The 284,634-nt window shown below is 46.0% G+C and overlaps 9 protein-coding genes and 5 long non-coding RNA genes across 18 annotated transcripts; 5 read left to right on the top strand and 9 right to left on the bottom strand.

Moving 5' to 3' along the window:
- Positions 1-16,759: 16,759 nt before the first annotated feature.
- STX17 (syntaxin 17) lies at positions 16,760-34,236 on the bottom strand. Of its 2 annotated transcripts, none has more exons than XM_081012812.1 (8): positions 34,115-34,236; positions 30,656-30,806; positions 28,112-28,177; positions 24,268-24,496; positions 21,848-21,966; positions 21,710-21,760; positions 19,943-20,029; positions 16,760-18,417 (listed from the first exon to the last, which is right to left on the bottom strand). In XM_081012812.1, exons 2-8 carry the CDS (start codon positions 30,776-30,778, stop codon positions 18,166-18,168), a joined length of 927 nt encoding a protein of 308 aa, XP_080868938.1. In that variant the 5' UTR covers positions 30,779-30,806; positions 34,115-34,236; the 3' UTR covers positions 16,760-18,165. The 2 variants fall into 2 exon arrangements, with proteins under 2 accessions (XP_080868938.1, XP_080868939.1); XM_081012813.1 differs by having other exon boundaries at positions 24,268-24,493.
- Positions 34,237-46,858: 12,622 nt separating this feature from the next.
- On the bottom strand, positions 46,859-78,977 carry LOC308480790 (transketolase-like protein 2). The gene is made up of 15 exons (XM_081012649.1): positions 78,855-78,977; positions 74,942-75,128; positions 74,155-74,272; positions 72,543-72,656; positions 69,803-69,900; positions 67,733-67,924; positions 66,035-66,162; positions 64,838-65,031; positions 62,575-62,739; positions 59,893-60,049; positions 55,372-55,502; positions 52,618-52,701; positions 50,384-50,480; positions 49,347-49,466; positions 46,859-47,618 (listed from the first exon to the last, which is right to left on the bottom strand). The coding sequence occupies exons 2-15, from the start codon at positions 75,049-75,051 to the stop codon at positions 47,446-47,448; spliced, it is 1,881 nt and encodes a 626-aa protein (XP_080868775.1). The 5' UTR covers positions 75,052-75,128; positions 78,855-78,977; the 3' UTR covers positions 46,859-47,445.
- Positions 67,909-239,565, top strand: LOC308480979. The gene is made up of 3 exons (XR_013988381.1): positions 67,909-68,001; positions 68,521-68,837; positions 239,398-239,565. It is a non-coding gene; the product is annotated as an uncharacterized lncRNA (long non-coding RNA).
- SNRNP48 (small nuclear ribonucleoprotein U11/U12 subunit 48) lies at positions 82,360-96,625 on the bottom strand. Its single transcript, XM_081012769.1, has 10 exons — positions 96,324-96,625; positions 95,048-95,192; positions 92,817-92,930; positions 90,422-90,482; positions 89,575-89,640; positions 88,607-88,795; positions 87,530-87,651; positions 86,921-87,033; positions 84,764-84,928; positions 82,360-82,626 (listed from the first exon to the last, which is right to left on the bottom strand). The coding sequence occupies exons 2-10, from the start codon at positions 95,186-95,188 to the stop codon at positions 82,587-82,589; spliced, it is 1,011 nt and encodes a 336-aa protein (XP_080868895.1). The 5' UTR covers positions 95,189-95,192; positions 96,324-96,625; the 3' UTR covers positions 82,360-82,586.
- GORAB (golgin, RAB6 interacting) lies at positions 98,379-111,846 on the bottom strand. The gene is made up of 5 exons (XM_081012753.1): positions 111,670-111,846; positions 107,951-108,275; positions 105,895-105,996; positions 103,979-104,119; positions 98,379-101,560 (listed from the first exon to the last, which is right to left on the bottom strand). Exons 1-5 carry the CDS (start codon positions 111,731-111,733, stop codon positions 101,119-101,121), a joined length of 1,074 nt encoding a protein of 357 aa, XP_080868879.1. The 5' UTR covers positions 111,734-111,846; the 3' UTR covers positions 98,379-101,118.
- On the bottom strand, positions 98,379-157,669 carry LOC308480967. The gene is made up of 2 exons (XR_013988368.1): positions 157,592-157,669; positions 98,379-99,863 (listed from the first exon to the last, which is right to left on the bottom strand). It is a non-coding gene; the product is annotated as an uncharacterized lncRNA (long non-coding RNA).
- LOC308480940 lies at positions 114,741-115,287 on the bottom strand. Its single transcript, XR_013988328.1, has 2 exons — positions 115,192-115,287; positions 114,741-114,858 (listed from the first exon to the last, which is right to left on the bottom strand). It is a non-coding gene; the product is annotated as an uncharacterized lncRNA (long non-coding RNA).
- On the top strand, positions 130,953-166,398 carry LOC308480791 (CTTNBP2 N-terminal-like protein). 2 transcript variants are annotated; one of them, XM_081012650.1, is made up of 5 exons: positions 130,953-131,084; positions 144,602-144,709; positions 158,251-158,481; positions 159,548-159,655; positions 161,842-166,398. In XM_081012650.1, exons 2-5 carry the CDS (start codon positions 144,611-144,613, stop codon positions 163,273-163,275), a joined length of 1,872 nt encoding a protein of 623 aa, XP_080868776.1. In that variant the 5' UTR covers positions 130,953-131,084; positions 144,602-144,610; the 3' UTR covers positions 163,276-166,398. The 2 variants fall into 2 exon arrangements, with proteins under 2 accessions (XP_080868776.1, XP_080868777.1); XM_081012651.1 differs by lacking the exon at positions 130,953-131,084 and adding an exon at positions 136,003-136,056.
- Positions 169,376-180,516, bottom strand: FUT11 (fucosyltransferase 11). Its single transcript, XM_081012689.1, has 3 exons — positions 179,642-180,516; positions 173,790-174,415; positions 169,376-172,710 (listed from the first exon to the last, which is right to left on the bottom strand). The coding sequence occupies exons 1-3, from the start codon at positions 180,431-180,433 to the stop codon at positions 172,563-172,565; spliced, it is 1,566 nt and encodes a 521-aa protein (XP_080868815.1). The 5' UTR covers positions 180,434-180,516; the 3' UTR covers positions 169,376-172,562.
- LOC308480934 lies at positions 176,571-177,699 on the top strand. Its single transcript, XR_013988317.1, has 2 exons — positions 176,571-177,004; positions 177,584-177,699. It is a non-coding gene; the product is annotated as an uncharacterized lncRNA (long non-coding RNA).
- Positions 185,919-211,840, bottom strand: TRAF6 (TNF receptor associated factor 6). Its single transcript, XM_081012683.1, has 7 exons — positions 211,590-211,840; positions 199,206-199,541; positions 197,854-198,004; positions 196,598-196,756; positions 194,231-194,302; positions 191,651-191,728; positions 185,919-190,611 (listed from the first exon to the last, which is right to left on the bottom strand). The coding sequence occupies exons 2-7, from the start codon at positions 199,511-199,513 to the stop codon at positions 189,772-189,774; spliced, it is 1,608 nt and encodes a 535-aa protein (XP_080868809.1). The 5' UTR covers positions 199,514-199,541; positions 211,590-211,840; the 3' UTR covers positions 185,919-189,771.
- ENPP4 (ectonucleotide pyrophosphatase/phosphodiesterase 4) lies at positions 221,279-231,240 on the bottom strand. The gene is made up of 5 exons (XM_081012705.1): positions 231,102-231,240; positions 228,696-228,771; positions 226,532-227,395; positions 224,919-225,089; positions 221,279-223,797 (listed from the first exon to the last, which is right to left on the bottom strand). Exons 3-5 carry the CDS (start codon positions 227,352-227,354, stop codon positions 223,433-223,435), a joined length of 1,359 nt encoding a protein of 452 aa, XP_080868831.1. The 5' UTR covers positions 227,355-227,395; positions 228,696-228,771; positions 231,102-231,240; the 3' UTR covers positions 221,279-223,432.
- On the top strand, positions 231,567-236,087 carry LOC308480944. Its single transcript, XR_013988333.1, has 2 exons — positions 231,567-232,891; positions 235,754-236,087. It is a non-coding gene; the product is annotated as an uncharacterized lncRNA (long non-coding RNA).
- A 1,047-nt stretch (positions 239,566-240,612) lies between the features above and the next one.
- On the top strand, positions 240,613-256,921 carry LOC308480881 (UPF0598 protein C8orf82). 3 transcript variants are annotated; one of them, XM_081012836.1, is made up of 3 exons: positions 240,804-241,021; positions 248,022-248,070; positions 256,229-256,921. In XM_081012836.1, exons 1-3 carry the CDS (start codon positions 240,881-240,883, stop codon positions 256,672-256,674), a joined length of 636 nt encoding a protein of 211 aa, XP_080868962.1. In that variant the 5' UTR covers positions 240,804-240,880; the 3' UTR covers positions 256,675-256,921. The 3 variants fall into 3 exon arrangements, with proteins under 3 accessions (XP_080868961.1, XP_080868962.1, XP_080868963.1); XM_081012837.1 differs by lacking the exon at positions 240,804-241,021 and adding an exon at positions 241,067-241,144; XM_081012835.1 differs by lacking the exon at positions 248,022-248,070 and having other exon boundaries at positions 240,613-241,021.
- The last annotated feature ends 27,713 nt before the right edge of the window (positions 256,922-284,634 follow it).

Below are 284,634 nucleotides of genomic sequence, written 5' to 3'. Positions count from 1 at the left end.
GCCAGGGATTATCACTCAGGCAGAGGGGCTGCTGAGTAGCTGAGCTCACATGTCTATAGGAATTTCGGAAGTTTTCCCAGTGAGCCAGTACATAGATACATCGATCAGTGAATTCTTACATTTGGTATCGTGCAGCAAAGGCCCTTTGAATAGATAGGAAGAAACTGTGATGAAGTGTTTTGTGGGGACAAATCACAAAAGCGATTGTGCTGATTTTGGTAGTGGGCTGCATGTGCATGATATCTGCTGAAGGGGCAACCACCACCACCCCAACCTATACATAAATTCCTGCAACAGCACACACTCAATCACAAAAGGAGGGATTCTTTTGCACATTACCCTGGAAGTATCAGTGCAAAGTTCTTTAGTTTAGCATGCAAATGTCCACACATGCACGCATCGTTTCTCTGTGCCTCTCTGCTCAATTTCTTTGGCTGCTGCAAGGAGGACGTTCTGCTGCAACAGCGTTTTTTGCCCACACAATGAGCGCCCCCTTCCAAATCACCTGGCTCTTTCCGTTTTGATCTCTTCCAGGCTGTGGGCGCTGCCAGGGCAAATCGTTTCTCCCTGGCATCATAACACAGCCTGACATTTCAACCCTAGTCTGACTTCGGCACTGCAGCCAGCGAACCACAGCGACAACAGCACACACGCACACACAATCCTCAGATGTCAGGGCAAACACAGAATTGTTGCCCACAAACTCCCGCCAAAGGCTTATCAGGCAGGTATAATTCCAGGTGTGGCGTGATGGAGAGGAGAATGGTAGGGGGGACAAAATATCAACAACCTCAGATACAGTGGTACCTCGGGTTACATACGCTTCAGGTTACAGAGTCCGCTAACCCAGAAATTGTGCTTCAGGTTAAGAACTTTGCTTCAGGATGAGAACAGAAATTGTGCTCTGGCGGCGCAGCGGCAGCAGGAGGCCCCATTAGCTAAAGTGGTGCTTCAGGTTAAGTACAGTTGCAGGTTAAGTATGGACCTCCGGAACGAATTAAGTACTTAACCCGAGGTACCACTGTATGCAGATGACACAACCTTGATGGCAGAAAGTGAGGTGGAATTAAAGAACCTTTTAATGAGGATGAAAGAGGAGAGCGCAAAATATGGTCTGAAGCTCAACATCAAAAAAACGAAGATCATGGCCACTGGGCCCATCACCTCCTGGCAAATAGAAGGGGAAGAAATGGAGGCAGGGAGAGATTTTAATTTCTTGGGCTCCATGATCACTGCAGATGGTGACAGCAGTCAGGAAATTAAAAGACACCTGCTTCTTGGGAGAAAAGCAATGACAGACCTAGAAAGCATCTTAAAAAGCAGAGACATCACCTTGCCAACAAAGGTCCGTATAGTCAAAGGTATGTTTTTCCCAGTAGTCATGTATGGAAGTGAGAGCTGGACCATAAAGAAGGCTGATTGCTGAAGAATGGATGCTTTTGAATTACGGTGCTGGAGGAGACTCTTGAGAGTCCCATGGACTGCAAGAAGATCAAACCTCTCCATTCTGAAGGAAATCAGCCCTGAGTGCTCACTGGAAGGACAGATCCTGAAGCTGAGGCTCCAAGACTTTGGCCTCCTAATGAGAAGAGAAGACTCCCTGGAAAAGACCCTGGTGCTGGGAAAGATGGAGGGCACAAGGAGAAGGGGACGACAGAGGACGAGATGGTGGGACAGTGTTCTCAAAGCTACAAACATGAGTCTGACCAAACTGCGGGAGGTAGTGGAAGACAGGAGTGCCTGGCGTGCTCTGGTCCAGGGGGTCACGAAGAGGCGGACACAACTAAACGACAACAACAGGGGGACCACAACCACAGGGTAACAGCTGGGTGTGCTGCCCTCCACAACTGAATTTGGAGGGACGCACACACATCCCTCACACAGTGCTTTTTCTGCCCCTCCAAAAATATTGTTTAGGTTACTTCCTGAAGATGTGACTTCATCCTCTGAGGAAGAAGGGAGACAATAGATGTTTATAATATTATATTATGCATGCTTTAGATAATTTTTTTTCTCCTTCTTTCATCCAACCAGAACTGCATTCAATTCAGCTGAACGCTGGAAGATTTGGGACAGATAAAAGAACAGTATTTAACACCCACCAAACCTTACGCCAAAGAATAAACGGACATAAATCTGACATCAAGAATCACAAAACAGAGAAACCAGTAGGAGAACACTTCAATCTCCCAGGACATTCTATACAAGATCTCAAAGTAGCTGTTTTACTACAAAGGAATTTCAGAAATAGACTGGAAAGAGAAGCTGCTGAATTACAACTCATTACCAAACTTAAAACAATGGAGAGACCTGGTCTGAACAGAGACATGGGATTCTTATCTCATTATACATGACTAAGCCATTTCTCACCTTCTCACCCCTTGCCTTTTCCTGTAAGACCTATTACAGTCGCTAAGAGTCGTCAACAGGCTCATCTCAGCTATCTGCCAATCTCCGATTCCCACCACCCTTCTAAGTAATACCCCTCCCCACCTTCTCAATATATAGAAGGATCTGGTAACTTCTGTTTCAGTGTATCTGAAGAAGTGTGCATGCACACGAAAGCTTATACCAAGAACTAACTTAGTTGGTCTTTAAGGTGCTACAGGAAGGAATTTTTTTATTTCGACTATGGCAGACCAACACGGCTACCCATCTGTAACTAACACCCACCAGATTGGCAAGAATGTCTAAAAAAGAAAAAGGGTATATGTTGGAAGTGTAATGAAAATGAGGGATCCTTTTTCCACAGGTGGTGGTCCTGTAAAGTAATTAAGGAATATTGGGAAACTATATATAATGAATTGAAAAAGATTTCCAAAAAAAAAACTTTCCTGAAAACACCTGAGATTTTCCTCTTGGGGATGGTAACAACAGACTGCAGGAGGGGAGAATGTCAGATCCATGTAGGAAACTCGCATGCAGGACTCAAGCACGAGAGCACTTTCTGTGGTTTCTAGTGACCAGTATTCAAAAGTAATAATAATAATAATAATAATAATAATAATAATAATAATAATGTTTTATTTATACCCCACCCTCCCCAGCCAAGGCTGGGCTCAGGCGGCTAACAATAAATATAAAAAGAATTGATTGAAATACAACTTAAAAACAAGATTAAAATACAACATTAAAATGCAGCCTCATTTCAATGGAAACTCAATCAAAAACTTTTTTGGGGATGAAAACGTCAAGTCTTCACCAAGGCCAACTATCCAGACTGGTCCTACATGGGCCAGAAAAAAGCCAGGGAAATCCCCAAATAGGAGTCCCATCACAGAAGGAGAAAGGAAAAAAGGAAGAGGGGAAGGGGATCAAGTTGATTCCAAGCCAAAGGCCAAAGTATTGCTGCTTTTGACTGTGAAGGCAGAACAGAGCCATCAAATCCTCTTTAAAAGCCATTCAATTTGGTAGGCACCACTGTCTCCAGTGGCAGTGAGTTCCACAGTGCCCCACATTTCATTTTATTTCCCCAAAAACTTCCAACATTCAGCTCCATTGGATGCCCACAACTCCTGGAATTATGAAAGAAGGAAAAAGCCTTTTTTTTCTCTCTCTCTCCACTTCCTCCAGACCATCGTTTATAAACTTCTATCACATCGCCTTTTCCTCTAAACCAAAAAAAGTCCCAAAGGCCAGATCACCTGAAGGCGCCTTCCCTTCTTTTGCCTGGGGAAAAATCTCTGGAGTGGTGAAACCTTCCCAGCCTGGCTTGTAATATCCGAAAGGTCCCCGAAGAGCCGAGTTATTTCCTCAGATTTTTAATTAATGCAATTGAAAGCCCAGAGTGTTGGGCGCGGAGAGAAGAGGGGATGGGAAATTGTCCCTCAGAGGGACACACTCTGACAACCTTGTCATCGCCGATTAGCGGGTAATGGCCTCCGTGACGTACGTTGTTATTAATCAAATTAATAAAACCGGTGGTGCGATCCCAGCAGATTGGCTGACTCAGAGTAAAAACAGGGGCCCCCCGGGGAAGGCCTGGTGCAAAGGGAAAGAGCGAAAGGAAGGGGGAGAGGGGGCTCTTCCACCACCCCCAAAACTCCCCCCTTTTGCAGCTAATTAAAGCAAATGTTTACCAACAGCTGCAACAAGTCTTTGCAGCAAAGGCAGGGAGAGCACCTCCATTTTTGCACGGGCGGAGGAAAGGGCAAGCAAGAAATACTCATTTTCTGCAATCCAAGAATAGACCTGCAAAACCATCCATCTACATGTAATTGCATAACTGTCCCAGTTTCCGCCTCCCCACGTAAACCCGGGTTTTGTGTTTTTCAGAAAGCAGGGTTATTTTAGCAGGAGACAGGCTGGCGGCAAGGAGTCTGCGGACAAGGCACAGCACCCTTCGGAAACTATAGTTCCCAGTGTAATAAACAAAAATCTGCCCTTATTCCCTTATGGGGGACACAAGAGCCTTGTAGAGTCCTTACATAGTTTCCCTACTGGTAGGAGAAAATAACAGAGGCCAACCAGAGAATATTGAGAAGCAAAGCAGCTAGTAAGCCTGATCTTTATTGAGCTGTTCAACAGGGTGCTCCCCTCAAACGCAGGAAAGGAGGAGGACCCAGAACAAAGGTGTGCCCACCCTTATATAGACATTTTAAATTGCCCACCCTGGAGTCCAATACCACCCCCTGAAACATCATACATACATCACAGAAGGGGTGTAGCTCAAGACCACCACCCCCCCAGATACATCATACCTTCATTGCAGAAAAGGCGGTCTACACCAGAAATCTGAGTGCATTGTTTATCTCCTGTCTGGCAGGTTACCTATTAATGGTCACTTGATTGGATTGCCTGGGGAGCCTGGCCAGTCTTTTGTAATGATAAATACTTAGTTCCTGAGCCAGGTCAGAGGCTCACCCTATTCATATCTTAAATTTGCCCTTAAGGCAGGATTTGTGAAGGAAAAGACAATGGGGAGGCTTTTCCATTTTCCTTCGACCTTGCAGAGAAATATTTGAGGTTAATTTGGGAGGGACAAAATGGTTTCAGGACTTTTTTCAGACATGTGGTTTATATATGCAGTTATGAACATTTATTATATGTTATAATATTATATATTATATTTATATATATAATACCTTATTTTTTTTATTTCACCAGCAACCTTGAAGGGAAGGCAGGGCTCTTTAAAGCGATGTCATAGTGCTTTAAATGTATGGGGCGGGGGGGGGCTGTGTATCTTTGACAACGGAGTCAGAGAAGGTGATTCTGCTTGCAAAGAACTCTGTACTTGCACTGGAACCCACTCACCTTGAGCTGCGTTGGCCCATCAGAGTCCCCACCGAGCAGATGTGCTCATTCCTGGGGTCTAGATTCCTGCAGCAGGGAGTCACTCATTCTCATTTAGAAAAGGAACTTACGAGTGCTAAACCGCTGCCAAACATCTGGTGCCTTTTTTAAAACAGAAAAGCAGATGAAGTACTTTGATTTTAATCAATGGATCAATGATTCAGCCAATTAAAAGGTGCATTGCCACGGCTTAATGATGATAACATTTCACCTGCATCACAGCTTCTCGTGAACCCAAGAAAAGAGTGAGGAATATTGGGGTCATTCGCCAACAAATCGGTCAGTGCAGAGCCCATTCCCTTACTAGGGACAAACAAGAGCCGTTGAAACACAGTTTGAAACACCCCTCTCAGTCTCTTCTTTTGTTAAGTTGTGGGTGAACATATCAGACAACACAGCGATTCTTCAGACAGCTCTTGTTTATTCACAGGCCAGAACAGAACTGAACTGAAGGGTTCAGCCAGCCTGCTTATATAGAGCTCCACTACAACGCAACAGTAACAACTTTCTGTAACTATCCAATCACTGAACATCACTTTCAATTCCTTATTTGCAAAATTGGACCTGAGTGAAAACTATCTACAGTATTCCCCCTGCTGGCCCAGGGTGAGAACTTCAGTACATAACATCTTTCCCAGGCTAAACATACCCAGCTCCTTCAAGCCATAGCTGTCAACGTTTCCCGTTTTTAAAGGAAAATTCCTTTATTCCAAATAGAATTCCTCACAAGAAAAGGGAAAAGTTGACAGCTATGCTTCAAGCGCTCCTCCTAAATCTTGGTTTCCAGACCCTTGATCATCTTGGTTGTCCTCCTCAGCAAACTTTCCAGCTTGTCAACGTCCTTCTTAAATTGTGGTGCCCAGAACTGGACATGGTATTCCAGGTGGGGTCTGACCAAGGCAGAAAAGAGCTATATTTTTATTTCCCTTGTTCTGTTTGCAGAAAAAAACCTGGGCAGTCCCTTTCCAACCCTACAATTCTATGATATTATTATTATTATTATTATTATTATTATTATTATTATTATGATTATGGTACCTCGGGTTACATACACTTCAGGTTACATATTCTTCAGGTTACAGACTCCGCTAACCCAGAAATAGTACCTCGGGTTAAGAACTTTGCTTCAGGATGAGAACAGAAATTGTGCTCCAGCGGCATGGCAGCAGCAGGAGGCCCCATTAGCTAAAGTGGTGCTTCAGGTTAAGAACAGTTTCAGGTTAAGAACGGACCTCCGGAACGAATTAAGTACTTAACCTGAGGTACCACTGTACTCCTCCTTTTCCCTGACTGGACTCGAGGCAGTTTGCAGAAAAAAACAGGAAAAGATAAAAACACAGCACAGTCAATCGGTAAAATATAATTAAACATTGATAGAATTAAAACCATATGCATTTCTAAAATCTGTTATAAACATAACTGTAATTACAATAATGACCTTAGAATGGGGTAGCCTTCTGGAGGTTTTTAAGCAGTTTGGATGGCCATCAGTCAGGGATCCTTCAGCTGTGATTCCTGCATGAGGGATGCGGGTGGCGTTGTGGTCTAAATCACTGAGCCTCTTGGGCTTGCTGATCAGAAGGTCGGTGGTTCGAATCCTTGCAACGGGGTGAGCTCCCGTTGCTCGGTCCCAGCTTCTGCCAACCTAGCAGTTTGAAAGCACACCAGTGCAAGTAGATAAATAGGTACCGCTGTGGCGGGAAGGTAAATGGCGTTTCCGTGCGCTCTGGTTTCCGTCACGGTGTTCCGTTGCACCAGAAGTGGTTTAGTCCTGCTGGCCACATGACCTGGAAAGCTGTATGCAGAGGAACGCCAGCTTCCTCGGCCTGAAGGCGAGATAAGCGCCTTAATCCCATAGTCGCCTTTGACTGGACTTAACTGTCCAGGTTAAATTAAACCTAGACAGCATCTTAAAAAGCAGAGACATCACCTTGCCAACAAAGGTCCGTATAGTTAAAGCTCTGGTTTTCCCAGTAGTGATGTATGGAAGTGAGAGCTGGACCATCAAGAAGGCTGATCGCCAAAGAATGGATGCTTTTGAATTACGGTGCTGGAGGAGACTCTTGAGAGTCCCATGGACTGCAAGAAGATCAAACCTCTCCATTCTGAAGGAAATCAGCCCTGAGTGCTCACTGGAAGGACAGATCCTGAAGCTGAGGCTCCAAGACTTTGGCCACCTCATGAGAAGAGAAGACTTCCTGGAAAAGACCCTGATGTTGGGAAAGATGGAGGGCACAAGGAGAAGGGGACGACAGAGGACGAGATGGTGGGACAGTGTTCTCGAAGCTACGGACATAAGTTTGACCAAACTGCGGGAGGCAGTGGAAGACAGGAGGGCCTGACGTGCTCTGGTCCAGGGGGTCACGAAGAGGCAGACACGACTAAACAACTAAACAACAACAACCGTCCAGGGGTCCTACCTTTACCTGCCCTGTAGAGGGTTGGACTAGATGACCCTTGTGGGGGGGCCCTTCCCTCTCTAGGATGCTATGATTACCCACACCCCACACCCACCCACACACCCACACACACACACACACACAATGATGCATGGAGAGACCTCATTCCTATGTGGGTCCAGAAGAATGCAGGGAAGATGTTTTTGTGGCATCTGTCTGTCTGTCTGTCTGTCTGTCTGAGCCCCACAACCCCCAACCGCCTTCCCCCTTTTTGCTCCCTCGCTGGACTGGCGTTGGCTTCCTGGCCCTTTTCCCCCCCGGCTGGGAGGGGAGGAAGACCTCAGCCGGGCTCTTTCACGACTCTCCTGTGGGGTGACCTCTCCTCTCCTCCATCTCTCCCCACAGATGGAGCCTCAATTAAATTCGGAAATACATTTTTTAATACGACTTTCACCTCAGCTCCCTCTCGGGCTATTAAACCCATTATGGCAGAGTTAAGTAAAGAAGTGGGGCGGAGGCTGGCAGCGGGGGGAGGCAATAAGACTGAGAGCTCCGGCGGCCCCTGTCATCCTCTGCTTTATGGCCCTGACAATGTTTTCTTTATTAAAGATTCAGGAGCCATTTCCTACCGACCCGACTCTCTCTGTCCCTTCCATTAAAGGCCGGGCTCGGGAGAAGAGGGAGGCACCTTGATGACTGTGGGAAAGAAGGAGAGCCAGTTGGGGGGCAGCGAGGGGTCGGGGTGCTCGCCCCTCTGGGAAGGGGTGAACTGGCAGGAGCCTCCATCCCAAGCCGGACGACGGGGGTCTGTCTCCTCGACAGCAGAATCTCCCCAGTCTCTGAGCGGTGCGAGATTGCAGGGCTAATGATCATCACCATTTTATTCTTCATACCCTGCCCATCTGCCTGGGTTTCCCCAGCCACTCTGGGTCGCTTACAGCGCGTATAAAAACATAGTAAAACTCCAAACGTTAAAAGCTTCCCTAAACAGGGCTGCCTTCAGATGTCTTCTAAAAGTCAGATAGTTCTTTATTTCCTTGACATCTGGTGGGAGGGTGTTCCACAGGGAGGGTGCCACCACTGAGAAGGCCCTCTGCCTGGTTCCTGGTAACTTGGCTTCTCCCAGTGAGGGAACCACCAGAAGGCCCTCGGAGCTGGACCTCTGTGTCTGGGCTGAATGATGGGGGTGGAGACGCTCCTTCAGGTCTACTGGGCCGAGGCCGTTTAGGGCTTTAAAGGCCAGCGCCAACATTTTGAAGTGTGCTCAGAAACATACTGGGAGCCAACGTAGGTCAGGACCGGTGTTATGTGGTCTTGGCGGCAGCTCCCAGTCACCAGTCTAGCTGCCGCATTCTGGATTAGTTGCAGTTTCCAGGTCACCTTCAAAGGTAGCCCCACGTAGAGCGCATTGCAGTAGTCCAAGCGGGAGATAACCAGAGCATGCACCACTCTGGCAAGACAGTCTGCGGGCAGGGAGGGTCTCAGATGGAGCTGGTAGACTGTTGCCCTGGACGCAGAATTGACCTGCGCCTCTGAGTCCAAAATGACCCTCAGGACGCGCCCCTGGTCCTTCAGGGGCACAGAGACCCCATTCAGGACCAGGGAGTCCCCACACCTGCCCGCCCCCTGTCCCCCCAAAACAAGACACTCATACCTCGGGTTGCGAACGCTGAGGGTTGCGTGTTTTTGGGTTACGGACCGCACCGAACCCAGAAGTACTGGAACAGGTTATTCCCGGGTTTCGGCACTCACGCATTTGCAAAATGACATCACACACATGTGCAGAAGCGCTGGATCGCATTACGCGCATGCGCAGATGCGGCGCTGCGGGTTGCGATCGTGCCTCCTGCATGGATCATGTTCGCAACCCAAGGTATGACTGTACTGCTTTCTAAAAGCTCACCGGAGTTTGTGTTTCCTTTCTTCTTATGTAGCTCTGCAATTCCCCAGGCAACAAAACTGCTCAAAGATGCCTGATCAAGTGTGCTTAGAAATGGCCAGATGTTTTTCTTTAAATTTCTTGATTCCTGACACTTAAATACCACCCTCCATGGGCAGTTTGCAAAACGGAGAAGCTGCTGTCACGGACGAGGCAAGGAGCTCTTCCTTCCTCTCTTCCTTTCCCCATCTCTCAAGCTGCGCTCAGGATCCCACCCTCCTCACATCAGCCCTTGTTCTCCTTGTGTTTAGCTACAGGGTCTGCTCAACCCCCTGCTGTCCCCTTGAGGTGTCACAGCTGTTTATCTGGGGCCTGGAAGCTTCTGGCATCATAAAAAGTGGTGCTCAGCGCAGCAGGAGACAAGAGACGAACAAGGAGATCATTGCGGGAAGGAAAGAAGCCTCATTTGGGGAAGGCAAACATCAGCCTGGGGCTGACTGGGAAGGGGACCTTGTGCCCAAAGCCAAGAATTATCGCCCCAGCACCCTTGCCAGTTTGGCATGGACCCTGGCAGTCATGTTATGGGGGAGTGGGTTTCCTGGACCCCCCAAGGGTAGGGGGTGACCTGTGGATATTGCAACAGTTTGGCCGAGTTGGGCAGTTAGTCCAGCTGGCATCTTGGCAAGCATTTAGGGCTTGCATCACTTTGAAATGCAGGAAGAAAAGATGGAAGGAAGAAGGTCTAATGATGGCTAGATATGGATAACAGTCATACCTCGGGTTACAGACACTTCGGGTTGCGTGATTTCGGGTTGCGCACCGCACCAAACTTGGAAGTACTGGAACTGGTTGCTTCCGGGTTTCGGCGCTTGCGCATGCCCAGAAGCGCTAAATCGTGCTTTGCGCATGGGCAGAAGCGCCAAATTGCGACCCTCACGTGCGCACACGCCGTATTGTGGGTTGCGAACGCTGCAGGTTGCAAACATGCTTCCCGCACGGATCACGTTCGCAACCCGAATGTCCACTGTATTCTTTATATCCCACTTTTCCCCCAGACTCAAGGCTTCCCCCAAAGATCTCAGAGACTGGGCCAGTTTATAGGGGAGGATATCCTACAGATAGTCTGGGCTTAAGCCCTTAAGGGATAACTGTGGGATGTGAAACACAAGAGCAGTCAAGTACAACCTTCCTAGAGTGAACATGTTTACACATGGGGAGGAATGTTTGTCCAGCCAGCAGGTAAACTTCCTGTTTCCTTCTGGGCTGGGACAGACTTCCTCTACATGTGACTAGAGGTGGGTGTGGCCTCACCTGTGCAGGTAACAACAAAAGCACAGGGCAGGGCAGCCATCTCGCTCTCTTTGACTACATGCATCGAAGAAGCAACATCTGCTTAGCTAAAGATGCTCTCCTAGCCAAGAGAGGACAAAGGGAGTGTCTCCTTATGAGATAGTTTCTAGGTATATGTTACTTTTCTAAGCTAAGTCTGCCTTCTGGGATCCAACTGTGAACAGAATGTGAGTGAGTAAACTCTTTTTATACTTTTATAGAAGACTGAGTCGTGTCTTATCTTCTATGAGGAAATAAGGGGAAAATACCAGCACAGTTATTATAGAGGCTTTAGCAAGCCTGAGCAAACGCATCCGCTGTGAGTTTAAAAAGGGGAATGTTACTCTGCTAAATTGTGAACTTGTTTACACAAGTTGGAAAGGCTATAATCAAACAATATATCCTCTCCTGAATCCCTGAACATTCCCACAATAACCAGCAGATGAGAGCATAATGTACAAGAACAAACCATGTAAGGGGAAGAACTTAAGAAGAGCGCAGCTAGATTAAGTCAAGGGTTCGTGTGGTCCAACTTTCTATTCCCAGATGCCTATGCGAATTCTGCAAGCAGGACTCAGACACAACAGCCATCTCCCCCATTGTGGATCCTGGCAAACCAGGATTCGAGGAGCATCCTGCCTCCATCAGTGGAGGGAGAAAATATCCAATTGGGGGAAGCAGTCCTTGAAAAACTTCTCCTCTATGGATTTGTCTAAACCTTTTTTTACAGCTGTCCAGGTTGGTGGCATCGCTGCGTCCAGTGGGAAGGAGTTCCAGAGGTTAACTCTGCTCTGTGTGAAGATCCTTTCTTTCGTCTTTCCTGAATCTTCCAACACTCAGCCTCATTGCATGTTTCTGAGTTCTGGAGTTGTGCAAGTAAGTAAACCTTCCTCTACCCACTCTCTCCAGGCCATGCATAATTTTACAAAGTCTATCCTGCCCCATTACTTGCCTTTCTTCTAAACTAGTAAAGGTAAAGGGACCCCTGACCATTAGGTCCAGTCGTGGACGACTCTGGGGCTGCTGTGCTCATCTCGCTTTATTGGCCGAGGGAGCCGGCGTACAGCTTCCGGGTCATGTGGCCAGCAGGACTAAGCTGCTTCTGGCGAACCAGAGCAGCGCACGGAAACGCCGTTTACCTTCCCGCCAGAGCGGTACCTATTTATCTACTTGCACTGGCGTGCTTTCGAACTGCTAGGTTGGCAGGAGCAGGGACTGAGCAATGAGAGCTCACCCCGTCGCGGGGATTCAATCTGCCGACCTTCTGATCGGCAAGTTCTAGGCTCTGTGGTTTAACCCACAGCACCACCCGCGTCCCCTTCTTCTAAACTAAACAGCCCCAAATGTTAAACTTTTCTTCGCAGGGAAATTTCTCCATCCCCTTGATCATTTTGGTTGCTCTTTTCCTTTCTTTAAAATACAGTTTTTATTGGTGTATAGCCAAAATACTGGTTGCTTCTGGTTGCTCTTTTCTGAATGTTTTCCAGTGATACAAGGTTGTTTTTGAAATGCAGCGACGAGACCTAAACACGGTATTGTTCCATTTGTGGTCATACTGCGGACTTGTGATCAGGTTTGGTGAGACGTGAAAAAAGACTTTTGGATTTTTTTTCCCAGGGAGCAGGGAATAAAGACAAACACAGAGTCCAACACAAATCAATACTGCTTACAGCTGGAACAGGCGCTAAAGGATTCCCTAGGCACCTTGAGATTTGATTCCAGCTTCTGGGAGTTTGAAATATTTGTCTACTTCCATGCAAGGTTGACGCCTAAAAATGCGAAATATTATTTTTCCCTTCCCCGGTTAAAAAGTACAGGAAATATTTGCTCCATTGCAGTGATGAGACAGGGATGCTAAATTGGATTCTGGTTCTGGCAGAATCTTCTCCCGGACCCACTTTGTGGCCAAGTGCTGAGCGTTACTGCAACCATCCATTTAGAGCAAAAGAGAAGACGCTGTTCGAAACAGAGCTGCAATTCAACATATACCACTATTTACAGGTAGGTAGCCGCGTTGGTCTGCCGTGTTGTTGTTGTTTAGTCGTGTCCGACTCTTCATGATCCCCTGGACCAGAGCACGCCAGGCTCTCCTGTCTTCCACTGCCTCCCGCAGTTTGGTCAAACTCATGCTGGTAGCTTCGAGAACACCGTCCAGCCACCTTGTCCTCTGTTGTCCCTTCTCCTTGTGCCCTCCATCTTTCCCAACATCAGGGTCTTTTCCAAGGAGTCTTCTCTTCTCATGAGGTGGCCAAAGTATTGGAGCCTCAGCTTCAGGATCTGTCCTTCCAGTGAGCACTTAGGGCTGATTTCCTTAAGAATGGAGAGGTTTGATTTTCTTGCAGTCCATGGGACTCTCAAGAGTCTCCTTCAGCACCAGAATTCAAAAGCATCCATTCTTCAGCGATCAGCCTTCTTTATGGTCCAGCTCTCACTTCTGCCGGTCTGCCGTAGTCGAAACAAAATAAAAAAAAATCCTTCCCGTAGCACTTTAGAGACCAACTAAGTTTGTTATTGGTAGGAGGTTTCGTGTGCATGCACACGAAAGCTTATGCCAATAACAATCTTAGTTGGTCTCTAAGGTGCTACTTGCTTTTGAATTCTTGTTTTCTACGCCCAATTATTTTTTTTAAAAAGTCACTTTCTAGAAGAAAAGCATGGAAGCTCTCTTCTGATGGTGAAGAAAGAGAATGAGGAGGAAAGCACTGCCTTTCCAACAAATCTGAAATCTCTCACTTGTATACCAGTATACCCGAAGAAGTGTCTCCACCGCCATCTTCCAGCCCGGACACCGGGGTCCAGCTCCTAGGGCCTTCTGGCAGTTTGCTCCTTGAGAGAAGCGAGGTTACAGGGAATCAGGCAGTCTGCTCCTGAGTCCTGGGGGTCACAAGTGGGGAGAGATTTGCTGTTTCACTCAGGTCCTGTTTGCAGGATTGCCCTAAGGGAGCATCTCGTTGGCCAGTGAGTTCAGGATGCTGGGCTTGCTGGGCCATAGGCCTGATCCTGCCAGTAGGTTTTTAGGCTGCAGCAAGTTCCCAAGTGTCAGATACCAGGCATGCTTTGAAGTTGCCCCTTGCATTTAAAGAAAGCGCAGCTTCTGGAATGAGCTAAGCTGAGTTGGCTATCAAGCAACATTTTCAGTACCTGCCCTATCCAATGAAATAAACACGCTCTCAAAAGCAGGATTTTCAATGCCCTAGTTAATCATTAAAGTGTTTAAAAAGTGTCACGTCTGCAGAACTCACTGGCCATTTTGGTCCACTAAAATATCCGACAGTCTGTAATTTCTCAGATAAAGGGGTGTTTTGATCTGAGGCCTGTTTAAGTCTCAGGTGCAAGGTGCACTCACTTGTATGCAGGTTTACTTGGGAGTAAGTGCCACTGTGTTCATCTTACTCTCAAGTAAGTTATGCATAGGATTGCAATTTTTAATAGAGATTTCTTTCATTAAAAAATTGAGGTGGGATCAGGTCACTTGAGAAGCTGAGAAGGGAACAGGTCTGCTTTTAAGCTGGCAAATAGGCTATAGGCTGTGATGGGCAACCGTAGGTTTTATTCCTATCGGAATTTATTGTAATACCGAAAGGTACCCATGTATTACAGACCCACACCCAGAACTGGCGCAGGTGTGTTCTGATGCTCTTATCTGTATCTAAGCATGTCTCTCTCTCCACACAGAAATATATGCCCACTCAGCACCACTTTTTGCAGAGACTCAGGCACACTTTCAAAACCCACCAGGGAGCGGCAATAATCCCGCACACACACACAGTTGCGCTCCTGAAATCCCTTTAAAGTTCAATGGGGCTTAAAACAGCTTAAATAACTCTCCGCTGCCACCTTGCCGCCTAAATCAGCAACTCATCTTTCCAGCAGGGTTGCCAGCTTCCACGGGGCACAGGGCTCCTGTGCAATTTGGTGATGAGTTTCGCCCGAGGCATTTTGTCCCGGCCGCTGCCTGGCGATGATGGGAGAAGCTGCGCTGCCGCAGATTCTCCCCTCGAAGCAGCTCAGGAGCCACAGACCCGCATCCCCACACCTGCGCATGCAGGCACGCAGTTCACACAGCTGCAAGGCAAGAGAAGCCCAATTGCTTCCTACACACACACACACACCCAGTAGCTGTTCAGAAACTGATGACCAAGCACATGTTGGAAGTGCAGTCGAGAAGGTTTAACCCTGCCTGCGCTGCAGCGCTCAGAAGCGACTGCCAAACACGGGTCTGGGCTGCCCTCCAGCGGCTGTTTGTGGAGGTGAGCCTGCGTTGCAGTGGCAAGACCTTCAGAGAGAAAGAAAGCAAAGTTCCAGTAAATTTTCTGGGGCTCGCTCCTGAGAAAAGAGCGCAGGATAGTGCGCACCCCGGAAATGATCTCTTTCAGCTTCTGCCGTCTGGAAGAAGGCACAGGGTTATAAAGACTAGGACTAGCCGCCTGAGAAACAGTTTCTATCCAAATGTAATTTTGGTTTTAAACGCAGTGTAAGGAGTCCCTGAAGGGACACAGAGCCTAGGACTTGTTGATCAGAAGGTCAGCGGTTCAAATCCCTGCGACGGGTCATGTGGCCAGCAGGACTAAGCCGCTTCTGGCGAACCAGAAGAGCACGGAAACGCCGTTTACCTTCCCGCCGGAGTAGTACCTATTTATCTACATGCACTTTGACGTGCTTTCGAACTGCTAGGTGGGTAGGAGTGGGGACTGAGTAACGGGAGCTCATTCGAACAGCCAACCTTCCGATCAGCAAGCCCTAGGCTCTGTGGTTTAACCCACAGCGCCACCCGCGTCCCCATAACCATGCATAGACTTGGGCAAATTGGACTCTAGTTCATAAACACTGATGCCCCAATAAAGTTGTTTAGTTTTGAAGACTCCACAAGACTCTTTTGTTGTGACATTAGGCAGTGCACTGCCGCCCCCTCTTGGCCTTCTGGGAGAACTGAGAGACTTGTGAATTCCCAAAGGTCTCAGGAGGAGAGAATTATGATCCTCTTGCAGCAGGTTTCTCATTCTTATTCCTATTCCTTTTCCCTTGGGATAGGCTGACATAGTTTGCACTCCCTCCTAGAACCACAGAAGGGACCCCCAGGGGACATCTATCCCAACCCCCTGCGATGCAAGGAATCACAGCTTTCTTTCATTGGTCCAGAATCTTCCAACATTCGTTGGATGGACACGAGTTCGAGTGCTACAGGAGAGGGAGGAAAACTATCCTCTGTTCACTTTCTCCATGAAGAGTTTTATAAACTCCTATTGTGTTGCCCCCGACTCACCTTTTCTCTAAACCAGAAAGTCACAAACGCTGAGTCAGGCTGCTGGTCCATCTAGCTCCATACTGTCTACACGGACTGGCAGCAGCAGCGGCTCTCCAGAGTCTCTTTCCCAGAGGTGCCATCAGGGACAGAACCAACCTCCTTAACAACCCTGAATTTGCAGCACCTAAGCGCAAGGGAACAAATCCCTCCATTCTTTATAGATATATAGATATCTTTATTTCATAAAAATTTATACACTGCTGGAGTGTTTTTTAAAAAACCCTCAAAGCGGTTTAAAAAAAACAGGAAACCATGAAATTATTGGGAAGAATTAACAACAATAATTAAAGGCTCCAGAAATCAAAACAGCGACAACAACAGATTAAAACTCGAATCAACTCTGTTAGGCTCACCTAAAAAAAAGTGTCAGGTGTCAAAAAGAATACAGTGAAGGCGCCTGCCTCGCGTCAATAGACAGGGAGTTCCGAAGATCTGATAAATGGAGAGTGGCTATTACGTGGGACCTGAAACAGTGGCAACTCCACGGATCAAACGGTCGAGTGGCGATTTCTTTTGCTTTCGTAAAAGACGGTCTCTGAACACACAAGTAACTACAATTTTTAAAATGTTTTTTATTTCCCCTGTCATTAAGAACTCCCGCTTTAATTCAATCACCCAGGAAAACAATTTGCTGCTCTGCTTAACAAATGGCGTATAATAGGCGTTCCCCACAACCTCACTACCATCTTTGGGTTGAGGTGGGCCAGTTCAAAATATTTAATAGTGGTTTTCAGGTGGAGGGTGGTGCTTGTGACCCACACAACAGGGCGACCCACTGACACCAGAATCCTAATCTTCTGTATACTGTTCTGTACAGGCCAGACAACAATGTTGAAGTCCCGAGTCCGCTGTCAGAGGAACGAAGAAGCCACAGGTCTTGGCCTTCAAGTAAGATGCAAACCTTGATGAGAAACAATCGCACAATTTCAAGGAGACCCTTCCTGCTACCAGCCCTGGGTAGGACTGAGATGCAGAGACATCGTCTTCCAACGCTGAATTAAGACTTCTTTTGTGCCGGAGAAAAATGGAATTCCTTTTAAGCAAGTATCAAACTTTACCTATAAACGTTGGAGCACTTAAAAAGAAAAAGGCTTTGTATTCAGAAAACTCAACACCCAGCAAAAAAACCCCAACTGTCAGGAGAGCAATGGCACAATATGGCGTTATCTTTGGCTCATCTTTGATTCCCTCCCATCAGAATTCGGCCGATGTGGCAATGGGGAAAAGGGATTATGGGAGATCAGTGTCCCGTCCAATATATCCAGAAATTTGGCCACCACAGAGTCCTCCAACACTTGGTGGTCGATAGCGGATACTTCCAAAGAGAACCTGAAACACTGTGAAGATTCGTTCGCAAAGCACAGTTCCGATTTTCCTAAAAGCAACACTTTATAAAGAGAGAGAGAGGAAGAGCAGGATTTCTGTCCTAAAGCCTGAAAGGTTAAGTTTTGGGAAAGTCTGCACCTTAAAAAAATAATAATCCCAAGAATGCAGCACTTGGGCAAAGGAGAAGGACAGTTACTTCACCTGAGCCAAACAGGTGTATGAAAAGAGTCCAGGCTTTGAACTTCAAACTTGGCTAAAGATTCCACCACAAAGAACCCTGAAGGAGACATTTATTTGTACGCTTGCAGGGAAGATGGACCAGGCACTGAAAAATTTACGACTTAAAATCTCCCTTGTCTGTTTCTCCAGGAAAAGGTGTCTTGCGAACAACGCCCCCTTAATTCTCGGACGAGAAAGCTGCTCCTTTGGCACACACCTTCTGACCTGCCTCTGGCTTCCTCCCTTGGGCTCTGTTTTCAAAATGGAAGGATGAGCCTTCTCTGCCCCGGCCGGAGAGAGGGACTGGGGGTTACCCTTTCCAAAGGCTGCCAGGGCTGGATCTGCTCTTCAGGTCCGTCGGGCGCAAGGGGGATCCACAGCGGAGGTGGGCGGCTCACCAGAGGAACCCCCCTTCAGCTACATTCTCGGTCGCTTGGTCTGGGGAGATCTGGGCAGCTGCAGGAGGATGGAGCCGAGAGGCCTTCGATCATCTTTTGCTTCTTCCTCTGGATCAGCTTCCCACCCGTGAAGCCCAAAACTCCGCCGCCCAGCGCGGCAGCAATGCCGGCCACTTTGAACCCGGCCAGGAGCCCGATAGGACCCCCCACGACTCCGCCAATGAGGGCGCCAGCAACAGGCAAGGCGGCCAGCTTGAATTTGGCAGCCTGGAGAAGAAGGAAGACAAGAGAAAGGAGTGAGCTGGTGTTGCGAGAAAGTACTGTACTTTTCCACGTAGAAGACAAGGGTTTTTTCTTAGAAAATTTTGCCAGAAAAGGGGGCGGTCGTCTTATACAGCGGTAGTTAATCAGGGGGTGGGACGTGGGATGGGTTGCTCCTGCTACCCAGAGATTGTCAGTAATATCCAAAGGCGACACGATGGCCAAGTACAACAATGCAATGTCAATATAAACTCTTTTTATACAGTGGTACCTTGGGTTAAGTACTTAATTCATTCCGGAGGTCCATTCTTAACCTGAAACTGTTCTTAACCTGAAGTACCACTTTAGCTAATGGGGCCTCCTGCTGCCGCCGCGCCATCGGAGCACGATTTCTGTTCTCATCCTGAAGCAAAGTTCTTAACCCAAGGTACTATTTCTGGGTTAGCAGAGTCTGTAACCTGAAGCATCTGTAACCCAAGGTACCACTGTAATCTATACAAAACGTAAAACAATATGAAATATATGAAATATGCACTCTCTGCAAAAGCAAATAAACAGAACAAACAGACAAAATAAACCAGCTCTCCCCTATGCTTCTTCATAACTTATTGGATAATTAATTTTTTTTAAAAAATGATGATCCAATCAAAATCCTGTAGTCGAAAGAGAAATTCCCACTTAGTAACACTTGTAGAAAGTCTTCCATCCATATGTGTTGGAGTTTTAATGCACTTTAATGTTTTAATGTTGTATTTTAATCTTGTTTTTATTATTGTTAGCCGCCCTGAGCCCGGTCTTGGCTGGGGAGGGCGGGGTATAAATAAATAAATTATTATTATTATTATTATTATTATTATTATTATTATTATTAAACAGAAATCTTCTAAATCTCTGAAAGTCACAGAAAATGCACTCTTGATGAATTCTCTTGAAAACATAGAACCAAATAAACCAATGTCCCCACTGTGGAAGGAGGTGTGGATCCAGAATTGGCCTCCACAGCCACTTTTGGGCTCGTTGTTAAAACCGTGTTTATAGAAGACAATCTTCGTCAGCTACGAGGGATCGCCAAAGACTACCTTAGGAGGAGGCACTGAACTGCAGCCTTTCCTATGGTTTTCTTATGGCTCCAGGCTGAGTTGTCATTGTAGCTTATGAGGGAGGCGTGTCACATGAAAAATGGTGTTCTCTGCTGTTTCAGAGGCAGAACCTGAACCAATGGATTCAGGTGACAAGAAAAGAGATTCCAACTCAACATCAGGAAGAACTTTCTGACAGTAAGAGCTGCTCCACAGTGGAGTCGGCTCCCACCCGGAGGCAGCGGACTCTCCTTCCATGGAGGTTTTAAAGCAGAGGTTGGAGGGCCACCTGCCACGGATTTAGCTGAGATTCCTGCATTGCCGGGGGTTGGACTAGATGACCCTCGGGGTCCCTTCCAATTCTAAGATTCTATGATGTTTTGATTCAATGGAGTATTGCTGGAAAGCAGAGTGCCACTGGTTTGCCAGGAGATGGATGGAGAGAGCCCTACCCTGGACAGATTCCTGGTCCCCTCTTCAACATTCACAGCGGCCGTGTTGACGTTATCTTCAATCCTGTCAATCTTCTCCTGCTGAGCCTAGAAGACACAAAAGGGTTTTCAAGCGAAACGGCAGAACAAAAGCACACACCCCACTTCAAAGTACCAAGCGTGGAGCCTTCCAAAGTCCTGGATTCCGAAAACTAAAAATAGCCTTTTCTGGCTGAAGCCTATTTCCATCCCTTTCCATTCAAAGCTGACCCACAATAATGGACTTTCTCCACAAGGTTTTACCAGTAGTGATGTATGGAAGGGAGAGCTGGACCATAAAGAAAGCTGAAGAATTGATGCTTTTGAATTCTGGTGCTGGAGGAGACTCTTGAGAGTCCCATGGACTGCAAAGAGATCAAGCGCATCCATTCTGAAGGAAATCAGCCCTGAGTGCTCACTGGAAGGACAGATCCCAAAGCTGAGGCTCCAAGACTTTGGCCACTTCATGAGAAGAGAAGACTCCCTGGAAAAGACCCTGATGTTGGGAAAGATGGAGGGCACAAGGAGAAGGGGACGACAGAGGACGAGATGGTGGGACAGTGTTCTCGAAGCTACCAGCATGAGTTTGACCAAACTGCGGGAGGCAGTGGAAGACAGGAGTGCCTGGCGTGCTCTGGTCCAGGGGGTCACGAAGAGGCGGACACGACTAATCGATGCAACAACAACAACCACCACAAGGCTGCCATCAAAGATGATGCAGAAATGTCAACCAATGCGAAATGTGGCTGCCTAGGTGGTCGTGGGCCAGAAAATTCGAACGCAGAGCGTAATTCTGCACTGACTACTGGTGCATTTGGGAGCCCAATTCAAACTGCTGGTATTAACCTTGAAAGGAGGGGGTGGGCCATACAATTAACGCTGTCACAACCCCCTCTAAGTAGAATAATAGAAACATAACCACCCGACCCTACTCACCCTTCCCCCCTACTCCTTTTTCCCCTTCCTCTTCTTAATTGTTTAAACCAATTCATGAACCAAGAACTTCTACATTGACCGCTAATAATGAAACATATGTTGTAGATATTTTCCCACGTTTATTATGCTCTTTTTGCGATATACAAAAGACATGAGAAAACTTGGTATGCTGGTTTGTATAACATTATTCTTGTTTATAGGTAAAGGGACCCCTGACCATTAGGTCCAATCGTGGATGACTCTGGGGTTGCAGCGCTCATCTCGCTTTATTGGCCGAGGGAGCCGGCGTACAGATTCCAGGTCATGTGGCCAGCAGGACTAAGCCACTTCTGGCGAACCAGAGCAGCGCACGGAAACGCCGTTTACCTTCCCGCCGGAGCGGTACCTATTTGTCTACTTGCACTGGTGTGCTTTCGAACTGCTAGGTTGGCAGGAGCAGGGACCGAGCAACGGGAGCTCACCCCGTTGCGGGGATTCGAACCACTGACCTTCTGATCGGCAAGTCCTAGGCTCTGTGGTTTAACCCACAGCGCTGCCCATGTCGCCTATTATTATTATAAGTGGAGACTGAATGCCCTAGGCATCAGCCAAGGTGTGGGGAGGTCAATCCTGCTAAGTTTGGGTGCATAATAAGGCACCTCTCCACAAGGTGGTCCCTCATACACCAGGCCCCTGCAGAAAGCCAGACTAAACTCTCTGCATATTCCTCTTCTCACTCCAGAGATGTAAGAATTGCGCAGCTAGCTTCTTTCTTTCGCCCCCTTTCTTCTGAACGCTGAAGGAACGTTAAGACCCTAATCTTGCCATACTTACATTAACAAGCAGAGAGAAGTCCGTCACCAGGTTGCTGAGCTCAATCAAGTCCTACAATGAGAGCCAAAAAAGTGTGCTGTTATTCTTCTGCTCCTCTAGATTTGTCCAAGGGACCCTCGGAGTAGAAGCCCAGCCTACCTCTTCAAGCATTTCCCACGATTCCGCCGCGTTTTGATCCTGGGGGATTTCGGGGAGAGGGGAGAAGGTCTGGATGTAACTCTGAGAGAGTCCTTCGTTGCTGGCATCGTAAAACGTTTCTGAGTGGAAAGATCATAAAGTCTCATAATGCTCCCAGAGGGTTAACCTATCAAGAACTAAAGAGCTCCCAGCCCTCTGCCCCAATTCGACCCTCCCTGCCCACGGACTCTCTTGCCAAAGTGGTGCATGCTCTGGTTATCTCTCACTTGGATTACTGCAATGCGCTCTACGTGGGGCTACCTTTGAAGGTGACCAGGAAACTACAACTAATCCAGAATGCGGCAGCTAGACTGGTGACTGGGAGCGGCCGCCGGGACCATATAACACCGTTCCTGAAAGACCTACATTGGCTCCCAGTACGTTTCCGAGCACAATTCAAAGTGTTGGTGCTGACCTTTAAAGCCCTAAATGGCCTTGGTCCAGTATACCTGAAGGAGCATCTCCACCCCCATCGTTCTGCCTGGACACTGCGGTCCAGCGCCGAGGGCCTTCTGACGGTTCCCTCACTGCGAGAAGCCAAGTTATGATGATGATGATGATGTGTATTTAAAGGCTACCCAGAAAAGGTGGGCCCTGGTGGGGGAGGGGGGATTTTAAGGAAGTAAAAGCAATGGCCCTATGTGCAGGTTGGGGGGGGGGTAACGAGGGAAGGGTCACAGCTCAGTGGCAGAGCATCTCCTTGGCAGGCAGAAGATCCCAGGTTCTCCCCTCTGCGTCTTCAGGTAGGATGTGAATGTTCTGTCTGAAACCCTGGAGAACTGCTGTCGGCCAGTGTAGACTCTACTGAGATAGACAGACCAACCGACTGGCTCAGTATAGGGCAGCTTCCTCTGTTCCGCCCAATGCATTTTGCTGCTGAAACAGCATATTGAAACATTTCCCCTGGTTTTCATATTGGAGTACAGTGGTACCTCAGGTTACAGTTGCTTCAGGTTACAGACTCCGCTAACCCAGAAATAGCACCTCGGTGTTGCGATGCACATATATGGTGGAATTGTTTAAACATCAAACAATTTTGGGAAACAATATACAATGGTGCCTCGCAAGACGAAATTAATCCGTTCCGCGAGAGTCTTCGTCTAGCGGTTTTTTCGTCTTGCGAAGCAACCCTATTAGCGGCTTAACGGATTAGCGCTATTAGCGGTTTAGCGGCTATTAAAGGCTTAAAGGCTTAGCGGATTAGCTGCTAAAAGGCTATTAAAGGCTATTAAAGGCTTAGCAGATTAGATAAAGGGGGGGGGAAAGCGAAAAAAAAATCTCAAGACTCGCAAGACATTTTCGTCTTGCGAAGCAAGCCCATAGGGAAATTCGTCCTGCGAAGCAACACAAAAACGGAAAACCCTTTCGTCTAGCGGGTTTTCCGTCTTGCGAGGCATTCGTCTTGCGGGGCACCACTGTATAACGAAACGAAAAAATGTTCAGATATTCATTTAGGAAAACACCAGAAGGTTTTCTATTGGGAATAGTACCAGGAAGACTAAAGGAAGAAGACAAGACATTATATTTATACGCAACAGTAGCCGCAAGACTATTGATTGCGAAAAATTGGAAAAGTGGTATTATAACGACAAAAACAGAGTGGCTTGCCAAATTATTGGAGTACTACAATATATCCAAAACAATGGGAGAAATTGGAAGGATCTCAAAAGAGAAGATAGACAGGGGTTGGACGGTGTTTAAAGGATACTTGCAAAACCATATTGAAAAATCAGAACTCCTATTAGAATAAAGAAGTTCCATTTTAAATACTGGAATACCAAATAAGATGGATAACAATGTGTAATAGAAAAAGAAGCATGAAATTAGGTTAAAGATGTGTGAAAGAAAGTAATAGAAGTGGAAAGAAACTGCAATTGAGTAGATTGGAAGTCTAACACAAAGGTGGGGTGAGGGATGGTGGATGGTGATGGGAAAAGGAATTATCTGTGGGATTGAGTGTAGGTATGTTTAACATTTTTAAGGATTGTATGAAATGTATGTTTGTAAATTCGCAATATGTGTGTATTAATGCTGAATTAAAACTTTTCCAAAAAAAATTAAAGAAAAGAAATAGTACCTCGGGTTAAGAACTTTGCTGCAGGATGAGAACGAATTAAGTTCTTAACCCGAGGTACCACTGTAGTTGCAAGCTGGCTGCTTTTTTTGCTCTTTGATTTCAGCGGCAGAAACTAGGAACACGTCCAGCGCCTTCAACGTGTGCGACTTTGGCTTAAACATTCCCGTAGCTTTCAACATTTTGCATGTCACAGATGGGTCATTTAACAGTTAAATGACATCTCAACTCTGGTCCAGAAAGATCATACAGATATCTTGGCGATAAAAACATACTTGTTTGAAAAAGGAACACGGTGCACTCATACCCCCTGCTACGGTGGTTGATCTGGTTAAAGGGGACTGGAGCAACGCCTCTTTCTCCTTAAACTGGCTCTTCAGTTCTTCTGCAGACTCCAAGTGGAGCTGCAGAAATTCCTTGATGGCCACCGACGCCTGGTCTTTCACCGGGTTAATCATCCTCTCCAAAGCGTGGAGGTCTTCCTTCCGGACCCGTAGGCAGAGCTTCTCCATCTCTCGGATATTTGCTCGCAGCTGCTGGAAATGACAATTCAAAAGGGGGGATTTGTTTTGTTTGTTTTTTTGTTTTATGAATTTTTTATTTCCAAAACCGAAAAAAGAAAAATGACAAACATCAAATTCAACATCCATAATTAATTTTCTAACATAAACCTATTACATAATTAACTAAATTAAAATATACCTAATTACTCTAAACTTCTCTTTGCTGTATACAAATACAACAGTTAGAAATTTTATATTAAAGCTTTTATATTATAAATAATATTTCAAATTCCCCTATACCCCCGTTCCCCTTCACCCATGTGTGATCTCTTTTTTTCTTCTTCTTCTTCCGTCTTGTTGTGTTGTTATAATTTAATCATTGTTCAGCTAATTCTTTTATTATTTCCTTGCTTACCCCTGCACGTTTTACACGTTATCTATTAATATTCCAGTCCCGGAACCCTATTTTTTCATATATTCCTTCACTCCCTCCCACTCTTTAATTACACTGGGCAACAATTTTTTACTTTTTGAATGTTGTCTAGATTTCTACAACTGATTTAGGGTATTTTTGCACTGCTGAATCAGGAAATTGCATCCGTTTCTCTCCATCAGGTCAGGTTTTTGTGCTATGTGGATTTGAAAAAAAAATCAGATATTGTGACAAAATCGATTACATTTTTGTGGCATTATCAGCTGATTTTTGTCAACAAATATCATCCTAAATATGTTTTTAAGAGGGAAAAAAAAATTTCCAACAACATATATTGATTACCTGATAGAAACATTGATTACTGTATACTGAATGGTGGGCACTGATAAAGGTAAGTACACGTAAATTGCATGTTGCTTCACCATTTTTCAAACTTCAGGGCTTGAACTTCCGTTTCTTGGAACTCCTGGAATGCTCAGCGGCAGGGAGGTCTCTCTTCAGAGTCCAACAGTAGTCAGCCATCATGACTGCGTCCCAGCGACCCTGATACCTGGTCTCCATCTCTTTCATGTCCTGATGGAATCTCTCCCCCTGCTCGTCACTCATTGAACCCAGGTTCTCAGGAAACCGGTCCATATGTGAAAATAGGTAGTGCATCTTGACGCTCATGTTGCAGCCCAGGTTTCTGAAAGCAGTCAGCATGTTGTTGACAAGTTCTGCGTAGTTTCTGGCCTTATTGTTGCCAAGAAAGTTCCTCACTACCAGAACAAATGCCTTCCACGCTTCCAGTTCCACTTTGTTCACCGAGTTTCCGAACTCTGGATCTCTGATGAGCTGACGGATCTGAGGACTGTCAAAGATGCCAGCTTTCAACTTCTCCATGGTCAATCCTGGAAAAGCCTGGCACAAGTAAGTGAAGCAGTCACCATCCTTGTCCAGAGCCTTGGTGAACTGCTTCATTAAGCCGAGCTTGATGTGCAGCGGTGGGAAGAGTATTCTGTCTCTGTCCACCAGAGGGTCGTTGATGACGTTCCTTTTTTTGCAAGGCACCAATTCCTCCCGCACAGGTCAGTCCTTCTTCGTGTAATGCTGAGCACGGTCCCTACTATCCCACATGCACAGAAAACATGGGTACTTGGTGAAGCCAGACTGTTGTCCCAACAAAAAGTTCACCATCTTCAGGTCAACACAAATAAACCACTTATGCTGATCATAACCAATTTTCTCCAGCACATACTTCACCACTTCATAGTTCTCCTTCAGTGTAGTCGAGTGAGCCAGGGGTATAGAGGCAAACTGGTTGTCGTTGTGTAGCAGAACACATTTCAGTGATCGCTTGCTGCTGTCAATGAACAGTCTCCAATCTTTGGGTTCGTACTGTGGCCCTCCAAGCTTGAGCAGAAGCTGCGCAATATCTGCACAGTACACCAAGTCCTTCTCTTCTGAGAAAAAACGGAGGTACTCTTGATGCCTGTTGCGGAAGAAGCTGATGCGAGCACTGTCAGAGAGGAGGTTTTTTTCCTTCAATCTGGATGCCAACAGTTTGGCAGAGTCCTTTGACAAGCTGAGGTCGCGAACTAGATCATTCAACTCCTTTTGGGAAAATGGATGTGGAGCATCATCTTCAAGAACCACTTCTTCTTCTTCATGTCCTTCAACAACGGATCCCTTTTCGACATAATCACCCAGAGCTATCGGACCTGAATACTTCTTGTCATTAAAATAATCATTTCCAATCAAAACAATTATTCGACATGGAATTTAACCCCACCAACTTCTTCTAAAATGCTCCACACAAGCGTACATGTGAACAAAAACGTAAAAAAACGACATATGGCCATAGCTCAAAAACATGACCTGATTGAGCAAAACCAATGTGATTTTTGGATTCAGCACATCAGATTCGTCCTAAATCAACTGAAAAAACGCAGACAACAAATTTGTTGTTGACCAGTGTTATTCTCTGATTTGAATGACCTCTAACAGTTGCCATCAGGGGATTTGGTTACACACAACCCATTGAATAGCGCTCTCTTCATACCTCACAGAATAGTTCAGGTATCAGGTGCAAATTCCGGGGACAGCAGCTCCATTCCGGCCCAGAAAGCCTCAGTTCTTGGACCTGATATAAGCCTCTGAATCTCTCCTGGGCCCTTGCTGGGATAACTGCTCTAGTGCTTAAGTACTGGTCACAGGCAATTCCCAAACAGATTTGGGAGGACGTGGGTGGTGCTGTGGGTTAAACCACAGAGCCTAGGACTTGCCGATCAGAAGGTTGGCAGTTCAAATCCCTGCGACAGGGTGAGCTCCCATTGCTCGGTCCCTGCTCCTGCCAACCTAGCAGTTCGAAAGCACGTCAAAGTGCAAGTAGATAAATAGGTACCTCTCCGGCAGGAAGGTAAACGGCGTTTCCGTGCGCTGCTCTGGTTCGCCAGAAGCGGCTTAGTCATGCTGGCCACATGACCCAGAAGCTGTACGCTGGCTCTCTCGGCCAGTAAATCGAGATGAGCGCCGCAACCCCAGAGTCAGTCACGACTGGACCTAATGGTCAGGGGTCCCTTTACCTTTTAAAGGCTGCATAGAGAATGCCTTTTATTTTCTGTGAGACTACATCTTGGGCTAATATCCCAGGTATGGCCACCTATACTGTCATCTCCTCCCTTTCTGTATTTTGAGTGCATTCTTTGGTTTAGAAAAAACAGGATATAAATATTCTTATTTATTTCATTTATGAATCGCTTCCCTTGAGGCATCGCCAGCCAAAGTAATTGACAACAAAAACATGCATAAAACAGCCACACCTATTAAAAACTATTAAAGCAATTGCACATACAAGTTAAGAACACTAAGGTATTTATGCTTGACATTAGAGTCCAAAATGGCTTATTTCACATCTCATCGTATTTTCAGTTGCTGACAATGAAGCCATTTGCAGCTGTTGTATCATAATTGAGTGAACGGCGCAGCTCTGTTGTGTGTTGTTATAGGATCGTTGCAGGCAAGCGAAAAGGTCCCTGCCCCAAGGAGCAGACAAATGTAAGATTCAACACAGGCTGGATAGTGGAAGGAGGAGGAAAGCTTGGATAGGCTTTAGGTTAGCTACAGTGCCCTATGAGGAGAAAGGGGAGACCTTTGCATTTTTGCTTCTGCTATTTTCTGGGGAAAACCAGCAACATTCACAACAAACACTGGAATGGACTTTTCTAACTACTTACTTGAACCGTACGGCCAGCATTGATGTGCTCTTCATGTAACCTGTCCCACAGTCTGCATCTCTGATACTAAAGGCAAGGAAAGAGAGAGAGAAAAAAATTGTGTTTTTATGGGTCTACAGAGAAAGGAAGGACAAAAAGAATCGCCATTTCCCATTCCCTGTGCTGTCTTAAGGCAGAGGAAATGGTGGGGTTTTGGGTCCAGGCTATCCCAGTGCCTGCTGGCACGAACCAGTAAGATAAGCTATGTGCACACATCATTCCAAGGGACAGACTCACTCTCTCAACTGCAGCAAACTTTGCTCTCTAATTCCAGCTTAAGCCTCCATCAACAAAGAGAGCCCAGTGTTACCCAACAACGCTGAGAAATGTCACAAAAGCCATTACGCAAGACATTCACAACTCCTTGTTCCAGGGACTCTTCAATTGTGACAAGGTTTGAACCATCATCTGGTGCTTTGAGTCCCCATCCACAATCTGATGAAAAATAATAATAATATTATAATAATAATAATTTATTATTTGTACCCTGCCCATCTGGCTGGGTTTCCCCAGCTACTCTGGGCGGCTTCCAACAAAAATTAAAAATACATCAAAATGGCACACATTAAAAACTTCCCTAAACAGGGCTGCCTTCAGATGTCTTCTAAAAGTCTGATACGTTTTTCTCTTTGACATCTGGTGGGAGGGAGTTCCACAGGGCGGGTGCCACCACCAAGAAGGCCCTCTGCCTGGTTCCCTGTAACTTGACTTCTCGCAGTGAGGGAACCGCCAGAAGGCCCTCGGAGCTGGACCTCAGCGTCCGGGCAGAACGATGGGGGTGGAGACGCTCCTTCAGGTATAGAGGACCGAGGCCGTTTAGGGCTTTCAAGGTCAGCACCAACACTTTGAATTGTGCTCGGAAACGTACTGGGAGCCAATGCAGATCTCTCAGGACCGGTGTTATGTGGTCTCGGCAGCCGCCCCCAGTCACCAGTCTAGCTGCCGGTAGATGAGCTAGATGAGAAATCGATGAGCATTTTCAGGGGAAGATTCCCCTGCTATGTAGCCACTCTTAACCCCTCTGCAGAAGATGGAGAATGAGGAGAGAGATACTGACGAGAGCTGGGAGGTGGAAACACATAAAGTATCAGGGCTCAAAGAAACCTTGCAAAATGCCATTTGCCTTTTTACGGTTTTTACAGTTTTCATGTCTACAGATACTTAGCCCAGAGCCTCCTCTTTCCCTTTCTTGCGAGAAAAGAGCATTGAGGGCAAAAAAACCCCCTCATAATCGACAAATTACTCACTTCCTTATTATGCCAGGGAAGCCCCCGCTGGCTTGCAAGCCCTCTTTATAAATCTGATGTTTATAAATGATATTTTCCACTTAGAATCACACTTGCAACCCAGCCAAGTGAGGTCATAACTACCTGCAGAGTTCATGGAAAGCAATATTTATTTATTGGGGGGGGTAATTTTGACCCCAGTTGCATTTGAAAATCATTGCAACCAATTTGTCCCCTCATTTGACGTTGAAGACTTGACGTTTTCATCCCCAAAAAGTTTTTTATTTGAGTTTCTATTGAAATGAGGCTGCATTTTAATGTTGTACTTTAATCTTGTTTTTAAGTTGTATTTGAATCAATTGTTTTATACTTGGTGTTAGCCGCCCTGAGCCCGGTCTTGGCTGGGGAGGGCGGGGCATAAATAAAAAATATTATTATTATTATTATTATTATTATTATTATTATCTCAGCAGATGCATAGACTGAAAAGCAACTCTCAATCCAAACCTTTAGACAGCCTCTTTTCTCTGTTTATAGCAGGACTCTTGAATGGGTACCCAGAGCATGCATTTAAGATCAAACAAAATATTGGCCAATGGAGGCAGACCTCTACCCTCCCAACATCCCCAAATAATGACCAGCCATTCAGCTGTTCTGCAGCAAATGGGAGCACCCTCAGGCTGCCTCGGCTGCCTCATTTTAAATAATAGTAAGGCCCCAATTGGGACGCGGGTGGCGCTGTGGGTTAAACCACAGAGCCTAGGACTTGCCGATCAGAAGGTCGGCGGTTCGAATCCCGGCGACGGGGTGAGCTCCCGTCGCTCGGTCCCTGTTCCTGCCAACCTAGCATGTCAAAGTGCAAGTAGATAAACAGGTGCTGCTCCGACGGGAAGGTAAACGGCGTTTCCATGCACTGCTCTGGTTCTTCAGAAGCGGCTTAGTCATGCTGGCCACATGACCCGGAAGCTGGACGCCGGCTCCCTCGGCCAGTAAAGCGAGATGAGCGCCGCAACCCCAGAGTCGGTCACGACTGGAACTAATGGTCAGGGGTCCCTTTACCTTTTTTAAGGCCCCAATTTAAAGAAAAGGAATGGACTTTTAACTACCATTGAAAGTGGAGGGGGTTTTTTGAGGAGGGGTGCAGAAATTGTCGTGCAACAGAGCTAATTACACTTGCCCACCTTTAGTTCCAATCAAAGCATCTCTGCTTTGCTTAAGTTGTGCTAATGTCAGTAAAATTATACAATATCAACTTAATATTCAGGGGAAAAAAGTAAACCTTCTCAATATTTATCTGATGCTTTCTTAACCTCTCCAGATCTGTTGGAACGGCAACTTTAATAAACTTCTGGATGGCTGGCTCAAGGCGACGCAAGTTAAGCTTTTCTTCATCTTCAGACATTGTCAAGTTTCAGTAGCGCTTTATAAACCTAAACACAATAAATAAATAAAAATTAACCTAGTAGGAGATACTGACCCTTGCAATTTTCCTTTCTGCTGGTGTCTGATCTTCAGCACTGAAAAAACCAAACTTCCCGTAAAAAGACAGAAGCCAGTCAGGTGAGAAGACAGCATGTGAAAATTCAATAAAAGGGCCATTGGTTACCATTAAAGCACTTTTATTTATTCTATAGGGACGCGAGTGGCGCTGTGGGTTAAACCACAGAGCCTAGGGCTTGCCGATCAGAAGGTCGGCGGTTTGAATCCCCGCGACGGGGTGAGCTCCCGTTGCTCGGTCCCTGCTCCTGCCAACCTAGCAGTTCGAAAGCATCAAAGTGCAAGTAGATAAATAGGTACCGCTCTGGCGGGAAGGTAAACTGTGTTTCCGTGCGCTGCTCTGGTTCGCCAGAAGCAGCTTAGTCATGCTGGCCACATGACCCGGAAGCTGTACGCCGGCTCCCTCGGCCAGTAAAGCGAGATGAGCGCCACAACCCCAGAGTCGATCACAACTGGACCTAATGGTCAGGGGTCCCTTTACCCTTTACCTATTTATTCTATATGAAAACCACTGTCTCTAACACATTTTTCTGTGCCACCCACATCAACAACCCACAAGCCAGAAAAGTGAGAGAGCTTGCTGCAGGTCTGTCCTCAGCTGCAGAGGGAGGAAATCCACATCAGTCTCCACTGACAGCCCCCATGACAGGCAGAAATGATACAGGGAGAGATATTCTGAAGATCCATTTTCTAAGAAACGCAGTCATGGGAAGAAATCCAAACCTGCCAGTTTTCTGCCAGTCATGCAGCTGTTAAAGTAGGGTTGCCAACTCACCCTAACAGCAGCAGTCTGGTCTGCTCTTGTGTTTTATTCAGCAGGATGATAAATAAGGTTTGGCAAGTGAAGCTTTTCCATGGCATGGAAAGATAATCGGCTGCTGGTGTCAGCAAATCAGCTAGTGGCAGGCTGAAAAGGTGGCAGCCCTGAGCTAAAGGCACAGGAAATTTGCCAGGAGGGGAATCCTAATCCTTAATAAAATAAACACCCATGGACCACCACCCCGCTACATGCACACTCCATCATCAGTACTGTGGAGATTATAATCCTTTGGGGTTTTAGGGTTGTTGTTTTTTTTTAATGTATTTTTATTAAAGATTTTCTTGATTTCCAAAAGTGTGTGCAATGTCTCTCTCTCGTATTATTTTCCCATGTAACATTTTTACAAATCGGTTTCATTTATTGAGACATTAGGAAGAAAATGGGGAAAGAGGTGGGGTGGGGTCGGGTGACGATGTTTCTATTTTACTTAATATATGTAAGGTTTGGTGTCAGCGTTGCTTGTGCAGATCTCTGCTGTTCGCTTGTGTTCCTTTGGTGGTGAGAGAGGTTGGAGTTGGCCTAGGGTGTGGTTATTCATTTGTGGTTGGCTGTGGTGGTCTTTGTTTTCATGTGTGAGTGAGGTGGGTGGGTGTTTCGGATCAGGTTAGCCATATTGATTTGTATGCTGTTGGTGGATTTTTGTTGTTGTCTTGCTGGGCTGTGTATGTGATAAAGGGGAGCCAGACCGGGGCGAAGGCGTCTTCTTCTATTTGTCCCCGTGTCAGTTTCAGTTTATTGGTGACTTTTTCTAGTAGGGCTGTTTCCCAGACTATTTGGTACCATTGGTCCATGCTTACTCCTGACAGGTCTCTCCAGTTTCTGGCTATGATGCTTCTGGCTGCTGAAAGTAGGTGGGTTATGAGTTCTTTGTGATGTAAGTGGGCATTACTGTCTTGGAAGATGTTTAGTAAGGCCAATTCTGGGGTGATACTTGCTTGGTTATTTTACTTATTTCACAAATGGTTGTAGACAGAATGGTGTTAATACAGTTGTACCTCGGGTTAAGTACTTAATTCGTTCTGGAGGTCCGTTCTTAACCTGAAACTGTTCTTCACCTGAAGCACCACTTTAGCTAATGGGGCCTCCTGCTGCTGCCACGCCGCAGAAGAACGGTTTCTGTTCTTATCCTGAAGCAAAGTTCTTAACCTGAAGCAATATTTCTGGGTTAGCGGAGTCTGTAACCTGAAGCGTATGTAACCTGAAGTGTATGTAACCCGAGGTACCACTGTAGTAGAAATTCTTCTTCCATTTCTCCCCGTGTCAGTTATTAGTTAGTTTTTCTAATAAGGCTGTTTCCCATACTATTTGGTACCATGGGTAGTTATTACTGGATAAACAAGCAAAACATGAGAATGAATCTTCCAGTTCCCTGGCTCTGAGGAGTCAGTGGTGGCGGAAGTTCAGATGCCAGACTAGGTCCTGGCAGAGACCAGGATTCGAATCCTGATGCTCACTGGGTGCCACCCTGGGCCAGTCCCCGCCTTGCCTCCCTCGCAGGGCTGTTGCAAGTACAGAAACGGAGAAGGCTGAGCGCCACCTGGCATAGCTGTCAATGTTTCACCTTTTTTAAGGGAAATTCCCTTATTCCGGATAGGATTCCTCGCAAGAAAAGGGAAAAGTTGACAGCTATGCCACCTGGAGGGGCCGCATGAATATTATAATATATACTACCTACTATAAATTTTACATAATACATATTAACTATCCGTGCACAATCTTATATACAATACGAGTATTATTTAAGTATTATATCCTATTTATCTGACTTAAGAATATATATGTATATCGTGCATTACTGTACATGCTCATGGATATCCATTAATCACTACGCTCCATAATCTTACATTCAGACAGCCCAGGGGCAGAGCATCCCCTTTGGCACCTGGGACCATCGGCTGCAGCTCCAGGGCAGCCTGAACCCCTGAAGACTTGACGTTTTCATCCCCAAAAAAGTTTTTGACTTGACTTTCTACTGAAATGAGGCTGCATTTTAATGTTGTATTTTAATCAATTGTTTTTATACTTGGTGTTAACCGCCCTGAGCCCAGTCTTGGCTGGGGAGGGCAGGGTATAAATAAATATTATTATTATTATTATTATTATTATTATTATTATTATTATTATTATTAAGTCCCCAGCTGCTGCCAGCCCGTGTGGGCAGCCCTGAGCTGGAGGGCCTGACTCTGGGGCAGGCAGATTCCTGGGAGAGATCCAGGCGCCGCAATGAACTGGGTCTCCTCCTCCTCGCCCGCCTGCCTGCCTGCGAGTTTCCCTGGGGCGCATTCCGACGTGCAGGGCGACCCGCAAGCGCAGAACACGGGTGCAGGGTCAGGATCCTACCTCTCCCGGCTAAGGGAAGGCCTCCCTCGCCCCCTCCCCGGGCGGCCCTCTTCCCTCTCCCCCCGGGGCGCCTCCACTCACCGGGCGCAGCTCCGGCCAAACCTCCGGACCCCCAACCCGGAAGGGAGTCCGGGAACAACAGGAAGCGGGAGGGGCCGCGCACCATCGAGCGCCCAGGGGCAGAGCGGCCGTCCGCTTCCGGGAGGCGGGACTTCCTGGCTGCGCTTGAAGCCACTTCCGCCCTCTTCTCCCAAGGGCGGAAGTGCCGCCTCCCCTCCCAAGGGAGGTCAATGGAGATGGGGGGAAGCGAAGGCAGGAATTGCTGCCCGACTCAGACTTCAATTATTATTAATTTAGACAGGATTCTTGCAAAGTTCCCTTCCAGCAGCATCCCCCCCCAGCCGCGACAGCAATTTCAGGGGTTCCTGCCTGGCTCATGCTGATCTGGGACTCCTGCATCATAGAATCATAGAGTTGGAAGAGACCCCAAGGGCCATCGAGTCCAACCCCCTGCCAAGCAGGAAACACCATCAGAGCACTCCTGACATATGGTTGTCAAGCCTCTGCTTAAAGACCTCCAAAGAAGGAGACTCCACCACACTCCTTGGCAGCAAATTCCACTGTCGAACAGCTCTTACTGTCAGGAAGTTCTTCCTAATGTTTAGGTGGAATCTTCTTTCTTGTAGTTTGGATCCATTGCTCCGTGTCCGCTTCTCTGGAGCAGCAGAAAACAACCTTTCTCCCTCCTCTATGTGACATCCTTTTATATATTTGAACATGGCTATCATATCACCCCTTAACCTCCTCTTCTCCAGGCTAAACATGCCCAGCTCCCTTAGCCGTTCCTCATAAGGCATCGTTTCCAGGCCTTTGACCATTTTGGTTGCCCTCCTCTGGACACGTTCCAGTTTGTCAGTGTCCTTCTTGAACTGTGGTGCCCAGAACTGGACACAGTACTCCAGGTGAGGTCTGACCAGAGCAGAATACAGTGGCACTATTACTTCCCTTGATCTAGATGCTATACTCCTATTGATGCAGCCCAGAATTGCATTGGCTTTTTTAGCTGCCGCGTCACACTGTTGGCTCATGTCAAGTTTGTGGTCAACCAAGACTCCTAGATCCTTTTCACATGTACTGCTCTCAAGCCAGGTGTCACCCATCTTGTATTTGTGCCTCTCATTTTTTTTGCCCAAGTGCAATACTTTACATTTCTCCCTGTTAAAATTCATCTTGTTTGTTTTGGCCCAGTTCTCTAATCTGTCAAGGTCGTTTTGAAGTGTGATCCTGTCCTCTGGGGTGTTAGCCACCCCTCCCAGTTTGGTGTCATCTGCAAATTTGATCAGGATGCCCTTGAGTCCATCATCCAAGTCGTTGATAAAGATGTTGAATAAGACCGGGCCCAAGACAGAACCCTGTGGCATCCCACTAGTCACTCTTCTCCAGGATGAAGAGGAACCATTGATGAGCACCCTTTGGGTTCGGTCAGTCAGCCAGTTACAAATCCACTGAGTGGTAGCATAGTCAAGACCGCATTTTACCAGCTTCTTTACAAGAATATCATGGGGCACCTTGTCAAATGCCTTGCTGAAATCAAGGTAGGCTACATCCACTGCGTTCCCTTCATCTACCAGGCTTGTAATTCTGTCAAAAAACGAGATCAGGTTAGCCTGACATGACTTATTTTTCAGAAATCCATGCTGACTATTGGTGATCACAGCATTCCTTTCTAGGTGCTCACAGACTGTTTGCTTAATGATCTGCTCCAGAATCTTCCCTGGTATTGATGTCAGACTGACTGGGCGGTAATTATTTGGGTCCTCTCTTTTCCCCTTTTTGAAAATAGGGACAACATTTGCCCTCCTCCAGTCTGCCGGGACTTCGCCTGTTCTCCAGGAATTCTCAAAGATGACTGCCAGTGGTTCTGAGATCACATCTGCCAGTTCTTTTAATACTCTTGGATGCAGTTCATCTGGCCCTGGAGACTTGAATACATCTAGACTAGCCAAGTATTCTTGTACTATCTCCTTAGTTATTCTGGGCTGTGTTTCCTTTGGTGAATCATTTGCTTCAAATTCTTCAGGTCGGGCATTGTTTTCTTTATCGGAGAAGACTGAGGCAAAGAAGGCATTGAGGAGTTCAGCCCTTTCTGTGTCCCCTGTTTGCATTTCACCATCTTCTCCTCTGAGTGACCCCACTGTTTCTTTGTTCTTCCTTTTGCTACAGACATACCCATAAAAGCCTTTTTTGTTGCTTTTAACCTCTCTAGCAAGCCTGAGTTCATTCTGTGCTTTAGCTTTTCTGACTTTGTGTCTACACGTGCTGGCTATTTGTTTGAATTCCTCTTTGGTGGTTTCCCCCCTTTTCCATTTTTTGTACACATCCTTTTTTAATCTTAACTCAGTTAAAAGTTCTTTAGATAGCCACCCTGGCTTCTTTAGGCACCTTCCATGTTTCCGTCTCATTGGTATTGCCTGACGTTGTGCTTTTAGTATCTCCCTCTTAACAAACTCCCAGCCATCATGAACTCCCTTTCCTTTTAGTATTACTGTCCATGGGATCTCACCCAGCACTTCCCTAAGTTTTATGAAGTCAGCTTTCTTAAAGTCAAGAAACTGAGTCCTAGTATGCTTGGCTGCTCCTTTCCACTGTATAGTAAACTTCAGAAGAGCATGATCACTTGCGCCTAATGATCCTTCCACTTCTACCCCACTAACCAGGTCATCAACATTGGTTAGGACCAGATCTAAAATGGCTGTTCCTCTTGTTGCTTCTCCCACTTTCTGGACAATGAAGTTGTCTGCAAGGCCATTGAGGAATCTGTTTGACCTTATGCTCTTGGCTGAGTTTGACATCCAACAAATGTCCGGGTAATTGAAGTCCCCCATTACTACTATCTCCCTTCCTTTTGCATGCTTGGCCATCTGTTCCAGGAAGGCATCGTCTATGTCCTCCGTTTGGCTTGGGGATCTATAGTAAACTCCCACAATGAGGTCCCTGTTATTCTTCTCTCCCTTAATTTTGACCCAAATGCTCTCACTTTGGCTTTGAGGTTCTAAATCTTGGATCTCTTCACAGGTATACACATCCCTGACATATAACGCCACTCCTCCTCCTTTCTTGTCTGGTCTGTTTCTCTGAAATAGATTGTATCCCCCCATTATTACATTCCAATCGTGGGACTTATCCCACCAGGTTTCAGTGATGCCTATTATGTCATATTTAGTTTGCTGTACCAAGAGCTCAAGCTCATCTTGTTTATTTCCCATGCTTTGCGCATTAGTGTACAGACATTGAAGTCCATTAATCATTCCCCCGTGACTCTTATTTAAGGATTTTTTCCTCCCACCACTAGGTCTGTGTGCTGTTTGCTCCATTTGGTCTATGACATTTGGATGATCATCTTCATCAGTTGATAGACTCCTACCTTCAGGAGCACTGTCTCCCTCCCCCACATTAGTCAGTTTAAAGCCCTCCTGATGAGGTTTCTGAGATTTTTGGCAAAAACATTTCTCCCAACCGTTGTGAGGTGCAGCCCATCGCTTGCCAGAAGTCCATCTTCAAGAAACTGCAGTCCGTGATCTAAGAATCCAAACCGTTCCTGTTTACACCATTTGCGAAGCCAGCTGTTCACTTCCACTATTTTCCCCTCTCTCCCTGGGCCACGTCGTTCAACTGGGAGGACAGATGAGATCACAATTTGTGCATTTAATTGCTTCAATTTCCTGCCCAGAGCCTCGTAGTCTCTTTTGATCTTCTGGAGGCTATTGCTTGCAGTGTCATTGGTTCCCACATGAACCAAGAGGAAGGGGTATTTGTCAGTGGGCTTTATGATTCCTTGCAGTCGTTCAGTTACATCTTGGATCTTAGCCCCGGGGAGACAGCACACTTCCCGAGACATCTTGTCAGGCCCACAGATCACTGCTTCTGTTCCCCTCAGTAGGGAATCCCCTATCACCACTACACGCCTCCTCTTAGGTTTGGTTGGGGTTCTTCCGTGAGCTGTCCGCTCCAAGGTCGCCTGCACATTCCCTGAGGACTGACTTTGCTGCTCGTCTTCATATACCTGATCGACTGTAATGAGGGAGAGATCCTCAAATGGAGTCTGCTCTTCGTCTTCCATGCTAGGGGAGAGGACCTCAAAGCGATTGTGTATTTCTAAACAATCAGAGCGAACCCTGGGCCTCCTACTTCTTTGAGTCACGTTTCTCCATATATCTGGCTCCTGTGTTGGTGAACTAGCGTCCTTCTCAGGGGAGTCCCCTGTCTCCTCCTTGGTGGAGACGGTGTGCTCTGTTGCTTCCAAGAAGAGCTCCAGCTCTCTAATTCTTTGGAGCGTAGCTACACGTTCCTCCAGTTGCTGGACTTTGTCTTTTAAGAGGGCAATCAACATGCAATTGCTGCAGGTAAAGCTGCCTGCAACCTTTGGCAAGATGGCAAACATTGCGCAGGAACCGCAGGTGACTGCAGCTGTTCCCTCCCCCTCCATCTTGAGAACGTGTCGTTGGGGGTGGCTACAGCGGTCCTCCATCATAAAAAGCGTGAAGACAGGAAAAATAACTCCCCCCACAAAAAAACCTAGGTCTCCCCCAACAAACGTTTGAGACTAGCTCCCCTAAATCTAAAAGATGGATCAAACTGCGCGCGCCACTAGGCGCGCGCCGCTGCCCTGCAAGCTCTGATAAGCTCCTCCCACAGCTAATCACCTGCCTCAACTAAATTAAAAAATTAAATTAAAAATTAAAAACTTCCCTAAACAGGGCTGCCTTCAGATATCTTCTAAACATCAGATAGTTGTTTATTTCTTTGACATCTGATGGGAGGGCGTTATACAGGGCGGGCGCAACCACCAAGAAGGCCCTCGGCACTGGATCTCAGTGTCTGGGCTGAATGATGGGGGCGGAGATGCTCCTTCAGGTATACTTAATAAAAACAAGAGCCAAAACAAAGCAGTAACCCCACCTTCTCCCACAAAAATATTTAAAGAACTGTACAGTATGTATTATATGATACTGCCTCCGTATGTCTCTGTAAGTGTTAGGTTGTTTGTTTCAGTTTGGAAAAAGCACTTTTTGAGTAATGAGTAAAGCTATAGGTGGCAGCTTTGGGGCAGAAACAGAGCGGCTTACAACAACCCCTGCCCCACTGGGAAGGCCATAAGCAGGACTGGGTGCAACAGCCCTCTCCCATCCTGTGGTTTTCAGATGAAGACTGCCTTCTCTATTGCAGGTAAAAAGGTAAAGGTAAAGGGACCCCTGACCATTAGGTCCAGTCGTGACCGACTCTGGGGTTGTGGCGCTCATCTCACTTTACTGGCCGAGGGAGCCGGCGTACAGCTTCCGGGTCATGTGGCCAGCATGACTAAGCTACTTCTGGCGAACCAGAGCAGTGCATGGAAACGCCGTTTACCTTCCCGCCGGAGCGGTACCTGTTACGATATAGAAGCAATGCGGCCGCGAGCTGGTAGCTTGAAAGCAAAACATAATGGGAATGTTGGGACTGTTCTGTGGGAAACAGAGGGACAGTCAATTCACAGTGCAGAGGGCACCGGAATTAGCTCAGAGTATAATATGAGCTGTACAGGAAGTACAGGAGGAGTTTGTCTCTCGACTGCAGGAGCTTGAAGAGAGCAGACATGATTTTTGTAACGCTGCAAAGACAGAAATAAAGGAATGTAAATACGTTTCTGTCTATCTCTCTCCCCTGCCCGGGGGGGGCAGGAAAGAGGGTGTGTGTTCTTCTCACGCTGAGGAGGATCGCCTATCGCGACCTAGCCTGGATCCTGCCGGGAATGCAGACAGGGAGGTCAACAGGAGATCAAGCCGGGTGCCTGGAGAGTGGCCAGTTTCTCCTGATAAAGGCTTGAATCCCAACATATGGTAGCAAGGAGCCGATGGTTTTGATCCATGAAAGCAACAAGAGAGGTTGATGGATCGTACTTCATCCTCTGCAAGGAGATAAAGAAAGAATGTGGTAGCGGGCGGATGGAAGCTACAAGGACGGCTGAGCACCGGAGGAGGTGTTTTTTGCTGAGCAACAGATTCCCTCAAGGTATGGTGATTTTATGGCTGTGAGAGTGAACGCGAATTGAAGCATTCTTCGGTTCACTGAGTGTCTGCTTTTGGCTGAAAAGAGCACGGAAAAGAAAGCCTGCATACTTCGCATTCCTGGGGTTGATAAGGGTTGCTGCTCAAGCCTGGAATGTCCAGTTGCTAAGCAACGAAACGTCAGTATAGTGGAAAGTTACTGGCCAACAACGGAAGTAAGGCTGAGCACTGTAAGAGGCTGGAAAAACACTGAGAAAACAGCGTTTGTTTTGTCTGTATATCTCACTGCTCTTGGAGGGACTTTCAAAACAGCCTGCGTTTAGCTGCCAAGTGTGAGGCAGTAAACAGCCAATAGACTTTTGGAGTTTACAGGCTCGAGAGTGAGAGCTGACACTTGGATTCAAAATGGATACCAAGAAGGGGGAAGGCTTACCTTACCCACCTCCACTGACTAATGACAATTATTCCTCATGGTCTGTAAAGATGAAAGCCCTGCTTCAGAATCAGAAGATTTTTGGGGTGATTGATAACCCCATCCCTGCTGCACCAACGCCAGGTTGGAATTCACAGAATGTGAGAGCCAGGACGGCCATAATTCTGTGTATCTCAGATGGTCAACTCGTGCATATTCAGGATTTGGAATACGCGCGTGAGATTTGGCAAACACTGCGTAGAATACATCAAAGAGATGCTGGTTCTTCAGCGTTGCTGCATTTTGAAAAGCTAACCAATCTAAGGCTAGCGCCTGATGGAGATGTACAAGCGCATCTGACAGAGATGAAATTCTTACGCCAGCAGATGGCGGAACGCAATTTCCCTCTACAGGAAGAGATATTCTGCTTCATGATTATTAACAGCCTTAATCGGACTTATAAAACGGTTGCAAGTCAGCTTGGTTCTCTACCTGCCGCAGATCTTTCGACGGAGAGAATTTGTGCCGTGATTCTCAATGAGAAAGACAGACTTGCTGCAATAGATGTCAAAGACAGGGGGAGAGAAGCTCGTAGTTCTGACACCCCCACTGCTATTGCTAGTGAAGAACAGGCTGTTGCTTTGAACGTTGTCCGTTGTTTCAATTGTGGACAGACTGGGCATCTTCAGCAGAATTGTAAGAAGCCACGTAAACAGAAAGGAGCTAAGGGGAGCTCTGCAAAGCCTGAGGCATCAGGCAAAAGTCGTACCAAGTCCCAGGTGAAACCTGCAAAGGCATTGCTGTCAACAAAAGCCGCATTTTCAACGGAGAACGCTTTTATTTTGGACACTGGAGCGACGCAACACATGACGTCGCGGCGAGATCTGTTTTCAACGTTTAAGAAGCAAAGCTTCACTGTGAAACAGGCCAATGGCCAGGAGCTGAAAGCGACCGGGTTTGGAACTGTGTATCTTGAGAGTCTGAACTTGACTATTAACAATGTGTATTTGGTTCCTGATTTAAAGTTCAATCTGCTGAGTGTTTCGCAGATCACAAAGAAAGGACTGACTTTGTCCTATGATAGAGAAAGCTGCAAAATCTTCAAAGATGGAGAGCTGTATCTTTCTGCCAGAGAGAAAGATGGACTGTATTTGTTGACTTTTGATCAAAGTGATTGCATAAATTGTAATGCATCTGATTCTAACATGATTTCTCTCGCAGGTGTGTCGAAAAACGTCCAGAAGACGACAAAAGTAACCAAAGCTTTTCAGCGAGTGTATGCTGATGTGATTGGTCCTCTAGCACCGTCTAGAGGCAATGCAAGATATTATCTTGTGTGTGTGGATTATTTCTCTCATTATGTGTGGGTATATATATTGCAGAAACCACAAGAAGCCTTAGAAAGGTTTAAAGAGTTTTGTGACAAGGTTAAGGATGTTCATAATGCTAACATTGATTGTCTTTTCACAGATGAAAAGCCAGTTTTTCTTTTACAGGATTTTCAGGATTTCCTGGACAAGAAAGGGATAAGGCACAAGACTGCCGTTTCAGCAGATGCATGGAACAAAAGTGTCTGTGTGCAAGTGAACAAAGAATTGCAAAATGGCATGAAGGCACAATTGCTGAGTTCACATTTGCCACATGAGTATTGGGCGGAGTCGATATTGTGTCATTGTTACAGTTGGGTGAGAAAAGTTTCAAAAGGTTTAGGATGTTCTCCTTTTGAGAAGCTGTTCCACAGAAAACCTTCTGTTGCTCATTTTAAGGTTTTTGGGTCTCATGTGAAGACTGAAGCTCCAGGTGGAGTAAAGAATGCTAGAGGCATTTTTGTGGGTTATGAAAAGGGTCTCTACAGAGTAATTTTGTCTGAATCTGGTCAAGTGATTCTCACAAAATTTCTAGAGAGTGCTCCTGAACAGGAGAGAGTAATTGTTCACACATTTCCCACTGAGGACAGTTCAGATGATGATGATGATTTTACTGATTACAGTGGTACTGAAAATGACAGTGATAGCTCAAAGAGCTCAGTTGACACAGTCATTGAGAGGAAATCTCACATAATGGATAGACCTTCACAGGTGAAGGATGAACCACTGTTTACTATTGGAACTGGTTCTCCAAAGAGTCCTGAGACTGAACCAGTGAGCAGAGAGGATCAGCACCTCATACGCAGGTCCGAGAGAGTTACAAAGGGTGTACCACCCAAGAGGTATTCAAAAGAGTTTGCTAACTCAGCTGTAGCATGTGTTACTATTGTTGACAACTCAAGACAGGTTGAAGCTGTGTCCAAGTCAGAGACAAAGACACAACAGAGAGTTGCTAAGCGTAACACTACATTCCCTAGCCAAGGTAATGCAGATGCACTCATTCCTTGGAAGTCAGACAACCAGAGAGGTACACTGGGGAAACCAGTGGCGGGTAGTTCCAAGGGTGGAACTGAAACAACAGGGGAGTGTTATATATATAACAACTATTTGTTTTCCTCTCTGGATCACGCTTTGCTCGCAGCGCATTGATTCATATGGGGGAGTATGTTACGATATAGAAGCAATGCGGCCACGAGCTGGTAGCTTGAAAGCAAAACATAATGGGAATGTTGGGACTGTTCCGTGGGAAACAGAGGGACAGTCAATTCACAGTGCAGAGGGCACCAGAATTAGCTCAGAGTGTAATATGAGCTGTACAGGAAGTACAGGAGGAGTTTGTCTCTCGACTGCAGGAGCTTGAAGAGAGCAGACATGATTTTTGTAACGCTGCAAAGACAGAAATAAAGGAATGTAAATACGTTTCTGTCTATCTCTCTCCCCTGCCCGGGGGGGGCAGGAAAGAGGGTGTGTGTTCTTCTCACGCTGAGGAGGATCGCCTATCGCGACCTAGCCTGGATCCTGCCGGGAATGCAGACAGGGAGGTCAACAGGAGAGCAAGCCGGGTGCCTGGAGAGTGGCCAGTTTCTCCTGATAAAGGCTTGAATCCCAACAGTACCTATTTATCTACTTGTACTTTGACGTGCTTTCAAACTGCTAGGTTGGCAGGAGCAGGGACTGAGCAACGGGAGCTCACCCCATTGTGGGGATTCGAACTGCTGACCTTCTGATCGGCAAACCCTAGACTCTGTGGTTTAACCCACAGCGCCACCCATGTCCCACCTATTGCAGGTAGCGCACAGGAATTCTGGCCATGAGCATTGGATAGCCTTTTCCACCATAAATTTGTCTAATCTTTTAAATTGTCCAAGTTGGTGGCATTTTCTTTTCTCTGTCTTGAATCTTACAACATCCACAGTTGTAGAACTGTAGGCTTGAAAGGACCATGAGGGTTATCTATTCCAACCCCCTGCAAGGCAGAAATCTTTTGCCCAGCATGGAGCTCAAACCTGCCACCCAGAGATTAAGAGTCTCTGCCAACTGATCTAGAAAGATTCCAGCAATTAGGTCTTTAGTCACTGCGAGACCCTTCACTGACTGGTCAGAGCATATGACACAGATATTCAGACCCTGCCTTTGAGGGTAATACTTCTTCCTTCTGCCACGACTTGCTGATCAAAGAATGAGCTCAGGACTTAAGGTCCTGGAAAACCTCAATTTGTGAGTAATTATATTTAAGTGTGCGTGAATTGTGCAACGCTCTATATATTTAGTCTTTGATATTAAATCTTTCAAACTTCTTAATTATATCTCCAGGGAAGTCGTTCTACTTAATGTCCACGCTTAAAGAGTTGAGCCAATTTGTTAAGAAAGAAATCACATCAAACTCCTCCACGCAAACGAAGGTTACCCCTGCAGGCCAGATTCCCCTGTTCCACTACACAGAGCGCTAACTCTCTCGTCACCATTTTTAAATGATTAAACTTGTCCTTTTGCTCTGGGCCCAGATCCCTGCATTTGCTGTCTTTGCGGTTTCTTTAAACTGTGACACCACAGACTCTGTTTTCACTTTCAAAGGCTATGACTGTTGTCCAGCCAGCCAAAACAGCTTTTATGGGGTTAGTTATGGGGTGTTAGGGGAGGGGTAGCCATTCCCCTTCTGGGGTAGTTGTCCACCTTTGGTCCCCACCCAGCACTCAGCTCCCACCTGTTTGTCCTAGTTGTCATCAGCATGCAACAGCCACGACCCAGGAAATGACTTTGACTGGCCAGCAAAACCAGGCGAGGGAAGCCAATTGGTTTCAAACCCTCTAAGTTAGGGATTTCCCATTGGAAGACACAAGAACTTCCCACGCTGGAGGAATGGCAGATGAAACTTATGGACTATATGGAATTGGCGGAAATGACTGGTAGAATCCGTGACCAGGGAGAAGAGTCGATGGAGGAAGACTGGAAGAAATTCAAAGACTATCTTCAGAAACACTGCAAAATTAAGGAATGTTAGAGTGATGTTGGACTGAAAACAAGTGGTTTCCAGCTGTACAGGTTAAAGTTAAGGATAGATTAAGATTAAAGATCAAGATTAAAGATGTTTAAAGAAATGGAAATTTGATAATAAAAGGGAAAAATTTAAAGTTGTATGACATTAAGATCAAGGATTAGGTTTAAAAAAGTTGAAGTTATATATCTTAACGAGTTATTAAATTAAAGATTGGGATTAAAAAAGTGGAAAAGAAACTGCTGGACAAACAATGTAGATTGGAATACAAAAGAGGGAGGTATGAGGAAGTCCAGAAAATAAGTAATTTAAAATTGGAAATGGAAAAGAGAGTTTGTTTTTAATTGTTATGTTTTGTGATTTTATTGTTAAGTTTTGTATTGTTTTTTGTGTGTGTTGTTTTTCTTTTTTTTGTTTAAAATTTTAATAAAAAATTATTATTTTTTTTAAAAAAAGGGATTTCCCCTGCATGCAAAGACAGCTCCAGCAGATTGAGTTGACAAGGTCAGCAGTGGGTTCAACGGTCAAGAAGGTGGTGTTCTAAGAATTCTAAGGTCCCAAATATAAATGTTCATAAATGTACAAGGCAAACACATACATAAGTATATAAACCACGTACCTGAAATAGAAAAGGTAAAGGTACCCCTGACCATTAGGTCCAGTCGTGGCCGACTCTGGGGTTGCGGTGCTTCATCTCGCTTTATTGGCCGAGGGAGCCAGTGTACAGCTTCCAGGTCATGTGGCCAGCATGACTAAGCTGCTTCTGGCGAACCAGAGCAGCGCACGGAAACGTCATTTACCTTTCCGCCAGAGCGGTACCTATTTATCTATTTGCACTTTGACATGCTTTCGAACTGCTGGGTTGGCAGGAGCAGGGACCGAGCAACGGGAGCTCACCCCGTTGCGGGGATTCGAACCGCCAACCTTCTGATCGGCAAGTCCTAGGCTCTGTGCTTTAACCCACAGCGCCACCCGCGTCCCCTCAACGGTCAAGAAGGTGGTGTTCTAAGAATTCTAAGGTCCCAAATATAAATGTTCATAAATGTACAATGCAAACACACGTATATAAACCATGTGCCTGAAATTATAGTACAGGAGAGCAATCCTGACTCTCCCAAATTGACCTCAATATATTTCTCTGCAAGGAGGGAGAAAATGGGGAAAGCCTTCCCTTTGTCTTTTTGCTTATAAATCCTGTCTTAAGGGCATATTTGTGTATGAACAGGGCGAGCCTGTGACCTGGATTCAGGAACTAAAGTAGTAACCATCACAAAAGAATGGCCGGGCTGCCCAGGTTATGCAATCAGTGACCATTATCAGGTATCCTGGCAGGCAGGATTTCTGCTGTAGGCCGCCCCCTTATGTGATGTATGTATGATTTTTTTGGCGGGGGGGTCTTGGGCTACAGGGTGGGCAATTTCAAAAGTCTATATAAGGGCTTGCGCACCATTGTTCAGGGTTCTCCTTCCTCCTGCGTGTGGCGAGTGGGGACCCTGTTGCAACAGTTTGATAAAGATCAGGCTTACTAGCTGCTTTGCTTCTCAATATTCTCTGGTTGGCCTCTGTTATTTTCTCCTACCAATAGGAAACCCACATACGGGCTCTTGGGTACCCCATAAGGGAAAAGGAGCCGTTTTTTCTTAGAACAGTGGTTTCTGCACGGGCTGTAGGTGGGAATCGTCAGCTTGGGAAGGGAGCCCATCTTGGAATTTGCTGACACCAACAGATGAATGTATAGCCTTGTTCTTGCCTCTGATGTTATTTTTGCTTTGCCTGATAAGGCCGCTGGTTAGTTACCAGATGGTAACTCTGTTTTTTATGTGACTTAATTTCTACGTATGCATAAAAGCTAAGGCAAGGGAATGTCTCTAGAAGTTTAAGCCTGTGGACTCCATTTTGCAGCCAAGTGATGCGTTCTTAAATGTCACAGTGGTGTGTTTTATTGAAGAAATCCCTCGGAGCTGCCCCTTACTGCAGAGATACCAAACACTTCACGAAGCCAACAGATGAGCACTTTTGTTTTTTATTGACTTGCTGGGTGAACACTGTTTGTGGATAGCAGTTACAGTACAAGGAAAAACAGGGAAACGGCCCCTTCCGTTTCCGACTAAGACAACAGAATTCATAAACGGATCTTTTTGTCAGCGCTATATGCGTTTCCACAGTCAACATTTACACATGTGTCAGTAACCTTTCCTGGTAGGAAACTCTACCCAAGCTGCCCATGGAATGTCAGGCTCGAGAAAATAACAGCCACAGAAGTTAGGCGTCAGGCACAAGGGTAAAAAGGTTCAAGTAAGACAAGCACTATTTATTGTTCCAATAGGACGACCGGGACACTTTTTGGGCCTAGAGAAGTTTGAGAGCAAATAGGATGGCTTGGGGATGGAGGGGAAATGGGAACAGGACGGTCATTTGGTCAGCTAAAAGCTCCATTCTCACTCGGCACAAGGTCAAAAGGGAATGCTAGCAGCATGTCTGTCAAAACTGGGACGGAGAAGTCAGACAAGGGTGTGTTTGGGGAGACACTTTTGGCTCTTCAGAAAACGCCTCTCTCAAATCTCTCCTGCCCTCCCCACCAACCTCAAAAGGAATCAGTTGGCAAAAGTGCTCTTCACGGCGGCCACGATATGCTTAGCGCTGATCCCAAACGCATCCAGGAGTTCGCTGGGCTTCCCGCTGCGTGGCACGGCCGACACGGCCAGGCTCTGGACCAAGATGCCGGGTTCTCCGGAGACGGCCGCCGCCACGGCCTCACCAAGACCTCCTAGAAAGAGAGAGGGAGAATTTTGGAGCGTGATCCACGAAGAAATAAAGGAAATATTAAGAATATCATATAGTAAAAGGCCAGAGGCATTCCTTTTAGGAATTTTAAATGACAATATTCCAAAAGACAAAACTAAATTTTTCTTATACGCGACATCTGCAGCAAGAATCCTGGTGGCTAACTACTGGAAAGGGAATCAGTTACCCACTAGGGGAGAGTGGCTACGTAAGCTCTCAGAATACTTAGAATTAGCCAAATTGACAGACATAATAAGACAAAAACCAAAAAGTGAAGTAAAAAAAGAATGGGAGTGCCTAAATGAATACCTCAAAAGTCAAGGTTCGAGGGCAGAAATCTGGCTGAGTCTGGAATAACCTTGTGAAGTGAAAGGATATGAAAGAAGGGTTTATATCTAGATGTTAGGATAGAGGTGATAAAGAAAACAGGAAGACACAATGAGAGATAAAGGAGGTGCTGTGGGATTGGTGGAAGTCAATGTCTTGTTGTTGTTTTAGTGTTTATAATATTAACTTGTAAGATATGGATTTTTTTTTGGTGTTTTGTTTTCATAGAATCCTAGAGTTGGAAGAGACCACAAGGGCCATCGAGTCCAACCCCCTGCCAAGCAGGAAACACCATCAGAGCACTCCTGACATATGGTTGTCAAGCCTCTGCTTAAAGACCTCCAAAGAAGGAGACTCCACCACACTCCTTGGCAGCAAATTCCACTGTCGAACAGCTCTTACTGTCAGAAAGTTCTTCCTAATGTTTAGGTGGAATCTTCTTTCTTGTAGTTTGGATCCATTGCTCCGTGTCCGCTTCTCTGGAGCAGCAGAAAACAACCTTTCTCCCTCCTCTATGTGACATCCTTTTATATATTTGAACATGGCTATCATCTCACCCCTTAACCTCCTCTTCTCCAGGCTAAACATGCCCAGCTCCCTTAGCCGTTCCTCATAAGGCATCGTTTCCAGACCTTTGACCATTTTGGTTGCCCTCCTCTGGACACGTTCCAGTTTGTCAGTGTCCTTCTTGAACTGTGGTGCCCAGAACTGGACACAGTACTCCAGGTGAGGTCTGACCAGAGCAGAATACAGTGGCACTATTACTTCCCTTGATCTAGATGCTATACTCCTATTGATGCAGCCCAGAATTGCATTGGCTTTTTTAGCTGCCGCGTCACACTGTTGGCTCATGTCAAGTTTGTGGTCAACCAAGACTCCTAGATCCTTTTCACATGTACTGCTCTCAAGCCAGGTGTCCCCCATCTTGTATTTGTGCCTCTCATTTTTTTTGCCCAAGTGCAATATTTTACATTTCTTCCTGTTAAAATTCATCTTGTTTGTTTTGGCCCAGTTCTCTAATCTGTCAAGGTTGTTTTGAAGTGTGATCCTGTCCTCTGGGGTGTTAGCCACCCCTCCCAGTTTGGTGTTTTGGTTGTTGTTTTTTTAGTTTTCGAATGTTGATTTTTGTGTGTTGTGTATTGTTGTTTTTTGATATCTTTCGTGGTGTTGTTGTGTGGAAATTACTAATAAATTACTAATAAATTTTGTTGAAAAATCAAAAAATTAAAAAAGAAAGAAAGAAAAGAGAGAGGGAGGGAGGAATCGATATCCAGGGCACGCAACCGTCGAAGGAGGGCAGCAGGAGAAAGTCAAGAAACGCGCCAAGAATTGATGGGAAATGTGCCGTTCCAGGTGCCCTGCTCCACAGCCGCAACCCGCTTACCCTCCTTGTAGTGGTCCTCCACGGTGATGATTCGGCCTCCGGTGGCTTTGGCATTGGAAATGATGGTGGCGGCATCCAAGGGCTTGATTGTAAAGGGGTCGATGACCCGGATGTGGGTGCCTAAAGAGGAAGCAAAAGGCTTGTGGGAAGGAGCATTTGGGGCAGGGCGGAGAGGAGAGATGCCATCAACACCCCAAACCTCCGGCGAGACCTGCAGCCGTCTGTTATTCCTGCATCGCAGGTGGCTTGGACTAGATCCGGGACGTCCAACTCCCAAGAGATCTACTCCCAGAAAAAAACCTGGCAGTGATCTACCCATTTTTTTTTTTTGAGGGGGGAGATCAGAGTTGTTGAGTTTTCTTTACGGGTGGCAAACCAAAATAGTTGATCTTTTTTTAGGGGGGGCAGGTCAAAGTTGTTGACACAGTAAGGGTGCAGAATTGAAATACTGTATTTTTCGCTCTATAAGACGCACTTTTCCCCCTCCTAAAAAGTAAGGGGGAATGTGTGTGCGTCTTATGGAGCGAATGCAGGTGGGAGGCTCTGCTCAGTGCTCCCTTTAAAGAGCCGTGTGGAGCATGTGTGCGGCTCTTGGGGGCTTTTCCCCGAGGAGGGACAAGGGCAGCCCGTCACTGCCCTTCTCCCTCCTCGGGGAAAAGCCTGCAAGCGTTCTTTAAAGGGAGCGCTGAGCAGAACCCGGGATGCATACAGGCTCTGTTCAGCGCTCCCTTTAAAGAATATTTTTTCCCTTGCATTCCCCCTCTAAAAACTAGGTGCGTCTTATGGCCAGGTGCGTCTTATGGGGCGAAAAATACGGTAAATCGCTCACCATCAACACAACCGCTAACAGACCAACACAGCGCTACAGCAAATTAATAAGGAAGGAACACTAAACACAGCACAGGGGAAGACTGAGCGGGACGGAGACATTTTTATAGACGTGAGACATAAGGATCCTGTCGATCGTGGTCAACCAATTGGACACCCCTGGACTAGGGGAATCATGGGGTCCTCTCCAACGCTACCGTTCCGATTACCTTGCTTGGCCAGCTCGTCAGCAGCTGTGAGGGCCTCGTGGAGGGTGACTCCTGCCCCAATGACAGTCACCTTGTCCGCATCGTTCTTACGCACAACCTATAGGGACACGGAAAACGACTTGTCAGCCAACAAACTAGAACTATTCTGTCCCCAGACAGAGATGGCTAAGCTTTAGCCCTGCAGGTATTTGGACTGCAACTCCCACCATTCCTGGCTATTGGTCATGCCAGCTAGGGCTGATGGGAGCTGAAGTCCAAAACATCTGGAAGGCAGAAGGCTGGTGAAGTCTGGTACTAGTAGTTGACACATGCATGGCTCCGTAATTCAAGTATTCCTGCATACACTTTTCGGTCTGTCATATGGACACTTTTGGGCTTCAGACATCTGAAGGCAGCCCTGTTTAGGGAAGCTTTTAATGTTTAACAGACCACTGTATTTTATTATTTTGTTGGAAGCCACCCAGAGTGGCTGGGGAAAAAGAATACCGTATTTTTCACTCTATAAGGCACACTTTCCCCCTCCTAAAAAGTAAAGGGAAAGGTGTGTGCGTCTTAAGGAGCGAATGTAGGCTGCGAGGCTAAGCCAGAAGCCTCCGCAGTGCAGCGGGGAGCCTTCATCCCGCTGCCCTGCGGAAGCTTTGCGGGGCTATCCCTGGCTTTTGCGGGAGGTGGGGGAAGGGACAGAGCTCACGGCTCTGTCCCTTCCCCCACGTCCCAGAAAAGCCCCCAAGAGCAGCGCTCCCTTTAAAGAGCGCGCAGCTCTTGCGGGAGGTGGGGGGGAAAGCCAGGAGGCTTGCTTTCGCTGAAGCCAGGAGGGCAAGAGGGATCGGTGCGCACCAATCCTGCTTGCTCTCCTGGCTTCAGCGATAGCCCCGCAAAGCCTCCAGAGCGAAGAGAGAGGAGCGCTCCCTCTTAGCTCAGGAGGCTTTGCATTGCTTTCTTATTTCTTGTTTTCCTCCCCTAAAAACTAGGTGCATCTTATGGTCCCGTGCGTCTAATAGAGTGAAAAATACGATGGTATTATTATTATTATTATTATTGTTGTTGTTGTTGTTGTTGTTATTGTTATTATTATTAGGCTTCAGAAGATCTGTTTGTTGCAGCCTTGGTGCTAAGAACAGTGTTTACCAAATTTGGGTCTCCCGCTGTTTTTGGACTACAATTCCCATCATTCCTGACCACTGCTCCTGTTAGCTAGGGATGATGGGAGTTGTAGTCCAAAAACAGCTGGAGGGCCAAGTTTGGGAAACCCTGCCCTAGAACATGGGGAGACAATGCCCCACCAATTAAGTCCTATGCTGCCTGCAACAATATCGCCTCTAAAATTCACAGTTTGCCTTGCAGGCGGGGGGACTAGGTGACCCCTGGGTCTATCCCAACTCTACAATTCCACGATTCTGGACCGGCACAGCTTTGTGGTGTCAATGTGTGAATGAGACAACAGTGTGGAGAAGAGGGGTTTGATTTTTTTTAGGCACTGGGGAATATTCTGGGGCGAGCGGGACCGGCGCAAAAGGATGAGCTCCACTTGAACCAGACCGTTGGCACTTAAAATCAAAATGGTTGGTTGTTGGTGCTGACCTTTAAAGCCCTAAACGGCCTTGGCCCAGTATACCTGAAGGAGCGTCTCCACCCCCATAGTTCTGCCCGGACACTGAGGTCCAGCCCCGAGGGCCTTCTGGCGGTTCCCTCCCTGCGAGAAGCAAAGCTACAGGGAACCAGGCAGAGGGCCTTCTTGGTAGTGGCACCAGCCCTGTGGAACGCTTTCCCACCAGATGTCAAAGAGAAAAACAACCACCAGACTTCTAGAAGACATCTGAAGGCAGCCCTGTTTAGGGAAGCTTTTAATGTTTAATAGACTATTGTATTTTAATACTCTGTAGGAAGCCGCCCAGAGTGGCTGGGGAAACGCAGCCAGATGGGCAGGGTAATAATAATAATAATAATAATAATAATAATAATAATAATTAAAAAAAAAAAAATTATACCCCGCCCATCTGGCTGAGTTTCCCCAGCCACTCTGGGCGGCTCCCAGTCGAGTGTTAAAAACAACACAGCATTAAATATTAAAAACTTCCCTAAATTATTATTATTATTATTATTATTATTATTAATGGGGCAGAGCAGCTTTTAAATTGAGGGACGAAAGCTGACGACGGTCCTGTTCGGAACGACTCTTCTCCCCTCAAAATGCAGACGGCGAAACCGATGAAAAATCAAATCACACCCTTTACCTTGGCATGGCCAATCCCGAACTTTTCGTCCTGAGAGTAGAGGACAGGAGTCTCTGGGCGGCTGGTTCGAATGAAGCATATCCCCTGGAGGAGCAAAGATCACATTTCAACGAAAGGGAGGCAGCAGGGCTCCCACTTTGTGTTTACACACGTCCTGGGGCACGACAGGGTCAGGCACGAGGGGTCAAAGATCTGCAGAAGCTCCAGGGTTGCGCTGATAAAAACACAGAGTTTGCCTGGACTGTGCAAAAGCGCAGAAAGAACGATGCACTTCCAGAAACTGGAAGAAGACGCCTGGAGATCTGACTAATGTTATCGTGCAACCTCCACCCCAGCAAGCTGTCGCAGATAATACAGTGGTGGTTGGTTTAATCACGGCTGGAGAGGGGGAGACAGCCGCTACGAAGGAAGTTGAGCAGTTGGGGGAGTGGTGCAGGAAAAACAACTCACTCCTTAACTTAAAGAAAACAAAAGTGAATATTGTGGACTTTAAGGTAAAGGAACCCCTGACCATTAGGTCCAGTTGTGGCTGACTCGGGGGTTGCAGCGCTCATCTCGCTTTATTGGCCGAGGGAGCCAGCGTACAGCTTCCGGGTCATGTGGCAAGCATGTCTAAGCCGCTTCTGGCGAACCAGAGCAGCGCACGGAAATGCCATTTACCTTCCCGCCGGAGTGGTACCTATTTATCTACTTGCACTTTGATGTGCTTTCAAACTGCTAGGTGGGCAGGAGCAGGGACTGAGTGACGGGAGCTCACCCCGTTGTGGGGATTCGAACCGCTGACCTTCTGATTGGCAAGTCCTAGGCTCTGCGGTTTAACCCACAGCGCCACCCGCGTCCCATTGTGGACTTTAGGAAATGTAAATTGAATATTCAGCTGCTCATTATTGAGGGGAAATGTGTGGAACAGGTCTCGGCATTTTGATTTCTGGGAATGGAGTTGAGAGATGACCTAACCTGGGGAGAAAACAGCAAAGACCTGATGAAGAGAGCACAGCAGAGGTTATATTTTCTGAGAATCCTCCGGAAAAACAATCTCTCAAAGGACCTGTTGATGACATTTTACCATTGTACTGTGGAGAGTTGTATTAACTTATGGTCTGTGTGTGTGGTTTGGGAGCTGCACGGTCAGGGAAAAAACAACGCTGTCCAGGGTTGTAAAGACTGTGGAGAAAATAATTGGGTGCCCTCTTCCCACCTTGGATCAAATCTACGCTTTCAGGTGTCATAAGAAAGCTGCAGAGATAGCGCAGGATAGTGCGCACCCCGGAAATGATCTCTTTCAGCTTCTGCCTTCTGGAAGAAGGTCCAGGGTGATAAGACTAGGACTAGCCGCCTGAGAAACAGCTTCTACCCAAATGCGATTTTGGTTTTAAACGCAGTGTAAGGTAGTCTCGATGGGAGTATATTGTATTTAATGATGGGGTATCAGAGTTTTTAGGGGGCTAACCAGGCTGGGATAGCTGGGATAACAAGCTTGTTGGTTTTGAATGTCTGATGTAGATTTTTCCAATTTTGTTGTTCTGTATGGGAGAATGACATTAAAGATTAACATATCATCGTATTGTATCGTTGTGGCTTCATTGTAGGAGTGGGGGGGCTCAGGGCCAAATGGGCCCCCCCAAGCATTGCGATGTGCTTTTGACTGGCTGGGATGCGTTATTTTATTATTTATTTATTTACGGCTATTAGCCCATAAAGTATGTACAAACATAAAAGCACAGAGGCATAAAGACCGATATATTCGGCACCAGAAGGTGAACACCATGATGCAGGGGTGGGTCATTGAGCAGAGCCAGATAACAGCTTGGGGCCCGGAGAGCTCCAAGGGACGGATCCCAGAAAAAGGAAAACTGAAGACGAGATCCGACATGCACTCTCTTCAAAACTGTCCGATTAGTTTTTGAAGTTGTTTTGATGCTGGGATGCGTTCCTGAACTCTGATCGTGCCTCTTGCTTCCCTGGGTAGAGAGGGGTGTGTGAGTGAACTCACAAACCAGCCTCTTGCAAAATTAACATCCCTTGCTCCACCCACTTCCGCTTCCAGCCCCGCCCACAACTGGCGTGTGGCCCCCGAAAAGCTGCCCCAAAAGGGAATACGGCCCTTGGCTGAAAAAGACCCCAGCTTTACACAATGTGCTTCATGACAGCCAACGCTTGACACACTTGTCAGAAGGTGCCAATGGCGATACAGTGGTACCTTGGTTCTCAGACTTAATCCGTTCTGGAAGTCCGTTCCAAAACGAAAGCGTTCTTAAACCAAGTCACACTTTCCCATAGAAAGTCATGCAAAACGGATTAATCCGTTCCAGACTTTCAAAAACAACCCCTAAAACAGCAAGTTAACATGGTTTTTACTATCTAACGAGATCACCGATCCACAAAATGAAAGCAATAAACGATGTACTGCAGTCGCACAATCAATCCATCAGTAACTGAACTGGGTTCCACACAGTCACAAAAACAAACAAAAAGAGCCGCAAAAACAAAAACGCAAAATAAATAGCAAAAACAGAAGTGTAGCACTCAAATCAGAAGAGTAACATTCAAAACGGAGCAAGTTCGGCTTCCGAAAAAAGTTTGCAAACTGGAATGCTTACTTCTGGGTTTGCAGTGTTTGGGTTCCAAGGCGTTTGAGTACCAAGGCGTTTGAGAACCAAGGGACCACTGTAAATTGGGATTTCGGAGAGCTGTGGTTTCCCCTTCCGCTTCCCGGCGACAAAGTTTTAACCAGACGTAGGCAGCCCCGCTTACCTTGGTGTTTGCAGCCAGAAGGACAGCATGCTCAGTGGACACAGCGTCGCTGGGGTAGAAGACGGAGCAGCCGGGAATGGTCCTGAACATGGCGATGTCCTCCAAGGCCATCTGAGAAGGTCCGTCCTCACCTGGGGAGGCAGCGGGAACAGCGTGACCCTCCAGCCGCACGCCAGAGAAAGCTCAGGAGCCCATGCCATGCCAGGGAGGGAAAGACAACCACAACAGCGCCTCCTGGTGCTACGATTCCTGCATTGCTGAGGGTCGGGCTAGATGGCCATTGGGGTTCCCTTCCAACCTTATGCTTCTGCGCAAATTGTGCAATGGAGCCCAAGCCTCCGGCTCTGTACCTAAACTCGGATTTAGTACATGGCTGCTCAACCAAGTACAGTGGTACCTCAGGTTACATACGCTTCAGGTTACAGACTCCGCTAACCCAGAAATAGTGCTTCAGGTTAAGAACTTTGCTTCAGGATGAGAACAGAAATCGTGCTCCAGCAGCGCGGCAGCAGCCGGAGGCCCCATTAGCTAAAGTGGTGCTTCAGGTTAAGAACAGTTTCAGGTTAAGAACAGACCTCCGGAACGAATTATGTTCTTAACCCGAGGTACCTCTGTACAGGGGAATCTCTGGTCATGAATGGGATCTGTTCCGGAGGCTCATTCGCAACATGAAAAGAGCGCAACCTGAAGTGGCGTATCTGCGCAGATGCGCAGTGTGATTTGGCACTTGTGCGCATGCACAAAGCGCGATTTAGCGCTTCTGCGCATGCGTGAGCGGCAAAACCCGGAAGTAACCCTTTCCGGTACTTCCAGGTCACCGCGGGACGTAAACTGAAAAGAACGTAACATAAAGCAAACGTAACATGAGGTATGACTGTACAGGGGAACCTTGGTTTTCAAATCTGATCCGTTCCGGAAGACCATTTGACTTCTGAAACATTTGAAAGGCGAAGATCAAAGGGCGGTTGCCAAAATCCATTGAAAAAACCGGAGAAACGCGACATGGAAGCCGTTCAACTTCCGAGGCGCATTCGAAAACGGAAGCAATCGCTTCCAGCTTTTCGGCGTTCGGGTTCCAAACTGTTAATCAACGGAGACATTCGAGAACCGAAGTTCCACCATAATCAAGGGAATCCAGACAGAGGGCCTTCTCGGTGGTGGCTCCCACCCTGTGGAACGCCCTCCCTTCAGATGTGAAGGAAATAAACAACTATCCTATCTTTAAAAGACATCTGAAGGCAGCCCTGCTTAGGGAAGTTTTAATATTTAATGCTGTACTGTTTTTAACACTTGATTGGGAGTGGCTGGGGAAACTCAGCCAGATGGGCAGAGTATAAATAAATTATTATTATTATTATTATTATTATTATTAAGCATCTGAAGCAGAACACAAGCCAAGTGTAGCATCCGCAGCCCCCGCCCCCGAGGTGGTGTGTTAACATGCTGGGATAGCAGGAGTTAGGCCCCCCCTCACCCCAGCGCTTTAACTGCTCCACTCCACTCCAAATTAGTTCAAAGCAAAATACAAACCAGAAGAGGCAATGCACAAAAACACTCCGAGCAGGTGCAGTTTTGCAATTCTCAGCCTAACCTACCTCGCAGGACCGTTGTGAAGATAAAAGGGGAGATGGGGGGAGATGGCAAAGTAGAGAGCCCTGGACCCCTGGAGGGGAAAGCAGGATACAAAGGGAACAAGAGCTTAATCTTCACAGCCAAGAAGAGGAGATGGAGAGAGAAGCAACCAGGAACGTAAACCAGGGAATCAGCCACCCTACTTCTAACAACTTGGGACCTGAAGGAGCGTCTCCACCCCCATCGTTCTGCCCAGACACTGAGGTCCAGCGCCGAGGGCCTTCTGGCGGTTCCCTCCCTGCGAGAAGCCAAGTTACAGGGAACCAGGCAGAGGGCCTTCTCGGTGGTGGCTCCCGCCTCCTGTCAGATGTCAAGGAACTTTACAATCTTCCAATATACCTGAAGGAGCGTCTCCACCCCCATCATTCTGCCTGGACACTGAGGTCCAGCTTCGAGGGCCTTCTGGCGGTTCCCTCCCTGCAAGAAGTGAGGTTACAGGGAACCAGGCAGAGGGCCTTCTCAGTGGTGGCGCCCGCCCTGTGGTACACCCTCCCATCAGATGTCAAGGAAATAAACAACCACCTGACTTTTAGAAGACATCTGAAGGCAGCCCTGTTTAGGAAAGTTTTTAATGACTAATGTTTTAATGTATTTTTAATATTTTGTTGGAAGCTGCCCAGATTGGCTGGGGAAACCCAGCCAGATGGGCAGGGTATAAATAATAAAATTATTATTATTATTGGAACCAGAAGGGACGCGGGTGGCACTGTGGTTTAAACCAGAGCCTAGGACTTGCCAATCAGAAGGTCGGTGGTTCGAATCCCCGCGACGGGGTGAGCTCCCGTTGCTCGGTCCCTGCTCCTGCCAACCTAGCAGTTCGAAAGCACGTCAAAGTGCAAGTAGATAAATAGGTACCGCTCTGGCGGGAAGGTAAACGGCGTTTCCGTGCGCTGCTCTGGTTTGCCAGAAGCGGCTTAGTCATGCTGGCCACATGACCCGGAAGCTGTACGCCGGCTCCCTCGGCCAGTAAAGCGAGATGAGCGCCAGCACCCCAGAGTCGGCCACGACTGGACCTAATGGTCAGGGGTCCCTTTAACTTTACCTCCAAGATTGCCATACCCCAGAGATGCCCCCAATTTCATTGCTGGGACTGGCACTCTTACGGGTGCCAATTCTGCATTTGTAATAACAAGATATTTTAGTACAGAAGCACATAGACTTCGGAACTCCCTGCCTATTGATGTCAGGCAGGAGGTTTCACTGTACTCTTTTTTGGTGGCTGCCAAAACCAATTTTCTTTAGACAAGCCTATTCAGGTGCTTGTCTAAAGTTTTGTTCTGCTGTTATTGTGACTTCTGAAAATCTTAAAACTACCGTTCCCAATTCTTCTGATGGATAAATTTGTTGCTTTCTATTTTTTTGCAAACCGCTTTGAGGTTTTTCCACAATCGAGCGGTGCATCCTTTTTATGAAGAAAGCAATAATAAATACAGTGGTACCTTGGTTTACAACTGTAATCCGTTCCGGAGGTCCGTTTGTAAACCAAAACAGGTTGTAACCCAAGGCAAGCAATCGCCAATAGGGCGTCCAAAAAAAATTTGTTCGTAATCCAAAAAAAAGGTTGCAAACGAGACACGCACTTATGGGTTTGGCGTGTTTGTAATCCAAGATGTTTGCAAACCAAGGTACCACTGTACTTTCCGGTCAATGGTGCCCTCCTGATGTTTTTCACAGGAAAATGCAAACAAATCAGTTTGCCAACCCAGGAGATATATATATTAAAAAATACGAAACAGGGGAGAGCACACGAGAGAAACCTCCCGCCACAAGAGGCTTCTCCCCTCAAAAGCTAGTCACTGATAACCAACATCAGTTCATTTACGGCAAAATAATTTTCGCCCCAGTCCTTTTCTTTTTTTAAAAAAAATCATTTTTATTGATTTTCCAATTAAAAAACATCCAATTAATATATCCAATCATAATATTCCAATTAAAATAAAAAAGACCAAATTATAGTCCAAATTACATTTATGCCCCTGTGCTTTTCTGAAACTACGAAGATAGAAGGGGATGCACCTTAAAAGGGGAAAACGAGAGAAAAAACAGGATGGGAGTAAGGAACTCTTGCTTAGGTGGAGGAATGGGGCACCGGGGGCCACATAATGTGAGGCCGGGGGCCGCATGCAGCTCCTGAGCTGTCGGTTGCCCACCATGAAGCCCGCTGGGCCATTGTGGACCAGGAACCGCCTCTCAGCCGCACCTACCTCGCAAGGCTGTTGTAACGACTTTTCCAATTTCCAAAAATTGGAAAAGTGGTATAATACCAACAAAAATAGAGTGGCTTGCCAAATTACTGGAGTATTACAATATATCCGAAACAATGGGAGAAATCGGAAGGATCTCAAAAGAGAAGATAGACAAGGACTGGAAGGTGTTTAAAGGATATTTGCAAAATCATATTGAAAAAACAGAACTCCTATTAGAATAAACAAGTTCCGTTATAAATGCTGAAACACTAAATAAGATGGATAACAATGTGACAGAAAAAGAAGCAGAAAGTTGGTTTTAAAAGTGTGTGAAAGAAAGTAATAGAAGTGGAAAGAAACTGCAGTTGAGTAGATTGGAAGTCTAACACAAGGTGATGGGAAAAGGAAGTGTGTGTGGGATTGAGTGTGGGTATATATGAATATTTTTAAGGGCTGTATGAAATGTATGTTTGTTTGTATATTCGTAATATGTATGTATTAATGTTGAATTATTTTGATAAAATAAATATATTTACTTTTTTAAAAAAAATTAAAAATTTAAAAAAGCAAGGTTGCTGTAATGAAAAAGCGGTGGGGAGAAGAAAGAACCGCGAATGCCCCCCTCAGGCTCCTCTGAGACAAGGAAGGCCGTAAGTGCTATGAGTAAGGCAGGCAGGCCTTGCGCATCAGGCCCCATACATACCGATGGAAACCCCACAGTGGGACCCACACAACTTGATGTTGGCGTGGGAAATGGCCGCCATCCGGATGTGGTCGAACGCCCGGGTGAAGAACGCCGCAAAGGAGCTGGCAAAGGGGATCATGCGGTTCCTGGCGGCACAGCCAAGGGCCACACTGACCTGCGCAGCGCAAAACAAGGTTAGCAGCAGCAGCAGCAATAATAATAATAATATTAATAAGAGTAATAATAAGAGTACAGTGGTAACTCTGGTTGCGAACGGGATCCATTCTGGAGGCCCGTTCGCAACCTGAAAAAAACACAACCCACATCTGCGCAGGTCGCGATTTGCCGCTTCTGCACATGCGCGTGATGTCATTTTGCACATCTGCGCATGTGCGAGCGGCAAAACCCAGAAGTAACACATTCCGTTACTTCCAGGTGGCTGTGGGACGCAACCTGAAAACGCACAACCTGAAGCAAACGTAACATGAGGTATGACTGTAGTAGTAACTTGGGAAGACAGGCAAATTAATGCCAGTGTACTGGACGAAGCAAAGATCACCAGTGTTGAAGCAATGCTTCTTCAAACATCAACTTCGTTGGACTGGTCATGCTGTGCAGATGTCTGATGATCGTCTTCCCAAGCAACTACTCTATTCCAAACTTAAAAATGGAAAGTGTAATGCTGGTGGTCAACAAAAGAGGTTTAAAGACTTGTCTTAAAGCAAATTTTTAAAAATGTAGTATAAACACCAACAATTGGGAAACTCTTGCTGTGAGCGCTCCTGTTGGAGAACAGCCTTTCCCAAAGGTGTCATGGGCTTTGAAGACACTCGAACTCAGGATGCAAGGGAGAAACGTGCTTAGAGGAAGGCACACTTGGCAAATCCACACCGTGATCAACTCCCGCGCAGAAACCAATGCCCCCACTGTGGAAGGACGTGCGGATCCAGAATTGGTCTCTGAAGTCACTTACGGACTCATTGTTAAGACCGTGTTTATGGAAGACAATCTTACTCAGCTACGAGGGATCGCCAAAGAAGTAGTAATAATAATATTTTTTTACTTGTACCCCACCTATCTGACTGGGTCGCCCCAGTCACTCTGCGCAGCTTCCAACAGAATTTATTATTGTCAATTTGTTCCCATGTCCCATTCAAGGGTCTCAGGCTGGTGTTTGAAGCCCTAAACCCATCAAGGCCCCATATATATGAAAGACCATCTCCTTCCCGACAGACCCTCTCAGGTGCTGATTTTGGTGGAAGGGACCCTCTTGGCAATTCCTCCGCCCTCACGAGGCTCAGGGTAGTAGCAGCCTGGAAGAGGGTCTTCTCTGTGGTGGCCCCAAAGCTACTCAACTCCCTCCTCACAGAGGTGAGCCTGGCGCTGTCACTGGACAGCTTCTGGAGCGTGTTGAAGAAGCACCTCTTTGCCCCGACCTATGGCAGGTCCCAGGGATGCGGGTGGCGCTGTGGGTTAAATCACAGAGCCTAGGACTTGCCGATCAATAGGTCGGCGGTTCGAATCCCCGCGACGGGGTGAGCTCCCGTTGCGCGGTCCCTGCTCCTGCCAACCTAGCAGTTTGAAAGCACATCAAAGTGCAAGTAGATAAATAGGTACCGCTCCGACAGGAAGGTAAACAGCGTTTCCGTGCGCTGCTCTGGTTGGCCAGAAGCGGCTTAGTCATGCTGGCCACATGACCCGGAAGCTGTACGCCGGCTCCCTCGGCCAATAAAGCGAGATGAGTGCCGCAACCCCAGATTTGGTCACGACTGGACCTAATGGTCAGGGGTCCCTTTACCTTTATGGCAGGTCCCACCTTGTTTCTGTGGCTGTATGCTGTTTGGAATTGTTTTTAATGCTATAATAATAAGTGGCTTGGGCAACTCAGCCAGATGGGTGGGATATAATATAATATAATATAATATAATAATAATTCATTTTATTACTTACCCTATTTTTCTGTGTAGAAGACACCCCCATGTATAAGACGCCCCCCTCCTATTTTTGGGGACTCCAAATTAAGAAAACACCCCTCAGCATTACCCGTGTATAAGACAAGCCCCAATTTTAAACCTAATTTATTTGATAAAAAACCCTAGTCTTATACACGGAAAAACGCGGTATATGCCACTCATCTGGCTGCATATAATATTAACAACACTGTTCAACAGCAACCATTAAAAACTTCCTTCTTCAGATGTCTTCTAAAACTTATACAGTCATACCTCGGGTTACAGCTGCTTCAGGTTGCGATTTTTCGGGTTGCGGACTACCGAAACCCGGAAGCACCAGAACAGGTTATTCTGGGTTTCGGCAGTCGTGCATGCGCAGAAGCGCTAAATCGTGCTTTGTGCATGTGCAGAAGCACCAAATTGAAACGTGCGCAGGCACACAGGCATGGGTTGCGAACGCTGCGGGTTGCGAACGTACGTGCATCCCGTACGGAGCACGTTCGCAACCCGAGCGCCCCCTGTGTAGTTATTTATCTCCTAGACACCTGATGGGAGGGTGTTCCACAGGGCAGGTGCCACTACCAAAAAGGCCCTGCAAATTCGCTTCTTGCAGTGGGGGAACCGCTGGACCTCCGTGCGTTTTAATGCTGTCACCCGCCTCCCGGATCCGAGGGTGAAGGTGTCAATAAAGAAATTAAGGTGTCGGCACCCGCACTCTTCCCCCGGAGGCCCATCCTTGCAGGCTCACCATGTTCTGCTCGGCAATGAAGCACTCGATGTAGCGATCTGGGTGGGCTTGCTTGAACAGCTCGGCGAACGTCGAGTTCTTTGTGTCGCCATCCAGCGCCACCACGCGAGGGCTGGCGCTGCCCAGCTTGGCCAGGGCTAAGCCGTAGGCCTTGCGAGTGGCCATCTGCGGGGAGGAACAGGAGGTGGTTAACCACGTTAGAGACCCCTGAAAGGCTCCAGCGTTCCGCCGTCAAGGCACCCACCTGCTCTAAGAAGGTACAGAGGTGTTTTCCTGTGAGGAAAGGGCACAGCGTTTGGGACTTTTCGTAACTGTGGGAATTGTGGAGTTAGATGGCAAGGAAGGCCATAAGTGCTCAATAGTTGTTGTTTTCTTCAATGCAAAATTACAACAAAAATTACAAACATTGAATCCAAAATAAAACAGTACTGTCAGGGAACTGACATCAGAGCTGGAGGCGGAGGGAAGGCTCTCAAATGATGCTGGAGAAGGGCCCAGCAGGGAGAGAGGCAGCTCCGCAGAAGGGGAAGCAAATCAGTGCAACACCAGGAATAAGGAGGGGCAGATGGGGGAATCGGCGAGGGGGCTCCAGGACTCTTCACCGGACACCAGCGGGGAGAGCACGGGTCCTCCGCTACCCACGCCCTCCCTGCGCAGAAGACTTCCGCGCAGAGAGAGTAGGAGGAGACTGGGTGTCAAACAACTTTGATGTTGGAAAAGATTTAAGAAACGCCCACTGACGGATTCTGCTAGCGACTGAGGCAGCCACGAATGAAGGGCTGTCCAGACAGAAAGGTTTAACAAGGCAACATAGCCAGGAGTGGCAGTAACTTACGCACAAGCAACCCCACACTCATTACAAGTACAAACAAGAAAAAAAGCAAAACACAAGAGAGAGAAAAAACACAAAACAAAATAAAACAGTACAAATCCAAAAACAAAATAAAACAGTACAAATCCAAAATAAAACAGTACAAACATGAAAAAAAGCAAAACACGAGGAAAAAAACACAAAACAAAAAACAAAAACACACATCTACAAATAAAACTTATCAGCATTCTAATCATTATGTACATATACACATATTGACTTCCTTCCTTTGTTCTAAGACTTTGAAATTTTTACTCTTTCTAAGTTGTTGTGTCTAATGTAGATTACTTCTATCTTTATACTTTCTGCACCATTTTTCTCTTTCTTTAACCCTGCAAAGCTTCATTCGTTACATACCGATATGCTTACTCCAGAACAATGTTTTTTCATATACTCTTTAGCACATCCCCCATTCTTTTAATAATTTTTGGTCCGACTGTCCCCTTATGAATGCTGTGAGTCTTGCCAGATGTACTATATACCATATTTTTCGCTCCATAAGACGCACCTGACCATTAGACACACCTAGTTTTTAGAAGGGGAATGCAAGAAAAAAATATTCTTTAAAGGGAGCGCTGAGCAGAGCCCGTATGCATCTTAGGCTCTGCTCAGCGCTCCCTTTCATGAGCCGCGTGGAGTGTGTGTGCGGCTCTTGCAGACTTTTTCCCAGGAGAGAAAAGCTCCCAAGAGCCGCACACATGCTCCACATGGCTCGTGAAAGGGAGTGTGGCTCTTGGGGGCTTTCCGGGAGGTGGGGGAATTCCCCCACATCATAGAAAAGCCCACAGAAGCCGTGGACCCTTTAAAGAGTGCACAGCTTTTGCGTGCTTTTCTATGAGGGAGAAGGGACTGACGCGGCCAGTCAGTCCCTTCTCCCTCCTGGGGAAAAGCCCCCAAGAGCGGCGCACTCTTTAAAGCATCCGCGGCTCCTGCAGACTTTTCTACGAGGCTTTTCCCGCCTGCATTCGCTCCATAAGATGCATACACATTTCCCCTTACTTTTTAGGAGGGGAGAAGTGCGTCTTATGGAGCGGAAAATACGGTATACCGTTTTTTTCGCTCTATAAGATGCACCAGACCACAAGACGCACCTAGTTTTGGGAGGAGGAAAACAAGAAAAAATATATTCTGAATCTCAGAAGCCAGAACAGCAAGAGGGATCGCTATGCAGTGAAATCAGCAATCCCTCTTGCTGTTCTGGCTTCTGGGATAGCTGCGCAGCCTGCATTCGCTCCATAAGACGCATACACATTTCCCCTTACTTTTTAGGAGGGAAGAAGTGAGTCTTATAGAGCAAAAAATACGGTATTTTCACAAAATTTAATTTGCCAGTCTTTCATGGATGGAAGCGCTCAATAGTTCTATGATTCTAACCGGCTGCCCCGGCAGTACCTTTTCTCCTATTTTGAAAGCGGGTGAAGAAGGCATCTTGATCTCCTCAGTGGTCACCTGGGCTACGTCTCCGGCTGGCGGCAGGATGGTGTAAACTTTATTGGCCGGCATTTGGCCCTGGAGAGCGTTGATGATGGACTCCATTTTCTCCTTGGGCATGGGCTTCCCATGCCAGTTGTCCGCATCTTCCACACCTGAGGCAAGAGAACACTCCGGGAGTCAGCCTTTGCCAACCTTGCGCCCTCCAGGTGTTTTAAACTACAATTCCCATCGTTGTTTTTCCATTGCATTTCACTCTCAATTTGTACGCCGCCTTTCTGCATTGCTATAGACAAGGCGGTAGAAACAGCGAAACATACAGCAAAGACCAACGCATTCTACGATGATGCAAATAAGTCAAAATAAAAGCCCATTGTAAGCAATTAACAAGACTAGTAGGGTTATCTGAAGACTTGTAATGAGGAATTTTTTACCTTTCTACATTTATTTAAATTTTGAGGTATTTTGCAATGAGTTATATTAGAACTGGAAAATGTATAAATGCTGTGATATAACGGTTACTTTTGAAAGCCAAGAGGTGGGAGGGAAGGAAGTCGATAGGCTCTAAAGAGCCAAAGAAGTAAACTGGATAATAATGATGTGATAAGATACGTTTAAATGGAAAACTTAATAAAAATTATTTTTTTAAAAACCACAAATAAATCATAATATAAATAGGAGCCGGGGTACAGCTTCTGAGTCATGTGGCCAGCATGACTAAGCCGCTTCTGGCGAACCAGAGCAGTGCACGGAAACGCCGTTTACCTTCCCGCCGGAGCGGTACCTATTTATCTACTTGCACTTTGAGGTGCTTTCGAACTGCTAGGTGGGCAGGAGCAGGGACCAAGCAACGGGAGCTCACCCCGTCGCGGGGATTCAAAAGGCCAACCTCCTGATCGGCAAGCCCCAGGCTCTGTGGTTTAACCCACAGCGCCACCCACGTCCCTCAATACATAAAATACCGCTATGTAAAAAAAAGATCCAACTGAGGAACAGTCACACTGCGTTGGTCAGGGATGATGGGAGTTGTAGTCCCAGACACCTGAAGGGGTGCCAAGAGGGCGAAGGCTGACCCAGGCACTGTCCAGGGACCAGAATGACTGCCGCAAGCAGGTCCCCTCCTTCACCCCCCACAGGACAAAGGGGCCACAGGCTCACCTGCGATTCCTCGCCCTTTGAAGGTCTTGGCCACGATGGCCGTGGGCTTCCCCTTCTGCTGACTGGCTTGCCACAGGGCCTGGCACAACTCCTCCACCTTATGCCCATCCACAACGTACGTATTCCACCTGGAAGAAGAAGGGAAGGAGGTCGGCTTTAGGCTTCCCAGATCTGGCTGGCAGCTGCAAGAACAGGATGCCATTGGCCTGATGCAGCAGCCAAAAGGGCCACTGGCCAGATCCAGCAGCCGAGCTCTCCTTAACTCAGCGGTTCCCAAAAGGTGTGGCAGGAGAGGACAGTCATAATAATAATGATAACAATTTATTATTTATACCCTGCTCATCTGGCTGGGTTTCTCCAGCCACTCTGGGCGGCTTCCTACAGAGTATTAAAATACAATAGTCTATTAAACATTAAAAGCTTCCCTAAACAGGGCTGCCTTCAGATGTCTTCTAAAAGTCTGGTAGTTGTTTATCTCTTTGACATCTGGTGGGAGGGAGTTCCACAGGGCGGGTGCCACTACCGAGAAGGCCCTCTGCCTGGTTCCCTGTAACTTGGCTTCTCGCAGCGAGGGAACCACCAGAAGGCCCTCAGCACTGGACCTCAGTGTCCGGGCTGAACGATGGGATGGAGATGCTCCTTCAGGTCTACTGGGCCTTTGAGGCCGTTTATGGCTTTCAATGTCAGCACCAACACTTTGACTTGTGCTCAGAAACGTACTGGGAGCCAATGTAGGTATTTCAGGACTGGTGTTACGTGGTCCCAGCGGCCACTCCCAGTCACCAGTCTAGCTGCCGCATTCTGGATTAGTTGTAGTTTTCAGGTTACCTTCAAAGGTAGCCCCACATAGAGCGCATTGCAGTAGTCCAAGCAGGAGATAACTAGAGCATGCACCACTCTGGCGAGACAATCTGCGGGCAGATAGGGTCTCAGCCTGCATACCAGATGAAGCTGGTCAGCAGTTGCCCTGGACACAGAATTGACCTGCACCTTCATGGACAGCTGTGAGTCCAGAATGACTCCCAGGCTGCGCACCTGGTCCTTCAGGGGCACAGTTACCCCATTCAGGACCAGGGAGTCCTCCACACCCGCCTGCCTCCTGTCCCCCAAAAACAGTACTTCTGTCTTGTCAGGATTCAACCTCAATCTGTGAGCCACCAAGTCTGGCAGGAAGATTCTTTATTATTATTATTAAAGGTTTTCAACGTGTAGTACAATAAAAACCAAACAAAGCTAATATCCCAAGAGATGAAAATACCGTATTTTTCACTCTATAAGACACACTTTTTCCCTCCTAAAAAGTAAGGGGCTGTACGTTTAAAGAAAGAAGGGGGGGACCAAGAAGAGAAAAAGAAACACGGGCACAAAATTTTATATTCTATCAACCTTCTACCTTAATCTTCAATTCAAGATTCAAGGGCATTCAAAGAAACTTTTAAAAAACTTTTCAGTGTAATATTAAAACACGTTCTTTGAAAAATTGGCAGAATATGGATCGGTATCTTTTCAAAACAAGAAATCAAGCGATACCGAGACAACCGGAGTTGTGCTTTCCAAACCATTTCCTAGGACTAAAAAATTCACAAGCAAAATTTTGCTCTGGAAGGGCAGCCAGGAGAAGGAAGTTTGGGAACCGCCGCCTGCCGTTGCTGCAAAGAGGAGGTTCGAAGGCAGAAACAGCCGGCGGCGCTTACTCACCCGAAGGCCTCGCAGCGTTTGCGGTAGACCTCCATGTCGTGGCGCAGGGGGGCGGCCTCACTCTGCCCCAGCCGGTTGACATCGAAGATGGCCACCAGGTTGTCCAGCTGGTACTGGGAGCCAAAGGCCAGACCTTCCCACACCGAGCCCTCTGAGCTCTCACCGTCGCCCAGTAGGCAGTACACGCGGTAACTGGGGGGAGAGGGAGGCAGGTCAGGGCCCAAGGAAGCGGGGATATAAATAACAAAATTAATGTTGTTGTTGTTGTTGTTGTTATATACTTCTATTTTGCTTTAAACAAATACATATAAATATCGACAACCAAAATTACAAAAGAAAATTCCTTAATAATAATAATGAAAAAAACTAAAAAACTACAAAAATGTCAAAGTACACAGCATAAAACATAAGCCATTATGGGAAAGAAAAAAAGAAAAAGGAAAGAAGGAGGAGGATGAGGGGGGGAAAAAGAAGAAAAGGAAAAAAGGGAAAAAAGGAAAAAAGAGGAAGATGAGCCATTTGTACGCTTCCATCAAGGTTACCATAGATCATTATTCTTATCAATTCTATCTGCATTCCATAGAATCCCTCATCTTGGTATCAGGGAACATTTCCCTATGTGGTATCATTCTAAACATAACCAGGTCTTTCTTGATGAACCCTTATCCCCTAGATAATTATTTAAACATTCCCATTCTTCTTTCACCATCTTTTTAGGTTTATCTCTTATTGCAGCTGTCAGCATTGCAAGCTCCAAGTACTCGCACAATAACGTTATTATTCTTAAGGAGGCGAGAAGGGAGAGAGGTCCTGGCATATGAAATTCTCGGACTACGCAGAGGTGGCAGGATTAACCGGGAAAATCAGAAATCAGGAGGGTCAAAACTTCAACGAAAAAGGGGACAAATATAGAACGTGCTTGAAAGATCACTGTAAACACTTGAGGTCTTTGGCAGGCTTCAAATAACTTTTGCAATGATTCTGGATATAATGGAGGATGGTAAATTAGATGGACTGACAAACCTAGACAGCATCTTAAAAAGCAGAGACATCACCTTGCCGACAAAGGTCCGTACAGTGGTACCCCGGGTTACATACGCTTCAGGTTACAAACGCTTCAGGTTACAGACTCCACTAACCCAGAAATAGTACCTCGGATTAAGAACTTTGCTTCAGGATGAGAACAGAAATCGTGCTGCGGCGGCACAGCAGCAGCAGGAGGCCCCATTAGCTAAAGTGGTGCTTCAGGTTAAGAACAGTTTCAAATTAAGAACGGACCTACGGAACGAATTAAGTTCTTAACCTGAGGTACCACTGTATAGTTCAAGCTATGGTTTTCCCAGTAGCGATGTATGGAAGTGAGAGCTGGACCATAAAGAAGGCTGATCGCCGAAGAATGGATGCTTTTGAATTATGGTGCTGGAGAAGACTCTTGAGAATCCCATGGACTGCAAGAAGATCCAACCTATCCATTCTGAAGGAAATCAGCCCTGAGTGGTCACTGGAAGGACAGATCCTGAAGCTGAGGCGCCAATACTTTGGCCACCTCATGAGAAGAGAAGACTCCCTACATTACTGTGTTATTTATTTTATAGTACAGTACATTGATTATTGCTTTCATTTTATGGATCAACGGCCTCGTTAGAGAGTAAAATTCATGTTAAATTGCTGTTTTAGGGGTTGTTTATAAAAGTCTGGAATGGATTAATGTAATAATAATAATAATTTATTATATACCCCACCCATCTGGGTGGCTTCCAACCGAATATTAAAAACAATCCAGCGTCAGACATTAAAAACTTCCCTAATCCGTTTTGCATTACTTTCTAATGGGAAAGTGCACCTTGGTTTTTGAACGCTTCGGTTTTGGAACGGACTTCTGGAACGAATTAAGTTTGAGAGCCAAGGTACCACTGTATCTGACTGAGGGGAGCTGTTTATATCAATTACGCACAGTTTATATCAATTACGCCAACTGTTTACTCGTGCCGAACCACAGAAAGCATTTGGAATTGGCACACGGCGCTCCAGCCGGGTGGATCTTCCCAGTTTCCCCAGTAAGTTCCTCACCTGGCCTTGTCAAAGTATTTCCCAGTGTAGGCCATGCCACAGGCAGCTCCCAGGCCTTGTCCCAGTGAGCCAGTGGCCACGTCCACAAAAGGCAGCCTCTGTAAACGCGGGAGAAAAAAAGGGAGAGGAACGTGGGGTGAGGATAACATCACAAACCAATTAGCCCCGCAAGGTCCTGATCCTTTTGTTCCCCAACTGTTCTGGATCAGGGGGCAAGGCACTTTCCTGGCCGCTCCACCAGCAACACATACCCAACAGATTCCAAAGCAGGGGTCCGCAAACTTTTTCATCAGACCTTGTGGGGGGCAGTACTATATTTTGAAAAATATAAATGTGAGGAGCTCCAGAGCTCACAGGGTTAATAGCTCAAGGGACATGGCATCCGGTCCCCGGGGTGTGCTGCACGAACGAAAGGGAAGTTACTTTTATTTTCTGTTTTGGCTGCGAAGGAGAAGCAACATGTCACCGCTTTCTCCTGGCTGTTTTGTTGTTTTTGCTGCTGTAAACCACAGAGCCTCAAAAGGGACGCGGGTGGTGCTGTGGGTTAAACCACTGAGCCTAGGACTTGCCGATCAGAAGGTCGGCGGTTCAAATCCCCGCGATGGGATGAGCACCCGTTGCTCGGTCCCTGCTCCTGCCAACCTAGCAGTTCGAAAGCACCTCAAAGTGCAAGTAGATAAATAGGTACCGCTCTGGCGGGAAGGTAAACGGCATTTCCGTCCGCTGCTCTGGTTTGCCAGAAGTGGCTTAGTCATGGTGGCCACATGACCCAGAAGCTGTACGCCGGCTCCCTCGGCCAAGAAAGCGAGACGAGCGCCGCAACCCCAGAGTCGGCCACGACTGGACCTAATGGTCAGGGGTCCCTTTACCTTTACCTAGGATAGCAGAAGCTGTGTCTGAGAGCTACGGAAACGCCGTTTACCTAGGTTGGCAGGAGCAGGGACCGAGCAACGGGAGCTCACCCTGTCGTGGGATCTGAACCGCCGACCTTCTGATCGGCAAGTCCTAGGCTCAGTGGTTTAACCCACAGCGCCACCTGCGTTATCAGCTTTACTGCCATGCTAATAAATCCTTACACACTGGCACACCACTGCTGATAAAACTCTGCTGTAGCCGGGAGAAGCGGAATGACTCAGGAGCGTGCTGGACACCATCGCGTTTCCAAGGGAAGATGGGTCCGACAATCAAAACAGACAAGTCAGTTTCCAGTTTCACTCAACAGGTGAGACTGGTAACACTTCGCAATAAATACCCTGCAAGCCGGTCCTGCAGCAGCCTCTGGACCTGGAGGAGGAACGAACTCTGCACGCGCTCAGGAGCACGTCGTGGCGGCGCCCACTCACCGGCGTTGTTGACGAGCAGAAGCCACTCCATCGACCCGTCTCTGCAGAGCTCCCAGGTGGCGTGCGCCACGCACTGCAGCCTGTCAGCGGGCAGGCCGCGCACGTGGAGCGCCGGGCAGGCGGCGCGCAGCTCGCCCTCCATCTGCTCCAGCGCGGCCGCCGAGCGTGCCACCAGCAGCAGCGCTGAGCCGGGCACCAGGGAACGCCAACCTCCGGCTGAAGCCCTGCGACGCGCCCGCCAAGATGCCCATGGCGCAGCCCAGACCCGGTGCCCTCCTCTCCATCCATGGCTGCACCGGGTTTACTTCAGCGTGCAGGCGGCAAGGCTGCGGATTGGTTGCAGGAACTTCCTACAGTGTGATTGCCTGGGATTCGGACTCAGAGGCTGAACCTGAGGAATCCCAGCCTGCACAGGATTCCCCGCCTCCAGAACCAGCTGAGCCGGGGCTGGGGCTTGAGCCTGAAGGGTCCTCACCTGTGCTGGATCCTCAGGTGCAGGCATCAGCTGAGTCTGCTCTGGCTCCGGAGGTGATCGAGGACCCATTGCCTGCAGCAGCCCCAGCAGGGGAAGCTGAGGTTGCCTCTGGGTCCGGTAACCCTCCAGCCTCTCCTGAGCTGCAGAGGCTCAGGGCAGAGAGGCGGAGGGAACTAAGTTCTCTCAGGAGGAGTGCTCGCCTCCATGCCAGGAGAGGCCAGTCACCCTATGCCTCAGGGCAGATAAAAGCCAGTCAGCCCCAGTCACAAGTTGTGGGAGCAATGTTGGTGGTAGCCTGTTCCTGCCTGCACCCTGACCTGCTCTTCTGCCAGAGTTCCTGACCTCACCAGACTCCCTGCCTTGGACCCAGCTTCAGCTTTGACAGACAGCCTCCATACCGCACCCTCGACCTTGGACTGGACTCGGACCTCGCCTCTTGGTTAGCCCCCGGGACCAGCACATACAGCCAATCTGAAGCCGTGCCAGCATCGCATAAGTCAGTCCCCGCGCGGCAAGGCATCTGCAGCGCGTGGGGACTGATTGAGCGGGTGGCAGGGTCCATGGGCCGGATTTACGAGCCTGGGGGGCCGCATCTGGTTCCCAGTTTGCTGACCCCTGTTCTGAAGCAAGGAGGCCATAACCTCATCACCTACTTCACAGGGTTGTTGTGGGGATTAACCAAGGAGGGGAATGAACCATGGAGTCCTTGGGAGGAAAAGGATTCAATAACTAAGCTCTTCTGCTCACCTGGCTCAAGGAAGCCAGAGGGAGATGTCAGTCGCCGACTTGGCGTCCAGCGATCTCCACAGTTGGATGTGCACCAGTTGCAAAACGTGCCTGGCACCCGGCTAATTTCTAGCGCTGGGCCCATTACGCAGCACCGACTACCGAGAGCCAGAGCCGTACGAAGGAAAGCGCTTACCGGGGTTGGGTGGCCTTCCAGGTCGCAGTCGATCTTCCTCAGTTTCAGCAGATCAGACTCGTTGAGGTACCCGGCCTCAGCCCAGGCAGCGTAGAGCACAGGAGCAGCGTGGCCCTGCTCAGGGGTTGAGGAAGCACAGAAAAAGCAGGGGTCACCCTTTGCCCAGAGGAAGGAACCTCCTGCTTGCAACCCCCATAATACATTGTGGTGTTGTTTGTTTTTGTACTGCATTTTTACGATGGGAACTGCCCCAAGATCTACAAATGAAGGGCGGCGGACAAATTTAATAAATGAAAATAAATTAACAAACAATGGGGAGGCGCTGTGGCAAGCGAGGCAGCAGAAGGGGAAGGCCAGAGGCATGGTGGTCAAGATGTTCAAAGGGCAAGGAATCGCAGGTGGACCCAGGGACCGCTTGGGCTTTGGGGCAGTGAAAGAGGGGACCTGCTTGCAGCTAGCTCACTCTCTTCCCTGGACGGTGCCAGGGTCAGCTTTTGCCCGCTGGGCACCCCTCAAGATGTCTTGGACTATAAACCCCATCAGCCTCATCCAGCAGAGGATGACCATTGTTCATTTCTCTTTTTTGAAGACAGAGGTCCTTTGGCTGGGTCGGGACGATATGGGATTGGGGGGGCAACTCCCATCTCTTTTGGAGGCACAATTAGTGCCAGCACCGTCCGTTAAGACTTTGGGTGTAATCTTCGACACCTCCCTTTCCATGGAGGCACAGATTGCAGCTATAACAAAGGCGGCATTTTTTCATCTCCACCAAGTTAAGCAGTTGGCTCCTTACCTCTCTCGCCCTGATCTGGCCACAGTGATCCACACGACAGTCACGTCCAGACTGGATTATTGTAACTCTCTCTACGCAGGGCTGCCCTTGAGACTGACCCAGAAACTCCAGCAGGTGCAGAATGCCGCGGTGAGACTGTTTACGGGGTCTTCGCTGCGAGATCACATTCACCCAGTGCTATACCAGCTGCACTGGCTCCCAGTGAAGTACAGGGTCAGGTTTAAGGTGCTGGTTTTAACCTTTAAAGCCCTTTATGGCCTAGGACCCTCGTACCTACGGGACCGCCTTTCCTGGTATGTCCCACAGAGGAACTTACGGTCTTCAAATAAAAACATCTTGGAGGTCCCAGGCCACAGAGAAGTTAGGCTGGCCTCAACCAGAGCCAGGGATTTTTCAGCTGTGGCCCCGATCTGGTGGAATGCTCTGTCACAAGAGACTAGGGCCCTGCGGGACTTGACATCTTTCCGCAGGGCCTGCAAGACGGAGCTGTTCCACGAGGCCTTTGGCCAAGGCACAGTCTGACCCCCTCCTCTGGTAATCCACATTAACCCAATGCTTGCCATTAATTCGCTTTTGAATTGATTTTAGAATGAATTGATTTTAGAATGTATTTCAATTATTTGAGTGTGATTTTATGTAAACTGTGTTACTTTTATTGTTGTTAGCCGCTCTGAGCCCGGCTTTGGCTGGGGAGGGCGGGATATAAATAAAAATATTTATTATTATTATTATTATTCCTCTCTCACGGGAATTGTAGTCCAAGACATCTGGAGGAGCGCCCAGCGGGCAAAAGAGTGGTTGGCATCAGAGACTCCTCACCTTGGAGAGCACGAAGCGGTCGTTGCTGCGGTGGCCTGGCTGGTCCGGCTTGTAGCGCATGGTGTGGAAGAAGAGCGCAGACATGATCTCGGCCGCACTGCAGCAGGAGGTGGGGTGGCTGGAGCAAGAGGGCAGGAGGCAAACGGTGAGAAAACGGCAGCAGCCGGAAGGAGGAGGGAGAAGCCGCGCTGGTCAAAGGCTGGTCAGGGAAACCTGCCCAAGTCAGTCCATGGCGAAGCAAGGACTCGCCTGCGTCCTAAGCATAGTGTATGCCAAGCCCCAGGTTGCAAGTTTTTTATTATTATTAAAATATATATATATATATATATATTTTAACCAACAACCAAAACACAAACAGTGAAAACAAACAGTGAGAACCCCCAGGCAGCTGATACATTGGGTATACATAATCAATATTCAAATCAACCATATGGACAATTCTATATACCTTAACACTCCTCCCTCCACAAGATTTAACCTTTAACATTTTAATTGCCCCAAATTGTTCAAAGCTGCCCAAATATGCAATTCCAGCTACGAGTGGGGAGAGGTCCTCTCTTACAGGCTAGGTAGCTCACAGATGGCTCCCCCTTCCCTCCTCCAGAGGAGACCCATAGGAACTAAGGGGAAATGTCTGGGAGGGAAGTGATGGAAAGTCCTCTTCCTTGCACCCCAGGGGTTCGAACTGCTCGTCTCTAGCCTGATCTAGCAGACCCTTCTTATTCTGCCCTCGATACGTCCCCAAATCTCCCACAATTAGAAAAATTACAGGGTCCCAGTGAATTACCCAGAGTTTGAGGCGCAGGTGGCGCGGATGGAGTGAATCCGAAGGCGATTGGCAGCATCCCGAAGGGTCTGCAAGGTCTTCTCCTCCGGCTTAGGGTAGCTGCTGGCCATGCTGATGTCCTCCCCAAATCCAGGCGCTACAGAGATTGCCTCCTTCACTCTCGTGTCCTTGTGTCCCGGTTTTCCGCCTGCAGGAGGAAGCAAGATTGGAAGCAAACAAGAGGCGTGCGAGATAGGCAGAGATCAGATCATCCCACAATTGGCAGGAGACGGGTGCATTGCACAAGGCGAGCACTGTCTGCAGGCGTGGAGAGCAGTCGGCTGCAGCTGAGCACATGATCCTGGCCTGTTTGCATTCTGGAGCCAGACTCATGATCTCTGACCCACCCTCCCCACACACCCACTCCTGGCCTTGTGATAGGAATTTTAAGGTCTTAGATATATTAAAGGTAAAGAAACTATTTCCTACTTGAGCAGGCATATGTAAAGGTAAAGGGACCCCTGACCATTAGGTCCAGTCGTGGCCGACTCTGGGGTTGCGGCGCTCATCTCGCTTTATTGGCCGAGGGAGCTGGCATACAGCTTCCGGGTCATGTGGCCAGCATGACTAAGCCGCTGCTGGCGAACCAGAGCAGCGCACGGAAACGCCGTTTACCTTCGCGCTGGAGCGGTACCTATTTATCTACTTGCACTTTGACGTGCTTTCAGACTGCTAGGTTGGCAGGAGCAGGGACCGAGCAACAGGAGCTCACCCTGTCGCGGGGATTCAAACCGCCGACCTTCTGATCAGCAAGCCCTAGGCTCTGTGGTTTAACCCACAGCCCCACCCATGTCCCATTTGGTCTTGATCTACAGGGCGGCAATTTCAACAGTCTTTATAAGGCCTTGCGCGCCGTTGTTCTGGATTCCTCCTTTCCTGCATGTGAGGGGAGCACCCTGTTGCAACATATCAATAAAGATCAAGCTTATTAGCTGCTCTGCTTCTCAATATTCTCTGGTTGGCCTCTGTTATTTTCTCCTACCAATAGAGAACCTATGTAAGGACTCTATCCGGGCTCTTGCATACCCCATAAGGGAAAAGGGCAGATTTTTGTTTACAGCAATTCTCAAACTGAGCAAATGTTTTCTCTGCAAGGTCAAAGGAAAACGGAAAAACCTGCCCATTGTCTTTTCATTCACAAATCCTGTCTTAAGTGTCTGTGTATGAATAGGGTGAGCCTGTGACCTGGCTCAGGAACTAAGTATTTATCTTTACAAAAGACTGGCCAGGCTCCCCAGGGTATCCAATCAAGTGACCATTAAACAGGTAACCTGGCAGATAGGAGGTAACCAAAGCACTCAGATTTCTGCTGTAGACCGCCTTTTCTGAGATGTAGGTATGATGTATCTGGGGGGTAGTCTTAGGTTACACCCCTTCTATGATGTATGTATGATATATGGAGGGGTGGGTCTGGAGCTCCAGGGCAGGGCATTTAAAATGTCTATATAAGGCCTTGTGCGCTATTGTTCTGGGTTCCTCCTCCTCTCCTGCGTGTGAGGGAAGCACCCTGTTGCAACAGATCAATAAAGATCAGGCTTACTAGCTGCTTTGCTTCTCAATGTTCTCTGGTTGGCCTCTGCTATTTTCTCCGACTGATGGAGAACCTACAAAGGACTCTATAAGGGCTCTTGTGTCCCCCATAAGGGAATAAGGGCAGATTTTCATTTATTACAGTTCCAAGGTTCTTAGCTGGGGCAATCAGAAGAAGATCCACCATTTGACTGTTGATTCCAAACCCCAAAACGTATTTTATACAATTGACTTTTATTTCTTTTCTTTGTATATTGCACTGTTGTTTTATTGCTATGGCTGATGACTGACATAAATATTCATTCATTCTTGTCTGCCCAGCCAACATTGGAACCCGGTACGTAAGGACTCTATATGGGCTCTTGGGTACCCCATAAAGGAAAAAGGGCAGATTTTGCTTACAACACCTTTGGCCCCAAGGCTTGTGAAAGACACCCAGTGGGCGATGATGGAACCTCCTACCTCCAGGGTGGAGGTGAAACTAGAATAGCTATTGCAAAAAGCTGCCACCGGCCCATTAATCTCCTTGCACAAACCGGACCAGAATTTGGCCCTGATCTCCACTTGCAACATTAGCAAGTGATAGGATCTGCAAGCAACTCCCTTGGGGAAAACTGAGCTGGGGAGAAGCAGTTTTTGTGGCCAAAAAATACAATAAAAGCGGAGCTGGAAAACCATTATTATTATTATAATAATTATTATTATTAGCCACCCATCTGACTGGGTTTCCCCAGCCATTCTGGGTGATTCCAACAAAATATTAAAACACACCAAAAAAAACCTTGTCTTCCTGATAGCTACTGAGGTTTTTTTTAAAAGTGCTAGGCAGGAAAAAGTTTGTCCTAAATCTATGAGAAAAGGCCTTGGGGTGTAGAGAAGACGTCTTTATTCTGCTTTATTGGGGCAGGGAGGGTTAAGAAATTAACTTAGCTTTGGGGCTTTTTTGGAGGGATCTTCAAGCCACTGAACCTTCTTGTTGAGTCACTACAAGAAGTTTTGCAAGGAGAAATATATGCAACATTACAAAGTAGAAAAAGAATAGAGATATCAGTTATGAGATGTAATAGGGAAAATAAGAAATGTATACTGAGAGATTAGATGGGAGAATTTTCAGACAGGATTGGTGGAAGTCAAAAGAATTGTATAGGATGTAAAAGTATGTTTAATTACTGTTGAAAACGGTATGTTAAAAAAACTAATAAAAAATTTTATATATTAAAAAAAAGAAACTTCTTGTTGAGTCACTGGGAGGTGGGGGGCGTGTTGATGGGGAAAAGGGGCATTTTAGGCCATTGCCTTTTCTTTTAACAGTTCCAGGAAGAGCCTGGTCATCTTTTGTTGCATTTGAAAGACGAGGCCACGATCTGTTTTGCATCCATTGCGCTGCTTGCAATGGAGGTGCCCATCTTGCCTCCCCAGGCAGAGAGCTTCCTGCCTCGGGCGCAGTCTACCTTAGCAAAAAAAAAAACCCCTCATATATTTTTCTTTTAAAAGGGTACCTTCGCAGCCACATTTTAAACTTTATCCTAACTGGTGGGGTGTGTGACCTTACAAGTGACCTGGCTTTTTTCTGGCCCACGTAGGACCCATCTGGATAGTTGGCCTTGGTGAAGATTTGACCTTTTCAAACCAAAAAAGTTTTTGATTTAAGTTTCTACTGAAATGAGGCTGCATTTTAATGTTGCATTTTAATCTGGTTTTAAGTTGTTGTTGTTTTAATTGTGAAAAGTTTTTATTATTAAAATAATTCAGCATTAATACACACATATTGCGAATATACAAGCATACATTTCATACAATCCTTAAAAATGTTCAAACATACCTACACTCAATCCCACAGATCATTCCTTTTCCCATCACCATCCACCACCCCTCACCCCACCTTTGTGCTAGACTTCCAATCTACTCAACTGCAATTTCTTTCCACTTCTATTACTTTCTTTCACACACCTTTAAGTTGCATTTTGATCCATGGTTATTATACTTGGTGTTAGCCGCCCTGAGCCTGGTCTTGGCTGGGGAGGGTGGGATATATAAATAAAATTTATTATTATTTATTATTAGAGCAGGAGAAAACAAGTTTGCTCCATCTTCCATGGGACAGCCCTTAAGATATTTGAAGATGGCTCTCGAATCTCCTCTCAGTCTCCTTGGCTGGGGAGGGCGGGGTATAAATAAATTATTATTAATAATAATAATTATTATTATTATTATTTGCAATGCACCAGATCTGCTGCCCCCCTCCCAGCTCTGCCCCCTCCAGCAACTTTGCTCCATCATCTGGGATTAAATCCCCATTTTTATTTTTTGCAAAAAAGAGAGCCAAAGATCCCCTCCTGCTCACCTGGACGCAGCTGCCCTCCAAGCACGTTTCTCCAGCCCAGGAGGCGAGGGGCGCAGGCGCAGGAAGCGGGGCGGGCTGCTTACCACCGAGTTCAAAGGCGCAGACGGGCCGTTTCCCAAGCCGGAGGCGGGACTTCCGGGCTGCTTTTGAAGCCATTTCCTCCCCTCTTGCCCACAGGGCGGAAGCGGGCGCCAGATCTCCCAGGAAATAGCAGTACATAGCCAAGATTCATTCATTCATTTTATTTCATAAAATTTAATGCACTTCTTGAGTCTGAATTTCAACAGCCGCCACTCATCTGTACAGTGTAGGCTAGATGATATAATCATATTGGGTTGTTTTTGTTTTTATTGCCTGTTATTATATTTATTTTATTGTCTATTTCATGTTTTCATGTTGTGATTTTCTCCTGCAAACTGCCCTTAAGACCTGCAGGTAACGGCACCATCCAAATTTAATAAATAACAACAATAATAATAGTGTATATGCAATGAACAGTGCTATGTACTGAAATAAATAAATTAAGGTCTTATGTATATAATAAAGGTTCATAAATGTACCAAGCAAACACATACATAGATATATAGGCCACATGTCTGAAGCTGCACAGCAGAGCAGCCATGGAGCCATTTTGACTCCCAGGCTGACCAGGTGTTTTCTCTGCAAGGTCCAATGGAAGAGCCGCCCCATTGTCTTTTCATTCACAAATCCTGTCTTAAGGGGTATGTCTGTGTTTGAATAGGGTGAGCCTGTGACCTGGCTCAGGAAGTAAGTATTTATCATTACAAAAGACTGGCCAGGCTCCTCAGGGTATCCAATCAAGTAAGCATTAACAGGTAACCTGCCAGACAGGAGATAAACAACGCACTCAGATTTCTGCTGTAGACCGCCTTTTCTGAGATGTAGATATGATGTATCTGGAGGGTGGTCTTGAGCTACACTCCTTCTGTGATGTATGTATGTTTCTGGGGGTGGTCTTGGACTCCAGGGCAGGGAATTTAAAATTTCTATAAAAGGGCAGGCACACCTTTGTTCTGGGTCCTCCTCCTTTTCCGTGTGTGAGGGAAGCACCCTGTTGCAACAGTTCAATAAAGACCAGGCTTACAAGCTGCTTTGCTTCTCAATATTCTCTGGATGGCCTCTGTTATTTTCCCCGACTGATGGAGAACCTGCAAAGGGCTTGTGTCCCCCATAAGGGAATAAGGGAAGATTTTCGTTTATTACAGTACGACAACAGGTTTACAGCAAGATGATCCACTTTTCTTTTTGGAACAACTCACTTTGTAAAACCATTCACAATATTTTCTTTTGTTTGAAACCTGATTTGTACATTTGATTTTTTTAAAAAAATAAAAATATACTCTTATTATATTATAGAATAAATAAATGCCCAACTATACAAGCAGGAATTAAAGTAGAGGTGCAGATGCCTCCCTTTGAGAACGCTTAGAAGAGCTTATATGAAGCTGAAGACCTGCATAATTTTAGAACAGGGATCCGCAGCAGCAAAAGCAAGGAAAACTCATTTCTTGGGGCAATGTAATGTTAACACATGTTGAGCTCCTGTTTTTTGGAACTCATTGTACTATCACCTGATATTAGATACAGACCCACAGTGTTAATTTTTACACATGTACTTCCACAGAGTAAAGTAAAAAAGGTAAAGGATCCCTGAATGGTTACGTCCAGTCAAAGGCGACTATGGGGTTGTGGCATTCATTTCACTTTCAGGCCGAGGGAGCTGGCGTTTGTCCACAGACAGCTTTCCAGGTCATGTGGCCAGCAGGACTAAACCGCTTCTGGCACAACGGGACACCATGACCGAAACCAGAGCAGCACACGGAAACACTGTTTACCTTCCTACTGCAGCGGTACCTATTTATCTACTCGCACTGGTGTGCTTTTGAACTGCTAGGTTGGCAAAAGCTGGGACAGAGCAACAGGAGCTCACCCCCATTACGCGTATTCAAACCGCTGACCTTCTGATTGGCAAGCCCAAGAGCCTCAGTGGTTTAGACCACAGCGCCACCTGCGTCCCACTTCCACAGAGTAATGTGCCTTAACTCATGCCAGCTATCACAGGCAAACAGCACAAGGCATGATGTCTCTCTGAAACATGCATGATATTGAACCGATGGATTCAGGTTACAAGAAATGAGATTCTGACTCGACAGGAAGAACTTTCTGAGGGCAAGAGCTGAGGGTAAGAACAGTGGAACGGACTCCCTTAGGACTCTCCATCCTTGGAGATTTCTAAGAAGTTGGATAGCCATCTGTCGTGTATTATTAACTGAGATTCCTGCATCACTAGATGACCCTCAACGGCCTTTCCAACTCTATGATTCTCTAATTAACACTACAGTTGTACCTTAGAAGTCGAGTGGAATCCGTTCCGGAAGTCCGTTCGACTTCCAAAATGTTCAAAAACCAAAACGCGGCTTCTGATTGGCTGCATGAAGCTCCTGCAGCCAATCAGAAGCTGCGGAAGCCCCATCGGATATTCGGCTTCCAAAAATAGTTCACAAACTGGAACAGTCACTTCCGGGTTTGCGGAGTTCGGGAGCTAAACGATTCAAGAACTAAGCTGTTCAAAAACCAAGGTACGACTGTATTTCAGTTTGAAGTGAGTTTACTAACTAATTTGAGAGCACCAATCACACCATTTTCATCGATCTCTAGAAGCTGACTCAATGAGTTATCTGTCGCCTTTAGCTCATGACCTTTGCCACTACATTTTATATCTGCAGAACAATAAAAGGAACTGCAGGTGTTGGAGCTAATTTCTACTATTAACACCATTCTGTCTACAACCATACGTGAAATAAGTAAAATAACCAAGCAAGTATTAGAAATCACCCCAGAATTGGCCCTACTAAACATTTTCCAAGACAATAATGCCCACTTACATCACAAAGAACTCATAACCCACCTACTTTCAGCAGCCAGAAGCATCATAGCCAGAAACTGGAGAGACCTGTCAGGAGTAAGCATGGACCAATGGTACCAAATAGTCTGGGAAACAGCCCTACTAGAAAAAGTCACTAATAAACTGAAACTGACACGGGGACAAATAGAAGAAGACGCCTTCGCCCCGGTCTGGCTCCCCTTTATCACATACACAGCCCAACAAGACAATGACAAAAATCCACCAACAGCATACAAATCAATATGGCTAACCTGATCCAAAACACCCTCCCACCCCACTCACACACGAAAACAAAGACCACCACAGCCAACCACAAATGAACAGCCACACCCTCGGCCAACCCCAACATCTCTCACCACCAAAGGAACACAAGTGCACAGCAGAGAACCTCCACAAGCAACGCTGACACCAAACCCCACATATATTAAGTAAAATAGAAACATCACCACCCGACCCCACTCATCTTTCCCTCCCTCCACCTCTTCCCCCCTTTTCTTCCTAATGTTTTAACAAATGAAACTGATTTGTAAAAATGTTACATGGGGGGGGGAATACGAGAGAGAGAGACATTGCACACACTTTTGTAAATCAAGAAAATCTTTAATAAAAGAAATAAAAATAAAATAAAAACCATTCTGTCTGACCAAACAGTGACCTTTGCATCTCGGTCCCATTACTCCTCAGTAAAGCAAGCTAAACTGGAAAAGGGAATTTTTGCACGGCATTTATTAATGGATGAAACAATTGACAGAGCACAGCTTGACTTCTATAATTGGCATTGCCGACAGACTTTTACTACACTGGTTTCATTTTTTCCTTTTGTGACTGCGATGCTTGCCTTCATGTCTGAAAGAAAACGAAAAACATCATTATGTAAGTCTTTAGCACTCCCGATACAAAGCGACCCAAATCCCTCAGAAATCTACCCTTATTTTCCATGAAGACTGTGGCTCAACCTTTCTATCCTCATCCCCATTGAGATGAAGCTGAGATACACAGCACTGCCTCCACTTCCATTCCTTGTTACTCTGGCATCACACAAACTCCACCCAACAACTGTAAATATTCTGTTAGTAAGATATTTTAGGTATGGGTATTCCCTTTTTGGCTATTCTTAGGCCAAGCTACATATCACGCAGAAAATCCATTTTAACCCAATTGCAACTGCAGGAATTTGAACTTGCTTTCGGCTGCATGGAGGTACGTTTTAAACTCTTTGACACCTATGCCATTTAGAAAATCGCTCCCAATTCCTACACAAATTGCTGTTTGCACCTTAGAGAGATAGAATATGGTATTTTTCTCTAATAGGGCAAACTTGCTTTGAATTATTTTTAATGTTGTTTTTCTTGTTGCAACCTGCCCTGGAACCTTGGGATGAAGGTCAGGTAATAAATACATTAACAACAACAACTTACGGCTGGAGCATGGTGTACGAAATTTTGAGACACACACACGAGATAGGTACATGTATTTGAAAGGTAAAGGTAAAGGGACCCCTGACCATTAGGTCCAGTCGTGGCCGACTCTGGGGTTGCGGCACTCATCTCGCTTTACTGGCCGAGGGAGCCGGCGTACAGCTTCCGGGTCATGTGGCCAGCATGACTAAGCCGCTTCTGGCAAACCAGAGCAGCGCACGGAAACACCATTTACCTTCCCGCCGGAGCGGTACCTATTTATCTACTTGCACTTTGATGTGCTTTCGAACTGCTAGATGGGCAGGAGCAGGGACCGAGCAACGGGAGCTCACCCCGTCGCGGGGATTCAAACCGCCGACCTTCTGATCGGCAAGTCCTAGGCTCTGTGGTTTAACCCACAGCGCCACCCGCGTCCCTTGCACGTATTTAGGATAGTGCAATAAAGTGCATAACATGTGCCTTAGCCCTTGAAGAGCTGTGCAGATGTTACAGACAAGTCTAGGAGGGGTAAAATAAAGAGTATCTGAACGAACAAAACACCAGCTGTCGGGCGAAACTGTTGGGTTAGGTCTGAACTGGGGATTTAAGCAGTGCTTAAGCAATAGACGGTGTGACAGGTAACTCGCATCTTATGCTTATTTGACATATACAATCTCAGCTTTGTGTGGGTGGAATGAAGGAAGGAAGGAAGACTGGAGAAAATCCACTCTCCATTTATTTATTCTCCCTGCAACTGCAAACTTACCCAACTTAGGGAAGACGGTGCAAGAGCTCTAACAGCATCCCAGAGCCCTTGCATCTCCTTCCCCGAAATTGGGTAAGCAGATCTCTACCTTGCAAGGATTGGGGGGCCAGATCCAGGGGTTCTTGGCTTCATGAGTTTTTGCATTTACGTGTGGATCCCAGGAACCAAACCCTCATGTGAGATAATAACAATAATAATAATATTTTTTTATTTATACCCTGCCCTTCCCGGTTCAAAAACCAGGCTCAGGGAGGCTAACAACAAATTTAAAACACTTAATTATAAAAGCAGCATAAAATGCAGTATAAAAACATGAATAACAATAAAATTCAAAGTTCAGAAATCAATTAGATAATCCCCAGGGCTAGCTGGTTGAATTGGTCCTACTTGGGCCAGCGAGGAGACCAGGGGAGAATTAGCTGTGGGGTCTCAGAGCGGGTGATCTTCATAAAAGGGGAGGGGGAGGGAAGAGAAGGGAAATAAAAGATCAGTCTGAATTCAAATTAAAGGCCAGGCGGAATAGCTCTGTCTTACAGGCCCGACGGAAGGAGGTTAAATCCTGCATGGCCCTGGTCTCCTGCGACAGAGCATTCCACCTGGTCGGAGCCATCACTGAGAAGGCCCTGGCCCTGGTGGAGGATAGTCTGACTTCCTTAGGGCCCGGGACCTCTAAACTATGGTTATTCATGGACCTTAAGGTCCTCTGCGGGTTGCATGTATTTGCAAGCCACTCTGTGGCACGTTCAGCTGAACCTTGATATAATGTTTGATGAACACGGTGCCAATCACTGGAAGTCAAGAGACCAAGGGCAGTACTCGCCTCGCTTTTTTCCTTCGGGACTCCTTGCCTCTCTCTCTTCCCCGACTCCTTTTCCGTTTGCCCGGACTTCGGCTGGAATTCCTCTTATGGCGAGAAGAATCAGCATCCTTTGAACTTCCACTAGACTGTCTTGAGTCAGCCGAGGTAGATCTTCGCTCTTCTTTTCTAATAAAGAGCGCGGGTGCATAATTGCTTTATTAGAGTACAGATCATTTAATTTAGGGGAAATAAACTGCTATGTCTGTTTTTGTATGGTCAGCAAGTCAGTAATTAATAATCTGGAAAAGATGCTGACTTGGTAAACAATCACGTCTGCAAAATACTGCAGCCTTGTCTTCCTCTGAAAAATCGCAAAACACCTCCTTACAACGGGAGAGAGATTTTCCCCTAGCACAACATATGAGCCCCAAACCATTTTCACCAGCATGGTATATCCCTCAAATCACAATGGGGGATTTAGTGGGAAGAGGAGGAGAACATTTTTGCTGCCCAATCTTGTGTTTGCCACTCGCTGTGGAAGAGAGGAAAGTTGTAAATAAGATTGTACAAGGCAGCCCTAGAGAATTTAGCATTTAAGGAGAAATGGGGGAGAAATCAGCTAAGGGATTCATGAAACGGTGGGGCATTAGTGCACAAAGAAGGGGCAGCACAGATGATTTCTGGAAGACTCCTAAAAGTCCCTGAACTTCTAGAGATAGAATATCAGAATTGTAGAGTTGGAAGGGACACCGAGGGTCAACTTGCGCAGGGGTCAGCAACCTAAGGCCCATGGGCCACAAGGGCCTATGGGGGTCGTTTATGTTGGGATTTCAGTTCCCACAAGCTGCCAGGAAGTAGCAAGAGCAGCAAGGTTGTTGACATCAGGTGATGTCTCTCAGCGTGAGAAAGGAAGTCTGAGCCAGTTCTCAGACAGTCCTGAGTGTAACTGGGGTGGAGTTACAGTTAGGTCTTCCGCTTCTGGACTGAAGCAGTGTTGAGTCACAGACTCTGATGCTGGACTGCTCAGAGAGAGCAGACATGTGTGTTTGTGTGTACAGTCGAATAAAGTAGCTGGAGACTACAGACTGCCTCTTTCTTCTGTGATGGATTGCCAGGAGAAAGTGAGTGTGCTTCTCTCAAAAGGGAGGAGTCACTTATTAATGGCCTCTCTGGACTGAGGAGGATTCCTGGGTTCCAGCCAGAGAACGAATTCCGGATAAATGCCCTGGTGGATCTGGGAGCTGGCAAGCCTCCTGGGTGGGCATTTTTCCAACAGTTTAACCGGCCCCTGGACCCGCGCCGCCCGATGGGGGGGGTTGGCTCCCGTGCGCCACACTAAACCGGTGCGGAGCAGAGCAGGGACCGCCTTCCGTGACGCTGGCCAGCTTCCCATTGGCTGCAGGAAGCTTGCCGACCCCTGATCTTGCACAACCCCCAGCAATGCAAGAATTACAGCTAAAGTATTCCTGAGGGATGGCCACCCAACCTCTGTTTAAAAAGCTCTGAGGGAAAGTGTTCCACCTTCTGAGTGTTAGAATTCCTGCTCCATGACTGCAGTCATGGGATTTTTGTCTATCACATGACGGTATATGTTTTGACTCCACAGAGTGGGAAGTGACGGAGACAGGATGTTTGTGTTACTGTGTTCTGTGAAGTGGGACTATTGTCCTTTGTTCTTTTTCTCTTTGCTGTCTGATGCTAGAGAGAGAGGGAGCCATGTTGCAGTGCTCCGTGTGTGTTTATATGTAAATAAAGTAGATTAGCCAAAATGCTGAGTTGCCGAGGTCTGTTACGCAGCTGCGCAAACTCTGCGGGTCCCTAAGTGTGCCAATGTCTGTGGGCATCGGTCGCTGTGATGTTCGGGCTGAAGAAAGCTTTTGAAGCTCCCGAACGATCGACCAGGAGGGAGGGAACACGCCAGTCGGGCATGTGTCTCTGCCAGAGTCCTACTCGAGTGTAGGCTGAGCTCCTGACACTGAGGGGGTCAAACAGCTCTTAGTGTCAGAAAGTTCTTTTTCAGGTTAATTGGAATCTCCTTCCGTGTAATTTGACTCCCTTCCAGCTCGTACAATTCCTGTATTCCAGAGTTGACCTGGCAAAGCTGCAATCCTAAGACCATTTGCATCAGTTCACAAGGTACAAGTGTCCCCGCGAGTGTTTTGTAGCGACGGTTCTTACCTTCCTGCAGACTTAGAGGAGTTTTCGTCTTCGCAAGATTCTGCGTTCCTGTTCTCCTCCTGCCAGTGAGCGGCAAGCTCCTCCATGTGCACGCCAATCACATCCCTGATCACCTGGGCAGGGACCACAGACAGGAGTGGAAATCAGGCAAACAGTGAAATCTCAGCTGGGCAGGAGAGCTTGCCAAACGGTAAGGTGATCGGACGCTTCCTTAAAATGCACATTTATAAGGCAGCTCAGCCTAAAACATTGGGTATACTAGAAATCATAAACCACTTGAGTTTAATAAATAAAAAAATATTTTTTATACCCCACCCATTTGGCTGAGCTTCCCCAGCCACTGTGGGCGGCTTCCAACCAAATATTAAAATACAGTAATACATCAAACATTAAAAGCTTCCCCAAACAGGGCTGCCTTCAAATGTCTTCTAAAAGTTTAGTAGTTGTTGTTCTCTTTGACATCTGGTGGGAGGGCATTCCACAGGGCGGGCGCCACCACCGAGAAGGCCCTCTGCCTGGTTCCCTGTAACTTGGATGTTTTGTGCCAACTGAGAAGTGTTTTGATTCCTGCAAGGATACCCATCGTCTCCCCATCTCCCCGGAACTCACCTCTGTGTAGGATTTCTTGGTAATGTGGACATTCTTCGCTCTGTAGGACTGACGTCGCCTTTTATAATCCCGCATCTCTGCGAGAATTTCAAGGTGGGATTTTGGACCTTTCTGACCGTCATCTGAAGTCAAAAGAAGAAGAGGTTATTTTATTGCATTAGAAACATCAGCTTTAATTCACAGATGGTGTACAATATCTGTGGAGGTAACTTCACCAGACATGCAACACTATGTCAAGGAGTGTTGCACCGGCTTTCCCTGACCTTTTGCCTTCTTGGCTAGAAAACAGGGTTTTCCCCCTGACCTTTTGTCCTCTCACAATTTTTTTTTAAAAAATTTTTTTTATTGATTTTCCACATTTATGACAAATATAACATATAATACACACAAAAGAAAGCACATTACAATACTAAAAGAAAATAAAAATATAAGCACTTATTACTTCTAGAACCCATTTTAACTTTCATTGTTATCTGACTTCCTCAAATCCCCTCTAACTGAATTTCATTCTATCACCTTGTAACAGTTTTCCAAAATCCCCTAATAAAATTAACTCCTTCAATTTACTATCTTCTTCTCTTTTCAATTTGTTTGTTAGACATATCGCTTGGCTGGAGCATGGCGGGGGACGCAGACGTAATCGAGTATTGGGGGGAACATCTCAGGGAAACACCTGCTAACACGTGTATTTGCTAATGCTGGAAATGTGCTTAGATGGAAATACATTAAGTTCAGGTCGGTTTCACTACTGTTTCCAATTTTTGACCTCTGCTAATAAAAGGAGCCGCGGCAGAGCTAGCTGGCAGCTTGCTTGGAGAATGCTTGCCAGCTTGCTCACGCACAGCTCACCTGCATCCAACCTCCTGTCGTCTCCGTTATTCCTACAAATATCACTGGGGGAAATGGAAGAAAATACAACTTCAAAAAGACCGAGATAAGGTAAACGACTCGACTGTAGGTGGAGAGATCTAATTCAATCAGGGGAACCTGCCTGAGCAAAAGCGTACCAAATCCAACCCCACCTTTTGTGACTTTCAAATGTCACACAGAGTACAGCTGTAACGGTTTCCCCCTGACCTTGGTTGACTTTTGCTGCCAGGTCTACGAAGAGATCGCTGTCGTTTTCTGCCAGCTGGGATCTCGACCTCTGCTTCTTCGTTTCAGCGAGGACGTAATCGTAAATGGCCAGGCGGTCGGCTTGGGTCAGGTCGCAGACGTAGCGCTTGTGGTTCTGTGGGACTTCGACGGGCAGGAAGGAATAGGTACCTGGAGCATTCAAAACAGACACATGATCTGAAGCGGAGGGCTGTGAAGAACACACGGAACTCGTGACACAAGAATCAATGTACTGTACCATAAAATAAGACAGTACTGTAGATGATTAAAATTAAAATTAATTTTCTTACTTACTTGCTCTGATGAGAGTCATTGTTTGGATGGGGGGCTTTTATCCATTTCCACAGTCACACAATCAATCAATCTGTAGCTGAACTGGGTTCCACACAGTCACAAAAACAAATCAACCAAAAAAAGCTCCCAAAACAAAAACGCAAAATAAAGAGCGAAAACGAAAGCGCCAAACTTAATCCGTTCCGGAAGTCCGTTTGACTTCCGAAATGTTAAAAACGAAGGCGCAGCTTCAGATCGGTGCAGGAGCCCCAGAAATAATAGCTGACAGCCTCATCGGATGTTTGGCTTCCGGAAAACGTTTGGAAACCAGAACACTTACTTCTGGGTTTTTGACGTTTGGGAACCAAGGCGTTTGAGAACCAAGGTACCACTGTATGTACATTTAGCAGAACTAATAATGCTGGCTGGTTCAGAGTCTGGCTCGCTTCCATAGATCAGGCTGCATGTCAGCCAAAAGGGAAGGCTTATATAAGGAATGACTGAGCCTCAAGAATATAAGCGTTTTCAGGGCATTCCAAGAAACGGAGATAAAATGGGAAAGCCAGAAATCGCTGTATAAAAACATTCTCCTGCATACAAGCAGACAAGACCCAATAGGAACCAAGGATGATTGTCACTTCCAAATCCCTACTTACCTGAACCATAACTTCCACTCTCTTTAGCAATGGCTTGTTTAATGATGTCAAATTGCAGATTCTTGTCTGCAGCAAAATAAAGGAGGACATATAAGAATGCTAACTATATTTAGGACACTTGGAAGTCTAAAGACAGACGATTCAATCTGCAATACCCAATATACATTAAGCAGCACCTGACACGGTTTTAAAAGCCATTCACATTCTGAGATCAGAAATTTTAATTATGCAGCATATAAAAAAAGATTTTCTAGACCTGTTTCCCTATGGATATCTTTAATATTATTTAATATTTAATATACATTTTAATGTATTTTTAATCTTTGTTGGAAGCCGCTCAGAGTGGCTGGGGAAACCCAGCCAGATGGGCGGGGTATAAATTAATTTATTATTATTATTATTAATAATAATAATAATAATATTCTAGGCTCCTTGGACTAAATGATCACAAAATCAGTGAACAACATAGCACCCAAATTTCAGATAAGCTATTTGTCTTATTTATAAAAATAGCTGTTTTTATAAATGTGACTCCTACCCACAGAGGTCATTTGGGCTTCTAAGGACACAGATGTATCCAGGAGAACCACCAAGCTATGTACCTGCCCTTTCAGGGGGAGAGCAACCTATCCAGAACAAGGAAATAGGCCTATCTTTCAAGCACAGAGACCACCTACTCACAAACCCTCAATTTCCCCAGGAAATAAACTCAGTTTATTGGCCCTCATTCAGTCCACAGCTGCACTGACACACTGGCCCAGAGCTTGATTATTCTGCTAACATACAATAAGAACCATGTCGGCTGTGCAATATTTTACTTTATCTTCACTGCCACATTCGCACTCACCCATCTGCACGTGAGGGATCTTTGCTTTCTCTAAGAAAAAAGCAGAATCGTACATTGCAGCCTGCAAGACAAAAGGCAAATAAAAGATGAAGCCGCTCAGTAATCAGTGATTGTCACCAGTGGATATTCTCTCAGCTACAGAAGTGGAACAGAACTCAACACTCTCCCCAATGTGGCTAATCCAGTCCTCCTCATTTGTATGTAGCGTTCCCAAAGCAAGGAAGGATTGGACTCTGATTAACAGAATACACAGGAGGCTTGACCAGCAAAACTCTGGGAGGAGTGTGTATAATAATAATTCCTCTCCACCCCTCGGCCCAGGTCGTTTTATTCACAAAAGAACTTTTTACACAGTGTTTGTAAGAACCAATCAGATTTCCTCTGAGCATTTAAAAAAAAAACCCACGTGGGACAAAGTTAAAGTTAAAACTACAAAGAAACTATTTCCTACTTGAGCATGCATAGTAGTCCAGAGTAAATAAAATAGGAATAAAAGGAGGAATGCATTCAGCAAAACCCCAGAGGTCATAAACAGGAGAGACAGGATGGGTAGTATTTACCATCTCCTTGTGAACTCTCTTCCTGGCCCTTAAGATCTATCTAAAGATTAAACTACAGTGGTACCCCGCAAGACGAACGCCTCGCAAGATGGAAAACCCGCTAGACGAAAGGGTTTTCCGTTTTGGAGGCGCTTCGCAAAACGAATTTCCCTATGGGCTTGCTTCGCAAGACGAAAGCCCATAGGGAAATCTCCGGGGACCTCTTTTAAATGCTAGCGGTGGGGAGCAAAGCCTTCCCCCCCCCCTCCGGCCTTCAGAAGAGGTCCAGGAAGGCTGGCGGGGGCCGAAAGGCTTTGCTCCCCACCGCCAGCATTTTAAAAGCAGTCCGGGATAGCAGGGAAGCGCTTCCCGCTATCCCGGACGGCTTTTGAAGGCAGGAGAGGTCCGCGAAGCCTGGGCGCGCTGATCTCAGCGCGCGCAGGCTTCGGCATGCCGACAACTCTCCGCAAACAGCGGCAGCGCTGCCGCTGCTCGCGGCGAGGTCCGCGAAGCCTGGGCGCGCTGATCTCAGCGCGCGCAGGCTTCGGCATGCCGGCAACTCTCCGCAAGCAGCGGCAGCGCTGCCGCTGCTCGCGGAGAGGTCCGCGAAGCCTGGGCGCGCTGATCTCAGCGCGCGCAGGCTTCGGCATGCCGGCAACTCTCCGCAAGCAGCGGCAGCGCTGCCGCTGCTTGCGGAGAGGTCCGCGAAGCCTTGGCCGGACAGCTTTTGAAGGCAGGCGGGGGGGACAAAGACTTTCGCCCCCCGCCAGCCTTCAGAAGAGGTCCAGGACCTCTTCTGAAGGCTGGCGGGGGGCGAAAGTCTTTGTCCCCCCTGCCTGCCTTCCCAGGGGCTTTTAAATCGCCCCGGACAGCGGAGAAGTCCTCCGCTGTCCCGGGGCGATTTTAAAATGCCGCCCGCCAGCATTTTAAGATCGCCCCGGACAGCGGAGAAGCCCTCCGCTGTCCCGGGGTTTTTTAAAATGCTGGGGTGGGTGGGAAGAAAAGCCCTTGTCCCCCCCCCAGCCTTCAGAAGGGGTCGGGGGACAGACTGTCCCCGGACCTGGTCTGAAGTCGGTTTCCCTAGGAACGCATTAATTGATTTTCAATGCATTCCTATGGGAAACCGTGCATCGCAAGACGAAAAACTCGCAAGAAGAAAAAACTTGCGAAACGAATTAATTTCGTCTTGCGAGGCACCACTGTACATCAAAGCTACCTATCATCTTTATGTACTGAGGATGCCTGATGAAGCAACTGGCCTGTGTTCCACAATGCTTATACGTGCCTGTCAGGCGTAGAGAAAGCAAATGGCCAAGGTGAAGAGGCCTGTGGGATTCGATCAGAAATTATTGTCAATGAATCAAACCCAGTCGACACAATGCAAAATCACCTCCTAAATCCAAATGCTTGTGCTGATTTGAAAGTTCTTGGCTCTAGTAGACACATTAGTACATTAATAAATACTAACACATTACTTAAACTATGCCATTTATTATGCTGAACCTAAGTTGCACATTTCCCCCCATGCGTTCTTCTTCCTCTGCTTCGCAAAGCGACCTTCAGTTCAATGTTTGAAGAAAGCAGGTTCCTCAAGAAACGAGACCAAAATAAAGGCAGAGTTTGTATAACATTCAGATTTAGTTCCAAACTGAGCTTGAATTTTAATCATCATCTCATGCGAGTTTTTAAAAACTCGGTTTTCTTTCATCCTATTCTGAAGAACACACCCTGGGTGGCAACTTCAGAAGTTTGAAAAATAGGAAGCGACTATTGTTTTCGAGAAAAACTAAGGAGTTTCCCTCCCGTTCTAGAATATGAATAATCCCCACAAAAAGGAGACTAGCAAAGAGTATTACCTCCTCCTCTTTGGAATAATCCAGTTTTCTCAGCCTACAGGACACCATATGCTTCTTCAGGGAAGATTTGGGCATTTGGTGGTTAGGATCATATGGGCAAGAAACTCGCTCACACTGCAGGGAAACAAAACATTTTATGCGTGAAACAGAGTGGCAAGACTCCTTCAGGAAAGCGGACAAATTTCATAGTGGAACAGGAATTCGAAAAACATTTCCCTGGCTATCTCTTCTCTCAATATTAAAACTATCAGACAATTTAATGTCACCAATTAGCTTCAAGATAGCAACCCAAAAGCCTCTGGTAAAATAAAAACCCTCAGATCTGGAGCTCTGAGAAAACTAAAAAAAAATTCTGGGGATGAGTCCACAATGAGTTAAAAAAGATGTTTAAATTATCCATTGAAAAGAAGCCAGAAGCATATTTGCTAGGGATTTTAGGAAAGGACATCCCACAAGATAAAAAAAAGTTATTTTTATATGCCACAGCAGCAGCCAGATTAGTATTTGCTAGAATTTGGAATGGAGACAGTATCCCCACAAAAGAAGATTGGATAAACAAGCTATGTGAATTCATAGACCTGGCTAAATTAACGGCAGCCATAAGACACCAGACAAATCAGAAACTCAGCTTGCAATGGCACTGTTTTGAGGACTATGTGAAAAAACACTGTTCTAGGGGTAATATATTGATATGCATAAACTAAGTTTGTAAAGTTGATTTTAAGAGACAATTGAAAAAATCAATTTTGGATTGGAATGAATAATATGTATGGGACGCAATGATAATAAGATTCTAATATATAAAGAAAGTCGAATTGAGGTGGAGGGAAGTCATACAGGTGTAACCTTAAGTTTATTTCTTTTTATTATTTCATGTCATAGCAAGTTTCTAGAGTCTACATTAGTCTTTGGAAATTGTATTTCTAAAGGAACTTTTGTTTGCATTACTAAGTTTGTTATGAATTTAAAAAATCATTTTAAGTTAGAGTTTAATAATTATTTCACTATTAATATACTTCTTCTAAGTTGTATTTCACTATTAGTATACTTTTTCTTAATTGTATTTCAGTTCAACAATCACTTTGATGAAATACATAATTTGTTATGTGCAAATGGCTTTAGATACCTATCAGGTCCACAAATTACCATATAGCATATATTCAACACAAAAAACAGCAACAATTTGTTGTTGGCAAAGGACAGCTGGACATAGAAAGGGCCCCATTACCTTCAGTAGCTTAGAGCCTCATCAAACGTAAATCTGGCCCTGATGACAAACTCTCCATGTATCTGCTGGACTGCATAACCCAGAGGTCGGCAACCTAAGGCCCATGGGCCGGATGTGACCCAAGAGGGTCGCTTAATCGGCCCATGAACCGACCCCAAACCGAGCCACCTGCTCAGTGAGTCCCCGTGCGCTACGCTAAACCAGCACAGCGCGGTGCAGGGACTCTCTTCAACGGCTCTGAAAATCGCTTCTGCACATGCCCAGACGCAGGAAATCGCATCTGTACATGTTCACGGCACCGAAAACTGCTTCTGCACATGCCCAGACACCGAAAATTGCTTTTGCACAGGTGCTGTCTCGCCAGAGTGGTGCATGCTCTAGTTATCTCCCGCTTGGACTACTGCAATGCGCTCTACGTGGGGCTACCTTTGAAGGTGACTCGGAAACTGCAATTAATCCAGAATGCGGCAGCTAGACTGGTGACTGGGAGCAGCCGCCGAGACCATATAACACCGGTCTTGAAAGACCTACATTGGCTCACAGTACATTTCCGAGCACGATTCAAAGTGTTGGTGCTGACCTTGAAAGCCCTAAATGGCCTTGTTCCAGTATACCTGAAGGAGCGTCTCCACCCCCATCATTCTGCCCGGATATTAAGGTCCAGCGCTGAGGGTCTTCTGGTGATTCCCCCACTGCGAGAAGTAAGGCTACAGGGAACCAGGCAGAGAGCCTTCTCGGTGGTGGCACCCGGCCTGTGGAACTCCCTCCCATCAGATGTCAAAGAAACAAACAACTATCTGACATATAGAAGACATCTGAAGGCAGCCTGTTCAGGGAAGTTTTTAATGTGTGACATTTTGATGTATTTTTTATCTTTGTTGGAAGCCGCCCAGAGTGGCTGGGGAGGCCCAGCCAGATGGGCATGGGCAGGGTACAAATAATAATAATAATAATAATAATAATAATAATAATAATAATATATTCTGCTCTGTTGTAATCTTACCGGATTTCCAAGCCACACAGCGAAGGGAAGAAGCATCTTCTTCTCAGGGTTCTCTGTGCCAGCAGCCATGCTTTGTAGGGGCAACCCGGGCTCAACTTCCTCCAAACTCAGGTGAATTTGTGATGACGCAATGCCATCCATGCTCCTGGCAAAAAAAAGGTCCCATTTTTATCATTCAGTGGAGTTGAGAGAATAGAGCAAAAGAGCAAAAACGGTTTAGGCCCAAGATATCGGAAGGACCTCTGGCTCCCATGGGTGTCCCAGCACGGTGAACAGCACAGTGAAAGATGGGAGAGTGGACATCTGACCGACTGTTAAATTAAAATAATAATATCAATAATTACTATTCCTACCCACTCTTCATGCAAGGTCCCGGGGGGGGGGGGGGTTGCAAACAATTTAAAACATGTTACAAACCCTGCAGTTTTATAAGGGTACATATTTAAAGCAGAAGAACAAAGGAGTAAATTCAATTAATTTGGAATATGCAGAATTCTTTTTTTAAAAAATTAAGGAACTGTAGAAAGAGGGGGTAGTTTTGAAATGTTAAAATGACTGTAAAATTATAGAAAGGTATAAAATTTAAAATCATAAATAAAAAAATAAAAAATGTTACATTTTTTAAAAACAACAACCCCGCAATTACAAAAAAAAATAAAATACAGCCACACACACAAAATCTAATAAAAAACAGCCTCTGATGAAAAAAAAGAGTTCACACCGTTGCTTATATTAGATTTAGATTTCCAATCTTTCTGCATTAGAAGAGCTTAGGGATGCTTTTAATGTTTAACAGACGATTGTATTTTAATATTTTGTTGGAAGCTGCCCAGAGTGGCCGAGGAAACCCAGCCAGATGGGCAGGGTATAAATAATAAATTATTATTATTATTATTATTATTATTATTATTATTATTAAAGGATGGTTCATCTGGGGATACGAGAGCCACTTTCAAATATCTCAAGGGCTGTGACATGGCAGAGGGAGCAAGCTTGTTTTCTCCTGCTCTGGAGGGCAGGACTCGAACCCAAGACTTCGAGTCACAAGGAAAGAGCTTCCAGCCCAGGAATAACTCTCTGCTTGGCAGTGGCATGAAAATGTGTTATATTTTCTATTTAGGCGGTGGACTCTCCTTCCTTGGGGGCTTTTAGGCAGAGCTTGAGCGGCCCCCTGCCATGGAGGCTTTAGCTGGGATCCCTGCATTGCAGGGGGCTGGACTAGAGGACCTTTGGGGGGTCCCATTCCAGCCCTACCGCCCTCTGATTCCCGACCCACCTGGAGGCTCCTCTGCCTGGCAGGAACCGGAAGCGGGATGGGCTGACTGACCATGGAGTTCGGCGGGAGAGACGGGCCGTCCGGATGTCCGAGGGCGGGACTTCCTGGCCGGGCGGAAGTAGGATCTGCAGCCAGGAGTCGACATGGCTGGTGATTCAGCTGTGCGGCTGCAGTTGTGAGCGGGCGCTGGTGCTGGGGCCGTGGTGCTTTTATTACAAATATATCTCTGTTTCAAATGTAATATACATAAAGGATTGCTGCTGCTGCTGCTGCTGCTCGACAGAGAGGGCTCCTTTTTAAAATTTATCTTTTATCTATGTCATTTTCAATTGTTATTGAGATTAATGTCTTTTTAGATTTTATGACATGTGGAAATTGTTTTCCATTTGGCTGTGTAGCTTTTGATGTGTTTTATTGATTGTTTGTGACATTTGTTATGTTGGTAATTATGTAAATCATAATTGTAATGTTGTAAGCCGCCTTGACCATTGTTTTAAATATGGAAAGGCGGCATACAAATAAAATTATATATATATAATTTAGTGTGTGTATATATTTGCATCATGTATGAATACATGTATTAATGCTTAATTGCTTTTTTAATAAGTTTTTTTTCTTCTATGCTTAGATGCTCTTATTTTACACACACATATATATAGTGTGTGTGTATATGTGCATCATGTATGAATACAGTACATGTATTAAAGTTTGTTTTTAAATAAGGTTTTTTCCTACTATGCTCTTATTTTATTCTTAAGCTGCTTTGAGTCCTTGTCAGGGGGAAAAGCGGGGTTTAAATAAATATAATAATGTAGCAGGAACCCCCCACCCCAATCATTCTGTTTGCACAAACTTCACACACACTCACACTCACACTCACACACTACATACGCCCCATTTCTGTTACAAATTCATAGAAAATCAACCATACATCGGATTTGCACTGTTCCATTTTATTTTACTCCATGTGACAAGGACTATCAGAGGGGGGTGGCTTGGTTCTGGTCAGCCATAATCCCTTCAGCATACCAGCACATCCACAGGAGCCCTGCCCAGTTGCTATGTCAGCCTTGATAATCCCAGACAGAAGACAATCAAAATGACAAAGAACTTGCATATGATAGTGGATTCAGCACGGACTGGAACAAAGGACAATAATCAGATCTTCCCTCTGGGGGCAGGAAACTGCAAACTCCCCTTTGTCTCCTGGAAGACACTCCAGGACACTCAGGTTACCACCACAACTCCTCCCTCAACCCCTCCTTTCTGTAATGTATGCATGATGTCAACCCTTTCTGTAATATATGCATGATGTTTCTGGGGGTGGGCTTGACCTGGAGGATGGGAATTTCAAAAGTTTTTATAAGGTCTGGCACACCATCTTTCTGGGTCTTTCCTCTCACCTGCAAGTGAGGGGAGCACCCTGTCACGACAGTCTTTCTTCAATAAAGACCAAGCCTACAGGCTGCTGATTTGCTTCAATTTACTCTGGTTGGTGTCTTTACTTTTTGTCCAAGGGAGCCCTCAGATTTTTCCGTTAACAATAATAATATAGATGCATGTGTTTTTAGGGTTATATCCTTAAATGAATGGGGGGAAAGGTTTTTATTTGCATTCTTGATTATTGAGATTCCTACAGCTCTTCATACAACCATTGTAGTGTTGGGAAGGAACCCCCCCCCAAGGGTCAACGATTCTGCAGTGCAGGAATTGCAGCTGAATAAACCCTTACAGATGGCCATCCAACCTCCTGTTTAAAAACCTTCAAGGAAGGAGAGTCCACCACCTTCTATTCTTCATCTAAACTAAGGGAAGAATGCAGCTGCTCCATACAGATCCCATACAGGACGTAGTAAACTGATTTAGATGGTATGTACTACTACACTGAGCACTTTTGAGTCTTGCTAAAAACAGGCATGAACACCTCCTCAAAAAAAGGCAATCAATACATTTTTTGTTCAATGTCCATTAAATCCACTCAAGTCAACACCATTTTTCCCCACCAGGTAGTCAAACTGCAAGACACAGAAAAGATAAGAACTGGAACCAATAGTCCAAATCAGCAACTGGAGTGCTTATTTATTTATTTATTTATAGCTTCTATATACCTTGCTCTTTCGCCGAAAGGGCTTCCAGAGTGTACAGTCATTAAAACAAGGCAATCCCTTCCCACAGACTTACAATTTTATTTTTATTTTTAAAAAGACACATAAGGGAACGAGGACAGGGAGGGAGAGGGGTGAAACAAGCTCAAGCACCGATTCTTAAATAGTGACTTTGATCACGGCCACCTGGCACAGAGATAGCGCAGGGGAAAGAGGCGCCTGATGGAGCTGGTCTTTTGGCAAAGCTGATGGATGAACCTTGCTTCACGCCTCTGCCACTGAGGCAGCCCGATGGAATGGCGGGAGAGGAGGAAATGGCTAACCATGATTTACTTTATGCGTCCCATAAACATTTCTTCATGGTAAACAGTATATGAAAAACATTTTTATGACCCTTTGCACAGAGAAGAAAGCCCAGCCTTGCACTCAGACCTTCTTGCTCTTTATTGCCGGAATAAAAAGTGAAATGAAGAATCTCATATGGAACATTTATTGCTGTTGTTTGATAAGTAATATTTGCCCAGTGCTTACAGTGAGGCCTTACTTATATTTTGTTCTTTTAACAGTGACTATACTTATTTTATTTTTTTCTTGCACAAATCAGGTTGTGTTTGCTAAAAAACTATTTGCCTACTGTTTACTAGCAGTATGAATTAAGTTGACAGCGTTTTGTCAATCTGTAGTAATGCACCTTTTTGTAACTTTATAAAATAGGGGGAAACGGGAAAATATGTTTGCTGCATGAATAAGAAATATTTATTAATGACATCCCACCTCACTGGGCAGCTTTATGGGAAGTTGCCCCCTTTGGGTATTCAAGAAATGTTTTATTTTTGTAATCTGGCAAACTTTGGGGTTCCCCCAAGCACAGGGGTAACTCTTGCTTGTTTCGCATTGGCCCTGTTTTGGCTAAATGGGGGCACTTGCTTGCTACTGGAGGGGGGAGGAAGGCTGCGGAATGAAGTGATCACAGAGTGACCAAGGTGCAATGTATGAAAAAGTGTTGCCTACCAAGGAGGTTGAAATTTCGGACATTAGCACGGGGGCATGAACACACACAAAGAAGTCAGCACTAAGGTCCCCAATTTTATGGAGTGACTGACTAGTCTGAGTTATGAATGCCATGAGTGTGGCACACACAAGGTTTTGTTAAGTCCTAAGGAGTGTGGATTTGGGGATGAGAAGGCTCAATAAGGATCTTTGTGGATGGCAAAGTGTGTGCATGCGTTTGTGCAAATCTAATCGCTTCTTGGAATGAAATGAATGTATCTTATTTTGCAGCTGGGCTGCTTTCAAACGTCTTCCACTAATAGACTGTGTGGCTCTGGCATGCAGTCAACTCTCCACCAGCCTCTGTAGCTCAGTACAGTGGTACCTCTGGTTAAGAACTTAATTCGTTCTGGAGGTCCGTTGTTAACCTGAAACTGTTCTTAACCTGAAGCACCACTTTAGCTAATGGGGCCTCCCACTGCTGCCGCACCGCTACTGCACGATTTCTGTTCTCATCCTGAAGCAAAGTTCTTAACCCGAGGTACTATTTCTGGGTTAGCGGAGTCTGTAACCTGAAGCGTCTGTAACATAGCTGCCGACCTTCCCTTTTTTTGGCGGGAAATTCCCTTATTGCAGCGCTGTTTCTCGCTGCTTCCCGCTGCTATCCCGGATTGTTAGATATCCCGTAGACTGTCCCCGGGACAGGTGAGGCTGCTAATCCCTTATTTTCGAGGTTGCTGATCCCTTATTTTCAAATCTGAAAGTTGACAGCTATGGTCTGAAACCTGAGGTACCACTGTAATGGAAAGAAAAAACCCACCTATCAGGACAGGACTGCCAATACAGTCATATCTCGGGTTGAATGTGCTTCAGGTTGAGCGCTTTCGGGTTGCACTCCACGGCAACCCAGAAGTAACGGAGCGCGTAACCTCCGGGTTTTGCTGCTTGCGCATGCGTAGACGCTCAAAATGACATCATGTATGGAAGCGGCAAAATGCGACCCGCGCACGCACGCAGTCGCATCTTATGTTCTATTCAGGATGCGAACGGGGCTCCTGAACGGATCCCGTTCGCATCCCAAGGTACCCCTGTATACTGGAGTGTGTTTTAGATAGCACCTATCTCATACTGACTTGCATTTTTTAAATATAAAGCGGGGGGGGGAGCCTTTTTCAGCCAAAGGGTCACAGACCCTTCCGGCTAATTTTCTGAGGACAACATGCCAGTGGAGGACAGAGTAGCGAATGTAAGCTTGACCTCCATACGGCAGGCTAGCTTCTACACACATTCAGCTACACAGACAAACAAGAGGCATGGTCAGAGTTCAAAGACACAGTCCAGCCAGGCGAAAACATTCAGAGTGCAAAGGAGAGCCAGCAAGGGGTGCAGTCTGGAAGGAGTTCTGAAGGCCAGGAAGAAAGGCTTGGAGGAGGCTGACGTTCTCCATTCCTGATATCAAGGCAATTGCCACGGACTGCATGCAGTTTGCTCAATGAAAGCAAGTCGGGGAAGGTGGGCAGAGAGAAGATGTGAGAGCTCACGCAAGTATACTGGCGATCCAGGAGACGAATGAAGATAGCGCTGCCGTCAAAAGCCAGATTTCAGAGGGCTCTTGTAGCACCATGGAGAAGAAGCCTCTAAACCCTATGGCTAAATAGGATAATGGTGCCAGCCAGAGGTTAGCTGATTAGGTTCAGTGTTCATGTGCCATCCTGAACCGTCGTTTCCCCTGGAGCAGAGTTTACCGCTTGGCCTTCGCCATTTGAATGGGAAGCGGTGGGCTGCTCTGCTAATGTTTCTGAATCTGTGCGGCCTTCACTCTCAGGTCCTTTATCGGCAGCCGGGGAAGTTGCATTTTCCTCGCCAACCGGAGCCGGCTTCTGGGACTCCACCCTCTGCCTCGCCGCTTCCGCTTCCTGCTGCTGCAACATCCGCTCCACCTCTATCTCGAGTTCCAGATTCTCATCGTCTGCCTCCACGTCCAGCTGCTGCATCAACTCCTCTAATTTATTGGCCTTGCGAAGCTCGTTTTGCTGGATGATGGTGCACAAGTGCTCCGTGAGCTGCTCTTTGACTTCCGTTTTCTTCTGGAGGTCCAGCTTCGCGGACACATACTCGGCTTCTGCCTTGTCATAACGCTTCCTGAAGGCGGGATAAAAGAGCAACCGTTTAATAGGGAGGTTTTGTCTGCTCTACGGACAGGAACACAGAATTGTAGAGTTGGAAGGGACCCCCATCCAGCCCAACCCCCTGCAATGCAGGAATCAAAGCTAAAGAATCCCTGGCAGATAGCCATCCAAACCCTGTTTAAAAACCTCCAAAGGAGAGTCTACCATCTATCTGGTTTGCCCCACACAGGACATTAAAAAGGTAAAGGGACCCCTGACCATTAGGTCCAGTCATGGCCGACTCTGGGGTTGCGGCACTCATCTCGCTTTATTGGCCAAGGGAGCTGGCATACAGCTTCCGGGTCATGTGGCCAGCATGACTAAGCCGCTTCTGGCAAACCAGAGCAGTGCACACAAACGCCGTTTACCTTCCCGCCTATTTATCTACTTGCACTGTGACGTGCTTTTGAACTGCTAGGTTGGCAGGAGCAGGGACTGAGCAACAGGAGCTCACCCCGTCACGGGGATTCGAACCGCCGACCTTCTGATCGGCAAGTCCTAGGCTCTGTGGTTTAACAACATTCTAAAGATTCCGGGCCCGAGAGAGATCAGACTGGCCTTGACCACAGCCAGGGCCTTTTCAGCCGTGGCCCCGGCCTGGTGGAATGCTCTCTCACAAGAGACCAGGGCCCTGCAAGATCTGACATCTTTCTGCAGGGCCTGCAAGATGGAGCTGTTCCGCCAGGCCTTTGGTCGGGGTTCAGTCTGACTCATTTTCTCCTTGTATAAGAACAAGCACGAAGGAGGTTCCCAGCCTGCTCACAGGTGCTTATAACATCAGTGGAAACAGTTGGTAACCGCCTTCACTTTTAACCTGAAGATTGCCACTTGTCCAGTTTTAATTTTAATTTTTTTGAAGTAATTGTGGGATGTATCTTAATTTATTGATCACTTGTTTTTATGCATTGTTTTCCTTGTATGATGTTAGCCGCTCTGAGCCTGGCTGTGGCCGGGGTGGGCGGGATATAAATAAAAATTATTATTATTATTATTATTATTATTAGCAGCAGCAGCAGCAGCATCAAAGTACAGTGGTACCTCTGGATGGGAACGGGATCCGTTCTGGAGCCCCGTTCACATCCTGAAGTGAACGTAACCTGCATCCGTGCATCTGCACATGCGCAGGTCGCGATTCGCCGCTTCTGCGCATGCACGTGACGTCATTTTGAGCACCTGCGCATGCACAAGCGGCAAAACCCGGAAGTAACGCGCTCCGTTACTTCCGGGTCGCCGTGGAGCACAACCCGAAAAGGCTTAACTTGAAGCGACTTCAACCCGAGGTATGACTGTAGTTCATTCCACTATTAAATAGCTCTCCGACAAAACTACTCAAAACCAAAACTACTTGATCTGCACAAGAAAATTACTCAGCAGACTGAAGAAAATGGGATAAAAACTGGAAGCAGAGACAACATAATCAAGTCTATTATGTTAAAGCCTCATAACTGGTATATTCAAGACTGGAATTGAATATTTGAAGCACTACATGCGGGACCAGCTAAGAAAAAGCTTTGAAAGGCAAACAGGTATGACCGTTATCACTATTCCTCCAACTATCCTTGTAAGAAAGGACCCCATGGTCGCCCACCTTTCTCAGGCCATGAGCCACACTGACCCATGGTCAACCCTCGTGCAAATGTGGGTGTGATGAGAGCTGCTGTTCTCAAGGCTGCCTTCCCAAGCTGTTTCCCATCAGCTATTCTACAGAATTTTAAACCCATTTTAATCAATGATTTTAATATAGATTGTGCACAATAAAGCACAAGGACTTCCATTTGCACATGAGACTTCCTCTCCCTCTCCTCTCCCATTGCCCCCCTCCCAAAAAAAAACTGCTCCAGGGAAATGAAGAGCAGATTGGGGGAGTGGGAACAGAGAAGGAGGCTAAGTCCAGCTAAACAGACAAGTGTCCATATACTAATGGAACTTTATTATTTTTTATTTTTTAAATGATATTTATTAAAATTTCAAAAGAAAAAGATTACATTAATAGGAAAATTAACAATAAAAAGGAAACATACAAAATACAAAAAAGAAAAAACAGTTACAAACAATTCCATCTTTTCATCACTTCTCTTACATTTACTTATTTCCCGGACCTCCTCATACCTCCCTCTTTTGTATTCCAATTCAATTTGTTAGTCCAGCAATTCCTTTCCCTCCTTTTTAATCCTAATCTTTAATATTGATATATTATAACATTAAATTTTTACGTATTAAAAACCAATTTTTCCATATTCTTTTATACCATTACAGCTAGAAACCACTTAGGAACTTTAAAGTGTCTTTTTGGGATGACAACCAAAAACCCAGGGCGTGTATTTGTCGCCACTGCTGTAGAAGTGAATACTTTCCTCACGCGTCAATCTCTCATTCTGTGCTTAGTCCTTACCGAGCGCATGAATACTCCAGGCTTGCCTGGTCAATCCTGTTTCTCAGGATCCCAATATCAGCAGACACCATGTCATCCAGAGCTTGGAGCTGGATTTGAATCCGCTTCAACTTCACCGTTTCAGCCTGAGTTCTTTTGGATCTGGGGAAGAAAGAGACCGTATCTGTTGGCAACGTGCCGTTATAAGTTACCATGTATTTCAGTAAGAAAGACTTGTTAAAACTTCTCAGGAATGTTAAGAGCTGTGTTTTTTCTTCATTTACCGTATTTTTCACCCTATAGGACGCACTTTTTCCCCTCCAAAAATGAAGGGGAAATGTGTGTGCGTCCTATGGGGCGAATGCAGGCTTTTGCTGAAGCCTGGAGAGCGAGAGGGGTCGGTGCGCACCGACCCCTCTCGCTATCCAGGCTTCAGGAAGCTATCCGCAAGTCTTGCGGGCAGCAGCCTGCAGCCCAAAAGCTCGGGGGACAGCGGGGAGGCGCAGCGCCGCCACCCCGTTATTCCCCGACCTGATCTCGAGGCTGGCGGGGGGGGGAGAAGCAAGCTTGCTTCTCCCCCCGCCAGCCCCACAAACTCGGGGGACAGCGGGGCAAGCCGCTGCCCCACGGAGGCTAGAGAGGCTGTCCCTGAAGGCAGAAGAGGGAGACGGAGCGCTCCGTCTCCCTCTTCTAGCTTGGGGATGGCTGCGCAAACCTGGGGGGAGAAATAAAAAAATTTTCCTTGATTTCCCCCCCAAAAACCTAGGTGCGTCCTATGGGCCGGTGCGTCCTATAGGGCAAAAAATACGGTATACAGCAGGAAAAAAAGCCTGGGCTTTCCAAACAAAGAACGGACCAGGATTCCAGAAAAACTCCCTTTTTATCTTTATTTTAATGAAAGAATGAGACTGGCCAGGCTTTATGGAGAAAGGTTTCAAGACATGCAGGTTGCATTTAAAATCATCTACAGTTCAGAAGGTTTTATACCCCCTGCAAAGCTACCAATCCCCCTGGAAACTTTATTTGACTTCTAACCAGCTTATACTAAGTATAAGCCAACTGTCTTACCACTTTTTCATTCAACTTCTACAGAGAATTTGTTCAAGAGCTCTTCTACAAAGCCAAGAAGCTCAACCTGGATCTGTAATGCTGGAGACCTGGTCTCCAGCCCTCCCTTTTCACATGAATAACAGCATCTTATAAAATTGTCCAGTAGCACCTTAGAGACCAACCACGTTTGTTCTGGGTATAAGCTTTTCGTGTGCATGCACACTTCTTCAGATACTCTGAAACAGAAGTCACCAGACCCTTATATATAGTGGAAGGGTGGAGTGGGGTATTTCTGAGAAGGGTAGTAGGAGATGGGTGACTGGCATCTTATAAGTTCCTTATTACAACACGATTCCAAACTTTCTCATGAACTTACACCCCATTTTGTTCAACAGAACCCAATGGAATGAAGTCATGATTATACAGTGGTACCTCTGGTTACGTACTTAATTTGTTCCGGAGGTCCGTTCTTAAACTGAAACTGTTCTGAACCTGAAGCACCACTTTAGCTAATGGGGCCTCCCGCTGCCGCCGGAGCACAATTTCTGTTCCCATCCTGAAGCAAAGTTCTTAACCCGAGGTACTATTTCTGGGTTAGCGGAGTCTGTAACCTGAAGCATATGTAACCTGAAGCATCTGTAACCTGAGGTACCACTGTAGTTAAAAGTTAAAAGGAGAGGAACAGCAAACACTTTTCAATCCAGCTTGCACCTTCCAAACTGTAACTGGTTGGAATTCTTATTGATATTCAGAGGAAAAACACTTTGTGGTAGTTCTGAGAAAACAAGGCCGGCAGGGTTTGTTAAGATGCAGCAACACAATTTGGGGAAAATAGGTATTGTGTTCCTCTGGCCTGCCCAAATATTACACCCAAAGATTCTTCCCACCTTTCCGCTATTGCTTTAGCCAGGAGAGCTTTCTTGCGCTTGTTCTTTTCTTCCATAAGCTTCTGCTCCTGTTGTAGGATCTCCCACCGAGACTTCTCTGGCCTGAACATTGACAAAGCGACAGAATTAACAAGGAATTGTCTTCTTTCTCTCTTTCCCACAAAAAGAGCCCACAGGGTAACTGAGTCCATGATGCATTCTGCAATTGCTTCAAAAATATTTGAATAATTCACACTAGTCGCTTTAACGCCAAACCTGGTTTCAGAATCTGAGGTTTTATCCAAAGCAGTGAAGTTATGGTCCCACCAACACAAGAATTTCTGCATAAAGGTACTTCCTTCCCCTTTCCCATTCTACGGGAGCCCCCTAAATATGTTCTAGAAACCAGAAACTCTGCTATTCAACCCCTGCAGCAAACTGATCCTTTGAGGACAGATATCATTGAAAACTTTGTTCTTGACTGACTCACAGAACGGAAGAATCGTTGCTTAGTAGTAAAGCTCAAGGTTTGCATGAATAAGGGCCCTGGTCCAACTACCAGTCACTACAGATCAGGGATTGCTAACTTGGGAGGACCACAACTCCCATCAGCCCCAGCAACCATGGCCAATCATCAGGGATGATGGAAGCTAGTCCAGCAACATCTGGAGGTCTAGAGATTAGTCACCTCTGGAGACAATATTGAGCTAGGTCTGTCTTGTTATAAGGCAGCGCAATATGTTTTCTATCCTTTGTGTGTCAGTGCCTTTTAAACTGTGTCCAACCCACCTTGTGATCCTCAGATGGAGGGTGGTATATAAATTTAATAAATAATAAACCACAGCTTGTCTGAATACTCTCTAAACCTTCCCTTGCCATGAGCAGCTACAGAGAAGTTTTGAGTGTTGCCTCGGCTCAACTTCACACAGGGCAACAAGGACGTCCATAAAGTATGACTAGTGCCTAACGTGAAATGAGTGTGCACTCTGCAACATGTCCCGGAATCCTCTAAAACGTGTAGGGGCTTCATGGCAGAAAGGCCACCACTGTGGAAATTGCTCCCTGAAGCCGGGAAACTATTTCGTACAATTGCACTGACAAGCGTAAGAGGAAAATTCTAGCTGTTTTGCTTGCACCAAAGCAAAGGTCTCTAAAACTATGCTCATGACCTTAGCAAGACTGGAGAGCTGGTCAGATTTGGCCCTATACATAAAAGCACATCAATAATAATAATAATAATAAATTATTTATACCCCGCCCTTCCTGGCTCAGGGCGGCTAACAACAAATTTAAAACACTTTAAAACACTTAATTATAAAAGCAGCATAAAATACAGTATAAAAACATGAATAACAATAAAATCAAAACTCAATTAGATAATCCCCAGGGCTAGCTGGCTGAATTGGTCCTACTTGGGCCAGCAAGGAGGCCAGGGGAGAATTAGCTGTGGGGTCTCAGAGCAGGTGATCTTCATAAAAGGGAAGGGGGAGGGAAGAGAAGGGAAATAAAAGATCAGGCTGAATTCAAATTAAAGGCCTGGCGGAATAGCTCTGTCTTACAGGCCCTGTGGAAGGAGGTTAAATCCTGAAGGGCCCTGGTCTCATGGGACAGAGCATTCCACCAGGTCGGAGCCATCACTGAAAAAGCCCTGGCCCTGGTGGAGGATAGTCTGACTTCCTTAGGGCCTGGGATCAAGGTGACGAAAGGGTAGAAAAAGATCTCAATATTTATTACCCTAAAAAGCACTGCAACTTTTCATGTATCTTGCAATTTACTATGCAGTACAACTCTGGGTGGGATTCAGTTAATGAGTCCCATCAATGGAAGCCCTACACAAGGGCTTATGTTTACGCATCAGGGTTTCTTCCTCCCCTATGTCCCTGAAATTGGCTCAGGGGTGGGGTGTCAGGAGAACCCCAAAACAGCAGGTGGGGAGAGGAGGCAATCGTTCTGCCTGACAAACCGAACTGCTTGCCCAGACGGAACAGTCACCTTAGTACGACGTTGAATTCCCCCTCTGCAATTAGATCGTTTGGGATGATAAAACTCTTAAGAGTTTCATTACAGACTTACTAACAATTCCATTTTCTTTTTCTCCGGTTTATGACTTGGCACTGTAGAGGGGTCACCGTTACACGTTTTATCTACTCCAGGTTGAACCTGTTGCTTTTTGGCATCTTGCTGCTGTCCCGCTGTCGGAGACTGGGGTGGTGGGAGAGGCGTCTGGGGAGAGGAGCTCTTCAGTTTGGGCGCAGAAAGCCTCTGCTCCAGGGGTAACGACAAGGCTGCTCCATCGGGAAGTTCTGCTTCTCCACATATCTGCTGAACTGGCTTTTTGCGCTGCAGATGTAGGCGGTGCTTGCTTACAGGAGCCGTCCGATGCTGCGGTGCAAGAGGCGCATCTAAATGGCCCAAATAAACAAAAATTAGGCTTTCACATCATGGGGCAGGCTAAGCTACAAAATAAAGAAGTGAATTAAAATTGAAAAAATAGGATTTAGAATATGATAGACAAAAATGGAGGGAAGAGTTAGGGGTACAGATAACAAATGATATACTGTATTGGAGTCAAGTATAAAATCAACAGAAATAGCCTCTATGGATCTAAGACTAAGACTTATTCAACAGAAAATATTATTCAGAGTACACTGGACTCCAGCAAAACTATTCCAGAAGAAAATAACAAGTGCAGACAACTGCTGGAGATGGGGGAGTAAAAATGCGAACTTAGAACAAATGATGATTAACTGCCTGATGATAAGATCATTTTGGTACGAGGTGAGGATATTTATAACAAGAGTAATAAAAAGAAATTGTTATATAGGGGAATTTAATTTAATTCTAAATTTTATTCCAGAAACGTGGGAGATTTCAAGAGGTCAAAAAAAATGGATGTACCGTGCTGTATTAGAAACAAAAAAGCTTGTTTTGATGAATTGGAAGAGCCGCAAAAAGATTCTATTGAGCACATGGATTGATAATATGGACAGATTAGCTACATACGAACGAATTGCATGTCGACGCAAATTAAGAATGGATAAATCTGGAATGAATATGTAAGCGATAAGGCGGATAGTGGGGGGAAGTGGAGGGGGGAGAGAGAGGTGGGAAAATATTGTTTAAAAGGTGTAGTCATAGGTATATCCGTGTATTCAAATCTGACTTGTCAAATTGTGTTATTATTGTTATTATGCTTTTGGTTGTATGTGTCTTTTGCGGTTGTTGTTTGTATCGACAAAAATGATTAAATAAATTTTAAAAAAGAAAGAAATGAATTAATTTCACCCCTCCCCTAAAAGAATTGACTGCAAAACTTTAATCCAGAACCGTTTTAGAACAGACCTCAGGCTTCTGGAACTCAAGAGTGAGTATTGATAATAATGTAAGAGTAAAATTTAAAATAATTTTTAATGCAGTTTAGGTGGCATGGTTTACTCTACTGCAGGTGATCCTGTATGTTGTTTGGTTATTCAGTGGTGGAGCCCTTGCTTTGCATCCAGAAGATTCCAGATTCAACCCCTGGTATCTCCATGTAGGGGCTGGGAATGTCCCCTGCCTGAAAAACCTGGCACTAGAAAAATGCAACCTGGGCTGCAGATAGAAGTAGTGCGACTCATGCAACACGTTGGCGATTAATACATTCTTTATTGACCTTCTGAGAAAAATACAAAACATTAAACAAAGCCGCAGAGACTTGCGAACTACCCAGCCTAAGATGAACTTATAATGTCTGGTTTCAATAAATTAATTCAGTCTTTTAGATAAATTTAGATAAGTTCATGAAGATACCAACAAAAGGTACCGGGTAAGTTCGGTGTTATTCACAATACTGAGAGATGCTAGTGGAATTGTAGACAGATGTTAATGGAAGTTGTAAATGACAGGGTGCCGGCATTTTGCACCTGTTTCGCCCTGGCAGTCCAAGTACCGTATTTTTCGCCCCATAGGACGCACCGCCCTATAGGACTCACCTAGTTTTTTTGGGGGGGGGATAAAGAAAAAATAATTATTTTTCCCCCAGGCACAGGGCTGGCGCGGGGGAAGCCCGAGCTTCCCCCGACCCCAGCCCCCAGAAGAGCCTGCTATCCGCAAGCCTAGGGAGCCGCGCCGGTCTCCCCAGGCTTGCGGACAGCTGTGTGAAGCCCGGGCGCGCTGAGGCTTCCTAATGCAGGCAGCTCTGCGCGACCCTCCGGAGGCCGGCGCGGCTTGGCGCCAGGCTCCGGAGGGTCGCACAGAGCTGCGCGGACCCCGGGAGGGCAGGCAGCTCTGCGCGACCCTCCGGAGGCCGACGCAGCTTGGCGCCGGGCTCCGGAGGGATGCGCAGAGCTGCACGGAGCCCGGGAGGGCAGGCAGCTCTCCGCGGCCCTCCGGAGGTGGGCGCGGCTTCGCGCCGGGCTCCGGAGGGTTGCGCAGAGCTTCCTGAAGCCTGGAGAGCGAGAGCCTCTCGCTCTCCAGGCTTCAGCGAAAGACTGGATTCGCCCCATAGGACGCACCCATATTTCCCCTTCATTTTTGGAGGGGAAAAAGTGCGTCCTATAGGGCGAAAAATACGGTAATCAAGAGGCTGCTGTTCGCCTCTGATGGGGCCCTTTTACTGGGGCTTGCAGATAGCACACTCCCCAAGTTAGTTTTCCAGGCTTCTTCAGTGGTCTAATCTCAAAGTCTTGATTCATATATTGTTATTCAATCTTATACAGTGGTGCCTCGCAAGACGAAAATAATCCGTTCCGCGAGTCTCTTCGTCTAGCGGTTTTTTCGTCTTGCGAAGCAACCCTATTAGCGGCTTAGCGGATTAGCGCTATTAGCGGTTTAGCGGCTATTAAAGGCTTAGCGGCTAAAAGGCTATTAGCGGCTTAGAAAAAGGGGGGGGGAGCGAAAAAAATCGCAAGACTCGCAAGACGTTTTCGTCTTGCGAAGCAAGCCCATAGGGACATTCGTCTTGCGAAGCGCATCGAAAAACGGAAAACCCTTTCGTCTAGCGGGTTTTTCGTCTTGCGAGGCATTCGTCTTGCGGGGCACCACTGTAGAGAATACCCTTTCTTGGCTTAAGCTTAAGAGACTGATTTGCTTAGCCAAACCTGGTGAGCAGCTGCCAAGCAGCGCAGCCCATACTGAGCTAAAGGGACTCGGTATAAGGCAACTTCCTGCGCACTTATTTAAACCAGCCCGTTAATCAGAACCATGAGGACTGGAAACTTAAATTTATGTTTAGGGGAGGGGCCCCCAGCTCTGCAGCACCACACCTGCCTTGCATGCAGAAGGTCCCTTGGGATCAATCCCTGGCATTTGCAGGTAGGGCAGGTAGGTAGAATGTCCCCTGCCTGTGACCCTGGAAAGCCATTGCTGGCAGTGCCAGATTTACATATATACTAAATAATACATATAAACTAAATAAGCTATAGCGTACGCCCACAAAATTTAAGGTGGGGGGGGGAAATTGGATGTACATTCCCAAAATATAAGATAAGAAACCAATAAAACAAAACCTACATACAGCAACAGTGAGGTATTGTTTTAAATTTTTTTTTAATTACTTGTAATTTCCCCATCTGGTCTGGAATAGCTCAGCCTGGGACTCTCGATCTCAGGGTCGTGGGTTCGAATCCCGCGTTGGGCAAAAGATTCCTGCCTTGCAGGGGGGGTTGGACTAGATGACCCTTGGGGGTCCCAACTCGACCATTTCCTTTTTCTATGAGAGACCCCGAGCCCAGCTGGGCCGCCTGCGAAACAAACCGGCTCCGGCTTCCCGCAACCCGCCTCCCCGGCCGCCCCTCACCCGCCGCCGGCCTTGCTTACCTCGGCGCTGCCCCTGGAGCCGCCGGAGCTCCTGCTCGGAGAAGCCAGCCCAGGCCCCGGCCATGGCCCGTCCCTCCCTCCCGGGCACCCGCCCGGCTCCTGCTTCCGCTGCCACGTCTCGCAGCTCCGCCCCTCAGCTTTGGGAAAAGCCGCGGCTCCGGGCAGGCCTCGCGCGGCGGACTAGGCCCGGCGCGTCGCTATGGCAACGGCAGGAGGCCTCAGGCGCCGGGCCTTCTCGTCCCGTAGCATATTATATCATATTATATCATATCAATTATATCATATTATATAGAGGCGGGGCCCAATTTTGCGCACAAGCCCTAGGCTGCTAGGCCCAGTCCAAGATGAAGCTATTTTGACATTAGCAGGGTTTTAAAATTACTTGTAATTTGGCTATGAATGGATAATAAGTAATTTAAATAAGGTTCAAACTGGACAATGGACATGCAGTATATTGATAATGAAACCAATTATTATTATTATTATTATTATTATTATTATTAATTTATTTATACCCCGCCCATCTGGCTGGGTTTCCCCAACCACTCTGGGTGGCTTCCAACAAAACACTAAAATACAAAAACCTATTAAACATTAAAAGCTTCCCTAAACAGGGCTGCCTTCAGATGTCTTCTAAAAAAGGGAAGGGAATAGAGGGAAGTCAATCTGTTTTGTTATTGTTTTGTTATTTGTTTATTTAAATTAATAAACAGTTATCTAAACGGGGGACAAGATGAATAATAATAATAATAATTTATACCCTGCCCATCTGGCTGGGCTTCCCCAGCCACTCTGGGCGGATTCCAAGGAAAGTGCAAAATATGGTCTGAAGCTCAACATCAAAAAACGAAGATCATGGCCCATCACCTCCTGGCAAATAGAAGGGGAAGAAATGGAGGCAGTGAGAGATTTTACTTTCTTGGGCTCCATGATCACTGCAGATGGTGACAGCAGCCACGAAATTAAAAGACACCTGCTCCTTGGGAGAAAGGCGATGGCAAACCTAGACAGCATTTTAAAAAGCAGAGGCATCACCTTGCCAACAAAGGTCCGTATAGTTAAAGCCATGGTTTTCCCAGTAGTGATGTATGGAAGTGAGAGCTGGACCATCAAGAAGGCTGATCACCGAAGAATTGATGCTTTTGAATTATGGTGCTGGAGGAGACTCTTGAGAGTCCCATGGACTGCAAGAAGATCAAACGTATCCATTCTTAAGGAAATCAGCCCTGAGTGCTCACTGGAAGGACAGATCGTGAAGTTGAGGCTCCAATACTTTGGCCACCTCATGAGAAGAGAAGACTCCCTGGAAAAGACCCTGATGTTGGGAAAGTTGGAGGGCACAAGGAGAAGGGGACGACAGAGGACGAGATGGTTGGACAGTGTTCTCGAAGCTACGAACATGAGTTTGACCAAACTGCGGGAGGCAGTGGAAGACAGGAGTGCCTGGCGTGCTCTGGTCCAGGGGGTCACGAAGAGTCGGACACGACTAAACGACTAAGCAACAACAACAACAACAACAAAATACATCAAACATTAAAAGCTTCCCTAAACAGGGCTGCCTTCTGATGTCTTTCCAGTAGCACCTTTAAGACCAACTAAGTTAGTTCTTGGTATGAGCTTTCGTGTGCAAGCACACTTCTCCAGATACACTGAAACAGAAGTTGCCAGATCCTTCTATATAGTGAGAAGGTGGGGAGGGGTATTACTCAGAAGGGTGGTGGGAATGGGAGATTGGCAGATAGCTGAGATGAGCCTGCTGACGACTCTTAACGACTGTAATAGGTCTTACAGGAAAAGGCAAGGGGTGAGAAGGTGAGAAATGGCTTAGTCATGTTTAATGGGATAAGAATCCAATGTCTGTTTCAGTGTATCTGAAGAAGTGTGCTTGCACACGAAAGCTCATACCAAGAACTAACTTAGTTGGTCTTAAAGGTGCTACTGGAAGGATTTTTTTTATTTTGACTATGGCAGACCAACACGGCTACCTATCTGTTTCTGATGTCTTCTAAAAGTTTGTTAGTTCTTGTTTTTTATACAGCTTAGACCAGTATTGCCTGCGCTGACTGGCAGCAGCTCTCCATGATTTCGGCCAGGGAGTCTCTGCTGCAAGTCCTGCCTGGAATCCTGGAACTGTAGCATTGGAAGGGACCCCCAAGGGTCATCTAGTCCAACCCCCTGCAATGCAGGAATCTCAACCGAAGCATCCATGGCAGGTGGCCATCCAAGGTCTGCTTCCAAACCTCCAAGGAGATGCCAGTGGGGCTGAACCGGGATCCTTCCACATGCAAAGCAGGTCCTTAACCGCCAACCTGCAACTCTTCAGCTCAATATGATGCCACAACACAAGGTCCGACCCAAAGCTTTGCGGTGCAAGATAGGTGCTGACTTTAAACTTTGAGATCTCGCATTGCATAGATAGTATAATTAGTATTGTAGTTTTGTACTACAGGAAAATAGAAAAGGTAAAGGCATTGGGGGGAAGTCTTATGTGTATATATGTAGGAGTGTATGGTGGATTGTATTGTATTTTGAATTGACATTGTTTTGTAATCTTTTTTTCATAATTATGTTATCAAGTAAATTCAACAAAAAATTAGAACAATCATCAGGTGTATATTTTGAGGCTGGCTGGAAAGCTATTGCCAGTCACTGTAGACCAGGGGCCCACAGCCGCATTGGGGAGTTTGAAAGTGTTGAGGCACCATCACAAAATGGAAGGCAGCAAAAGGCAGCTGTGTGGGGTGTGCAAAATGCTAAGCCAATCCTTTGAAGTTTTGACACAAATCACTTTCACAAAAGAGTAGAATCCCAATTCACAGAAGGTCTCTGCCATCCTTTGTCTCTGCCATCCTTTCTCGTCTTTTATCTCTCTATCCCTCCCCCCATCCACTTCCCCTTAGTCATCAGGTCTGTTTATGACATCACAGGCATTATGACATCATCATATTCAACAGCAACAACTGGGGAAGCATCTGCAGTTGCAGGAGCTAATGAACACTACTTTAAATGCTGATATAATCTGGAAGATATTTAGTGTTGAATTTGTTTGATAAAACATCAGTCAGACACAGTTTTGGTTTTTTTTTTTAAAAAAAAAAGGTCATTTATTTAGGAATATAAACTGCCTTGCTTCAGTCCTGCTGTTCTCTTCATTACTTTCACGATCGGTCTTGAGAAAAACCTCACCAGCTTCCTGAAAGGGAAACAACACGGTGAGTGGGATGGCCTCTGTCCAGCAACCTCAGCCAGACCCTCCACTGGCTGCTCCCATTCACACACACACACACACACACACACACCATTCTCAACCACGTCCGAACGCTCCCACTGACACACGCAGACACACGCCATTCTCGACCACGTCCGAACACTCCCACTGACACACGCAGACACACGCCATTCTCTTCGACCACATGCAAACTCCATCTGCCAGCTTCTGCCAGGTCTGTTTCCAGACACCAGCCAGCTTCTGACTCTGGGAATCGGCTGCCTTCAAGCTGCGATCCCACCCAGCAAGCGAACTTGCCTTCTGCCTGTTCTTCAGCATCCCATTGCAGGATGAGTGCCTCCTTCCTCCTGCCATTTTGCCTCCCCGAGGAAGGAGACCCCCCCCCCCCCAGAGCTGAGTGCCACTGAGGTCTGGGCTGGGAAGAGGGAGAGGCCACCTTTATAGCCAGGCAACTGACAGGTGCCTTTGTGACACCGCAGCAAACTGCAAAAGCTGGGCATGCACCATCATAACCTCAGACTTCACAATTGTGAGTGCAACTCAGCACAGATGGTCCGTTTGCTCCCTTGTTGTTATAATGATGGATAACCCACAGCTGGGTCAACTGAGATCAACCAGAGTTCTGATATAATGCTTTTGCCTCACACACTTTTGATTAGGCTATTCCGAATTCCAGATTTTTTAGGAGGCGCTATTTTAAAAATACAGTGTAAATATTCATTATGGTGTCGCTTTGGAAATGTAGTCTCACGGGACTTGTACCAGAAGACAAAATGTCAAAACGTCCATTTAACAACCGTACACCTGTCAGTTGCACTCCTCATAATCGCTGGGATGGTTTAAAAACATATTACATGTTGATAGTCAAAGAGGCAATGCAAATTCTGGCAAAGAGGAAACCAAATCATCGTTCGTGCTTTGAATAGTATTGTGGCTTGTCTTTTGGAATACACGGAAAAGTTGCTTCTGCTAAAAGCAATATATTTGTCAAGCGAAAGGAAAAGACCCCCCTCCTCTAGAATAACTTAGGCAATTGACAACTTGCCTTTTTCCATGATTAAATTCCTATTTGTAGGAGGAAATCAACGCTGCTGGGACCTCATCCTGCAAAGGAGGTGTCAGCTGTCCAGCCAGAACAGCAGTTGTAAAGAAGACTGCATTGAACATTAATTTGCACAAGACAAGGGGCCACTTAGTCTTTGTCACTCTGGCAACACAAATGGAAAATCCAAGAGGTCTTTTCAATTAGGCTGTGCTGACAAGGTTCCTATTTTTTAAAAATAAGTTTTATTAAAGATTTCCTTGTGTAACCAAACAGACAGACAAGAAAGTACCCAGAAATTGGAAAAAAGAATTTGTGCCAACAAAAAAAGAATGGCAGGATAAATTATTAGATTACACTGAATTGGCCAGATTAACAGAGACAATTAGGAGACAACCTAGGCAAGAATTTCAAAAAGAATGAGGAAAATGCAGAGAGTACTTTACCTAACAGTGCCCCAAAATATACACCTGGACTTGTTTCGATTAATTTCTGCAGGAGACTTTGCGGTTTTTAAAGTCATAATTAGGAAAAATTGTAGTAATCACTTATAAAAGAAACAGTATACAAGAAGTAAATAAGGAGGCCATTTACAGGATAAAGGAAGTCTTTTATTTTTATGTTATGTTTTCTTTGTGTAAGGGGATAGGAGTTTAATTTTGATAATTGTCAATGGTGGTGGGTTTGTTTGTATGAGTTGTTGTGGACTGTTGTAAATAAAGTAAAATAGAAGAAAAGTACCCATAGCCAGGGCGTTTCTTCAGCCAGAACTCACCAGAACTCAGTTCCGGAATATCTCAGGTGGGCACCATTGCCATTATAAGAGAAAGAGGAGGAGGTCATGGTGAGGTCTGACCACTGGCAGAGGAAGAGGAGCGCGCGGGGAGCACCATCGCAGCTGCGCCCCCTGCCCATGCTGGGCGCCATCTCCCCCCCCCCCCCAGGATGTGTGCCAGCCCTGCCCCCGCCTGCTCTCTGCCACCCAACCCCCCAGTGCCAGAGCATGAAGCCTCACCACTGGGTCGGACACCTCTTTTTCTAGAAAAATAGCACTGCATATAGCATCTCCACTTTCAATTCATTGAGTCTTTTTGAAATTCATTTACCGTATTTTTCGCTCTATAAGACGCACCAGACCATAAGATGCACCTAGTTTTTGGAGGAGGAAAACAAGAAAAAAATATATTCTGAATCCCAGAAGCCAGAACAGCAAGAGGGATCGCTGTGCAGCTGTTCTGGCTACTGGGATAGCCGCGCGAAGCCTCTTCAGGGCAGTGGGCTCTCTCTGCCCTGAAGAGGCTTTGTGCGGCTAAGCCAGAAGCTAGAACAGCGAACCCTCTCGTTCTGGCTTCTTGGATAGCTGCGCAGCCTGCATTCGCCCCATAAGACGCACACACATTTCCCCTTACTTTTTAGGAGGGAAAAAGTGTGTATTATAGAGCAAAAAATACAGTACATTCGGCATGAGACCCTGTCATCGTAGACATCATGCTGTTGTGAGCCAGCCAAGATGTGTGCCTTGCAAAATCAACTGCAAGCATCTTATTGTGGGTAGCTGGTGTTCTCAGGTGGAACCACGATGCTCTCAGATCAAACATTTCATTCTGGGACCCCTCCAGACTGGTGTTTTATTGTAGGTGTCTTCTGTGACATGTTCTTGACACGGTGCTGGAGTCATGAGTTTATTCTGTTTAATCACTTGCTCTGCAATGCTTCCTTGGTACCTCTCTCTACCTGCCTGCCTGCCTCCCTGCTTGACCTCGGACTGACTCCCCCATTTCACAAGGTGTCTGTCTGAACCTACATGAGTGTCCAGCACTACTAAGAGGTTTCATCCAACACTCCAACCATTACACCATGTTGGCTCAAAGCAGTTTGCAAAGGGAATAAAACAATAAATGAATCAATGCAACTAGTAAAAACAACTCTTTAGAACATTTGAAAGATAAAATCAATTTAAGTGATGAGTTTATCACGGCGAAAAGGAAAAAAATGTACTTTGAGTAAATAGTATTGCGTCTCGATAGGGTTTTTTTTCTCATTTGGGGTTCTTTGTGTTATTGATAATTTCATGGATCAGTATTTTGAAAATGAATAAATAATTAAGACAAAAAAAGAAAGATAAAATCAACAATAAACTAAACAAAAATTAAAATATGCATTGACATTCTATATGTCTAGGTAGGCTTGTCTAAACAAAAATGTGCCAGATTGTAGGTGCTGCCACACTGAAAAATTTGCTTTCCATTTCTCCTTTCATTTGTAACATGGAGAATTTGCAGCATATAAGAAAAGAAGGGAAAACAACAAATCAGCCAGCTGGAACTACTGTAGCACAGGAAACATCTGTTGATTGATTCTGGGAAAGAGTGACTTGGAGATAAAGCTTCTCAGTACTTGATAGCTGCAGCGCAGCTGGAAGGCAGGGACCCCTGCCAGATGTGGCGATAACATCATCCCGTAAAGAAATATGGGCTCCAGCCGTCACATATTGTGTGTCGTTACAGCCATGTTTTCCTAGAACCTGTGGCATCAAGACCTAAACACAGAATTGCAGTTGACGTCTTGCCAAAGATGAAATGAACTTTTTACAATGGCTACCTGAGCTTTGGAAGTTAGGCTCTTGTTCATATAAACTAAAACAGCATTTGGCTTTTGTGCCCCAGGTTTATTTTTATTTAAACCCCACCTTTTTCCCTGACAGGGACTCAAAGCAGCTTACAGATGAAATAAGAACATCTAAAAACATAGGGGAGGGGAAAACATTTTTAAAAAAACACAATAGAAGTAAAACTACACACAGAGACATAATCTATTCTGCAGATAATTGCAGAATTGATGGGCGTTCAGCCTCATTTTTTTATTTTTTTTTTAATTTGTATACTTTCCTTCATCCATAGATTTCAGTTTGGTGTTGGCATCCAAATTGTAGCATATGCTTTGATGGATAGTTTGCATGTGAAGAAAAATATAAAAGAATATATAGATCAGAGTTATTATATCCATGGGCTTAGATGACATGGATTCCTGGTGTAGTACAAGGTTTTGGTCACAGGATGGAACCAGACCGTCATGGAAACAGTCAAAATCTTTACAAGATCTGCAAGCTGTAAATATCCAAACAAGCAGCTACATCAGCCTTGGATAACATAGACTAGATTTAGTATTACAGCTGCCCTGGCTTGCCCAAATATTTCTATTGGCATTTAGCTGTTGGGAAATAAATTATTATTATTTTTAAAAGGCTTTAAAACAGGGATGGGGAAGAAATCCCCATTTCATCCTGAGAATAGTTTAAAAGGTCCTCTCTGATCATGCACAAAAAATTGCTGGAGATATTGAGCGTCAGAACAACTTGGCCACAATAAGTGAATTTTGCCAATGGTATGACTATTTTTCACCTTCCCATTTCGACTCTCTGGCACCCTATCTGCATAACCTAGCAACCCTAAAATATAGACACGCTTTTACTCTCACAAGATTGAATGTATTGCCCTCGGCTGTACTTGAAGGACGATTCCAACAGACTCCACACGAAAAACGTTATGTCCCTGTGGAGATGGCAGTCCCGAATTGGTGGCACATGCCCTTCTGGCTTGCCCTCTTTATAAAGACTTGAAGAATTAGATTATCACCCCTCTTTTCTTGTCCATTCCTGGTCGCCCAGCCACTGCCACAGTGCGCTTTCTCTTGGCAGTTCAAGATAAGCAGGTGACAGCAAAGGTTGTAAAATAAAAAAAATTAAGGTCTTATATATATAATAAATGTTCATAAATGTACCAAGCAAACACGTACACAAATATATAAACCACATGTCTGAAGCAGCACAGGAAAACAGCCCTGAAACCATTTTGACTCCCAAACTGACCAAATGATTTCTCTGCAAGGTCAAGGAAAATGGAAAAAGCCTCCCCATTGTCTTTTCATTCACAAATCCTGTCTTAAGGGTATGTCTGTGTTTGAATAGGGTGAGCCTGTGACCTGGCTCAGCAACTAAGTATTTATCATTACAAAAGACTGGCCAGGCTCCCCAGGGTATCCAATCAAGTGACCATTAACAGGTAACCTGCCAGACAGGAGATAAACAATGACAGGAAATAAACAACGCACTCAGATTTCTGTTGTAGACCGCCTTTTCTGTGATATAGGTATGATGTGTCCGGGGGGTGGTCTTAAGCTACACCCCTTCTGTTATGTATGTATGATGTTTCTGGGGGTGGTCTTGGACTCCAAGGTGGGCAATTTAAAATGTCTATATAAGGGTGGGCACACCTCGGTTCTGGGTCCTCCTCCTTTCCTGCGTGTGAGGGGAGCATCCTGTTCCAACAGTCAATATAGATCAGGCTTACGAGTTGCTTTGCTTCTCAGTATTCTCTGGTTGGCCTCTGTTCTCCGATTGATGGAGAACCTGCAAAGGACTCTATAAGGGCTCTTGTGTCCCCCATAAGGGAATAAGGGCAGATTTTCATTTATTGCAGCAGGATAGACTTTTTAAAAATCCTCATAGTACTCTTGACCACACAGACATATATGTTGTTGTTGTTTAGTCATTTAGTCGTGTCCGCCTCTTTGTGACCCCCTGGACCAGAGCACGCCAGGCCCTCCTGTCTTCCACTGCCTCCCGCAGTTTGGTCAAACTCATGCTGGTAGCTTCGAGAACACTGTCCCACCATCTCGTCCTCTGTCGTCCCCTTCTCCTTGTGCCCTCCATCTTTCCCAACATCAGGGTCTTTTCCAGGGAGTCTTCTCTTCTCATGAGGTGGCCAAAGTCTTGGCGCCTCAGCTTCACGATCTGTCCTTCCAGTGAGCACTCAGGGCTAATTTCCTTCAGAATGGAGAGGTTTGATCTTCTTGCAGTCCATGGGACTCTCAAGAGTCTCCTCCAGCACCAGAATTTAAAAGCATCCATTCTTCGGCGATCAGCCTTCTTTATGGTCCAGCTCTCACTTCCATACATCACTACTGGGAAAACCACACACAAAAACTGAGCTGGCCTTCCCTAGAAGCAGGCTATCCTTGTTCCTTCTCGCTTCATTTCTTGTACTGAAATCCAGCAGAAGCAAGAAGCAGCTGCAACTCTTCCGCAAGCTAAAAATATTTTGGAGAAGTCTGTCCGTTTGCGTTTCAATCTCAGCATGCTCTGTGCAAGTCATCCAGAGGAGCGGCAAACTCTATTTTATGAAGGCAGGAGCATGAACGAGAAGAAAGCACTTTTGGTTCTCTCTTGAAATATTGGAGGTGGGGGGGAGAGAGAGAGAAGCAACCCAGAAAACTGCTTTCACACTCTGGAATGGGGAACTTGGTCCAGCCTTGGAGCTGCCTTTCTTTCTGGGAAAATTCCTGGGGGGCCGTGTGTTAGTTAGGAATAAGGCAGGCCAAAGTGGGCAGATAAAGTATTGTATTTTTCCGTGTATAAGACTAGGGGTTTTTTTACTTTAAAAATTATGTTAAAAAAGGGGGGTAGTCTTATACAAGGGGGCAATCTCCCCCCATTTTCTAATTTTGAGTCCCTCAAAATAGGGGGTGTCTTATACACAGGGGAGTGTTATACATGAAAAAATATGGTGATTTTTAACTTGGTACACTAGGATAGTTTCAGCACCTGCCTCTCTCCTCCCCCCCCCCCCATAAATTATTATTATTTTCCTTTAAACAACATTTCCAACATTACAATAACAAACACAAAACAACCTTTTTGCTCTGCCGAGCTTGCGACTTCCTTCCTTCCCTTCAACAGGTATCCCATATCACATCGCAATTTAAATCTTTACTATGTGTCCACATTGTAGGATTTAATTCAATCCTCCTAGTGTTTTCAGGTTTTTGCAGTTGTCGTTCAAATATACAATAAACTTACTCCAGTCTCTTTGGAATTTCTGATCGTCCTGGTCTGGGATCCTGCAAGTCAGTTTGGCCAACTCTGCAAAGTCCATCACCTTCGCCTGCCACTCTGCAATAGTAGATATTTATTGTGATTTCCGTCAGCACCTGCCTCTCTCCTGTCTGTATAGGCAAGCGAAAATCATTATCAGAGTTTTAAAAATGCAGGCTGCCTGTGTTGACTAAAGGTGAAGCCAAGTTTCCTTTTATTTTTTATTTCTAAGTACAGAAATGTCTGCCCAGCTGACAGACCTCACTCAGCTCTTCTTGTGTTCAGCATTTCACTGTGATCTTTTTGTTGTTGTTGTTTAGTCGTTTAGTCGTGTCTGCCTCTTCATGACCCCCTGGACCAGAGCACGCCAGGCACTCCTGTTTTCCACTGCCTCCCGCAGTTTGGTCAAACTCATGCTGGTAGCTTCGAGAACACTGTCCAGCCACCTTGTCCTCTGTTGTCCCCTTCTCCTTGTGCCCTCCATCTTTCCCAACATCAGGGTCTTTTCCAGGGAGTCTTCTCTTCTCATGAGGTGGCCAAAGTATTGGAGCCTCAGCTTCAGGAGCTGTCCTTCCAGTGAGCACTCAGGGCTGATTTCCTTCAGAATGGAAAGGTTTGATCTTCTTGCAGTCCATGGGACTCTCAAGAGTCTCCTCCAGCACCAGAATTCAAAAGCATCAATTCTTCAGTGACCAGCCTTCTTTATGGTCCAGCTCTCCCTTCCATACATCACTACCGGGAAAACCATAGCTTTTACTATACGGACCTTTGTTGGCAAGGTGATGTCTCTACTTTTTAAGAACCCAAAATTCAGGCCAGGATGACACCCTTTGTTCTGCAGCCCTACTAGAGAAGGAATATTTGCATGCTCACTAGAGAGGGGGAAACAGCCACAAACACTGCTAGGAGGGTAGATTAGTGATTTGTGTTGTCACTGTTAATAACATTCACTGCTCTTATTCAGACAGAAAGTTTCATTAGTTCAAAGCACAAAAGGCACATTAGCGATCATGCTTGATTGCATAATTTCCCAATGCTAAATAAGGCTTTTAATTAATCGTGTGTGAAAAGACTTTGAGGATTACTCAGGAAGCCCAGAAACACTGCTTTGAGTTTTAGCCAGTACCTTTTTAAATAAATCACAGCTCTCAAAAAAAAACCCTACTAAAATTGCAATTAAGAGGTACAGCTATCCCTGTGGCAAATGTAATGCTCAGCAACAGCAGCTGCAGCATGATCACGTCTCCCCACTGCTTCGATCTGTGGAACTGTCATTGTCACAGGTGCCACATGTAATAAATGAAAATCTGCCCTTATTCCCTTATGGGGTATCCAAGAGCCCATATAGAGTCCTTACGTAGGTTCCCTATTGGTAGGAGAAAACAACAGAGGCCAACCAGAGAATATTGAGAAGCAACGCAGCTAGTAAGCCTGATCTTTATTGATCTGTTGCAACAGGGTGCTCCCCTCACACGCAGGAGAAGGAGGAGGAACCCCAAACAAAGCTGTGCCTGCCCTTATATATAGACATTTTAAATTGCCAGCCCTGGAGTCCAAGACCACCCCCAGAAACATCATACATACATCACAGAAAGGGGTGGTCTACAACAGAAATCTGAGTGCGTTGTTTCCTCCTGTCTGTCAGGTTACCTGTTAATGCTTACTTGAATGGATACCCTGGGGAGCCTGGCCAGTCTTTTGTAATGATAAAGACTTAGTCGCTGAGCCAGGTCACAGGCTCACCCTATTCATACACAGACATACCCCTTAAGACAGGATTTGTGAATGAAAAGAGAATGGGGAGGCTTTTCCATTTTCCTTTGACTTTGCAGAGAAAATATTTGGTCAGTTTGGAAGCCAAAATGGCTCCATGGCTGTTTTCCTGTGCTGCTTCAGACATGTGGTTTATATATTTATGTACATGTTTGCTTGGTGCATTTATGAACATTTATTATATATATAAGACCTTATTATTTTTTTTATTTCACACATTATACCCATTCTGCATCTGTTAGGAATCAGTGTGGCAGCCCCCGTACTTTGGAACTCCTTGCCTATTAACATCAGGTAGGAGCTGGGGGGGGGGGAAGGGGTCACCCCACCATAGCATCTTTCAACCACAGTGCTATCTTTGTACCCTTTTCAGTGCCAGCTAAAAACATTTTTGTTTAGGCAAGCCTACCCAGATGGGCAGAAGGTTGACTTGTGTTTTAACCTGTTTTTATATTTGATTATAACTGTTCTTTGAATGTTTTAAATACTTTATTTTATTATTTATTGGATATATATATTGCCCTTCATTCAAGGACCACAGGGCAGTTTACAGTAGCTGTTTTAAACGGTCTTTATTGATAACGTACTGTTTTCCTTTTTCATAAGCTTTCTTGATTGGGACAGCTTGGAGGTACATTTTTCAAAATATCAACTATCCCGGAATTAAGGAAATGCACTGTTATGTACTGAGTTGAATAGGATCCAAATGCAGCAGTCTGATTGGTCCTAGAACAATAGGATCCAAATGCAGCAGTCTGATTGGTCCTAGAACAATGCAGCAGTATGATTGGTACGCAGGAGCCACCCAATCCAGCTCCAGGTGGAAGTGAATCCGCAACCTGATTGGCCTACAGGAGAATCCCAGAATTAGCCAATCACGTGCGGTCCATTGTGTAAATAATGTATATAAAGCAGATATTTTGGGGGGAACTTTCATTCCTCACTACTATGAGCTGAATAAAGAGCATGAAATCCACGCTCAACAAGTATATTTCATGCACTTTTACTATCAGGACAGGAATTCTTTGAGGGGAACATAATGTGGACAACACGACTTAAACGGGGATGCAGACAGCTTCAAATGCACATTAAACTCAGGTGTGGACAAGCTTGGACACAAAAAAGCACTGTTCATGCAAGTAGTCAGCTTGCATGAACTCATGGGGGTGCAAACTGAATTTGCTGCTTTCCTCCATTGAATGGAATATGTCAGCTTGCAATTTTTCAGTTTGCAGAAGCAATCTTGAATGCATTTTCTGTCCCCGTATTATGCTATATACACCAGTAGGCAATCTGTGTGAGCAGTGGTTTTGTGCTACTGTGCCTTCCGTGTCTGATTGGAGCTGACTCAAAATGCGTGGCGTATTTATGAGCACAGCACATTTTGCTTGAAAATATTTTGCCTGCGGACGACTGCTGTGACAGATTTACAGACATATGCTTCGCTTGGCTCAAAGCATTAGCCGGCACAGAGGCCTAGGTTTGTCCCTCGTATTTTGTTTGCACAGAAGTGAATCCTATGGAGCCCAAAGAGCTCTCTCTCTAGTACATGACTTTAGGACTGCAATCTGAAGAAGATTATTTATGACAGAAGGTCATCAGGCTGGTAGCAACTCCCTACCAACCATATTTTTTGCTTCATAAGATGTACTTTTTTCCTCCTAAAAAGTAAGGGAAAATGTCTATGTGTCTTATGGAGCGAATGTGTGGTCGGTCGCTGGCTCCCTTTCCGGCCCTGGCCCCTATAAAAACAGAATTTTTCTCCTTTGCAAAATGAGCTCAACAACTGTGAGCTGATCCCCTTTGCAAAAGAAGCTGCACAACTGTGAGCTGATCCTCAAAAAAAAAGAGGATTTCCCCCTTTGCAAAAGAAGCTGCACAACTTTGAGCTGATCCTCAAAAAACAGGGCTTTCCCCCTTTCCTCCTCTAAAAACTAGGTGCATCTTATGGTCAGATGCGTCTTATGGAGCGAAAAATACGGTATTTGTTGGTCTGTGGGGGAATTCCAAATAGCCATTGCTCACATCCCGTTCCCCACGTCTTTGTGGGAGAATCTAAGTTCTACACAAGTTCATCACAAGTGGGAGTGGGAAGGCATTCTTATGCCTTAACTACTGTGGGTTTGGTTTATTTTAATGCCCAAGTCAATTTCCCTGCCAAAACTGAAACAAGATTGGAAAGGATCCAAATAATAACTCTCATCCTAGAATTCATTATACTGGAGTGGAAGAAAATGCCACTGCTATTGTTTCTTGTCTGGTTTTTTTTTTTGGTGAGTTTGACAGTGAATTTCTAATGTGAAAAGTTTGAGCTCTTTGCCTGCCTGGATATCAGACGGACTAACGCAAACACCCTTCTCCAAACCTGGAAAATACTAGATGTAAGAAGCTGATTATGATTACTCTAGTGGAATGTACCGTATTTTTCGCTCTATAAGACGCACCAGACCACAAGACGCACCTAGTTTTTGGAGGAGGAAAACAAGAAAAAAATATATATTCTGAATCTCAGAAGCCAGAACAGCAAGAGGGATCGCTGTGCAGTGAAAGCAGCAATCCCTCTTGCTGTTCTGGCTTCTGGGATAGCTGCGCAGCCTGCATTCGCTCCATAAGACGCACAAACATTTCCCCTTGCTTTTTAGGAGGGAAAAAGTGAGTCTTATAGAGCAAAAAATACGGTACTTTCAAGTGAGCAGAGATTATTACTCCACATCTTCAGGACTGAGCCATGCATTGCAAATACATTCTGTTGTGTCCCGGCTCAAATAAAAAAATTTTTTTTTGTATATTAGTTGGAATACTTTGTTTTTTTAATTTAGAAAATGTTTTGGAAAATGAAAAGTTAGATATATTTTTGGGAGGAGGAGGAAATATACATGCAAGTGGAAGCCAGTGTTCCTCAGTTTTCTAAAGTTGTGGTGTGTTTAGGATTTCTTGGCAATATGGATGTGTAGGTGTCATCTATAGATTCTTTCAAAACCTTGTGCCATATGGTATGCCTTAATTTCTAAATGAGGTATGGAGACAATTTTGTCTGGATATCATATTTGGGCCCTCTTACATGGAAGCTAATAGATGGGCAAGGAATAATGGATTTTTTAAAGTGAGGAGACGCCACCACTCTGCACATGACATACTATCCCGAATAAGTGCTGTGCAGGTGCTGTTGTGATGAAAACAGAATGTTACAAATTGCCGCTCTGCCAAGTCAAAACGTTTCCAGCTGCCACTTTCTACATTGCTCCTCTTTCTCCTGGATCCACTTTTAACACACGAAACCCTACTTCTGTGTGCAAAACGGGCGCTTACGCATTCATAGAATTCATTGAAAATCATCCTTCACATTCATCTTAATTAATCAAAAGGAACGCAGTGAATGGGCTGACACATGCCTAATGAACATCTGGTACTTTCAGGAAATCTGTCTTCCATTGTTCCCTATGCTTTTGAATTGTACTGACATGGAACGATAAATAAAAACCAAGCGCTGTGGGTTTGCTTTAGAAGATAACATGGGAAGGGGAAACATCTATTTTTTTATATCCCATATTCAGGTTTTGCTCCTTAACTACATGCCTCGCAAATGCTGTGTATATACTATACACATCTTTAAAGCACATTTGAAGCGCATTACTTCCCTCAAAGAATTCTGGGCACTGTAGTTTGTTGAGAAGGCTGTTAAGAAGGGTAATGAAGGAGGTGAGGACAGGTGACCCCCACCTAGGCCCAAAGTCACCCCCCCCCAAAGCAGGCTCAAAGCTGCTTTAAGCTTTTCAAAATCATTTTCTCAGCAGCTAAAAGGCATTAGCTAAGCATCAGAAGCATTTCACTCTGCTGTAACAAAGGTAGCTGAATAGAACAATGCTTTTTTCATTTCTCAGGCTAGTTGGCCTTGTTAACCAGATTGCAACTTTTCTTTTCCTGGGAACTGTGCCAATAGAGCAAGAGAAAGAAACATATCTTGAACACTCTGAAACCCCTTGGCTTCTCACCCCCCCTTTCCTGGGAAGAGTCCCAAGACAGGAGCTTTCTGTACATGCTCAGGAACCTCAACATGGGGCAGGACTCCTGAGGGAGGAGAAAGGGGAGGGAACTGGAAGGGGAATATATGCTCTGTGCAAATGACTGTGAACCCGTGCTTGTTTGTGAGTTATCACACTTGCTCCTTCTACCAGTTAATGGATGGAAGAAATAAAGCTTTTTCTCCGAAACTATTCCTTGAGTGTCTGTTGACTCCTACTCCCTTTCCCGGGCGCAATATTTTTCCCACCCAAGGGCAAAGCCTCATAAGGCTACAGTAACTTGGTGAGAGTAACGGCTCTGCTGTGTTTTTGAACAGAAGGCAGGTAAGGATGGTTCACTGATTCGTACGGCTGAACTTACCGTATTTTTTGCTCCATAACACTCACTTTTTTCCTCCTAGAAAGTAAGGGGAAATATCTGTGCGTGTTATGGAGCGAATACCTACGGATGGCGGGGGGATCTGCTGCAGTCGTGAGCAGAGGATCCATGGTTCCCCTTCCTTCCCTCCTCCGTGGCTCGCTTTGAAACAGCAAAGCGGGAGAAGAGCCGCTTAGTGGGGTGAAGAGAGGGACAGAGAGCCTGGTTACAAAGCACGGATCCACATGGATCCTCAGGATTTTTGCACTGGGTCACCCCAAATTCACCATCAGATCACATAGCATGTCCATGGCTACAGCTTGCACCAAAAAAATCACGCACCCACTGTTGCCTGGGGCCGCAGTGGTGCAAAAACGTGGGTACAAAGCATGGATCCACATGGATCCTCAGGATTTTTGCATTGGGCTACCCCAAACTCACCGTCAGATCACATGTCTGTGGCCACAGCAGGAACCACAAAAATTATACATCCACTGTTTCGTTTAGAATATTTTTTTTCTTGTTTTCGTCCTCTAAAAACTATGTGCGTGTTATGGTCGGGTGCGTGTTATAGAGCGAAAAATACGGTAGATCGCATTGTGGTTCACCATCTGCAATACGTTGCCTGAGTATTGCAGCCCATTCATGTCCTGTAAAGTCAGCTGTTATTCCTGCACTGCATAGCTCATAGAACTGTAGAGTTGGAAGGGACCCTTAGAGTCATCTAGTCCAGCCTCCTGCAATGCAGGGATCTCAACTAACAAAACAACAAACAAACAAACCTATGGTCACGTAAAGCATACTCAATAAACACGCGAGACATAACTGGCTGTGTTCTTAGATAAATAAGGTATACTATTCATGTATCAAATCATAAATGTCAATGGAAGTAACTCATAAAGTTCAACAAACGAACAAAGCTGAAGACCCAGTGGATCAGATCATTCTCTAATCAGTTTATGCATAAGGTCCATCTGTATAATAGTGTCTATTCCACCTGTCTGTTCATAAGGTCCAAACAATCCACATGAAAGGTTGTTACAGTTCCACAGAATCCTTTCACAGTCTAATTTCCGGAATATTGGCGTTGTTTCGCCATCCTGGGCTTCATCTGTTACATGGATGGCCCTTATACATGAACTGATTAGAGAATGATCTGATCCACTGGGTCTTCTGCTTTGTTAGCTTGTTGAAGTTTATGAGTTGCTTCTGTTGAAATTTATGATTTGATACATGAATAGAATACCTTATTTATCTAAGAACACAGCCGGTTACGTCTCATGTGTTTATTGAATATGGAATCTCAACTAAAGCATCCATGACAGATGGCCATCCAACCTTAGCTTAAAAACTGGTGGGAGTCCGTTCCACGGTTAAACAGCTCTTTCCATCAGAAAGTTCTTCCTGGTGTTTAATAAGAATTTTCTTGTCACTTGTCTCCTCTTTTCCAGGCTAAACAGGCCCAACTCCCTCAACTGTTCCTCATAAGGCTCAGCTTCCAGACCCTTGACCACCTTGGTTGCCCTTCTCTGCACACCTTCCGGCTTGTCACCTTTGCAAATTGTGGTGCCCAGAACTGGACACGGAGCTCCAGCTGTGGTCTGAATTCCCTTGATCTGCACATGATGCTTCTGTTGATGCAGCCTAGAATAGCATTCGGGGTTTTTTGCTGCTGCATCACACCATTGGCTCATGTTAAACTTGTGGATAATTTGATCCTTTTGTGTCCCCTTCTAATTCCACAATTCTAGCACCAACAAAAGAAGAGTGGCAGATAAAAACGATGGACTTTGCAGAATTGGCGAAGCTGGCAGGAAAAATCCAAAACCAGCATGATCAAGTATTCCAAAAGGACTGGAGTAAATTTCTACGATATTTGAAAGATCATTGTAAGCAATTGACATCACTAGCAGGGTTGTCTGGTGCTGAAGGAGACTCTTGAGAGTCCCGTGGACTGCAAGAAGATCAAACCTCTCCATTCTGAAGGAAATCAGCCTTGAGTGCTCACTGGAAGGGCAGATCCTAAAGCTGAGGCTCCAAGACTTTGGCCACCTCATGAGAAGAGAAGACTCCCTGGAAAAGACCCTGATGTTGGGAAAGATGGAGGGCACAAGAAGGGGACGACAGAGGAGGATGAGATGGTGGGACAGTGTTCTTGAAGCTACCAGCATGAGTTTGACCAAACTGCGGGAGGCAGAGGAAGACAGGAGTGCCTGGCATGCTCTGGTCCAGGGGGTCACAAAGAGTCGGACACGACTAAACGACTAAACAACAACATATTAAGTCCAGCTGTCGTTTGCCAACAACAAATTGCCGCTGTTTTTTGTGTTGAACATATGCTCTGTGGTAATTTATGGACTTAACAACAACAACAAGGTTCTCTGAAGACCTGTAATGAGAATTTTTCTCCCTTTCTATATTTATTCAAATGTTGAGGTATTTTGTAATAGGTTCAATTAGAATTGGAAAACGTACAAAATGCAACAATATAAAGGTTCATTTTGAAAGCCATGAGGCGGCAGGGAAGGAAGAGTCGAGGGGCTCTAAAGAGCCAAAGAGATAAAGTGGATAAAAATGATGCGATTGTATATGAATAAATGGAAAACTAATACAAAATATCTAATTAAAATAATAATAAAATAATTTCAGAATTCTATGAAATATATTCTTGCAGCCTGGAAAAACGTCTTATATTTTGGGGGAGAGGCAGAAGCTTAATCCCACCCTTTAAGTACCATCCCTTTTCACCGGAAGTGACGTTTCCACCGCAGCTTCCCTCCCGCCTCCGCCTCCACCGGGCCGCGAACAAAAGGGATTTTCAAGCGCGCCCTGGCCCCGCCCTCCCTCCTCTCTTGCCCCGCCTCCTGCGGCCTCTGATTGGCCAGGCGGCCCCTCCGCCCCGCTCCGCTCCCGCCCTCCGCCCCGCCCTCCCGCCAGCCGATTGGCCGAGCTCCCTCGCCGGCCGGGGCTGCGGTTGGCGGCGGGGCGCGCCAATCGCGGGTCCGCCTGAGGAGGCTGGAGGGATGGCGAGTGGGGCCGAGCGGGGACACACCGGCGGCTGAGGCGGCGGCGGAGGGCGGCCCGGGCCGAGGCGGCGAGCTGAGGGGGCCGCCGGAGAGGTGGGCGGCGAGGAGCGGGGCGTCGCCGGGGCCCCCGAGGCGGGAGGGGGAGGCCCGCCACCGGCGAGGGGGGAGCAGGGGGTCCCGCCATTGTCCCGGCCGAGAGGGGTCCGGCTCCTGCTTTGTGAGGAGGAGGAAGGAGCCCGGAGCCCGAGGCGGCCGCTCCGGCTGTGAGGGGATTTCAGGGGAGCCGGCGGCGGAGGGCGGCCCCCGGGGGGGGGGGGTTCGGTCCTGGGGCTGGTTGGCCGGCAGGACTCTGAGGGAAGAAGCAGGGCCCTCAATTTCAGGGTGGCGGGTTCGAGCCCCCCCAAACTCCATTGCGGGGGGGGGGGTTGGGCTAGCCCAGTGATGGCCAAACTTGGCCCTCCAGCTGTTTTGGGACTACAGCTCCCATCATCCCTGACCACTGGTCCTGTTAGCAAGGGATGATGGGAGTTGTAGTCCCAAAACAGCTGGAGGGCCGAGTTTGCCTATGCCTGGTCCAGATCATGCCGGGTCCTCTATGGCAGGCATCCCCAAACTTGGCCCTCCAGCTGTTTTGGGACTACAGCTCCCATCATCCCTGACCACTGGTCCTGTTAGCAAGGGATGATGGGAGTTGTAGTCCCAAAACAGCTGGAGGGCCGAGTTTGCCTATGCCTGGTCCAGATCATGCCGGGTCCTCTATGGCAGGCATCCCCAAACTTGGCCCTCCAGCTGTTTTGGGACTACAGCTCCCATCATCCCTGACCACTGGTCCTGTTAGCATCTGAAGGCAGCCCTGTTTAGGGAAGCTTTGAATGTTTAACAGACCACTGTATTTTAATACAGTGCTATACCTCGGGTTACAGACACTTCAGGTTACACACCCAGAAATAGTACTTCAGGTTAAGAACTTTGCTTCAGGATGAGAACAGAAATCGTGCTCCAGTGGCGTGGCAGCAGCAGGCCCCATTAGCTAAAGTGGTGCTTCAGGTTAAGAACAGTTTCAGGTTGAGAACGGAGCTCCGGAACGAACTAAGTACTTAACCCGAGGTACCACTGTACTTTGTTGGAAGCTGCGCAGAGTGGCTGGGGAAACCCAGCCAGATGGGCAGAGTATAAATAATAATAATAATAGTACTAGTAATATTAATAATGGGACACGGGTGGCGCTGTGCGTTCAACCACAGAGCCTAGGACTTGCCGATCAGAAGGTTGGCGGTTCGAATCCCCGCGACGGTGTGAGCTCCCGTTGCTCGGTCCCTGCTCCTGCCAACCTAGCAGTTCGAAAGCACATCAAAGTGCAAGTAGATAAATAGGTACCGCTCTGGCGGGAAGGTCAACAGCGTTTCCGTGTGCTGCTCTGGTTCGCCAGAAGCGGCTTAGTCATGCTGGCCACATGACCCGGAAGTTGTACACCGGCTCCCTCGGCCAGTAAAGCGAGATGAGCGCCCCAACCCCAGAGTCGGTCACAACTGGACCTAATGGTCAGGGGTCCCTTTACCTTTACCTAATAACAACAACAACAACAACAATATACTATTATAATTATTGGAGTTGTAGTCCCAAAACAGTTGGAGGACCAAGTTTGGCCATCACTGGGCTAGAATGATTCTCGGCGCCCTGTCTAGCTCTGCAGTTCTAGCATGGACTGTGCGGTGAGGATCACTTCTTCTTTGGCTATCACTCGTAGCCAAGTAAGATTGTCTCCCATGAACACAGTCTTAACAGTGAGTCCGTAAGGTACTGCAAAGGCCAGTTCTGGATCCACACGTCCTTCCATGGTGGGTACATAGGTTTCAGGGCGGGAGTTGATCACGGTGAGGGTTTGCCAAGCGTGCCTTCCTCAATGTCCAAAAAAACCCAATGTGCTGCACCAGCAAGTACAAAATAACCTCTCTGCAGCGCCACAAATCCAACTCAGTGGTGTAATGTTGGAAAATGCCCATCGCTTCTCCTACCGGGGCAGTTATCTTTCCACGAGGGCCAGCATTGATGCCGAAATCCAGCATCGCCTGAGCTCTGCAAGCGCAGCTTTCTCCTGATTGAAGTGCAGAGTTTTTGAGGACCGGGACATTCGCAGGGAAACCAAAATGCTTGTTTGCAAAGCTATTGTACTACTAACCTTACTGTATGCTTGTGAAACATGGACCACTTGTAAACGCCATCTCCAACTCCTCCTGTGGAGCAGGAGTGGCGGCTAAATTTAGCCCCTGGCAGATGTCGGATGGGGGGAGGGGTGGGTGGTTTTTTTCTTGTTTCTGTGTTTGCATCTTGTGTTTTTATGCCCCACGATATTCAGATGAAGGGTGGTATACCAATTTAATAAGTAATAATGGCTGGCCAACACCTGCTTAAAGCGTCCCAGGAAGGAGAGGGCTGGGAGGAAGGAGGGCAGTGTTTAGACTTTAGAGGCTCCAGGAGTTGGAGCTCGGTGTGTGGAGCTTTAGGATGGTTTTTATTTTTATGTTATTTATTTAAAAACAGAAACAACCCCCACAAACACATTTCAAAGGCCATGGCTAGCAGGACCAGTGGCCAAGGATGTTGGGAGTTGTACTCCAGTAACATCTGGGGACCCAAGGTTGGGAAAGGCTACTTTAGGGTATTGGGGAGCCAGTGGTGGAGTAGTGGTTAGAGTGTCAGGCTACTAGGACCTGGGAGAGACCTGGGTTCAAATCCCAGAACTCTCACTGGATGACTTTGGGCCATTCTCTGCATCTCGGCTTAACCCGCTTCACAGGGGCATTGGTGGGAATTAATCAAGGAGTTGGGGAAGAGAAGTAAACACATGCCACCTTGGGCTCCTTGGCAGTGGGGTGGGGAGGTAAGCTATCAATGCAATGTGTCATCTTTTGGGTGCCAGTCTAAGACCTCTTTCTGCTTCCAGGCATTGGATGTTATCTATTGCATTTTAGAAGTGTAGTGGTTAGAGCAGTGGTTCAGTTTATTCTACACCTGAGCAAGTTTCTAAAGCACGGGAGAAAGTATATTTAGGTTGTCATAGGTGATAAATTGAGACGTTGGTATCATAGCAGTGAAGGGAGCAGTGAATGGTGAAAAGTGCTGGTGCTGTGATTGTTGGAAAAACAAGTGGCTAACTATAATTTGGGCATTATTTAAACTGACTGTTTTAGGCTACTGAACCTTATGCACTACACGTCAAACGTCCTTCATGACCCGGTGAGGGATGCTGTCAGTTGCTTTGTTTTGATGCTCTCTCAGTTAATATTATACTGTTCTTAACTTGTCACCTGCATTGTGTGACATGCAAACAGTAACACACTGTTGCAAAATGCCAGAACCATGATTATTGCTCTGTGTTTACATAATAAATATGTGTGACTGATATGCTGATAGCTAGTGAAAGAGAGTTTCTTAAAAATATTAGATATCAAACATGAAAATAATATTTTAGTGGTTAGCATAAAGGATTTCTTCCTGTTCATTTTTTAAAGATTACCTAAGTAATGACAGTACTATTTCTAGTAATTAAAAATTGTTTCCCAGTCATTTCAAATTAAGTCTTACCGGTAAGTTATGATCAGTTTTCTCAAGATTTCCTCTTGCTGTAACTAACTTTGCTTTGCAAGTATCGCTGCTTCTTTGGAACTTAGTAGGAAGTTTTTGTTGTTGCAGCTATACTGAATTTCTGTGTTTGCTGAAGGCGTGCTTAGCGGTTATAGTAGCACTGACAACGTAGGTCAGAAGTTGCTATAATGTTTACTCTGTGGTTACTGGAGGCATCTGGTCTTGGAAGACTTATAGACAAGGAATGAAGCAAACACACCAAATGTAAAGAAAATTAGTTGTGGGTTCTAGCTTTTCCATGAATTAAGATGTTAATGTAACATCCTGAAATATTTCTAATGCTTACTACTTGAAGTAAATTAATTTGGATTGCCAGGAAACCAGGATCAGGATTCTGATTTAAAAACCTGTAATTCAGGAATAAGCCAATGTGGTACCCTTTAGATGTTTCGAGCTACAACTATCACTAATCCCTGGAGCATGGCCTATACAGTACATCAGTAGGGCAAATTGCTGGCCACCCTTGAAGTAATTAATATACAGTACAGTGGTACCTCAGGTTAAGTACCGCTGCACCACCGCTGCACAATTTCTGTTCTCATCCTGAAGCAAAGTTCTTAACCTGAGGTACTATTTCTGGGTTAGCAGAGTATGTAACCTGAAGCGTATGTAACCCGAGGTACCACTGTACTACTAACAGTCTTGTATGTATTTTCCTTTGACTATAAAAATACTGATATGGTCTTTGATAGCTGTCATCAAATATTATTTATATACTTTTTTTTGCATAGGACAGTTGTGTCACACACACTCAAATGGCTATTGTGCTTTTAATCTTTATCACAGAAAAGTAGTTCTAGAAATGTTACATTAACTTTACAGTGGTACCTCAGGTTAAGTACTTAATTCGTTCCGGAGGTCCATACTTAACCTGAAACTGTTCTTAACCTGAAGACCACTTTAGCTAATGGGGCCTCCTGCTGCCGCTGCGCCGTCAGAGCACGATTTCTGTTCTCATCCTGAAGCAAAGTTCTTAACCTGAAGCACTATTTCTGGGTTAGTGGAGTCTGTAACCTGAAGCGTATGTAACCTGAGGTACCACTGTATTTTGGTCACATGCTGCACTGCACAAATGCTAGTGACTTCAAAGGAAGGAATGGAGAGGAACCAGATGTCTAATATGGCCATTCTAAACTTTTAAGGCAGCAAACGTGATCTGGATTATACCAGGAATTATCATTCCTGAGATCCCATAATGCAGGAGATAGTGCCCCTCTAGATAAGCATGCACATTTCTGTATGTGTTTTCCAGCTTTCTTGTTCTTTTGCTGCTGTCTCCAGCTGGCTTACCTCACACTGACTGAGATGGGAATTTCTAAAAGGAACATTGTCTGCCTCTTCTAGAAACATGGTTGTGTCAGACTGAATTTTTTTGTTAACCGTCCTGCCTGAGAACACCAAGATGTAAAGGAGGATTGAGGTGTGGAGGAGAATGAGAAGGAAACAGTTCTTCATGCTCTGTAGTAAATGGAAGCTACTGATGAGTTGCATTACGTGAGGGGAAGTTCTTCTTGCAAAGGAAGTTGCTTCCATTTCTAGACTGAATCTATTCCATGTGTTTTAGGAAGTTGGAAGATGACGGAAATGAGGGTTTCTACCCAATCTGCAAATTTCAGTTTTGGACAGTGAATAAGTAGGTTTTTCTTCCTCCACCATCATTGGGGATGAGAGGCAAACTTTACACACTTAAGTGGAGCTCATGGCTGTCTTCGGAAGGATGACAAATAGCCACATACATCTCTCTGCTCCTAAAGTTCAGGCGGCCTGTTCCTGATCCAGTTGTGGGTTTCATGGTATTGGGATGTGAACCATTCCACATTTCTATTTTTTATTATAGATGGATAATGGGATGGGGACAGCTGAACAAGTGTTTCTCCACTGCTGGTAAAAGCTCCATGTGACTCATCGCAACAGCTCATTTGCAAGTCCATAGAGTGTCATCAGTGATGGGGGCTGAAAGTTGTTGAGAGCCTAGTTTGTATCTCAGAATAAAGTTTTTAACAGTTCCTGGATTAGGTAGATAGATACCCAGTTGGAATAAACTGGATATGACATGAACTAAGAAATAAATAAAAAAATATTCATTCTTTTGTCATTGGCATCCATCTGCCTTGACAGACAATGGCAATAATAAGTAAATGACCGCAATACCTCAAGGACCATCTCTCCCCATATGAACTGCCTCAGACCCCGCAACCACCACCTGAGGCCCTTTTTCATGTGCCTCCTCCAGATGAGGTCTGGAGGGTGGCAGCACGAGAACAGGTCTTTTCTGCAGTGGCTCCCTGTTTGTGGAATGGTCTCTCCAGGGAGGCTCATCTGGCGCCTTCATTATGTATCTTTAGGCGCAACTTCCAGTTTGCACAGCCTGGTCTAGTATCTGAAGAAGTGTGCTTGCACACGAAGGCTTATACCAAGAACAAACTTTGTTGGTCTCAAAGGTGCTACTGGACATTTGCCACAATTTTTTATATATATTTCAACTGCGTCAGACCAGCACGGCTGCCTACCTGTATGAGTGATATCCATGAACAGTATTAGAATGTTGCAGCCCTTGTCTTAAGCTTAATGGATAAAGTGCTGGCTTAGATTTGTCACTTGGCACCATTGCTAGGTAATTCTCAGAATGCTGCTAGAAATTCACACTAGAGTAAAGAGTGCCAGGGTACTGGTGACAAAATAAAGAAAAGGGCAGGCATACTTGATTGTGCAAAGAATATTGATCAAGTACTTTATTGAATTTCAGCCTTTTAATGAAAGTTATGGAAATTACTCTGGAATGACAGCAAAGAGTTCTTTGTGCAAACCTAGAAATACAAAAACTGCATCCTCCATTAACAGCCTGGAAATATAGAGGATCTTGAGATTTAATCACAGGCATGAGGAAGCTTTGGCTCTCCAGATATTGTTAACTAAATCTCCCATCCTCCCTGGCCACTGGCCAGGTTTGCTGGGGATGCAGGTTGTATTTCTGGAGGGCCAAATGTTCCCCACTCTTGTTTAACTGTTTTACTACTGGGAAGTGTAGTTTGCTGATGTCTGTTTAAATGACAGTTCCCAGGATTCTTTGGGGCAAAAATGTATGATGTGTATGCAGCCTACACATGCACTTTAAATCTGATTTAAATGAGTGATGTGTATACAGCCTTAGTCTGAGCAAGCTTTTCTTGCATGTGCAAATGTTTTTATGGTTGCTGCTAAATAAGATTCCTCTTTCTAAAAAAGCATAAGGCTTTTGTTTTCAGTGGCTTTTGGCCAGAAATAAGAATATCCCTTTACACAGAAAAATAATATTCAAAGAGAGACTAATTTAACAAAAACCAATAAATTTGGTTTTTGTTTGGCATTGATATACATACTTGGCTTTTAGATCAGCCCTGGCTCATTTGTCTGCATATCGATAAGTAGGGGGCAGAGATAATAGGATAGTAATTGTGGGAAAAGCGATGTTTTTGTCTCAGCTGAGTAAGAGGTTATATGCAAAGTTTTGAGGTGCAAAACTTTTGAAGGCAATGGAAGTGTGGCTTGAGATAAACAATGCATACCTATCTACTCAGAATAAGTCCCATTGAGTTCAATGGATTGGGATTTACTCCCAGATAAGTGGGTATAGCATTGCTGCTTAAGCTAACAAATTTGGAATCGAGTTAAGTACCTAACATGCCTACATCCTATTCATGGCACCAGTCAGAGAAAGCATATCCTAGAGAATCTTTCAGGTTCCACAATACTTTGTTGTTTCTACTTCTGAGTTAGACAAGCATAGAATTGCACTCTTAAGCTGCTATCCCAAGTATATTTACTTATTAAACTCAGTGTAATTTTCTTCTAATTCTCCTAACATATGGTAAATATAGTCTGGGTTCCGCTTTTTAGGCTGCAATTCACAGTACAGTGGTACCTCTGGTTACGTACTTAATTCGTTCCGGAAGTCTGTTCTTAACCTGAAACTGTTCTTAACCTGAAGCACCACTTTAGCTAATGGGGCCTCCCGCTGCCGCCACGCGATTTCTGTTCTCATCCTGAAACAAAGTTCTTAACCCAAGGTACTATTTCTGGGTTAGTGGAGTCTGTAACCTGAAGCGTATGTAACCTGAAGCGTATGTAACCCGAGGTACCACTGTATATTTAAAAATGGCTAAGTTTAAAGATGGTGCATATTTGCCCTAAAGTATGTGGATTGTGGAGGTTTAAGCTTGAATATAGCTTGATGAGAATAACTTTTTTAAATTCATTTTTTAAATTTTTTTTTAAAAAAATATTTATCGAAAATTTTAGAATTACAAAAGAAAACAAAGAAGAAAAAGAGAGAGAAAAAACAAAGAAAAAACAAACCACAGTCAAACAATACAGATTAATAGAAATCAAAATAAAAAAATAGCACAACACGCTCAAAAAACAAAAATATACCACAAACATTTAAAAACAAATCCAATATTCTCAAATCCTTAACTGTCATTACCTTCTTTCTTTGACCTCCTCCTCCTCCCTTTTTTTGTATCCTGGTTATTAATTGTCGCAGCAAATCCTTTCCATATTTCATAATATTCTGTCATTACTTTACCTTAATCTATTTTAATCTTATCACTATAAAAACCTTAAAGCTTAAAACTTAAATCTTATTTTTACCAATTTCTCATAAGCATAATATTCTTACATAGTTCTTTAAACATTTTTGCTAAAGCCAAATAATTTCGTTCCAACATTTTTCTAACATTCATCAATTTTATAAAACAATCCTAATAAAAAACAACAACAAAAACAACAATTCAATCTTCATCCAGCGTCTCTTCCTCCTGGTCCCGGGTTTTGTCAGTCCTTTCTATCTCATCAATCTAGCGCATTAACCTGGCAATCTTATGTCCGAGGCCCTTAAGTCCCTTCCATGTCCCTTCCGCAGCTCTTCTTCATATTTATAACTGTATTTTCCTTTATCTCCTGCTCCTTTCACTCTTGGGAACTCCAGCTTGACAATGCTTTTGACCTATCTCGACAAATCAGCCCCTTTTCCATAGTCCAGACTAAGCTCCATGTGGTATTTAAGAACATGTTTCAAAGTCCCTCCAAGATTAAGAGCCCCCACAACCCCAAACATCTCATGGCCCATTGCCAGACTTGAAAAGTCCAAACCTCCCTGCATAGGGGGGTCTATCCAACCCCCCATTTCCAAACCAAACCAAACTTTATCTTTCCAAATCTGGCTTTTTCCAAGTTCATTTGTCAAATCCAAGAATTCATGTTCCTGCTGGGCCACAACTCCCTCCATCTCTGGCGCCCAAGATTCAGTAACATCCTCTTCCCTCATCTGTTCTGTCAGGGCACACTCCTGATCTGATTCCTGGGTGGGCCCTATATAATTTCCCACTGCCTGTCCAAAATTTCTGATCGCATCAGTCATAAAATCCGTCTTGTCATGTAGCTGTTCCAGTAGGGCACTTGTTTTACAGAAAGCACACAACAGAGCTTCTGAATACATTGTCCTGCAAGGTCAGAAGTCTATTCCCACGATCGTAATCTGTAACAGCTGCAAGCTCCCCAATTCAGAATTGGTTACAGTTTCACAGGCTCCCTCTAGGGGAAAAACTTCTGTTTGTTCTTTTCTTTTAAAGACAGATCTAACAACAAAGTTTCCTTTTTCAGATATTTTGTCAATATTTGTTCCTTTAAAATGCGAAGGGGAACAATGGAATCACTATGTTTCTCTTCTTTTAGCTATCTGTCAGAAACGTTTGTCTCTGGTCAATGAGCTTCTAAAAACGTCAGTCCTGACACCCCGCTCCAGGATCAAGACGGTGGAAAGTTACTTTGCTTTACACTCACTTCTGCAGGTTTAAACAGTCCGAAAAAAATCCCCCCTCTTCTCCTGCTTCCGAAGGGGGTTCAACAATTTAAAATGATGAAAGTTAATCCTTTTCAGAACTCTAGTTTGCCATGTCTTTGCTTTAATCTATCTACAGAGAAACGGAAGGCTGACTTCCTGTTTAGACCTTCCCATTTCAGTGCCAAATTAAAATAAACTTTTAAGTCCAATTTTCCTTTCAGCTCACAAATCCTTATTTAGAGTCCAATTGTCCGAAATTTAAGTACTCATGGGTGATTGTTTTAAAAGCCAAATTGTCCCAGGAAAAAGGCAGCGCTCTCCGGCAACGGCTGTGCGGCTTCGCTCCACGGAAGAAGCAGTTGACTCTCAGCACCGCGTCACTTCCCCCTCTTCGCTCCGGAGCCCATTAGTGGGTTCCTTTGCGGGTTGGGGGGGCGCTAAAGGTGCCCGCCGAGTCCCATGGTCACAGGCTTCATCCGCCTGTGATTTTTGAATGGGTCCCCGCTTCGCCGTAGCGGAAAAGACCCGTTTCCCGTGGAGCTGCTCCCTCCAGTTCAGAGGGAGTCCGCCATTACCGATGGCGCCACCCCGGAAGTCTGACCTTTTTTTTTAAATTCAAAAGTAAATAGATAAATTTACAAAGCACTACAAACATAAGCTTCTGTAGATGCTGGTATGTTTGCATGCATACCACAAGAAAGTAATACATTCCACGTTACTTGAACATAGCAGCATAATCTCATCTGGCACTTCAGAGAGTTTTGTGTAGTGCTGAAAACTCCACTGTTACTTGGATACGATGAATTTAAAAGAGGTTGTGCACAGAGAAGCCTTGTTTCAATAACAGGTATGTGTTATCAAAGAGTTTAGAAAGACAGGAAATATCTCCAATAATTGCAGGAAAGTGCTGCCTCTGTTTGCTGTGGTTTGTTCCAAGGAAATATTACCAGGCATCTGAGGCAAAGCCTTTAAACTTAGAACCTCTGGAAAATCTGTACTACAAACTGCTGCGTTGAGCTGGTCTTTCAGTAGCGTTGTGAAGTTTCCCCCACTTATTGGTCTATTTGTGAACATAATGATGATTCAGAAATGCCATACTTCTTGGATTATTATGTTGTAGTCATGGCTTAGTCCGTTTTGTTTAGGCTTAACACAAAGAGGGCTATTGAGATAGTTCACATTTTGCCAACAAATGACATGGAAGCTGTTATCTTGACATAATAACTGTGCTGCTTCACTGTATGTGCCTTTCTTGATGAAATTTTGAGATCTGAGGGTGGCACAGAACAGCTAGCCATGAGATGACAGAAGAAAGTATGGTAAGAAAATTGTGTGGTTTGTGTTTTGGCAAGGAATATCCCCCCCACCCCTCCGGGCCACCTTCAGGTTTTGTAACAGTGCAAATAATAAAGTGATTCAAAGACAGTATAAGACCAGATTATACAATCTATGAACCCAAAAGGCAGCTAAAAATAGTTGCCTAGAAGAACTCCTAAGCTCAAGAAGCAGCTTTAATTTACAGCATTCCCAAGTTGAAAATATCTGACAGACTTTCACTTTGTATTTTAAAATTAGTGGAATACGTAGGCATCAGGTTGTGGCTTGTGAGCAAAACATTTTGGACTTTCGTTACTAACTGTTTTCCACTGATCTCTCTACTTTTCTGTAGCGGTACTATTTCTTTTAAAGGTCATATCCTCTTGTGAAAACTATATGGGCTCATCAAACTCTAGATTTAAAAACTCAGGACAAAGGTGTACTTTCAGTCTGCAGCAGTACAGCTGTTAGGAATTGTTTGTTTTTAAGTAAATTATGGTCTAGCCTCTGACTCCATCATAGTTTGCTTTATGTAGCAGTGACCTTGCTGAAGTGCCAGTTAAAGTTGCCAGGATGTTATAGTAACCGCTTAAATGTGTGCTTCAGGGAAGGTTTTCAGAAAGGGGGAAAATGTGGCTGTTACTTCAAGAGAAATGTGCTACCTCCTTTGTTGTGTCGAACCCAATTTGGATGTCTGGTCTTGTAGGAAATCATGAAAGCAGGCATTTATGAGTTTTCCAAACTGTTTAAACTTCCCCCAGACAGTCGACTTGTTTATCTGCAGCACTGAGTTTATGTCGTATGATGATCGCTGTAACGAACACTTGCACTGGATTTTAAACAGCTGCAATACCATAGAGTTGTATCTGACTAAGTCCTACTCAGGAGGAATTAATTGAACAAAGTTGGTTTAGATGGTTTCAATGGGTCTACTTTGAGTAGGGATAGTATTGGACACAACCCATAAAAGGAGGCATAGTTGTGCTTTCATTTGGAGAAATGAGACCAGCCGTGTCTTTTCTCTGTTCTACCGAATAACTTGGATGTTTTATCCTGAATGGGAGTAATCCAATTAAATGCTGTGGGATTTCAGTAGAACTCTTAATTTCTCACGACATGCTCAGCAGCACATTCATACATTTTCCATTGGCAACTGTCATGCCTTAAATCAAAGGTTTTCAACCTTTTTGAGTCCATGACTCCATTCTTTCTGTGGCACCCCGTGGGGCTCAGGAGCCCAGTTGTGTCACCCTTTTTGAACACCCTTGTGGAGTGTTCCCTTAGCCTTCTCCCCTTTCCTTGGGAGTCCTATGGGCAGGTACAGCTGCCGCCCCTGGTCTCTGAGCTGCCCCCCTACCCCTAAGAGAGGTACCTCCTCACACTGCCCCACAGGGGCCTGGGAAGCACCCCCTGGCCAGCCCCAGAGGCACCATTCAGCTGTGGAGCTTGTAGCCAGGGCTGCTGCAACAAACAGCTGTGCAAGCCTTTGGGAGGCAGAGATGGGAGAGGGCATCAGAGGGAGGGAAAGAGGGACAGAGGCCAGTGTTGCCCACAACACCCCTGACCATCATTCAAGGCACCCCAGGGTGCCACGGCACTCTGGTTGAAAACCAGTACCTTAAACAAATCTTGAGTGAATCTTTGGCTATGTGTACACTACCAGCTTAAAATGCAGTGAGGTCATTTTTTCTGCTGCATTTGAAACTGCATTTGCATGTTGTACATATCAGTATAGTTGGATGTGTTTCCAAGTTGCCTACTGTTTTTCCACACCAGTGAATGGAGAAGGCTTGAGGGTGTCTTCAAATGGCTTACATTTTCAAATCTGATCAAAGCTGTTTTAGAGTAAAATGCATCAAAATGCAGTATTTCTCAAGAAACTACAGGATAGGTGTAGATTGAGGCTAATATGATGTGTGCATGACTTCACAAACCAGCAGTAGGAGCACTCTGGATGCAGAGTAAACTGAAGCATGAATGCAGTCTTTGTTTAGATCTATGTGGAGAATACAAAAAGCTTGCAAAGTGTTGGTTGAGGTGGAACATTTTGTATGCAATTGTCTCTTAAGCACAAACGATCATTTTAGAAAAAGTGTCCTGTAGATAATAAAGTCAGTATGCATGCTCACCATAATATATGTATAATATAAAATAGTACTTGATGAAATAAGCTGAGTTGGACTCAAAATATGTAAGAAATGTTGCTTTCAAGTGATTTGCAGTGTAGTGTCTTCTAATATCTGGGGCTTCACATTTATAAGGTTGGATAACTTCTAGTGATTCCAGTATGAGCAAGTAATAAAACGTTGTCAGAAAACATCTTCAGAAAGTAAGCTGTGTAATATGTGGTTCTGTCATGCTACTCTATGCAAGCCGATTGTATCACGTAGTGATTATTTTCCAAACATCCATTTTAATATTTCAGATTTTAGGAATACATAATTGTTGTCAACAGGATAGTTAGCCATCTAGTCTAAACGTCTAATTATGTCGCTAGTCCACTGTACATATCTATCTACCTATCTCTATATCTATAATGAACACATATTAATTATCCTGGTTAAAGTGGTTGTTACTTGGTGACTAATGCTGCTATATTAGCGCTTGTGCTGTTCCCAGGCCATCTGGGTGTGCATCTGTTAGTGAGCCCAAGGGAAAAGGTGAATGATTGTTCATTTGCAAGTAGCTATGGTGGCCATAAAGAAAGGAGTGGTGAGCTTTTGGTAATGGGGCTTCTCATCTGGAAACTTTAGACTTGCATGTCATATGTACCTTATTGCTTGCTGTCTGTTCAAAAACAATATCTAATTAAACTTTCTCTTTCCAGGTGTTCAAGATGAATCTGGAAAAACTCAGCAAACCTGAACTACTGACTCTGTTTAGCATTCTTGAAGGGGAACTAGAAGCAAGAGATCTTGTCATAGAAGCCTTAAAGGTAAGCTACAGATTAGCAACCTTGCTGCTGCAGATACCGTCCTCTTTTTCTGTTAATATATATAGAGAGAGAGTGTGTGTGTGTGTGTGTGTGTGTGTGAGAGAGAGAGAGAGAGAGAGAGAGAGAGAGAGAGAGAGAGAGAGTTAGCTAGCATTGATTGATACACTATTTTACTAGTTCAGGCTTTGTTAGCTGTATTAGAGCACAGATGCTGTGCAGCCATCTATATCTTGGCATTTTATGTCAGAGGTGATAGCAGGTGCAGACAATTCTATGGTTAAACACCTTGATTATTTCAAATTTTTAAATCAGTGTTGCTCTCCTTTCACCATAGAAGATTAGCGAAACTTGAACTTCTTGTTCTAACTCTCGTGTTTCAGCATGTCTCTGTAAAGAGATGATCTGGTGAACAGCTCTTGTAGTCTCAGCAGGCAGGAGTAGCAACACAGATTCTTCCTCCGGATTTCTAACTAGCTTCATTGGTTTCTGTCAGTTCTTTTCTAAGGCCTCCTCTGCAGTCCAGGTTATCCTACTTAGCTTGTGCAATGTTAAAGTCTGTTGCTTAGGGACACATTGAAATGTTTTGGTTCTTGCTAGGTCCTACCACCCTAGTATTGTTAAGTGTTCATACACACACCCCTTGCATTTTCTGTTGGTGGGGGTGATGAAATCAAGGCTTGCTTAGGAAATGTGTGTGTTTAATTACGACAAAAATAAAAAGCAATGATGCAAACAGCTTTTTGCTCTCTTGACCCTATCCATCCTGGCTAGTAAAAGCCAAATGCAGGGAGGGAGGGTGTTTTGAACATGTCTCTATGTGATGGAATGATCCATGCTGTTCTTAAACAAGCAGTAGTGTGTCCACTCCTGAAAAGCCCACCCCTAGACCTTGCAGTTTACGAAAACTACCACCCAGTCATGTACACCTGTTTCTTGGACAATGTGGTGGGGATTATGATGGCTAAGTAGTTTCAGGAATTCCTGCAGGATGTGGACAATTCAGGTCCATTTCAATCTGGATTCAAGTGTGGTTTGGGGGCAGAATCAGCCTTCATTGCCCTGGTGCAGTGGGATGGAGAAATGCGAGTCTGGTCCTGCTTCTCAGTCTGTCTGCTGCATTGACCATGGTATTTTCCTGGAGTGACTGTGTGGGGTGGGTGCTGGGGTCACAGTTTTACAGTGTTTCCAATCCATCTGCAGGGCTGTGTCCAGAGAATAGCATGGGGAGGCTGCATCTCAGTCCCACAGTCCCTGTGCTGTGGTGAGCCACAGGTTATAACCCTGTCGCAAGTGCTGGTTAGCATCTATATGAAGCTGTTGGGAGCAGTCATTAGGAATTTTGAGGAAAATCATCTTCAGTATGCTGAATACAACACAGCTCTATTTATCCATAACATCTGAGTCAGGAGAAGCTGAGTATGGTCTGGAACATTGTTTGGATCTAGTTGTGGAATGAATGAGGGCTAAAAAACTGAGCTTGAACCCTGGGAAGACAGAGGTACAGTTAGTAAGTGGTTGTGCCTCGGAAATCGACAATTTCTCTGTTCTTAATGGCATTGTTCTTCGTCTGAAAGAATACGTTTGCAGTTTGGCAACTCTCCTGGATCCATCTTTGTCACTTGAGGCTCAGGTACATTTGGTATGTGGACTACAGCTGTTCTTGGACAGGGATAGCCTTGGTGCAGTGATTCATGCTTTAGTGATTTGTTAAGGGTGCTGGGAGTTGTAGCTTTGTGAGGCATAATCTACAGTTCCCAGGACTCTTCGGGGGAAGACATGTGCTTCAAATGTATGGCATGGATGTGATATTTGGTCTGAATATGCCTGTTAGATAAAACCGTCTTAGACCTATGTCCTCTAAAAGCAAAGACCTGTAGTGGTATTAATGTGATGAATGGTACCCAAAGACCGTCAAACTTCATTTTATTGTGTAAGAAATATACCATGCTTGATTGGGGGAAAGTTCTTTTAAAGAGCTGTACCTCCTGTATACCTGAGAGGTTGCCCCTTTTTATATCTATGAGAAAAAGTATTCTTGGATGTTAACTTACCATATTAAGTGAACATGTGCAAAGACAGCTATAGCTCTGGTATTTGCTTTGCTGATTTTTATCAGACAGCTTAGAGCCTTTCCTCTGAAGTCTTGTTTTAAAGGTGTGCCTGTACCCTGAGGTAGCCTATGAGAAGGAACGGCAATGACATTGTAGCTGGGGAGTGTAATTAAATGAGCATTTCTGTGGTACACATGTGACAAGTAGCTATTACAGGGTCTTGATTTTAAGATTTTCTGAGTGCAGTGTCTGGAGCTCTGGATAGCTACTAGAAACGTGACCAAGACATGACGTGTCTAAATTGTATCCGAAGCTACAAAATAAGAAATGTGGTTACTTTCTATAGTCTCTCTTTCTGAATGTATATGTTGGTAATCATTAATAATCATTCCCTTTACAGCTGACTATTTGTTACAGTGAATTTTATCCCTGTTTCTGGACTAATTTCATTTGGAGGGAAATAAGCATCATCATGCACGTCCTAAGAATATCTCCCACAATACGTTGTATGAATAGAGCTGTGTGTAAGGAGGACTTACCCAGGGAAGGCCAGAAACTCTAATGATGGCAAAAATGCCTTAGTGCCTAAAATTTATATGTGTGACAAACTCTCAAACAGGTCTTTCTTTTGATTGAGGATACTACATATAGCCAGCTATGGACCTAGGTTAGTCAGGAGGTTACTATAGTTATTCCCTAAACCACACCTACCTGCCCCATATCTGATATCTGTGGTCAGATGGCTGCAGAAAGCAGAACTGAACACCTTGTACGTCAGCTGATATGCAGGGAGTTTTGTTGGCCCCTCCTGGAAGGACCAACCCCCTGTCAATCAGCTGACAGGAGATGGTCCTTCCCACCTGCCAAGGTTGGCTCACTCAGGTGGGGTGGATAAAGATCTGGCCCACTGAGCCAAAAACGTTATCCCCCTGAATTGAATCATTGAATGGCTTTCAAATGGGATTAGACAAATTAATGTAGGATAAGGCTATCAATGGCTACTAACCCTGATGGCTATGACAGGCATCCCCAAACTCGGCCCTCCAGATGTTTTTGGACTACAACTCCCATCATCTGTAGCTAACAGGACCAGTGGTCAGGGATGACGGGAACTGTCGTCAGAAAAACATCTGGAGGGCCAAGTTTGGGGATGCCCTTCACTATCTGAAGTAGCATGCTTCTGAATGGCAGCTGATGGTAACCACGGGAGGAGGAGTTTGGATTTGGATTTGATATCCCGCTTTATCACTACCCTAAGGAGTCTCTAAGCGGCTAACAATCTCCTTCCCCTTCCTTCCCCACAACAAATACTCTGTGAGATGAGTGAGGCTGAGAGACTTCAGAGAAGTGTGACTGGCCCAAGGTCACCCAGCAGCTGCATGTGGAGGAGCAGGGAATCGAACCCAGTTCACCAGATTATGAGACTACCGCTCTCAACCACTACACCACACTGGCTATCACGCTTCCCATAGGTATTTGGTTGGTCACCCTGAGAACAGGATCCAGCAGGCTCTTCTTACGGTTTTACTTCTAGTTACTGATAATCATGGTGTACTGTATATCTAACAGTGCCTGTGAAAGAACATTTGAACAAGTGGAATTTCCCACCCACTTTATAGGTGCAGCCCTCAGCACACCCCGAAAAATGTCTGCTGAGGGTGTTGTTCTTATTAAATTGCTGGTGCATCTTTACAGACTAAATAATCATGATTCAAACAGTTTAGAATTATGGAGCATTTTGTGCCAGCTTATGTTTATGGCTATGCATCAATGTCATCTAAGAACAAAAGGGTTTGCCCACCTGCACTAACTTGTGTATGCCACAGAACAGCTTGAGCAGTAAAGCAGGGCAAATGGCTTTCTCGAGTGTACAAATGCTGCAGTAGTTTGAGTAATTGCTTTGATGGATTGAAGCTCATTTGGGGGGAAAGCTGCTAGGTCTTACTTCATCTTTGTGATTGAACTCCTGCATCACTGCACGTTTCTTTCCACATGAGTTTAATTAGTGTTTCTCTGAATAATGAAAGTTATACAAAGAAATGAACTGTCTCTTGCAAGACATACAAGTTGCCTGTATTTGAAAGCTGCAAGGATAGGGAGGGGGGCAATAATTTAAATGGTACACGCAAGGATAACTGAGGTTTTTACTGATTGTATAGGAAAGAGGAAAATTGAAGGGTGTAACACTAGACTTTCAACCTTGAGTAGCAATCTTAATTGTGTAACAGGAAGACCGTCTGCTTTGAGGGGGTTTATGAGGAAAGGAGGGATATAAATGTGTTAAACAGGATCATAGAAAGCTGGGTTGGGTGTTGCCCTGGACTGGATTCCCACATGCCCCTCTCAATCTGCTCTGGCAGATTGGGGGAATCCCAGAACAGATTTGGAAGGGGAGAGGAAGGGGAAGCGCCTGTTGTGCAAGCCGAAATCCTTACACTAATGGGTTGAGTTCATTGGCTACAATCCAAAGTCACTGTTACTATGATTGGAGCCATTTATCACAAAATGGGGGGACAGTATTAAGATGCTGATTCCTGAACAGGACAATTGAACAGCAGAAGATGGCACATGGGTGTGGGTGTAAAAATAGTTGGGTTCTTCAGCAAGGGGTGTTAATTTTAAAATCAGTTACGGAGGTCTATAGCATTTACTCATTTTCAACTAGTAGAAAAATACTATAAAGAAAACCAGAGAATGCTGAAATGTTAACAAGTATGGCTTTGAAACTCAAACGCAACTGGACTAATCATAGATCTGCAGATTTTGGATTGGCTGATAACCAGCCATTATTTGTGGTTGCCATTGACTGCCTTCTGTTCTTTGAAACCTTGGGCACAAACAAGAAGACGCAGGGGTGGGGAGCGCTGTTTTACTTCACTGCGGGTGGCGCTGTGGGTTTAACCACAGAGCCTAGGACTTGCCGATCAGAAGATTGGCGGTTTGAATCCCCGCGACGGGGTGAGCTCCTGTTGCTCGGTCCCTGCTCCTGCCAACCTAGCAGTTTGAAAGTACGTCAAAAGTGCAAGTAGATAAATCGGTACTTCTCCAGCGGGAAGGTAAACGGTGTTTCCGTGCGCTGCTCTGGTTTGCCAGAAGCAGCTTAGTCATGCTGGCCACATGACCCGGAAGCTGTGCGCCGGCTCCCTCGGCCAATAAAGCAAGATGAGCGCCGCAACCCTAGAGTCGGCCACGACTGGACCTAATGGTCAGGGGTCCCTTTACCTTTACCTTTATGCTGAACACTGAAGAAGGAAAATGCTGCGTGAATACCCCCCTCCCGCTATACCTTCCTTTCACTCCGGCATGGTGTGGGTCAAATTAGATATTTGAATGCAGTTGTTCTTTTTAGTTATGTAAACCACAGTCCCATGGGAGTGGGGAAGCAAGTTTAACTCTCCTCCAGCTAGGGTTCCAAAAGGGTGGGGTGGGGACTCTGAAGCTTCTGTTTCAGACAAAGTCTCAAGCAGCTTCTTTATCATGGATCAAAGATGAAGCCATAATGTGCTATCATAGAACTTGGGGCAATGGGTTACAGGAGAAGATGAAATGTAACGGCTTCGACAAAAGCCAAAAGCTTTGTCTTGGGACTCAAATGTTCAGAGAAGGCCTGTAGTACAACTTGGAAAATCTCCGTATGAAGTATTAAAAAAATATACTGAGTTCATGGTGATCTAAAGGCACCGGGTGCAAATTTTCATTCTGTAGACAAGGAAAAAGTGTAGACAAGGTATCTTGCTTGTTGTTTAATATCAAGTCGATAGATCAGGCTTTGTCCACTGGACTGAGATTTTAATGCGATTAGCCAAATAAACCTTGTGTGCTGTATTTTATTTTAATAGTGTACACTGGTAACTTTTTAAAGCCTTTTTATACAGAGCATCACTGGGACTAGAGATAAGAAGAGGTTCAGTCTTTTATCATGTTTCTGGCTGATAGATTACTTTCTTGCCTTAGTGTGTTCTCATTTTCTTCCTACCCCCTGTTTATGACCTCAGCCTGTATTTATTTTCAAACATCTGTCTCTAGGGGGGAAACTAGGAATAAGGAAGTTCAAGACTGCATGGTGAGCTATTTAAAGAAGATGCCATTTTCTGTTTTCTAGAAGAGGCCGTTCTGTATAAATGAAAGCCGCTTGAGAATTGTGTGGTTTAATACTACAGTGAAGCCAGGAGTTTAAGTAGCTTGCTTGTTTGATGTTAAAATGGGAAAATAAATGTGGGTAGTAGAGCTCTATTTCTTTGCTTCAAAAATGCTAATTGTGGGATGTATTGCAGGTCAGGAGGAATCAGTTGGTTAAGCCCTTTGTAAAGAAAGAACCAAGGAATACAAAAGAAGAAGAAAAAGTCAGCGCTAAGCATTTCTCCCACAGCAGCGCAAAAATCCTCAACACTTCCCGTTTCTTCCTTTCAAAGTGTATCCTGCTTCATGCATTGAGCGCCTCTTAATTCCATACTGGCCTGTACTCAGTGGCCTCTTTCCCATTCCTCTGCTCATTACTCCAGCTGCCATGTGCCCACAGCCTTCATCAGTGTGGTGTAGTGTGGTGTAGTGGTTAGAGTGCTGGACCTGGGTAACCAGGGTTCAAATCCCCACTGAGCCATGAAGCTTTGAGAATGATCTTGGGCCAGTCATAGTCTTGCAGTGGGACAAAGAGCATTAGAGCGGATGCAGGGGGCCTAAACAAGGGTGCGCCTTCATACGACAAAAACTATAATTGAGGTGCCAGGTGAATCTCTGTAGGTGCGGATTGCATAACCTAAGGGCCACCACAGGGACGCGGGTGGCGCTGTGAGTTAAACCACAGAGCCTAGGGCTTGCCGATCAGAAGGTCGGCGGTTCGAATCCCCGTGACGGGGTGAGCTCCCGTTGCTCGGTCCCTGCTCCTGCCCACCTAGCAGTTAGAAAGCACGTCAAAGTGCAAGTAGATAAATAGGTACCACTCTGGCGGGAAGGTGAACAGTGTTTCCGTGCGCTGCTCTGGTTCTCCAGAAGCGGCTTAGTCATGCTGGCCACATGACCCGGACCCCTAATGGTCAGGGGTCCCTTTACCTTTACGGGCCACCACAGAGAACACCCTCTCCAGGGCCACTGGCGCCATTCCAAGCTTCTAAAGAGATCTGTTGACTTTAAGATCCAAAAGGGTCTGTAGGGAAGTTGACTGTCTTTCAAATATTTGAGACCTTTTAAACATTAATGTGAGCACTTGAATTGGACCCAGACATGAACTTGTAGCCCATGGAACTGTTTTAAAGCAGGTGCTATATGAGTTCTAAAAGGAATCCCAGTCAGTAATCTGGTTGTGGCAATTTGGACCAGCTGAAGTTTTAGAGGTAGTCTTCAGCCTCATGTACAGCCCATTGCAATAATCCAGACTGGAGGTTACCTGAACATGGAGTACCAAAGTCTTCTCTGTCAAAAAGGGGACATAGCTAGAGAACCAGCCGTAGCTGGAAAAAGGCACACCTGGCCACTGTGGCTTCCAGTGACAGTGTTGGCTCCAGGAGCACCCACAAGTTACAGACCGGCTCCTTCCAGAAGTGTGCCACCTCATGCAAGACAGGGTGTCCCCACACCTCCTGGTCTTGAGAACATTAGATAGAGTTAGAAGTATATTCCTTTTTCAAGCATTCCTTTTTCAAGCAAGCCAAGAATGATCTATTACTCTCAGAGATACTGAACAAAGCTTGCTTCCCAGTGTGGGTGCAAGGAATTGGAAATCTTTTGTTCCAGTTTTAGATTAACTGCCACTTGCTGTGTCATCCAAATTTGGACAAACTGGTTGCCTTGTGTGCATAGTTCCATGTTAAATAAGAAATGCAGCAAGTGACTATTGGATCAAAATGTGCATGATTATTCTTTATGAAAATAATAAAGATAATACCTTATCAAATAAGTTCACATCTCATGATTCGGCCTGTTTCCTGTTTTCCTAATCTCACCAGGCTGTAAGGATTTGTCCTCCTGAACAAATTACGTCAGTATTTCAGAAGGGTGAAGATCTTCCTAGTCTTATAGAATTCTGTGCGTTCTTTTTTAAAAAAACCAAACCAAAACAAGGCTACCCATGAATTAAATAGTTTTTCATTGTCAACAGTTGTTCTTTCAATTCTAGACAAAGTTAAAAATGAACATACACACGCTGTAATTTTGACTTTCTACTGGCTCTGGGACAATGGCTATTCATAAGTCTATATTTGTGTCTTTGACTTTTGAGATTGCTTGCAGGATTTATAGGAAAACACAGCTATATTGAAAATATATAGGGGGGGGGAACTATATCCTTACTGCCTGTCCAAAATGCTTACAAGCTGGAAATTCTCATAATTTCTTCAAAATCTCAGCAAGATGTATTTATGATATATTACATTTCTACCCCACCTTTTAGACCATCATGGAGTCCAGGCTGTTGGCTTCATGGGCCTTCAGACCAGATCCTACCCAGATGTTCAGAAAGTTGATGCAAGTTTTAATCTGCATTTGTCTATTGTTGTTTTAACTTTTTGAAAATCTTAAATTATTGTTGTTAATTTTCTAAGTGATAATTTTATAGTTTCATCTTTATTGTAAATAAACCTCAGTCTAGTGGTGTATACATTTTATGACAATAAACAAGTATCTTGGGGCATCCCTGAATCATTTCTGCCCAACAGTGGCTCATTCTGTGAAATTGCTCCTGAAACAATATGTTACAGATTGTAGAAAGGACATAATTGCCTTCTCTAATACAAATGGTTAGCTTGCTCGTTTTGACAGCTGTATGTTGTTTAACAGACTCAGCAGAGCTCTTGCTTTATAGGGCTACTGTTTAAAATTAAAGTCTTTATTGATGCTGAAAGGGCTACTGTACTTAATTTGGTATGGCTTAACCATGTGTTTGTGTTCATAAAGATCCCCAGATGTCTCGTGCGTGCGCAAGCACAGCACAGCTCCCTTGTTAGGCTTGCAGGAGACAAGATTGCTCTGTCAAGAAAGCCTACATTTTTTTAACCACATGACCCCCAAGGTGCTTTGTGAACAATAAACATTAGGAATAGTTTTGCTTAAAGGAGCTGCTCTTGCTATTTGGTGGTAGAAGAAAAACGTTTCATTCCTGCTCCAGTTCTTCTCTAATTCTCTTCGCATGTATCTGGATATGCAGCCTCTTCTGGGGCTGTAATACTTCTCAGAAGTGCCCTGTTTTCTTAAGAAAATGTGTCTCAAGATTACTTGACCTTTCAGAAGTGGATCTGAAACCATCTGGGGAATTTTCTTTGCAGGAGGTCTTTGCTAACTCCCACCTAGAAAGGATGAAAGGCTGATTTACATTCTCAAGAGGCCTTGATAACCAGGTTGCTAAACATTTACCCTTCAATTTTGAGAACTGTTGTGCCTTCTTACCTGAAAGCAAGTAAATAATACAGCCCTTGTTGGAGTCACTGATTCGGTCAGAAATCCACCTGTAATTTTGTTGTTGTTACCTTGGTGTACTTTCAATTTCAGCCCCTGTATATATTTCAGTATTTTTGTTTACTGTTCTTTTTCCTATTTCCTTTTTGATGTTTACAGTAATCCTAAACAGCTGGGAAAACATGACTATTTCCAAATGTTTTCGTTTCCCTGCCATAAATGCTGTTTGTGAATTCTTTTTCTAATGCAAATAACCTCTGTACTTGATCAGGCTTTTACCGATCAGCTCATCAGGGGGAGAGCCCCTGTACCATGAGAAACATGGGCATTCACAGTGGCTGTGTCCTTTAAAAACCTTTAAAGCATCTACCTTGTGTAAGTGACTAGAAGTTTTGAACAGAATACAGTCTCTGGTTTTTCTGGATCCCAGAAGCTTACCTTTGAAGGGCTGTTCTTTTCTGAATAGCTTTGCCCCATCTCATTAGGTTTACTGTAGTCAAAACTTAATCAGGTCAGGCTTATTTGAAATGACATTATAAGCTGTGTTGGGAGTATGCAAACCATACCGGTTTGGCGCTCTTCTTAAGCTAGTTAAGAACAGATTTTGAAGAGACAAATAGTAGCAGGAGAGAATTACTTTGCTGCTTTTGTATAAATTAATCTCGGATTCTCTGTAGGATTACTCTTCCGCATGCTTCAATCCTCACAGCGATGAATATGTGGTAGATCAGCAGTCTCGCTCTCCAGACTGGCATTACATTTACTGAACAGTCGTTAAGTGAAGTGGCACTGCTCTTTCATTTCGTATTTGTGTGGACTGAGATTAGGCAAGCACCATTCCACTTCTTAAATTTCCTGGGGTGTTTTTCCTCTCCAGTTGTAGAAGCGATTCATGAAATGCCTTGTTGTTCTCTGCTCACTAGTTCTAAATGGGTATCAGTGTTCTCATCCCAGAGTGGGACAGTGGTGGTGTCTGTGGTTCAGAACATGTGATTCACTCGGTAAACTGGGACTTGTTTTGTGCGCCGAGCGCTTTTATGTGCCTTGAACAAGGAAGGAGACTCTGGGATGGATTTCCCAGAACAGTCAGGAGAGCAAAAATTTTCCATTAGCCTTCAGACGGAGGGCTGCTTCACTGTTTCGTTTTAGCACATTCTTGACAGATCCACTACAGCTAAAATGCCAGAAGTGGAACTGTCTGACGTGTACCAGTAAATGTACGAAGCAGCTTTGAGCCAGAACATACAATGCCAGTGGGGTGATATTGTTGAGCAAAGTGACGTAAAAGACAATCCCCCCCCCCCAGTCTATAATTGTTTTGCATATGGAGTCGAGAGAGCAAAGACTAACCTGTCAAATATGCCTTGCCAAGTCAAGAAACCTTTATGTAAGTGGCAGTCTTTTGTTGTGCCATCCAGTAGCAGGAGCAGAACATAAAAAGCTGCCTTATATACCAAGTTAGATCACTGATCCGTCTAGCCTAGTAATGTCTACTCTGACTGGTAGTGCTCTCCGGGGTTTCAGGTGGGGGTCAAAGTCACCTCCCAGCCTCTCTCCAAAACGTTTCAGCCCACTTCACCCCCAGTTATGCCAGCCATGGGGCTTAACTTTTCCTGCAGACTAACTCCAGAATCTCTAAAGTGAGAGACAGGGTTCAGGAGCAATTTGAAAAGGAAATGCACAAGAAAACAGGTCACACAGAAGTCAGCTCTGTTTGACTTCCTTTATGGAGGAGTGGTCCATTCTCTGTGAGCTAGCCTAGTGGTCTGGTGAGTTTCCAAGGGAGGCTTGATTTCTAAAAGACAATATATTTGTCATTACCATAAAATGAGTTCTCAAACCCAGCTACCCTGCCCTGCAGCTTCCTACTGTCTACTCCTGCCGGTTGTGAGTGTTTGGTAGAAATTAGGGGAGAAGAGTAGGAAAGACAGAGAAATGGAAATAGGAGCAGAAATTGCTGTTCATTTATTCGTCCCATATCTAGAAGGGAAATCAACCCAGTGAATAAGATTCATTGTTGTTGCATTCAGTCCACAGACAATATGTAGTTGATCATGGTCCTACCCTTCATTTGCATTGCATTCCCTTTGCATTGATATGACCTGGGTAGAAAACTGTGATAATAGTGTAATTTGCATGATTACTTAATGTGAATTGTTACAGAATTCACCACAGTGGACAGTGAGGCAAATAATGCCATTTTTGGTGGAAGACGCATTGTAGTGGAATGGAAACAGTGCTGCAAGTGGCAAATGCAGGGCAGAACGAAAAGTGATGCCTTCTTACATCGCAAGAGGAGATACCGCCTAAATAATAATAATAATAATAATAATAATAATAATAATAATAATAATTTATTATTTATTATTTATTATTTATACCCTGCCCATCTGGCGGGGTTTCCCCAGCCACTCTTGTTTGTAAAATTGCTGAACCCCACTGCTTGGAGAAATTTAATCCCTTTCAAATGCCCAGATCTAAAGCAAATCCTGGACTCTTTTGTGACCCATTATCAAGTCCGCTTTACTACATTGTAGTTTATAAATAGATCCCTGTGTGCATTTGTAATCTGTTAGCCCAGGGTTGCCAACAATGGAAGAGGAAGCAGGCTGTCCAGCCAGCGACTGCCCAGCCTTGATGTGTTCATCAGTCATCGTAAGCTAGCACAAAGGGGTCATAGGGATGTGTATGACCCTTGGTTCTTCGGTTGAAAGGGTTCCTTTGTGCTGATCTTGGGAATTTCTTTTTTGGCAGTAATTAAAACAACCACAGACCTCTGCATTTGGAAGCTGGGCTTCCTTTTCCTGCAAATGATTTCCTGCTGGGAAAAGCGATGGTGTAAATTGATAGCTGCAGTTAATGATGGTGCAAATCATGGCTGGAGGGAAGGATACTGATCAGGTTTCTTGCCTCCTTTGCGGCTTGTAATAAGGTATTAATTTCAGTATCACACATAACATTGTGTTCTGAGGCAAGAGCCCCTGTGCATTGTGGTTTGTCAGATGGACAAACCGTACAGTGCTTTAAAAAAAAAAAAAAAAAAGGTTAATGCCAGCACCAAAGGAAAGCCTAGTTTTCAACAGTTGTGCACCTCCCCTTCTTCTTCTTTGGCGATCACTCGTAGCCAAGTAAGACGGTTTTAACAACGAGTCCGTAACTCTTCCTTATCTGTTGTATCAGGGCCACACAACAGGGAGGAGGAATAACAGGCCTCTTCTGACTGCAGGCTTGCCTCCCAGCCATTCTCTGACAGCAAGCCCTACTGACTGGGCCCTGATCCTACCTCTGCACAAAAGGGGAAAGCTCAGAGGGGTGGCAGTCCCTGGTGGTCCTTTACAGCTTCCCTCCCCTCTTCGGATCCATTCAGTCTATCCTAATAGAAGGAACCACCTACAGTGGTACCTCGGGTTAAGTACGTAATTTGTTCCAGAGGTCCATTCTTAACCTGAAACTGTTCTTAACCTGAAGCACCACTTTAGCTAATGGGGCCTCCAGCTGCTGCCGTGCCGCCGGAGCACAATTTCTGTTCTCATCCCGAAGCGAAGTTCTTAACTCAAAGTAATATTTCTGGGTTAGCGGAGCCTGTAACCTGAAGCCTATGTAACCTGAAGCATATGTAACCCGAGGTACCACTGTACTTATAAAAAAATATTGTTGTTATAAGCAATAACTACCAGGGTGCCAACTTGAATAAAATATTGAGTGGGGCAGGTGATCCCCGCACCACATAATTGATCACATGACGCAGTGCATGCACACCATGTGAATAATAATGTACATTAACTTGGTGGGGGGCTAAAATATTTGGGGGGGCAAAGACCCCTCGGCCTCTAGGAAATTGGCTCCTATGATAACCACCGTAAGCATTGCAATGTTGTCATAAGTGACTCTCTTTTGGGGGGTTAAAGTCCCCCTATTGTTTGTCGGGGCCTCTAGAATGTCTCCTTTGTCCCCCATTTGTGCATCTCAGCTGGTCATTATGCTGGTTTTTTACTCTGACCAGCCTTTCATGACTCCTGTTTCCATGAGGATTTTATCTTGAGGGTTCTCTTTTTCCTTTTCTTTGGTAGCTAACAATGTGAAAAACCTGATAATGTGTTTCAGGCCCAGCGCAGAGATGCTTTCATTGAAGAGCGCTATGGAAAATTCAACATTAGTGATCCGCTGATGGCTCTTCAGAGGGATTTTGAGGCGCTGAAGGAAGAGAACCATGGCGATAAGCAGCCCGTTTGTGCCAATCCCTTGTCCATCCTGAAGGTTGTGATGAAACACTGCAAGAATATGCAGGAAAAAATGTTGTCCCAGCTCGCAGCTGCAGAGAGCAGGCATCGAAAGGTGGGTTTCATGAGGTGGGAGGGAGGGAAGGGGAAAAAAGAAAGAAAGATACTGCGTAACAGGTTAACATTACATATTGGACCACTTTTATAATTTGATGTGACATTTTCATTGCTGTTTTGCACATTTCTGTGTCTCAAATGTTGCTTATGTTCAGTCAAATCACGTTGCAGGGCTAACATCCTCTATATCATGCCTCTAACTAGCACTCTTCAGATAATAAAACACAAACGTGTTGTGATTTTTACTATTGATGCTGCTATTGGAACCACAGGGAACTTCTCAGAATTGATTAAAGATGATCTAGCTCAGGGGTGGGGAAGCTCAGGCCTGTGGACCAAAGGCACCCTCAGCCACACTGACTTGGTTCATAGCAGGGGAACAACTGACCGACTCTAGCGGTCAAAGCTCTTTCATGCACCATGATTCTCTTGGAATGGGCTGGAAACAATCTCCAGCTCCCAGCTGTTACCAAATGCTGCTCAAAGCAGGTTTTAAAGCACTTGAGGTAGATTTGTTCGAAGTGCTACAAGATTCCTCATTTTCTCTCCCTGGTTTTTGTGCTGCTAGTGACTGAAACAGTTGTCTCTCTAAATTAACACACAACAAAACTATATTTGTACAAATTTCATTTTTGACCCAGTCAGCATCCTGAAGACTTTCATTCTTCTGAGCGTCTGTTTTTGTCCATCTGTTTAGGTTTTCTTCTGCTGGGCTCAAATTCATATAACAACTGATTCAGGTTTTCAGAATTGTTCAGCAAATTATTTCAACAAAGTGTCACTATGTGCGTGTCTGTTGCTGTTCTTTCTGCATGTTTTTGTCATTTCTTTCACAAGCCGAAAGAGGACAAACCTTGAAAATTGCCGAAAATAGACGGGGGTGGGTTGATAGTCTAGTTTCTCAGAACCCTTACACGTAAGTAAAGGTCAGGGGTTCTGCATGCCTTCATTAGAGCTTTCATTTTTGCTTTCGGCAGAAAGGGACCTGGCCTGCACATCTGGATACACTTGTAATTATTGCTGTCTTTCAAGGTGATGGATGGTGTTCTTTTCTCTTTTGAAAGGTAATCTTGGATCTTGAGGAAGAGAGGCAGAGGCACGCCCAAGATACTGCTGAAGGGGATGATGTCACGTACATGCTGGAAAAGGAGCGAGAGCGGCTCACCCAACAGGTATACCCTCTCACTCCTTACTCAGCGTTCAGGGAGGAGTGATTAATTGCTGTTTAACACAGAAAACTTGCCTTGCGTGGGTGAGGAGACCAGCAGCCAGCACCAGTATTTCTGTCTCCGAGACTTGGTTCTCCCCCTGCGAACATGGAAGGAGACTTACTAGAGGGAGAGTTTTTGCTCCGTTGCAGGGGCCAGTCAGTTTTGGTCTTTGTAGGAACACATAAAGAAGCAAAGAGATGTAGTAGTAGTAAAAAGGTAAAGGTACCCCTTCCCGTACGGGCCAGTCTTGACAGACTCTAGGGTTGTGCGCTCATCTCACTCTAGAGGCCGGGAGCCAGCGCTGTCCGCAGACATTCCGGGTCACGTGGCCAGTGTGACATCGCTGCTCTGGCGAGCCAGAGCCGCACACGGAAACGCCGTTTACCTTCCCGCTAGTAAGCGGTCCCTATTTATCTACTTGCACTTTAAGGGTGCTTTCAAACTGCTAGGTGGGCAGGAGCTGGGACCGAAAGACGGGAGGTCACCCCGCCGCGGGGATTTCGAACCGCCGACCATAAGATCGGCAAGTCCTAGGCACTGTGGTTTTACCCACAGCGCCACCCACGTTATTATTATTAATTTACTATTTGTACCCCACCCATGTGGCTGGGTTTCCCCAGCCACTCTGGGCGGCTTCCAACAAAGATTAAAAATACATTAAAATGTCACACATTAAAAACTTCACTGAACAGGGCTGCCTTCAGTTGTCTTCTAAAAGTCTGGTAGTTGTTTATTGCCTTGACATCTGGTGGGAGGGCGTTCCACAGGGCGGGTGCCACCACTGAGAAGGCCCTCTGACTGGTTCCCTGTAGCTTTGCTTCTCGCAATGAGGGAACCTCCAGAAGGCCCTTGGTGCTGGACCTCAGTGCCCGGGCAGAACGATGGAGGTGGAGACGCTCCTTCAGGTATACTGGACCGAGGCCGTTTGGGGCTTTAAAGGTCAACACCAACACTTTGAATTGTTCTCGGAAACATACTGGGAGCCAATATAGGTCTTTTAAAATAACATTTGAGGATAAAAGGAAATGCAGCTTATGAAATTTGATATACCCTTTGGCTCTGCGGTGTGCATTTTAGTGGTAGTGAAAATATGATTGTCTTCTCTCCCCTCTTCTGTTTGCCCATGGGAAGAAACGGGGGTCAGTTGAATTTCCCCCCAGTGCCAATGGCTGTGGCAGTTAAGATCAGGACTGCAGTGGGAGCAAAGTTTAAAAGCCCACCCCTGGTCCCATTCTGGACTGGAGGCTCAATGGACTGGATTCCCCCTCCCCCCATTTCAAATTGCAGTCGCACAGTGGGAACAGGTTTGTGTTTGTGTGATAGGATGAATGGATTTTTGACTCCACCCCTACCTACTGCAAGTAGGAAGTCTCTTACACTGTTAACCTAAGAGAATGTGGCCCTCAGTTTGCAGGAAGTGTCCACTCCCGACCTACATTATGTACTCAACAATTAGACTGGTGACTGGGAGCTGGTGCCGAGACCATATAACACTGGTCTTGAAAGACCTAAACTGGCTCCCAGTACGTTTCCGAGCACGATTCAAAGTGTTGGTGCTGACCTTTAAAGCCCTAAATGGCCTTGGCTCAGTATCCTTGAAGAAGCGTCTCCACCCCCATCGTTCTACCTGGACACTGAGGTCCAGAGCCAAGGGCCTTCTGGCGGTTCCCTCACTGAGAGAAGCCAAGTTACAGGGAACCAGGCAGAGGGCCTTCTCGGTGGTGCCGCCCTCCCTGTGGAACTCCCTCCCACCAGATGTCAAAGAGAAGAACAACTACCAGACTTTTAGAAGACATCTGAAGGCAGCCCTGTTTAGGGAAGTTTTTAAATATTTAATAGGTTATTGTATTTTAGTGTTCTGTTGGAAGCAGCCCAGAGTGAATGGGGAAACCCAGCCAGATGGGCAGGGTACAAATAATAAATTATTAAATAAATTATTATTATTATACAGGTGTCTAAATCATCTTCCGTTGATTTAGACACCTGTCAGCCTGGGAGGGCAGAATTTTCACAAGAAAGACCTTTGTTTTTCTTGCACTCGTTCTCCCCTCGTTAACTGACACAACTGACTTTGAGGGTCTTTCTGTTTGTGGAGAAGCCAAACATGGTCCCCTCCTTCCTCTAAGCCTCTTTCTCTTCCCTTCCAGCTGGAATTTGAGAAGTCCCAGGTGAAGAAGTTTGAAAGGGAGCAGAAGAAGCTCTCGAGTCAGCTGGAGGAGGAGCACGCCCATCACAAGCAGCTCTCCTCCATGCTGGTGCTGGAGTGCAAGAAAGCCGCCGCCAAGGCTGCGGAGGAGGGGCAGAAGCTGGGGGAGCTGAGCGGGAAGCTGGAGAAGGAGAGGAGCAAAGTGAGCCAGCTGGAGGAGGAGCTGGCAGCCAAGAAGAAGAGGGGCTTGCAGATGGAGGCCCAGGTCGAGAAGCAACTCTCTGAGTTCGACATCGAGCGGGAGCAGCTGAGAGCCAAGCTGAACCGGGAAGAGAACCGCACCAAGGCCCTGAAGGAAGAAGTGGAGCAGCTGAAGCAGACCCTCAAGGAGCTGGAGGCTTCCTGCAAAGCAGAGAACCCTCCACCAAGTGTCGCCAAGGTGTCCATTGCGACCGTCACAGAAGACCCATATCGGTCCGTCGCTTGCCAGACAGAAAGCCCCTTGAAGGAGAGCCAGGGAAGCACCATCAAACTGGCACGTGCCCTGTCGCCTGTTGCTGCCACGGCCCCCCACTCTTATGCCAAGGCAAATGGGCACTGTGAGGTTGATGCACAAGCAAGCGTGGAGCCAGCCCAGCCCAGCATGGAGAATCTGGAGAAGAACAAGCCTGCCGGGTCCACTGCTGAGGGTCCCACCGAAAACAGCAGCTCCCCGGTGAGGACAGAGTCTCTTTCCCCATCCATCCCGCCGCTGCCTTCCAGTGGGATCTCCTTGTCTCCGAGCAACACCGCCTCTTCCTCGCTGACATCCTCCCCGTGCTCCTCCCCAGTGATGACTAAGCGCTTGGTTGGAGCCTCGGCCAGCAGCCCCAGTTACCAGTCTTCTTACCAGGTGGGCATCAACCAGCGCTTCCACGCTGCTCGCCACAAATTCCAGTCCCAAGCTGACCAGGACCACCCGTCGAGCGGTCTCCAAAGCCCTCCGTCCAGGGACCTGTCGCCCACCCTCGTTGACAACTCGGCCGCCAAGCAGCTGGCCCGCAACACTGTTACTCAGGTCCTCTCCAGGTTCACCAGCCAGCAGGGTCCTATCAAGCCCGTCTCGCCCAACAGCTCCCCCTTTGGCACGGACTACCGGACCCTGGCCAGCGCCATGAGCCCCAAAAGCGAGTCGAGCCCAGGCAAAGTCTCCAGCCCGCTCTCGCCTGGCATTAAATCGCCAACCATACCCAGAGCCGAAAGAGGGAACCCTCCGCCGATTCCTCCAAAGAAACCTGGGCTGGCTCCTTCTCCAGCCAGCCACACTCCACCGACGAAGACCTCTTCTCAGGCACCTTCTCTGGGTTCCCCTGCGGATTTGGTGAGCAGCTGCTCAATCAATGCCGTGGTGGCCAACGGGAAGGAAATTGAGATCTTACTGCCAGCCAACAGCTAGTCTCCAGAAAGAGCTGCAATCCAAGCGTTTGCAATTCCTAGAGCTGAAACACTGTCTTAGCCACTCCATGTTATTTATTATTTGGGTAGTAACAAAAATCTGTTTGTATAACACACTTAGTGTCCTTTTCCTTTTATTTTATAGCGTGTAGAAAATAGCACGACTTGTGTACAGACCTTTCTTAAACACTAGAGCCTCAAGGTCTCTCATAGCAGCAGGCAGGCACATCAAACAGAGAGAGAAAAAGAGACGGAGAGATGCGGTGAATTCCTGATGCTGGGAGCGGACCAGCGGACTATGACGACGGAGTACTCATTTTTAAATTATGCAGAAAAAAACACAACACTCCATGCAAACTTCCATTCCAGACAGACATTTTCTAAGAAGTGCCTGAGCTTAAGCCTGCAGATATGAATGTGATTCTCTGCAAATCCCAGAAGGGATCGTCCAACTGCAGAAAGCAGTTTCCTCTCTGAATCATGAATGTTGAAATCAACACTGTTCTTAATCCTTTCCAGTTCGCAGTACACTACAGAAGGGGAATGTTCCAAAGGTGACCGCTAGAGTCGGTCAGTTGTTTCCCTGCTATGAACCAAGTCAGTCCATGTAGCTGCTGTGTCAGGAGCACTTTGGCCCCTGTTGCTGAGCTTTAGGCATCCCAGGCCTTTCTGATGACATAACCTTTCTTTAAAAACACTTTGGGAGCTTTAAACAATCAGGGTGCCAGTTTGTTTGGGTTTTCTTTTTCCCAGTCAAGTATCCATTCCTTGCATTTTTCTCTTGCGCAGAGAGATAAAATAGGCGAGATTAAATCTTGAAAGCTAGCTTTTAATATTCTTCACATAGTCTACTGTTGTGTGTGTGTGTAGAACTTCTGAGAGCGGGATCTTGTTATTTGATAAAGATCTTTAACTTTACTTGAAATGAGAAATGGTTAGTCAATTCTATACAGGTTTTTGCATTGGAAGGATAGGGATCCATACTAGACGATCCAAAGCAATAACTTAAAACGTGCTCATGCCGCAGTAATCCTGTATGTTGAGCTGACATCGGTCTTGCTGCCTAAGGGGCGCTTGCTGAGAGAAGGCAGCCCAACCTCCCTGGCAGCGCTGTGGAAACCAAATCATTATTATTATGTTTCACGTAGAGATGCATATATATGTGGGAAATGAGGGGAGTCTTCAGGTTGTGCACACAACTCATTTAATCTTGGTTTGATGATATCGTTGAAATTCTTCATATCTCAAAAAAGAAAAAGGAACGAGGAACTACACTTACAGGGTGAAATCCAACACTGCTTGCACGCTGGGACCTGACCTTTCTCTCTTCCCTCCATCCCCAGAATTTCTCCCGAAGGGCTGCAAACTCTCCAGGTTTTGAGAGTGCATGGAGGGCAGTGGGGTGGGGTAGGAGGAAGAGTGAAGTGTGTCCCACTTAAACAGCGGCACGGCGTTGGATTCAACCCACGAGGAAGCTGTTCTTAAGCTTTATATCCCCTACGTCTGAGAACTTTTCCCCTAGTAAAGATGGTTAGTGACACGGGGCAGATACAGGACTGAAGAAGTCTTCGTTCTAATGAAGAAGCTCCCTGTACTGTACATGTCTTACGCCTTTGACCCTCGCAAGCCATGTGTCTGGCTCCTGTCTCAAATGGTGCCAGGCTGCTTGGCCCTGAGATATTGCAGGAGTGTGTGGTCAAGCTTCCGAATACACTGACCTTAACACATTTCGCCATTTCCCCTAGAATCAATCTGCACAAATAAACATTTTTAAAATGTAATATAATGTTGCTGTTTTTACATGAGGACCAGCAGGTGTCATGTTGCGAGACGCGTGTGGCTCTCCTCTTCCTGCTCCTTACAGCCTCCACCTTGGACACGCTCCCCACCTGACCAGGGGGAGCTTTGCAGGTGCAGATCCTGCCCCATTGGTACCTGCAAAAGCCTTTCCCTCTGTCGGCAGGAAAAGCACTTTCCAAAGGGCCGTGTCTGTGTGTTTTTTGAGGGGAGAGACGGTTACTGTTTTGTTTGACAGCCATCTCACACATCTCACTCTCCAATCTTTGGGGCAAGAGAAACAGCATGGGGTGTGCTGAGGACCTGCAGTTCTGGCCCTGTCCAACCCTGTGTCTAGCCCCCACGGCCCTCCGTCAGTTTCCTCTGAGGGAATGCGGCCCTTGGCAGGGGGGAGAAGGTTGTCCTATTCCTTCACTGGACCAAAGCTCTTGAATACTTGTTTTTTTAAAAAAATAATAATTGGTGCTGCTTCAAATTGCCACTCTCTGGTCTTGCAAGTTGGTCTATTGCTCTGCTGGAAGCATTTTTGCCAATTGACTTGTTATTTCTGAGGGCAGGCTCTCAGGCATATGAGGACATAGGAGGTCCTGCCACATGATCCCATCCCTCTTAAATTTTGATCCGTGTGCCGCAGTTCCCATTTTTCTGGCCAATTGTAATTGCTGGTTGCTTGCAGGCAGATAGGAAACAACTCTGACAAGCACACAGAACAGCTCGCTTGTGCTGTCCCAGTGTCCGGATGTGGGCCGTGCAGCTGAAAATGGGGTGAATGGTTTCTTTCCAGCGTCTCTTCTAATCTTAAAACAGGAGGGTTTTGTAGCAGCCCTTTAAATATTTCCTTGTGTTTACACTAACTTGTATCCTTTCTTTACGATATGATAGAGATTTATATACAATAATTTTATTAGGAAATGCACTGAGTACTGTATTCAACAATGGATTATAGGAAGGGAGAATGCAAGAGGAAAGATGTATTTTTGCTAGTAGCCTATCTTCTGAGATTAAACAAAGCACAACTATTAAAATGGTTCCAGCTAATCCAGTGAGACTTCTAGGGTTAGTCTTTTAAGTTCTCTATAGACTTGTGTGTATGGGAATATAATGTTTAATCTTCTCTGAATCGTGTGTTGCTAGAGAGGTTTGTCACTGGCTAATGGGAATTTAATGAAGTTCAGACTGCATAATCTAGTATTAATTGTCATTAACATCTGTATATTTGTAAAGTCAAATGTCTGAAGCAGAAGTCTTTTTACCATTTTTATAGCTGGCAGCATTAAACCTTAAACGTTCATACTATCAATAAAGGTTTTTATTTTTATGATGTGAATATTGTACAAGAACGTGTTTTCAAAGTACACCGTGCAGCTTGTATCCTTGGATGTTTTTGCTGAACATTCATGAAGCTTTGGGGCAGTTCAGCCTTTATTCTTCAGCTTTTAGGCAGTGTGTGCCAGTAGCACACGAAGCTTTGCAGAACATGATGGTGTGGCTCTGCAGCCACCTTTGAATTCCCAGCCCTTCATTTCTAAAGCACCTCCTGATTACCTTGCATCGTGGACCAGTGCCCTTCCTAAACTGAGGAAATACCGTATTTTTTGCTCTATAAGACTCACTTTTTCTCTCCTAAAAAGTAAGGGGAAATGTGTGTGCGTCTTATGGAGCAATGCAGGCTGCGCAGCTATCCAAGAAGCCAGAACAGCAAGAGGGATTGCTGCTTTCACTGCGCAGTGATCCCTCTTGTTGTTCTGGCTTCTGAGATTCAGAATATTTTTTTTCTTGTTTTCCTCCTCCAAAAACTAGGTGCGTCTTGTGGTCTGGTGCGTCTTATAGAGCGAAAAATACGGTACTTATTCACTGGGGGTTGTTCATCTTTTAAACCATTTCTATCTGCTACTTTGGTTTATCTGCGGGAGCAACTGACGACACCAGAATCTATGCACAACTGTGGAAGTCAAGTCCCAGGACTTTGCAGGGGAAAGGGACACTTGGCTACTGCCCTACGATCGGATGAAGGGTAGTATAGCAAGTTAATAAATACCAGTAATAGTGGTGCATGTGCACCAGTTCTGCAGATCACACTTCTGCAGGTAACCAGATTCTCCCTCCCCTTCTGGGAGAGGAGGTGGACTCTGCTGCAGAAGGCAAAGTCCTCTCCCTAGGCAGGAATGCTGAAAAACATCATTTACACCATCAAAACCCTGTTAAGTTCCACCTGCCACTTTTTCTAACATGCTGTGCTCAGATTGATGAAGGTATTAATCTGCGTGGTGGCAGTCTGCTTAACCCTGTCCATTTCTTGGGCAATGACTCCTGAGAGCCTCAGAGCAGCTCTGCACACCTGCTTCCCATTTATGGGAAGAGACTCAAACTGAGCATCTTTAGCAGCTGAATACATGTACTGGTGCTTTTTTGCACTGCTAAAGAGGGGGGGCCAAGCCTTGTCCAAAGCTGTTTTTCCTTACACTGAAATGTGCGGCTCCTCTGTCCTCATGAGCCAGAGTTGGGGGTGAGTTGAACTGTGTTTTTTTTTTTACATATATGTTGAATGATAGGACAATATAAGGTTGTATAAAACTACCTTTTACTCAGAGTAAATGCATTAAAATTAATGGCCATAACTAATTTAGGTTCAGTGGGTCTGATCTGAGAAAAAGTTAGCAGATTACAACCCAATAAATTCCAAGCTTCACTCTTTCTTAGACCTTGAATTTGTGTTTTAATGGTGTGATGTGGTTAGAGTATCAGATGGAGTCCTGGGTTCAGATGCCTGTATGGCCTTGAGACTAGTCACAAAGTCTCAAAACCAGGTGTGGTTTCCTTATTCCTTCCTCTTGCAATTACTCTTTATTGGCTGATTGGGAGTCTTGATTTCTGCAACAAATCTCTGGCTCTGTAATTTCTCATTGGAAGAGAGTGCAAAAATAACTCGCTTGTGCCACCTGGTGTTAGAAGTTAACAACAATAACGTCAACTGTGGTAGATAACGTATCCTTGCAACTTCTAAAACGAAGGGATATTAAGACTCTTGCATTATGAATCTCCATCTAGATTGTCTGTGTTTTTCTTAAATTAGTACAATTTCCACCCAGGTAGATCCTCCTTTTTCCTGAAGAGTCACTAGTGTGGGGCCTCGGAAGGCTGTTTATTCCATGCACTATATATATAAAAATATATATAAAAATAAAATCAATGTAAGGAATTCCAGTTCTCCCAAGAAACACTACCAATGGTGTTCACACTTGTGCCAAAACCAGCTTTGACCTGAATTGAGAACTTGAGCCAAATTCAACTTGTGCTTCTGCCCTGGTGTGTACATTCAGGCTGCCTTGGGAAACCTCCACCCTTCTTGCAGGGATGTGATTCTACAAGGGTGATGTCAACACCCGGAGCATCCCACTTCCTACCTGCCCTTTGGGATTATTTATCTTCCAGTTCTTTTGTCACCTCCACCTTCCCAGGCATCTTAATCTTAAAGGTAAAGGGACTCCTGACCATTAGGTCCAGTCGTGACCGACTCTGGGGTTGTGGCGCTCATCTTGCTTTATTGGCCGAGGGATCCGGCGTACAGCTTCCGGGTCATGTGGCCAGCATGACTAAGCCGCTTCTGGCGAACCAGAGCAGCGCACGGAAACGCTGTTTACCTTCCCGCCGCAGTGGTACCTATTTATCTACTTGCACTTTGATGTGGTTTCGAACTGCTAGGTTGGCAGGAGCAGGGACCGAGCAACGGGAGCTCACCCTGTCGTGGGGATTCAAACCGCCAACCTTCTGATCAGCAAGCCCTAGGCTCTGTGGTTTAACCCACAGCGCCACCCGTGTCCCATCTTAATCTTAGCAATGTGAAAAAAGGCCGCGCAGCCGGTTAGCAATCCCGCTTCACCCAGTGGTGCATCCTGGAAATGCTGGGGTGCACTGGGTCTCGCCAGGAGCAGCTGTGGTGCAGCCATTCCAAAAAGGAAACTTGAGAGCGCGTGGCATTGGCTGCACATGGGCACTATTGCTTGCTCTCGAGTGCTAAAACACATGGAGTACAGGAATGTTGTGGTGCACAATTCGTGGTTAGGAAACAGCAGAGAGACCTGCTACACAGCATTTTTTGGGAGGGGGAGATTCCAGGGTTAAACCCAAATGAGTGGCCTAACTAAGGTGAGGATACCTCAATTTGGAGAAGAGAGGTGGGTCTTCAGACCATCAACATGCAAGGCTATGGACCATAAGCATGGCAAGTACCGCAGTTACTCATCTTTCATTTTTGCAGCCCCGATTTGCATTACGCTGTGATAACAAAAATGCACTGAGCATGATTTTATGTTCAGAAAAAGAAATGCTTTTGTTTATTCCTTTGTGGGGGGAGGGCAGTGGAAACCCACCCTATGGTACTGAACAATCACCATCATTTCCCTTTGGATTATTCAGGGTATCCTTTCAGAACAATAACAATTTATTATTTGTAACACACACACCCATCAGACTGGTTGACATGGCCACTCTGGGTGGCTTCCAACACATATAAAAACATAATAAAAAGTTACACATTAAAAAGATTCCCAATTCAGGGCTGCCTTCAGATGACCTCTAAAGGTTATGTAGTTATTCATCTCTTTGACGTCTGATGGGATGGCATTCCACAGGACAGGTCAGCCAGCCACCTTGGTCTCCAGGGAATGTTTGCTGAAGGCCAGGGGCCCTTGTGCCATATGCACCCCCATGATTTCTGTCCAGCAGGTGACTAGTCATACCTACGACACATAGCATCTGTTCTCTACTACCTGGAGACAGAAAATTGTGCTGGATCCCAAGTATCTGGATAAAGAAAAAATATCACGTTTGTATGCCTCTTATTGAAGAGCTACATTTGCACACAGCGTGAGTTTTAAGGGTAAAGGAAGAACAGACTTGGTTAAAACTAGTGTTGCAACACATCTTGACCCATACAAGTACAAAAACTGGACTTGAATGTACTTCCAACAATCCACTGCGTAGCCTTTTTAATTCTGTAAACAGAAATGTACCTCTGTGAACAGAAACATGTTGGGAGGGGACAATACTTTTATTAAACTGAAGGACGAAGCATTCTTGCTGCAGCCAGATTGACAGGGGCTGCCCATTGGAAGTCGACACTACCTCCTTCCTAGGAGGTGTAATTAGCGAAAGTATGGGACATTGTATTGTTAGAACACCTGGCATATTAACAGAGTCACTAATGGTTCATCGAGAATGGGTCTTTTTCACTCAATATGGTTAAAGTTTCTCTCCTATGCAAACTCAACAGCCCACTAACCCCCCTGCTCTACAGACAAGTACATTGACCCAATTTTTATTTCTCATATGCAACAATTGAATGTGGCACTGTATTCCCAGTAGGTTCTTGGCTTTTACCCCTCCTCTGCACCTGTATTTTATTTTTCTCCTTTCACATTTCTTGCTATTAGCCACATTCATCATTTCTATTGTATTCTGTATGCGTTTGTCAATAAACTTTAATTATTACAGTGGTACCTCAGCTTAAGAACTTAATTCGTTCTGGAGGTCTGTTCTTAACCTGAGGTACCACTTTAGCTAATGGGGCCTCCCACTGCCACCGCGCAATTTATGTTCTCATCCTGAAGCAAAGTTCTTAACCCAAGGTATTATTTCTGGGTTAGCGGAGTCTGTAACCTGAAGCGGCTGTAACCTGAAGTGTCTGTAACCCAAGGTACCACTGTATTTTAAAAAACAAACAAAACAAAACTAACGGAAATCAGCACAAATTGTCCATTGTTCCTAACTCCAATTCCTTTGCCGCATCAAGCTACCTGTCATTACCAGCCTAATAAAACCACCATGTCATGGACACAGAGGAATGATGGAACTGGCTGGGGAACCCCAAGGAAAGAAGGCTCAGAGCCCAGCGATTGGTGGTGGGGTGACAGTGAGTGGTCAGAGGGAGGGGAGGGAAAGGAATGAGAGGTGGAGGTGGAAGAAACTGAAGAGGTGACAGGGTTTGGTGAGCAGGAAGAGTCTGTGGCAGAGAGAAGTCCCGCATCAGAGGCAGAAGAGGACAGAGGCCAAGAAGGAGAGAGGAGTCTGGCCGGGGAAGAGGCACAGGTGTCTCCCCCTCCTGCTGCAACAAGCTCCTTTCCCGCCGGTCTCCCAGAACCAGGAGGCATGAAAAGGAGAAAGAAATTGGCTTCACGCAGGCACAGTCTGATTGCTTGGGGAAAACACTGAAAAGGAGGGGAACTTGGGCAGCTCAGCGTTCAAAACTCCCATTGTTCTAGGCACATTTTGCAACTGGGAATGTCATTAGTGCAAGCAATTTCTGAGCTCTGGGCGCAGTACTGCACCCAAGATTTCAGATTAAAACCGCCACTGCTGGCACTGAGGGCATGGGAGGAGAAATTCCTGCCCGCTTGACTTCCAAGAAATGACTGCACTATCAGGCAAGCTGATAGGTTCTGCGTCTCTGCTGGCCTTCCAGAAAGGCAGCGTTTTGAGGGACCCTCATACGACTATAAAGGGAGAGGGCGGGAGAAGCATAGCTTTGTTTTTTGCCATCTTCAGATGAGGACTAGACCATGTGAAAAACGAACGTAAGATTTTAGCTGCAATTCATTCATTTACAGCTTTGTAGTCTTGTTATAAAAATAGCATTCCGCTGTGGCACCCATAACCTAGGTTTAGGGTGTCATTTAGCTCCCAGATTTCATATCTCTGTTTCTAACACTGAGGCAGCTGTGAGAACGCGGGGACTTTCAGTTTCAGCAACTGATCCATGGGGCGAGATCTACCGAAGATGGGTTGCTTTGCTCACTAGGCCTGACACTCCCAGATCCTGCTTTTGCTAATAAAGAGTTAACTCCAACTTGCTCAGTGTGATTTACTGCGGGCTTGCACCCATCACATCACCAGGGGAACAGTGAGCAACTGTGTAGTCTCTACAAATTGAGGAAATGCACTACAATAAGGTGCATAGTTCATAACATATTTCAGCCCATAGAGAAGTGGTTATTTGAATACTGCATAGCTGAGCTCATGTAAACTTGTTCTGCTCGCTTTCATATTAAATGAAATCTATCAAAAATATTAAGGAAACCAATGTATGTTGAAGAATACTTATGAATGGAGGTATCCCTGAAGTGCAACCATTCAGGACTTTTACAGTAAGCCCAACAGTCCGTGTTGAGGAATTTGGCACATACACACCAAAAAGTACTTTCTGAGAGACGCTGAAGCAGCAGAAATGCTGAATACTTTTCTTTGCCCCACAGATCAGGGAGGCTTCCTCGTCTTGGAGTAGTGGCAAATGAACCAATACCAAAAGTTGGTTCAAAATTGGCCTTTTCTTGGAAGCAAGAATTTTTTAAAAAAAAATGTAATCTCCAAAGTGAGAATACCATATATAAAAGATGATTTCCAAGTTGTCCTGGAACCGCAATTTCGGTGCTGGTAAATCTGTGGATGCCCTGCTTGCCTCTCATAACACTGAAGAAGCTTGAATAACAAGTCTGGTTAGTTTTGCTGGGTTCTCTTCATGAAGACTTGGTGCATGTAGTCCCAGAATCTCCCCTGATGCGACTCGTTGTGGTGAATCATGGCTGTGAGGGCTTCAGCCTGATCAAGGCTCTGCCAGTAATCCTGCAGCCACATCTCCTTCCAGCTAAAAAGCAAATAAAGAAAATGAGTGCGGAGAAACCCACTAGAAAAGCCTGCAAATGCCCCTTAAGTGACGTTTTAGTGACATCTCTAGGACGTTTCCGAGTCACTTCTGGGTTCTAACACATTCTCTTGCACAACTTTCTGTGTTGGCCAGCAGGTAATGGCTTTTCCCACCTGCCTTGCCCCACCCTCCCTTCATAAGGGAGCTGTTTCAGAGGGAGAATTGTGAGGGGAGAAAAAGTTTGTCTGCCATCAGGGGGTGGTTAGTTTCACCTATACTGCCCCACCGCCAGCCCCAGGAACCTTCAGAAGGGAGTTGCTGCATTATGTGGATGTATATTTTAATGAGCTGAACAGAGTGGAAGATTATGAGTCATGCGGGTGTGGAGAATGTGTGTGTGCTTAGTTCATTTTTTGGCTGCTGTTTTAAGGTGGTTTATTTTGCTTTATAGGTTATAAATGCTTTATAGGTTATGACTTTTGCTTTAATTGCAATGTTTAGCTTATTTTTTAGCTGTCGCTTTGTTCCCTGTGTTTGATAGGTTGCAGTTGTTTCACTGATGATTTGTTAATTATTCTGTACTGTTTATGCTGCATTTGTGATGTTCTTTTATGCTCTATCATGTTCTTATTCAGGGGTCGGCAACCCATGGGCCACAAGTGGCCCGGGGGGGGTATTTAACCAGCCCTCGAGCTGCCCCCAAACTGAGCCGCCCGCTCGGCAAGTCCCCACATGCTGCGCTAAACCAACACAGCGCAACACGGGGACTTGCTCCTGCGGCGCCGGAAATCGCATCTGCACAGCAGATGAAGGAAATTGCGGGCACGCTGCTCATGCGCACGCACAATCCAGCCCACAGAGCGATCTCCACTGAAGTGAACCAGCCCAGGTGACCACTGTTCTTATTATTTATTGTTTGTAAGTCGCTTTAGAGTTTATTTGAATGAAACGCACAGTGCAGAAATGTAATCAATCCAAATCAATCCAAAACACCAGCAGAGCAAGCAACTTCAACTTAGCACCGCACAACCCTCAGCTTTCTTAAGGACAGCTGCATATTCCACAACAACGGCTAGTACCTGTCTCCATCAGGAATGTCTTCGATATTTCCATACCCGGGTGCTGGTGGCGGGCACCCCATGTGTGAGAACTGGGCGATTTCAGGCTCAGGGGGCGGCACTTTCCCACGAGACTTCCTATGCTCCTCCTCCGCCTTCATTCTGGCATTTACCTTGTCACAGACATAGCACTCGAACCCGTTCAAATAATTAGGCCGGGTCATATCATTCACTCCCCATTCCCGCCTCTCCATGCTCTCCACCAAGAACTGGTTCGTAATGCCGCCGGGACTCTTGTACTTCAGGTATTCCAAATACTTCTCCGGATTCCTGTCCAGAAAATTAATGTATTCTGCTAGCTCTTTGGGGCTCTCAAAGTCATCAATGAGGATGATGGAATGATTGTCCGGCATCCAGTCACGTACAGATGGGGAGCCTCGATATATAGGAACGGCTCCGACGTGCATCGGCCGCCAAAGCTTCTCCGTCATGTAGTCACGGCAGATGGCATTCTCCATCGCCAGGTGGAACTTGTACTTGGATATAAGAGCCATGAATTCAGAGTCCTCTGTGGTGGCTGTAGAAGTGTCCTTCAGCCTCGCACTGGGAAGCTCTCGGTTGTTCAGGCATGCCCCGTAAGAGTCCACCTACGACAGAAATAAATCATCCTGAAAAAGAAACAGTTGGGTTGTGGGCCCACCTCCTCACTCCAATCCAAATGTGTTTCCAAGCGCTAAACACACATCAAAAATGCACACACACCTGTTGCCGAGAGAGAGAGAGAGAGAGAGAGAGAGAGAGAGAGAACACCTGGGCACTGTAGTTTGTTAAGGATTCCAAGAATTGTAGATCACAGAGCTGAAAGGGATCCACCTAGTCCAAGCCCCTGGCAAAGCAAGAATCACAACTAAGGAATCCCTGACAGACGGCTGTCCAACCTCTGCTTAAAAGCCTCCACGGAAGGAGAGTCTGAGGGACAAACTACAGTCACACCTCGGGTTACAGCAGCTTCAGGTTGTGTCTTTTTGGGTTGTGGACCACCGAAACCCAAAAGTACCAGAATGGGTTACTTGTGGGTTTTGGCGGTCGCGCATACGCATAAGTGCTAAACCGCGCTTTGCGCATAAGCGCTGAATCGCAATCCGCGTGTGCGCAGACGCGGGTTGCGAATGTGCATCCCACACGGATCATGTTCTCAACCCGAGTGTCCACTGTACAGCACCCAGGATTTCTGCAAGGAAGCCACGTGTTTTAAATATAGGCTGTGTGCACAGAAGGGGGTTCCTGTCCTGACACTTTGCAGTAGTAAACAGGGCTCTCCATTCTGTTTCCATTTCTCTCTCTCCTCAAACTGATTTTCTCCTATTTGGTCTGTTACATGCCAGTTAGATGAACAACTTCATTATCTATACTCCACCCACCTGGCTCAGAATCATATAAATCCTCAGGAGGCATGTATTCTGGTCAGTATTCAAGGCTTGCTGTGCTTGCACAAGAGAACGTTCGCCTTGCCTTCAACCCCTCCTCACTTGCACCCCTCAAAATCAGCTCGGGGGGGTTAGGGGACCCCCTGGCACAGACTCTGGGGAAGGGCGAAATGTTTTGTGCTGCTGCTACACCAGAGGAACGGCACATTGGCACAGGGCTGGCTACCACCCTCCGACCCAGATATTTAGCCTACAGTTGAAGCGCAACAGTTTTGTTTTTTAATGGATAAAGACTACAAGAAAATAATGCACACAAAATCTACACTTTCACTTAAGACTTTACTGAGCAAGTCACTTGAGGCCCATTTCTTTTTTCTTTCTCCTCCTGTGATGAGGCTGTATTTTATTATTTTAATGTTTCAATATTTTAATGTACAGTGGTGCCTCGCAAGACGAAAAGAATTCGTTCTGCGAGTCTTTTCGTCTTGTGATGTTTTTCGTCTTGTGAAGCACGGTCCGTCGCAACTGCGCCTCTTCAAGCGGCTTTAAAAAAAAAGCGCAAGACGTTTTCGTCTTGCGAAGCAAGCACATAGGGAAATTCGTCTAGCGAAGCAACGCAAAACCGAAAAACCCTTTCGTCTAGCGTCTTGCGAGGCATTCGTCTTGCGGGGCACCACTGTATTTTAATCTCATTGTTAAGTTATTTTCATTTCAACTTGTTTTTATTATTGCTTGTTAGCCGCCCTGAAACCGGCCTTGGCTGGGGAGGGCATGGTATAAATAAAACTTATTATTATTATTATTATTATTATGAGTCAGATTGCTCTAGAAGACAATGAACACACCAAACCATTTTTTTTTGCAACTCTGCAGGGCTGCAGCCAGGATGAGTTAGGGTCAGCCAACATTACTTTCAAAGAAAGATGTGCAAGAGGTGACATAATGTAAGTTTGCAAAATTATGCATGGCATAGAAAAAGTGTTTTTCTTCCCACTCTCATAACACTAGAACTTGGGTACACCCAACAAAGCTGAGTGTTGGGATGATTCAGGACAGATAGACTTCAGGCAGTTAACCTGTGGAACTCACTCCCACAGGAGACGGTGGTTTTAAGAGGACCCAACAAATTTATGGAGGAGAGGGCAACTAGCCTTGATGGCTGTGTTCTGCCTCCATGGTTGGAGGAGGAAATGCTTCTGGATACCAGTTGCTGGAAACCACCAGAGGGGAGAGGGACCCTCAAGCATCCAGTTGGCCACTGTGAGATCAGGATGCTGGACCACTGGCCTGATCCAACACACTCTTCTTATGTCCTGTACAAAGATGAGAGCTGCATTCAGAGCTCTGCTCATTTTTGCTTCCAGCTCCACCCACCTCTGGCCTGCACTGCCTGACTGTAAGGGGATATGATCCTTAGGATGAAAAATGTTTTCCCCCCCTCAGTTTTAAGGTGTGCCCTTCCCTGGTATGGATAAGAAGTGAGCTATATGACTTTTTATTAGTAAGTGAACAAATGGTCCATTGGTGCTGAGGTGCAGCCACAGTTGTGATGCTCAAACAGGTTATGGTGACACGTCCACAGCTGCTCCCATTGGCTGGGGGCTGTCTATGCTGTCACTGTCTATGATGTCACAAAGGCATCTGTCAGTTGCCTGGCTATAAAGGTGGCCTCTCCCTCTTCCCAGCCCAGACCTCAGTGGGCAGCAGCTGTGGCACTCAGCTCTGGAGGGTCTCCTTCCTCATGGATGCAAAATGGCAGGAGGAAGGAGGCACTCATCACGCAATGGGATGCTGAGGAACAGGGAGAAGGCAAGTTCGCTTGCTGGGTGGGATCGCAGCTTGAAGGCAGCCGATTCTCACAGTCAGAAGCCGGCAGGTGTTGGTGGCTGGTGGAGTTTGCAGTCAGAAGCCAGCGGGTGCCGTAAGGTGCTGCAGATGTCAGCTGGCTGAAGGTCACCTTTGGAAGTCAGTTGGCAGAAGCTGTGTGGATATTCATGACTTGAAGCTGGGTGTGTGAATGCGTCCACAGACATTCTTCACGGGATGGCAGATGGCGTGTGTCTATGAGTGCAAATGGGAGGTTTTGAATGGAGTGTGTCTGCGTGTGTGAATGGGAGGTTTCGAATGGAGTGTGTCTGCGTGTGTGAATGGGAGCATTCGGGCGTGGTCCAGGTAAGTAGTGTTGTGGCTGGGAAATACGTGCTCAGAGGGTGGCAGATGCCATCCTTTGGGCACAGGGTGAATGGAACCAGTGGATATTCATGGGTAGAAACCAGCGGAAATTGACCAGGACGTCCAGGGTGAAGTTGCCAGGCAGCAGCCCGTGGAGGGTCTGGCTGAGGCTGCTGGACAGAGGCCATCCCACTCAACGTGTTGTTTGCCTTTCAGGAAGCCGGTGCGGTTTCCCCCAAGACGGATCGTGAAAGTAATGAAGAGACTGAACAGCAGGACTGAAGCAAGGCAGTTTATTTTCCTAAATAAATGCCTTTTTAAAAAAAGCAAAACTGTGTCTGACTGGTTTCATATAAAACAAATGCAACGTTAAGTTTCTAAATGCATACATGTTTAGTGATTTTTCCCATGGGGGGTTTTGCAGCTGTTTCTGTAGTTGCCAATGGCTACGATGATGTCAAAGTTTCTGTGATGTCACAAACAGACATGGATGGCTGAGAGGAAAAGCAGGATGGGTAGGGATAGAAAGGCAGGGTGAGAAAGGATAGAGAACTAGATGTCAAAGAGAAAAACAACTATCAGACTTTTAGAAGACATCTGAAGGCAGCCCTGTTTAGGGAAGCTTTTAATGTTTAATAGGTTATTGTATTTTAGTGCTCTGTTGGAAGCTGCCCAGAGTGACTGCAGAAACCCAGTCAGATGGGCGGGGTATAAATAATAAATTATTATTATTATTATTATTATTATGGCTTTAAAAGAAGACTGGACAAATTCTCTGAATCCCAGTTGCTGGAAACCCCAGGAAGTGAGAAGGCTCTGGTCCTCAGGTCCTGCTTGCGGGTTTCTCATGGAGACAATGTGCTTGTCCACTCTGAGAACAGGATGCCGGACTGAGTGGGCCACTGGCCTGATCCAACAAGCCTCTTCGTACCTTAAGCCACAATCTGGAATGTTTACTTCCTCAGCCTCGGACCACAAAGTGGATTTGGAAGAGCCCCATACCTCCCAGGATTGTGTTGTAAGGAAGGCCAGTGGCCCGGCTCTACCTGGGTTCTGGTGGTACCTCCCAGCCCAGAGGCAGTCTACCTAGATTCCTAGGTTCTTAGGAGAATTAGGCCACTGTGAGAAGAAGATGCTGGACGATTATTATTGTACAATTTGTTTATTACGTTCATACCCACCTTTTCCCCCAAGCAGCTCAAGGTTTCTGGAAGGTGTGCAAAAGAGGGTGGGTTATTATGATGCGCGCCCAATATTTTATTGAAGTTGGCACCCCTGGAATACATGGCCCTTGGGGGGGCCCCTTCCAAACCTACTATTCGCAACCTGAAGTGTTCGCAACCCGCAACACCGTGTGCGCGCACGTGCAGGTTGTGATTCGGCGCTTCTGCGCATGTGCAAGCTCTGAAACCCGGAAGTAACCAGTTCCGGTATTTCCGGGTTCAGGACAGTGCGCAACCCAAAATCATGCAACCCGAAGCGTCTGTAACCTGAGGTATGACTGTACACACACACACACACACACACACACACACATACATATATACAGTGGTGCCCCGCAAGACGAATGCCTCGCAAGATGGAAAACCCGCTAGACGAAAGGGTTTTCCGTTTTTGAGTTGCTTCGCAGGATGAATTTCCCTATGGGCTTGCTTCGCAAGATGAAAATGTCTTGCGAGATTTTTTTTTTTGCTTTCCCCCCCCTTTATCTAAGCCGCTAAGCCTTTAATAGCCTTTTAGCAGCTAATCCGCTAAGCCTTTAATAGCCGCTAAACCGCTAATAGTGCTAATCTGTTAAGCCGCTAATAGGGTTGCTTCGCAAGACGAAAAAACCGCTAGACGAAGATACTTGCGGAACGGATTAATTTCGTCTTGCGAGGCACCACTGTACATATATATATATATATATATATATATATATATATATATACACATACTCACACACACACACACACATCCCCGCTCAGCCCCCGCGGATCTTCCTGGGCGATCCCTTTTCTACCTGGCCCACCTCACAGGGTCGTCGTGAGGATTTCCTTGAGGAGAATAATAAAATAACAATAATAAATAAATATTAAATAAACAAACAAACAAACAAACAAACAAAAAACAAAAATAAATAAAAATAAATAAACCCTCCCCAGCCGAAGCCCGTCTCGGAGCGGCTAACAACAGTAAAAGCAACACAGTGGACCCAAAATCACAATTATTCGAAATACATTCTAAAACGAGAGACCGGCCTGGCGCTCGGGCGAGGCGGGCGAGGATAAATACCTGGAGGTGCTTGGCCAGCTCCCTGACGTACCTGTCCCGGTCGGAGGGGACGTCGCAGTGGGACTGGATGTAGAGGACGGCGGCCAGGCCTTCCCGGCGCCGGGCGCTCTCCTTGTGGGCCAGGCCGAGGGCCGGCGGGCGGCGCAGGTAGTCGAGGTCGGGCAGCCACTGGAGGCTGAGCGGGTAGCCGGACTCTCGGCGGAAGGTGGCGGTGTAGTTGAAGAGCCGGGCGCCGGCGGCGTGCGAGAGCAGGTAGTTGTTCATGGGCGACTCCTCGTGGAGCAGCGCCCAGGCCTGGTGCGGCGGGCGAGGCAGCGGCGCCTCGTAGGCGCGGAAGTCCGTCCCGTAGAAGAGCAGCGCCCGCGTCCGGCGCCGGAGCCGAGCCCGCCGCTCCGTGGTGGCCAGGCACGAGCCGCCGCCGCCGCCGCCGCCGCACTCCAGCCGCGCCGTCGAGCCCGGGAAGTGCGGGAACAGGCCGCCGCTCCACCACAGCAGGATGGGCAGCTCCCGGTTGGGACGCGGGTCCGAGTTGCCCGGGCCGCGGAAGGACGGCGACGCCGCCGCCGCCGCCACAGACGCCACCACCAGGCCCGCCGGCTGAGGAAGGAAGGAGGCCGCTTCGTGAGGGGAAAGCTCCGCCGGGCAGGCCTCGGACGCCTCGGACTCCCACAGCCCGGAGGAGGCGCAGTCGCCGCCGCCGCCGCCGCCGCCTCTCTCGGCCCGCGCTGAGGCGAAGAGCGCCAGCGAGAACAGGGCCGCCGCCGCCATGAGGGGCCGCCTCACGAAAGCCATGGCCTCCTCCGGGCTCTTCCCTGAGAGGAGGCCTGAGGCGCCGGCGGGTCCCCTCGGCTCTGCCCGCCCCTCGGCGGCGGCGGGGCGGCGGCCTCCTGTCCGGCCTCCGGTTCCGTGGCTAAACAGCCGATGTGAGAGGAATCTTGAGGTCTTAAGATAATAATAATAATAATAATAATAATAATAATAATAATAATAATAATAATTTATTATTTATACCCCGCCCATCTGGCTGGGCTTCCCCGGCCACTCTGGGCGGCTTCCAAAAGAATATTAAAATACTATAATACATCAAACATTAAAAGCTTCCCTAAACAGGGCTGCCTTCAGATGTCTTCTAAAAGCCTGGTAGTTGTTTTTCTCTTTGACATCTGGTGGGAGGGCGTTCCACAGGGCGGGTGCCACTACCAAGAAGGCCCTCTGCCTGGTTCCCTGTAACTTGGCTTCTCGCAGCGAGGGAACCACCAGAAGGCCCTCGGAGCTGGACCTCAGTGAACAATGGGGGTGGAGATGCTCCTTCAGGTATACTGGACCGAGGCCGTTTAGGGCTTTCAAGGTCAGCACCAACACTTTGAATTGTGCTCGGAAACGTACTGGGAGCCAATGCAGATCTCTCAGAACCAGTGTTATGTGGTCTCTGCGGCCGCTCCCAGTCACCAGTCTAGCTGCCGCATTCTGGATTAATTGCAGTTTCCGGGTCACCTTCAAAGGTAGCCCCACGTAGAGCGCATTGCAGTAATCCAAGCGGGAGATAACCAGAGCATGCACCACTCTGGCGAGGCAGTCCGCAGGCAGGGAGGGTCTCAGCCTGCGTACCAGATGGAGCTGGTAAACAGCTGCCCTGGACACAGATTTGACTTGTGCCTCCATGGACAGCTGTGAGTCCAAAATGACTCCCAGGCTGCGCACCTGGTCCTTCGGGGGCACAGTTACCCCATTCAGGACCAGGGAATCCTCCACACCTGCCCGCCTCCTGTCCCTCAAAAACAGTACTTCTGTCTTGTCAGGATTCAACCTCAATCTGTTAGCCGCCATCCAACCTCCAACCGCCTCCAGGCACTCAGATACCCTGTTTCCCCAAAAGTAAGGCATCCCCGAAAATAAGACCTAGTTTTGCCTTTCGCTGTAATATAAGGCATCCCCAATAATAAGGCCTCCCCCACCACCACCATAAGGCCTCCCCGGAATATGTGTACCGTATTTTTCTTCATGGGAAAATAAGATATCCCTTGAAAATAAGACCTAGCGCATCCTTAGGAGCAAAAATTAATATAAGACACTGTCTTATTTTCGGGGAAACAGGGTAGGAATTTTGGTCTTAGATACCCTGTTTTCCCAAAAGTAAGACATCCCCCGAAAATAAGACCTACTTCCAGTTTTGCCTCTCGCTGTAATACAGTGGTGCCCCGCAAGACGAATGCCTCGCTAGACGAAAGAGTTTTCCGTTTTTTGAGTCGTTCTGCAAGACGAATTTCCCTATGGGCTTGCTTCGCAAGACGAAATGTCTTGCAAGTTCTTGCGAGTTTGTTTCCTTTTTCTTAAAGCCGCTAAGCCATTAATAGCTGCTAAACCGCTAAAAGCCGTGCTTCGCAAGACGAAAAAACCGCAAGACGAAGAGACTCGCGGAACAGATTAATTTTGTCTTGCGAGGCACCACTGTACAAGGCATCCCCCGAAAATAAGACCTCCCCAATAATAAGGCCTCCCCCCCCAACATAAGGCCTCCCCAGAATATGTGTACCGTATTCTTCTTCAAAGCAATGACAAACCTAGACAGCATCTTAAAAAGCAGAGACATCACCTTGCCAGCAAAGGTCCATATAGTTACAGCTATGGTTTTCCCAGTAGTGATGTATGGAAGTGAGAGCTGGACCATCAAGAAGGCTGATTGCCGAAGAATGGATGCTTTTGAATTCTGGTGCTGGAGGAGACTCTTGAGAGTCCCATGGACTGCAAGAAGATCAAACCTCTCCATTCTTCAGGAAACCAGCCCTGAGTGCTCCCTGGAAGGACAAATCCTGAAGCTGAGGCTCCAAGACTTTGGCCACCTCATGAGAAGAGAAGACTCCCTGGAAAAGACCCTGATGTTGGGAAAGATGGAGGGCACAAGGAGAAGGGGATGACAGAGGACGAGATGGTGGGACAGTGTTCTCAAAGCTACCAGCATGAGTTTGATCAAAGTGCGGGAGGTAGTGGAAAACAGGAGTGCCTGGTGTGCTCTGGTCCATGGGGTCACGAAGAGGCGGACACGACTAAACAACAACAACATAAGGTTAAAAACGTGCAATATTAAATGGGAGAGGAAAACATGAAAATTCTAGCTACTTACCAACTCTTTGCCAAGTGCTGTAAGGAGGGAAATGTCATGGTTTGTGTGTTAATTAATTTAGTTGATTTACAGAGCAGAACTCCTTATTAAAAAACAAACCCTCAAGATGACAACTCAGCATCACACAAAGCTCTCCAATTTGCAGGCACAGCTCTGGGTTTAATGTAACAACGCTATCCCCTGGCATTTTAGCTTCATGTTCAGTAGGTGCATACACATGCTGGAACCAGGGTATTCTATAGTCAAGATTTTAGGAAATCTGTGCTAAAAAACCAACTCCCTGCGTGTTGAAAAACTCAAGTTTAAAAGAAATGTCTACTAATATTTTTACTGTTACGCCTTCTATTGAAATAGAAAATCACTATGAGGGTGAATTTCAAATTCAGGCACAGACAGGTTTGTTTCTGCCAGAGCAGCGGGCGATGTGTGTTCTTCAAGTTGCCTTCCCCATTATTTCCCTAAAGTTTTAACTCTGTGCCCCATTATCCACCTACGTTAAACACATGGAAACTAGGGTGAAGTCTCTCACACACACAAACAGCGCCTCTATGCAGTCTGCATATACCTTCAGTTTGTGGTCAATCACAGGTGAGGGCAATGGTTGCAATCCTAGTTTCCCTGAATACATTCTGCACCACTGACAAGAAGAAGAAGAAGAAGAAGAGTTTGGATTTGATATCCCGCCTTTCACTCCCTTTAAGGAGTCTCAAAGCGGCTAACATTCTCATTTCCCTTCCTCCCCCACAACAAACACTCTGTGAGGTGAGTGGGGCTGAGAGACTTCAAAGAAGTGTGACTAGCCCAAGGTCACCCAGCAGCCGCAGGTGGAGGAGCGGAGACGCGAACCCGGTTCTCCAGATTACGTGACTACCGCTCTTAACCACTACACCACACTGGCGTTGGAGTGTGTCTTGTTAATGTCAGCAACAGTTGATAAATAGCCACTGACCTTGTCAACTGCAGTAAGTAAGAATGCCTTGAGTTTCAGCATGTGGGGAAGAGGCGACAGGAGTTATTGCTCTCATTTCTGCTTTTGGGGCTTCCCCATAGGTATCTGGTTGGTCGTCGTAGGAAGAGGCTGCTGAACTATACAGACCATTTGTCTGATCCAGGCATAGGCAAACTCGGCCCTCCAGCTGTTTTGAAACTACACTTCCCATCATCCCTGACCAATGGTCCTGTTAGCTAGGGATGATGGGAGTTGTAGTCCCTAAACATATGAAGGTCCGAGTTTGCCTATGCCTAGTCTGATCCAACAGGGCTCTTATGCTCTCCAGGAAACTAGGTCACTTAGAGCTCTACCCCTCATTCCCCATTTTGGGCCATAAATATGGCATCTATGACCTAACATCACTGTGTGGGAACATGTGGGCTAGTATATTTGTCCTGCCGTTTGTGCATGGATGGGAGCCTGCACAGAGCAGCTTAGGAACATTCTCCAGCTCTTGCTAGGGAGCTAAAATTCAAGTCATCCTAAGATTTAAAAGTGCAGGTGCCTGCCTCAAAGGGAGACTGAGGAACGAGAAAAGTTGATTTGCCACTCTTGACTGCAGGTACAGAAAGGCGCATGAATTAACAGGTTTGTGGATTTAATTTGCAAGGCTGTTTATTTTCCCAGCTTTTAATGTAATACTCAAATGCACCTGCTGGGTCTTTGCCTACCAGGCTCTGACTCCTATCACTTATGATACAAGGAGTTTTCATGAATTAAGGAGTGAACTAATTTAACTGCTAAAGCCAGAGAGATTCATATGCTGTTGCAAAAGCAAACTCGGATTCTTATCCCGCCCCCCAGCATGGAATATAAGCCGTCTAAGCCCAGATAATTAATTTCACACTGTTCTCTAATCTTTACACTGCACATCATGGACTTAAACAGAAACAGGTGTTTTAAGTCTATTTCTCTGCACAGTTACATGGTTTATTGGCCACGGTTTTCTCACAAAATAAACACGCATAGATTGCACTTTGTGTCTGACTTAAAATCTAAAATTTTCAGTTTCACATCTCTGTGTTAGCCACTCTACTAATACAAATTGGTTGTATTGCATTTTGGTTTTAAGTGACAAGACACTGAAGTGTAGCTTGTACCCACCACGTACCTTACTGGAAGAAAGCAGGAAATGCCTCAGTTTCTCTGGGATTCCATTGTGTGTTCAAAGCGGGATGCAAACGAGGAAGTCAAAAAGATTGCATCCTTTAAAAACTGCCATAGGAGAACTATCCAGGGAATATGACAGTAACATGACACTCATTATAATAAACATTTCCACAGGTATACTGAAATTTTTTTTAGCTCATTAAACATGATTCTTTATCGTTGTAAAAAGCCAAACTAAAAGGATCATAGTTTGAGGAGGTTCCCACAATGCAGGAATCTCAACTAAAGCATGACAGATGGCCATCCAACCTCTGCAAGAGCCTTCCGCAAATGTGGTCCCCCTCCAAATGTTTTTAGTTGTATCTCTTACCATCCCTGACCACGGGCCATGTTGGCTGGGGCTGAGGAGAGTTGTGGTTTCTATTGTAGTTGTAGATCTGGAGGGCATCAGACCAGAGCTGTCTGCACTAGAATGGCACAAGTTGCCTGCTATTAAAGATAAAGGGACCCCTAACCATTAGGTCCAGTTGTGACCGACTGGGGTTGCGGCGCTCATCTCGCTTTATTGGCCGAGGGAGCTGGCGTACAGCTTCCGGGTCATGTGGCCAGCATGACTAAGCCGTTTCTGGCGAACCAGAGCAGTGCATGAAAATGCTGTTTACCTTCCCGCCAGAGCAGAACCTATTTATCTACTTGCACTCTGATGTGCTTTCGAACTGTTAGGTTGGCAGGAGCAGGGACCGAGCAACGGGAGCTCACCCCGTCGTGGGGATTCGAACCGCCAACCTGTTGATCGGCAAGTCCTAGACTCTGTGGTTTAACCCACAGCGCCACCCGCGTCCCTCCCCACCCGCGTTCCTCCCCACCCGCGTTCCTCCTATTAGCTATCACTAAACAAACACTTTCCTTCCCTGTTGAGATGGGTGGGCTACTAAATAAGGCCAAAATACAGGTTCTTGAAGCACAGCAAACTCAGCAATATTTCTGAGCTTTTTTACAGTCAGGTCCTTGTCTTTGTATGATTATGGCAAACAATAGCCTAGTACAATGCAAAGTGAACAGTATAATGGCTTTATTAGTTTATCAATACTATATACAGGCTTCTGCATGAGTTACAAAATAGATTAAGTATTCTTCTGAGAAACTAGTAGAATTGACACTATTTGACAATATTTTAGTGCATCCTTATCACCCGTAACGCAGATCTGTTGTGCTATATCAGTGTTAGGCCAGTTATGGCAAAGAGAAACCATCTCTCAATGGAAAAGGCTCCACCTGCCAGTGTTTCATGGAATGTGTGCCTGTCCCCAACTGGTTGCTCCTATATCTCATCAGGTAAAACAAAACCCAAACCCTCAGTAGTATATAAAGCCTCTTTACAAACCCTTAAGCTCTTGCACCCCACCAAAAATGTAGGAAGTAGCCATCAGGTGTGCTTGAACTCAGGACGAAAGGGAGAAATGTGCTAAGAGGAAGGCACGTTTGGCAAACCCTCACCGGGATCAACTCCCGCCCGGAAACCTATATCCCCACTGTGGAAGGAGGTGTGGATCCAGAATTGGCCTCCACAGTCCCTTACGGACTCATTGTTAAGACCGTGTTCATGGAAGACGATCTTACTCGGCTATGAGGGATCGCCAAAGAAGAAGAAAGCATACTAAAGTGACTGAATTTAATATGTTTCAGTTCTCAAAGGCAACATACCCTTTTCGAATATATCTACTTATATTATGATGTGGGACAAGTATCTTTTGCAAAGAGAGGAGCTGTCACAGTGTTGGAGAAGCACCAAGGCCATTGATCTAGCTTGGCACTCACAAGCAGAGCTCTGCGTTTGCCTTCTAGGGTAAAGAAAGTGTCTCATGTCCTCACGAAGAGGTTTTTCCTGCCACAGCAAGGAAACTAGTACAGAAGCATATAGATGTCACTGTGCACAACCAGCAGTCTTCACACTACTTCATTTTCTTTGATGGGCATCAAATGAATTCTTAAAAGGAACTCCAAAGCTATGCACATATAGAACGCTGAACAGACAACAGAGTCCTGCTCCCTGACTTAACAATCAAAATAAACATGAAATAAAAGGAAGGCATTAAGTCCCACTGAGTTCAAAGGGGCTTGTTCCTATATTCCCAGAATCTAGGGTATACAGCTATAGGGGTAGTTATTTATTTACAAAAAAACCTCTACAACCAACATGAACTCTGGCTGTAAGCAGAGAACACAAACTAATGCAACATTTAAATACTAAAAATCTGGAAACCTACACTTTTCACAAGACAAAGAGGCAGTACATAGCAATATCTAGTTTATAAACTGGCACTTATGTTTTTGCTCATATGGCTCTTTGAATCTTCAGTATAGGCAAAATTTTATTTTTTCCGAAAAGGTTCCATAGGTCCCTGTTTCCAAAGATGCATCTCTTCTACAATAAATAAGTTAAGCAGAAAGTAGACGGCGAAGGGGATCTGATATACAGTGGTGCCCCGCAAGACGAATGCCTCGCAAGACGAAAAACTCGCTAGACGAAAGGGTTTTGCGGTTTTTGAGCTGCTTTGCAAGACGAATTTCCCTATGGGCTTGCTTCGCAAGACGAAAACATCTTGCGTTTTTTGCAAGTTTGTTTCCTTTTTCTTAACACCGTTAATACAGTTGCGACTTGACTTCGAGGAGCAACTCATAGAATGCGGTGTGGTAGCCTTTTTTGAGGTTTTTGGTGATTTTCGAAGCTTTTCCAAAACTTTTCCGACACCGTGCTTCGCAAGACAAAAAATTCGCTAGACGAAAAAACTCGCGGAACGAATTAATTTCGTCTTGCGAGGCACCACTGTACCAGCCAATGGGCCAATCTTAACTGTTTACCTCAATTTACACAAAGGAAGCTTTAAAATGCTTCCTTTCATGACATGTTTATATCGATCCCAAAGGAATCCTAGTGCCACCACGTATTTTGAGAACTGTGCGCTCGCGCGCTCTCTCTCTCTCTCACACACACACACACCCTCAAAATTTGCCAGTGCCTTCCTATTGACAGTAAATCCTCTTTGCTGTTAAAAAACCCATTTTACTCATTCAGGATGCCCGTCTTATAGGGCTGAGAGCCAATGAAAGACCAAGCTGTCACAGTGATGGCCACCAACTTGGGTGGTTTTGAAAGAGTAGAGGGCAATCAATGGCTATGCTCTGACACCACAGTTGGAGGCAGCAATGCTGCTGAATATCAGTTCCTGGAAACCACAGGAAGAGAGAATGCACTTCTGTCTGAATCCTGCTTGGGTGTTTCCCACAGGCATCGGTTTGGCCACTGTGAGTACAGGATGTTGGACTACATGGGCCACTGGCCTGAACCTGCAAGTTCTTATCATAGTATGGCTTTATACACATTGGTAGAGGGCTTTGAATTCTTGAGTGAGCAATACCGAGGATGCCTTTACAAAGAATCCCTCATTTTTGACCAGAATGGCACATTTCTAGACATCTCTCTGTTAATGTCACATAGCTATTGTTGAGAGTGCTACAATCACCCACAACCTTTTCTATCAGCACCAATGAATTTTGTTCATAGACTTCTTACAGAAGACAACTTTCACAGGATATACCACTCAAATAACATCGACATGAGAGTGTGTACCAGCTTAGCCCCATTCTATTTTGATTACTATGCACAGGTCAGAACTATGGACAGAAAACTTCCCTAACACTCTTCAATTTTAGGCTCAGATACAACACTCTTGACCCTAATCTGATCAGCTGATTTGTAGTTGTGGAGAACAGCCTTTACCAAAGGTGTCGTGGACTTTGAAGGAGCATGAACTCGGAGCGAAAAGGAGAAACGAGGTAAGAGGAAGGCAAACCCTCACCATGATCAACTCCCACTCAGAAACCAATGTCCCCACTGTGGAAGGATGTGTGGATCCAGAATTGGCCTCCACAGTCACTTATGGATTCACTGTTAAGACCGTGTTCATGGAAGACAATCTTACTTGTCTACAAGTGATCGCCAAAGAAGAAAGAAGATACTTTCAAGTACAAAACAAGACATGTTTGCACACTTATAGAATTTTCTGTCACCACTACAAGGGCAAAAATACAGCTGGATCAAAGATACAACAAAAAGAAGACACAATGGGAAGGCAAAAGGCTGAAGACAAAGATGCCTGGTGATCTCATCAGTGAGTTAACCAGACTGAAATCATTAAGCTTCTCTAGGGCAGCGCCACACTGAGCTTTTTGATAGATCAAAAACTTCTACACATTCCACCATACTAGCAGCTGTTGAGAATGGATTCTCAATACAAAATTCCATGGGAAGGGAAGTGATAAAGTGAAGACAACCAATTTACAGCTCAAGCTCACTGAGGTTTGCAAAAATGTGCGTGGCAAACAGAGAACCAACATTCCTGCCTGGGCTTATTGACAGCGTATCAATGAAGTTACAGGTGTGCTTGCTTTCTACTATGATACTCCCAAGGCTTATTTAGTTGGTTTGTCCTGGTTCAAAATCTAGTCTTGGCTAAAAGTCCCCAGCAAGCTACCAGGTTAAGCAGTCAAATAATTCAGCTCCTTTGAGATGTATACACCAAGGTAATGCAACCATCAAATAAAAAGCAGAATCTGACCAAGCCTCTGCTATCCTAAAAATGGTACTGCATAGTTTTTATTAACTTTTGGTAACATACCCGTCATAGCATAGTTATTTAGCTTACTTATTTAGACCATCAGGACGTTGTCTTTACCACTTTGAATACAAATAACTCAAAGAGGAAACACTTTCCATGCTCTGAAAAGCATCTCAGAATGGCAGTTTTGGTTCTGCTTCAAGGATCTGCCATTCTGATGAATCTCTTTATTCATCTGCAGCCCTTATCACAGTTGACCAGCAAAAGCTCAAGCCTGAAGCATGGTGGCCTACGCCGCCCCATCAGTACTACGAGGCTGAAAACCCTCCCTTCGGAGACTGTTTAAGTCTAAGCGTGTTATGACCTCACAGCGCACTAGGATACTATCGTCCTTTATATATGTTTTTTGCTTTAGCGCCTGCAACTGCATAAACGTCACATATCCAAAGCCTTTTGGGTTGCGGTCGACCATGGGACGCTGGAAAGCCAGCAGCTCGGGCTTGGTATCCATCACTTCCTCATGGTTGTGCCTTGACGATCCTTCTGACTGATCCAGGATAGAAAGCCGTATGGTGCCTTGGAAGGGCCAAGGCAGGTGGCTGTCATATTGCCCTTGCATCGTATGAACAAAAAGGGAAATATAGTTGGCACAGCGCTGTGCATTCGGTGACTGGATATGCAGCCGCAAGCAGAGTTTGTAGCCGGGTTTCCCTGTGTAGAAGCCTGGGCTGTGGATTACAACAGGCCTATCTTCCTCCTGCGCTCTCAAGTAAACACTGAAATTCTCAATCTTCCACAGGAAAATGCCATTACACTGCTGTGATTCCACTTCTGCGACTTTTTCCTCCAGATTTCGGATAGTGCGTTTGAGATCTCTCATCTGGTTGTTTTGTGTCTCCATCTTTGCTATGAGTTCTCGGATCTGGTGATCTTGCCTTACCAAGCGACCTTCCAGTTGTTGAATCGTCTCCTTGAAGTTGTGGACCTCTGGGCTACATTCACAGGAAGGTGATGGGTCATATGGGATAGCGCCATGGAAATTAGTGATATTCAGGAGAGTCTGAGCCATCATTCTCATATGGACTGGGGTGAACTCCTGCATATGCCGTGCCAACTCATTTCTCTGCATCTGTAATTAAATAAAGGCACATAGTTCCATAAGCATTTCCTTTGACTAAAGTCAAGCACTGAGCCTTAATGGGCAAGGAAAAAACCACTGTGTTTAAAAGCAGAACTTGCTTAATCTTCCAGTGATTGTCTGAAACAGGAATTGAAAAACTGAACAAAGAGAAATATTATTATTTGAAAAACTGAACAGAATGCAAGTGTTACTACTGCACTGTTCAGATGCTTTTATTGGAAAGCAATTTAAGGCTTTGGAGAGAAAAAATCTCAATACAGATTTTCTGCACAAACCTGTGTCACTGCTGATCTAAATGAATGGTGAGATCAGGATTATACCATGTGCTACCTGCTTCCAAGTTCAGACAGATCACCTTATTTCAAAGCACATTTGGAAGGTCCTCGTATTGTAAAGCTTAATTTTATATGTCCTCAGGGGATGATGAACACCATGCAGAAAAGCTACCATGTTGGCATTTTCCAGAGATGGGGAATATGTAGCCTTCCATACCCTTTTCAACAGGGCCCACGTGTTTTAGATTTAGATGTTACAGAGAAACAGAGGTAGGTAACATGAGCACAGGAATGACACCTCCATCGCCTGCAATATCCCAATGACCACTCTCAACAGCTTCAATATAGATGCTAAATAGCATTGAGGACAGGATGGTACCCTGTGGCACACCCAAAGGACCACAAAATAATCACCCAGTATGACTATTGGAAACTAATCCGAAAAATAGGACCACAACCAATGCACAACGGTGCCCCAAATGCGAATCTCACAGAACTGGTTCAGAAAGATATTATGGTGAATGATATCTTCCCTGCCCTCATCACCATTGCAGGAGGCAGGATTACGTGTTCTCCCTTGTGCTTGGTTGGATTTGCAACATGTCTTTTGCCACTTGTGCTTTACTCATAATTCAGCCCATTTCATTGCCCAGAGGTCTCTGGTACACCAAGGGGAAAAAGAGGCTTTTGGGGCAATAAAGTAGCAACACAAAATTCAACCAAATAAGAAGCAAATAGAAGCGTTGGCTTACTTTTTCTGGACATCCAAAGGGGCTGTATGTACACGGTACTGGAGCAGTTGGGCAATCGTTATCGTAGTGATTAGGAAGCTAAAGACGGATGGAGAGAGGACACTGTAATTTTCAGTTTGTAAAGTGCAGAAATCAACAATTATAAGAAACAGTAATCAGTGGCCTACATATAGAGTATATAGGGCGATATACATCTAAGTCATGCTCAGAGCAGACCCACTGAAGACCATTGATTTCAACACCCAGAGTGCGACTAATATGGGATCTTCTCCACACCACAACATCACCACCACCAACAGTGTGTAATTGCACATTTACATTTTGGCCCACAAAGCTTGATGCTAAGAAAAATCTGTTTGCTAGTTTATAGCATATGCCATAGGTTATTTTATTTTCTTAAGATTCCCAAGATGACCTTCAACTGAAATTTCTAAGGCAATTAACAAAGCAATACAATGCAAAAGGTAATTTAAGGCTGCAAATCTTATACTCGCTTATTTCGGAGCAAGCCCCACTGAAATCAATGAGACTTACTCCGGAGTTGACATACACAGATTTGGACTGTTATAATCCTACAAGTGAATCAAAATTTAAAAAAATTTTTTTTTAAAAAATGGGGCTGCCTCTGAAGGCGGCAGAAACTCAGAAGACCGTTCCCCAGAGTGGCTGGAGAAACCCAGCCAGACTGGCACGGTATAAATAATAATAAAAATATTATTAAACTTCAGTTGGTGCAGAATTCAGTGGGCAGGTTGTTCACCGGGGTAAGACGGTTTGAGCATATAACACCATTTCTGGCTTGACTGCACTGGCTGCCAATCAATTTCCAGGCCCAATTCACCTATAAAGCCTTAAATGGCTCAGGGTCACAATACCTCAAAGACCACCTTTCCCATATAAACCAACCCAAACCCTGCAGTCATCATCTGAAGCCCCTCTTCATGTGTCTCCTGTGACAGGTTCAGAGGGCAGCAACATGAGAATGGGCCTTTTCTGCAGTGGCTCCTTGCTTGGGGAATGCTCTCCCAAGGGAGGCTTCCCTGGCACCTTTGTTACTACTACTACTACTACTACTACTACTACTAATAGTAATACAGTGGTGCCCCGCAAGACAAATGCCTCGCAAGACGGAAAACCCGCTAGACGAAAGGGTTTTCCGTTTTGGAGGTGCTTCGCAAAACGAATTTCCTATGTGCTTGCTTCGCAAGACGAAAATGTCTTGCGAGTTCCTGCAGGGTTTTTTTCCTTTTTCCCTTTTTCCCAAGCCGCTAAACCGCTTATCAGCTGATGGCTAAGCCGCTTAACAGCTGATGGTAAGCCGCTTATCAGCTGATCGTTAAGCCGCTTATCAGCTGATCCTTAAGCCGCTTATCAGCTTATCGTTAAGCCGCTTATCAGCTGATCCACTAAGCCTGCTAAGCCGCTAATACTGTAGCACTAATCCGCTAAACTGCTAATGGGCTTGCTTCGCAAGACGAAAAAACCCGCAAGACGAAGAGACTCGTGGAACGGATTCTTTTCGTCTTGCGAGGCACCACTGTAATTTATTATTTATACTCTGCCCATCTGGCTGGGTTTCCCCAGCCACTCTGGGCGGCTTCCAACAAAACACTAAAATACAATAACCTATTAAACATTAAAAGCTTCCCTAAACAGGGCTGCCTTCAGATGTCTTCTAAAAGTTTGGTAGTTATTTTTCTCTTTGACGTCTGGTGGGAGAGTGTTCCACAGGGTGGGCGCCACCACCGAGAAGGCCCTCTGCCTGGTTCCCTGTAACTTGGCTTCTCGCAGGGAGGGAACTGCCAGAAGGCCCTCAGCGCTTGACCTCAGTGTCTGGGCAGAACGATGGGGGTGGAGACGCTCCTTCAGGTATACAGGACCGAGGCCATTTAGGGCTTTCAAAGTCAGCACCAACACTTTGAATTGTGCTCAGAAACGTACTGGGAGCCAGTTTAGGTCTTTCAAGACTGGTGTTATATGGTCTCGGCGGCCGCTCCCAGTCACCAGTCTAGCTGCCGCACTCTGGATTAGCTGTAGTTTCCGGGTCACCTTCAAAGGTAGCCCCACATAGAGCGCATTGCAGTAGTCCAAGCGAGCGATAACTAGAGCATGCACCACTCTGGAGAGACAGTCTACATATCTTTAGGAATGAGGCAAAAATATTCTTCCTGGCCTTTGGCTAAATAAACAATCTATGGCCTTTTAAACTGGGAGGAGGAGTTACTGTGTTTGTTTGTTTGTTTGTTATTATGCTGTTTATATTTTTGTTTTTAGATTGTAAATTACCCTGTGGTATTTGGATGGAGGACAGTATAGAAAATTTTAAAATATAAAATAAAAATAAATAAAATTAGTCTATTTGTTTTTGTAAGTTGATGGTAAATGCAAGAAACTTTTCTTGCTATTTGGCATTCCTACATTCAGTTCTCCATATTGTTTTAAAATTATTATCTGCCTGTCCGTATTTCTATGTCACGAGGGGCTCATAAATGACAAACTATTAAAATAAAGAAATTAACTTATTGACACAAGTCAAACCACAACAAGACTACCTTGCTATCAAACAAGAAAGCTTCTTACCTGTTCTCTGATTAGCACTGTATTGCAGTATTCACAGCAGACATTTGCTAAAAGGCACATCTGGTCATGAACCTTCATTTCACCAAAACCAGAAAGTAAACAATAATTAATTGCACCGAAAGGGGACTAATAGATCACTAACATTGTTTATACCATCTAGAATGTGACTCCTCTCTCTCAAATCCCATCTTCGCATTAGAGAAAACAATAAGCACCAGTGAGCAACTCTGAGTTCATTTCCTAAAAGAGCACTAATATATTAATTCAGGAGGTGCATACATATCTAGTCAGCAGACCTTTGTAGAACATGGTTAAATGATATTAAGACCAGCAGGTCCTTTGTGTTTTGGAATCTTGTGTTTTCTTGTTGTCACTAAGTAGTGGTCCAGAAATCTCTTTTGCTACATAGCCTTACGGCCTCATGAGTGTCTTTGGCCTATAAGAACAGTAGCATAATCCAACAAGGAAGGACTTCACATATACTCTTGCCAATCTATGGAGGATATTATGTGGAAAGCACAAAACGAAGATTAAAAAGACAAAACAAAAACAAAACCTTAGAAACCTACTTTTCTAACAAAATGAAAGCAATGGGGAGCTTTGGACCCTCGTACTTACAGGACCGCCTCTCCCGGTCTGCCCCGCGGAGGACCTTAAGGTCCATAAACAGCAACACCCTAGAGGTCCCGGGCCCTAAGGAAGTCAAATTAGCCTCAACCAGAGCCCCGGCCTTTTCAGCACTGGCCCCGGCCTGGTGGAACGCTCTGTCTCATGAGACCAGGGCCCTGCAGGATCTGATTTCTTTCCGCAGGGCCTGTAAGACAGAGTTGTTCCGCCTGGCCTTTGGCTTGGAATCAACTTGATCCCCTTCCCCTCTTTCCTTTTTCCTTTCTCCTTCTGTGATGGAACTCCTATTTGGGGACTTCCCTGGCTTTTTTTCTGGCCCACGTAGGACCAGTCTGGATAGTTGGCCTTGGTGAAGACTTGACGTTTTCATCCCCCAAAAAGTTTTTGATTTGAGTTCCTACTGAAATGAGGCTGCATTTTAATGTTGTATTTTAATCTTGTTTTTAAGTTGTATTTCAATCAATTGTTTTTATACCTGGTGTTGGCCGCCCTGAGCCTGGTCTTGGCTGGGGAGGGCGGGATATAAATAAAATTTATTATTGATTGATTGATTGATTGATTGACACTTTGATTAATTTTTTCTGGGGCTAGACCTGATCAGCAGACCACCAGCTGGGACTATTGGGAGAAAACACATGGCAAAAAAGGAATCATAGAATCATAGAGTTGGAATAGACCACAAGGGCCATCGAGTCCAACCCCCTGCCAAGCAGGAAACACCATCAGAGCACTCCTGAGATATGGTTGTCAAGCCTCTGCTTAAAGACCTCCAAAGAAGGAGACTCCACCACACTCCCTGGCAGCAAATTCCACTGTCGAACAGCTCTTACTGTCAGGAAGTTCTTCCTAATGTTTAGGTGGAATCTTCTTTCTTGTAGTTTGGATCCATTGCTCCGTGTCCGCTTCTCTGGAGCAGCAGAAAACAACCTTTCTCCTTCCTCTATACGACATCCTTTTATATATTTGAACATGGCTATCATATCACCCCTTAACCTCCTCTTCTCCAGGCTAAACATGCCCAGCTCCCTTAGCCGTTCCTCATAAGGCATCGTTTCCAGGCCTTTGACCATTTTGGTTGCCCTCCTCTGGACACGTTCCAGTTTGTCAGTGTCCTTCTTGAACTGTGGTGCCCAGAACTGGACACAGTACTCCAGGTGAGGTCTGACCAGAGCAGAATACAGTGGCACTATTACTTCCCTTGATCTAGATGCTATACTCCTATTGATGCAGCCCAGAATTGCATTGGCTTTTTTAGCTGCCGCGTCACACTGTTGGCTCATGTCAAGTTTGTGGTCAACCAAGACTCCTAGATCCTTTTCACATGAAGTTCAAAATGCCAGAAGTCCAGGTTCAGTTTCAAACTAACAGGGTAAACTGCTTGAGAGATGGAACTGGGACGTGTGGATTTATTTATTTTATCCACACGTCCCAGTTCCATCTCTCAAGCCTTAAAATTTATTTATTTTAAGGCAAATTTTAAAAAACCCAAGATTTATATAAAAAAATAAAAATCCAGCTGCTTGTGAGGGGTGGGGGGAAATAAGTAAAAAGAAAATCACTTGGTGAAATCTTTGTGAATATCATATAGAAAGGTGTTCTCACAACTAAAATACTGACGCTCTTATCAGACAAGACAGGAAGAAAAAAATATTTCTAATTTTAGCAAACGTTTGTTAAATATGCTTCATTTAAATAAACAAACACAACTGTTCTGAATAAGCTGCATACTTTGAAACTTACCTCCTTTTCTTCATAAGGCATCCACACGGCACAGTTTGGACAGGAGGTTTGTCGTCGTGGACATTCTTGCTTTATATGATCCTGTATTTGATTCTTTTGGAAAATGGCATGGCACTGGGGACATTTCTCTGGAGCAAAGCCACAATGCAGCTCATGGTCCTGTGGAAGAAAATGAGATCAAATAGCAATTTAGCCTATAAACTTACACAAAATGATTCTGAAGCAGACTTAAAATATAGACTGAAGATCGTGGTAGCCAATCTGAGGCAAGTGTCTTCACGTCAATTACTCCCATGGTTTGGGGTGCAAAAAATAAAATAAAAAAGTATGTTCAAGTTGAATTCAGCTAAGACTTGTAAATAGCCAATTGGTGAGCTCAAGCAATTCTGGGTGAGCAGACTGGAAAGCTCTTAAGAGCCGAAGAGAAAAGGTCCCTCCAACCTGTTTTTTCATGAAAGCTACAAAGAACTTTGCACAGGATAAGTGGGCTGTCAAGCTAGTAACTTTTCTAGATTTTCTGTTTTGCAAAGTTGTATGAGGCTAGGCAGACTGAGGTAGCTGCCTCAACAATCCATTTTAGGGTTATGAAAGGGCAGCAAATTGTTAGTTGTTTAATTTATTATTGTTGTGTTTTACTGCCAGGGAAGAGAAATTATTAATTATATTGTTTATATGGAGGGAAGTGGGTTCCCCCCTTCAATTTCTGGATTTCCAAGTTCAGTCCATAACTGCTTCCAATTCAAGGGCTGCCTCAAAAATTCAGATTTCTTACATGAAAGTACAGGTATACATAACTTCTCAATATTCATGCAACCATGATCCGCACAGATTTCACAGCTTCCTCAATTAAAGTACTTTAGAAAATGTGGCACTTTTGCGATAGGGCACAGATCTGTTTATTATATTTTAAGAGAAACAGACTTTGCAAAATCAACAATATGCTTAACACCAATCAAACATGCTACAGTACAGCACTGACAGGTGCTTCTGCAATAACAGCTAAAGCATGTCCCAAACCCTCTTCACTTCTTTAATCTGATGTTACTGGAGGGAAAAATTTGATCAACGGACCTTCCTGAAGTCACCTGGATGTCACAACTTCACTGGGCCATAGGTGTAGCAACCATAACTACCACCATCCTAAGTGAGGGAATGGGGACAAGGTGTCCTTTGAGCTATTCCAAAAAGTCTTACGGTATGCTGACACTGCTCAGGACTGGGCGGCAATTCTGCAAAAAGAAACCCTGAAAGCCCACCTCTAAATGCCTGAGTTCCATCTTCTGATGACAGCCCTTGTTGGGACACTTCACCGTCAGCGATAGGATTTCCCGTTTTGCAAAGTTGTCAGGAAAGAGTTGAGTTTCGAGTAAAATTTCGTTGTCGATTGGACATTTATGACCAGCATCTCTATCAAAAAGAGCAATAATATACATCATAGAGAGGTAAACAGAATATCCAGCCTACAGTAAGCTTGCAAGTTACACACATTTAACTCGTGCTCAATCAGCTTTACACACTTGGCAAATTAAAATAAATAAATAAAAGGGGGTGGGCGTCCAGGGGAATTTTTTTTGGCAATCCTACCCACTATTGCAACCAATGTGTTTTAACTATACACTATTTGGGCTTTAAGAGTGATCCCCAGAACCCATAATTTGTGGGTTTACTGTATATCTATTAATGCAAATTCTATGTTTTATTTATTCTTGCCAGTTTTGTAACATTTTATGTGCCATGTTACTTTATATATTTTTATTTATTTGCAAAACAAAAGGGCAGTGGAAAGCAACATAAAAACATTTTTTCTGTACGCTCCTGGTATATTCTCTGAATGTAGAGTAATTTACAAATATTGAAATAAAATAAATAACAAATAAAATTATTCTTGCAGTCATCATATTCTCCAGTTCTGGCTTGGCTGCTGCTGCATACCGTCCGTCCCCCCCAGCTTATCCCACACCATTCCAGTGGACTCAAGAACAGCCAGAAAGCTCCCATTGTACAGATAGAGTTCTGCTCACATTTTCCTGGATTCAACCCATTGAAGGCATCTGTAGCTGAGATAGGATATCCCAACACCCCATTCGCAAGATGGAAAACATCAAGGGTGGTAAACTGGCCATTTGGGTTACTAGTCAAGGGAAATGCTGGATCTTCCAATAATAAGGCAGCCCTCTCACTCCAAACCACCCTTATCCCTGATACTTTTAGCTTTTTAAAAATACATAAATTTTAAGAGGGAATTTGTGACATCAGATTTATGCGGCAGCAGTGAAAGGCACGTTATCTTTCTAGCCGGCTTGCAACCTGGTCCATCTGTACCTAGACTTCCCACTTCTTTTCTTTCGACATCCCAAGTGTAATTGGGAGCTTCCTCTTGCTTAAAACTGCACTCCATCTGACACTTTAGGCATACATGAGAAAAACTGTTCAACCGACGCTTTGGAGATGGGCTACAAACTCAAGTTTACTTGCAAACTCAGTGCTGACATGGAAACGTAATCACTAACCCAGTAACTCAGAAACATGTGCAACAGTGAGCGCAATGATTTGCCCTTCGTTACAGACAATGACTTCAACTACTGCCGGAAGTCTACTGCTCCTTTACCTTATGGATTTGACAATGCAAGCTTTGCAGAAACGGTGTCCGCATGGTGTCTGCACTGCCTCCCGGAGAGCCATCAGACAGATTGGGCATTCATATTTGCTTTCCAGCGGAGGGTCAAACTCCACATCATAGCCCTGGATTTCTTCCATGAAAGAGTTTGAAAGTGTCCCGCCAGTGCCATTGCTGACACTGGTGTTGATGCTTTTTTCTTTCGCTCCAGCGCTGCAACTGCTGGCCATAGCTGCACAGCAGCCGCTATCCTGACCACTGGCTTCAAAGCTGCTGTTGTTACTGTGTAGCAGACTCATAGTAACAGGCAGGGGACCAGAGAGTGCTCTGTGGGCAAGAGACAGAGAGAGAGAAAAAATAATTAATTAGTTGTTTCAAATACCACATATTGCCTAAGCAATAGCAATCCCTGTGCCACCATTATCACAATGCCGCTGTACTAATCTGTGGCGTGACCGCATTTGGAACACTTTGTACAATTCTGGTTGCCTCATCTCAAAAATGATAAAGTGGTACCTCTGGTTGCGAACGGGATCCGTTCCGGAGGCCCGTTCCCAACCTGAACAGAACGCAACCCGCGTCTGCGTGTGTCACAATTCGCCGCTTCTGCGTGTGACGTCATTTTGTGCATCTGCGCATGAGCGAGCGGCGAAACCCGGAAGTAACCCATTCCGTTACTTCTGGGTCGCCGCAACCTGAACACGCTCAACCTCAAGCAAACGTAACATGAGGCATGACTGTATTGAAGAGTTGGAAAAGGTTCATAAAAGGGAGAACCAATGTGATCCAAGGGGATGGAGAAACTCCTCTTACGAGTAAAGTTATAGCGTCAGGGTCAGGATTCAGGACAGGTAAAATAATTCTTCACACAGTGCATAGTTAAGCGATGGAACTCAATGCCACAGAAGGCAAAGGCGGCCAGCTTGGATGGCTTTGAAAGAGGATCAGAGAAATTCACAGAAGATAAGGCGATCAATGGTTACTAGCCATGATGGCTATGCTCTGCCTCCAGGTTTGGGGACAGGAATGATCCTGAATGCCAATTATTGGGAATCACAAGTGGAGAGTGTGCTCAGATCCCGCTTGCCTGTTTCCCAGAAGAGGCATCGCACTGGCCAGTGTGAGAACGGGGATCTGGACTAGATGGCCACTGGCCTGATCCAGCAGGGCTCCGCTTATGTTCTGATTCTACTTCTATATTTTCAAGATTGCTAAAACTGGTACTTCCTACAAGTGCCATCTTCCCAGTTGCTTTCACAACCACACAAGAACATCTTTTCAGTCTGCCTCCCCCTCTCTTTAAGAGTCCAGACCACCTGTCAGTATCTACCGTCCTGGCTCTCCCTGTCTGATGAGGAACTGGAACTCGTGGCTCCGGTTTTGCAGAAGTCTTTTCTTTTCAAATGTGAATGGTACATAAGGCAAGTCACAGGTTGCAAGGATCTGCCGTTACATGGGAGGTCAAAGGCATGGCTAGGCACAAGCGAAGATGTCGAACCAAGAGCATTTAGTGTAACAAGCAGCTGGAGTCCCAAGACTGGGCTGGCAAACATTTACGAGTGGGCTGGCTAGGTGAAGTTTGTGCATTCGAGTGCAGGCATTTCCACATCCTAGGTTATGGAAGAGGGGTGGGTGCCAGCTCAGAAACTTTGGGGTTTTGTTTTTTAGCAGGCCCCTGCAAGACTACAGTGAAGGGACCTGCTTGATCTCAGGAGGCAGGGAGTTCCCAAGTGCAGGTGCTGCCATACTAAACACTAAACTGTTACTTGGGGTAGAAAAGAAGCAAACGGTAGTCAAGAAAACCCTGGCCCATGTTTTAAAAAGGTAAAGGACCCCTGACAGTTCAGTCCAGTCGCAAACGACTCTGGGATTGTGGCGCTCATCTCGCTTTACTGGCCGAGGGAGCCGGCGTTTGTCCGCAGACAGTTTTTCCAGGTCATGTGGCCAGCATGACTAAGCCGCTTCTGGCAAAACCAGAGCAGCGCACGGAAACACTGTTTACCTTCCCACCGGAGCGGTACCTATTTATCTACTTGCACTGGTATGCTTTCGAATTGCAAGGTGGCAGGAGCTGGGACCGAACAATGGGAGCTCACCCCATCACGGGGATTCGAACAGCCAACCTTCCGACTGGCAAGCCCAAGGCTCAGTGGTTTAGACCACAGCGCCACCCACGTCCCTGGCCCATGTTTTAAGCAGGCCCAAATTTCTGCTTTAAGCTCAGACATGTTTTTGCCTGCCTGGACCCTTGCTAGATCATGAGAAACAGAAAGCTTGGCAACGTTTTACTGAAGCTGACATCATATATCTGTGTGAAGAACATGCAAGGTATGAGACTCCCTACAGGCAGCCCAGCAGCACCGGGTGACCCTGTGCTGGAACATGAGATCAGGAAAAACTGGCAAGCTAAGCACATGCACCAGAATGAAGGCTCATTAGAGGCTCTGAGTCACCTTCATGAGGTTCCTTGTGCCCTGACAAAGCTCAAGAATATGTCACACACACCCCAAAAAACCAATTCATTTGAGATAAAGTAGAACAAAACACCTGTTTAAAAAAGTTTCCCCCTGATGTCATTTACCAATACAGAACTAAATTTTAGTGAGAAAAAGTGGTGAGAGAAAAGAGAATTACTTTGCATACTACTTTGTATACCCTATGAACTGGCCCCATACTCATCATCTGAGGCCCTTCTTCACGTCCCTCCTCAATGAGAGGTCCAAAGAGTGGCAACACGAGAAGAGGCCTTTTCTGTGGTGGCTCCCTGTTTGTGCAATGCTCTCCCCATGGAGGTTTGCCTGGTGCCTTCGTTACACATCTTTACATACCTTCTTCTCTCTGGCTTTTGGCTACTGAAACAACCTATGGCTTTATAAACTATGTGTGGGGTTACTGTTTGTTTATTATTATGGTATGCATTTTTGTGTTTTTATATTGTAAACCACCCTACGATCCTCTGAATGAAGGACGGTATGGAAATGTAATAAATGATATAATAACAACAATACTAAATTGTAGTGATTATAGGATCAGCTGCCCATTACGTAGCCTCCTGTCAGCGGCACCTCCATTCCGTTACCACCTTGAGTATAAGAGGGATTATCTGCAACAAAACTAGACAGCTTCATGTTCTCAACAGAAGGTGATATACCAACAGGAAAACAACAGAAGTGGACTGGAGGGCATAAAATAAAAAAGGAAAAAAACTGCCTTCTGCCTTCTGTTAACAATAACAAAACCTTTCCAAACACCTACCCGAGACAACAGTATCGATGTTTCTGAACCTGAGAATTGCCAATCAATAGCAGCAATTACTTTCTAGCACAAGAAGGTTAATGATTAAAGAGAAAAATCAAACAGCAACAATCGCTTTGTAAAACCACCACTGATGCTTCAGCTTCTAGTATCCCACACAAATGCTTTTCTTTGTGGGAGTTTCCTGAACAGGGAGTTCTAGCTTTACTTGAAATGGTGGGGATTTTGTCTTCATGATTAATTTTATTCAGTATTTGGAAAAAGCTGGAGAATCCCACTACAACACACATAGACTTTTCCTGTCAGTACACCCTGATTTGAGGGGCAACGTTCATTTCATCAGGTGCATTAGGTTTTGTGTGCTCAATCTTGCTCAAAGTCGGAAAACTTTCTACTGCTTTTAAGGTAATGTCTTCAGTTCAGAAAAACTAGCATAAAAACATTTAGACTCCAATGTGCAATATTAGCCAATTATGTTCTTCTATTACTTGAGTTTTGTTTTAAATGTATCAGCTGTTGGGGGGGGTATAAACACAATATACTGCATATAAAGGTAAAGGTACCCCTGCCCGGGCCAGTCTTGTCAGACTCTAGGGTTGTGCGCTCATCTCACTCTAGAGGCCGGGAGCCGGCGCCGTCCGCAGACACTTCCAGGTCACATGGCCAGTGTGACATCGCTGCTCTGGCGAGCCTGCACCAGCGCAGCACACGGAACGCCGTTTACCTTCCCGCTATAAAGCGGTACCTATTTATCTACTTGCACTTTTAAGGGTGCTTTCAAACTGCTAGGTGGGCAGGAGCTGGGACCGAAAGACGGGAGCTCACCCCGCCGCGGGGATTCGAACCGCCGACCATACGATCGGCAAGTCCTAGGCACTGTGGTTTTTCGCATCCCTTACCATGCTGCAAGCAGTGTTACAAACTCAGATATATAAGCTAGGAGTCAAATGGCTCCCTAAACCAAGGTTAGTCGCCAAAACGGAATATGTAGTTGCCATTTTTGGGCAGGAATAAAGTCTTCATTTTTCAAATTTTGGACTAACTGTGATTGATTCTCAGTTCAGATGACAACCTTGAGAAGTCTCTTGATCCAGGGACAGTCCACATACCTGGCCTACCCCAAGCTCTTTTTCCTAGCGGTGACTACTCTTGCTCAGGCTGCACAGAAAAAGCAAACCGGTTCCAGAAATTCATTCCGATTGGGCAAATAAAATTTAACTGATCGAATTCTACAGAATGGGGTGCTAGTGTATGAAAACAGTCCAGATCCAACGATCCCCAGGCATGTACCTCAAGATGGTGGAGATGTCAAAATCCACTCACGCCTGCTAATTTTGAACACTGGCAGCAAGTAACCTGCCTCCCTTCTCTTGAATTCTGGAGACAGCAGCTTTCAGTTTCTTACTCCTTGTGGCGTATTTGAGACTTAGGTAAAAAAGGTAACGGTGAAGGATCTCTGGACAGTTAACTCCAGTCAACGGCAACTATGGGGGGCGGTGCTCATCCCGCTTCAGGCCAAGGGAGGCGGTGTTTGTCCGCAGTAGCTGTTCTGGGTCATGTGCCCAGCATGACTAAACCGCTTCTGGTGCAACGGGACACTGTGACGAGTGCCAGAATGCATGGAAACACTGTTTTCCTTCCTGCCACAGTGGTACCTATTTATCTACTCGCACTGGTATGCTTTCGAACTGCTAGGTTGGCAGGAGCTGGGACAGAGAAACGGGAGCTTACCACTGTCGAGTGGATTCGAACTGCCAACCTTCCGATCGGCAAACCCAAGAGGCTCAGTGGTTTAGACCACAGCGCCACCCACTCTTGTATTTGAGACTAGATTGTATTGGCCCACCACTGTCCATCAGGTCACACTAGTGGACTGCAAAACCCCTTGTGAAAGGAAGCAATCTTAATCTACCACTGTGAAATGTTGAAAGGTCTCAAGAATAACCTCCTGTTACACGAATGAAGACTGCCCAGCACGGCCCAAAATTTTTTAGAAACCAAATACATACAGAGGTACCTCGGGTTAAGTACTTAACTCGTTCCGGAGGTCCGTACATAACCTGAAACTGTTCTTAACCTGAAGCACCACTTTAACTAATGGGGCCTCCTGCTGCTTCCGCGCCGCCAGAGCACGATTTCTGTTCTCATCCTGAAGCAAAGTTCTTAACCTAAAGCACTATTTCTGGGTTAGCGGAGTCTGTAACCTGAAGTGTATGTAACCTGAAGCGTATGTAACCCGAGGTACCACTGTACTGTGATTTTTAAATGGACAGTATAATTTTTCAGGTTGGACCTGGGTAACGTCACATCAAAGTCATGTTTCTGGTTTGCCATCTTGATTCAAAATGGTGCTTTGTCCAAATGTCAACAAATGTTGCCACCTTCATCTCAGGAACCCTCATGCCAACTTTGGTGATAATATCTGAATAGGCTGCCAAACCTATGAAGGCAAAGTTACACCAAGGTGGCGATTAGGCCTGCCATCTTAACTCAAAATGGGAGTTGGTAACCCAACCTCAACCCCATCTCAGGAACCCTCATGCAGAATCTGCCAATGATACCTCAAAAGGCATCCAAACTCATGGAGGAGAAACAAAGGGACAAACCGTTGTCCAAAATACACAGTAGATGAAGCAGCCCTCTTTCTACAAGATGGTAGATAAGAGAGCCCAGGCAGAGTCCTAAATACGCAGTAGTGTACCGGAAAGTCAGTATGATTAGCTTTAATTTATGTTTGTGGTTATTACCAATGAGGGAAATCCCCAGCTTTGTTTAAGAAGCACCTGAAAGTGTTAGGCAAGTTTCAGTTTGTGTTTCAGATAAACAAGGAAACTGAATACAGTTTTATGCATGTAGGTCTTGTGCCTAATGTATTTAAAATGTTTCAGGGATTATGATCTGTTTAGTGTGTTCCTTTCCATTTCAGTATTCATATACTAATCTAAGCCAGTAAGCAAACATCTCTTATCAGGTTAATTCATGAAAGCTGCATACACAATATGATTTATAAAGAAATCGCAAGGCAGAGTTCAAATTTGAAAGAAAAGGAATCAAGAAAATTAAATGATATCCTATTCCAGATATCCTCATTGTTACCAACATTAATTAAAAAGGAACAAATGGATAGAGCATTTCATTCATTAGTTATCTGATATCCTGAGTACCAAACAGATGTCCTCCAAATAATTCTGCCCACTTTGACCTGGGATGGGGAACCAGATCTGGTCAACGGGCCAGAACCTTATCTTCACCATGGCCCAACTTTGCCTACTGGGTGCTGATCATCAGTCAGAGGGAGACTTTTTGAAGCCTCTGCTGAGGGGAAATACTCTTTCCCTCTGCTGAGAAAGCAGCGTGCATTCAAAGAACTGGGGGAAGCACTTTTGACTACAAACTGCTTCCTTTGGAAAGGAAAAAAATGTTCCATTTTAAAAGCTGCTTTAAGAACTGGAAGCTTCCAAACCACCTAACAATCAGCTGATTGCTTTTGTGAGCCCTGTACTTAGTGCTTCCTAAGTGTACTTGCAAAGCGCTTCTGAAGTGCCAATTGTTGGGTTCTTGGGAAGCACTGTGCAAGCGCCTTTCATCCAAGCTCCACCTGTACCTGCACAGCAAGTGAACATGGCCTGGCCGAAATGGCCTGCTGGGCAAAATGGAGAAACTGGTGGGCTTAAGGAGATCTGTAAGTCACAGAATTCCCATCCCTGACTTGAATAACCACTTTAAGCGTTATAGGTCTATTACAAGAAAGAATGGGAATGAATCCCCTCTTCTAAAGAGCATTTATACCAGGGTAATATAGCCCAATGTGGGATGCGGGTGGCGCTGTGGGTTAAACCACAGAGCCTAGGACTTGCCAATCAGAAGGTCGGCAGTTTGAATCCCCGCGATGGGGTGAGCTCCCGTTGCTCAGTCCTTGCTCCTGCCAACCTAGCAGTTTGAAAGTATGTCAAAAGTGAAAGTAGATAAATAGGTACTGCTCCGACGGGAAGGTAAACGCGTTTCCGTGTGCTGCTCTGGTTCGCCAGAAGCGGCTTAGTCATGATGGCCACATGACCCGGAAGCTATACGCCGGCTCCCTCGGCCAATAAAGCGAGATGAGCGCCGCAACCCCAGAGTCGGCCACGACTGGACCTAATGGTCAGGGGTCCCTTTACCTTAATATGGCCCAACTGTAAGGCCCCCAGGCCTTTTCTGAGGCCACACCCCTTCACCCATTGAATGCTTTTTCCTCTGAAATGTGTCCTTGAACTGAGAGAATGCCTCTTGCTTGCTTGGGCAGAGGATTGAGAAATGTTGATGTATGGTTGGGAATAGGGATATAGCCTCCTTTACAAAGAGTCGTATCTGTTTCTCTGCCTACTTTCGTCTCTGGCCCTGCATGCGGCTCCCAAAAGGTTGCTCACAAGATGAAAAAGGTCCACAACCCTTTATTTATACCAGTAACTATCAAAAGTTCTTATATTGGTTAAAATTAAAGACACTGCTGCCTTTACCAGCTGATTGATTTGGTTCACTTCAAAGCCATCCAGTTACTAATTTTTAGAAGACAATCAAACTATTGCTTTCTAAAATACAGTTATTAAACAGAGTGTCCACATGACATCCATTACAAGAATCTCCTACAGTAAAGGAGGTACACAACATGTTTCTCTCCTTATGCCTACACATAAATACAATATGAACTTTTTCCTACTCTTCACATTTTCCTCGTCTACAGTGCGTAGGACATCAGCTCCCACAGATTGACAAATACTTTTCAATACATTTGTAAGGTTTGTGAACTTCTGTGAAGAAGTTTCTCAAGAAGGAAATATACCTTCATAAAATCCTTATTGTAAGACCCAAGATTACAAATTAAGAGTTCCCCATTGAGAATTCAGACCTACAAACCAGCCAAGCCACAACATGTTTCTCTCTACAAGGAGCACACCACTTCATAAAGAGTTGCAGGGGGAATGTCAGCATCCTTGAACTCAATTTGCATTCCTATTTGCCTTTATAAAGTTACTTCATGTCCCTTCCAAGATGTCTATTACTATCCTTGCCTCACTCACTAATACTTACAAATTTAATAACCTATATTTATTCTGTCACTTGAGCCAAAAAGCAAACACCGGATATGTGTTTTCTGCATTAAAAAAAATCCTTTCATTTTACAATTTTATGTGATGGAAGTATACCAGCACGCTGTTCTTCAACAAGAAACCATAACAGATTGTGTGCCACACACAAAAGGTGTCTAAAAGCTCTTTCTTTAACCTCAAAACAATGCACAGTTTGATATTAAAATCACTGATGGCTTAAGTATGTACAACGGTACAACAATATTTAGTAGTGATCTAGGTCTTTTAAAACCTTAGCAGAGCAATCCAAATCCTGGCTGAGCACTGGAGTCACATTAGCCGGCCTAATGGTTGGGAGGACTGCACAGGAGTGGAGTTGGCTTGAGATCCAGTGGATCCTGGAACATCTCAGTGCCTCCCCCTCCCCATTTTGGGAATTTCAGTAGCCTGCCACTGACAAGGAGCCTACCAGCAGTACTTCTGCCTGAGAAGGGTTCAGAACCCTTTTCGACCCATCCAAGGGCTATACACCAGCTGTGGCCAAGGCCAGAGGGAAGCGGCAGGATGTGAACTTTCACACAGCAGGCAACGTTCTAGCCACACAAAAGCCAGGGGCTTCTGCACTCAGGCACATGCCTCTCCAGCCTCTGCCCAGACATACAAGAGCCCTATCACAGTCCCAAGGCAGAGCCCAGCCAGGCAAAGCACTGAGGATGGTGGGGGAACAGGGCTGGTGTGCGTGTGGCCTGGGGAAGAGTCCCCAGGGCCAGATGGAGAGGCCAGAAGGGCCACATCTGGCCTGCTAGCCTTAAACTGCACATCCCTGCTATAACCTCTGGAACCCAGTGAAGGCTTACTAAGCTGCACTCAGAGTTAGGTTCCCAGTACGTTTCCGAGCACAATTCAAAGTGTTGGTGCTGGCCTCGGTCCCGTATACTAACCAGCCTCGGTCCTGTATACCTGAAAGAGCGTCTCCACCCCCATCGTTCTGCCCGGACACTGAGGTCCAGCACAGAGGGCCTTCTGGCGGTTCCCTCATTGCGAGAAGTGAGGCTACAGGGAACCAGACAGAGGGCCTTCTTGGTGGTGGCGCTTGCCCTGTGGAATGCCCTCCCATCAGATGTCAAGAAAATAAACAACTACCTGACTTTTAGAAGACATCTGAAGGCAGCCCTGTTTAGGGAAGTTTTTAATGTTTGATGTTTTATTCTGTTTTTAATCTGTTGGAAGCCCCGATGCCACCCTTGGTAACTGCACAGAAACTTCATGGGGCATCAGTTTCAAACACACGTTTTACAAGAGGTCTAGTGTGTATGCTGGATTTAAATTGTTTTCTAGAAACCATGGGACTGACTTTGAACCCTTTGGAAAGTGGCTTTGGCACTACAGTGGATGCTCGGGTTGCGAACGTAATCCGTGCGATTTAGCGCTTCTGCACATGCGCGACCACTGAAACCTGGAAGCAACTCATTCCGGTACTTTCGGGTTTCGGGGGGGCGTAACCCAAAAAAACGCAACCTGAAGCGTCTGTAACCCAAGGTGTGACTGTACACAAGTTTAAGAGGCAGACCTCTCTTGTACTCAATTACACTCTTCAAAGCGTCATATTCACTACCATCTCAGGGAATCAGCAGAAAATGTGTCCTGATATCTGCAGTACCAAATGTGTCTATATCTAGACGGAACTCTCTTCCCCAAGGTTTCATCAAGAGGGCAAGCTTGAGTATTTCCCAGTTGAATGGTCAATAATGTGCATAGGTACATGGGTGTAGCGGGGGGGGGCAACAGCCCCCCAATCAGTCAATAAAAATACATAGCAAACTGAGGTTTGTGTGTCCCCCCAACAAAAGGCCTGCCCCCTAACAAAATTCCTGGCTATGTCCATGCAATTGGCTAAAACTATCAGCTTCTGCCAGTTCCATCCGTTTGCTGTACTGAAATAAATAATAGCTTTATTTTTACTCCATGCAATTTTGTTTCGGTGCTCTTTTATTGTTATTTAATTTCAAATTTTCCAAAAAAATTCATTCCTTGCTGCAAGCTAGCCCTAAGGACACGGGTACAGGCCAGACTGTTAACAATAAAATAAAACAGCAAGTACTCTGTTACGACAGGCCTTATCCAGTTAGCAGCAAATGAACCACCACGCAAGCAACAAAGGATTTTTCACTGGGTGGCTGAGCAGGATCCACCAGCTTTTAATTATTTGCATAACTTTGTAAGTTCATATAAAACTTAAAAAGAATAAAAATGGAGTAATGTACCCATGTGTTTCATAGAATCATAGAACTGTGGAGCTGAAAGGGACCCAGTGAGGACCTGTGCTGAGGGCCTTCTGGCGGTTCTCTTGCTGCAAGAAGCCAAGTTATAGGGAACCAGGCAGAGGGCCTTCTCTGTAGTGGCACCCGCCCTGTGGAACTCCCTCCCACCAGATGTCAAAGAGAACAACAACTACCAGACTTTTAGAGGACATCTGAAGGTAGCCCTGTTTAGGGAAGCTTTTAATGTTTAATAGGTTATTTATTTTAATATTCTGTTGGAAGCCGCCCAGAGTGGCTGGAGAAACCCAGCCAGATGGGCGGGGTATAAATAATAAATAATTATTATGATAATTATTATAAATAATTATTATAATAATTATTATGATTTAGTCCAACCCCATGCAATGCAATTTGTGTTGTTTTTAAGCCCTAGATTTTTTACCAACCCCTAGGATGGGACGCAGGTGGCGCTGTGAGTAAAACCACAGTGCCTAGGACTTGCCGATCGTATGGTCGGCGGTTCGAATCCCCGCGGCGGGGTGAGCTCCCGTCTTTCGGTCCCAGCTCCTGCCCACCTAGCAGTTCGAAAGCACCCTTAAAGTGCAAGTAGATAAATAGGGACTGCTTACTAGCGGGAAGGTAAACGGTGTTTCCGTGTGCGGCTCTGGCTCGCCAGAGCAGCGATGTCACACTGGCCATGTGACCCGGAAGTGTCTGCGGACAGCGCTGGCTCCCGGCCCCTAGAGTGAGATGAGCGCACAACCCCAGAGTCTGACAAGACTGGCCCGTACGGGCGGGGGTACCTTTACCTTTACCTAGGATGGGAACAGGGCGGAAACACATAAAACTGCCTTGATAACTATGAGCTGGACCAGGTTGGGGTATTTTTAAAAAGGAGTTTCTCACGACTCACCCTACAAACCTTTTCCCCCGCAGTTGCTCCGCTAGTCATCCAGTTTGGTTTGTGCAAAGAGGAGAACAAAACGTGACTCACCACACCCACCCAATGCATCTACAGCAGTGCTGGCCCAACTTGGCCCGCCAGCTGTTTTAGGACTACAACTCCCATCATCCCTTGCTAACAGGACCAGTGGTCAGGGATGATGGGAGTTGTAGTCCCAAAACAGCTGGAGAGCCAAGTTTGGGGATGCCTGCCATAGAGGACCCGGCATGATCTGGACCAGGCATAGGCAAACTCGGCCCTCCAGCTGTTTTGGGACTACAACTCCCATCATCCCTTGCTAACAGGACCAGTGGTCAGGGATGATGGGAGTTGTAGTCCCAAAACAGGTGGCGCCATCACTGATCTACGGAGAGGGAAAGCAAATGTGAGAAAAGGCCAAAAGCCCAAAATATATATATATAAAAGGTTTAAAGCCACATTCCCTCGTCAAGAGACCCCAGATTGTTCCTTCCACATGAAAGTAACACGGCGAGGAGGCCTTGCTGGGCCTCCTCCGCCTCCACGAGCACCAAAAAGGGCGCAGAGCGATCCTGAAAGCCGGCGCAAAACAGGTCGGCGAAGGAGGAGGCGCGGCGGAATCGAAACCTCCCGAGGAGAAGCGAAGCCCGCGAGCGACTTTCGGGCCTGGACCCCGAAGAACGAGGCCTTGTCAGGCGAGGGCTTCCACCCGCCCGCCCGCCCGCCCGAGCCGGGTCTCCCCGGCCGGGGAAGAGGGCGGCGTTCCTCGGCTGTGGGGACTGCGAGGCGGAAGCCATGGCCGCAAAACTGCGAGGCAAGCTAGGGCGGGCAGGCGGAGAGAGCCAAGCCGGCCCGGGAAGCCGGCGCTTACCTCAGCCCGGTTACCTCAGCCCGGTCGCCGTTGCCGCCGCCGCCGCCTTCTTCTCGGCCAGGGGACTCGTCCTCATCTGTGGAAATGGCCCGGGCGAGAGAGAGGCGGAGGCCGGGAGAAGCCGGAGGGAAGGAAGCGGCGCAACGAGGGAGGAGTTTCCTCCGCCTCCGCCGCCGCCGAGCGAGGAAGGAGGCCGAGGGGAAAGCGAAGGAGGCCGCGCGCCTCACAGCGCCGCCCCGTTTACCTCACGGAGGGAAAGAAGGCAAGGCCGAGAGTTGCGCTCTCCCCTCAGCGCGGCGGAACCCACTTTGACACATTTCATATTCATTCATTAAATATTATTTATATTTATAAATGGATATTTATCGATAGGATATTGATTTAATGCCTTTAAACGTTATTCAATATGGGTTTGTGCCCCGCCAGGCGCCCGCTTCTCCTCACGGAGGGAAAGAAGGCAAGGCCGAGAGTTGCGCTCTTCCCTCAGCGCGGCGGAACCCACTTTGACACATTTCATATTTATTCATTAAATATTATTGATCTTTATAAATTGATATTTATTGATTTAATGCCTTTAAACGCTATTCAAGATGTGTTTGTACCCGGTCAGGCGCCCGCTTCTTCTCACGGAGAGGAAGCCGAGTGAGAAAGCGCGCCGGCGGCACGTACACATTTCATATTTTATTCGGCTTGATATATTAATTTAATACATTTAAACATGGGCGTAGACAGGATTTTTGTTTGCGGGGGGGAGAACCGACGTGTTTGGTCAGTTTAGTATTTCTATTGTTTTACTTGGGGGGCAGCTCTGCCCATGTATTTGGAATACTATTTAAAATTTACCCGCCTTTTCCCCCTGACGATACGATACGATATCGTTACAGTATTGTCATTGTCCCATACAGAACAATGAAATTGACAGGGACTCAAGGCGGATTACCGGTAGGAGAAGAGCAGCTAAAAATCATGGGGCGGGGAAACAATCATATTTATGTTTAGAAACCAGTATCTGAGTTTTGCAATTGATTTTTCCTCTTCCCTCCCTGCCCCTTTTCCCTTTTGTGTTGTTAAAAAAATAATAATTTGATATGTTACAAAAATAATAGAAAGAAAAATGCAAACATAAAAGAAAACAAAGAATTTAAAAAATGGTAAGAATCACAAGGCAAACAATAAATACGTATAAAAATAAAAGTGCTCTCTGCCTGTGAGCTCTATCATTACTGGGAATAAAGTTTCTTTATAGTCTTCAATGAGCCAGACAGTTGCGCACGCATATAGGTATCTTTTCCAGAAGGGCAAATTGCCTTGAATACCAGCAATCCAGGTCATTGAGAGTCTTCCAGTGATTGGCAATGCAGCCCTGGGCTGCTGCTAAGAGGGGAGAAATGTTATTTACTTTTCAAATCCCATTCTTGTTCCCACATACAGGTTCAAAAGTGCCAGATAAAAGGATGGAGTAATTGTTTGTTCAGTTATCAGCAAGATCTCAGCAAACACCATATTCCAAAACTCAGCAATCTTGTTCTGGTTGTATGTATTGCCATTCTGATGAGCTTTTTTTGGCTGGAGAGAGGGTACAAATGCGCCAAGATCGTACTCCAACATTTTTCTGATGAAAACAGGGATGTCCTATTACAACAAACTTTTTCAGCAGGGGGCCGGTTCACTGTCCCTCAGACCTTGTGGGGGGCCGGACTATATTTCGCGGGGGGAGGGGATTGAACAAATTCCTATGCCCCTCAAATAACCCAGAGATGCATTTTAAATAAAAGGACACATTTTACTCATGTAAAAACACACTGATTCCTGGACCGTCCGCGGGCCGGATTTAGAAGGCAATTGGGCCAGATCCAGCCCCCGGGCCTTAGTTTGCCTACCCATGTCCTATTACATAATAATTTTACTATTTATACCCCACCTCTCTGACTGCGTTGCCCCAGCGACTCAGAGCTGTTTCCAACATATCTAAAAAAATAATTAAACATTTTTAAAAACCTCCCTATACAGGGCTGGCTTCAGATGGTTCAGGGGTCGGATAACCCCATATCACCCAACATTTCTCCAGTAGGGACATCCTAAGGAAAAGTGGGGCATTCTGGGATCAGATCAGAAACCGGGGCAGCTTCTGTAAATCTGGGACTGTCCCTGAAAAATAGGGAAACTTGTAGGGTCTGCAAATGGCATGTACGGTTCTTCCTCCCTCCTCTTTTAATCCCTACAATATCCCTACAAAGTACCGTATTTTTCTGTGTTTTGAGCGAGGCTTTTTGACACAAAAACCACATCAAAAAACTGGGGTTGTCCAATACACGGATAGTGGCATGGGGGGGGGAGCGGCACGCCGCCAGCCATTCGGTTGGCGGGAGCACGCCTTTCCCTGATGCTGCAGTGAGCGGGAAGCGATCTGGGAGGTGTTTCCCGCCCGCGGCTGCATTGTGGGGAGAAGCTGCATGCCGCCAGCCAGCTCTGTGATGGGAGCGCAAATTCACCTGATGCCGCTGCACATGGGAAGCACTCCCTGGATCGTTTCCTATGTGCAGTGGCATCGTGGGAGGTTGCGCTCCTGCAAACTGGATGGCTGGAGGGAGCGCAATTTCACCCGATGCCGCTGTGCATGGGAAACGATCTAGGGAGTGTCTCCTGCCTGCAGCGGGGGGGGGGGGAGCCTCAACAACTTTGGGCCAGCTCCCCTCATTTTCTTAAAATTTAGTCTCCCAAAATGGGTGTGTGTGTCTTATACAAGGGGGCATCTTATAGACAGAAAAGTATGGTAGGTTGGGCTGAGAGGCAGTGACTGGCCCAAGGTTGTACCCAGTGAGCTTGTGGCTGAGGAGGGATTTGAACCCAGGTCTCTCCCAGGTCCTACTTATCGCTACCCTGCAGCGGCTATCATCTGACCCTAGGGTGAAGGTAAATTAATGGTGGTGGCAATGTATGTGGCTAGTCAGTCCATCTTCTCCAGACCTCCTGCTCTGCTGCCCACAGGTAAGGGGCAAGCAAGTACAGTGGAACCTCTGGTTACGTACTAAATTCCTTCCGGAGGTCCGTTCTTAACCTGAAGCACCTCCCGCTGCTGCCGCGCCACCAGAGCACAATTTCTGTTCTCATCCTGAAGCAAAGTTCTTATCCAGAGGTACTATTTCTGGGTTAGCGGAGTTTGTAACCTGAAGCATCTGTAACCCAAGGTACCACTGTAGGCCAAAGCAGCAGCAATGTCTCCTTCCACCAGGTAGGAACAGTGGCTGGTGCCCCCACTCAAGGCAGCGCTTTGCAGTAGGAACAGATAATTAAGTAGTCTGTTTGTGAGCACTTAGGAAAGGAAGTTTACAAAAGATAGTGTCCATTGCTTAAAAGATTTCTGCACCCAGTTTTTTCCCCATTGTCACCCATCATTACAGGGCAACACCTTTTTGAGAAGAAACGACGCCATGTGCATCTGCAGCAGCACAACCAGACACCTTCATCAGCTCCAGCAAACATGTCCTGTATTGGTCTCCACAGCCACAGCAGGCGCTCTAATGCCCCAGCGCATGGGTAGGCAAACTAAGGCCCACGGACCAGATCCGGCCCAATCGCCTTTTAAATCCGGCCTGCAGACGGTCTGGGAATCAGCGTGTTTTTACATGAGTAGAATGTGTGCTTTTATTTAAAATGCATCTCTGGGTTATTTGTGGGGCATAGGAATTCATTTTTATTTTCAAAATATAGCCCGGCCCCCCACAAGGTCCGGCCCCCTGCTGAAAAGTTTGCTGCCCCCTGCCCCAGCGCTTTGACTTCACCCGTGAAGGCGTACTCCTCCACTGTCTCCGGAGACAGACGGATGCCAACAAGCAACAACCACTTTCCAACCGTTCAGGAACAAGTTATACCGGTGCTATGGCATCCATAGATCGCCATCTGACAATGCTGATCAGTGATTGGCTTCTAGATGCATACCCTAGATACCATCTGTGTCCTGTTCCGAGCTGTAAGACTGAGCATGCATGCTTCCTTAAGGCATTTTAGAAAGGCAGCTGGAATTTTCCTCATATTGAGGTTGTTGGCATTGATTTATTGGTTTGGCGTGACCCCCGCTAATTGATTTACGATCCACAATTAGCTCTTTATGCCCGGCGCGCTTCCTCCGAGCTGCGCCACTCAGCTCCGTCTTCAGTAGAGTTGAACACAGCGGTGAAACTGTCACGTAGCTTCCACTTAGCTTCCGACAAACACACAGAGAGACCAGGTTTGTCTAATATCAGTTCTTTATTCCGACTTTCCCCAGGAAATCTCCTGGGCTCACAGCAGCCATGACAAACTGCCACCTCTTCCCTCAGAGACCAGAGAGGAACAGAGACGAAACTCCTCCCAGCTTCTAAAGCTGACGTCAGAATGCTGAGGCATCATGGGAACTTCTTAACCTGTTAAGTTCCAAACCCAACACCCCCTCTTGCCGAACCATTCTGACAAGACCTTTTTTGAGTTCAACACCTTCCCCTTTGCCTTGTGCCCCTTCCCGGCATCTTTCCCAGGCACCTGTTGAACCCCTTCAACACTCCCAGAATCACACTGTGCGACACTTTTCCACGCACTTGTGACCTGATACCCTACTGACCCATTTGGGCCAGCAGTTGTGTCTTCTCCGTCAGACTCTTCCCCCTCTGACTTGACACCCTGTTTGTGAGCTTTCTCCATTACGCTAACCGGAGATGAAGCCTCACACCTGGACACTCCTTTCACAACCTTTGGAGATGCCCAAACCTGCCCTGAACCCTGATCTTGGACCTGGTCCCCATCACCGGGTTCTGAACCCTGATCTTGGACCTGGTCCCCATCACCGGGATCAGCCTCTGGCTCCCTTTCCTCCTCAGAATCAGACAGACATTCTGAGAGAAAAATCAGGACTATCCCCGAGTCTTGAACACCCATCCTGTTCACAGAACTCAGCCTGCTTACTGACCAGCAGCTTGGTTTGATCACCCTCTGGGTATGCAAACTTCCACCCATTGGTTGCAGGATCATATCCACAGAAGATCATGTCCTGAACCTTTGGACCACCTGCCCCAAAGAGCTCAAAGGGCTCTTTGGCTACCCTCCCAAACCCGGGAAAACCATGTACCTGTGCACCTTTGCATGCCCTGCACCCTAGGGACCCCCCACATTTCCGGAGTTTGTACCCTTTTGTGCACCTGTGCAGCTTTTGCACATGACTGGGAACCTTAGCACACTGCACCTGTGCTTTTCCAGCATTCCCACCACCCTCCAGAGGTGACTCCAGAACAAAGAGATTGTTCTGCCCCCTTTTCACGTTGGCCACTTGTTTCCCCCCAACGTAGACCTCTAGCTCCTCCTGTAAAGGAGAAAAAAACATGTTAGCCACAGCAGAAACCGACTTTCTCATTCCGTCTGCTAACATCACAGTTGTGTCCTGTTGAAAACAGCCCTGCAGTTCCGCATTTTGCCAGCAGGCTCGCTTAGCAGGTGCTGACCAACAGCAGTATTCAACACCCAGCGTGTCACCGTGTCCTGGCTGGAGTTGTTCTTCACAGTTGCCATAGAAGCAGTGATAAGAAAACAACCCTCCCCAGCGTCTGAACCACGTCCTTCCCTTGCGTTCCCACGCTGGCCTCCTCTCCGAGACTGGTTCCCATGAGAACTCAGCTGGTTGACCTTGGGACCTTCCTGCCCAGCTGTCTCCGCTCTCCATGGGCAGCAACGACGAACTCCAGTGGAAAAACACTGCCCGGGGCTCCTCCCAGCTGGCCTGGCCCTCCTTCTCCGTCTTCCAGAAAAGCACTCCTTGCCAGCTCCGCCCCCTCTGGCCTGGCTCCCACTGCGGCTTTCTGGGAACCTGCTTTGTTGACATTCCACTCCAGCACGCACAGTGGAAAAGCCTTTACACTTGCCTTTGGAATCCTTCGCCCCCCCGATCTGCTCACTAGCACTCCTTGAGGCTAAAACATCAGGAACAGGGGCTGCCGCCATCTCTAGACTTTTCTCAATACTTCTCCGGGGCTCTGGCCTCCTGCTGAAGCTTCACAGCACATCCCAGCAGCCCTTGCTCACTTTACGCCCTTGCCCAACTTCTTAGAGTGAGCTGTTCAAACGCAATGTCCTCCAAGACCTGGCTGCCTGCCATTGTCTTCCGTTCTCCCAAGGGGCCCCAAGCTGTACTCACAGATCACAAGCTCCTCCGGCACCCATCCGTGGAGAAACGATTTTCCAGCTGCTCTTCAGCTCCCAGCACTCAGCTCTCAGCACAGGCAAACCTCTGTGTCTTTCAGCTGCTCTGAGCTCCGCAGCTCTCCTTTGCCTCTTAACACCAGGCAAAAACTCCTGCCAGCGACTTCAAACGCATTCCGGCACTTCAAAGCGTTCCTGTGACAGTTTTTACGATCGGTGATTAAGCACCCATAACCTGTTGGCATTGATTTATTGGTTTGGCGTGACCCCCGCTAATTGATTTACGATCCACAATTAGCTCTTTATGCCCGGCGCGCTTCCTCCGAGCTGCGCCACTCAGCTCCGTCTTCAGTAGAGTTGAACACAGCGGTGAAACTGTCACGTAGCTTCCACTTAGCTTCCGACAAACACACAGAGAGACCAGGTTTGTCTAATATCAGTTCTTTATTCCGACTTTCCCCAGGAAATCTCCTGGGCTCACAGCAGCCATGACAAACTGCCACCTCTTCCCTCAGAGACCAGAGAGGAACAGAGACGAAACTCCTCCCAGCTTCTAAAGCTGACGTCAGAATGCTGAGGCATCATGGGAACTTCTTAACCTGTTAAGTTCCAAACCCAACAGAGGTCTCCGGAGAAACTGGAGTCTTGTCTTCCATAAACGTTAGCTTGGTTCGAACACTGTTTATTTCAATTACTGTTTTGCTGTATTCTTATTGAGGGACGCGGGTGGTGCTGTGGGTTAAACCACAGAGCCTAGGACTTGCTGATCAGAAGGTCGGCGGTTCGAATCCCTGCGACGGGGTGAGCTCCCGTTGCTCGGTCCCTGCTCCTGCCAATCTAGCAGTTCAAAAGCACGTCAAAGTGCAAGTAGATAAATAGGTACCACTCCAGTGGGGAAGGTAAACAGTGTTTCCGTGCGCTGCTCTGGTTCACCAGAAGCGCCTTAGTCCTGCTGGCCACGTGACCTGAAAGCTGTACGCCGGCTCCCTCGGCCAGTAAAGCGATATGAGCACCGGCAACCCCAGAGTCGGTCACGACTGGACTTAATGCTCAGGGGTCCCTTTACCTTTACTATTCTTACTGAAGTTTTGCTTGTAAACTATCCAGAAACATATTGATATACAGCTATATAAAATAATAATATGCTATAATATTTAAGGTACCACAAGTCGTCTTTGTTTTTACTGCAAGGGGCTGGTGTGTCTGCCCTCATGGGAAATGTTTTAGAGCAGATAGGATAAATGCCAATTCCTTATGTTGAGAGTGCCATCTTGTGGCACTGCCTTTGAATAATGCTCTTGAGGGCGCTCTGAGTTTGACATGAGTAAATGGCTTATCATTGACAAAAAGCATAAGCACAGATAGAAGTTTCTCTCTTGGATATGGAAGATACAAAAGTAAGGAATAGATGAGGACCTGGGGCATTTCACATTTATGTTGCTGCTGTTATTTCTTAAAATTTTCATTTATACCAGACCTTTTTTTTGTACTCAGAAGTGCTTTACGTGCATCAAGGATGGGAAACCCAAAATTGGCTGCGGTGCCTTCTGTCCAGGCCTACAGCCTCTCCTCCTCCTGAGCCCCAACCCTTCTAGGCCACTGAAGTAAATTTAACAAAACAGAGTTAAATCATAGCAACCCAGTTGAACCTCATACGGCATCCAAAGGCCTCAAGACCCACATTTCCTAGCACTCTAGGCTATCATGCTTTCCCATTGGGGGAAGGAAATCAAATTACAACTGTCTCCATCTCCCTGCAAACTAGGAAAACAAACAAACAAAAAACCTTCCACCCAGAGGACTAAAAAAAGGAAAAGCCCATTTTCTTTAGGGAAGCCATGTGCTTTAAATGTATGGGGTAGATGTAACCATGAGTTACTTGCACATGGTTCTCCCCCCACTGGATAACAATGTACACAAGAACTGCCAGAGCACCTTGCTGTAAGGAATGAGAAGGAATGAGAACTAAGGGTTCTGCTACACCTCTGAGGTCCTCCTCCAAATGTCAGTCCGTCACCCTTTTGAACTAGGGCCCCTTCTGCATCGACATTAAACTTACTGGTTTGTGTGTTAACAATGCTTTTGCTGGCATTTGTGTGTATGCCACAATTTTAACTGTAGGTCCCGCCATTTTCAAATCAATTTTGGAGAAATGAGGAGCAAATGCACAGCAAGCTGTTATTTGAACAAACAGCTGTGAAATACCTTAACGCGGCACTGATAGTTGCCACTTTTTATATTTATTTAAATATGAGCAACACATTTCATATTTCGTAAAAAAACAAAAACATTTTTAAACCAGCCCATTAATATCTATACAAAAATAAATGTTCTTATGTTTAAAAGTGAGCATGTTATAAAACATTTTGAATTCTCTTCCAGTAATGACAACTTTTCTAAGCGGCTTCAGGGAAATCCACATTTAAAATGTTCGAGTAAGGATGTGACGAGAAACCTCAGAGGTTCTTTCAAGGGACGGGCTTTTTAAATATGGGGAGGTATCATATGTTACTTTGTAAGGAAACACACAACTATTAGGTTAGAAAGTTTCCTCTTTTATGAAGTTAAGTAATTTAGATCTGACTGGGACAAATGAATCAATTAGGTATAATAATAAAGGAAGCAAACTTCCTTGAACAAGTGGCATTCAAACTGCACTTATGCACATAAACCATAACCAATTACAAAATCCCCTCAGGAATCTAAATTACATGAATTGACTTTTAGTTTAACAGACTATTTCATGGCTTATTCTAATTTCAGTTCAGCTGTGGGTTTGCGCATTGATATGGAAAGTCTTGTTTTATCAAGTCCAGATGAAAATTTGCAAATTGTTTAAAACTGACTCATGGCAACTAAGAAAACACCTTTTGGATTTTATTACCCACAGGGTAAAGCACAACTAATCCAGCTATGATGCAGAGGGCATTTGCATAAATTCTCTACCATTTCTATGCTGGAATTTTCCCACTAGTACAAAACTAAAATAACAGAATTTTCCCAAAGAGAACTTTTGGTTTCAAACTATTTGGCAGGAGAGGAATACAACGAACTATTGACATGCTGAAAAGGGTGAACAGGGTTTTCATATTATGTGGACTGTTGTAATTTAAATACAGTGGTACCTCGGGTTAAGTACTTCATTCGTTCTGGAGGTCTGTACTTAACCTGAAACTGTTCTTAACCTGAGTACCACTTTAACTAATGGGGCCTCCCGCTGCCGCCGCAGCACGATTTCTGTTCTCATCCTGAAGCAAAGTTCTTAACCTGAAGCAATATTTCTGGGTTAGCAGAGTCTGTAACTTGAAGCATATGTAACCTGAAGTGTACGTAACCCGAGGTACCACTGTAAGTAGTTTATGACTTGTGACATCAGCCAATGGGTAGGACAGGGTTAAATCCTGCATTGGCCACAGAAGAGGGCAAACAAGAACAAACCCAAAAGGTGGGCTGGTTAGAAATTGAGGTTACCTCTGCAGGTACACATTCTAGAATGAATATAGTCAGAGCCTTGTAGCCAAAAGTTAAACCAGAACATTTTTTTTAATTCATAAGGACAAAGCTTTTCCATAAAACCCCCAAGTAATGCAAACATAAATATCTAGTTAAGGCACCACCCCTTTAACATTCAAAATATAGCTCATATTTGGTATTGCTTTTCCACTTCATCAGCTTGGGTTTATCCTTCCTGCCTGGACATGTAACCCAGCTACACATCTCCAGGAAAGACAGAACTTTTCAGTAACAGTATTCCACAGCCCTGTGAAGTGGATCACCATTCATAATTGCTGTTTTATTTGGTAGACTGTTTTCTTACTTGGTGCATATTAAACAAGAGTATTGATTTGCAAGAACGTGTGTGCTTTTTCACTTTGACTGATTGCTACCAATTTTCAAGTAGCTATATTGCAAGGGTTAAAACTCCCAGGAACTACTGAAGCATTATCAGGCTTGTACAGCACAGCCACATGTAAGGGGGTGGGGGGGATCATTTAGCATCACTTCCTATGAGTCATGGTATTACATTGCATCTCCCAACACTATTCTGATAATCTTGACTTGTTTCTCACAAAGAGCATCAAACAGAACACCAGCAGCAGTAGAGACAAGATCCTCCCCCATAATACTACGTAAAGATGGACTTCAAAGGCTGCACGCGCTGTGCATTTAAGCCACAATACTTCCCCCAAAGAATCCTGGTAACCCCCGTTTACCTCACAATTCCCAATGCCTTTAGCAAACCACCGTTCCTACGATTACAGACCACTCACAAACCCGAAGTTAATTTCTCTGCACACAAGCTTTGCTTGTGTCAGAAGCTCAAGCAGGGTTACCCAAGGGTGCCTGTGACTTGAAAAGAGGCAATGAAAAGCATAACCCAGGACATGCATCTTCACCAACTTTTACACTCTTAATCTGAAAGCATGTCACCTTCCACTATTGCTACTACATACCGGTAGGTTTGTTTCTGTTCCTTACAGCAGCTCAAAAAAGTAAATGGAAATATAACTGGTCACTTTGGAGTGTAACCAAAGGACTTCTAACCCCATTGCTGTAACTATGAGCAAAGGGTCTGTACAAATCTCTAGCCATGCTTGAAATACTAATGATTAAACATATGGCCACTTTGTACACCGAGTAGTCATTTCTCCCTGAGCCTCTAACCTTCAGACTGACACACATTCTACTGTATAGTACCTTGTCCAAATTACAAATAGTCTGCATGTAGGTTGGATGATTCTAGGAAGTTAAAAAAACAACAACCCTGAATATTCATAGTAGCTTCTTAGCTCAAATCAAGGTATGCACGTTATACTCTTCGGTTAAAAGCAGAAAGGAATCTCAACTACTTGAGTCTATATTTAGGTAACAAAAAATTGTTAATCTTGTCCAGAGAAAGAAATCAATCAGAGGTACACGCAACCACAAAGTAGAAGCAGAACTTGGGAGCTGCTTTGGTCTATTAGAAGGGAGGATTGCTAATTTAAAGTACAGTACTATCAGTTTTGCAAGTTCATAAAATAAACTAAAAAATACCTATTTCCAAAATCCTGAAGTTACCATATGCACATAAACACATAAAATAAGTCACAGCATATTTAAATGTTGCTTCAACTAAATGTTTGCAACTAAAAAGCCCTCTGTGCCTGCAATCCACAGAGCAGGAAGCAACATTTAAAATGGCTTTTATTCACATTTCCCCAATAAGTATTTCTAGCTTACAGGGACTGATGTGATCTACATAGCACTAAGGGTGTCTGTGGCTAAGTTGCCTCTAACTTAAATAATTTACCCTTTCAGCATTGTGCTGAATACAAGAAAGTGCAATAATCATCTCCATCAGCTAGCAGAAACAGATCTTGCCCCCACCAGATTTCAGGAGTTGCCAGGGTATCTCCAGAGTTACGTAAGAAATGCCCGAAAGCAGCATCATTGGCAAACATTTAAATCTCACAGTCCTCATCATACTACTCTAGCAGATACTTTATTAACTGAAAGTTTAACAGTGATGCATTGCCTTTTCCATTACAAAACCAGGTCTGTATTCAGAGTTTCTTTTTCAGAGAGGCAATGTTCTTCTGCAGTCTTCTGGGTTGGTATTTATTAAAGTGCATCATAAGATGTTATCCAGTGTAAGTTTCGTATCATATCCAGTTTTCAAAACAAATCAGTGTATATTATCCAATTAAGGGATCGTCGTCGTCTTCCTGAAGCTGAAGTCGGGAAAATGGATGCACGGAAGCCGTTCTGCTCTTCATGATTATTATAAGGCACGTAAGTGTCGTTAACACAATGAAGACACCAATGACTATTCCAATGGCCTCAGGGACATTGATACACCACTGGTCAGCTAATAAGCACTTGGCGTGGCTCAAGGTGCCATTATTGGGCTGAGGCATCAAGCCCAGGATGTGACACATCATTGGATAAATATCAACCGTATAAATGCTATTTTGCCTGTAACCTTTGCGAAAAGCAGGCCCGTGAGCTGCCAAAAATGGATGCATACTTGGAAGGGAGTTATCATAGCCGTGGTCTCCTACTGGAAAAAGGGAATGCAAGAGTTGTTAATGTGCTAAGCTTCAACCTGAACAGATATATCCCCCCTAAAGATAATCCCGGAACCATAAAAGTGCAGGTTCTTCAAAGTATTCCCACCCCCACCCCAATACAGATTGGTATGATACTATTGTACAAGGTATTGCACTTTCCAAATCAACCATCCACTAAGATGGTTATCCTCCCTGCAAGTTTCCAAATATTAGGTAATAGAGTTAGCTATGCCTTTGAATTACATGTCACCTGCATAACCTTTGTTCTTCACCAAGATGTCTAAAAATATACCACAGGAATAAAGTTACTTTGTTTTTGCAGGTGAAAGCAGGTAAACCCTGCTTGTTATTCCACACACTGGGAACACCAGGAGCAGGTTTAGTTCTATGTATGCCTTTATCTCCCTGTAGCTGGGAAAGCCAGCATGGTGGCTTCCAGATGATGCTGGATTATAACTCCATCATCCCAACCATTGGACAACAACAGGTGCCCAGCATGACTAAGACTATTTGGAGGTCACTATCCCAGCCTTCTAGGAGGACTGGTAGCTGTTACTTTACACAGAGGGCAGTAAACCCCACCCCTCAGGGACAGTAACATACATTCTAACCCTGGTGGCTATGGCTTGGTTGGCTGAACATTTATGTACATAAAAGTTGAGCTGACTCACTGAGGCTCTGTACACGCTACACCTTTAAAGCACATTCAAAGTGCACTCTTTCCCTCAAAGAATTCTTGGCATTGTAGTTTGTTAAGGGCTGCAGGGACCTGCAACTCTAAAGGGTAAACAACAATGTCCAGAATTATCTGAGGGAATGTTTCAAGTGTGCTTTAAAGTTGTACTATGTATACAGTCTGTGTTTAGGAAGCCAGAAGGTGACTTTGGAACCACCAGTGTTAGTCTGAACTAAGGTGTGATAAGCGGCAATAATATTTGCTGCATGCCTTGGCAATGAAACTCAGCTTTCATGACTGCAGGTGTTTCTAGGCAGCTCCAATGTTTAGGTGGGGATGCTTTTGCACTCTGCATGACTATGTACCTTCCACATGAAAGGGAGTAACTTGCTCCAAATCAGGCCAAGAGAAAACATCCAAAAGGAATACACTTACACCGTGAAAGAGACTCATTCTGTACAATTGTCCAGCCTTCATCAGCAACCAAAATTATGGGCTGAATGCGCTCATTGTGATGGTAGTGGTAATGGTCTGGAATCTCTTCTTTAAGATAAATCTTCATGTAAGTGCTGCAGTTTTTCAGCATGTTATATACATATGTTTCATCTGAAAAGTATAAAGCAAGGAAGCATACTCTTATTATCTTTTGTAAAGCCTGAACATTTACCATTTGAAGTGCATTCCCCACCCTCATCCAAGCTGCAAGTTCAATGCGGATCACATGTTTAATCCTATTGCAGTATTTATTTGGCCCAGTACTTTGCTCTGGGCCTTTATGTATATTTAAGTATTATATTTACAGCCCACCTTTCCTCCAAAAAAGCTTGAGGTGGCATATGCTCCCCATTTTATCCTCACAACAAGCCTGTGAGGTCGATTAGGCTACAACAGCTGACCCAAGGGCACCCAGTGAGCTTCATAACCGAGTGGGAATTTGAACCCTGGTCTCCCAGGTTCTATGGGACGCAGGTGGCGCTGTGGGTAAAACCTCAGCGCCTAGGACTTGCCGATCGCATGGTCGGCGGTTCGAATCCCCGCAGCGGGGTGAGCTCCCGTTGTTCGGTCCCAGCTCCTGCCCACCTAGCAGTTCGAAAGCACCCTTAAGTGCAAGTAGATAAATAGGTACCGCTTTATAGCGGGAAGGTAAACGCCGTTTCCGTGTGCTGCGCTGGTGCCGGTTCGCCGGAGCAGCGTCGTCACGCTGGCCACGTGACCCAGAAGTGTCTGCGGACAGCGCTGGCTCCCGGCCTCTAGAGTGAGATGAGCGCACAACCCTAGAGTCTGTCAAGACTGGCCCGTATGGGCAGGGGTACCTTTACCTTTACCTCCCAGGTTCTATAACATATTGAAGGTAAAGTGAAACCCACATTTTAGCCTTTAATGTTAGTAAGTTATATTGTCAACCACTGCCCTACGCAGGCATGCTACTCAAGTGTAAATGCTTTGCACGGGCAGAGATGAGCATACTAAGCTCTACTCCACACCACCGCTATGTCTATCATCTCCACAAGTTGGAAGGTGAAGTCTAAACTGGGAAGCCTTGGAATCTCCCCCATAGCATAGGGGCTTAAAATGTGCAGGGAGTTTCCATAGGAGGTTCCCCACCTATGTAAGGTGATGGACACTGTGATGCAAGGGGTGGGGTGCCACACCAGCACCACACCCAAAGGAGGGCTTATGCAACAACTATATTAGAAAACAGGTCATTTCAAAAGTTCCCAATGTTACCATAAACACATTTGCTATATTAGAAGTGCAACAACAGATGGCACTATAAAGTTTTCTTACTCTCTTCCTTGAAGAGCTATGATATAGATGCTTAGCGCCCTCTGACACCCCACCCCCATCAATCCCCCAGGAAAACAGAAGCCGCCAAACAGCACAGCTTCACTCACCAAAATCAAAATCTTGCTGGACGTGTTTTTCAAGTTCAGAGATTTGATCTCTAATCTCTCGTATCTTGACTGCTTTGGTCTTAAGTCTCATGTTAAAGCATCAAAATTATGCTTTTTAAAAACAAAATCAACATATATTAAGAACATACTTACTTTTTGGCAGTATTGCAGCAACTGGGCTCTTGTCTACTAGAGTGTAGCTATTACGGTCAATGCAGTCATCCAGTTTGATCAGCCTGTCCGGGGAACACTGTGCCATGCCATGATCACTTGTAATTATAACATTAATTTCCTCCCACAATTTGGAAGCCTTTAGCTTCTCAACAAGCAAGCCAATCAAATTATCCACTTCTTTTAATACTCCAATCATGTTTTTCGTATCTTCTGGCCCATACTTGTGCCCGCTTGCATCTGGTTCTTCCCAATAAAGAGTAGCAAAACTGACTAGGGGGTTAGAACTGTTCAGCCAAGCAATGATGTTTTTCACCCGTTCATTGAAACCTATTGCAGAATCATATTTCATAAAAAAATGAGGGGTAGTATTGTGAATTTTTACATCTGAGCCAGGCCACATTGCAGAAGCACTCGTTCTGTTTTCCTGCAACTGGTTGGTCACCCAAATAGGAACTGCCTCATTCCACCAAAATGGGTCTTTGTCATTGAATTGTGAAAATGTTTTATTAGTAGCAGCATCAAACATTTCATTTGCCACAATACCATGGCTTTCCTCATACAGCCCTGTGACTATACTGTAATGATTTGGGAAGGTTTTTGTGATGAAAGCATTGGTAATGTCTTCCACTAAAACACCATCCTTAATAAAATTCTGGAGATGTGGAAATTCATATTTCTTCAGATAATCAGCCCTGAAGCCATCAAAAGAAACTAGTAGTAATCTGGGCATTGGTGCATAAGCAGAATGACTACCAGAGCAACAAATGATTCCATAAAAGAAGAATCCCAGTATTAAATGCATTGTGGAAAAGGTTTCAAAACACAAGGATGTGGAAGATATACCTAGAAGAAAGTAATTAGAAAGTGTCACTAAGAACATCAGTTCAAAATAGATTTCATTTAAAGTAATCTAAATTAGTCCATCTCAATTAAAGTTCCTACAAAACCCAGTTTATATTCTATTTAAGCCAACTATTGTCTAAAATCCCCATCATAAATTTTATCCCCTAGGGATAAAATACCACCCTGTTGTACCTTCGCACCATAACTGGTAGGGGCACAAAAAGCACTCTCCCAATGCTACTGTCTGATCTCAGGCACACAGAGATGACTGGACCTCTGTAACACAGTGCATTCAAGTCCCATCCCATGGAGCTTGTCCATAGCAACAATTTCTTGCTATGCTAGAAAATTTAAAATACTTTTTGATTTTATTACTTAGAAATGACAATTTAGAAAAAGCTCAGCACCTAGTACGATACTTCATTTTATGCAGTTAATGCTCCGCCCCCAATCTTACTCCTGTAGTTCTCTATTTGCCTGTACAACTTACTAAACAGCTAGACCAGGTTCTACTTCCTGGTTTTAAATCTGATGCCACAACAATACTCTTAGTTCTTCATTCCCAGCACTACAAATAAATATCTGTAGCTGGTCTCATGCTGTGGAACTCTTCCAACAGAAATTTGGCAGACACCCATTGGTTGGGGGGGGTCTAATTTCTCATGAAGACTTATTCAACAAGTCAAATTTAATCATTTTAGTGCTTGTTTTATACTGTTTTAATGATATTTTATTGCATATACAGTGGTACCTTGGGTTAAGAACTTAATTTGTCCTGGAGGTCAGTTCTTAACCTGAAGCACCACTTTAGCTAATGGGGCATCCTGCTGCTGCCGTGCAATTTCTGTTCTCATCCTGAAGCAAAGTTCTTAACCCAAGGTAATATTTCTGGGTTAGTGGAGTCTGTAACCTGAAGCGTATGTAACCCGAGGTACCACTGTATTGCTGTATGCCACCTGGTTATATACGATAATTTGTGCTATATAAATACTTGCATAAGTAACGTAAGTTAACATAACTTAAGTTAAATAATTTGTATTCATTTAGGAACACAGAAAGCTACCTTATAACAAATCAGATAATATTGTCTACATTGGCAATGATTCTTCAGGGTTTTAGACCCTGAAGATGCCATCAACTGCCCTTTTGCATACAAAGCAGATTGAACCATAGCCCTCCCTGTATTTATTATTATTATTATTTATTAGATTATATAGTGCCCTTCATCACAAGATCTCACGGTAGTTCACAAGATTAATGTAACTTGAACACAGTTAAATAATTTCTCAGTGAAGCTTACCTCATTTAAGATTCCTAGCCCAAGTCACTATGTTCAATATTTTCTCCAACACTCAGAGAAACTCATTTGGAAAAACCTTTGTGTAAATAAAAATTAAAAAGAAAAAAAAATCTACATTAGAGATAGACTTTTAAAATATATTTTTTAAGGTACCTTTTAGAATTTATTTGTTTGCACAGGTAAAATTTCAGCAAATAAGACAGCTAAAGAAAGCCAATTACAGAACTCTCAGGTTCTTACTTAACTCTTCTATGGACCAGAAATATTTGCTATTATTTAGCTTTGCTCTCCATTACAAATCAATAGCCTACTACAAAGTATTTTATTATTTTACCCACCCTTCACCCTAAGGTCCCAGGGCAGGTTACCACAATTTATAATACAACTACCAAAACCATAACCACAAAAAATAACAGCTAATAAAGTAACAGCAACATCTAATATAAAACAACACAAATCATACAATTGCTTATATTAAGATGCCCAATCTTTCCGCACTGGAACTCTTCAAGGCCACTTTATTTAAAAAGAGATTTCTTTAAGGCCCATGCAGTTTCCCTCTGTGCCCGTTTAACCGAGCCCAAACCCTGTGCCAAGGGGACACCTGTGTCCTCAAGGTCATCGCAGAAATGACGGAAAGCCCAAACCCTGTTCTTAAAGAGCACTTACTACCCCCCTTCCACACACCCCGGACAGCATCTTGAGTCCAGAGCCAACTGCCCCACAACCACAGGGCTGCCACCCCTCTCCTTTATTTATTCCATAGCAGTTAAAGAGCGCTTGGCTGTTAAGTGATTGACTTCCCTCCATCTCGGTTTTGGGCTATGGCAATTAATGTTATGTTATGAATTGATGTTGGTTTGTTTTCTTTTTGTATGTGTTGCTTTGTCTTTTTTCTTTTTCTTTTGTTTGTTTGTATGTTTTTGTTCCTTCACTTTTTATGGTCTTGTCATAAAAAAAAAGAACCCAATAAAAAGAAGAAGAAAAAAGAGCGCTTGGCTGTTGAAACAAAAGCAAAAAGAAACTAAACCAAAACCCTCAAAGCAATTAACCTTTGGGTTGCAAGTTGCTTTGGGTAAGATAAAGCAGCTTGCAAAATAATAATAATAATAATAATAATAATAATAATAATAATCAGGGCCGGATTTAGGTTTGATGAGGCCCTAAGCTACTGAAGGTAATGGAGCCCTTCATATGTCCAGCAGTCCTTTGCCAACAACAAATTGCCGCTGTTTTGTGTGTGTTGATTTATGGACCTAATAGGTATCTAAAGCCATTTGCACATAACAAAATATGTATTTTATCAATGTAATTGTTGAACTGAAATACAATTAAGAAGTAGTATAACAACATATTAATAGTGAAATCATTATTAAGCTCTAACTTAAAATGATCGGAGGCACATTACTTACATCATACATCTCTTTCTTTTTCCTTTCTCCTCCTGTGAAGAGGCTGCATCCTAATGTTTTAATGTTGTACAGTATCTTAATCTTTTAAATTGTATTTTAATCAACTTGTTTTTATTATTGGTTGTTAGCCGCCCCTGAGCCCAGTCTTGGCTGGGGAGGGCGGGGTATAAATAAAAATTTATTATTTTTATTATTTATTATAGGAGCCTACACAACACCAAACACTTATACAAGGGTCTGGCGACTTCTGTTTCAGAGTATCTGAAGAAGTGTGCATGAACACGAAAGCTTATACTAAGAACAAACTTAGTTGGTCTCTAAGGTGATACTGGACATTTATATAAATACTTTATTGTCACTTGTACAACTTGTATACAGTGAGATTACACAAGCACCCCCCACTCAGCTCTCTTTATTTATATATAAATACAGTGTGTGTGTGTGTGTGTGTGTGTGTGTATATATATATATATATATATACTGCGTCAGACCAACACCTACCTACCTGAATCCACCTGTGTCAGACCACCTACCTACCTGAATCTAACACCAAACACTGTTGCTGTATGTAGGTTTTATTTTATTTGGGGTTTTTTAATCTTATATTTTGGAAATGTACATCCAGTTCCCCCCCTTTTAAATTTTTTGGGGGGGCCACCCAAGAGAGTGGGGCCCTAAGCTAGAGCTTGTTTCGCTTACACGTAAATCCAGCACTGATAATAAATAAATAAATAGTAGCAGTAATAATAATAATAATAATAATAATAATAATAATAATAATATCTTCCCTCCCCTGTATTTCGTAGTTGCAGCCACTTCTGGAGAGGAGCACCACCCGCCCGGCAGCCGTTTAAAACGAGAGGGGGGCCGTCGGACCTTGGGGTCGCCTCAGCCGCCCCCTCAAACCCACCAAGACCCCCCTCGCTCAACCCCTCCTGCCGACCCCGCCGCCCGCCCGCCGTCGGAAATAAGCGCGCTCTCCCCGCCGCTTTACCTCAACTTTCCTTCCTCCTCCATCTTCCTCCTCAGGCGTCGCCGGCGGCGGCGGCGGAGTCGGCTGCGCCTGCGCACTGGCCGCCGCCCGCCGTCACCTGGACCAACGGCCATTAACGGCCCGGAACCTTCGGAGAAGGCGGGGGGGGGGGCCGCCCTCTGATTGGTCAAGCGGGCCCTCAGACCCCGGATCCCCATTGGTCCCAGCGGGTCGGTATATATACCATCAGCATCATGTCAGCCTCCTTGACAGGTGCGTCAGGCCGGCAGCGGGGCAGTTCGCTGAGGGGCTTCCTTAGCGCTCGCTTGCTGGTCTACAGTTTTGGCCCCATTTTTTGGTTTATTTTATTTATTTACCTCATAAAATTCAAGAGACCACTTCATATTATTTTATTTTTAAAGATAAAAATTAACCAAAGTGATGGTGGTGGTTTGTTTGTTTTTTTTAAAAAAAACCTATCTGAGCTCTCGTTTGCCGGCCTAAAATTTTGGCTCCTTTTTTTGCTTTGTTTTATTTATTTACCTCATAAAATTCAAGAGACCACTTGATTTTATTTTATTTTTAAAGATAAAAATTAACCAAAGTGGTGGTGGTGTGTTTTGTTTTTTTAAAAAAACACCTCAAACCTACCTGAGCTCTTGCTTGCCGGTATCAAATTTTGGCTCCTTTTTTTGCTTTGTTTTATTTATTTACCTCATAAAATTCAAGAGACCACTTCATATTATTTTATTTTTAAAGATAAAAATTAACCAAAGTGATGGTGGTGGTTTGTTGTTTTTTTTAAAAAAAAACCTACCTGAGCTCTCGTTTGCCGGCCTAAAATTTTGGCACCTTTTTTTTCTTTCTTTGTTTTATTTATTTACCTCATAAAATTCAAGAGACCACTTGATTTTATTTTATTTTTAAAGATAAATATTAACCAAAGTGGTGGTGGTGTGTTTTGTTTTTTTAAAAAATACCTCAAACCTACCTGAGCTCTTGCTTGCCGGTATCAAATTTTGGCTCCTTTTTTTGGTTTATTTTATTTATTTGCCTCATAAAATTCAAGAGCATAGCTGTCAACTTTTTCCTTTTTTGAAGGGAAATTCCCTGATTCCGAATAGGATTCCTCGCAAGAAAAGGGAAAAGTTGACAGCTAGGTTCAAGAGACCACTTGATTATTATTATTTTTAAAGATAAAAATGAACCAAAGTGGTGGTATTGTTTTTTAAAAAACCTACCTCAAACCTACCTGAGCTCTTGCTTGCCGGTATCAAATTTTGGCTCCTTTTTTTGCTTTGTTTTATTTATTTACCTCATAAAATTCAAGAGACCACTTGATTTTATTTTATTTTTAAAGATAAAAATTAACCAAAGTGGTGGTGGTGTGTTTTGTTTTGTTTTGTTTTTAAAATAAATACCTCGAAACTACCTGAGCTCTCGCTTGCCGGTATCAAATTTTGGCTCCTTTTTTTGCTTTGTTTTATTTCTCTCATAAAATTCAATTTAATTTTTATCTTTTTTATTAAAAAAAGGTTTGGTTTTTTTTAAAAAACAACCACCTTGAAGCAGTTTGCAAAAAAAAGGACAAAACAATAAAGTCAGTTATTTTTCTTTTTACAACGGTGCTTTAAAAACACACGGGAAGTTAAAACAGATTTTTAAAAAGCCCACCCCAGCATTTCTAAGCACCTGGTTAGTTTTGCCCAAATGAAAATGTTTTTAAGTGGGGGCTGAAAGGAAGGCAGCGAAAAGGCACAAAACAACCAAGTTCTCACCTGGATTGCCTGATTTACAGAACTATAATCAAGGTGTGGCAACTATGGCAGCGTTTGAATGATTTCTGTTTAAACAATAAAATGTTTGAAGTAAAATAAGACAAAGGGTTTAGTGAAGAAGACGTTAGGTTTATTATGAACATAACTGAATTATGAAATTTATTTTAGTACAAGTAGTTTTCTAAAGTAAATATACTGGGTAAATACATTGGGCGTGGACAGGAAGTCATGTATAAAGATATGAAATGTAGAATAATAGAATGGAAGATGATATTGTAGTTAACTAGAAAATTATTAGTGTTTTTTCCTTTGATGGCCACTGGTCCCATCACCTGGCAAATAGAAGGGGAAGAAATGGAGGCAGTGAGAGTTTTAATTTCTTGGGTTCCATGATCACTGCAGATGGTGACAGCAGTCCCGAAATTAAAAGACGCCTGCTCCTTGGGAGGAAAGCAATGACAAACCTAGACAGCATCTTAAAAAGCAGAGACATCACCTTGCCAACAAAGGTCCGTATAGTTAAAGCCATGGTTTTCCCAGTAGTGATGTATGGAAGTGAGAGCTGGACCATAAAGAAGGCTGATCGCCAAAGAACTGATGCTTTTGAATTCTGGTGCTGGAGGAGACTCTTGAGAGTCCCATGGACTGCAAGAAGATCAAACCTCTCCATTCTTCAGGAAACCAGCCCTGAGTGCTCACTGGAAGGACAGATCCTGAAGTTGAGGCTCCAAGACTTTAGCCACCTCATGAGAAGAGAAGACTCCCTGGAAAAGACCCTAATGTTGGGAAAGATGGAGGGCACAAGGAGAAGGCGACGGCAGAGGATGAGATGGTGGGACAGTGTTCTCGAAGCTACCAGCATGAGTTTGACCAAACTGCGGGAGGCAGTGGAAGACAGGAGTGCCTGGCGTGCTCTGGTCCAGGGGGTCACGAAGAGTCAGACATGACTAAACGACCAAACAACAACTGTTTCTATCAACTTGTAATGCAAATTCTACGTTATGTTTCTTTTTTAATTTATCAAATAAAGTGGGGGGGGGGGGGAGAGAAGAACTTGGCCCGGTAGCTGATGGGCAACCAGTGCAGACCTCTGTCGTATGCTGGCAAGGCCTCCTGTCAGCAATTGTGCTGCAGCATCCTGCACTAACTGCATCCTCTGGATCAAGCAGAGTGATGCATCTTCATATTCTCGTAAACTCCAGTGCTTCAGTCTGTCAGAGTCTGCCCTGATTACTGTATTATGTATTTTAGATGCAAAAATCCCACTTGCATTCATTTGATGGAAAGGGCTGGGATGGTGATTTGTAATGTTTTTACTGTAAATATTTATATATTTTAATAGATATATTTTAATATACACACATACACATTCATTATTGTTTTATCTAAATGATTAGCTGTCTCTATTTTATCTGTAAGCTGCCTTGAGTCCCTGGGGAAAAGGCATAATAATAACACCACCACCAACAACAACAATTTGAGCTTTTCTCCTAGGTTAGTGTGCACAGGGCACTGATTCATAAGGATTTATTTTAGCTGGGCAGTTGCACAAAGCACAGCAATCTGCTTTCATTTTTAAAATGATTTTCATTTATTTATTTGCTATTTTACTTTTAAAGGTAAAATAGGAACAAAAGGCATACAATTAGGATAAGTACTAGGTACTCAGTAAAAAATAAAAATATGCCCCCTACTCTCACTCGCCAATGTTCTGTCCCACCAGCAAAATCACTGAGTTAATTAACAGGATTTTAAAATGCTATAGAAAAAAAATATTTTATTAATAATAATTTAACTGTTGATGCATCTGGGGAGTACTTCGAAAGAAAGAACACAAGAAATATGATCTTTGATAGGACCCCTAAATAAATAATATTGGATACAGCACCAGCTACGGGAAAGAACTTTCATACATTATAGAAATATGGAAAGACTAATCTAAGGAATAAAATATGAAAGATGTTAAAAATCTCCTTTGTAAAAAAGTCTGAAGCCTTTCTACTGGGTATAATTGATACAGACATTCCTAAAAATATGAGGAAGGTCTTTATGTATGCAACAGTTGCAGCAAAAATTTTAATAGCAAAAAATGGAAAGGAGAAACTACCCCGACTAAACTGGACTGGCAGGCAAAACTATTGGAATATACAGAACTAGCAAGAATGACAGGAAGAATTAGAGACAATACAGAACAAACTTTTATTAGAGAGTGGGACATTCATAGAAAATACCTTGAAGAGCATTGTAAAAATGTGAATCCGCTGGCAGGTTTAGACTGATTCCTGTATGAACATAGAAAACTTTGCAAAAATAAAACTTGGGCAAAGTTTGAAGAGATAATGAAAAGCGGGTTACATAAAAGAAAACCGGGACCCTTGATGGGGTGGCTGGAAGTCACAATGGAAGTTATGTTGTAAGAATTTAATTTATCCTTTGTAAATCGTAGTAATCTTTGGTTCTTTTTGGTTGATATAAATTTTCTTTTTAAAACTAATAAAGCAATAAATATTTTTTTAAAAAATGAAAGGGCCTGTTGCCCTCCAGGTAGTGAGACTCCAGCTCCTATCAGCCCCACCCTGAATGGCCAACAGTTGTAGTCCAACAACATATGGAGGCCTACTGGTTCCTCATTTATGAATTTATAAATTTATAAATAATTCCTGATTTAGCACCTGTGGTGTGCTAGAGACTCAATGCCTTCCTCAGGGGGCTTATCTTCAACAGGATAGGTGGGGCAGAGGTAAATTGAGAGCTGCACTGGATGGGGCTGATGGGAGTTGAGCTGTTTTGCCAAACACCTGGAGGGCACCAGGTTGGCAAAGGCTGCTCCAGAGAGAAGGGAATGGGAACTACATGCTAGAGCTGCTGCTTACAAGTCTGTTTTCATTTCGCCAGGCTAATCTCCAATCCCCCTGAAATATTTTGAAAGCAAAGCTGGCTGCTGAACTTTCCTGATTATTTTCAGCCTCCAAGGAACAGAAGAACCGCCGGCATCAAGGCAATTTCCTCCTCGCACAGCAACTTTCCTCACAATGCTCCTGATTAGTTTTACTGAACCGCCTCTTGTCTGGTTCTTGCGCTTTGGTGGGGGAAGTATTTTTGATTGCTTGGTGTTCCCAAATTCACAGGTGACCTTAACTGGAAAAATTCAATTTCATCAGGTAGCAGACAACCTGACAGTGTAATTGTCTCTATCAGGGAATGACAACTTTAAAATTTTGAGAGTCCATTCTGTTCCCTATGCTTCCATTTCTTGCAAATCTGTGAGAGGCCATGTAGTATAGTGGTTGCAAACCCAAACTAGGACTGGGAAGAACTGGATTCAGATCCTCACTTGCTTGGTGACGTTGTTTGGAACACTATCTCTCAACCTCACAAGGTTGTTGCGGGGGGGGGGGAGACAGACAATATTGAGCTACTTGGGAAAAAGGTGGGACTTAAATAAGAATGAGGCTGGGGAACAAATTTGATTCAGTTTGCATTTTAAAACAAATTACAACATTTGCACTTTCCAGGAAAAATATATGAGAACCAAAGCACAGCCATCCTTCAAAATTCACACTTATCCAAATTTTGTGATGCAGGTCAAATACATAGCATTTTCCAAAATGCATATATTTGTGCAAATTGTACATGACAATATATTAATCAGAATAACATACAAAAATGCATTAAGTTAGGGGAAACTACTTGCCAAAATCGTACATTTGTTACTTCCGAGACAGACGGATGCCAGCAAGTTCAAATGCCAAGCTGCATATAAAAATGTGCTTAACAGGAGAAATTTGCACTAAAACACCGATTAATTTTCATCAGGATTTAAAATTCACATATTTCTGTAGCAATGTGGAGAAGTGAATTTAAAACTGGAAAATGAGAAACTAAGAAAACCAAAAGTGAAAGATCCTTTAATCCCTAAATAAGAATGAATTATGATAAAACTCTTTTAAGTTTCCGTACATTCTCCCTCCTTTTAACTTGAAGCATATGTGGCATCCTTGTGATCATCTTTGCTGCTGTGAAAATAGGCTCTGATCAAGCATTAACCCACTATATTTAGGTTTCTTTTGCATTCCCTGCTGTTTTCTGCTCTGAAGTTTTCCTACTTTCACCTCCACCTGCTTCCAACGTGTAATAAATTTTTCATGCCACAGCTCAAGCTGCTAAAGCAAAATTCAGTTATGTTTTTAGCTGTCAGCAGGTGACAGTCTTGCTTTATTAGCCTTTGCTGTTAATGCTTTCTTGGTTGGCATCAATTTTTCAGCCCATGACCTAGAAATATAAAAAGATGAGGAAGAAATCTCACCTGCCAAAATCTGGCATTTGGGGCTGCTATTAAAGGCACACGGGTCATTAAAAATTAGTCGATTTTGGGAGCTGTCAAAGCCTTTGCCATCTAAGGCTGGCCATTTTTATGCCTGGTTTTGCAGGATACATACAGTACTTGGCTTTTTTATGATTGTAGTTTTGTGTGCTATCGATAATAGTCAGTAGGTGGCAGTGATGGGGCCTCTGCCATGGCTTTGCAACATCATTAAATTGCAAGAAAAAGGTGGGGTGGGGGGAACCAAGTCATCCTTCTTGTAACACACTCTGCTTGGACTGCATGTTTGCCTAATGTCAATGGACTGGGAGTTCCACTGGTCTGAACTGCAAGTTTGCTTTTTGTTGTTGTTGTTGTTTAGTCATTTAGTCGTGTCCGCCTCTTTGTGACCCCCTGGACCAGAGCACGCCAGGCACTCCTGTCTTCCACTGCCTCCCGCAGTTTGGTCAAACTCATGCTGGTAGCTTTGAGAACACTGTCCAACCATCTCGTCCTCTGTCGTCCCCTTCTCCTTCTGCCCTTCATCTTTCCCAACATCAGGGTCTTTTCCAGGGAGTCTTCTCTTCTCATGAGGTGGCCAAACTCTTGGAGCCTCAGCTTCACGATCTGTTCTTCCAGTGAGCACTCAGGGCTGATTTCCCTAAGAATGGATTGGTTTGATCTTCTTGCAGTCCATGGGACTCTCAAGAGTCTCCTCCAGCACCAGAATTCCAAAGCATCCATTCTTCGGCGATCAGCCTTCTTGATGGTCCAGCTCTCACTTCCATACATCACTACTGGGAAAACCATAGCTTGAACTATACGGACCTTTATCGGCAAGGTGATGTCTCTGCTTTTTAGGATGCTGTCTAGGTTTGCCTTTAGTATTCATGTAGGTAAATTATCTGAATGCAGCTACTTTCTATCTCCACTTTCATAATGGGTGAACTGGTTGGAGGCAAGGAGAAGTGTGTGATCATGAGTTAGTGAGAGGAACTGGAGGAGCCTGCAATGATTTGCATTCTATTTGTAAGTGTCCTATGGAACTCAGTGGGACTTACATCTGAGTAGGCATGCTGGGGGGTTGGCCTGAAAGTCTCCTTTGGTGGGATAGAGAGATATATATATATATATATATATATATATATATATATGGTTCTCGTTGGTTCCTCTGCCTTGAAAAGCCAAAAGGAAGACACACGAAAAAGTCAAACATCATTTCCAGCCTTTCTCAGTAAAGACACAGGAGCAGTTTAGGAAAGAAAATGTGGCAACCCAGTTTGCATTATAGAAACGTGAACAGGAGTCTGTAACATGGGTCAGAGGCCCTAAGCTCTGAAGATGAGGCCTTTTATGTGTCCAGCTGTCCTTTGTCAACAATAAATTGTCACTTTTTTTGTGTGTTGAATATATGCTAAATGGTAATTTATGGACCTAATAGGTATCTCAAGCCATTTGCACATAACAAAATATGTATTTTATCAAAATAATTGTTGAACTGAAATACAATTAAGAAGTATTTAATAGTGAAATACAATTAAGAAGTATATTAATAGTGAAATAATTATTAAGCTCTAGCTTAAAATGATTTTTTATTCATAACAAACTTAATAATGCACGCACATTGGCATTTGGCAATAACAGAAGTTCCTTTAGAAGCACAATTTGAAAGACACATAGTCTCTGGAAACTTGCTGTAACAAGAAAACACTGCTTCTGTATGTAGGTTTTTAAAAAATATAGCTTTCTTTATTAATTTAAAATAAATACATTTATGAGAAAACAGATGTACATACAAGTAAACAAACAAACAAACAAATAACAGAAAAATCAAACAAACCCCTACGCTATAAGATACAATATTAATATAATTATCATCATATATATTCCTGATACTGAACACAATTATAAAACTTATAGAGAAGAAATTTAAAACTGACTTCCAATTAATCTCACTGTACTTTCTCTATCCATTGCTTTATACCGCAGTTACATATTTCTTACATAGTTTCTTTTTACCTCCCTACGAACTTTTATTTATACAATATAGGGATCAGTCTAATTCTGCCAAGATGTTTCCTTTTATTCCATAGTTTTCTAAATATTCTTTAAAGATTCCCCAATCCTTATAGACTTTTTGTTTTGATTGGCCTCTGCTGTATGTAGGTTTTATTTATTTTTTATCTTATACGGTGGTACCTCGGGTTACATATGCTTCAGGTTACATACGCTTCAGGTTACAGACTCCACTAACCCAGAAATAGTACCTCGGGTTAAGAACTTTGCTTCAGGATGAGAGCAGAAATCGCTCTCTGACGGCACAGTGATAGCAGGAGGCCCCATTAGCTAAAGTGGTGCTTCAGGTTAAGAACAGTTTCAGGTTAAGAACAGACCTCCGGAACGAATTAAGTACTTAACCCGAGGTACCACTGTACAGTATTTTAGAAATGTACATCCAGGTTTTATTTTATTTGTTATCTTAAATTTTATAAATGTACATCCAGTTTTTCCCCTTTAAGTTTTTTTGGGGGCCCCTAAGAGAATGGGGCCCTAAGCTACAGCTTGTTCAGCTTATACGTAAATCAGGCACCAAACTGGGAGGGGTGGCTAACACCCCAGAGGACAGGATCACACTTCAAAACGACCTTGACAGATTAGAGAACTAGGCAAAAACAAACAACATGAATTTTAACAGGGAGAAATGTAAAATATTGCACTTGGGCAAAAAAAATGAGAGGCACAAATACAAGATGGGTGACACCTGGCTAGAGAGCAGTACATGTGAAAAGGATCTAGGAGTCTTGGTTGACCACAAACTTGACATGAGCCAACAGTGTGACGCGGCAGCTAAAAAAGCCAATGCAATTCTGGGCTGCATCAGTAGGAGTATAGCATCTAGATCAAGGGAAGTAATAGTGCCACTGTATTCTGCTCTGGTCAGACCTCACCTGGAGTACTGTGTCCAGTTCTGGGCACCACAGTTCAAGAAGGACACTGACAAACTGGAACGTGTCCAGAGGAGGGCAACGAAAATGGTCAAAGGCCTGGAAATGATGCCTTATGAGGAACGGCTAAGGGAGCTGGGCATGTTTAGCCTGGAGAAGAGGAGGTTAAGGGGTGATATGATAGCCATGTTCAAATATATAAAAGGATGTCACATAGAGGAGGGAGAAAGCTTGTTTTCTGCTGCTCCAGAGAAGCGGACACGGAGCAATGTATCCAAACTACAAGAAAGAAGATTCCACCTAAACATTAGGAAGAACTTCCTGACAGTGAGAGCTGTTCGACAGTGGAATTTGCTGCCAAGGAGTGTGGTGGCGTCTCCTTCTTTGGAGGTCTTTAAGCAGAGGCTTGACAACCATATGTCAGGAGTGCTCTGACGGTGTTTCCTGCTTGGCAGGGGGTTGGACTCGATGGCCCTTGTGGTCTCTTCCAACTCTAGGATTCTATGATTCTAGGCACTGACATGGGACAGACTGCTGAGCAAGGAAGGGATCCGCCCGCAGGACGGGCTGCTTGGCGGGGGAAAAGCAGTTGCAACGAGAGAAGGCTTAGTCTCGGCGCCAGCCGACGCAGCGAGCGGAACGTTTCTACGCGCCTCCGGAGCGTGGGGGAGGCAGGTCCGTCGCCGCACCGGTCCCCCATTGCACTTCCGGTTAGACTAGGCCTCGGTTGCAGCCCGGGCCCTCTCGCCGTTGTCGTCTGTTATCGAAACCGGGATGCGGCTGCTGCGTGGCGGGCTTCGTTTTCTGCTGAGGCCGGGGATCCGCCGCGGACCCGACCGGCCTGCCTACCAGCAGGGCCAAAGCCCCACGCCCCGCACCCGAGAGTACTTCTATTACATCGACCACCAGGGACAGGTATGGGGTGCGGGGGGGGGGGAGGAGAGGAAGGTTATGGGGCTGCCCCCTAGACGGGTGATGTGGCTTATCACGGCCCAGCAAGCCCGAAAGGACGGCTGGGGCCCGTTGTTTCGTATACATGTAAAAGGATGGCAGTGGAGGGGTATAATAATAATAATAAACTAATAATAATAATAATAATAATAATTAATAATATTAATATTAATAATTAAGGTATACTGGGCCGAGGCCATTTAGGGCTTTAAAGGTCAACACCAACACTTTGAATTGTATAGGAAGAGAGGTCTCCCAGGAATCGCTGTATCTATGTATTTGAGTGTGTATTTATTTATTTGATTGCACTTATTTAATAATAATAATAATAATAATAATAGTAACAATAATAAAGAATTTATTATTATTTCTACCCCGCCCAGCTGGCTGGGTTTCCCCAGCCCAGGGGTCTGCAACCTTTAAGACAAAAAGAGCCACTTGGACCCGTTTCCGAAGAAAAAAAAACTGGGAGCCGCAAAACCGGGAAGGTGATGTCGGGACGGTGCGTGACTAACGCACGCACCGCCCCCATGCGACGTCACAGCCAGTACAGTGCCTGCCACAGTGGGGAGTGTCGGGGCGCACAATGCGCCTCCTCCCCTCGCTAGTATCCGCCCCGGAGCCGCGGCAAAGGTGTAAAAGAGCCACATGCGGCTCCGGAGCCGCGGGTTGCAGACCCCTGCCCCAGCCACTCTGGGCAGCTTCCAACAAAAGATTAAAAATACATTAAAACATCAGTCATTAAAAACTTCCCTAAACAGGGCTGCCTTCAGATGTCTTCTAAATGTCATATACAGTGGTACCTCGGGTTAAGTACTTAATTCGTTCCGGAGGTCTGTTCTTATCCTGAAACTGTTCTTAACCTGAAGCACCACTTTAGCTAATGGGACCTCCTGCTGCTGCCGCACCGCCAGAGCCCGATTTCTGTTCTCATCCTGAAGCAAAGTTCTTAACCCGAGGTACTAATTCTGGGTTAGCGGAGTCTGTAACCTGAAGCGTATGTAACCTGAAGTGTATGTAACCACTGTACCACTGTAGTTTTTTATTTCTTTGACATCTGACGGGAGGGCGTTCCACAGGGCGGGCGCCACCACCGAGAAAGCCCTCTGCCTGGTTCCTTGTAACTTGGCTTCTCGCAGGGAGGGAACCACCAGAAGGCCCTCGGAGCTGGACCTCCATGTCTGGGCTGAACGATGGGGGTGGAGACACTCCTGCAGGTATACTGGGCTATATTTCCCACCTTTATCTCCAAGGAGATATGGGGGGCGTATAAGGTTCTCATTCCCCTCTCCTCATTTAACCCTCTCAGCAGCCCTGTGGGGTAGGCTAGGGTGAGAGGCACTGAGCAGCCCCCAAGGCATGGGCATAGCCAAGGGTGGGACAGGGGCGCATCAATAAAAATACTCAACAAACCGAAAATCCTGGCTACTCCCACGCCCAAGGTCGCATGGAGTGACCTTCATATCACTCTGATCTCCCAGGTCCCAATCCAACACTGTGCTTTTTAACTTGTTCATGAATAATTTGGAGTTAGGGGTGAGCAGTGAGGTGGCCAAGTTTTCTGGTGAATCATTCAGGGTTGTCCTTACAAGAGTTTGTGGAGATGTCCGAAAGGACCTCTCTAGACTTGGGTAAACAGCGGCAAGAAGCCAAGTGCAGTTCAAACAAACATTGAGGCGGGGCGATTCTTAATTTCACATATACACTCATGAGGTCTAAACGGGCAGTGACTGACCAGCAAACAGATCCTGGGGTTGTAGCAGATTGCTCAGTGAAGAAGCCAGCCGTTCGCATGATGAATTCTGCATATAAGTTAAATAAGCAGGGAGACAATATACAGACTTGTCGTACTCCTTTCCCAATTTTGAACCAGTCAGTTGTTCCATATCCCATTCTAACTGTAGCTTCTTGTCCCACATAGAGATTTCTCTATGCCCCTTCTTAGGTTGCCGTTTTAATATGCTTATTGACCTGGGAGTTAAGCCCTGCTGAACTCAAGGCAGCTTACTCCTGAGTAGGAAAACCAGACTGGCGGGAGGCCCTGGTGCATCAAAAGTCAATGCCTGCTCTGCCCTTCGCTCAATTCACCAGGTCATGGTGCCGCGACAGTGCGCCTGCCCAAAGAGAGGGCTCTGAGTGTCCTCTCTGGCATGCGTGGCATAGGTTCGCCACCACTGACCCAGATGAACCAGAAGCCTGTCTCAAATGGAGAAAAGCTCAACTGGAATGACAGAGACCCATGCAAGAGCAAACATAGATCCTCCTTCATTTCAGTAAGGCAGCCTTGGCCAAACTGCTGCCTGCTCCCCAGTGTTTTGGGCTTCATCTCCTGACTCTGATGAGAGTTGGAGTCCAAAACATTTGGAGAGCCCCAGGATGGCGAAGACTGCCTTGAAGCTTGCAAACTAGGGCTTTGTAGTGTTTTGTGCCTCGTTGGCCAGATGAATGTGTCTCCTGCCCAGCCGTCCTTAAGGACACCCCAAAATCCACCTCCTCATGTGCAGGCTGACTTCCTGTATATATGCTTGCAGAAGAGGCAGAGAACATCCAGAGTTGCAGGGCTGGTCCTGTAACCACCTTCCTATGAGCCTGGGCAGCGCGCAGGGATGGAGGAAGGCAGCCATTTGTGGCTGAATGGTGTGAAAAAAGGCTCTTTAAAATGTTTGCCTTAGTGAGGAGAGGGCATTTGGACTCTGCTTCTGATACCAAAATGGCTTGGGCTGGCAATGCTAGCCTTTTCCTGTTCTCATGGGTAAGTAGTTTAATCACACAGTCTATTCTTCGCCAAGGACTAATATTAATTTATGCTTCCTTGTTGCTTTAGCTCCTAAGGACCCAATGTAGCCAATCCCTTCCATGGTGAGGGGTAGGGCTGGGCGATATATTGATATATCATCCAAAACTGGTTTGAAGTTCTGCCCGGACACTGAGGTCTAGCGCCGAGGGCCTTTTGGCGGTTCCCTCACTGCGAGAAGCCAAGTTACAGGGAACCAGGCAGAGGGCCTTCTTGGTGGTGGCGCCCGCTCTGTGGAATGCCCTCCCACCAGATGTCAAAGAGAAAAACAATTACCAGACTTTTAGAAGACATCTGAAGGCAGCCCTGTTTAGGGAAGCTTTTAATGTTTGATGCATTACTGTATTTTAATATTTTGTTGGAAGCTGCCCAGAGTGGCTGGGGAAACCCAGCCAGATGGACGGGGTATAAATAAATTATTATTATTATTATTATTATTATTATTATTATTATTGAAGTCCATATTGTGATAATGCTTTCAAAATATTTGACCTGGCAATATGTCGCAAATCATGATGTGTGTGTGTGCCAAGCAAAAATCACGATGCAGGGAAAACCGCGCAGCCAGCCTCTGCCTCTACATAGCTTCATCCTTATTTCACACCTTGTGATATATCAGTATATCATCATGTTTAGCTGATGGAATTATCACAGTGAAGCAAACCAGATATCGCCCAGCCCTACTGTTCATATCTCAGTCCGAGCTCCTGCCAACCTAGCAGTTCGAAAGCACGTCAAAGTGCAAGTAGATAAATAGGTACCGTTCCGGCGGGAAGGTAAACGGCATTTCCGTGCGCTGCTCTGGTTCGTCAGAAGCGGCTTAGTCATGCTGGCCACATGACCCGGAAGCTGTACACCGAAGAAGAAGAAGAAGAAGAAGAAGAAGAAGAAGAAGAAGAAGAGGAAGAAGAAGAGTTTGGATTTGCTATACCGCTTTATCACTACCCTAAGGAGTCTCAAAGCAGCTAACAACCTCCTTTTCCCTTCCTCCCCTACAACAAACACTCTGTGAGGTGACTGGGGCTGAGAGACTTCAGAGAAGTGTGACTGGCCCAAGGTCACCCAGCAGCTGCAGGTGGAGGAGCAGGGAATCGAACCCGGTTCACCAGATTACGAGTCCACCACTCTTAACCACTACACCACACTGGCGAGATGAGCACCGCAACCCCAGAGTCGGTCACGACTGGACCTAATGGTCAGGGGTCCCTTTACTTTTTACTGTTCACATCTGCATAGCTCCATCCTTATTTCAGGCATCGTGATGCATCTTGATGTTCCGCTGATGAAATTCCGCAATGTTGAAAGCCAGATATCGCCCAGCTGTAGTGCAGGGTTCTCCTTTTCATGGCAGCCCAATGTTGATGGCCACCTCTAGCGCAGATCTCTGCCGGTTGAGTGGTAGATGCATGGTGTGCCTGGAAAGTGCCGCTTGGCATCGCGCCAAGCCTTGGGGCTGTTTGGGCCTCTTTTTAATCCATTAGCGTTAACTGCCGATTCACGTAGTCGCCTCCACTGCATTAATGGTGTATCGAATTAGTGCTGAATGAATCATTATGGGGGAGATTAGGAGTTGTAATTAGTGTTAAAAGAGGAGTTCGTGGCCGCCCTGTTGCTCTGGACTGATCTGGAAATTAGCAGTCCTCAAGAATGTGGGAGCTCTGAGTTGCAAACAGCTCCATTGTTGGCATTCGCCAGGCAGTGAATAGCCCTTTAGGAAGCTGCTTGACCCTTAACCTTTGCTCAGTGTCTGTCTATCCAGAGCCCAATATTACCGTGCTTTAGATAATATGGTGGAAGCCAAATTAAGGGGCAGGGGTGGTGTTGGCTGAGCTATTTTGAAGCCCTTTGTCTCTTTGAGGCATCCAGTGACCCAGTTCTCTCATAATGCTAAGCCATGGTTTGTCTTAATTGGGGTTTGTTCAGCTGTTTATCAGCTCCATCTGGTATGCAGGATGAGACCCTTCCTGCCCGCAGACTGTCTCGCCAGAGTGGTGCATGCTCTAGTTATCTCCCGCTTGGACTACTGCAATGCGCTCTATGTGGGGCTATCTTTGAAGGTGACCCGGAAACTACAACCAATCCAGAATGCGGCAGCTAGACTGGTGACTGGGAGCAGCAACCGAAACCATGTAACACCGGTCTTGAAAGACCTACACTGGCTCCCAGTACATTTCCGAGCACAATTCAAAGTGTTGGTCCTGACCTTTAAAGCCTTAAACGGCCTCGGTCCAGTATACCTGAAGGAGCGTCTCCATCTCCATCATTCCGCCCGGACACTGAGGTCCAGCTCCGAGGGCATTCTGGCGGTTCCCTCGCTGCGAGAAGCTAAGTTACAGGGAAGCAGGCAGAAGGCCTTCTTGGTAGTGGCACCTGCCCTGTTGAATGCCCTCCCACCAGATGTCAAAGAGAAAAATAACTACCAAACTTTTACAAGACATCTGAAGGCAGCCCTGTTTAGGGAAGCTTTTAATGTTTAATAAGTTACTGTATTTTAGTGTTCTGTTGGAAGCCGCCCAGAGTGGCTGGGGAAACCCAGCCAGATGGGCGGGGTATAAATAAAAAATTATTATTATTATTAAATTACAAGTTGACAATGAAGCAGAGGGAGAAGAGAAGGTGGTGCTGGGCAAACTGTGAGCTGTGTGGGCCTGGGTCTCTTGATGGTACCAGTGTGTGGCTCCTAACTAATGCTATTTTTCTAGAAAAAGAGGTGCCAGAACTCGCCATGAACACCTCCCTGGTTCTCTTATACAGTGGTACCTTGGTTGTCGAACTTAATCCGTTCTGTCTGACTCCCAGAACCGTTCGGATACCAAAGCACAGTGTGCTGGTTCCGGGGGCTAACCGTGAGGTGAGGTCCGAGTCCAGTCCGAGGTCGAGGGTGCAGTATGGAGGCAGTCCGTAAAAGTTGAAGTTGGGTCCAAGGCAGGGAGTCAGGTGAGGTCAGGAGCTCCGGCAGAACAGCAGGTCAGGGTGCAGGCAGGAACAGGCTACCACCAACGTTGCTCCCACAACTTGGGACTAGGGCTGGCCGGCTTTTATCTGCCTCGAGGCATAGGGCGGCCCTGGTCCACAGGTGACTCGCCTCTCCTGGCCTGGAGGCGAGCACTCCTTCTGCAGGAACTTAGTTCCCTCTGCCTCTCTGCCCTGAGCCTCTGCAGCTCAGGAGAGGCTGGAGGGTTACCGGACGCAGAGGCAACCTCAGGTTCCCCTGACGGTGCTGAGAGTGGAGCACCTGCAGGCAATGGGTCCTCCATCACCTCAGGAGCCAGAGCAGATTCAGCTGGTGCCTGCACCTGAGGATCCAGCACAGGTGAGGACCCTTCAGGCTCATGCCCCAGCCCCAGCTCAGCTGGTTCTGGAGGCGGGGAATCCTGTGCAGGCTGGGATTCCTCAGGTTCAGCCTCTGAGTCCGAATCCCAGGCCATCACACACAGCTTCTGATTGGCTACAGAAGCTTCCTGCACTCAATCGGAAGCCGCGTTGGACGTTCGGCTTCCAAAAAACATTCGCTAACTGGAACACTTACTTCCAGGTTTGCGGCATTCGGGAGCCGATTTATTCGGGAGCCAAGCCGTTCGACAAGCAAGGTACCACTGTCATGGCGATGTCACCCATCTGATAGGTGCAGGAACTGAGTTCCAGCAAGTTCCGGCTGAAAAAAAGCCCTGCCCATAACAATCCCACCCCAAATGTGTTTTGAGTTAGGTGGCAATACTTTCCTACTAAACGTGCTGAGAGCTGTCGTCTCAGAACCAGTTCCTGCCACTAAGTTGTGCAGGATGCGTTGCGTAGATCTGTACAGATCTTGCCATGCTGCCTGTTTCAGAAGAAGCCCACATCTGCTGCAACCTTCTTCAGTCCAGTTTTGGACAGCTCAGTGATGGCCAGACATGGCTCAGGTTGCAAGTGAGGTCCAAGGTGAAGCCAACTGAGAAGGTTGCTGGACTCAGCATATATCATCAACTTAGCTGTGCAACCCAGGCTGAGAGTCTTTGGTTCCTCCTTGAGCAGTGGAGCTCTCTGGTCCTTCAGCTACACCCATACAGCCCTCCCCACCCTGCCTGCCTTGAATAGTTGTGTTTCACTAGACTGTGGATGGGTTGTCTGCTCATCATCCTGTTTCTTTCTCCTCCTTCTCCCAATCCCTCCTCCGGCAACCCTGCGCAGCTTTTCCTGGACGATGCCAAAGTCAAGAACTTCATCACGTGTTTCAAAGGTAATGTCCACCTGCTCTGTCCCGGTCTGCACGGCTCCTCCATGCATGAAGGCGCACATCCCTCCTTGAGCCAGCTGAGTAGAGTCAGTGGGCACAGTCATGGGAGCAGAAACAAATGGCAAATGGCGGTCTTGACTCTTCCTATGGGACCACCTCTCCTGGTATGCCCCGCAGAGGACCTTAAGGTCCGCAAATAACAACACTTTGGAGGTCCCGAGCCTCAAGGTGGTTAGATTGGTCTCAACTAGGGCCAGGGTCTTTTCAGCACTGGCCCCGACTTGGTGGAACGCTCTGTCACAAGAGACCAGGGCCCTGCGGGACTTGACATCTTTCCGCAGGGCCTGAAAGACGGAGCTGTTCCGCCTGGCCCTTGGTTTGGACTCGGTCTGACCCTTATGTTTCCCTCCCCTCATGGTCTTGATTTATTAGCTATTTTAAAATGAGGCTGCATTTTAAATTGCATTTTAACCTGTATTTTAAATTGGTTTTTTTTCTCTCCCTCTCTTTTCCCCCTATTATGTTTTTACTGTGATTTTATTTTATTGGTGTTGGCCGGGGAGGGCGGGGTATAAATATTATTATTATTATTATTATTATTATTATTATTATTATTCCAAGTCATCATTTACAGTGGTGGCTGCCTGGTGCCGATTAGGGACTGGTGAGGCAGAAGACAGGGAGCCCCACAGGAGGTGGAACCAGAGACACGCAGAGCCAACTGCCTCTAGTTTTGCCCCAATCCTCCTCCTCCCTGATGAATATTATAGGGAGCAACACTGAGATTGAGGAGGGGGTGGAGGAAACTGACACGCAGGACACACACACCCCGGACTGGTTGTAAGAAAGAATGGATTCCCTCGGAAGGTGGGGGGCTCTCCTTCGTTGGAGTTTTTTAAACAGAGGTTGGATGGGATTCTGTGGTTCCGGCATTGGGGGCTGGACTAGATGACCCTCAGTCCCTTCCAGCTCTACAGTTCTTTGATTTTAAGAAGGCAGGCAGCTGTGAGGCTGAGATTGGTGGGGCAGCGCCCCATTCATCCAAACAGAGCAGCCTTCATTGGTTGTTAACGTTGCTCTAGCACATTCATGTTGCTCTAGCACACCGACTGACGGTGCCTGGCAGAATCTAGACTGCCAGCAGGTTCTTTCCAGTCCCCCCAACACCTCCCTTGACCTCTCAGCCCTTAGGCATATCTTTGTTGAGTGCCAACAAGGCTGAGGAGCTGTCAGTTCCTCCAGGACTGTGTCTAAGCACCTTTTAAAGGTGGCGCCGTGGGTTAAACCACAGAGCCTAGGGCTTGCCGATCAGAAGGTCGGCGGTTTGAATCCCTGCAACGGGGTGAGCTCCTGCTGCTCGGTCCCTGCTCCTGCCAACCTAGCAGTTCGAAAGCACGTCCAAGTGCAAGTAGATAAATAGGTACCACTCCAGCGGGAAGGTAAACGGCGTTTCCGTGCGCTGCTCTGGTTCTCCAGAAGCGGCTTAGTCCTGCTGGCCACATGACCCGGAAGCTGTACACCAGCTCCATCGGCCAATAAAGCGAGATGAACGCCCCAACCCCAGAGTAGCCCGTGACTGGACCTAATGGTCAGGGGTCCCTTTACCTTTAAGTTGGTTTTAACTACGCATTGCTTGAAGAGTGTCGTGGGCTGGCCTGAGGCTCAGCTTCCGTTTGACAGCAAATTGCAAGGAGGGAGCGGTTGTGTGAGTTGAAGAACACTTTTGCCTGTGACTTTTGTTCCTGGGGCGGGGGACTTTTTCACGCAGGTTATGCAAGCTCTGGCAGGTGCTCCTGAGCAGATGGTCCCCGCCCCCCGTCCCCCCCGAATAGTCAACGGTTGTGTAAGTGAGATCTCCTGGTGAGAATTAGAGGATCCTCTGCTAAGCCATTGCATGATCCTGAAAATCCCCGCTTGGAGACTTTTTATCTTCTCCGGAGCTGCACTCATCCTCTCCAGTGTTCCTGCATTAAGACCTGGCGGCGTAATCTTTAATCGGTATTAAAATCCCAGGCCGGCGCGCCACCAGGCCTTGCGAGGCCGAGGCAGTGAAGTGATGCTCCACCCCTGGGGGCAAACGAGGCTGGTGAGATCACTCCACATCTAGGGTCGGGTTTGAGGGAGAGCACGCTGGTTGCAGGATGCCCTCCTGCCAGCCCCATTCTTTCCCCTGTCCTCAGAGCCGAGCGCCAGATGTTCCTCCGCCAAACCTCACAATATGCCTTGACCTCCCCATTTCCTCATGCCGGCTTTTGCTAATCCGGAACCCTCCCATAATCGTTCGCGGTAGTCAACATTTGCTGTAGCAAATCTCCAGCTAAATGAGGCCTTTGGGGACAATAAGGTCCAGTGATGTTTCCCCCCATCAGCTGGCAAATAGGATCTAGTCTTGCAACTGCATCTGCCCCCCATTTTCCCCGCACATTCTTCTCCCAGGGGCTAAGATGCATTGCGCACTGCTTGAGCGCATCCGTCAGCAGCCTGGTGCAATCCCACCAGTGCCATGAGTATCCGCGTTGCATGCAAAAAGTCCCGGGTTCAAACGCCGTCATCTCCAGGTAGAGCTGGGAGGGCTGCTGCCAGTCAGTGTTGACAGCATTGGGCTATAATAAATAATAATAATAATAATAATAGCTTCCCCAGCCACTCTGGGCGGCTTCCAGCAAAACACTAAAATACAATAACCTATTAAACATTAAAATTTTCCCTAAACTGGGCTGCCTTCAGATGTCTTCTAAAAGTCAGGTAGTTGTTTATCTCCTTGACATCTGGTGGGAGGGCATTCCACAGGGCAGGTGCAACCACCGAGAAGGCCCTCTCCCTGGTTCCCTGTAACTTGGCTTCTTGCAGGGAGGGAACCACCAGAAGGCCCTCGGAGCTGGATCTCAGTGTCCGGGAAGATCGATGGGGGTGGAAATGCTCCTACAGGTCTACTGGGCCGAGGCTGTTTAGGGCTTTAAAGGTCAGCACCAACACTTTGAATTGTGCTCGGAAACGTACTGGGAGCCCATGTAGGTCTCTCAAGGTGGGGTTATATGATCTCCGCGGCCACTCCCAGTCACCAGTCTAGCTGCCGCATTCTGGATTAGTTGTAGATCTAGGTGGGCTAGATATGCCGGTGTAACGTTTGGTATAAGGCAGCTTTCTGTGTTCCTTTCCTTCCATCCCTTGGTTAGTCACATCCTACATCAGTCACAGAGGAAAAGAACCTTATCAGATGGAAGACCTACGGTAATTGGATAAGCGTATGATAGAATTTATTTGTGTGGGGTTTTTTTAATTAATACTTCCACTCAAACCTTTTTATTTTTTATTTTGACAAAGTAATAATCATAAATAAATAAGAATAAAAATGTGTACCCCACCACCATTCCATTGTAGCTATCCAACGCCCCAAAATTTCAACACCTCTTGCGATGGGTTGACCCCTTTCCATTTTAACAGTACAAATTCTACAAACACCTTCCATATCTCCTCAAAATCATTTCTTCTGCGTTTTCCCCGTCTTACCTTAATGGCACATGTTAACTTATCATTAATAGCTATATCCCACACCCCTTTATACCATTCTTCCATTTTATATTCTGCCTGCCCCTTCCACTTCCTAGCTGCCATAATTCGTGCAGCTGTCAATAAATTTGTGAGCGAGTCCTTCATAGCCTCCGAACCTTCCACCCTATCCTAAATTGATAATACACTCAAATCTTCTTCCTTTACAAAAAAAGAAATGGCATAGAAATCAATGGGGTGGCAAGGAAAGTGTTTTTGCTTTGAGAAATGGCCAGTCATTTCCTAATGTGGGTGACTTGGGTGCCAGGAAGTATCTTCTGGGTGGCCCTGGGGGGCATAAACTTATGCCAGGATCTAGTTACAGGTAGGTAGCCGTGTTGGTCTGCCGTAGTCGAAACAAAATAAAAAAATTCCTTCCAGTAGCACCTTAGAGACCAGCTAAGTTTGTTACTGGTATGAGCTTTCGTGTGCATGCATGAAGTCTGAAGAAGTGTGCATGCACACAAAAGCTCATACCAATAAACTTAGTTGGTCTCTAAGGTGCTACTGGAAGGAATTTTTTAATTATGCCAGGATCGACCTTCCTTGGGAGAACCTCGGGGTTCAATTTATATCAAAAGCTTTGAAGGATTGGTAGAAATGTGTGAGAAAGTGGCGGTATATTGTTGTTTAGTCGTGTCCGACTCTTCGTGACCCCACGGACCAGAGCACACCAGGCACTCCTGTCTTCCACTGCCTCCCGCAGTTTGGTCAAACTCATGCTGGTAGCTTCGAGAACACTGTCCCACCATCTCGTCCTCTGTCGTCCCCTTCTCCTTGTGCCCTCCATCTTTCCCAACATCAGGGTCTTTTCCAGGGAGTCTTCTCTTCTCATGAGGTGGCCAAAGTATTGGAGCCTCAGCTTCAGGATCTGTCCTTCCAGTGAGCACTCAGGGCTGATTTCCTTCAGAATGGAGAGGTTTGATCTTCTTGCAGTCCATGGGACTCTCAAGAGTCTCCTCCAGCACCAGAATTCAAAAGCATCCATTCTTCGGCGATCAGCCTTCTTTATGGTCCAGCTCTCACTTCCATATATCACTACTGGGATATAGCTAGAACTATACAGTGGTACCTCGGGTTAAGTACTTAATTCATTCCAGAGGTCCGTTCTTAATCTGAAACTGTTCTTAACCTGAAGCACCACTTTAGCTAATGGGGCCTCCTGCTGCCGCCGCGCTGCCGGAGCACGATTTCTGTTCTCATCCTGAAGCAAAGTTCTTAACCTGAGGTACTAATTCTGGGTTAGTGGAGTCTGTAACCTGAAGGATATGTAACCTGAAGCGTATGTAACCCGAGGTACCACTGTACGGACCTTTGTTGGCAAGATGATGTCTCTGCTTTCTGCTTTTTAAGATGCTGGAGGTATATACAAACCTACATTTAAAACTGAACCAGGAATTGCAATAGTTATTGCTGAATGAGCCCACATTCCCCCCCTGCCTTCCTCTTGTCTTTGGGTGGGCTGTCCAATTCCCACCCCCCACCACACCCCCGGTTTCATCTTCCAATGCACCAGTTGTAACCGTGAGCAGTCAAGAGTTCATTTTTTAAAAAGGGGAGGAGAAAGAGAATGAAAGTGCTTGCAAGCTGGTGTGCCCCCTACTCCTGCGGTTTGCCTCCTGCCTGGGGGTCAGATGCAGGTCAGAGGCAGAGCAACCCCCCCCCCCAAGATGATCTGCACTGCAGAGGGATGCTGTCACTGCGCCATGTCTCCACTTCCGCAGGAGCATCGTCAGCAGCGCTCACTTGCCTCCTGCTGTACATCGTTCCTCTTCAAAAGTGACATGTCCCAGGACAGCAGTGGCCCAGTGGGGGGAGGAGTGGAGCTAAAACGCTTTTCAAGAGCCCCCAGTTCAGATTTGCCATTCCTATGTTCTCTCTCCTCCAGCCACTGCTTAAAGTCTCAATCCTCACCTTCCTCGTCTCATTAAAAATCATAGCTAAGTGGGATTCAGGGCTGTGCTTCCAGCTAGCACACAGTCGCCTGGGTTTAAGACCCCTCCGATTTGAAGATCCGGGGGCAGGAATCTCCTTTCCCGCTTGCGAAACATCCCTGCCAAATCCACGTGGGATTTTGCACCGTCACATAACGTGATGAGCTTGGGATCGGGCTTGTGCGAGCCGCATCCTTCCTTTTCCCCACCGCTTCCAGTAGCTCTCAGCAAAACAAACAAAACACGCACGGCGTGTGCCTGTTTGCATTTTAATTTCCTTCCGCCAATTACGCGGCTGCACCTGCGCTATTAATAACTCAGATTTACGACTCTTCCCACCTGCCTGTGTTCTGCGGCTCACGCTTGTAAATGCCGCTGGGTCCGCTGCCTCCGGGTCGCAGTTGTTTGGGCTGAATGCCAAAGAGAAGCAGAACATCCAAATGGCTTGCCAAGGAAGCGCGCAGCGAAGAAACGGCCTTCTGAGCTCAAAATAAACGAAGCCGATGGCCAAGGTGTTTGGCTTACGTGCTGGTTTTGATTAAGTCGCGTTCTGCTTGCGTTCCTTGGGCAAGAGCTGGCGCTTGAGGGTTGCTCCACACGTGCGTCTGTGCTGGCCCCGGGGGTAACCCGAGAAACACGGTCCAGGTCCGGTCCAGAATCCAAAGGTTCCGCTAGGAGTCAGTCCAACAGGGTCAAGGCAGGACACGAGGCAGGAAACCAGGCAAGGACAGGTACAGGATCTGGCATACAGCAATGTTGCTCCCGCAACATTGGGGCAAAGTCCGACAGCCTTTTATTTTTGTCGGGGTAGCGGCCGGTCCTGATCCCCCAGCAACTCACCTCCCTGTTTCGCCCAAAGGTGAGCACTCCTCCTGTGAGTCCTCAGGTCTCTCCTTCTCTCAGACCTCAGTCTCTGCAGCTCGGGAGACGTCGGTGGGTTACTAGACCCAGGGGCTGCCTCAGCCTCCCCTGACTCAACTGGTAATGGAGCAGCTGGAAGTGATGGCCCAGCTGAAGTCAACGAGGTCATCCCAGCATCTGGAGCCAGGGCAGGCTCAGGCCCCTGACTCGGCCCAGCTGGTGTTGTTGCAGGGGAACCTGTGCAGACTGGGACTCTTCAGGATCAGGCCCCAGACTTGGTCCGGATGCTGCCTGAGGCAAAGGATCCGGTGTAGACTGAGACTCCTCCGGTTCCGAGTCCCAGTCTGAGTCCCAGGTCATCACAGCACCTGCCTGGCTATAGGGCACGGATTGTGTCTTCTAGCCTCAGCCAACCTGGTGCCCTTCCAATGATTTGCACTGCAATGCCCAACAGCCCCAGGCAGCGCAGGGCTGGTGGGATTCTAGCCCAAAACATCTGAATGGCACATAGTTGCGAGAGGCTGGCCTAGACCTTTCTGGCATAGTTTTCCCGAGTTCCTAAAGTCCTTAAATGAGCGCGACTCTCTGTCTTCCAAACACAAACCACACACAAGATAATGATGATGATTTATCATTTATGTGCCACCCATCTAATTGAGTTGCCCAGCCACTTTGGGCGGCTTCCAGCAAATTATAAAACCACCATAAAACATCACACATTAAAAACTTCCCTATACAGGGCTGCCTTCAGATGCCTTCTAAAAGTCAGATAGTTGTTTATTTCCTTGACATGCTAAGACATCTCTTTAGGAAGGGGGTGCCTTCAGTCTCTCAGATCCCTAAAGGCAAAACACACAAAATGTAATCGGAGAACAGATGGGTTTGTAAATGAAGGGATCCTGCAAAATGGTTGTGTTAGTTCTGTTCCGTCTAGGGCTGTTTGCTGCTTGGCGGATCGGTTCGAAGGAGCCAAACAGAGCATGGTTCAGATTGCCTTCTTCTGAGCTGCAGGTTGGCCTTGCCTGATGCTCTCTTCCTCAAGGAAATCAGAGCTGGGAGCACAACAGAGGATACTTCATTTTGTCTGTTTCGAGGGATGTTTGACCCCGGCCAGGACCAGCCCATGCATTAGGCAAAGGGAAGCCATTTGCTTCGGGTGGTGGATCGACCTCCTCTAGGGCTGGATGAGCCATTAAGCACGTGCTCTGGGCATCAAGGGAAGGGCAGGCACCGCGGAAATTTTCCACTGCCCGATTTTTAACTGAGCATTCATTTTCTCAGCTGAAGTATATTAAAAATCCCAACAGAGCAACTCTGCAACAAGGCAGGCTGGATGCCTTATCCTTACTAAGCGTAGAAGCAGATACGTTATGTAAGATTAGTTTTGAGGATCTGATCAAAGACCTTAGAAACAAGTGTGTAAGTGTGTGTGTGTGTGTGTGTGTGTGTGTAAAATATAAAGTGGAAGTATACAAAAATAGAAGGGTACTCATCTCGCTTTACTGGCCGAGGGAGCCTGCGTACAGCTTCCGGGTCATGTGGCCAGCATGACTGAGCTGCTTCTGGCGAACCAGAGCAGCGCACGGAAACGCTGTTTATCTTCCCGCCGGAGTGGTACCTATTTATCTACTTGCAGTGGTGTGCTTTCGAACTGCTAGGTTGGCAGGAGTAGGGACCGAGCAACGGGGTGTTGCGGGGATTCGAACTGCTGACCTTCTGATTGGCAAGTCCTAGGCTCTGTGGTTTAACCCACAGCGCCACCCGTGTGTGATGGTAGGAGATTGGAAACGCATCGACTCTTGCTTTCTCTCCTGCAGACAAGCAGTTCCTGGTCTTCTTCTTCAAGCAGCTCAAACTGAACCAGAGCGGGCGCTACGAAGCCGCCTTCCCCTACCTCTCGCCCTGCGGCCGCGAGCAGAACTTTGTCCGATGCGACGACCGGCCGATCGTCTTCACCCACCTCCTGCAGGGAGCGTCGGGCGAGGAGCTGTTGTCTTACTGCGGCGGAGCAGACAAACTGGCCGTGCCCTTCCAACCTGAGAAGCTGTTGATGCTGCCAGAGAATGGGCGCCTGTACCACCCGGGGCCAGAGAAAGCTGGTGGCGTTGGGCTGGTGAAATCGGCCTTGGCGTTTGAGCTGAGCCCTTGCTTTGACTATGAGCAAGGACCCAGCCAGGCGCCGACACATTTCCGTTGGCGCGACCGGCGCCACGCCCTCACGAACGAGCTGCTTCCGTTTATCCGAAAGGACGAGGGAACCTAGAACCGGCGCTTGGAATTGTTGGGTTTGCCAGCCTGTGAACTGCATAGCCTTCTGGTTATGTGGGATGGTGTCCGTAGCTGGAAATTGTGGCGAGGAGTGGACAGTTCCCATCATCCCATGTGCCTTGTTGATCCAGGAAGCCAATCTGATGAAGCATGGGAGATGGGACAGTTTGAGCCATGGCTAGCCGCCATTTTGAGAAGGGTTCTGGACAGAGTCTCTTGGAATAAAATTATTCTGTCTCTTATCCTCTAGGCCTGGTATATATTTCATTTGTTCCACTGTCGAATGACTCTTACTGTCAGTAAATTATTCCTGATGTTTAGTTGTGATTGCCTTCCTTTTTAAAAAATAAATATATATATTTTTATTAAACGATTTTAATAAAACAAATTATCAATCAAAATAACCAATTACATTCCCCCCTTTTTTATTCCCCCTTCCCTCCCTCTCCCACCCGCTAAAGACTTCCCTCAGCTCCCCTCTCTGATTTGTTTGCACATATTATTCTCTACATGTTAAAAATGGTACTGAAGGATTGGGTTTCTGTGTAGTAAGTTTAAAAACTGACTCAACCCCCCCCCCCTTTTGTTCTTTCAAAAGAGAGCACTTTTAAATGCGTAAAAATTGAACTGTTGAGCAAAACCATAATAAGGACACAACTGCATAAACAGTTCTGTCCTTTATCAGGACAGGCAAGGCATGGTCTTGGCTCACCAGGGAACAACGAAAACACGTCAGAACTTTATCTTATGTGCCGACCACAAAATACGCACAAGACCAATGTCCGGAAAAAACGCCAAAAGCGTGTTCCCGGAGATTATGATGTCCCCCCCAGATAAGAGTAGGAAGAGGAAGATCCTTTTATAGTCAGAAGTACAGGAAGGAAGATCCTTTTATGGTTGAGAGTACCAGAGCAGGAACATATGTGATGTCAACCTGCGTATACAAGTTGACGTGGCTGGGGAAGGGGGAGAGGATGCCTGAAACCTGTCATTTCTTTGGACTTGCTGTGGACTTGATCACGCAAGTGCCTTCTGCTACCCGGAGAGCAGAATAAACTCTTTCTTTGAATCAACCTCAGGTGTCGTTTGACTTCCTTCCTCCTGTCCCAGGGCAACGCAGACCCAATCGGTGAATTCCAATAAGGCTACAGTACATACCATTGCCTTATCTGTCATATATTCTACTAATAAATTTGTGGATGTTTATTCAAAACCTGCCAAGGAGTCCAAATTGTTTTGTTGTTTTTTTAGATAATTTGTAAACAGTTCCCATTCTTCCTTGAAGTCACGATTGTCCTTCTCACGTAATTTATATGTCAACTTTGCAAACTCTGCATAACTCATCCATTTTTCTTGCCATTGTTCTTTCGTTGGGGTTTCCTCATTCTTCCATCCTTGTGCTAACAAGATGCTGTTGTTGCATACATAAATAGATTGTTTGTTTTTATTGACAGGTCTCGTCCTAAAATCCCTAACAAAAATGCTTCTGGTTTCTTTACAAATGTCATTTTAAACATTTTTTTCAATTCATTCTATATCATCTCCCAAGGATTGCCTTCCTTATAATTTCATGGACTTGTAAGTAAGTAAGTAAGTAAATTTTTATTTATACGCCACCCTCCCCGGCCAAGACTGGGCTCAGGGCGGCTAACATCAAATATCAAATACATTAAAAAAACAATCAAACAATTGATTAAAATACAGCTTAAAAAATTAGAATCAGGGTAAAATTAAATGACTGCCCACGAATTACAACCATAGGGGTCGGGAACCTCAAATAATCATCAGGGCCAGCTATCCATGTTGGTCCCACATGAGCCGATAAGAAGGCCGAAGAGGTAACTTACAGGGTCCCATAGAGCGGCATCAAACTGGGCCCGGACTGAAGGCCAGGCCAACTCCATCTTGCAGGCTCTGTGGAAGGATGTCAAGTCCCACAGGGCCCTGGTCTCCTGCGATGGGGTGTACCACCACAGACTGGGGCCAAAGCTGAAAAGGCCCTGGCCCTGGTTGAGGCCAGTTTAACTTCCTTGAGGCCCGGGACTGCCAAGATATTATGATTTGCGAACCGTAAGGTCCTCTGCGGGGCATACCAGGAGAGGCGGTCCTGTAGGTACGTGGGTCCTAGGCCGTATAGGGCTTTAAAGGTTAAAACCAGCACCTTAAACCTGGCCCTGTACTCCACCGGGAGGCAGTGCAGTTGGTAAAGCATTGTAGAGTTGGAAAAGGGCACCAGGGTCATCCAACCCAGCCCCCTACAATGCAGGATCCTTTCATCCAATGTGGGGCTCAAACCCATGACTCTGGGATTTTGAATCCGTTGGTTTGGTGCTGACCTTTAAAGCCCTAAACGGCCTCGGTCCAGTATCCCTGAAGGAGCATCTCTACCCCCATCGTTCTGCCCGGACACTGAGGTCCAGCGCCGAGGGCCTTCTGGCGGTTCCCTCACTGCGAGAAGCCAAGTTACAGGGAACCGGGCAGAGGGCCTTCTCGGTGGTGGCACCCACCCTGTGGAATGCTCTCCCTTCAGATGTCAAAGAGATAAGCAACTATCTGACGTTTAGAAGACGCCTGAAGGCAGCCCTGTTTAGGGAAGCTTTTAATGTCTGATGCTGTATTGTTTTTAATATTCAGTTGGAAGCCGCCCAGAGTGGCTGGGGAAACCCAGCCAGATGGGTGGGGTATAAATAATAAATTATTATTATTATTATTATTATTATTATTATTATTATTATTACAGTGGTACCTTGGGTTACATACGCTTCAGGTTAGATACGCTTCAGGTTACAGACTCCGCTAACCCAGAAATAGTACCTTGGGTTAAGAACTTTGCTTCAGGAGGAGAACAGAAATAGCGTGGTAGTGATGCGGCGCAGCGGCAGGCCCCATTAGCTAAGCTGGTGCTTCAGGTTAAGAACAGTTTCAGGTTAAAAACGGACCTCTGGAACGAATTAGGTACTTAACCCGAGGTACCAATATATTATTAGTGGGTTCTCTGCTCTGGAACAGCAGAAAAGAAGCTTTCTCCATCTTCCACGTGACAGCCTTTGCGATATCGGAAGATGACTATCATATCACCTCAGTGGAGAAAACTTCCACAGAAGTTTCATTGGGGTCATTTCCAGCTATATCAACACTGGAGCTCAGGAGATCTCTTAAGGCAGGTGGTGCCTTTCAACAAAATGAAATTGTTTCCAAGTACAACCATCCTCCTGTTCCCAAGGAAACAACACTTACCATGGTTTCCTCCTCTGAGAAATTTTAGATATCCCCTTTTAATAGGTGGATGTGATCCTTCTTGACAGCTTTCGATCCAGAGACTGACCTTTCCTGCCGCTTTTCAGCTGGATCCTGCCTCTAGCCGGGGAACTGAAATCCTCAGCGGCTTTCTCAGGATTGTATCTAAGATGGAGATTCCCCTCCTCTTCCCCCCGCTGACTATTTTTATCCAATTTAATGCTTTTAGGAGATCTCGCAGGGTGAAAAGAGGGGAAACCTCAGCGGGCCTAAAAGGCAGAACTGAACGGCAAAATGGAAAGGAGTTTTGCTGTTCAGTATCTGCATAGAGCGAACTAGTCCTCCCAAGACTAATTAGGGAGAATAATTATTTGCAAGGGAGGGTGGGCAGAGGAAATCCCCAGTGCAGAGGAAATCTGGACCTCTGGATTGGCCAATAGGACCTGCCAGCTTACTACTACTACTACTAATAATATTTTTTTATTTATACCCCACCCTTCCTGGTTCAAAAACCGGGCTCAGGGCGGCTAACAACAAATTTAAAACACTTAATTGTAAAAGCAGCATAAAACACAGTTATAAAAACACGAATAACAATAAAATTCAAAATTCAGAAATCAATTTAGGGGAAATAAGCATTAGATAATCCCCAGGGCTAGCTGGCTGGACTGGTCCTACTTGGGCCAGCGAGGAGACCAGGGGAGAATTAGCTGTGGGGTCTCAGAGCGGGTGATCTTCATAAAAGGGGAGGGGGAGGGAAGAGAAGGGAAATAGAAGATCAGGCTGAATTCAAATTAAAGGCCAGGCAGAATAGCTCTGTCTTACAGACCCAACGGAAGGAGGTTAAATCCTACAGGGCCCTAGTCTCATGGGACAGAGCATTCCACCAGGTTGGAGCCATCACTGAAAAGGCCCTGGCCCTGGTGGAGGATAGTCTGGCTTCCTTAGGGCCCGGGACCTCTGAACTATGGTTATTCATGGGCCTTAAGGTCCTCTGCAGGGCATACCAGGAGAGGCAGTCCCGTAAATATGAGGGCCCTAAGCCACAAAGCTTGCCAACAAAGGTCAGTATAGTTAAAGCTATGGTTTTCCCAGTAGCGATGTATGGAAGTGAGAGCTGGACCATAAAGAAGGCTGATTGCCAAAGAATTCATGCTTTTGAATTCTGGTGCTGGAGGAGACTCTTGAGAGTCCCATGGACTGCAAGAAGATCAAACCTCTCCATTCTGAAGGAAATCAGCTCTGAGTGCTCCCTGGAAGGACAGATCCTGAAGCTGAGGCTCCAAGACTTTGGCCACCTCATGAGAAGAGAAGACTCCCTGGAAAAGACCCTGAGGTTGGGAAAGATGGAGGGCACAAGGAGAAGGGGAAGGCAGAGGACGTGTTCTCAAAGCTACCAGCATGAGTTTGACCAAACTGCGGGAGGCAGTGGAAGACAGGAGTGCCTGGCGTGCTCTGGTCCAGGGGGTCACGAAGAGGCGGACACGACTAAACGACTCAACAACAACAACAACAAGCCACAAAGGGTACTAGAGCTAGGCGACAACCTGTGGGGGTGGGGGTGGGACTGTTCTTGATTGTGTGAATGCTCCACAGCATCACCCTGTTTTTGAGTGTTCTGCTTCCCTTGCGACCAACAGGCACAATTTGTGACCCATTGGGCTAGGTGTGGTGTATCAACCATGAATATTGAGCCGCTGGAGGTTCGATTAAACATCTGCACCAAGGCAGTCCTCAAGCCACAAGGTGTATCTCGTCATGTGCTGCTTCCCTCTCGCTGGGGCCACAGGTTTGCAGGCCTGTCTGGTATGAAGCCCTAGGGCACCCAGCCTTCCCAAACCTGGGGCCCTCCGCTCGGCCGTGCTAACTTGTAGACCTTCAGTGAAGCGGAGTATTGGAAGATTCAGGACAGATAAAAGAAAGCCCTTCTTCATGCAGCACAGTTGAACTATGGAACTCCCTGCCACAGGAGGATGTGATGGCCACCAACTTGGATGGCTTTAAAAGAGGGTCAGACAAATTCATGGAGGAGAAGAAAGCTATCGATGGCTACTAGGCACGATGGCTGTGGTCTGCCTCTGCAGTAGTGCTTCTGAATTCCAGTTGCTGGAAACCACAGGAGGGGAGAGGGCTCTTGTGTTCAAATCCTGCTTGTTGGTTTCCCGTGGGCATCTGGTGGACCACTGTGAGAACAGGATGCGGGGCCAGAGGAGCCTTTGGCCTGATCCATCAGAGTCAGGGTTCTTACGTGTTTTTGCAGTGTTGGTCTATCTAGCTTAGAACACTTGATCTTAGCCAAAAGGCCGAGAAGTGAAGACAGTAGCTAAGTTCCTCAATTTGATTTTTTTGTCGCTGAAGTATGCTACAGGATCCTGCCCTTGCTGGAGACCCATAGAGATGAAATAGATTGCTCGCCTCTTCTTCCCTTTGGCAAATGACTGTACTGTTGAAATGGCGGTGAGATCGCACGGGTCTATTTATTCTGAAAGTTTGTATGTGGTGCCAATAAAGATTTGATGATGATGGTGATGATCTAGTATTGTCTGCACTGACCTGCAGCAACTCTCAAAGGTTCCAGACAGAGGGACATCCAAGTTCTGACCAGCCACCAACTTAAAGGTAAAGGGACCCCTGACCATTAGGTCCAGTCGCGGACGACTCTGGGGTTGCGGCGCTCAACTCACTTTACAGGGAGAGGGAGCCGGCGTACAGCTTCCGGGTCATGTGGCCAGCAGGACTAAGCCGCTTCTGGCGAACCAGAGCAGCACACGAAAATGCCGTTTACCTTCCCGCCGGAGTGGTACCTATTTATCTACTTGCACTTTGATGTGCTTTCGAACTGCTATATGGGCAGGAGCAGGGACCGAGCAATGGGAGCTCACCCCATCGTGGGGATTTGAACCGCCAACCTTCCAATCTGCAAACCCAAGAGGCTCAGTGGTTTAGACCACAGCATCACCTGTGTCCCTATGCCACCAACTTACATGGCCTTAAAAGAGGATTGGACAAATTTGTGGAGGAGAGGGCTATCTGTGGCTACTAGCCACTATGGCTTCCTAGGTTCTTTGAGCATCTGCTTTGCATACAGGTTCCAGATTCAATTCCTGACACTGTGTGCAATAGTGCTCTATTTTGGCATCAGGCAGTTTTCTTTGATTCTGTTTTCATAACAAATCCCCTCAGCGCCAGCTAGCAGGGCCAGGGATGTTGGGATTTGCAGTCAACCAACATCTGGAAGGAACCACATTTCTCAGTTTACAACACCCCCAACAGATTTATTTTCCCCTTTATTGAAAGCCTGCAAGGAAATATTTAGCAGCGCGTCCCTTTGGCAAAGGGCTCCCAGCCATGCGCCTGAACCAGACCACCACCAGAGCGCCACAAGGAATGAAGGCACACTGAGAAAAAGGGGTCAAAGACAGCGATGCTTTTGAAAACCCCAATCTGCTGCATGCAAAGCTTACACAGCTTCGTTCTGCAAATCTTAAACCAAGGCTAACTGCAGTGGAGACGGCCGGCCCTTGAAGCATGTCGATGGGCGATGCACACTAGCCTTGAGCAGCTCTCACGCAGAGAACATCACTCGCTCACAGAACATTGACTCTAGTTATGTAAGGAGTTGCACCCTCCCCGTTCAACACCCTGGCGTCTCGCAACGTGGCTCAAGATTGTTTGAAACTAGAAAATCATGGAGCACATTAACAAAATACAGTGGTACCTCTGGCTGCAAACGGGATCCGTTCCAGAGGCCCGATCACAACATGAAAAGAGCACAACCTTAAGCACTGTATCTGCGCAGGTGCACAGCGTGATTTGGTGTTTGTGCACATGCGTGAATCGCGATTTAGCACTACTGCGCATGCGCAAGCAGCAAAACCCGGAAGTAACCCTTTCTGGTACTTCCGGGTTGCCGCAGGACGCAACCTGAAAAAACGTAACATGAAGCAAACGTAACATGAGGTATGACTGTACAGGAGAAGCCACAACCCTGAAAAATACTTTCATGTGCATCATTAAAAACGCGAGAGTTGGGGACCAGAAATAAGACGTGAGCTTTGCAGCACAAATACTGGCATAACCGTGATTCGTTGGCAGTGCAAAGTTCTTCTCCCAGCCTGCAGAAGAGACTTCCTTTCAGCCAGTTTGCCTGCCTGGCTCCTAGCCTATTCCCAGTTGCAAAGCAAAGGGAAGGAGTTTAATTAACTGGGCGCCGTAATCCAAAGCTGCAGAGTGTCTCTGTGCTGTTGCTGCCTTCCAGCGTTGCATCAAAACCTTTGGGGAACTCTGAGCTGCGCGGGGAAAAGAGGGGGAAGCCCCCTCTCTGCTTTTTCATCTTCAAAGCACTCGGCAACCATTTGATCAGAACCACACATCCCTCCCTGGAGTGAGGATCTCGGCTCCTAATCACAGAACCGAAGAATTGTAGAATTGGAAAGGGACCCCATGGGTCATCTAGCCCAACCCCCTTGTTGCAGAAATGACTTGGGGGGGGGCACATCTTTAAAGTTGTTACAATGTTAGAAATATTATGCCTGAATGGATCCTTTCAACTTGACAGCTCAGGGAAGATACCCAGATTTATAAATTTGTAGAAAATCCATACTTTAACCGACTCTCCTCATTCCAACGCCATTTTAACCCTTAAAGAAAGGTGAATTTGGGCTTGTTGCAGGAAGTTATGTATAGGTTGGGGGGGTTGCCCCTCCAGCAGATATCATGCACATGCAGCCCACTACCAAAACCAGCACAATCACTTTTGTGACTTTTGTGATTTGTCCCCACAAAACACTTCATCACAGTTTCTTCCTATCTGTTCAAAGGGCCTCTGCTGCACGATACCAAATGTAACAATTCTCTGATAAATGTATCTATGTACTGGCTCACTGGAAAACTTCAGAAATTCATAGACATGTGAGCTCAGCTACTCAGCAGCCTGAGTGATAATCCCTGGCATCCTGATACCGGAGTGCCAGACAGGTAGCCATTCCAAAAATAAGGGTGTGATTAACTTGGCTGGGAAACAGGGAAATGTAAAGATCTCTATTGTTCCACTTGATGGGTGTTTGGTGGAGGGCAAGGGGAACCATGGGACAGGGTCCAGGATGCTCAGATTACTGCCACCAGACCTCCCCTTTCATGATGTAACCGTGATGTATGAGTGATGTAGTTTGGGGGGGTGTAACATGGGGATTAGCAGCTAATAAAAGTTGGGGTCTTCTTTTGATTGGGGCTTCCATCTTGTTCCACCTTGTGGCAGGTGGGAGTCCTGTCCCGACCGTCTTCAATAAAGACCAAGCCTACTGGCTGCTGTTTTGCTCTGGTATTCCTGGCTGGTGTCCTTGTTTTTTGTCCAAGGGAGCCCTCAGATTTTTCTGTTAACAGGCTCCACCTCCCTCCATGAACCAAGAAGGAGGAAGTCACGTAGGCAGCAGGAAAAGGGCATCCCGCCATAATTTCCCAAGCGTGAGAGTACAGACACGGCCCCCCACCCAGTGTGTGACCAGGGGGGCAACACTAGACATCTGCAGAGGCAGTTGAGCAAGTCAGGTGTTCTGAAAGCCCCTCTCCAGACAAGTCCTGAGGGCAAGGAGATGTCAAGAGTTTTATTGTTCTTTTGGTGATGGGGACTTCAGAGGTGTTGGGAAAGGGGTCTGAGAAAGTGGCCTAATGTTGAACTTGTGTAACCCTTGTACAGTGGTACCTCGGGTTGCAGATGCTTCAGGTTACAGGCGCTTCAGGTTACAGACTCCGCTAATCCAGAAATATAACCTCGGGTTAAGAACTTTGCTTCAGGATGAGAACAGAAATTGTGCTCTGGTGGCGCGGCAGCAGCTGGAGGCCCCATTAGCTAAAGTGGTGTCTCAGGTTAAGAACAGTTTCAGGTTAAGAACGAACCTCCGGAACGAATTAAGTTCTTAACCCGAGGTACCACTGTATAGATAAAGGTAAAGGGACCCCTGACAATTAAGTCCAGTCGTGAATGACTCTGGGGTTGCGGTGCTCATCTCACTTTACTGGCCGAGGGAGCCAGCGTACAGCTTCTGGGTCATGTGGCCAGAATGACTAAGCCGCTTCTGGCAAAACCAGAGCAGCGCACGGAAACGCCGTTTACCTTCCCGCCAAAGCGGTACCTATTTATCTACTTGCACTGGTGTGCTTTCGAACTGCTAGGTTGGCAGGAGCAGGGACCAAGCAAAGGGAGCTCACCCTGTTGCAGGGATTCAAACCGCTGACCTTCTGATTGGCAAGTCCTAGGTTCTGTGGTTTAGACCACAGTGCCACCCGCGCCCCTTTTATACCCCCCCCCATTTGTGACATGCTAGTGATGTAGTGATGATGTCTCAATGATGCCTCTCAAAGTGTATTCTGGGGGAAAGAGGGAAGGTTTAAAAGTCGATGTCACCCATGCTTGAGGTTCTTACTCCTTTGGAGACCTGTTGTGCAACAATAAGGATCATGGTCTACTGACTGCTGTTTTGCTCCAAATTACTTGGCTGGAACTTCTTTCTTTTATTGACCGCATGGACCCACGGGGGACTTGCACTCCAACGAGCTGGTCTGTTGAGTAGTCTCTCACCCCGGAATTTTTTTCCTTAACAGCCTAAAATGTGAAACTGTGTCAGGAAGAGACAAAGGAAGAGAGGGCAATAGAAGGGGAAGAAATGGAGGCAGTGAGAGATTGACTTTCTTGGGCTCCATGATCACTGTAGATGGTGACAGCAGTCACGAAATTAAAAGACGCCTGCTTCTTGGGAGAAAAGCAATGACAAACCTAGACAGCATCTTAAAAAGCAGAGACATCACCTTGCCAACAAAGGTCCGTATAGTTCAAGCTCTGTTTTTCCCAGTAGTGATGTATGGAAGTGAGAGCTGGACCATAAAGAAGGCTGATCGCCGAAGAATGGATGCTTTTGAATTCTGGTGCTGGAGGAGACTCTTGAGAGTCCCATGGACTGCAAGAAGATCAAACCTCTCCATTCTGAAGGAAATCAGCCCTGAGTGCTCACTGGAAGGACAGATCCTGAAGCTGAGGCTCCAAGACTTTGGCCACCTCATGAGAAGAGAAGACTCCCTGGAAAAGACCCTGATGCTGGGAAAGATGGAGGGCACAAGGAGAAGGGGACGACAGAGGACGAGATGGTGGGACAGTGTTCTCGAAGCAACCAGCATGAGTTGGACCAAACTGCGGGGGGCAGTGGAAGACAGGAGGGCCTGGCATGCTCTGGTCCAGGGGGTCATGAAGAGTCGGACACGACTAAACGACTAAACAACAACAACAACATGCAGTGCTAGGAGTGGATCCCAAGCTACTTTCTTTTTCTCACCTTAACAATATTTTTATTTTTCAAAATATAACAAGCACAGGCAGCATCGTATAACTTGGCATTCGTTGCATCTCAAGATATAGAGGTCAATAGAATTTGGGGTTTTCCCCTCTGTCTCTTGGGCAGGCTAGCATGATTTATCCATGCATTTAATTTGTAACATTTATAAAATGATTTCCCATCAATGTTCCACCAAGCCTAATTCAATAAACACAGGATTAAAAATTACAGTAAAAAAAAAAGGGGGGGGGGAGAAATATGTAAAGCCTTTAGCTCCGGTCGATTATGCCAATCACAAGAAAAGGAGATTTGCACATCTGGGAAGGAGAAGAGCAGCAGCCAATCCAATGCAGGGAGGACCAAGCAAGAGATGACGCCAAGAGTAGAGTTGGAAGGGACCCCAGGGTCATCTGGTCCAACCCCCTGATATGTCCACAGTTAGCAATTTCAGGGGAGTAGGGGGCAGCTCACTGAAATATACTTGGAGTCAAGTGTGGATTTCATGCTCTTTATTCAGCTCATAGTGGTGAGGAGGAATGGAAGTTCCCCCCAAATGTCTGCTTTATATACATTATTTACACAATGGGCCCCACTTGATTGGCTAATTCTGGGGTTTCCCTGTAGGCCAATCAGGTTGCGGATTCACTTCCACCTGGAGCTGGATTGGGTGGCTCCTGTGGACCAATCAGACTGCTGCATTCTGGACCCTGTTGTTCTAGGACCAATCAGACTGCTGCATTCTGGATCCTATTGTTCTAGGACCAATCAGACTGCTGCATTCTGAATCCTACTGTTCTAGGACCAATCAGACTGCTGCATTCTGGATCCTATTGTTCTAGGACCAATCAGACTGCTGCATTCTGAATCCTACTGTTCTAGGACCAATCAGACTGCTGCATTCTGGATCCTATTGTTCTAGGACCAATCAGACTGCTGCATTCTGCATCCTATTGTTCTAGGACCAATCAGACTGCTGCATTCTGGATCCTATTGTTCTAGGACCAATCAGACTGCTGCATTCTGGATCCTATTATTCTAGGACCAATCAGACTGCTGCATTCTGCATCCTATTGTTCTAGGACCAATCAGACTGCTGCATTCTGGATCCTATTGTTCTAGGACCGATCAGACTGCTGCATTCTGGATCCTATTGTTCTAGGACCGATCAGACTGCTTCATTCTGAATCCTACTGTTCTAGGACCAATCAGACTGCTGCATTCTGGATCCTATTGTTCTAGGACCAATCAGACTGCTGCATTCTGAATCCTACTGTTCTAGGACCAATCAGACTGCTGCATTCTGGATCCTATTGTTCTAGGACCAATCAGACTGCTGCATTCTGAATCCTACTGTTCTAGGACCAATCAGACTTCTGCATTCTGAATCCTATTGTTCTAGGACCAATCAGACTGCTGAATTTTGGATCCTATTCTACTCAGTACATAACACTCACAATTGTACTAAATTGGATCAGGGCCTGTGCCTGTTAGTTACACTTCAGGCACAGGCCTTGATCCAGATGAGGACCATCGTGGGCTTCCCCCTACTCCCCTGAAATTGCTAATTATGTATATATATACAGTATGCGTCCACACAGCTGCTAATTGTGAGAATGGTGTTATGTCTAAACCTCAAATGTCTGGCAAAACTTGTTTGCTCAGTGTGCCTAATGGAACATGAAAAAGGAACCAGAAAGAGAAAGTTAATTTTCAGTGGCAGTAAAGAGCTGACGGAGAAGGGCCTATAATTCATCTTTTAAAAATGCCTCCAGGCAAGTAACAAAACCATCCATAGTCACCATTTGCATAAAATGGATGAGGGTAAAAACAAAACAAGAGGAACCAAAAATGAAATAATTGCAGGGCAACAGCCAGAGAGTTTGTGATCAGCAAAAAAGTGCTGGTGGGGGAAGCAAAATCATGCCTTAAACAGTTTTTTGTTTTTTGTTTTAAAGGCTTATACAGAAAGGCCCTGGCAGCTGGTCTCTCTAGGAAAGCCGGTGGGAGAGGTTTCTGTCGCGGTTTTATTTCTTTTAATTAAATTCCTACCGTGCTCCTCCTTCCAAAGGAGCACAGGGCTGGGCAGCAACACAAACATAAAATGAAAAGATCTAAATAATTTCTTTAAAAAACAACCCTTTTTTAAAAAGTCACATACTTTGGAAATTGCTCTGAGGTTTTTTACTTATAATCAAGGTTGCCAGGAGCAGTATCTCTTCAGCTATCAAATCTCTGGGTGACAGGAATGCTTTGTATCTCCATGTGGAATGTTAATAATGAGAAAAACAGACACAGTGCAGTAGGCAAGGCATTCCAGTACTGGGAGGCCACCACCGAGAAGGCCCCGTCACTGGTCAGCGCCAACCAATCGGGCTGGGATAGTTGGTACCAGGGGAGCTGCCCTCTGTGTGTGTGTTGGTGTTGCAGAGCCGTGTACAACACACACCTGCTGAAGATTCTTGTAACGCTTGCAGGCTTGCCTATTCCGATTCAAGTAGCCAGTCCAGATGACTCAATAATCTGCAGTGACTTTGTTGTCTCCTGTCTTATCAGATGTTTGGTTGTACATCAATAGTTTTATACATATATAATTTTTATTGGTTTTTGCACGTATTCGGTTAGTACAGCCAACAGTGTGAGTGAGGGAAAAGGTAAAGGTAAAGGACCCCTGAACGGTTAAGTCCAGTCAAAGGCGACTCTGGGGTTGCGGCCCTCATCTCGCTTTGAGGCCGAGGGAGCCGGCGTTTGTCCACAGACAGCTTTCCGGGTCATGTGGCCAGCAGGACTAAACCACTTCTGGCGCAACGGGACACCGTGACGGAAACCAGAGCGCACAGAAACGCTGTTTACCTTTCCGCCACAGTGGTACCTATTTATCTACTTGCACTGGCATGGTCTCAAACTGCTAGGTTGGCAGAAGCTGGGACAGAGCAACGGAAGCTCACTCCGTGGCGGGGATTCGAACCTCCAACCTTCCAATTGGCAAGCCCAAGAGGCTCGGTGGTTAGGACCATAATTTAACTGTGCGCTGCATGAAAGATGCACCAAATGATTACAGCAGCCAGACCGGGTGCGGAACACCCCCCTCCCCAGTGACTGTAACAGCCCGCTTAACAAAATCCTTAATTGACAAATGGATCGATGCCCTGATGATGCTTTCAGAGCTAATTGCAACATAACCATGCCCTTTTATCTCCCTGCCGCGGACACTTGATCAATACAGCGGTGTGGGGGGGAGGGAAGGAACACTCAGCGGCCGACCGTGTTTAATTGCACGCACGAGTACACACACCGCACTGGAGCGTGGCCGGAAGGAATAGGCTGCGCGGCCAGGAACAAGGCACGTCGCTTTCTGCTCTCTCTTTTTACATCCTTACCTATGTCTCTCTCCATCTGTTTTGCTTCTCCGCTTCAGCCTCTGCAACATCGGCAGCAGGAAAGTGGTTCTGGACAAGATGCAGGAGAAGGAGGCGGCGGTGGGAATTGGAGGGTGGGAAGAGGAGAGGGAGGAGAGCTCATCGCCGTGGCAACCCTAATGAAGCCATCTTTTTGCTCCTGACTTCAAAGGCACCCTTCTCTCTGCTGCTCTGGGGCCTTGGGTCTTCCCCATTACCCAGGCCTGCCCGTGACATTCATTGGGAAGCCCAGGGCGGAAAAAAAATCCACGTGGCGGCAGCTCTCTCCATCTGCTAATTAGTGCACGTGGCACAAGCCACCAGGGAAGGTCTCCAGCGCGAAGGCCTTTGAAACTCAGAATTTTGTAGGTCTGTAAGAGATCAAAGACGTGGGTGGTGCTGTGGGTTAAACCACAGAGCCTAGGACTTGCCGATCAGAAGGTCGGCGGTTTGAATCTCCGTGACGGGGTGAGCTCCCGTTGCTCGGTCCCTGCTCCTGCCAACCTAGCAGTTCGAAAGCAAGTGCAAGTAGATAAATAGGTACCATTCCGGCGGGAAGGTAAATGGCATTTCCATGAGCTGCTCTGGTTCACCAGAAGTGGCTTAGTCATGCTGGCCACATGACCTGGAAGCTGTACGCCGGCTCCCTCGGCCAATAAAGCGAGATGAGTGCTGCAACCCCAGAGTCGGTCACGACTGGACCTAATGGTGAGGGGTCCCTTTACCTTTACCTAAGAGATCCCAAGGCTCATCTAGTCCAAACCCCTGCAATAATAATTGATAATAATAATAATAATAAATTATTTATACCTTGCCCATCTGGCTGGGCTTCCCCAGCCACTCTGGGTGGCTTCCAACAGAACACTAAAATACAATAACCTATTAAACATTAAAAGCTGCCTTCAGATGTTGTTTATTTCCCTGACATCTGATGGGAGGGCGTTCCACAGGGCGGGTGCTACTATCGAGAAGGCCCTCTGCCTGCTTCCCTGTAACTTGGCTTCACACAGTGAGGGAACCGGCAGAAGGCCCTCGGTGCTGGACCTCAGTGTCCGGGCTGAACGATGGGAGTGGAGATGCTCCTTCAGGTATACTGGACCGAGGCCATTTAGGGCTTTCAAGGTCAGCACCAACACTTTGAATTGTGCCTGGAAACATACTGGGAGCCAGTGTAGGTCTTTCAGGACTGGTGTTATGTGGTCTTGGCAGCTGCTCCCAGTCACCAGTCTTGCTGCCGCATTCTGGATTAGTTGTATGTAGATTAGTTGCAGCAATTGCAGCTGAAGAATCCTTGAAGGATGGCCAGTGCCACACAAACACTCTTTTAAGAAACTCCAAGGAATGGGAGTCCACCGCCTTCCAAGGGACCTTTTCCGACAGCTCTTGCCATCAGAAAGTTACAGTGATACCTCAGGTTACATACGCTTCAGGTTACAGACTCCGCTAACCCAGAAATAGTGCTTCAGGTTAAGAACTTTGCTTCAGGATAAGAACAGAAATCGGGCTCTGGCGGTGCAGCGGCAGCAGTAGGCCCCATTAGCTAAAGTGGTGCTTCAGGTTAAGAACAGTTTCAGGTTAAGTACAGACCTCCGGAACGAATTAAGAACTTAACCTGAGGTACCACTGTATTCCTAATGTTGACTCGGAATCTCCGACCGAAAACAGTCCTCCCGCCCACATGAGCGATTCCTGGAGCGGTACGCTGAACAACGTTGCCTGGCTCGGAGAAAGATTGATGCTCTTCAAAGGATTTATGACGTCGTCCAGGCACTTTGGGTAATGGATGGAAAGGTCAGGCTGGCCGGCGGAGGCTTGGCAGGGGCTGCAATCAAAGAAAAATAAAGCTGGTAAGGGTGATTTATAAGAACTGCACTTCCTGGCCTTCTGTTTCCAGCAGTGACCAGCCAGATAACCAGGATGGAAGCTCACAAGCGAGTCGCCCTGTGTTGCTTGTCTGGAGAACCTGATGAACAACAAGGTGCCGTCTGAGCATCTAGGGTGGGAGAGGATGCAGTAAACAGGACAACTCATAACTTGCATCCAGTGGTCTCTCCCCCTTGGCAAGCTTTTTGTTTTGCTTTTGTTGTCACTATTTAGTTTGTGCTTTTATCCTGTCTATTCATCTTGTGAACAGCCCTGAGATATTCGGATGAAGGGTGGTATACAAATAATAATAATAATAATAATAATAATAATAATAATAATAATAGGAGATTGAGAGCACAGGCTGAGGGGACTCCCAATGAAACTGAATGCTGGAAGATTCCAAACAGATAAAGTCCTTTACACATCGCATAGTTAAACACTGGAACTCACTGCCTCAGGAGATGTTGATGACCGCCAACTTGAATAATATAATAATAATAATAATAATTTATTTATACCCCACCCTTCCTGGTTCAGAAAACCGGGCTCAGGGCGGCTAACAACAAATTTAAAACACTTAATTGATGCAACAAAAAAAAAGCATAAAATACAGTATAAAACGTGAATAACAATAAACTCATAATCAATTTAGGGGGGAAATCCATCCAATAAACATTAGAAGATCACCAGGGCTAGCTGGCTAAATTAGTCCTACTTGGGCCAGCGAGGAGACCAGGGGAGAATTAGCTGTGGGATCCCAGAGCGGGTAATCGTCATAAAATGGGATGGGGGAGGGAATAATAATAATAATAATAATAATAATAATTTATTTATACCCCGCCCATCTGGCTGGGCTTCCCCGGCCACTCTGGGCGGCTTCCAAAAGAATATTAAAATACTATAATACATCAAACATTAAAAGCTTCCCTAAACAGGGCTGCCTTCAGATGTCTTCTAAAAGCCTGGTAGTTGTTGTTCTCTTTGACATCTGGTGGGAGGGCGTTCCACAGGGCAGGTGCCACTACCAAGAAGGCCCTCTGCCTGGTTCCCTGTAACTTGGCTTCTCGCAGTGAGGGAACCGCCAGAAGGCCCTCGGTGCTGGACCTCAGTGTCCGGGTAGAACGATGGGGTGGAGACGCTCCTTCAGTTCTACTGGACCGAGGCCGTTTAGGGCTTTCAAGGTCAGCACCAACACTTTGAATTGTGCTTGGAAGGAAGGGGAATAAAAGATCAGGCTAAGTTCAAATTGAAAGCCAGGCGGAATAGCTCTGTCTTACAGGCCCTGCAGAAGGAGGTTAAATCCTGAAGGGCCCTTGTCTCCTGGGACAGAGCATTCCACCAGGTCGGGGCCATCACTGAGAAGGCCCTGGCCCTGGCTTTAAAAGAGGATGAGACAAATTCATGGAGGAGGATGGCTCCTAGCCAAGATGGCTCTGCTCTGCCTCCACAATTGGGGAGCAGCAATGCTTCTGAATCCCAGTTGCTCTTGTGTTCAAATCCTGCTGGCAGGCATCTGGTTGGCCCCTGTGAGAACACAATGCTGGGCAACTTTGTTAGCCCCAAAATGGAATTTACCAGAATTACCAACAATAGAGGAGTAGAGGCAGACGAAGATGGTTGATTACGCGGAACTAGCAAAACGGGCCTGTAGAAGCCGAAATCAGGAGGAAGCAAAAAGACTTGGGTAAATTTATGGAGTACATAAATAATAACTGTAGAAATCTGAAGACTCTGGCAGAACTGAAATAAATCTTACGATGTAGATAGGATTGGATACAATAAGAAACGGTGGAAAAAGTAACTGACATAAGAAAACCTGTTGAAGAGAGGGAAGGAAGTCAATGCTCAGCACAGTGTGGGGAAAGATTGTGGGTAAATGATAGTTAAATTTTACTGTGTTTTGTTTGTATTAAATGAAACACCAATAGAAAGAATTTGTTTAAAAAAGAGAGAACAGGATGCTTGGCTAGAATGCTCTCCTCATGTTCTTATGCCCCCCTCCTTTGGGACTGATCCTGCTGTGATGTCCTTATCAAAGCTGACTTCCTCCCGCTGTGTAATTTCTCTCAGTCCTCCTTCTCTGTCACTCGATCCTGTTTCCTCGGTGGCCACAGGGAACAATTGATCCGCTTTCCTTTTTTTAGAAACAACGTGTACCTGCCTTTTTTTAGAAACAAGCCTTGCTCTTCTCCTTCCCCGTCTCCACCACCCCCAACGCTCTGCCTGTCCTGTCCCTGAGGACCTTTTTCCTTCTTGGCATTCCTCAAGGGAACCACTTTTGACACTCTTTTAAGCCCCTGACAGTCTCCTCCGTGGCACTGGCTGCATCTTTGTTTGGGGAGAAATCTCCAGCCAGAGATAATCTCGCACCCGGCGTCCAGAGGCTGGCACAGACGAACGATGACAAGGGGAACGAACTGGTCCGCAGGTGGCAAGAGTAAAAGGAACGTTTTGAACTGTCTGTGCTTCCCTTCATTTGGTGGGGTTGCTGGTCCTGTTCAGCTCATTGGCTGCATTTGCACCTGAGGAAGCAGGGGTGCTGTGGGACATAGAATCATAGAATCCTAGAGTTGGAAGAGACCACAAGGGCCATCGAGTCCAACCCCCTGCCAAGCAGGAAACACCATCAGAGCACTCCTGACATATGGTTGTCAAGCCTCTGCTTAAAGACCTCCAAAGAAGGAGACTCCACCACACTCCTTGGCAGCAAATTCCACTGTCGAACAGCTCTTACTGTCAGGAAGTTCTTCCTAATGTTTAGGTGGAATCTTCTTTCTTGTAGTTTGGATCCATTGCTCCGTGTCCGCTTCTCTGGAGCAGCAGAAAACAACCTTTCTCCCTCCTCTATGTGACATCCTTTTATATATTTGAACATGGCTATCATATCACCCCTTAACCTCCTCTTCTCCAGGCTAAACATGCCCAGCTCCCTTAGCCGTTCCTCATAAGGCATCGTTTCCAGGCCTTTGACCATTTTGGTTGCCCTCCTCTGGACACGTTCCAGTTTGTCAGTGTCCTTCTTGAACTGTGGTGCCCAGAACTGGACACAGTACTCCAGGTGAGGTCTGATGCTGTCAGATGCTGCTGGTGGTTGCTCGTGAGTAGCCAGGCAGGACTCCAATCTGTCTTTTATAGGTTTCATTGTGCAAACTATTTACACTGCAGATTTACTAAGTTCATGTCCGTCTCAGTCACTTGCAGAATCCGGGAGTGGCCCCTTCCAGCTTCTCCCCCACCGTAAGAACTTCAGCACCCCAAGTCTCCTCCTCCCTTCCTTGCATTTCACCCCTCTGGGCAAGGTGGGCGACGGAAGGGGCGTGCGTCCATCCTGGCCAGCCTGGCGAGGTGAGGCGCTGGGGCTCTCAGCAGCATCCTTGACCCCTTTCCTCGCTTGGCTGGCGCCTTCCCTCTCTTCCCCACTGGAGGTGTGGCTCCTCAGGAGTTTCGGAGGCTCTCTGTATCCCAACGGCCTCCCTGCCTCCCTCCCCGGTTCCGATGGCAGTCCCCTGACAGACATGATCCCCAGGAATCAAAAAAAGACCCCAGCATGTGCATCTGCTGGCCCTACTGTTCTGCAAAGTGAGGCAGCTGCCTCAGGTGGCAGATGCTGGCAAAAAGCGGGCTGTCAAAAATATAAAGGAAACTGTCAGCCCTTGTGGTCTCCCTGTATTCAACGTAGTACAGTGGTACCTCAGGTTAAAAACTTAATTCGTTCTGGAGGTCCGTTCTTAACCTGAAACTGTTCTTAACCTGAGGTACCACTTTAGCTGCCTCCCGCCACCGCCACACCGCCAGCACGCGATTTCTGTTCTCATCCTGAGGTAAAGTTCTTAACCTGAAGCATCTGTAACCTGAGGTACCACTGTATTTCATTTTCCTCTTGACAGAGTAACCACGGTGGTCATCCCCACACTTCAATTTCTGGTTCCTGTGTTTGCAGTTCAAGCCCGCCAGCCCATTAGTCTTGTACAGGCCATCTTACCTGAGCATTTAAGAGGACAACAGCTTGTAGGGCTTCTCAAAATGTCCCATATATTCTTCCACTGGGGTGCAGCTGCTGTTTCCACATTGTTCTTGCAGGCTGCTGGGTCCAGTCAAGGGCTCTGGACAGATGCTTCGCTGAGCCTCCTGGCCATGCTTCCTACTATGGTCCATGCTCCCAATTCTGGTGCCTTTGTCTCTGCCGTCTCTTCGGGCTACGGATTCGCCACGGACATCCCGCGCAAAGGAGCAGCACCCTTGCGGAAATCTCACACCTGTGCCTCCTCAGCCATGCTGCAGTCATCCCTGAGAGTGGCAGAGGTGCATATCAGCTAAGGACCAAGGCTCAGCTTATTCAGAATAAGGCAGCCTCTTAGGGTGTTTCAGCAAGGCAATGTGAAATTAATGCTTGGAGTATTAAGATGGGCTGCCAGGCGCTGAATTTAGCAGTGTCAAAATACAAGCTGAACCAGTTTTTCACTGTTCTGGAAATTGCTTGAGAGAAGAGAATAAAGGGAAGGAAATGGGCGATTAACAAAGCAGATACTCTGCGCTGGATGATGAGCAGATGGGGGTGAGACCCTCCTTCCACTAAGAGATAGTTAGAAGAAAAAAAGTGTCACTCTGTTAAGCGCGGCAAGCTGAGCAGAGAGACAGAGAGCCATGCTTGATTTCTTTTTTGATCCAAGGCTGGAGTGTAATTCTTTGAGCCCCTCTATTGTAGGCTTAGGTTGTATATCTGTGTAAATAGACCGTATATGATGAAGACACTGCACTTTCTGCTGTGCCTCATTTCCAAAGGAAACACAAATGCCACTGTGCTGGTCCCGTGGGTTACCTGAGAGGCAAGGTCCAAGTTCGGTCCGTGGTCAAAGGCGCAACGAGGAGGCAGTCCGTAGTAGCTGAAGCTGGGTGCAGGGCAGGGAGCCGGGTGAAGTCAGGAACCGGCTTGCAAGCAGGGAGCCAGGGCGGGTCAGGAGCTCAGGCAGGAACTAGCAACCACCAATGTTGCTCCCGCAACTTGGGACTGGGGCTGGCTGGCTTTTATCTGCCCCAAGGCATAGGGCAGCCCCGATCCTCTGGTGACTCGCCTCTCCTGGCCTGGAGGCGAGCACTCCTCCTGCGGGAACTTAGTTCCCTCCGCCTCTCTGCCCTGAGCCTCTGCAGCTCAGGAGAGGCTGGAGGGTTACCCGACCCAGAGGCAACCTCAGCTTCCCCTGACGGGGCTGAGAGTGGAGCACCTGCCGGCAATGGGTCCTCCATCACCTCAGGAGCCAGAGCAGACTCAGCTGATGCCTGCACCTGAGGATCCAGCACAGGTGAGGACCCTTCAGGCTCAAGCCCCAGCCCCGGCTCAGCTGGTTCTGGAGGCGGGGAATCCTGTGCAGGCTGGGATCCCTCAGGTTCAGCATCCGAGTCTGAATCCCAGGCCATCACAGCCGCTTACGCATCTGCACCTCCCTGGAATCTTGCACCCCTTGGAGTGGCATGTGACAATATCCACCTGTCCCCTAGAGATGTTTCCTTTCTGTCCATCATTGCACCCACAGCGCCTGCCTTGCTGGATCTATCCAAAGGTCCACCACAATCCAGCATTTGGTTTCTCCCAGTTGCCGTTTGGAGATTTCCAAAAAGCCCCCAAGCAGCTGTGTGGGGACTGCGGGAGCTCCCAGATTCGACTCCCATTTCCACAGCTGAAGTTGTCTCTCTCGTAGGAGGTGTCAGGGAGGAAGGGGGCCTCCTCTACCCAGTGAGCTTCTGCCAGCCAGAGAAGACAACACTGGGCCCCAGGCACAAATAGTCTGGCCTGGTCTAAGGCCAGGTACTCCTGTTCCTAGGTGATGGCCTTCCGAGATCATGTGACTTTCACATCTGGCACACAGAGATGCCCTGCTTCTGAATGCAGCGATCCCATTTAGCTATCAAGGCGAATCATCTTAGGGAGATTTATCTTCTGCAAAACGTGCCATCTTCTTTTCTTTGCCTGCTCTTTCCTGGCTCTTAGCTGTGTTCTCCCATCCATCACTGTTACACACACACCACCTTTCCATGGCTCTGTGCCTGTCTACGGGTGGCTACAAGCCTTGCTAGCGATGGTTTGCCCGCACAGCTGGAGGAAGCACTTCTCTTGTGCTTGAATATGGGACCACCTCTCCTGGTCTGCCCCGCAGAGGACCTTAAGGTCCATGAATAACCATAGTTTAGAGGTCCCGGGCCCTAAGGAAGCCAGACTATCCTCCACCAGGGCCAGGGCCTTCTCAGTGGTGGCTCTGACCTGGTGGAATGCTCTGTCCCAGGAGACCAGGGCCCTGCAGGATTTAACTTCCTTCCGCAGGGCCTGTAAGACAGAACTAATCCGCCTGGCTTTCAATCTGAACCTGGCCTGATCTTTTATTCCCCTTCCTTCCCTCCCCCTCCCCTTTTTATGAAGATTACCCACTCTGGGATCCCACAGCTAATTCCCCCCTGGTCTCCTCGCTGGCCCAAGTAGGACTAATTTAGCCAGCTAGCCCTGGTGATCATCTAATGTTTATTGGATGGTGTGATGGGACGATGAGCTGCTTGTGTGTAAAATCCAAGTCCCTCAGAGTTTGGTCAAGTTTGCAAACCTCTGTCTGTAACGGAGCCCCTTAAACATGGCTCCGTCAGTCGCTGGCAGATTCCGACAGTGGTTGCTTTCGGAATCGCTTCCAACATAAAAGCTCCTTAACGGAAACACGTCTTCTGGACTCTCTGCGTGACAGTTTCCGGCGAGGAGTGGGTGTCCCTACAGGAGGTCCTGAAACCTCCCCACTGTTTTCGCTGGAAGTGTCTCTGAGCCATCCCTCCAGCTCACTTTCCCTCAGCTCACCTCCTCTCCCCCTACTGGTTCCCTCTTCAGCTGCTGAGTCTCTCCCAACCTGTGTGAGCCCTTTCACTTCCCTTCCTTCCGATGGCAGTTCCCTGACATCCACCTCCCCTCCAGGGCCCCCTTCATCCCCTCTCGCCCCCTCCTCTACGGGCGGTGAGGAGGCAAAACCCCGGAATGAACTTCCTTCATCTTCCGATGTCTCGAACACTTCTCTCCACCTGTTGCGGTTCCTGGTCTCGAAGTACTCCTCCTCCTCAGAGTCCATCTCCCCTTCCCCTTCCGAGTCCAAGAATCCTTCCAACTCCTCCTCCTCATCGGTGGTCCCAAAGTATTCCCTCCGGAACCTCTCCACAGGCTGAGGTTTCCTTGGGAACCTTTGATGGAACGTTTCTATCAATACCTCGTCATTGATATCTTCTGCCATTACCCAAGTGTTTTCTGACTCCGGTTCTCCTTCCCACGCTACCAAATACTCCACCTGATCCCCCTTCCACCTGGCGTCGAGGATTTCTGCCACATGGCTGCTGCATTCCCTTTCTTCTATGACCGGTCCCCGAGTGGCCATCCCTTCTCGTCCCCCCTCATACGGTGACAGTAACGACCTGTGAAATACTGGGTGCAGTTTCATGTGGTTGGGTAACCGGAGCCTGAAAGCCACTGGGTTGACCTGTTGAATGACCTCAAAGGGACCCAATCTCCTGGGTCTTAATTTCTTACAACCTCCTTTGAACGGCAACCCTTGGGTTGACAGCCACACCCTATCTCCCACCCTTATGGTTTCACCTTCCCTTCGGTTCTTGTCTGCCTGCCTCTTGTATTCTTCCTTCGCCCTTTCTAAGTTGAGTTGGAGCTGACGATGGATTGCTTCCATTTCTTCTACAAAATGCTCGGCTGCCGGGACGCTCCATCTCTCCCCTTCTCCCCCTGGGAAACCCCTGGGATGACACCCATAATTAGCCAAGAAGGGGCTCATCCCTGTGGACACATTCTCGGCATTGTTGTAGGCAAATTCCGCCAGCGCCAACTTTTCTACCCAGTCATTCTCTCTGTCATTGACATAACACCTCAGGTATTGCTGGAGGACACCGTTTGCTCTTTCCGCCTGCCCGTTGGTTTCAGGGTGCCGGGCAGTCGAAAAGTTGACCTCCACCTGCAGTAAGCTCATGAGCTTCCTCCAGAACCTGGAAGTAAATTGTTTTCCTCGGTCTGAGACCACCCTCAATGGCACCCCGTGCAACCTAAAAATGTGTTCTACAAATAACTTCGCTGTTTCTTCCGCCGTGACTGCATGCGAGCAGGCTACAAAGTGGCACATCTTTGTTAGTAGGTCTACCACCACCATGATGGCTGTTTTCCCCTTGGACTTCGGCAGATCAGTCATAAAATCTATCGACACTGCCTCCCAAGGTCGTTCTGGGGTTGGTAAGGGTTCTAATAGCCCCGCCGGTGCCCGCCTCTCCCCTTTGGCTCGCTGGCATTGCTCACACCCTCTTACATACTCCCGTACATCTTCCCTCACCTTAGGCCACCAAAATTCCCTGGTGACCAACCACATGGTTTTGTGTTGTCCAAAATGCCCCGCCGTGGGGCTGTCGTGCAACTGCTTGAGTACCCTCCCCCTTAAGTCTCCTTCAGGGATATACAGTGCCCCTTTGTAATACAAAGCTCCATTTCTTTCCTCGAAACCCCCTGGTTCCTCTCCCTCACCCCTAAGACCTCTGAGCTTATTCTGGGCGTATTCATCATTCTCTGTTTCCTCTACCAGTTCTCTTTGTCCCACCAATGCCGCCCCACACACCCAGCGGTCCTCTGGAATGACATGTCTCTCTTCGGGTGCTCCCTCCCCCTCCAAATATTCAGGTTTGCGTGAGAGAGCGTCCGCCCTAATGTTCTCTGGGCCTGGCACGTAACAAATCTCAAAGTTAAATTTGGAGAACTCCTGGGCCCATCTCACTTGCCGTTGGTTGAGCACTCGTGCCGTCCTCCAATACTCTAGGTTCTTGTGGTCAGTGCACACTTGCACCTTATGTTGTGCGCCAATTAGCAGGTGCCTCCATCTCCGGAACGCCTCATGAATGGCTAGTAGTTCTCGGTCATACACCGTGTAGTTCCTCTCGGATTTGTTCAGCTTTCGCGAAAAAAAGGCACACGGTCTCCACTCTGACTCCTCCTCCCCTGGCTGCAGAAGCACCGCCCCAATCGCTCTGTCTGATGCGTCAGTTTCCACTCTCATCGGTTTTTGTAAATCCACATGCAGGAGTTGTTGTTCCGAGGCGAAGGCCCTTTTTAGTTCCTCAAATGCTCGCTCCGCCTCCTCAGTCCAAACGAACTTCTTCTTACTGCTGAGACAGTCCGTAATGGGCGCCGTCAGGTGGGCAAAGTTTCGGATGAACTTACGATAGAAGTTCCCAAATCCTAGGAACCTCTGCACATCCTTCCTTGTTTTGGGTGTTTTCCATTCCAGCACCGCCTGGACCTTGCCGGGATCCATGGCCAATCCCTTGTCTGACAGGCGATACCCCAGGAATTCCACCTCCTTGGTATGAAACTGACACTTCTCCAGTTTCACCCACAGCTGGTTGGCTTGCAGCCTGCTCAACACTTCTCTGACGTCTCTCACATGCTGCTCCTCATTCTCAGAATACACCAACACGTCGTCTAAGAAGGCCACACAATTCTTGTAAAGCAAAGGCCCCAGGACGTGGTTCATAAACGATTGAAAGCATGCGGAGCCTGCTTGTAGGCCGAAGGGCATAACTAAATATTCAAATGCCCCTAAAGGGGTGAACATGGTGGTTTTCCATTCATCCCCCTTCCTTATTCGTATCAGGTTGTACGCCCCCCTTAGGTCCAGCTTTGTGAAAATCTTTCCCTTCCGCACCCTTGTCAAAATGTCGTCAATCCTGGGCATAGGGAAAGCCACTGGTTCTGACACTGCATTTAAGGCCCTGAAGTCACACACCAGCCTCGGCTTGTTCGTGTTTTTTTTATCCACAAAAAACACTGGGCTGCCCCCCACCGCCCTGGACTCTCTGATGAACCCTCTCTTCAGGTTCTTGTCAATGAACTCTCTTAGCTCCTGCATCTCTCTGTCTGACATGGCGTACAGCTTGCCTACAGGGAGCTGTGCCCCAGGGAGTAAATTGATTTGACAGTCAAAGGGTCTATGCGGAGGTAGTTGGTCAGCTTCCCTTTCGCTGAAGACGTCGCGGAGATCTGCGTATTGTCGTGGTACCTTCACGTTCTCCGTTACTTCAGTCCCTGCTAGGGTGGCTTGGGCCCCTGCCAAACCCTTTCCCTCTTTGCAGTGTTCTAAGCAATGTGCTGAACCAAAAGAAACCACTCTCTGATGCCAGCCCACCAGCGGATCATGTAACGCTAGCCAGCTCATCCCCAATATAATGGGAGCTCCTCCCAAGGTGGCCACATTAAACGCTATCAGTTCGGTGTGCCTTGCCACCTTCATTATCATTGGGACGGTCTGCAAGCTGACTTCTCCTCCCAACAGCTCCCTGCCATCGATCGTGGTCACCTGCAGGGGGTTGCTTAAAGGGATCGTCTGTATCTGGTGTTCAGCTGCAAACTCTTTGCTCATGAAATTGCAGGAGCTGCCTGAGTCCAACAGCGCCTTTATCTTTAGAGGGTGTCCGTTTGGCAGCTCTAGCACCACTTCTATCACTAGGGCGGGTTTAGGAGGTTCTGGCATGGGCACTTTCACTGCTCTTTGGCCTGGCTGCTGTGCCCCGACGGTGGCAGCCAGGCGTTGGCTTTTACTTGCTCCGGTATTTCTTCCTCTCTTCCCTCCACAGCTCCTACCATCCCTTGCCATTCCTTCCTCTGGGGGCAGACTCTGGCAAAGTGACCTGGCTGTTGGCAGAGATAGCATTTCCGGGCGCCTTTTCCCTCCTTCTTTCCCCCCTCACTGGGCTTTGAAACTGCGCGCGCGCGCGCTGTTCCGATTTCCATCGGCTCTGCCGGCGGGAAAGTTGGCTCTGGAATGTCTGGAATGCGGAACTCCTTCCAACGTTCCCCCTTCCCTTCCCGCCTCTCCAATGCTCTCGCCTCCTGGCGCGCTCCTATGGTCAGCGCTGATTTGGTCAGCTGGTCCATAGACTCCGCCCTGGGCGCCCGGGAAAGTTCGTCTTTCACAGCCGAAGAAAGCCCTTCTTCAAAGAGCATTTGAATGGGTTCCGCCGATAGATCCCACCCCAATTTATGGATCAACATGGTGAACTCAGTCCAGTACTCACGGACAGATCGGCTCCCCTGTTTGCAAGCCATTAACTGTTTGCGCACCACTCCCTGTTCAATATCGCTGGAAAACATCAGATCCATGGCGCGAAAGAACTTCATCGTGTCCTTTAGGACGTCACTATTCGCTGCCATCAGGGGTCTAACCCAGTCTCTCGCCCCCTTTTCAACATGCCCAATCACGAAAGCCACTCGTGATTCCTCGTCAGGGAATTCATCAAACTGCAGATTGAGGGCATATTGCATCTCTGTCCGAAAGCCATGATAGTCTTTGGGCTCCCCCCCAAACTTCTGCACCAATCCTGGTACCTTTCTGACGAGCTGGGTGTCTTTCCCCTTTTTGTCTGCATCCTGAGCCCTCCTCTCCTCAAGCCTCGCCGTCTGCAGCGCTAGCTGGACCTCCAACACCCGGTACCTTTCTTCCAGGCTTGGACCCGCTCCAGCTCCTGCTTCTCCGGTTCCGGCTGGGTTGCTCATGATGCCTTCTCCTGCACAAGCTGCTCACGGAGACTGTCGGAATGCTGTGATGGGACGATGAGCTGCTTGTGTGTAAAATCCAAGTCCCTCAGAGTTTGGTCAAGTTTGCAAACCTCTGTCTGTAACGGAGCCCCTTAAACATGGCTCCGTCAGTCGCTGGCAGATTCCGACAGTGGTTGCTTTCGGAATCGCTTCCAACATAAAAGCTCCTTAACGGAAACACGTCTTCTGGACTCTCTGCGTGACAGTTTCCGGCGAGGAGTGGGTGTCCCTACAGGAGGTCCTGAAACCTCCCCACTGTTTTCGCTGGAAGTGTCTCTGAGCCATCCCTCCAGCTCACTTTCCCTCAGCTCAGCTCCTCTCCCCCTACTGGTTCCCTCTTCAGCTGCTGAGTCTCTCCCAACCTGTGTGAGCCCTTTCACTTCCCTTCCTTCCGATGGCAGTTCCCTGACAGATGGATTTCCCCCCTAAATTGATTTTTGTTTTTATTGTTATTTATGCCTTATACCGTATTTTATGCTTTGTTTTGCAGCATCAATTCAGTGAATAAAATTTGTTGTTAGCTGCCCTGA

Source organism: Podarcis pityusensis (genome assembly GCF_964106645.2).
Source record: "Podarcis pityusensis genome assembly, chromosome: 7".
NCBI lineage: Eukaryota > Metazoa > Chordata > Lepidosauria > Squamata > Lacertidae > Podarcis > Podarcis pityusensis.
This window is presented reverse-complemented; position numbering and strand designations above follow the sequence as displayed.

What these genes read in the sequence shown, in the direction of transcription:
- SNRNP48 (XM_081012769.1), bottom strand. Translation starts at nt 95,188, where the DNA reads ATGGATGGCATTGCGTCATCACAAATTCACCTGAGTTTGGAGGAAGTT. An exon ending in CTGTGTGGCTTGGAAATCCG is followed by an intron (nt 92,931 to 95,047) that starts GTAAGATTACAA and finishes GTTTCCCTGCAG; the next exon opens with TGTGAGCGAGTTTCTTGCCC. An exon ending in CCAAGAAATCCTACACAGAG is followed by an intron (nt 87,034 to 87,529) that starts GTGAGTTCCGGG and finishes GTCCCTGCCCAG; the next exon opens with GTGATCAGGGATGTGATTGG.
- LOC308480881 (XM_081012835.1), top strand. Translation starts at nt 240,628, where the DNA reads ATGGGACAGACTGCTGAGCAAGGAAGGGATCCGCCCGCAGGACGGGCT. An exon ending in ACATCGACCACCAGGGACAG is followed by an intron (nt 241,022 to 256,228) that starts GTATGGGGTGCG and finishes TCTCTCCTGCAG; the next exon opens with ACAAGCAGTTCCTGGTCTTC.
- GORAB (XM_081012753.1), bottom strand. Translation starts at nt 111,733, where the DNA reads ATGGCCGGGGCCTGGGCTGGCTTCTCCGAGCAGGAGCTCCGGCGGCTC. An exon ending in GCTCCAGGGGCAGCGCCGAG is followed by an intron (nt 108,276 to 111,669) that starts GTAAGCAAGGCC and finishes TGGGCCATTTAG; the next exon opens with ATGCGCCTCTTGCACCGCAG. An exon ending in GCTAAAGCAATAGCGGAAAG is followed by an intron (nt 104,120 to 105,894) that starts GTGGGAAGAATC and finishes TTTCTTCCCCAG; the next exon opens with ATCCAAAAGAACTCAGGCTG.
- LOC308480790 (XM_081012649.1), bottom strand. Translation starts at nt 75,051, where the DNA reads ATGGCCAGCAGCTACCCTAAGCCGGAGGAGAAGACCTTGCAGACCCTT. An exon ending in TGGAAGGCCACCCAACCCCG is followed by an intron (nt 69,901 to 72,542) that starts GTAAGCGCTTTC and finishes CCGCGTTTACAG; the next exon opens with AGGCTGCCTTTTGTGGACGT. An exon ending in TTCTGGCTGCAAACACCAAG is followed by an intron (nt 52,702 to 55,371) that starts GTAAGCGGGGCT and finishes TTGCTCCTCCAG; the next exon opens with GGGATATGCTTCATTCGAAC.
- STX17 (XM_081012812.1), bottom strand. Translation starts at nt 30,778, where the DNA reads ATGTCTGAAGATGAAGAAAAGCTTAACTTGCGTCGCCTTGAGCCAGCC. An exon ending in ATGCTGGCCGTACGGTTCAA is followed by an intron (nt 24,497 to 28,111) that starts GTAAGTAGTTAG and finishes TGTCATTTCCAG; the next exon opens with CAGCTGCGAGCAAATATCCG. An exon ending in CGTGGGAAATGCTTGAAGAG is followed by an intron (nt 21,761 to 21,847) that starts GTAGGCTGGGCT and finishes CTCTCATTGTAG; the next exon opens with GACTTGATTGAGCTCAGCAA.
- TRAF6 (XM_081012683.1), bottom strand. Translation starts at nt 199,513, where the DNA reads ATGAGTCTGCTACACAGTAACAACAGCAGCTTTGAAGCCAGTGGTCAG. An exon ending in TGCATTGTCAAATCCATAAG is followed by an intron (nt 198,005 to 199,205) that starts GTAAAGGAGCAG and finishes TCTTTTTGATAG; the next exon opens with AGATGCTGGTCATAAATGTC. An exon ending in TGCCTTATGAAGAAAAGGAG is followed by an intron (nt 194,303 to 196,597) that starts GTAAGTTTCAAA and finishes GGTGAAATGAAG; the next exon opens with GTTCATGACCAGATGTGCCT.
- LOC308480791 (XM_081012650.1), top strand. Translation starts at nt 144,611, where the DNA reads ATGAATCTGGAAAAACTCAGCAAACCTGAACTACTGACTCTGTTTAGC. An exon ending in CAGAGAGCAGGCATCGAAAG is followed by an intron (nt 158,482 to 159,547) that starts GTGGGTTTCATG and finishes CTCTTTTGAAAG; the next exon opens with GTAATCTTGGATCTTGAGGA. An exon ending in GAGAGCGGCTCACCCAACAG is followed by an intron (nt 159,656 to 161,841) that starts GTATACCCTCTC and finishes CTTCCCTTCCAG; the next exon opens with CTGGAATTTGAGAAGTCCCA.
- ENPP4 (XM_081012705.1), bottom strand. Translation starts at nt 227,354, where the DNA reads ATGCATTTAATACTGGGATTCTTCTTTTATGGAATCATTTGTTGCTCT. An exon ending in TGCTGCAATACTGCCAAAAA is followed by an intron (nt 225,090 to 226,531) that starts GTAAGTATGTTC and finishes TATACTTTTCAG; the next exon opens with ATGAAACATATGTATATAAC. An exon ending in GAATGAGTCTCTTTCACGGT is followed by an intron (nt 223,798 to 224,918) that starts GTAAGTGTATTC and finishes CCCTTTTTCCAG; the next exon opens with TAGGAGACCACGGCTATGAT.
- FUT11 (XM_081012689.1), bottom strand. Translation starts at nt 180,433, where the DNA reads ATGGCTTTCGTGAGGCGGCCCCTCATGGCGGCGGCGGCCCTGTTCTCG. An exon ending in AGCTGGCCAAGCACCTCCAG is followed by an intron (nt 174,416 to 179,641) that starts GTATTTATCCTC and finishes TTTCTGTCGTAG; the next exon opens with GTGGACTCTTACGGGGCATG. An exon ending in GACATTCCTGATGGAGACAG is followed by an intron (nt 172,711 to 173,789) that starts GTACTAGCCGTT and finishes TTTGCTTTTTAG; the next exon opens with CTGGAAGGAGATGTGGCTGC.